The sequence below is a fragment of the Somniosus microcephalus genome, chromosome 17 (assembly GCF_052327205.1).
Source record: "Somniosus microcephalus isolate GS21.2 chromosome 17, FLI_Smic_1.0, whole genome shotgun sequence".
In the NCBI taxonomy this organism is placed as follows: domain Eukaryota; kingdom Metazoa; phylum Chordata; class Chondrichthyes; order Squaliformes; family Somniosidae; genus Somniosus; species Somniosus microcephalus.
In genome coordinates, this window is record NC_141003.1 from 80,924,320 (window position 1) to 81,212,677 (window position 288,358).

Here is a 288,358-nt window from a genome sequence, read left to right on the forward strand (position 1 = left end):
AAAGGATAAGCCAGGTTTACATACATTGCTTAATTTTATTGATTGTAGACACACTTCATAAGTTTAGACCTTGTGATCAAATACTATATAATCCACATAATGAGTTGAAAGAACATTTAATGTGGTGGGCTAACACCTATCAATGCCTGGCAGTGCAGGTGAAGATAACTGTTGCATTCACATTTTATGTCACTGGCATCTTTCAGGGTACCCAAGGAGCAAATATGACCATCAGTCATTTAGCAATGTCTAAGCTAATCACTTGAGTTGTGATTGTTTTTGCTGAAGATGACACGTCAGTGCCAAGTTGAAGCACCAACAGATAGCAAACAGGCATGGTTGTCCATGGTAGGCCATTGTAATGAGTTTCGGTCTATTGACGATGCATCTACCAAAAGTATGAAACTCTACGTGGACGGCTAGGGCTCCCATTAATGTGCCTGGGTCGTTTAATGTCACTTCACAGAGGCTTAACCAACAAATGGTCGGCAAGTCAAAGAAGGATATATTAGGGGAGGTTGGTCAAAGATGGACTTTAGGAGGGTCTTGGGGAAAAAAAAGACTTGCATTTATATAGCGCCTCGAGATATCCCAAAGCACTTTACAGCCAATGAAGTACTTTTTTGAAGTGTACTCACTGTTGTAATGTAGGAAACACGGCAGCCAATTTGTGCACAGCAAGCTCCCACAAACAGTAATGAGATAATGGCCAGATATTTTGCTTTAGTGATATTGGTTGAGGGAAAAATATTGGTCAGGACACCAGGGAGAACTCGCCTGCTCTTCTTTGAGATAGTGCAGTGGGATCTTACATCCACCTGAGAGAGCAGGCAGGTCCTCGGCTTTAACATCTCCTCCAAAAGATGGTGGGGGAGAAATTCCCCTAGAGGGCCATTTGGGGCGCTAAGTCAAAAATGTTTGAAAAGTCAGTGGCGGGCGGTAACCTTTTCAAACATTTGAGAAATTCCCATTTGTTGCTCCAAGAGGGAAGCGGAGCGCTAAATCAAGAGATGCACTAGCCTCTCGGAGCACAAGAGCTGGGAAATGTCCCGATCCGGGGGCGATGTGCTTAGCAGCGCCACATGTGGCCATGTGTGGTGCTGCCGCGTTGCAGGGGCTCTTCCCTCAATTAAAGGGACAGCCCCCACTCCTCCGCTGCGAGCTCTGCATTTGTTTTTGACATCAGCTGGAGCACCGGGGTGTGGAAGTGTCGCGCGATCAGCTGCGTCCGGTATTCAGAAATGTTTTTATTTTTAAATATCGTCAATTTTTTTCATGTCAGCCGGCCACCGTGCCTTTAAATGGCACCCCGCGAGCGGCCGGCCTCGCTGTCCATGACCCCTGCAGCAGTTGGCAACATCGCCCGGCGCTGCTACGGGGCGCGAGGGGGAATTTTTCTCCCAAGGCGCTGCACCCGCAGATGATCTCTGGGGCGCAGAAGATCGGGGCGATACCCGGTAGCGCCACCGCTAACCACCCACGGAATTTTGCGGGAGGCGCTGTTCGCCTCGGGGTGGGGGGGCGATAAAGCCATTAGCGCCCATTAGCACTTCCCACCAGAGGCACTAACGATGGGAATTTGAGAAATTACCTGATACCTGGGATGGCAGGAATGACATATGAGGAGAGGTTGGGTCGATTGGGCTTATACTCGCTGGAGTTTAGAAGAATGAGAGGGGATCTCATTGAAACTTATAAAATTCTGACAGGACTAGACAGACTAGATGCAGGAAGGATGTTCCTGATGGTCGGGGAGTCCAGAACCAGAGGTCACAGTCTAAGGATAAGGGGTAAGCCATTTAGGACAGAGATGAGGAGGAATTTCTTCACCCAGAGAGTGGTGAACCTGTGGAATTCTCTACCACAGAAGGCAGTAGAGGCCAATTCATTAAATATATTCACGAAGGAGTTAGATATATTTCTTAAGGCTAAAGGGATCAAGGGATATGGGAAGAAGGCAGGGACAGGGTACTGAATTTGGATGATCAGCCATGATCGCATTGAATGGAGAACAGCCTCGAGGGGCCGAATGGCCTACTCCTGCTCCTATCTTCTATGTTTCTATGTTTCTATGAATTTCGCCCCCCCCGGTGCCTGCCTCAGTACTTCACTGAAAGTGTCAGCCTAGATTTTGTGCTCAAGTTACTGGAGTGAGACTTGAACCCACAACTTGCTGGCTCACAGGCAAGAGTGCTACCCACTGAGCCACAGCTGTATTTTAAGAACAGGAACATAATACAAACAAGAAAATAGTAGCCAAAATGTTAATAATGTACTCTGGTAGTTCATTGATACAATAGCGTTTAATTTGACTGTAATCTGTGTCTATCAGCAAATTAGTATCAAGACACAAATTGCAGGATTCATATAGTAGCAAAAATAACTCATCTGTAAACATTAGCACAGCTGCAGCTTTAACACCAGTTATTGTCAAAGAACAGTTCACCGCTGATTATCTGTGACTTTCTTGAGTTAGATGATCCCGCCAGAGCCAATGGGGTTGCTACTCTGCCCAGTGTCATTGTGACACCGCCCTCAAGCTGTGCAGCTAATATTTGACTTGGCATAAAAAAGCGCTTTTGAATGCTAGGGCGACATTTTGTATTTCCCACTACGGTTTAACAGAATGGTAAGATTTAATCCCAGTAGGGTGAAAAATGCCAATTAAATAGGGTGCCCGTATGTCCCCGTTTTCCAGGGACAGTCCCCAGATGAGGGACCCGTCCCCGGGCAAAACAATGTCCCCGAAAGAGTTCCCGGTTCACGAAACTCATCCCCGAATAGACTGGAGCCGTATTCATTGGAATATATGCAAATCATACGGTTAGACATAATCACAGTTTCAGGTCAATGGACTGAACAGTGTTACTGTATTATTTATTAACGGTGTCTGAATGCACTTCAATAGTGTGACATCACATCCCCGGTAATTATATGCACATTTGATTGGCATTTGTAGTGTAGATGCGCTGCTAAAAAAAATTGCCTCGCTACGCTGCACAACCTACATTTTCCGTCCTGGCTACTTTGCTGTGCTCCCACCCTGTGTCCCCCTGGATTTGGTTTAGAAAATATGGTCACCCTACAATTAAACCATTTTTTAAGAATTCTAGTGCGATGGGTATAACTCTTAGACCAAGGGCTCGATTTTCCAAGCCCCGAGGAGGCGGGCATGGAGGCGGGACAGCACGTAAAATCGGAGAAATTGGGGGCGGATGGCAAACCCGCCCCCATCCCGCCTCCGTGCCCTTTTGCCAGGAGGCGGGAGGATGTGTAGCTTCGGGTCCTGTCTCCTGGAGGCAGGAAAGGCTTTTAATCCTTTTAACTGCCTGTTAACAAGTAGTTAACAGGCAGAAAAAGGGATTAGAATTGTAGTGTATGTGCCTTTAAGTCAGAACTACTTTTTACAGCTCCTGTATACTGTAGTACGGGCAGTGACCACACCGGTATATAAGCTGTACGCATGCCTCTGTACCCCAGTCTAGAGTTTACCCTCCTCCAATAAATACTTGTTATTTGTTTATGTACAGCATCCGTGTGATTATTTATCCACTGAACCACGGATCTAACAGTGGCGACGAGTGTCGATGCAAATCTACCTGCAACATAAAACAAAAAAAAACAAAAACAAAAAAAAAATAGTCGAGTCCAGGAACACGGGCGTCGACCGCGAGCAACCGCCCAGCAGTCAGGCAGAGATCCAATTTCGCTGGGGAGGCTGTGGAGAGCCGGACTTGGTTCCTCAGCCACAACGAGCAGTAAGAGACCGACAACAGGTCCAGAACAGACCCTTCCCAAGCAGCGGCGGCTGGAGCCGACCGACGGCAGAGAGAGAGAGCCGAGCAGCATCGACGGGGTAAGAAAGAGGGTGAAGATAGCAGGGCGCAGCCGGGGGGTTGATCACCGAGCGGCATCGAGGAAAAATACTGCAAACCGGAGAGAGAGAGGGTAAGAAACAGCCGGGTTCTAGACTGAGCGGCGTCGACAAATATCAAGAGAAGAACGTGCAGAGCACAGCCAGGGATCACGGGCTGAGCAGGGTCCGCTGGGCGAAGCAAGGGGAGACGCCATTGAGCCGCGGAGAAGCAGGGAGAGCGCGGGAGACGCCATTGAGCCGCGGAGAAACAGGGAGAGTGCGGGAGGCGCCATTGAGCCACGGAGAAGAAAGAAGAGCGCGGGAGACGCCATTTTGCGAAGCCGCAGCGGAGAAGACGGGCAAGCGCGGGAAGGAAGGAAAGCGCGGGAGACGCCATTTTGTGCCAGCGGAGAAGAAGGGGAAGCGCGGGAGGCGCCATTGGTGATAGTTAACGCACAACCAAGGATGCCGAAGAGTGGCAGTATCTCTACGTTCGACACTGAAGTCGAAGATTGGGCAACATATGTGGAACGTATTGAGGTGTACTGCAGGGCGAATGAAGTGCCAGATGCTAATAAAGCACTGGTTCTGTTAAATTCCATGGGTGCAAAAACTTATGGGTTACTGCAAAATCTAATAACCCCAGAGAAGCCGGTAAACAAGAATTTTGAAAGCATAGTAGAAATCCTACAGGACCACTTAAACCCCACACCGCTGCTGATAGCAGAACGATTTAAGTTCCATAAAAGGAACCAACACAAAGATGAAAGCAATGCTGAGTACCTAACGGAACTGCGCAAGCTATCGAAATACTGCCAGTTTGGAGCGGGACTAGCAGACACGTTAAGGGACAAGTTTGTGTGTGGGCTACAAAGTGAAGGAACCCAGAAATGGCTTCTATCAGAAAAGGACCTTACGCTGGACAAAGCTTTCAGTATGGCAGTATCACACGAAGCAGCCGCAAGGGGCGCTGCAGAGATACAACGGAGACCGCAAGAATATGGCACCAACGAAATGACCTATGGAACAGGGAAGTGCTATCGCTGCGGCAGAACAACACATGACCAGAAAGATTGTTGGTTCAAGGACCAAGTGTGCAGACAGTGTGGGAAAGCAGGACGCATAGCAAGATTCTGCAGGTCTGGGAAGAAAACCAACAGTAAGAAATCTCCACAGGAGAAGTACAAAAAGGTACACCAGGTGATGGACAGTGGTTCAGACGAACAGAAAAGTGACACAGACTCCGGAAGCAAGGAGCTGGGTTGTCTGAAACTACATAATGTAACCGAAATGGAGGATCACCAGACTATCTGGGTTAGACTCAAGATAGACGGAGTCCAAGTGGAAATGGAATTGGACACAGGGTCAGCTCTAACAGTCATAAATCAAAGAGACTACAAGCGGCTATTTTCACACATACCCTTGAAAGCTACAGAGATTGTCTTGAAGACGTATACGGGGCAAAAAGTTTACCCCAAAGGAAAAATAAGGGTGAAAGTGACATATAAATCACAGAATCACAGAAACCCCACAGTGCAGATAGAGGCCATTTCGGCCCACCGAGCCTGCACCGACACATATCCCACCCGATCCCCGTAACCCGTACACCAACACATATCCCACCCTATCCCCGTATTTAATCCCCCTAACACTAAGGGTCAATTTATCATGGCCAATCAACCTAACCCGCACATCTTTGGACTGTGGGAGGAAACCGGAGCAGACGGGGAGAATGTGCAAACTCCACACAGACAGTCACCCGAGGCCGGATTCGAACCCGGGTCCCTGGCGCTGTGAGGCAACAGTGCTGACCACTATGCCACCGTGCTGCCCCTAAAGGTCAGGAAATACCTAAAATGGATATATATGTATTGCCAAATGGAGGACCACCACTGCTAGGACGTGAATGGATCCGGAAGATACATTTAGATTGGCATTCCATACAGGCACTGAAGGTGGAGGCCAAAAAGGATGACGACGTCACACCTGGCCGACTGTCAAAAATGCTAACTGACGCAAAAGAAGTGTTCCAGGAGGGACTAGGAACACTAAAAGGAATAACAGCAACAATTAAAATAGAGGATAATGCAAGTCCAAAGTTTCTGAAGGCCAGACCAGTGCCTTATGCGATCAGACCAGCGGTTGAAGCAGAGCTGGAAGGGTTGGAACATTCAGGAGTACTGTCCAAAGTGGACTGGAGCGAGTGGGCTACACCCATCGTTCCTGTAATGAAGAGGTCGTTGAGTAATACGCCTGGGGAACCAAAGAAGGTCCGCATCTGTGGGGATTTTAAGGTGACAGTGAACCCAGTCCTTCACACGGTGCAATATCCGCTTCCACGAATTGAGGATATTTTCGCCTCGCTATCTGGTGGTAAACGCTTCACCAAAATTGATCTAGCCCAGGCGTACTTGCAAATGGAGGTAGAAGAAGCTTCAAAACATTACCTTACAATCAACACCCATAAGGTCTCTATCAATACAACCGGCTGGTTTTTGGAGTAGCCTCGGCTCTGGCTATCTGGCAAAGGGCGATGAATCAGGTCCTGCAAGGGATTCCAGGGACCCAGCGTTATTTGGACGACATCTTGGTCACGGGCGAAAATGACGGTGATCACCTCGCTAACTTGGAGAAGGTGCTCGCCAGATTAAAGGAATATGGGCTATGAGCTAATCGCCACAAGTGCGAGTTTTTCCAGAAACAGATCTCGTATTGCGGCCACGTCATCGATGAAGAGGGGTTACATAAGTCCCCTGACAAGATTGAGGCAGTAGTCAAGGCTCCAGCACCGGAAAATGTGTCACAACTGAGGTTGTTCCTCGGGCTGGTAAACTATTACCACAAGCTCTTACCAAATTTGTCTACGGTATTACACCCGCTGAACACCCTACTGCAAACAGTGGTACCATGGAAGTGGGATGACGAACGTAGATGAGCTTTCCAGAAGTGTAAAGAATTGATCACATCAAAAGAGTTGTTGGCCCATTTCAACCCAGCACTACCAATTCGTTTGGCATGTCATGCATCACCCTACGGCATTGGAGCGGTGCTGTCGCACAAATTCCCAGATGGGTTGGAGAGGCCAGTAGCCTTTGCATCTCGGTCACTAACCTCAGCCAAGCGCAACTACGCCCAGATTGACAGAGAGGCCCTCAGCCTAGTATGGGGAGTAAAAAAATTCAACCACTATCTGCATGGACAGAAGTTCACCTTGCTGACTGACCACCAACCACTTGTCTCCATCTTTAATCCTAAGAAGGGCGTGCCAGTAATGACTGCACAGCAGTTACAAAGATGGTCCCTGTTTCTAGGGGCGAATCAATATGAAATAGAATATAAAGGCACGAGACAGCATGGGAACGCTGATGGGCTATCGCGCCTGCCACTGCCTACTGTGGAGGAAGCACCAGCAGTGGACCCTATCGAGATATTTTATTTGTTGATAATTGAACGATTGCCAGTAACAAACGCGGATATAGAGAAGGAGACCCGCAATGATCCGACGCTGTCACGGGTATATGAATTGACGCTCAGGGGATGGCCAACACATGGCGACTCACTGTTGCCAGCATTCTCATCCAGAAGAGAACAGCTGTCAGTATGCCAGGGGACAGTGATGTGTGGATCCAGAGTGGTGATTCCACCCAAGTTAAGGGAGAGAGTGCTAAATGAGCTACATGAAGGTCATCTGGGGGGAGTGAAAATGAAAAGCCTTGCTAGGGCTTATGTGTGGTGGCTGGGAATCGATCAACAAATCGAAGACCTAACTAAGAGCTGCTTAGGATGCCAGAAGGTCCAAAATGCACCACCACATGGCCATCTACACCCATGGGAGTGGCCCTCCTCTCCATGGCAACGGGTGCACATTGATTTCGCTGGTCCATTCATGGACTCAATGTTCCTAATAGCAGTGGATGCTCATTCAAAGTGGCCTGAGGTGATAAAGATGTCTTCAACCACTACAGAGAAAACTATTGCAGTCCTATGTACCATATTTGCCAGAAACGGTTTGCCAGAGCAGATCTGCTCTGATAATGGGCCACAGTTTGTGTCCGACGAGTTCCAAAAATTCATGAAAAGGAATGGGGTAAGGCATTACACATCCGCCCCACATCATCCAGCCACCAATGGATTGGCTGAGAGGTTTGTTCAAACCTTTAAGAAGGCGATAAAAGCCATGTGCGACGAGGAAATTCCACTTCAGCATAAGATGGACAATTTCTTATTAGCCTACTGAAACGCGACACATGCAGTTACCAACCAGACCCCGGCCATGATGTTCTTTAACCGAAGGTTGAGATCTCGTCTGGACTTGCTCAGACCAAATGTGCGAAGAAATGTTGAGGACAAACAATTCCAGCACATCAACGAGAAGCCGACAAGGAGCTTCAATGTAGGGCAACCAGTCTTGGCCCGGGACTATCGAACAGAGAAGTGGCAACCCGGAACAATAGGTACAAGGCAGGGGCCATTAATGTACACAGTGGATGTCGGGGAGAACATTGTGAGACGCCACGTCGATCAGATCTTAGCATCACAGGAATGCGTCAACCCCATGTCTCGAGTACCTGGGGATGAACCTGACATAACGGTAGCACCTACTTCAGACCCAGTAGCAGTGGAACCCGATGAACTACCCGATGAAAGGGGGTCAGAATCGCCTCTGCACCAAGAACAAGAACCTCTGGAAAGGCGCTATCCCGAAAGGGTCAGGAAGCCGCCCCAAAGACTGAATCTATAAATGGACTTTTGTTATTGAATGTACATGTAAAAATGTAATTGTTATTTGAATATTAAGGGGGTATTATTAATCTAAAAAGGGAGGAATTGTAGTGTATGTGCCTTTAAGTCAGAACTACTTTTTACAGCTCCTGTATACTGTAGTACCGGCAGTGACCACACCGGTATATAAGCTGTGCGCATGCCTCTGTACCCCAGTCTAGAGTTTACCCTCCTCCAGTAAAGACTTGTTATTTGTTTATGTACAGCATCCGTGTGATTATTTATCCACTGAACCACGGATCTAGCAAGTGCCATTTTACCTTCACAGGTGAAGGCTTCCCGACCTCGGAGAACCCCGCCGGGTTGGAGGAGATGTGGAGGAGGTCTGCAACGGTCGGAGGCACCTGGAAGTAAGGTGTAGAGGTGAGTGATGGGTGCAAGTGTGGAGTGGTAAGTATGCAAGGTGAGTGATAAGTTTAAAAAAGTGTTCACTTACCTTTTTTTACTTCTGTAGCCTTTAGCCGTGCTGGATCGGGAGAGCGGACATCCACCTTGTCAATTTTAGGTAATGGCTGATGGACCCTCCGATCCATCAGACATCTGCAATTTACTTTTTTGCAATGCTTTTTCAGTCCTCATCACAAAAATGAATCAAACTCAAGAGAATGTCAGTGTTTGACAGCGTCACAGAGATTCACAGAGCTGTCAAACGCTGTAATTTCTTCTTTCAAGAAGTCTTGACAGGTAGCACGTCTGACGTTGACGTGATCTGTCAGTGACTTCTTCCCTAATTGGCCTGCTGAGCCCGCAGGGCGGGCTTAACAAGCTCACTCAGGGGAAAATCCCTCTGAATGGTCAGGCGAGGATGGAGGCGGGACATTGACACGACAAGCAGCAGTCCCGCCTCCAAGTCGCCTCCATTGACAAAATCCAGCCCCAAGTGTTAAATGAATGCTACTTCAGTGACTGGCTGGGAATCATTCAATTGGGCGGCTTGGTGGTATGAATGTGGTGTAGCCCTACGGGACATCTCCATCAGCCATGCCAGCTGTTGCCATGTCCCCTGTTAATGGGTATTCCCTCCGCATGTCCAAAGGTCTATGTGGAAGTAGGTCAACACTAAGGTCCTTGAAGCTCTTTGTGAGGGCTGTCACAATCTGATTCCACAACATGGTGGTAGAAATGATGGGCTGCTAAAGATTGGATCTTCTCGTGTCAGAACACTTGATATGGAAATTACACTGAAGCTTAGGATCTTGGCCAATGTAAGTTCCGCTGCAGAGGATCCTGGAGTAGCCCCACTCTCCATGGTGACCTACAGTTCAGTCAAGGCAGCTCGAAGGGTGAACAACAGCCCTTTGAGAGCTGCTGGCATCCGAAATCTTACCCCCGGCCCAATTATTCAATGTGTGCTGGGTGAACTATGAGATCATCTTTCATGAGCTTCACACATGAAAGGATCAAGCACATAACGGGTCAATTATTGAAAGCTCGGGACAGGCTTCAGTTTGGGCACACGGCAGTCATCAGCGACCCACCTGTACTTTGGGAAATGCTGCAGTACAGCGACATCGAGCAGCCATGTTAAACAATGGAAGTGAGGAGAGGTGAGGGGATGAGAAGGGAGGGGATGTGAGGTTCAAAATTATGCACCCAGCAGAAACTGGAGGAAGAGTTGGGGAAAGCTAAAACAAAAAGGTAGATTTTGAAGGTGGTGAAAATTATAGCAGGAAGTACATGTTAGGAAGAGAGTTTCAGAGTGCAGGGCCGTGATGACTGAGGGCTCTGCAGCTGATGGTGGACAGCGGGGGGGAGCGGGGGGGGGGGCTGCAATACATAATAGTGCAGATATAGAAGAGCAAAGGGTATGAGCTGAAATGTAGTGCTGCAAAAGGTTGCAGGGCTAAAGTGGGGTGAGGGATTTGCAAATGAGGATTTTGAAACCAATGTGCTGGGGTTAAGTGGAGCCACCAATGAGGACAGTGGCAAGAGGTGATGCCGATTTAGTGCCCGATAAGATGCAGGCAGTGGAGTTCTAGATGAGTTGCCGTTTGTGTAGAATGGAACTCAGGAAGCCAGCAAGGAGAACGTTGTAGAGATGGAGCCTGAAGGTGAAAGGGTTTCGTCAATGGTGGGGATGGGGAGATGGAGGCAGGCAACAGTTCTGACGAAAGGTCATCGACCTGAAACATTAACTCTGTTTCTCTCTCCACGGATGCTGCCTGGCCTGCTGAGTTTTTCCAGCGTTTTCTGTTGTTATATCAGAGGTGTAAATGGAGAGTCTTGATGATGAACTGGGTATGGGTTTGACAGCAGCCTAAGACTATACCCCCCTAGAATGTACTATGGCTGAGGTATAGGGAAATCATGAGCTGCAGCATTGATGTGACAGGAGTCTCTCTGCTTCACTCTGACGTCAAGATGACCCCCAACTCCAGATTTACACCACACCTTCCTAGCATCGGTGTGAAGCAACACTGCTTTGCACCAATACTACAGTTGCACTGCAAATACTGCTTAAGGTTCTCTAAACAGGAACAGATGAGTTTCCAAAACTTTTACAATTGTTTTGTGGTTTAATAAAGGCGATTACCCTGAATAGCACATGCTGAGCTGGTAAAAGGATGTTTCAAACAGGTTGGAATTAGAAGCTGTCAGTCAAACAAGCTTTGCCCACATTCCTATCATAATGGTGAAGGTGCACGTGGAAAGCAGCTTGAACTAAAATCTGAAGTTAAGGACAATTAAAGCTCACTCTTTGCACTGGACCCAGTGATCTTAAAGAGGTGCTGACTTAAGGCAAATATACAAAAAAAGGGAAAGACCTTCAAAGCCCATCAAAACCACTCAATTGGTCAACAGTTCAACCTCACACACTGTTTGCCCATCTCTTAAGTATATGTAATGGTTATGGTACTGGATTAACAGCCCAGGGACTTTGAGTTCAAATCTTGCCCAAAGTGAACTAAATAAATTTGGTAATTTGAGGAATGACACCTGAAAGCTTCTGGATTTTTTTTTTGCCGTCATAGTGTCATTATACAGCACAGAAAGAGGCCCTTCAGCCCATCGTGTTCGCGCCGGCCATCAAGCCCTGTCTATTCTAATCCCATTTTCCAGCACTTGGTCCGTAGCCTTGTATGCTATGGCATTTCAAGTGCTCATCTAAATGCTTCTTGAATGTTGTGAGGGTTCCTGCCTCTACCATCCCTTCAGGCAGTGAGCTCCAGATTCCAACCACCCTCTGGGTGAAAAAGTTTTTCCTCAAATCCCCTCTAAACCTCCTGCCCCTTACCTTGAAACTATGCCCCCTGGTTATTGACCCCTCTACGAAGGGGAAAAGTTCCTTTCTATCTACCCTATCTATCCCCCTCATAATTTTGTACACCTCAATCAGGTCCCCCCTCAGCCTTCCAGTTGTTGTTAAAAACCCAACTGGTTCTTTAGCATTCTTCCTTCAGTCCTGATGATGGACTGAAAGTGGGTTTGACAGCAGCTTGACGCTGATATCCACGAGATACTAGAAATTCACCAGCAGGTCTGAGTGGCTGCATTTGCAAAACACCGAGAGCACTGATGTGACTGGAGTCTCAGTCTACCTAGCTCTGCCCGGACAGCCCCTGACACCACGAATTTACAGTGCAACTTCTTAGGGAAGGGAAATTGCTGCCCGGTGTCCAACACATGACCCCAGTCCCACGTTGCGTGGTTAACCCTTAATGCCTACTATTTAAAAAAATCACTATGAATTCAAGAAAATGGCCCAGGCAACTAAGGATATACAATAACTGAGCCCTTGCCAGCTCTGTCCACGTCCATGAACAAATAAAAAAAATGTAGCAGGCAAAAGAAACAGAAAAACAAAAAAACTGCCGCTACTTAAGGAAACTCCTCCCGAATTCCCCAAGGCTCCAGGAGACCATGATTCATCACAACCATAGCTAACTAATAACTTATCTTCTATAAATGGAAATGGTCTCTCTCAGGAACTTATCAAATTCGTTTTTAAAGGACAATACGACTCCATGCTCAGCTCATGTCTTGGCAAGTTGTGTCAGAGACCAATGATTCTCGATAAAAGGAAATACTTCCTGGCATCTAACCTAACCTTTGTCTACAGATTTTCATCTAGTTCTACCATTCCGTCCATTTTAAATTACCTAACTGGACTGCATCCAATCTCTTCATCATTTTAAGAACTTCAATCATATAAGACTGTATTTCTCCAAATTTAATAATCCTAACATTTAGAGCGTATCCTCATAACAAAGAGCTGTAAGATTTGTTATCATCCTGTTTCCCCTCCTCAACATCTTCTCCAAAGGCTCAATATCATAGGATTACATCGGATATACAGCACAGAAACAGGCCATTCGGCCCAACCAGTCCATGCCGGCGTTTATGCTCCACTCGAGCCTCCTCCCGTCTTTCCTCATCTAATTCTATCAGCATAACCCTCTATTCCCTTCTCCCTCATGTGCTTATCCAGCCTCCCCTTCAATGCATCTATACTATTCACCTCAACCACTGCCTGTGGTAGCGAGTTCCACATTCTCACCACTCTCTAGGTAAAGAAATTTCTTCTGAATTCCCTATTGGATTTCTCAGTGACTATCTTATATTGATGGCCTCTGGTTATGCTCGTCCCCAAAAGTGGAAACACTCTCTCTGTATCCACTCTATCAAAACCTTTCATAATTTTAAAGACCTCTATTAGGTTACTCCTCAGCCTTCCCTTTTCAAGAGAAAAGAGACCCAGCCTGTTCATCCTTTCCTGATAGGTATACTCTCGCATTTCTGGTATCATCCTTGTAGATCTTTTTTGCCCCTCTCCAGTGTCTCTATACCCTTTTTATAATATGGTGACCAGAATTGTACGCAGTACTCCAAGTGTGGTCTAACCAAGGTTCGATACAAGTTTAGCATAACTTCCCTACTTTTCAATTCTATCCCTCTAGAAATAAACCCTAGTGCTTGGTTTCCTTTTTTTATGGCCTTATCAACCTGCATCGCTATTTTTAGTGATTTCTTTCACCACGTGCACGGAATAAAACTGGATGCACAATATTCTGTGCGGATGTACCAGCGCCTTATATGGACAAAGTATAGTACGCTTCATTCTGCACGCAGTTTTACTAGCAGTACAACCTAAAACCCTATAGCCATCTCACATAGAAACATAGAAGGTAGGAGCAGGAGTAGGCCATTCGGCCCCTCGAGCCTGTTTCGCCATTTAATGAGATCATGGCTGATCATCCAAATTCAGTACCCTGTCCCTGCTTTCTCCCCATATCCCTTGATCCCTTTAGCCTTAAGAAATGTATCTATCTCTTTCTTGAATATATTTAATGAATTGGCCTCAACTGCCTTGTGTGGTAGAGAATTCCACAGGTTCACCACTCTCTGGGTGAAGAAATTCCTCCTCATCTCAGTCCTAAATGGCTTACCCCTTATCCTTAGACTGTGACCCCTGGTTCTGGACTCCCCCGCCATCGGGAACATCCTTCCTGCATCTAGTCTGTCTAGTCCTGTTAGAATTTTATAAGTTTCAATGAGATCCCCTCTCATTCTTCTAAACTCTAGCGAATACAAGACTAATCAACTCAATCTCTCTTCATACGTCATTCCTGCCATCCCAGGTATCAGTCTGGTGAATCTTCGCTGAACTCCCTCCATGGCAAGAACATCCTTCCTCAGATAAGGCGACCAAAACTGCACACAATACTCAAGGTGTGGTCTCACCAAGGCCCTGTACAACTGCAGCAAGACACACTGTTAACACACCACTGAGTGATTAACAATTATCCACATATCTCCTTCTTGATCCATTTCCCTTAGCAAGATGACTGGAGTTTCCTAACCTAAAGTGCATGATACTGCGTTGGTGCACATTAAATAATACCTGTCAGGTCCAGGCTAACTTATTTAAATCAGCCTGCAACTTATTGATTTGGTCTGAATTACGCCCCAAATTCTAGTATCCCTTTCCATAGAATTAAAAGAAATCCGACCCTCATCTTTATACGTCAGCCATGGCTCAGTGGGCAGCACCCTCGCTTCTGAGTCAGAAGGTTGTGGGTTTAAGTCCCACTCCAGAGACTGGAGCACAAAAATCTAGGCTGACACTCCCGGTGCAGTGCTGAGGGAGTGCTGCATTGTTGGAGGTGCCATCTTTTGGATGAGACGTTAAACCTTAGGTGGATGTAAAAGATCCCATGGCACTATTTCGAAGAAGAGCAGGGGAGTTCTCCCCAGTGTCCTGGGGCCAATATTTATCCCTCAATCAACATCACTAAAACAGATTATCTGGTCATTATCACGTTGCTGTTTGTGGGAGCTTGCTGTGCGCAAATTGGCTGCCGTGTTTCCTACATTACAACAGTGATTACACTTCAAAAGTACTTCATTGGCTGTAAAGTGCTTTAGGACGTCCGCTGATCATGAAAGGAGCTATATAAATGCAAGTCTTTCTTTTTTTTTGCCTTCCAGTTCTAATCCTAAGATTTTGTCTCCTTGTTACGGATTTGGTACATCTCCAAGTTTTGCACCGACCGTCTTGTCTGACCAAAATCATTGAACTTCAACTGACCACATTTCTCCCTAAGGACTCCAGCTTCTGTTCTGTGCACTTGGCTATGCCACAGTTTCCTGTTTGAGAATTCGGCCTATGCCTCTAGCAAAGCCTGGCTGGCCTATTCCTTCTCGCCGCTCTCTCTCTCTCTCGCTCTCTCTGTTTCTCACCAACTAGCTTCTCACCTCAGTCAGTTTAAAGTGTAAAAAAAAACACGCAAGGAGCGTCTGCTTTCATCCGCCTCAAAAAAATGTCGTTGGGAACAGTATTTAGACGAGCAATCTAACAAGGTCATGCTAAAAATAGTTGTCTGAGTGTGGCTTTCTGGCTAAGTTTGTGCATTACACCCACACAGATATTCACACTCAAGAAACCTACGCAGAAAAATATTTTCCATGTAGCAGATACTAGTTTTACTATTTTAAAACTACAACTCAGATGGATGCATTGTATTTATTTTTTTTTCTTTGTCCACATTTTCTAGGAATTTGATAATTGTTACATCAAAATGAATAATTTTCACTCTCTGTGTAGGCAACATTTACCAAGGAGTTCTCTGTGCCAGTCTAAGTCTTTTTCAAGTTCCCAGTCTATCAAGGGATATGGGGATCGGGTGGGAAAGTGGAGTTGAGGTCGAAGATCAGCCATGATCTTACTGAATGGCGGAGCAGGCTCGAGGGGCCAAATGGACTACTCCTGCTCCTAATTCTTATGTTCTTATGTAAGCTTTATACTGGTGCAAAACTCAGTTCTCTGAACTTTTAATGCTTTGATACCAGCTTATGATATTCTCAATGCAAACCGTCATAGAACCATAGAATCATAGAATGGTTACAGCACAGAAGGAGGCCATTCAGCCCGTCGAGCCCATGCCGGCTCTCTGCAAGAGCACTTCAGCTAGTCCCACTCCCCCGCCCTTTCCCTGTAGCCCTGCAAATGTTTTTCCTTCAGGTATTTATCCAATTCCCTTTTGAGAGCCACGATTGAATCTGCCTCCACCACCCTTTCAGGCAGTGCATTCCAGATCCTAACCACTCGCTGCGTAATCATAGAATCATAATTTTTTTATTTAAAGTACATTCAAATCAGTTATAAAGCCCCCACCCTCTCGACAAGCCATGGCTTTAGGTAGGGATGGCGTTTTCATTGGGAAGTTTGAAAGCGCAATGTATGTAAAGGTGCATTCTATTCACTGAAAGTTTGCCCATTTTTTTTTCTCCTGAGAAGTTGGCTGATACTTTTTTTTAATTAAGTGTCGTGTCAGTGTTTTTTTTTGGCACGATTTGTGTCATTATTATTATATTAACCAGCCTTTAAATATTGCAAAAAGCAAAATACAGCGGTGGCTGGAAATCTGAAATAAAAACCAGAAAATGCTGGAAATACTCAGCAGGTTGGGCAGCCTCTGTGGAGAGAGAGAAACAGAGTTAACGTTTCAGATCGATGACCCTTCGTCAGAACTGGAAAAAGTTAGAGGTCAATGAAGAGCTCTTAAGCAAGTACAATGCCAGGGAATAAAGGGCGTGGAAAGAATATAGTAGAGAAGGTCAGGAAATGACAGAAATGATGATGGTGCAAGGCAGAAGGAGGTGATAATGAAAGAAATTGATGAAACAGGAGGTGTGCCCAGAGGATGTGTGAATGGTTACAGTAGAATGACAGAGGCGGGGGGCGCGGTGGGCAGCATGGAAAACCTGGCAAAGCGGAGGAAGCTCCCGTGGCCCATGAATGTGGTGGATGAAAGGCAGGCAGACTCCAGTGGTGCGGACCACCCCATTGGCCGTGTACCAATAGGGGATCCCCACCCTAAATACCGGCCCAGATCTCCCCCATTCCCCGTATCTTTGGTGGAGCCACCTACCTTTACCAGCACCTGCTGCGGGAGAGAAAAATTAGGGGTGGTGGTTAAGGTCTGAAGTTGTCAATGTTAAGGCCAGAAGGCTGTACGTTGCTGCCAAGTAGGAAGATCAGGTGCTGTTCCTGGAGCTTGAGTTGAGCTTTATTGGAACGGTGCAGGAGACCAAGGGCAGAAGGTCAGATTTGGAGCAGTAAGGAGAATTAAAGCGGCAAGCAACAGGAAGCTCAGGGTCACACCTGCAGACAGAACGGAGGTGTTCAGCAAAGCGGTCACCCAATCTGCGTTTGGTCTCCCCAATGTAGAGCAGGCTGCATCGTGAGCAGTGAATACAGTTGGAAGAAAAAGTAAGAAAGAAAGTCTGGCATTTATATAGCGCCTTTCACGACCACCGGACATCCCAAAGCGCTTTACAGCCAATGAAGTACTTTTGAAGTGTAGTCACTGTTGTAATATAGGAAACACGCAGCCAATTTGCGCACAGCAAGCTCCCACAAACAGCAATGTGATAATGACCAGATTATCTATTTTTGTGATGTTAATTGAGGGATAAATATTGGTCAGGACACCGGGGATAACTCCCCTGCTCTTCTTCAAAATAGGGATCTTTTACGTCCACCTGTGAGAGCAGACGGGGCCTCGGTTTACTGTCTCATCCAAAAGACAGCACCTCCGACAGTGCAGCGCTCCCTCAGCACTGCACTGGAGTGTCAGCCTAGATTTTTGTGCTCAAGTCCTTGGAGTGGGACTTGAACCCACAACCTTGGCTCAGAGGCGAGAGTGCTACCCACTGAGCCACAGCTGACACTGAGAAGCACAAGTAAACTGCTGGCTCACCCGGAAGGCGTGTTTGGGGGCCCTGGACAGTGGCAAGGGTGGAAGTAAGCGGGCAGGTGTTGCATCTCCTGCGCTTGCATGAGAAGTCGCCGGGAAGGAGAGCTGGTGTTGGGGGATAATGGAGGAGTAGACCAGGGTGTCATGGAGGGTATGGTTCCTTTGGAATGCTGAAAGGAGAGGAGGGAGGAAGATGTGCTTGATGCTGGTGTCTTTAATATTGCTAGGGTTCACTCTGCTAGTCGCCCTAACGTGCTCCCCTATAAATATCATTATGCTTGCTGGCACCACAACACAGTATATTGGAAGTAACACTATTAACATTGAAATAACACCTTTTGTCTTTAGATTTCAAACCAACTTATTCAGCACAGCACACAAATTTACACTTAATTTGACCTCACAGAGGCGTAATCAGACAATAGTGGATGTCGAGATATTAGGATGGGTGACCAAAAGCTTGGTGGAAGTGCTGGGTTTTCAGGAGGATCTTAAAGGAGAAGAGGGAGGTGGAGCGGTGGAGTTTAGAGAGGGAATGCCAGAGCTTAGGACCTAGACGGTCAAAGGCCCATCTGAAATATGCCTTAAAGAGCCTTCAGATACAATAACGTATTTTGAACAGCAGTAACTGCTGTTAAGTAGGCACATGGGCCACCATTTTGCACATAGTAGATCCCACAAGGTATTGCTGGCCAGGACATCAGGGTAATTCACTGCTGTTCGTTGACTAATGCCATGAAATCTTTAACATCCTCCCAGACAGGCAGAAAAGGGCTTTGGGGTAAATTCTCAGTTTTATCACCAGGATTAAAAAACAGGCGACGGCAGATCAGGCTGCCTGATTTTCGTTTCCATTGTACAGACGAAAATCGGGCGGGTTGTAAAGTTTGGGCGGATGATCCACTACCGCCCTTTGTATGCTCAGCGGTAGAAGTAAAGATTCACCCCCTTGTGTTTTAACTTCTTGTCTGGAGGATGGAACCTTTGACTCTCCCTCCACACTGTATGAGACTGACAACAACAACAACATCTTGTATTTATATAGCGCCTTTAACATAGTAAAATGTCCCAAGGCACTTCACAGGAGTATCATAAGACAAAACATTGACACCGAGTCACATAAGAAATTAGGGCAGGTGACCAAAAGCTTGGTCAAAGAGGTAGGTTTTAAGGAGCGTCTTAAAGGAGGAAAGAGAGGTAGCGAGGCGGAGAGGCTTAGGGAGAGAGTTCCAGAGCTTAGGGCCCAAGCAGCTGAAGGCACGGCCACCGATGGTTGAACGATTATAATCAGGGATGCTCAAGAGGACAGGATTAGAGGAGCGCAGATATCTCGGGGGGTTGTGGGGCTGGAGGAGATTACAGAGATAGGGAGGGGTGAGGCAGTGGAGGGATTTGAAAACAAGGATGAGAATTTTGAAATCAAGGTGTTGCTTAACCAGGAGCCAATGTAGGTCAGTGAGCACAGAGGAGATGGGTGAACGGCACTTGGTGCGAGTTAGGACACAGGCAGCCGAGTTTTGGATTACCTCAATTTTACGTCGGGCGGAATGTGGGAGGCCAGCCAGGAGTGCGTTGGACTAGTCAAGTCTAGAGGAAACAAAGGCATGGATGAGGGTTTCAGCAGCGGATGAGGTGAGGCAAGGGCGGAGACGGGCGATGTTACGGAGGTGGAAATAGGCGGTCTTAGATGTGCTGCGGATATGTGGTCGGAAGCTCATTTCAGGGTCAAATATGACACCAAGGTTGCGAACAGTGTGGTTCAGCCTCAGACAGATGTTCGGGAGAGGGATGGAGATGGTGGCTAGGGAACGGAGTTTGTGGCGGGGACAGAAGACAATGGCCTAGAAATTGGGTTCTGGTCTTGCCAGGGCTGTAGCGCCAGAAAGTTTGCGCCAGCGGTAATGCGGCAGCGCCCGACGAAAATTCGGGTGCGCTGGGCCCAGACGGCGGCGGGCGCTAAAACCCTCCTTTAGCGCCTCAAAACGGGCGTGAACTTGGGTTTCCCGGCGCTAATCCCCCGCTGCGGCACCCGATGCGGTGCGGCAGGCGGGGGAACTGCAGGCCTCCTCCTCCTGTTAAGGAGGAGCTGCCTGCAGCCGGCAACTGTCCGGCGGATTGCCCCGACATCTGAGCCCGGCACCTCGGGGAAGTGCCGGGCTCGCATCAGACACTGATCAGGGCCGCGGGGGGGGAATGCAGGAGTCCGGGAAGGGAGGTGCGGGCAGGCGGCCGCCGGGAACGCGGCCGGCCGCCGCTCCACCTTTATGCGCCGGCGCACACTGGTGGAAGACTCTGTTGCCAGAGTCTTAGTTGCGCCTGCCACGGGCGAGGCGGGCGCAACTGAATTTCGGCTTGGGGCCGGGTTACCACGGCAACCGGGACGCTGCGCACACCGATGACGTCATCGGTGCCGGCGCAGCGCTACCGGTCTACCGCCGCGGAAGGGCCCCAGGCAATTTAGGAACCGGCGCCAATTGCAGCGCTAGGCCCTCTAGCGCCGCAAAATCGGCGCTAAGGGCACTGAATTTCTAGGCCAATGGCTTCGGTCTTCCCAATATTTAATTGGTGAAAATTTCTGCTCATCCAGAACTGGATGTTGGACAAGCAGTTTGTCAATTTAGAGACCGTGGCGGGGTCGAGAGAAGTGGGGGTGAGGTAGAGCTGGGTGTCATCAGTGTACATGTGGAAACTGACACCGTATTTTTGGATGATGTTGCCAAGGGGCAGCATATAGATGAGAAATAGGAGGGGGCCAAGGATAGATCCTTGGGGAACCCCAGAGGGACGATGCGGGAGCGGGAAGAGAAGCCATTGCAGGTGATTTTCTGGCTACGATTAGATAGATAAGAATGGAACCAGGCGAGTGCAGTCCCACCCAGCTGGACGACGGTGGAGAGGCGTTGGAGGAGGATGGAGTGGTCAACTGTGTCAAAGGCTGCAGACAAGTTGAGAAGGACGAGGAGGGATAGTCAAAGGATGTCATTTGTGACTTTGATGAGAGCCATTTCGGTACTATGGCAGGGGTGGAAACCTGATTGGAGGGATTCAAACATGGCATTCCGGGAAAGATGGGCACAGATTTGGGAGGCGACAACACGTTCAAGGACTTTGGAGAGGAAAGGGAGGTTGGAGATGGGGCGGTAGTTTGCAAGGACGGAGGGGTCAAGGGTTGTTTTTTTAAGAAGGGGGTGATGATGGCAGATTTGAGGGAGAGGGGGACAGTACCTGAGAAGAGAGAACCGTTAACAATGTCAGCTAACATGGGGGCCAGAAAAGAAAGTTGGGTGGTCAGCAGTTTAGTGGGAATAGGATCGAGGGAGAAGGAAGTGGGTCTCATGGACAGGATGAGCGTGGAGATGTCAAGAGGGGAGATCGGAGAGATACTGGAGAAAGATGCGAGTTCAGGGCTAGGGCAGGGGTGAACCTTAGAGGAGGTTTGGCCTGGTGGGAAGGAAGGGAAGTGGCAGAGGCAGCTGATCGATGGTCTCACTCTTAGAGACAAAGACGTCCATGAGCTCCTCACACTTGTTGTTGGAGGTGAGGGTGGAGGAGACAGGGGAGAGGGGTTTAAGAAGACGGTTAGCAGTAGAGAATAGTAGCCCAGGTTTATCTTTGCATTCCAGAATGATCCTGGAATAGTGAGCAGTTTTGGCAGACTAGAGTAGGACCCGATAATGCTTTATGTGGTCCAGCCAGATCTGGCAGTGAATGGCTAAACCAGTTGTCCACCATATCTGTTCAAGTCTGCGTCCCTTGGACTTGAGGGAGTGAAGATGTGGGTCGTACCAGGGGGAACGGCTGGGGTGAGAGAGAGTAATGGTTTTAATAGGGACTAGGGCATCAAAGGTGGTGGTGAGGGTGTGGTTGAGCAGATCGATAGCTGCAGAAATGTCATGGTGAATGGAGGGCCAAAGGCTGGACAGTTGGGATTTCATAAGTGCAGCTGTAAGGGCGTTGGGAGAGAGTTTTTTCCAGGGGCGGACAGAGAAGGAAGTAGGGTTGGGTGGGGGAAGAGGGATGTGGGTGGAAAGCGATACAAGGAAGTGGTCAGAGATGGTCTTACCTTCGATTGACACATTCGGAGTAGCGAGGCCATGAGGGATGGCAAGGTCAAGGGGGCAGCCTTGAATATGGGTTGGGGAGTTCACATGGAGGGAGAGATGAAGGGAGGATAGGAGGGTAGTGAACTCAGAGGAGGGAGAGCATGATGAATTGAGATGGAGGTTGAAATCACCGAGGACGAGAAGTCGCTCGGTGCAGAGGTTGAGGGAGGAATGCAGAGAGGATATCGCTGTGATAACGGCCCAGAGATTCGGCTCCCCATGCATGAGTACGCATTGGGTACTCACGCGTCAGCCCAACGAAAGTGCCGGTTTCGTGCATGCACTGCGCATACGCAGGAAACCGGAACTTCCGTTCCCTTGAAAGAAGGGGTTGACAGGTGGAACGCGTGCGCTGGAGAGGCTGCGCGTGCGCATCGAACTTACATTTTTTTTGCAGGTTTTTCCAGGAGGGTAAGGCCTAGAAATTCAGTTGCTTGCGCCAGCCGGTAGCGCCTTAGGAGGAGGAGATGTTGGGCGCTAGGCGGCTAGCGGCTGGGCGCAGCGCGATCTGCGCCTCTCCCCAACTTCACTCAAGATTTAGCGGCGGCGCAAAGTCTTTGCACGCGCTCAGCTGCGCACGCAGATCTGACGTCATTTCCTCGTGCAACGCCCTTTGTGCGCCCCAAACCGGAAATTCAGTGGCGACGCCCTATTGTGCGCCTGGCGCCCCTAGCGACTGGTAGAGGGGAACGGTTCTCAGTCGATGCGGGGCGCGGGGGGCACAAATTAAAGGGCACACCTCCTGCAGTAGAAAAGGCTGCCATTTCGCAGCACTCCTTTTTGAGAGACGGATCTTTGCAGAGAGACAAAGGTAGAGAGCTTTCTGCTTCGGCTCAACACTCGGACAGGTACTTGTGGCTTCAGGCCACAGCTTTCCACTTGTCTTTGCCTTCAGTGTCATATCATTGTTTGCAAACATATAATGGGGGCTGCAACGGGTGCAAACGCTGGCCTTCTCCATTGCATTCAAAGGGCTCACAGACGCCGTGAGAGAGTGGCAGTCCTGGCCAGACGGAGAGGGGGCAACAGGTGTCGGGAAAGGAGGCCTTACCCACCCAGGGTATACCGCCAGCAGTTCTCCTACCTGAACATGTCTGACGAGCAGTGTGTTCGGAGGCTGCGATTCCGAAGGGCGGTGGTCACTGAGATCTGCCACCTGCTTGGCGGTGATCTGCAGCCACATCTGAGGAGCAGGACGTCTCTGTCGGTGGCAGTGAAGGTGACGGTGGCTCTCAACTTCTATGCCACCGGCTCCTTCCAATCCGCTACTGGGGACATTTCCAACATCTCCCAGTTCGCCATGCATTGCTGCATCCGCCAGGTGACCAATGCCCTTTTCAGAAGGAGACGTCAGTTCATCTCCTTCTCCATGGCCCTTGTCAAGCAGCAACAGCGTGCAATGGGCTTTGCAGCATTCGCGAGCTTCCCCATGGTGCAGGGCGCCATTGACTGCACGCATGTGGCTTTGCAGGCACATCTGGAGAATGCCGAGGATTACCGCAACCGGAAGGGCTACCATTCGCTCAACGTTCAGCTGGTGTGTGACCACAGGCAGCTCATCCTAGCTGTCAATGCCCGCTTTCCAGGCAGCAGCCACGATGCCTTCATCCTGCGCCAGACTTCTGTGGCAGACATGTTCCAGGCCCAGCCTCACCCACGAGGATGGCTTCTCGGGGACAAAGGCTATCGTTTGTGTACCTGGCTGATGACCCCGCTCCGTGCGCCCAGCACCCCTGCTGAAGAGGGATACAATGACAGCCATCAAGCAACCAGGAACATCATTGAGCAAACAATCGGCGTCCTGAAGCAACGGTTCCGCTGTCTGGATCGTTCCGGTGGAGCCCTACAATATTCGCCGGAGCGAGTCTCCCATTTCGTGGTCGTGTGCTGCATGCTGCACAACCTGGCTATCTGCAGGACTCAGCCACTGCCACCAGAGATTGGAGGACCACCTGAGGAGGAGGAGGAGGAGGAGGAGGACCAGCACAGGAGGGAGGCAGAAAGTGCAAGGGCCGCCCGACAGCGGCTTATTGAACGTCGGTTCTAGGCCCCCTCTCAGGGAATGGCTTGTGCCAATGTCACCAGATGAATGTAGTCACTCCACAAGCCCTCAGCCGAGCAGGGCAACCAGGACTTGTAAAATAAAGCATGGGCAGTGCGATTTAAGAACATTTATTACTTGGAAACCTCTGCCCTTCCCACATTACAAACTAATGGAGAGAAGCCCCCTCCAAAAACACAAAACGAACAGTCTCGGCCTTACAAAACAAAGAAATACACCAGTCTTGGCCTTACCAAAAAAAGAAAGACACCAGTCTCGGCCTTACAAAAACACAACTACACCAGTCTCGGCCTTTCAACAAACACAAAGCATTTGGCCAGACCTTCTACTTTTTGCCCTGCGAGGGTGATGCCTTTCGCATCCGTGACTGGCCCCTGCCCGCCCTGCAGCTCCTCCTCAATGGGACCCCAGTGGCTGCAGCAAGGCTGGGGGAAGGCTGCTGAGGGTCAGATGGTGAGACGGCAGATGCCCTTGGGGGTCGGCCTGCACCAGCTCTGGCCCTGGAGGGGCCGGCTGCTGACTGCTCCAACTCTGCTTGGGCGGCAGCAGTCTGTCCAGCGGCTCGTGGCAGCTGCAATGGCGGAGTGGCAGTGTCGGCTGCAGGAATGGTGCCAACCTGACAGATCGCAGGTACTCCCTGGTCGCCTGAGACATTGGCACTCGCACGGGCCAGCACTGCAGCATGCGCAGCAAACAGCTGAAGAACAGACTGCCGGGCTGCTGCTGCGCGGCGAGTGCCCTGGCGATGCCTGGCCGATCCAGCGAGGGTGGCAGCAGTTAGTGCCCGTGTGGCCCTGGTCTGTGTCCGCATGACACCAGCCAGTGAATGAACGGCACGACTGAGCACTTGGCTAGAAGCCGCCTGTGCTGCCGCGAAGTCCTGCAGACTCCTGGCCTGTGCTGCACTGAATTGTTGCAGACTCCTGGCCTGTGCTGCTCCGAATTCCTGCACACTCCTTGACAGAGACTCAATGGAGTCAGGCATCCTTGCCACTGCAGCCATGAGCTCATTGTGCCTGCGCTCAGCCTGGACGGCCATTTCCTCCAGGAGCCGCACCTCCTCTGCGCTCACCGTCGCAGGACTGGAGGCCGCACTCACCCTCTGGGGAGAAGTCCGCCGAGCTTCACCACCCCTCCCGCGTTGCTGCAGGCCGCTGGGCCCCGGAGCTTCACTCTCCTCCGACCCTTCCCCCCGGCTCCCCTCCAGGGAAGACGTGTCCCCTTCATCGCCATGGGCTGGCGCGGCTGAGGGTGGCACTGATGGGCCGGCTTCCTCTTTCTCCTCCTCAAATTCGGAATCGCTGACAGTGGCAGCTTGAGGGCCCGCCTCCTCACCTGGCGATTCACCATCTGAAAGCAGGGAGGCACAAGAGTTGCTTTAGAGTGAGGACAGGGCAGCAGCGAGGGAGGCATGAGTGCTGCCATGCACTGCATTGGTCGGACAGTGGCAAAGGAGGCTGATCTGAGGCGCAAGTGGAAAGAGAGAGGTCAAAAAGGTGATGCCCTTACCATTGGTGCCCAGAACAGGGTCGGCATCTCCACTGGCGACGGGGCCAATCAGCCGTCCTGCCATAATGCGCTCCACACGCTGGTCGAGGTCGGAGAGCTCTTTGACGTCAGGACGGCCTCCCCCGATCTCACGTTGCTTCCTCCGGTTGTGCGCCACCTTGGCCTGCAAGAGAAAGGACGGCCTCTAAGTACAGTGTGAAGCCCTGATCTTGTCTGCACTGCCTCCCATGGTGGACTGGCCCTGACAGTGTGAAGCCCTGATCTTGGCTGTACTGCCTCCCATGGTAGAATAGCTTGTACAGTGTGTAAAGTGCTGAATGCGCAAGTGATTTTCATGACAGTCCCATAGCTGCTGGATGAGGGCTGGCCATTAGGGCTTTCAGGTCCCTTTGCCCATAAACTGAGGTGCACATGCAGGGATGAGGAAGACACTGGAAAGGGTACTCACCCTGACAACCCGAGTGAGGTCGTTGAACTTTTTCCGGCATTGCACAGGAGTCCTGGCAACCACGCTGTTGGAAGTCACCCTGTTTGAGACCTCCCTCCAGGCTTTCCGGTAGGCGCTGGGCAGCTGCCTTCTGCCACCTTCAGGGAACAGAACATGGCGCCTGCGCTCCACTCCGCCAACCAGCACCCTCAGGTCGCCCTCGCTGAAGTGCTGCGCTCTCTCCCTGGCCTTCTCCATAGCCCTGGGCGTTGCACAGATGAAGCAGAAGTGGTCAGGCCTAGCTTGAGGGCTGCAGTGTGCAGGGCGTGGCAGGCAAACAAATCCACCCTCCCCCTTTAAGAGCTGACCGGCGCCAGAGTGTCTGCCGTCAATCAGCAACTCGCCGCACCTGCGCTGCGCCCGCCCTCGGGGGTATCGCCCCGGACCGCCGGCTTAGCGCCTAATGATAGTCGTGCATCGCCTGTTATAGCGCAGCAGCAACCTCTTGGGGCGATGCGACTGAATATCGGCGAAGGTGGCGCGAACTTGCGCCGGGCGCAAACTTTAGCGGCCGCCCGACTTTAGCGCCCCGAACGTGGCTATACTGAATTTCTAGGCCTAAGTCTCCAGCAGTTACACTTTTAAAAAGCAGGCGCAAGGCCTGCTTTTAACAAGGTAAGTGGTGAATTAATTAAAATTAAAACATTTTTCCACAGGTTTATTATTTTTAAATACTTTAAAGAAAGGTAAGTTTATTTTTAGCCCCGTTAGAAAATGTAATTAATTTTTTCAAAAATTTAAATTATTGTTTAAAATAGTTATTTCATGTAATTTATAGTTATTTTAAAAATGTGATTTTTAAAAAAATTATTTGAAGTTTTGGTGATGTTTTGGGGCTTATAGTATTTATAGGTTTGACAGCCCTTCCTGTCAAATTTATGAATGAAGCATTCCCTGCTACCATTGGCTCTCCATGGCCCACGTGATCCCAGGGGACGCATCGAACTAACTGCGCCCCTGGGATACGCAAGCACTGCGCACCAGCAGTTGGAGGAGGCCCAGGATTGGAATCCCACGCGGGCCCACAGCACAACGGCCGGCGTGCTAGGTAAGTGCAGGTCGGAGGCTTGCACCCGCGGGAAGCCCCCGACCCGAATTTCTGGGCCATCATTTTTATCGTGCTTGGGTGGACGGTACAGAACGACAATTTTAAATGAGAGATGGAAATGGTGGAACAAGGTGAGATGCTCATCGGACGAAAAAGTACCAGAGGAATAGGGGGGCAGACCCAGGTGTGATTTGATGATGGGGGCCACACCACCACCATGGTGGTCTGGGCAGGGCAAGTGGTGGAAGTTATAGCCAGGCGGGGAGATTTCATTTAAGGGTAAGGTGTCATCACCCCTCAGCCAAGTTTCTGTTAGAGCCATGATGTCGATGCAGTCATCTGTGATGAGCTCATGGTTGGCAAGGGCCTTGTTCACAGGTGAATGGACATTCTAGAGGGAGATGCGGAGGGGGTCGGTGATGGCTGATCCGGGGCGAGAGTCCACTTCGAGGGGTGAGTTGGACGGGGAGGAGATTGGCAAGATTAGCCCCCCGCAGGTACGCTGGACGGGAAGGTCGGTGAGAGAGTAGGATGGGACAGTTGGGGTTGCTACTCATGAGGAGACAGCGACGAGTGCCTCGATGGGCCCTTCGGAGGATGCCAAGAGAGGCACAGAGGGAAGCTGTGGGCTTATCCAAGAAGGAGTCAAGCCTGTGACAGCGGCAGGAGAGTAGGAAGGTCGAAGAGTAATGAAGGATTGGGGTAGGGATTTGGGAGTGCAGAGTATCCGAGAGAGGAGAGATGAAGGGCAGCATGACGACAGGCGAAACCAGTCAGGGAGGGATAGAGAGAGAAAAAAAGGGGGGGAAAAAAGGTGGAAATAGAAGTGAACGGCTCGGGTCTGGAGCAGCAGCCAAAATGCGCACGCGAAAAGACACGGAAAAACTCAAGTTGCATAGGCCTGGTTATGTAGCAATTATACAGCTGCATATTTCCTGGTTTCACCCCTCTCACCTCTCATTTAAAATTGTCGTTCTCTACCGTCCACCCAAGTATGATAAAAATGTTATCACCGAGATATCCTCACTGCTTTCCTCGCTCAGCCTCTGCACCAAACGACTTCTCATCCTCGGTGATTTCAACCTCCATCTCAATTCATCATGCTCCCTCTCCTCTGAGTTCACTACCCTCCTGTCCTCCCTCCATCTCTCCCTCCGTGTGAACTCCCCAGCAGAGAATAGGTTGGTGACCACAGGAGCGAGTCCAGAGTTAAGGTTGGAGGTCCCGTGGAGGGAAAAAGTTGACATAGGTAGGATGGAGTCGGCATGGAGCATCGCCGAACTGTGGTCCAAGCTCGGAGAAAGGATTGGCACGTTCAAATCCTGCAGTGAGGACTGAATCCATCAATGTCTGACGGTGGTCGAGACTGCTGCCTCCTGAGCTGAGCTGTAACTGCCGCAGCAGTGGTTTTGGTCAATTATTCTTTCGGAGGTGAGAGGAGCAACAGCAATCCATGGAAGGAATGGGCTCAAATGGGCCAAGTGCACCACTTTACTGTGTTGCCATAGATAGCGATGCCAACTAAATGCTGTAAAGGAAATGCGAGCAGAGCTACCGCCTACAGAGGTGTCAAAGCACTTCTGAAGAGATTATTTTTGCTGACATGTTCTAAAGCATCAATGCCCTAGAGGCAAGAGGAAATGCTAAGAAAAAGAAAGACTTGCATTTATATAGCACCTTTCATGACCTCAGGAAGTCCCAAAACACTTTACAGCCAATGAAGAACTTTTTGAAGTGTAGTCACTGTTGGAATGTAGGAAACGCGGCAGCCAATTTGCACACAGCAAGCTCCTTCAAACAGCAATTTGATAATGACCAGATAATCTGTTTTAGTGATGTTGATTGAGGGATACATTTTTGGCCAGGACCCCAGGGAGAACTCTCCTGATCTTCTTTGAGATAGTGCCGTAGGATCTTTTACGAGGGATAAATATTGACCGGGACACCGGGGATAACTCCCCCGCTCTTCTTCAAAATAGTGCCATGGAATCTTTTACGTCCACTTGAGAGAGCAGACAGGACCTCGGCTTAACATCTCATCTCATCCAAAAGACGGCACCTCTGACAGTGCAGCACTCCCTCAGTGCTGCACTGACGTGTCAGCCTAGCTGTCTGTGGTCAAGTCTCTGGAGTGGGACTGTGAACCCACAACCTTTTGACTCAGAGGCGAGGGTGCAACCCGCTGAACCACAGCCGATGCTACAAACTGACCGACGCACTAAGTGGAAATAAAGGTACTTATCCTACCCATACAGCCCAATGGGATTGTCATTCTTCAGCCGATGCGTAACTGCCCCAGACTTTGGGGAATTACAGTGGTCAGGAAGCAAAGCCATGAACCGTGAATTTAATGCATCTAAATACTCACAATATAAAAGGGATGGATCGCAGAGTGCAGCGAATCTCAGGCTGTACTGCAGAGCTAATTCCTGAGGTCCATCCGCAATATAAATGGGTCACAAGAGTAACGGGGCCCTTAATTGAATTGCAGATGGCTTTTCAAAGATCGGTGCAGCTCTGCGAGGCTTGCTCAGTGCCATTATATCTTGCTGTGAAATTTTGTGAATTTCCAGTATCAACTCATTTGAGCCAGTGAGTCACTGAGCCGTCAGGGCTATAACCTTGGTGAAGTGCGTTTCTGAAACTTTAATTGAATTGAAGCATGCTGCAACACTGCGGCCCCCAATGGCCGGTGTGACACGGGAGTACTGTGTTTAAAATGTGCTTCAGCATCAACTATGTAATTTATATTAAAACAATGCAGCTGGTCGTTGTTGAGAATTTTTGGGGGACTTTTATTACAATCCCAACTGCTGCATTTCAACATATAGAAAGACTGTATTCTAATACTACCTCATGTTGCCTCCACTACCCTGGTGATTCTGTGACCTTTAACTCCGCCCACTGGCGTGACTGGGCCGACTGGGGTTTTGCTTGCTACTCAATGGCTTTAATTGAACGCGTGCAAAGATACACTATTCCTGCTAGATTACTGTCAAGCAAAATCCAAAGAGACTGGTCCAAGCAATAAGAGTGACGTGGGTTCAGCTACAGAATTGGAAAAACAAATCCACCCGCAGACACAGTGGAGGTCCTGACACATCTAGAGGTACAGTAATTGGAGCAATTATCTCATTGAAACTTATAAAATTCTAACAGGACTAGACAGACTAGATGCAGGAAGGATGTTCCCGATGGCGGGGGAGTCCAGAACCAGGGGTCACAGCCTAAGGATAAGGGGTAAGCCATTTAGGACTGAGATGAGGAGGAATTTCTTCACCCAGAGTGGTGAACCTGTGGAATTCTCTACCACCGAAGACAGTTGAGGCCAATTCATTAAATGTATTCAAGAAGGAGTTAGATATATTTCTTAAGGCTGAGGGGATCAAGGGATATGGGGAGAAAGCAGGGACAGGGTACTGAATTTGGATGACCAGCCATGATCGCATTGAATGGCGGAGCAGGCTCGAGGGGCCGAATGGCCTACTCCTGCTCCTATCTTCTATGTTTCTATGTAATTCTGAGATTATATCTGGTTGACATTACGCAGGACACGTTCAGATAAAATTATCTAGGTTGGTATTGGTTGCTGGTGCTGGGGAATCCATTTGCATTGCAATGACTGATGCAACTGCACCATCAGCAACAGATAATCAAGGGCTCGTCTGTGATCCTGCTCGCACGGAATTGTTTGGAAGTCACTTTTGTTTTCTGGCTGTGGACCTTCCCCAGCGCCTGGGGAAGATCTGCAGAAAGGAAAGAAAAGACTTGCATTTCTATAGCGCCTTTCGCGACCAGCGGATGTCTCAGAGCGCTTCACAGCCAACGAAGTGCTTTTTGAAAGTGAGGTCGCTGTGGTACTGTGGGGAAAGCCAGACAAGCCTGCAGTGTTGTTAACTGGCATGGGGCCGAGCGCTCGCCCAACTCATAGCCTGGCAAAATGGCAGCCGGCAGCAGTTCGCATCGCTGACATCAGACATTTATGCTGTTGCTGCTGTGTGAGGGAAGATCAGTTTTTGAAGAGGCTCTTTCTTCATGGCAACAACGCTGCCTCATTAAAAAAAAGGCACATGGCTTAATTGGGTTTATAAACATAGGAATAGAATATAAAAGCAAAGAGATCACGCTAGATCTTTATAAATCAGGCCTCGGCTGGAGTATTGTTGTTAATTCTGGGCACCACACTTCAGGAAAGATGTAAAGGGCTTAGAAAGGGCAGAGAGGAGATTTACCAGGATGTTACCAGGGATGAGGGACCTCAGTTATGAGGAGAGGTTGGAAAAGTTAGGACTGTGCTCCAAGGAACAGAGAAGGTTAAGAGGCGACCTAATAGAGGTTTTCAAGATGATCAGAGGTTTGGATCGAGTAAATAGGGAAAAAATATTCCCTCTGGCGAGTGGGTCAATCACCAGAGGTCAAAGATTCAAAATCATTGGAAAACGATCTAGAGGGGAGAGGAGGAGAATTTTATTCACTCAGAGAGTTGTCGGGATCTGGAACGCTCGACCTGGAAAGGTGGTGGAAGCTGATTCCACAAATAATTTTAAACGGGCGTTGAACAGGTACTGGAGGATAAGGGTTACAGACAGAAAGCGGGGGTGTGGGACTGAGCATGATTGCTCTTTCAAACAGCCAGCACCGTCACGCCGGGTCGGATGGCCTCCTTCTGTGCTGTAAGTTTCTATGATTCTATGACTTACCATCACCAAATTCGGGACTAGCACCAACAACCAATCTGTAACGTAATGTGGCATTAGCAGTGCTGTGGGGCTGCCTCAGACTGTCACCAATAATGATGAAAAGCACAGCGTAACTGTAATGATATCAGCAAATAGAGATGGTATTTGCCTGTTCGATTATGATGCCTTAGCAGTATGATTGCAGGTATTGATTGCTTGTGCCTGACCCGCAGAGGTCATGTGACCAAGACAAGCAAGGCAGTTTAGTTTAGTTTCGGTTTTGTTCTAGATGCATCACTAGCATAATGGTGTCTCCTGAATGCTGTATAAAGAGTTGAACAGACTTTAGATTAAAACTCATTCTCTTTCATAAATGTCTCATCATTGAACCCACAAAGAAATCAATACATGGCGTCAGAAGTGGCTGAAAGAGATGAAGAGAAAAACTCTGAAGTTAAGTCAGCTCTCCACAGATTAGCAAGCCAAAAGAGAACATCGTTGCTTACCATTAGAGAATAGCTAACGAAGTGAAAGAATGGAAGGTTTACACCCACCGGCGACGCTTCAATTGACAGGTAATGTGGCTGAAAATTGGAGGAGATTCAAACAACGTGTGGGGTTGTATTTATCAGCAATCGGAGCTGATGAGAAAAGTAATAAACAGAAATCGTCACTGTACTTACATGTCGTGGGTGATGAAGTGCTGGAGGTGTATAATAATTTCACATTCGCTGCTAATAGAGACAAAATGAAGCTAGATAAAATAATGGAACAGTTTGAGGCCTACTGCATACCTAAACATAACGTGACATTTGAGAGGCACAGATTTTTCACATGTATACAGAAAACAGGTGAGACTATTGATCAGTATGTGACTGAACTGAGAAACAGAAGCAAATTGTGTGAATTTGGGGGACTGACAGACTCGCTGATAAAAGACAGACTGGTGTGTGGTATTCCAGATAATGGTCTAAGGGAAAGACTGCTAAGAGAGCAAGATCTAGACCTGGGAAAAGCCATAGCACTGTGTAGGGCTGCACAGACTGTGAAGTTGCAGGCAAAGGAGCTGTTCAGTGGCAATAGCTGCAACGTGGATGCAGTGAGAAAGAACAGATACAAACCGTTTAACAAAACGAGCGCCAATGTGAAAAAAGAGGCGTGGCCAGCGAACGAAAATGAAAGGGACAATCGAAAGTCATGTAGTCGATGCGGTACACAGCATCCACCAAGAAAGTGTCCAGCATATGGTAAAACATGCAATAGTTGCAACAAGAACAACCATTATGCCCGTTGCTGTAAGAACCAAGCGCAACAAAGCAAGGTACATACAGTAGATGAAAGCAAGATAGAGGAGTTCAATGTAGATGTTGTGTCTGAAAACAAAAAAGAAGAAAGAGACTGGATGTTGACACTAAAAGTGAATGGCATACACATTCCATTAAAATTGGATACTGGAGCACAAGTTAATGTGATATCAGAGACTGATTTTAAGAAAATTAGACCCAGACCAAAGATACATGGAATAAAAGTGAAAGTGACAGGATACTCAGGTACTGATATACCAGTGAAAGGAAGATGCATTGTCAAAGTGACACACAAGGACAGAGAGCACACGCTAGCATTAATCGTGGTGCCAAAGGATGTGCAAGCCATACTAGGTTTAAAAGCCTGTGAGAGGCTGAACCTGGTAAAGAGAGTCCTCGTTGTGGAAAGCGAAGGAGAGACAGTCTATGATGAACTCATGAAAGAGTACAACGACCTATTTAAGGGTCTAGGCTGCATTCCAGGAGAACACACGATCAGAGTAGATAAAAGTATGACACCGGTCATACATCCATGCAGAAAAGTTCCGTTTGCTCTTCAAAAGCAACTGAAGGCAGAGTTGGACAGGATGGAAAGCCTGAACATGATTCAGAAGATAGATGAGCCAACTGAGTGGGTGAGTTCCCTCGTCGTAGTGGACAAAAAGAATGGAAAGCTCAGAATTTGCCTGGATCCAAGAGATCTAAACAGAGCAATAAAGAGAGAGCACTTCAAGCTTCCTACACGTGAGGAAATCATGGCACAGTTTGCAAATGCAAAATATTTCAGCAAGTTAGATGCATCATCAGGATTTTGGCAGATGAAGCTGGACGAAGCAAGTTCAAGACTGTGCACGTTCAACAGTCCATTTGGCAGATACAGATTCCTAAGGTTACCATTTGGCATTGCCTCAGCTCCTGAAGTGTATCACAAGACTATCCATATGATCTATGAGCACCTGGAGGGAGTTGATACATCAATGGATGACATCATAGTATGGGGAACCACGAGAACTGAGCATGACGAGAGACTGAAAAAAGTGCTGGAAGCAACAAGGAAAACAAACCTGAAGCTGAATAGAGAGAAATGCCAGCTCGGGGTGACAGAACTGACATTCGTGGGAGATATCCTTAGCAGTGAGGGCATCAGACCAGATCCCAGAAAGGTGTCCGCCATTGAGAATATGCCAAAGCCACAATGCAAAAAGGACGTGCAGAGGTTTAATGGAATGATCAACTACATGGGGAAATTCATATCCAACCTCTCAGAAAAGATGGCGCCACTGAGAAGACTAACTGAAAAGAACATAGAATGGGAATGAAATCATGAGCATGAGAAGTCATGGAGCAATCTAAAGAAACTGCTCACAGAGGAACCAGTTCTGAGGTTTTATGACCCAGCGAGACCCATCAAGATATCATCAGATGCATCACAGAGTGGGCTCGGTGCCGTTCTTCTGCAACAATATGACTACTGGCAACCTATTGCATATGCATCGCGCTCAATGACAGATGTGGAGACGCGATATGCTCAAATAGAAAAGGAGCTGCTCAGCGTCACATACGCCTGTGAAAGATTTCACCAGTTTGTGGCAGGACACGCAATCAGTGTCGAGACTGACCATAAGCCCTTGATTGCATTGTTCCAAAAGCCACTAAATAGCTGTCCGCTTAGAATACAAAGAATGATGATCAGGCTGCAACGCTATACACTGAATGTTGCGTACACACCGGGTAAGCTGATGTATACAGCAGACACGTTGTCCAGAGCTGTAGACCCAAGTGAGCCCGCAAACACCACAATGGATGACAAAGTGAACGCCTACGTGGACATGATCACAAGTGCACTGCCCATAGCAGATGCAAAAATTGAGCTCATAAAGACTGAGACAAACAAAGATGAAACAATGAGACGACTGAGAAAAAGCATCTTGGATGGATGGCCCAACATGAAGCAAGACTGCTCACCTGTTATAGCAGAGTACTGGAACTGCAGGGCGGAACTATCAGTGGTTGAAGACATCATCTACAAAGGAAGTAAAATAGTTATCCCAAAGAGTCTGAGAAGAGAGATGCTAAAAAAGATCCATGGAGGACATCTGGGAATCGAAAAGTGTAAGAAAAGAGCACGAGAGGTGATGTACTGGCCACGAATCAACCAAGATGTGACAAATGAGGTGTCAGACTGCACAATATGCCTGAAATATCGAGCAAGCAATCCGGTAGAACCACTAAAGCCACACCCAGCACCAGACAGACCTTACCAGAAGGTAGGCGCTGACCTATTCGTATGTCAAGGGAAGGACTATCTTGTCGTCACAGACAATTACTCCCTGTATCCAGAGGTTTCTAGACTGCACACCACCACTGCAGATGCTGTGATAACATGTATGAAAGCCATATTCTCCAGACATGGCGTGGCAAGCGAGGTCTTCACAGACAACGGACCTCAGTTTTACAATGCAAGTTTCCGACACTTTGCCAAAGAGTGGGACTTTGTCCACACAACGTCAAGTCCTCACTTTCCACAGTCCAATGGATTAGTGGAAAAATCGGTCCAGACAGTGAAAAGACTGATGTACAAGGCAAAAGACAGTGGAACTGACTTCTACCAGAGCATGCTTGTATACCGCACAATGCCACTTGAGTGTGGTATGTCACCAGCCCAACTCCTGATGGGGTGTCGGCTAAGGTCAAACCTACCCATCCCGGAGAACCTCCTGAAAACAAAAGAGGGGGAGAAAGTGAGGAAGTTCAAAGAACAACAGAAAGAAAAGCAAAAGTACTACTATGACAGAGGAACACAAAACCTACCTGAACTCCACACTGGTGACCAAGTAAGGTTCAAAGACAAAACAAACACATGGACTCAGAAGGGAACTGTCCTGAGTGAAGTTCAACCAAGATCATACACCATTCAGACAGATGAGGGTGCTGTTCTGAGAAGAAATCGTCGAGATCTTCTCATGGGACCAGCCACAGCAGGTCAAGAGACTGATACTGTTGAACAACCTGATCACACAGCTGAGAACCAATCATCTGAGGCAACAACTCAGATTCAAGGACAAGCAATCAGAAAATCCTCAAGACACGTGAAGCCTCCTGAGAGACTCATTGAGCAAATTTAAGGACTATTGTTATAGAAGGAAGTAATGTTATCTTATTCTTTCTTCAAGTTCTAGTGTATTGACATATTTCATGTGAACACACAAAGCAAGGTTAAAAAACCTTGATCATGATAATGATAATGTAAGTTCATTAAGTGTTACAGTTAAAATGCAGATTAATACAAAGAAAACATGTTGTTAGTTAAAAGTAAAATACTTTTGTTTTAAGGAAAGGAGATGTAATGATATCAGCAAATAGAGATGGTATTTGCCTGTTCGATTATGATGCCTTAGCAGTATGATTGCAGGTATTGATTGCTTGTGCCTGACCAGCAGAGGTCATGTGACCAAGACAAGCAAGGCAGTTTAGTTTAGTTTCGGTTTCGTTCTAGATGCATCACTAGCATAATGGTGTCTCCTGAATGCTGTATAAAGAGTTGAACAGACTTTAGATTAAAACTCATTCTCTTTCATAAATGTCTCATCATTGAACCCACAAAGAAATCAATACAGTAACCAAGATCTCCTGTGGCATTCAACACAGTAGGTCAGAAAATATGGCTTCTCTCTTACCAGCCTCTGCTGTCTTCATGTTGCGGCTTTTCTACCTCTCCTTTCTGCATTTCTCTCTCTCTTTCTCTTCCCTTCTGATTCCTTCTCTCTCTGTCTTTTTCTTTCTTCCTTCTTTGCTTTTGGATGGTAGATGGTGGGTGGTATGATGCAGTGTAGAGGCTAAAAGAGCCACCAACTGCAGTGAAAATGTGACCCTCAGCGACTTCCTTCAATCACCTCCCCCAATCACTCACCATGCCACTGCCGCTTGCTCCCACCATGTCCCCTACCCCTTTAACGTTCCACTACTCCCACCCTTCCTTCTGCCCCCTTACTCCCATCACTATCCATACCGTATCCATTTGAACTACCCACTCAACCACTATAGTCTCCCCTCCCTCTTTCTCTGCTCTCACTCACCTCATCCTTAACCCTGCATCCACAGTCCCCACTCCCACTCATTCCCCCGTGAGCAGGTGACAAGGGGTCAAAGGCCACTCACCCACAATCTGCTCCCTCCCTTCTTACTGTTTTCCCTTTAAGGGGGCTTTGTTTGCTTTTAAAATTCAGCTTACTTGTTTTGTTTAAAAATATCAAATTACAATGAGGAAAGACACCCTGCCATTCTCTCCATCTGTGCCTGTATCTCTTGGTCTCTTTCTTTCCTATGTGTTAGCAATTAGAATATCTGTCTCATAGGTGTAAGGAATTTACATTCATCTTTTCTGTCAACAAAGCTCCCCCTTGCTCATTCTCTCTCTCTGAGTCCCATCTCGCTCTGTCTCTCTCCTTCAGCTTAATATAGACCCAACTTATATTTATACACCACTTTTAATGTATAAAAACGTCACAAGGTGCTTCATAGATTCAAAAGAAACACCAAGTCAAAGAAGCTGATATTAGAAGGGATGATCAGAAACTTGATCAAACAGCTGGGCTTTAAGGAAGAGAGGGAGGTGGAGAGACAGAGAGGTTGGAGAAGGGAATTCCACACAATGGTGACTGGGTATGGCCTCCAATGGTGGTGTGAAGGGAGGGGAAGTGCTCAAAAATCCAGAGTCAAAGAAACAAAGAGCTCAGGGATGAGGGGGCGGCAGGTGCGGCTGAGGGGGTTGTAGTGATATGGAGTAGCAAGACCATAGCAGATTTTAAACAAAAGGATTTTTTTTTTAATTTGAGGTGTTGGGAGACTGGACGCCAAAGTCAGTCAGCAAGGATGGGGAGACTGGGCGAGTGGGACTTGGTATGGGATAGGATATCAGCGGCAGAGTTTTGGATGAGCTTAAGTTTATGGAGGGTGGTGGAAGCACAGGGAAATATAAAGGAGGGGAAGCCCCTTGCATTTTTCTGATCTCTGTCCTTAGGAGAAAAGGTTACAAAAGTTGGTCCCCTTATTTCTTAACTCTATCAGAGAGACATCCCTGCACCACCAACAGTTAAAACTTTCCTTCCCCTGGTTGTAATTGTGTCTTTAATTAATAAGGCCACTTTTTTCCTTTTATAGTTATAGATAGCCTTTGTATAGCTAGGAGTATTTAGTTACCAGGCCCCACTGAAGCCCAGCTTCTGTCAAAGCTACAATATTAAGTCCCTCCATTCTAATTAGTGCCTCTAATTCCCTGAATTTATTTGTTATGCTTGGCACGTATAAATACTTCATAACTTGACACATTCCTAACCTTCAGTATCCTTTTTACCCCCGTCATGTAATGATAGGCCTGAAGCTGATGTTAAAAGGAAGTTGTGTGGTAGAATGCCTCCAAAGAAAGTGAGTAAAGCTGGCACAACATTTTTTAAAAATTTGTTTATGGGATGTGGGCGTCGCTGGCAAGGCCAGCATTTATTGCCCATCCCTAATTGCCCTTGAGAAGGTGGTGGTGAGCCGCCTTCTTGAACCGCTGCAGTCCGTGTGGTGAAGGTGCTCCCACAGTGTTGTTAGGGAGGGAGTTCCAGGATTTTGACCCAGCAACGATGAAGGAACGGCAATACATTTCCAAGTCAGGATGGTGTGTGGGTTGGAGGGGAAGTTGGAGGTGCTGGTCTTCCCATGCGCCTGCTGCCCTTGTCCTTCTAGGTGGAAGAGGTCGCGGACTTGGGAGGTGCTGCCGAAGAAGCCTTGGCGAGTTGCTGCAGTGCATCTTGTAGATGGTACACACTGTAGCCATGGTACGCCAGTGGTGGAGGGAGTGAATGTTTAAGGTGGTGGATGGGGTGCCAATCAAGCGGGCTGCTTTGTCTTGGATGGTGTCGAGCTTCTTGAGTGTTGTTGGAGCTGCACTCACCCAGGCAAGTGGAGAGTATTCCATCACACTCCTGACTTGTGCCTTGTAGATGGTGAAAAGGCTTTGGGGAGACTATGGGTTCAACTCCATGCCTCCACATCCTGATGAAACTAGCATTGGCACCCATTGGGCAGGATTTTCATTGGGCCGTGGAGGCGGGATTGGAGGCGTGTGGGGGGTTAAAATCCCGAAATCGGGGGGCACGAACCCATCCCGCCCCCAACCCGCCTCCATGCCCGTTTCCCAGGAGGCAGGTACCCGAGGTGGGAAGGGGATTAGTGCCAATTAACTGCCTGTTAACAGGTAGTTAACAGGCAGTTTTTAGCCTAATCCCTATTTTTATCCCTGAAGTGTGGGATTCCCGACGGCTCCAAACCACGGCAAGTTAGCGAGGCGGGCCGTCGGGCTGAAGGGCTTGGAGGGGTCGAGATGTCCGGTGTTCAGGTGAGTGATGGGTGCATGAGTGCTGAGGTAATTCTGTTTGGTGTGTTCAAAGTGATTAAAGAAGTTTTACTTACCTTTACAGCCTTCCTTCCTTCAGGTCTCAGGAGTCCCTCATCTCACCGGCACAGAAAGCAGAATGGCCGCGATCTGTCAAAAGTTGCAGCATTCAGCTTTCTGTTCCGGAGCGATCTCTAAATCATCCTGAGAGGAAGGAATTAACTTGGAGTACAGATTGTCAGTGTTTGACAGCTTCAAACAGCTGTCAAACGCTGATATTTCATCTGTCAAAAGTATCTTGACAGATGAAATATCAATCTGTGATGTCACCTGTTGCCGGGTGGCCCTTAATTGGCCTGCTGAGCCCGCTGGGCGGGCTCTACAAGGTCAATCAAGTCAAAATCACGTGGGTTGACTAGAACTCGATGGAGGCGGGACTACAACCCCGAAAGTTGTAGTCCCGCCTCCTACCCGACTCCTCAGTGAAAATCCAGCCCATTATCTCCACTGCATGCTCATCAAACACCCTTTGTCCCTAATTGGTGAAAACCCTCCAGCGGGAGACGAGATCACATGCCTATTCATCCAACTGGATATAAACAAATAAGGATAAAATGATCTCGATGGAAAAAGTGAAATAAGAAAGAGACTTGCATTTCTATAGCATCTTTCATGACCTCGGGACATCCCAAAGTGCTTTACAGCCAATGAAGTATTTTTGAAGTGTAGTCACTGTTGTAATGTAGGAAACATGGCAGACAATATGCGCACAGCAAGCTCCCACAAACAGCAATGTGGCAAATGACCAGATAATCTGATTTAGTGATGCTGATTGAGGGATAAATATTGGCCAGGAAATAAAGAAATATGAATGACTGGGTCACGAAGTAATGAAAGAATGTTTGAGGCATGAAAGGTACGAAGAGGTGAAAATCGCACATGAGCGACAATCTTAAAAGCAACACTTAGAGGTGTATTAAGTTAGATCGGGTAGAAGGCTGAGAAGAGCAAGAGGAGCTTCCAAAACATTGTAGGCACCAGGCCAAGCTCCCTAAGAACGGTGAAACCCATGAAGGTAAAAGCTGGTGACGGTATTGTAAAACACAATTGGGTAAACTATTGGTATGTTTTGTGGGTTTTTCCACAATTGCTGGATTGATTAGATGTTTATTAAGTTATAAATTTTATAAATGTTTTGGAGATTATATAGTTAGAGGTGTAAAAAATAAAAGTCAGCCATGTATTCAGAGATAGTGAAATAAGTGTTCATTTATTAGTTCTGAGAAGTTTGGGTCAACTGGAATATTTAGTATCCTCCAGCCGCATCAAAAATTATTTGCCCTATGGACCCTGTGTGCTAGAAACCAAAATGATACATACTTACATATAGCAAAAACACCGTCTTGGACCTGTGGGGCCGAATGGCCTGTTTCTGTGCTGTAAATTCTATGTAATATATACATCGATGACACTGTACAGGATTTTTGTCAACACCCGCAGTGGTTAACATTAATGAGCTATAAACTGTGCAGGAACTTCCCTTCCATCAATCTTGCGGTGTCAGGTATTTAAATCACTCAACATTTTTGTTTGTCAGAGATCTGTTTTCCTGAGAAGTGCAAAAGTATTTGCCATCAATATAATAACTGGTGTCTTTACGAAAGCCCATGTAATTATAATAGGTCGTTGTTGCAGGGGTTGATGTGTTGTTCAAAGAAGTGCAGGTTGAATACCACAGCTCTGAGAAAACATGCAAGGCCACTTTTTGAACTTCCTTCAACATTTCATAAGCAAATACTCATGCAAAAAGCAGGGCATGTGATATCAGAGATGACTTTGTGGTGCCTGAAAATAATTCAAGCTGACGTTTAATGGGACAATAATTACAGAAAGAGTTATTCAAACTTTCATGTTGACTCCTCTTCCCTGTGTCTTTGTCCATGTCAGCTGTGCCTCAGTTGGTAGCAAGCACTCTCTCGCCTCTGTGGACATGAGGGTTGTGGGTTCAAGTCCCACTCCAGAGACTTGAGCACAAAAATCCAGACTGACACTCCAGTGCAGTGCTGAGAGGGTGCTGCACTGTCGGAGGTGCTGTCTTTCTGATGAGATGTTAAACTGAGGTGCTCTCTCAGGTGGACGTAAAAGATCCCACGGCACTATTTTGAAGAAGAGCAGGGGAGTTCTCCCCGGTGTCCTGGCCAATATTTATCCCTCAATCAACATAACAAAAACAGATTATCTGGTCATTATCACATTGCTGTTTGTGGGAGCTTGCTGTGCGCAAATTGGCTGCCGCGTTTCCCACATTACAACAGTGACTACACTTCAAAAGTACTTAATTGGCTGTAAAGCACTTTGAGACGTCCGGTGGTCATGAAAGGCGCTCTATAAATGCAAGTCTTTCTCTGAATACAGTTTGGTATTTGGAAACAGCAGGCTTGGAAAACTTGTAGGTAATTTGCGTATGAGCCAGACCATGATTGGAGTTATTGAACCCTTTTGTGTCTTAGCACTCTACCTGGTGTGGTGCTGGGCCGCAAGGAGCAGGTTCTAAGGTCATCTCAATCAGAGTAGCAGAAGGGTTCCACATTAATCACAACACGGTGGCACAGTGGTTAGCACTGTTGCCTCACAGCGCCAGGGACCCGGGTTCGAATCCGGCCTCGGGTGACTGTCTGTGTGGAGTTTGCACATTCTCCCCGTGTTTGCGTGGGTTTTCTCCGGGTGCTCCGGTTTCCTCCCACAGTCCAAAGATGTGCAGGTTAGGTTGATTGGCTATGATAAAGTTGACCCTTAGTGTTAGGGGGATTAAATACGGGGATAGGGTGGGATATGTGTTGGTGCAGGGGTTATGGGGATCGGGTGGGATATGTGTCGGTGCAGGCTCGATGGGCCGAAATGGCCTCTATCTGCACTGTGGGGTTTCTGTGATTCTGTGAACACCACAGGGATTGAAGGACGGGCAATCAACCAGGGTTTCCACATCTGATTGAATGCAGAGGAAGATCGAGGATGCTGATGAAGAGCAAGAGTGTTTTGGAATGCTCAAGCAAAGGGCCAGCACAGGCATGATGGGCTAAAAGGCCTCCTTCTGTGTTGTAAACTCAGAGGTCCTCTAGGCTGTAAACTTGCATCTGGCGACCCCTCGCTGGAAAGCTTAGCTACGCGAACAATGATTATTTTGTGATGCCCACAACAGTTCGACAGCATGCCAGAACACAGTGCCGAGACTGACAGATGCAGAATGGGCATATGGGAGATGGCAAAATTTGCTTGCGGTCGGATCCTGTCAGAAGCAATGAGACCACGAGTTACTGCTAAAAGGTATTTCCCAGCTGCAGAAATGGCGAGTCAAACTCTCCAGACTTTACAGGCTCCGAAACTCCTCATGCCCGTCAGTACTAGCTGATCCTGGCAACAGCTGCACCTCTTACAGTTCCTGGTCTAATTTACCCTGAGTGTATTTCCAGTGTAAAGCAGGAAACCCGGAGCTACAATGCCACTGGATCTCATTATAATATATTTGAATGGGGGCACTCGGGATTCAGTGGACAAATCGCAGGAAGAACCAAAAAGCACGGAGGAACTCAGGGGAAGCAATTTAATGGCGCAAAACGGGCTTCTGCCCAATTTTCCTGCCACGAATATTTTCCTGCTTTGTTTCCTCCACACCATTAACACACTGAAAACGGCAAGGAATTTCACCCTCTTTACTTTGTAGTTTTCTTAGCACAGTCTCCTCAATCTTCTCACGTTATTTTCCCCCATTGCTCCTGAAAGTAATCACTTATACTGGGGTACAGGTTGAATAACTTCAGCTGCCCTTCAGTACCTTTCCCAAATGGCCGTGCTTCAGGCATGGTTGTCGGCTGCCCGTTTGACTCGGGATGGGGATATGCCATGAGGGACAAGCCCAGCACTGCCCTCAACACACATGCACAATCCAGCAAGGGTCACTGCACCGTGATGAGCAGTGGAAACCCTGGCTGATTTAGCCTTTCCCCGGCTCAGGGACATTAAGGACAATTGATGGAGTCAGCCGCGGCTCAGTGGATAGCAGCACTCTTCACTCTGAGTCAGAAGGTTGTGGGTTCAAGTCCCACTCCAGAGACTTGAGCACAAAATATAGGCTGACACTCCAGTGCAGTGCTGAGGGAGCGCTGCACTGTCGGAGGTGCCATCTTTCAGATGAAACATTAAACCAAGGCCCTCTCAGGTGGACATAAAAGATCCCATGACACCAGCAGGGGAGTTCTCCCCAGTGTCCTTGCCAACATTTATCTCTTCAATCAACATCACTAATACTGATTATTCTCTCATTACTCTTTGTGGAATCTTGCTGTGCGTGAATTGGTTGTTATGTTTTCTACATTACAACAGTGACTACGCTTCAAAAGAATTTCAGTGGTTATAAAGTGCTTTGGGACATCTTGAGGTTGTGAAAGGCGCTATATAAAACTTATATTTACATTTTAAGACTTGCATTTATATAGCACCTTTCACGACCACTGGATGTCTCAAAGCACTTTACAGTCAATGAAGTACTTTTGGAGTGTAGTCACTGTTGTAATGTGGGAAACACAGCAGCCAATTTGCACACAGCAAGGCCCCATAAATGTGATAATGACCAGATCAGCTGTTTTTGTTATGTGGGTTGAGGGATTAATATTGGCCAGGACACCGGGGAGAATTCCCCTGCTCTTCTTCGAAATAGTGCCATGGATTCTTTTACATCTACCTGAGAGAACAGATAGGACCTCGGTTTAATGTCTCATCTGAAAGTCAGCACCTCTGACAGTGCCGCACTCCCTATGCACTGCGTTGGAGGGTCAGCCTGGCTTTATATGCTCAAGTCCCATGGAGTGGGACTTGAACCCACAACCTTCTGACGCAGAGGCAAAGTCTGCTACCCACTGAGCCATGGCTGACACTTTGAAATGCAAGTATAAATGCAAGTCTTTCTTTTATTCTTATTGTAGCATCTCACCATTGCGCTGACTGGCGCAGCACAGACCAGGGATTATACCTGGACCTTCCTAATCTGTCGAGCTCAGTACCACACAAGCAGCACACTGAACCATCAATAATAGATGGCTTCATGGGCAGCATTACAGCTGAAAAGTTACGATAATGAGGGCGAATCTCAAGCTGCTGTAGGAACTTTGAGATTTGATACCGTGTTGTATCTTTGCCAGCCCTTTTTATTATTTGCAATATAGACATCACGCAGTGTTTACATTTGTGACGAAAGCTGGTTTGAGTTGGTTACTGGAGCTGACCGTCCTTTCTCCCGTGGTGTTGTCCTTCAACCTTCGGAAGTGAATCACATCGATGATAGGGTAAAACAAACACGGAAAATGCCAAATTAGAAGGTGCTCAGAATCACATGGCCGGTATTACAGTGGTAATCATTTATTTAGCTGTGGTAACACACAGCAGTAAAATTAGACACGATATATTATATGGAAGAAGTTGAACTAGGTGAATTTCGTGAGCCTTAATTCTGAGGTCCTTCTCAGGACTGACGTAAGCCAGGGTTCCTGGAGCATGCATTAGTCTGAGGAAAATCTGTGAAGGGATACCAATGTGTAGTTCTGGTTTATCTCAGTCGTGAACAGGACTTCACAATTCACGCTGGTGAAATTTTTATACAATTTCTCTCTTTGTGATTCCAGCCCAATGTTGTCCAATTCCACCAGTTGGTTTTTTTCTGTTACATTTTCTTCACTTTTTTTCCCCCTAAAGGCAATGAATCATGTTGAGGTTCAGTTCTCTCTCCCAAGTGATACTCAATAGATATGTCATTTGTGGTACGTGACATTAAGAGCATGTGTTTAGTTCCGCAGTCTATTAAAAGGCAAAGCAGGCTAAAGGCTAACCAACAACCGAGGAACTTCAGTGTTTAGTTCCCACGTAGATGTCAAGTCTCAGAGTAACCCATCAATGGAACTTGTTCATCTCAGCTGTATGAACTCTAGCCATCTTCAACTTAGTTTCTCGACGGACTGTTGCATATTAGTGAAATGCTTGGCATAAGCAGAGAAAGAGCACTTAATCAAGAACGAGGGCTTGATGTAAGAGGCATAATTGCTCTAGAAGGAGTGATTGATCTAGAAAGAAGAAAGACTTGCGTTTCTATGACCTCAGGATGTCCCAAAGAGCTTTACAACCAATGAAGTACTTTTTGAAGTGTAGTCACTGTTGTAATGTAGGAAACGCGGCAGCCTACTTGCGCACAGCAAGCTCCCACAAACAGCACTGAGACAATGACCAGATCATCTGACTTTTCTTAGTGATGTGGATGGAGGGATAACTATTGGCCAGGACACCGGGGAGAACTCCCCTGCTCTACTTTGAAAATAGCGCCATGGGATCTTTTACGTCCACCTGAGAGGGCAGATGGGGCCTCAGTTTAACGTCTCATCTGAAAGTCGGCGCCTCCGACAGTGCAGCGCTCCCTCAGTCCCACACTGGAGTATCAGCCTAGATTTTTCTGAATGTATTGTTTGAAGGAGTGTTTGAGCTCGAAGGAACAACTGAGCTAGGGGTGCTTGGTCTAGGTTCAGTACCACGAAGGGAGAGTAAGGAATAGGTCGACAGTAATGACTATGGGGTTAATTTTAACCCTACCCACCTGGCAGCCCGTCTGGTGGGTGGGTAGTTTAAAAACCAGTGGGTTACTTACTCGCTTGAAACTCTGCCCTTTCGCACCTTATTTTAACCTGCAGGGCTCTGGATCTCATTGGCCTATTACATCAAAGGGACCACAATGGCAGGGCACGGTGGCTTTCCACCAGTCTGCAGCAGGTTGGCAGGCGGTGGAGAGGATGAAGGTGCCCATCAGGGATGTCAAAATGTTCCGCTGTGGGTCCAGCAGGAGCAGGAGTACTCCTCTGAGCCCCCGCCAAGGAGAGCTGCCATCTAACCCTGCACCCCGCCCCCCCACTCCCACCGACTCCCCTCCCGCGCGAGCCCCTGAAACCCTCTCCCCACCACTTACCTGGAATCCAGGCAGGTGGCCGAGGGCCGCCCCATCTTCGCCTGCCGGCTGCCACTCTGTGCCCTCTTCACACCCGTTCTGGACAGGTGGTGGAATAGGGTCGCCAAACATAGAAACATAGAAGATAGGAGCAGGAGTAGGCCATTCGGCCCCTCGAGCCTGCTCCGCCATTTAATGAGATCATGGCTGGTCATCCAAATTCAGTACCCTGTGATGTAAGAAAACTACTAGGCACTTGGTCTAAGCATTAAACAATGCTTTAATCAACTGTTTTACAACATGGAGGTCTAGTTGTGTCCTTCAGTAGTTCCTGTTAAGAATGTCCTGCGCAAGCTGGGCCCGTGCCCGAGTATTTATACTCTCCCTGGACAGCGCCACCCGCAGGCCGCTCAGTATTATTTCATAAGTCTTTCTTTCATGGATGACTGATTCATGTCACCCTGTCCCTACTTTCTCCCCATATCCCTTGATCCCTTGATCCCTTTAGCCTTAAGAAATATATCTAACTCCTTCTTGGATATATTTAATGAATTGGCCTCAACTGCCTTGTGTGGTAGAGAATTCCACAGGTTCACCACTCTCTGGGTGAAGAAATTCCTCCTCATCTCAGTCCTAAATGGCTTACCCCTTATCCTTAGACTGTGACCCCTGGTTCTGGACTCCCCCGCCATCGGGAACATCCTTCCTGCATCTAGTCTGTCTAGTCCTGTTAGAATTTTATAAGTTCCAATGAGATCCCCTCTCATTCTTCTAAACTCTAGCGAATACAGGCCTAGTCGACCCAATCTCTCTTCATAAGTCATTCCTGCCAACTCTGATTGAACATATTCCTGGAGGCGTCATCACACGACCTCTCACCTCCAACGCTCCCGCCCGGTCAAACAGCCTTCTTTTTCCATCGCCAATATTTTTTAATCACTCATCAATAAAAGTGTTCAAAGAAAATGATAAAAACCACAACTTTGTTTTATGCCCCTATGATATTTCTCCTGGGTCGCTCACAGCAGTGTCGCGGAGGTTCATCTTTAAGTCCTGAAGACTCCAGGGCAGTCCTAGAGGATTGGCCACACTAGTTAGGAATCCAGTGGCGTTTAAAGGAAGAGTTAAAATGCCCCAGGCCCGAAACTTAGGCCAGCGAGTGTGTTTCACACTCTCCCCATTGCCCCACCCACCTGAGACCCATGCTGGGTTAAAATCCACACCTATGTGTTGGTCTGCCTTAAAATCCAATTTTATTTATGGCCACGCTAATAAAATAGCAAAATACTACGGATGCTGGAAATCTGAAATAACAACAGAAAATGCTGGAAACACTCAGCAGGTCAGGCACCATCTGTGGAGAGAGAGAAACAGAGTCAACGTTACAGGTCGATGACCCTTCATCAGAACTGGAAGAAGTTGGAGAAGTAACAGACTTTTAAGCATAGAAACATAGAAAAATAGGAGCAGGAGTAGGCCATTCGAGCCTGCTCCGCCATTCAATATGATCATGGCTGATCCTCCGGGCTGGATTTTCAATTGAGGAGGCGGGTAGGAGGCAGGACTACAACTTTTGGGGTTGTAGTCCCGCCTCCATTGAGTTCTAGCCAACCCACGCGATTTAGACTTGATTGACCTTGTTGAGCCCACCCAGCGGGCTCAGCAGGCCAATTAAGGGCCACCCAGCAACAGGTGACGTCACAGATTGATATTTCATCTGTCAAGACCTTTTGACAGATGAAATATCAGCGTTTCACAGCTGTTTGAAGCAGTCAAACACTGACAATCTGTACTCCAGGCCAATTCCTTCCTCTCAGGATGATTTAGAGATCTCCCTGGAACAGAAAGCCGAATGCTGCAATTTTTGACAGATCACGGCCATTCTGCTTTCTGTGCCGGTGAGATGAGGGACTCCCGAGACCTGAAGGAAGGAAGGCTGTAAAGGTAAGTACGTGTAAGTAAAACTTCTTTAAACACTTTACACACACCAAACACACTTACCTCTGCACTCATGCACCCATCACTCACCTGAACACCGGACATCTCGAACCCTCCAAGCCCTTCGCTAACTTGGCGTGGTTTGGAGCCGTCAGGAATCCCACATTTTACCAATGAAAATAGGGATTAGGCTAAAAACTGCCTGTTAACTACCTGTTAACAGGCAGTTAATTGGCACTAATCCCCTTCCCGCCTCGGGGAGGCGGGTCCCAGCGTGGGTCGGGTACCCGCCTCCTTTGAAACTGGCACGGAGGCGGGTTGAGGTCAGGATGGGTTCGTGCCCCCTGATTTCGGGATTTTAACCCCCCACACACCTCCAATCCCGCCTCCATGGCCCAATGAAAATCCTGCCCTCTATCTCAATACCATATTCCCGCTCTTTCCCCATACCCCTTGATGCCTTTTGTGTCTAGAAATCTATCGATCTCCTTCTTAAATATATTCAGTGACTTGGCCTCCACAGCCTTCTGCGGTAGAGAATTCCACAGGTTCACCACCCACTGAGTGAAGAAATTTCTCCTCATCTCAGTCCTAACTGTCCTACCCCGTATCCTGAGACTGTGACCCCTCGTTCTAATATAGGGGCCGAGGTTATAGTCTGAAATTGTTAAACTCGATGTTGAGTCCAGAAGGCTGTGCCGAGGCAGGAAAATGGGGGAGGGGAGGAAAGAACTGTGATAGGCTGGGAGGCAGGAGAGATTAAAAGGCAAAAGGGATGATGGTGCGAGGCAAAAGGAGATGGTAATGGGACAAGTTAAGAAACAAAAGATGGCTCTAGATGAGGTGTAAATGGCAATGGCAGAATCATCAACAGCGGCGGTGTGAAAGAAAAAAAAGAGAAAAAAGAAAAAAAAATATAGGGGCCGAGGTTATGGTCTGAAATTGTTGAACTCAATGTTGAGCCCAGAGGCTGTAAAGTGCCTAATCGAAAGGTGAGGTGCTGTTCCTCGAGCCTACGTTGAGCTTCGATTAGGTAATGAAAGCCTAGGACAGAAATTAGTCGGAGTTATAACGCGCGAGCTATGCTGGCCTAATAAAAATAGCGTCAGCTTCAGAGAACCACCTGCGTTTACCCACGTCTCTGTCTCACACCGACCACCTCAAACACGGCCTCCACGTGGGCTTGCAGCTTCTACAGCTGTTGCGCAGCGCAGGCAGCAAAGCCGTGTGATGTTTTCGAAAGGCACCTTATTATGCTGCTGCTCTAATATGAAAGGTGTCAGTGCTCTTCATTGCTGCCGTGCCATTTATAGCAACCCTAAGCTTGTCATTGTGGCAGTTGACACCTCTGGCTGTTTGTTATCTCGAAGGCAGCTTCAGTGGAACTGCTGGGCAGGTACATTCAGCTGCTGCAGCTGTTTGCCGCAAACTGACAGAAACTACTGTCCCATTCATAGCCACTTGGCCCCTGCCTTAAAGCAGTACATCCCCTGCTCAGTAAAATAAAGAGCTCTTGAGTTTAAATTGTACAATAAAATGTTTTGAGGCTTATAATTTTTTTACTTTCTGAATTAATGTCCTCGCTGAGGAAACTTTGATGGAAGCCAATATAATCGTCGCTGCAATAAAGCAAAATCCAAAAAAGAAAAAAGTAATGAAACAACTCCCACCTTGGCTGCACGGAAGAAAGCTCGATTTTTTTTCCTCAGGCACTGATTGAGAAAACAAAGAGCCTGACTGTTCCTTTCCCGGGCTGCAGGTGTAAACCTGGGCACAAAGTCAACATCTGAATGTTACGTTTGAGTTCGGTTACTCGGCGCAGAGCGTTGCCGTCTCCGCGGCCATGTTCGTTGCTGGAGCAGAGAGAAATGGCCTGAGGGAGCCTGCTGAGGTCTGAAGTTGCCCGTTCCCTGTTTCCTCCTTCCGCCTCCGTCCCCTTAAATTAAAGGAGAATTGTTTTCTTTTGAAATCCTTTGTTCAGAAAAATGAATTGAAGTGTCTGGGAGATAAAGTAATGGCAGATATTTATGAACATTGGGACAAGCCGGAGAGAGCGCAATGTTCTTTTTTTTGTTCCTGTGCATTTCCTATGTTCCTCAGGAAGAGGTCAAGTGATTCTTGACCCAGTGAGGACTGGAGTCTGTGGGGGGCGTTTTGACTTTGGGCAACAGTGTAAAACAGTCAATATTGGATCTGCCGCCTCTTATACATCTCCCCCGATTGAAGTCAATGGAGCTGAAAATCCGAAGAGATGTATAATGGGCGGCTATCTGATAGCGCCCGTGTTGCACTAGCGCCCAAAGTCAAAATGGCCTCCTGTTATTTATAATAATAATCAACTTTATTGTCATTGTTAGTGCACAAGTGCAGTACAACGAAATGTAGGCTTGCGGCTCCCGAGATTAAGACATTTAAACATTCAACATTCATTTGACTTGTAATACATTAACATAAACATAATAAAGTGCATTGGCAGATGTGCAGGCTTTAGAGTTTATTTGTGGAGTTCAGTAGGATGACAGCCCTGGGAAAGAAGCTGTTCCTAAATCTGGTCGCTCGGGTGCGAATGCATCTGTAGCGTCTCCCAGATGGCAGGGGGGCGAACAGATATAAGAGGGATATCATTCACTTCCCAAAACAATTTCCACTGTGCCCTCGACTCAACTAAAAGAGACCTCCATGGGACACACAAAGCAGTCAGGGCAATTTTAAACCTCCCCACCTGGCGAAAAGTAAGAAGGTGGCCGCTTAAAGTGGTCCAAGTTGCTTACCCGCCCCGGAGGTGCTGAGCAGGCAGCAAGGACACCAGTCCAAAGCCGCCGGGGTCCTTTATAACAATAGGCCTGTCAGGTCCTGATGATGTCATTGGAACCCGGCGGCAATTTTTACTCCTGAGCGGGAAGTGGCAGTGAGATTCCGGCCAGGCCAGCTCGGCGGCGAAGAGGCTCAAGAATAAAATGAAGATTTTAAAATCTGACTTTTATTTTTCCTTGCGGGGCTAGAAGGAGCAGGAGCGCATGATTTTTCCGCTGCTTCCCTCGATTTCCCGCCCCCAAGAACTGGCGTTAAAATACTGCAGGTTGTGCAGCTGCGGGGTGAGTTCGATGAGGCCAGCCTGTAGTTAAAGTCAGGGGCTTCCTCGACTGGTCTGTCCCGCATTTGACCAGCAGTTTACATCACTGCGAAATGTGAAGGGCCGCACTACATGATCGAGCCTTTTCATTCGTGATTACCTTGCAGAAAATTCCCTTTCATGCCTGTTCACCAAGGGGCATTTGGGTCCTGAAGTAGTTATTGGTGTTTCATCCAAGAGCCACAGAAGGATTTTTTTTCCTTTTTTAGAAAGCACGTGGAAAATTACAACCATGTTTGCAGAGACACCCGTGTCGTCCATGTATCGCGTGTATAATGAAATTCGTTTGCATCTGGTCGGAACAACAACAACAACAACTTGTATTCATATAGCGCCTTTAACTTAGCTGCACAGGAGTATTTTAAGACAAAAAATTGACACCGAGCCACATAAGGAGAAATTAGGGCAGACAACCAAAAGCTTGGTCAAAGAGATAGGTTTTAAGGAGCGTCTTTAAAGTAGGAAAGAGAGGTAGCGAGGCGGAGAGGTTTAGGCAGGGAATTCAAGAGCTTAGGGTCTAGGCAGCTGAAGGCACGGCCGTCAATGGTTGAGCAATTATAATCGGGGATGTTCAAGAGGGCAGAATTAGAGGAGCGCAGATATCTCGGGGGGTTGTGGGACTGAAGGAGATTACAGCGATAGGAAGGGGCGAGACCATGGAGGGATTTGAAAAGAAGGATGGGAGTTTTGAAATCGAGGTATTGCTTAACCGGGAGCCAATGTAGGTTCAGCGAGCAGAGGGGTGATGAGTAAACAGGAAATGATGCGAGTTAGGACTCGGGCAGCCAAGTTTTGGATCACCTCAAGTTTACGTAGGGTAGCATGTGGGAGGCCAGCCAGGAGTGCGTTGGAATAGTGAAGTCTAGAGGTAACAAAGGCCTGGCTGAGGGTTTCAGCAGCGGATGAACAGACAACAACGGCAACAACAACAATAACTTGTATTTATACAGCGCCTTTAACATAGTAAAACATCCCAAGGCGCTTCACAGCAGTGTTATCAAATAAAATTTGACACCAAACCACATAAGGAGATATTAGGACAGGTGACCGAAAGCTTGGTCAAAGAGGTAGGTTTAAAGGAGCGTCTTAAAGGAGGAACAAGAGGTAGAGAGGTTTAGGGAGGGAATTCCAGAGCTTAGGGCCGAGGCAGCTGAAGGCGCGGCCGCCAATGGTGGAGCGATGAAAATTGGGGATGCACAAGAGGCCAGAATTGGAGGAGTGCAGATATCGTGAAGGCTTGTAGGGCTGGAGGATTCTATTAAGTTGGTTTGCCTATGTGTAATGGAGAATGAAGCCAAATTTGACAAACGTGCGTAAGACTAGAAACCCTAAAAATGAGCTTGTCCGCTACCTTGAGCCTGCACGGATGTCGGAAATTTGGAGGAATGAAAGATTGCACAAATAAATTACTATAGTCGCTGCATTGTACGTGGAGCCTGAGCAGCCTAACTGTGTGTTCAGACAATGTATGCTTAGTCTGAATGCTTAATCTTTGCCTGCAGTGCTAAAGGGAATAGAAAGTGCCAGACAGGCCTCACTATGGTCTGGCACTAGTCCAGCTTGAATTTTTTTTTTTTGTTTTCGACTTTAAGGCATGAGGATCTTGCTTCTTTCATAAACTGGAAGAACAGGGCAGACGGGACCACACCACATCCATGAGAATAATGGAGATAAATACCTTCTACTCAGAAATCAACAGCAACTGGAACCTCCTAGCATGAGTTCCGTAAAAACTAGATTGGTTGTTGGCAATGTGATAGAGATTGGAGGAGGAATAAAGGGACGAGCGCTGACCCCATCTGTGCTTACAAGATTCCCCCATAAAGATAGAATGACACGTTTGTGAGACGGGCATCATATGTCACAGCGCTAACTCGCGCCAAGTTCCGTTCACCCATCGCTGACGTACATTAGCTCCCAGTCCAGAAATGCCTTGTGACGTAATAAAACTCACTACGCACTTGGCTTGAGCATAAAGCAAGGCTTTAATCAACTTGTTTCAGAACATGGAGGTCTAGTTGTACTTCACTAGTTCCTTGTCTTACAAAATGTCCCAGGGAAGCTGGGGCCGATGAACGAGTATTTATACTCCTTGGACGGCGCCACCAGCTGGCCGTCCAGCGTTATTTCACGAGTAGTTTCTTGATGAATGATGAGATTTATAACACCTTGTCTTTAAAATTTTCATTCCCGTGTTCAAATCCCTCCATGGCCTCGCCCCTCCCCATCTCTGTAACCTCCTCCAGCTCTACAACCCACCCCAAGAACTCTGCGTTCCTCCAACTGTGGCCTCCTGTGCATCCCCCACTCCCTTCGTCCCGCCATTGGTGGCTGTACCTTCAAGGCCCTAAGCTCTGGACCTCCCTCCCTAAACCTCTCCACCTCTCTCTCCTCCTTTAAGATGTTTCTTAAAAGTGATCTCCCGTCCTAATGTCTCATTCTTTGGTTCGATATTTTTTTTTGCCTGTGAAGAATCTTGGGACGTTTTACTACATTAAAGGCGCTATATATGTATGTTGTTGTTGTATTCTGAAGCCCTGTCAACCCCTGGGTTTAATAAAGAGCCCATCAATCCTTTGCAATTAAAAAAAATGTCATAGCAGTTTGCACCTCCAATGCAGCCCCCCCGGGAAAAACTTGGGTTGCTACTCATAGTTCATGAGGAGGAAGGCCAAGTATTTCCCCACTCAGACCTCTTATTTGCCTCAATGCAGCCACCTCAAGGTCATCATTGCCAGAAGGTGTCCATCCTCTCCGGTTAGGGTAAATGGTGCACTTTATGAAAGAAAGACTTGCATTTATATAGCACCTTTCACGAACTCCAGACATCTCAAAGTACTTTACAGCAATGAAGTATTTTTGAAGTGCAGTCACTGTTGTTATGTTGGAAACACAGCAGCCAATTTGCGCACAGCAAGCTCCCATAAACAGCAATGTGATAATTACCAGATAATCTGTTTTTGTTATGTTGGTTGAGGGATAAATATTGGCCAGGACATCAGAGATAACTCCCCTGCTCTTACTTTGAAATAGTGCCGTGGGATCTTTTACGTCCACCTGACGAAAGACGGCACCTCCAACAATGCAGCACTCCCTCAGCACTGCACTGGAGTGTCAGCCTAGCTTTATATGCTCACGTCCACTTGGGGTAGGACTTGAACACACAACCTTCTGACTCAGAGGCGAGTGTGTCTACCCACTGAACCACAGCTCACACTATACGAAGGTACCGAAAGAAGACTATTAGACACTGTTTTCTCCAATAATATCTGCGCCTTAATTTAAATTTGAGGTGGCAGATTGGGCCGAACATGATTTTTGCACTAAATGTTTGTCAGGGATCACAAAAGAATCAGCATAAAATGATGCTTACTTGTACTAATGTTACTTTACTGGGCTTGCTAAGGCGAAATGCAGCATATGAAATTGTTGCAGATTTGATTACGTAAGCCTTATTAAATATGCTTCTCTGTAAGTGGCCAGGATCTCAGATCTTCTATTGTTTGCGAGAATTTAAAATATTTTCTTAGAATTCATAATGAGACTCCTATTTGTTAAGTGAATTCTGGGAAATGTTAACCTGGCAGTCGAACAATAGCCTATGAAGAAAAGCTCGTGTGAAATCCAGTTTAAATATTTGCTTTTCAAGTCCAGGACTGCCCTGGGTATCGACAGGTTGCCTGCTTAAAACCGGACTAAACCTGAGAAAACTCTATGCCGAACTGAGTGAACTGTATTTTTCTCGTGACAAAATGTATTTATCACTAAACAGTAGAAAGTGTAAGAATGCGCAAAGCTGCTTGTATTACGGGACTGGCAATATTCCAATGGTGCTCTGTTACAATACTGGCAGAGTATCTGCAAGTGCTCTATGAAAATCTTGGAAAGGTGTCAAAAAGTATTTCAATCAGAGGAGGATCAATCATCCTACCAAATACTGATACTGATAATGGAACTGCATTTTTCAAGGAGTGTGATAGAATGCTCTCCACTTGCTTGGATAGGTGCAGCTGCAACAACACTCAAGAAGATCAACACGATCCAGGACAAAGCAGTTGGCTTGATTGGCACCCCGTCCATTGGCCTAAACATCTACCCCTTCCACCGCCGGTACTATCTACAGGATGCACTGCAGAAATTCGCCATGGCTTCTTCAGCAGCACCTTCCAATCCCACGGCCTCCACCACCTCGAAGGACAAAGGCAGCAGGGTGCATGGGAACACCATCATTTCCAGGTTCCCCTCCAAAACACGCGCCATCGCAGCTTGGGCATATATCGCCGTTCCTTCATCGTCCTTGGGTCAAGATCCTGGAATGCTCTACCTAACAGCACTGTGAGAACACCTTTACCACGGGGACTGCAGAAGAAGGAGGACTACCACCATCTTCTCAGGACAACTAAGGGTGGGCAATAAATGCCAGCCATGCCAGCAACGGCCACATCCTGAGAATTAATAAAGAAAAGGTTGGCATTCATTTGTTTCATTTTTGCTTATCATCTCTAATCTAAGGTGACTCTATCGAAGTATGTGGTTCCCTATGCTAGAAGTTCACTCGTGAAAGTAGTTAGAAGTGTTATTTCAAAACACAGAAGGCAAGAGTGCAGTGCTTTTTTTAACACTAAAGTCTTGGCTGATGTGGTGCGCAAATCAATTTAAAAGGTGATACTATCTCACATGCTACTTACTCACAGATTCAACACTGTGGTCAGCTGCAAGATATGAAGGAAATGCACCACTGGTTTTGTTTCACATTAGCAATGACGTGAGGGGCAGGTAAAAATCCAGCCTGATGTGGTTGGTGCTGGCCGGTTCAAATTTTAGTCGGTACTTCAGTTAATATCCCCCCAGTGTAGCAGTTGTGAAGCGATGGCTGCCCTCAGCGCTCCTGCTCTGGGGAGAGGAGAAATCAGGGCTGGTTCCTGCTCCTGTTTGTTATGCATAAAAGACAGCTAGAGAGTGCACTTGTGTTAGCGTTGGGTGAGATTCGAGTCAGCTATGATGCCGCTGAGTGTCAAATAGTCCACTGGCACTCATTTTGTTTCAGGTCCAACGTGAATAAGGACTACCTGGCAAAACACAGGACAGTATCCCATAGCCGGCACAGACACAATGGGCCGAATGGCCTCCTTTTGTGCAATAAACTTCTATGATTCTATGATTTAGGGGTCATAAATATAAGATAGTCACTAATAAGGCCTTGCCTCGGCTCATCCGCTGCTGAAACCCTCATCCATGCCTTTGTTACCTCTAGACTTGATCATTCCAACGCACTCCTGGCTGGCGTACCACGCTCTACCCTATGTAAACTTGAGGTGATCCAAAACTCGGCTGCCCGTGTCCTAACTCGCACCAAGTCCCGTTCGCCCATCTCCCCTGTGCTCGCTGACCTACATTGGCTCCCGGTTAAGCAGCGCCTCGATTTCACAATCCTCATCCTTGTTTTCAAATCACACTATGGCCTCGCCCCTCCCTATCTCTGTAATCTCCTTCAGCCCCACAACTTGCCGAGATATCTGCCCTCCTCTAGTTCTGCCCTCTTGAGCATCCCTGATTATTATGGGCTGTAAGCTCTGGAATTCCCTGCCTAAAGCCCTCCGCCTCACTACCTCCTCTTTCCTCCTTTAAGACGCTCCTCTTTGACCAAGCTTTTGGTTGCCTGCCCTAATTTCTCCTTATGTGGCTCGGTGTCCATTTTTTTTGTCTTATAACGCTCCTGTGAAGTGCCTTGGGACGTTTTACTACGTTAAAGGCGCTATATAAATACACGCTGTTGTTGTTGTAATAAATACAATATGGAATTCAGGAGAAACTTTCTTTGCCTCAGGAATGGTTAAAATGTGGAGCTCGCTACCACCTGGAATAGTTGAGGCGATTAGCATTTGAGGGGGAGCTAGCTAAGTACATGAGGGAGAAAGGAATAAAAGGTTATGCTAATAGAAGACAACAAAGTAGGGTGGGAGGAGGCTCGTGTGGAGAATAAACACCGGCACAGACCAGTTGGGATTAATGGCCTGTTTCTATGCTGTAAATTCTATCTAATTCTATGTAATGAATCAGTGCCTAAAGGAGGGGAGGGGAGAGAACTAAAGAGGAAGTGGGGGGGGGGGGAAACTTAGAAATATGGAACATGAATCCCAGCCATTTTTTGTGATCTTTGTTATACGAAAGAAAAATCAGTTTGTACCAAATGAGGTGGATGTTGCCTCTTTAAGTAAAACCTGTGTAGCAGAAACCTCTAGGCAGTTTTTGATAATAATCTTGAGACATCAGATTGTAAATAGGTGTAATTGCTGTGGGTCTACTTATTTCAGCGTAGGTGTGCTGCTTGTCAGGTCCTGGCTATCACTGCAGCAGAAGTATTTGGGACGTGTGCTATAAGGCAAAGCTAAGATTTTGGGCAGCGGAGTTTACGGAAGAGGCTTAATTCGAAGGGATTTGCTAATAAATCAGCATATTTAATACATTACTATTTTCAGAAAGCAAGCTCAGAGTGGAAGGTACAGGGCGCTGGTGAGACCACACCTGGAGTACTGCGTACAGTTTTGGTCTCCTTATTTAAGGAGGGATATACTTGCATTGGAGGCAGTTCAGAGAAGGTTCACAAGGTTGATTCCTGAGATGAAGGGGTTGTCGTATGAAGAAAGGTTGGACCTATACTCATTGGAGTTTAGAAGAATGAGAGGTGATCTTATTGAAACATATAGGGGGAGAAATTCGGTATCGCCCTGTTTGGGGCGCAATTATCGGCCGGGTGCAAAGTTTAGCGCCTGGCGCTAATTGTCACCTCCGACTGCAAACTTGACTTTTATCGCCCCTGGAGGTGTAGCACCCTGCTAAACACCTGTCTTAAGGCGCAAAGACCAAGGAGCGAGGTACTAACTCAGAGCGCGGGCGAAGCTCAGGTGATGTCAGTTAGCGATGAAACACAGACACACTGGCACCGGCCAGTTTTTAATGGGGAGGGTCGATCTTGCTCTCCAGCCACACCCTGCTCATTGCAGCCTTGAATCTCGGCCTGGAGAGACCTGTGCCTAAATTTTCCAGCCAAGGACTATGGAGAGAGTGAGGGAACGAGCTCAGCACTTCAGGGACCAGGCCTTGGAGGCTCTGGTTGGCGGTGGAGCGCAGAAGATCTATACTCTACCCTGAGTGTGGCAGGAGGACTTTGCCGCGCGACTATAGAAGAGTGTGGAGTGAGATGGCTCAGAGCGTTTCCTGCAGGAGCATGGTGCCCAGGACCCATACGCAATGTTGCAAAAAGTTCAACGACCTCACTCGGGTCGTCAGGGTGAGTGGCTTTTTTTCAATACCTCTCCATCCCTCCATCTCAAACTCACCCTATGGCCAGAGGGTCTTAAAACCCCAATGCCCAACACTCATCCAACACCTATGGCCCTCTCATGAAATACACACGCACATTCCACACCTTGCATACAGTAAGGGCTATTCAACTGTGGGAAGCACATCAAGCAAGACCATGGCTGCATATTAACTCAGACGTCGTCCTTTTTCTTGCAGGCCAAGCTATCTCATAATAGGAGACAGCAGCAACGGACGGGTGGAGGGTGGCCTCAGCTGCAATCCCTCAGCGATCTTGACGTGCACGTCCACAGGATTGTGGCAAGCCAGGTGATTGGTCCCGTCGCCACTGGAGACGCCGACCCCGTTCTGGACAGCAATGATAAGGTCATCAGCTTTCACTCCTCTCTCATTCCACTTGTCCCTCACAACACCAGCCTTTGACACTTTCAATCCAACTTATTAAATCGCTGCACTCCTTCCTCCCTTACTGCCACCCTGTCCTCACACTAAAGCCACTCTTGTACCTCCCTGCTTTCAGATGGTGATTCACCACCGGAGGAGACGGGCCCTCAAGCTGCCAGTGGGAGCGAAGCCACAGGCGAGGAAGAAGAGGAAGCCGGAACCTCAGCGCCACCCTCTCCCGAGGGGCCCATGCCCACACTGGGACCACGCCTTCCCTGGAGGGGAGCAGGGGGGAAGGGTCTGATGAGGGTGAAGCTCCAGGACCCAGCAGACTGCAGCAATGCGATGGGGGTAGGGAAGCTCGGGGGCCTTCTCCCCGGAGGGAGAGTAGGCCAGCGAGTCCTGCTGCACTGGATGCAGAGGAGGAGCGGCTCATCGCTGAAATGAACACCCAGGCGGTGGACATGCACACTCAGCTCATGGATGCAGTGGGAAGGGTGCCTAAATGCATTGATGCACTGGCAAGGAGTGTGGAGCACTATAGAAACATAGAAGATAGGAGCAGGAGTAGGCCATTCAGCCCTTCGAGCCTGCTCCACCACTCAACGAGATCATGGCTGATCATCCAAACCCTAGCACCCGGTCCCTACACCGACAGCCATCCCACCCAAGCTCTATCCCCGTAACCCCGTAACCCCACGTATTTAATCCCCCCTAACACTAAGGGTCAATTTTTATCATGGCCAATCAACCTAACCCGCACATCTTTGGACTGTGGGAGGAAACCGGAGCACCCAGAGGAAACCCACGCAAACACGGGGAGAATGTGCAAACTCCACACAGACTGTTGTCGCACAGGCAGATGCCACGCAAATGCTTAGTGCTGCAATTCAGTCACTGGCTGCCGCGATCCCATCTCAGACTGGTCTCATGCAGATTCAGATTGAGGCCACGCAAGCACTGACTGCTGCCATCATCGCTGGTTAAGACACATTGCCCCGGGGCTCTCACCGCGCTGCAGCAGGCCAGCAATCTGTGCTTCAGCAGATTTGCCGGATGCTGAGGTGCTGCCCCATGGGTGTGCCAGTGTGTCGGTCGAGCAGGGAGTTGCTGTCCTCTCTCAAGATGACAGCATTCCTGCTGCCACCACTGTCACTTCCCCATTTCATTTGCCACCGCCTGCAACACAGCCAGCCCAGACTGCTGCCACCCATGCAGAGTTGGTGCAGTCTGCAGCCGGGTGCTCCAGGCCCAGAGCTGGTCGAGGCCATCCTTCAAAGGCATCTGTAGTCTCAGGTTCTGACAATCAGCAGCCTTCCACCAGCCTTGCTGCAGCCACTGGGGTCCCATTACAGAGGAGCAGTAGGGTGGGAAGGGGGGAAGTGCGCAAGGGAAGGAGATCACACTCGAAGGGCAAAAAGTAGGAGGTCTGACGAAATGTTGGGAATGTTTTTATTAAAGGCCGAGGTTTGTGTTCAAATTTGGTTTAGTGTTTTGGACATTATTTCCAGGTTGTGAGAACCAGTTATGTTAATTAATGATTTTTTGTGTTTGTTTCTATTAGTTTGTCATGAATAAATGACACACAGAGTTTGTAAAATAAAAAAGTTTTTGTATTCAAAATGTACATGTTTGGCCTTTGGAATCATTGCTGCCTTGGCTGGCTTTGGGGTTGCGGGTTGCTTTCATTCATATTGTTCTCCATGCCAGAAACCATTTCCTCAGTAGGGGTCTAGAAGTGGCTTGTTATCAGTCGTTGACGGACGGCCCTTGCAGTCTCAACATTGTGGGCCTCCCTCCCACCTTGGTGCTGCTGCTGATCATCCTCCTCCTCTTCCTCCTCCTCCGGTGGTGCTCCAAGGCCTGGTGGCATTGGCTGGGTCCTGAGGATTGCCAGGTTATGAAGAATGCAGCACACAACTAAGAAGAGGGAGACTCACTCAGGCGAGTACTGCAGGGCTCCTCCTGAGTGGTCCAGACAGCAGAACTGTTGCTTGAGCACGCCGATCGTCTGCTCAATGATGTTCCTGGTAGCGAGATGGCTCTCACTGTACTGCAGCTCAGCAGGGGTGTTGGGGTTGCGGAGCGGTATCATCAGCCAGGTGTAGAGCGGATAACCCTTGTCCCCAAGGAGCCAACCACTTGGCTGATGCGCTGCCTGGAAAAGCTCTGGCACACCAGTCTGGCGCAGGATGAAAGCATCGTGGCTGCTGCCAGGATAGCGGGTATTGACAGCGAGTATCAGCTGTCCGTGGTCACAGACCAACTGGACATTTAAGGAGTGGAACTCCTTGCGGTTTCAGAAAACCTCTGCATTCTCATGTGGTGCCCGCAATGCCACATGCATGCAGACAATGGCACCCTGCACCATGGGGAAGCCCGCTATCCTCGCAAAGCACAATGCGCATTCATGCTGTTTGGCCCGGGTCATTGGGAAAGAGATGTACTGGCGTCTCCTTTTATAGAGGGCATTTGTCACCTCCCGGATACAGCAATGGGCCGCGAACTGGGAGATATTGGCGATGTCCCCAGTAGCTGCTTGAAAGGAGCCTGTGGCATAAAAATTCAGAGCCACTGTGACCTTCACTGCCACCGACAGAAACGTCCTGGTCCTCAGTAGAGGCTGCAGATCTGGCTGCAGCAGGTGGCAGAGCTCAGTGACCACCTCCTTGCTGAAGCGCAGCCTGCGCAAACACTGCTCCTCAGACATATTAATGTAGGAGAATTGTTCCCGGAATACCCTGGGAGGGTAAGGTCTCCTGTGCACAGGCCTGTTGGCCCTCCTCCCTCTGGCCATGATTGCCACTCTCTCTCTGCGTCTCTGATGCCTCTGATTCTGCAGGCGCAGGATGACGCCCCAAATCAGTGCAGCCCCCATAGTCTCTTGACAATCGAAGTAATGAAGGTCAAATCCAAAAGAACCTGAAAAGTGCTGCTCAGTAGCCAAAACTACTTCACACAGCGTTGACTCTATACAGAAGTTTATCTATCTCTCTCAGAATCTCTCTCTCTGTCAGAATGAGTGGTGCAAAGATGTCAACTATGAAAAAAGGCAGGAAGAGGGCGCCTTTAAATAGCGCCCCCCAGCCCTTTACCAACTGGACTCCCTGTCGTTGCTTGCGGCAGGTGGAAAGGAGGGGGGCGCCACTCAATGTCCGGTCCGGGGCGCCACCGGGGCGTTGCACGCTCAACTGACGTCACGATCTGCGGGCGCAGGAGATCGTGGCGGTAGAGTTTAGTGCCGCCGCAAAAACTCTGGTCAATTTCGCGAGCGGCGCAAACATCGCCACACCCAGTTGCTAGTTGCGTTGCGCCTCATTAGCACCTCATTAGGGCGCTAACAGGAAGTGCTAAGCAACTGAATTCTTCCCCCATAAGATCTGGGGGGGCTTGAGAGGGTAGATGCAGGGAGGAGATTTCCCCTTATGGGGGAATCTAGAACTAGGGGACATAGCTTCAGAATAAGGGGTCGCCCATTTAAAACGGAGATGAGGAGGAATTTCTTCTCTCAGAGGGTCGTGAATCTGAGAGCTGTGGAGGCGGAGTCATTGAATATGTTCAAGGCGGAGACAGACAGATACTTGAGCTACATGGGAGTCAAAGGTTATAGGGAGCGGGCGGGAAAGTGGAGTTGAGGCCAAGATCAGATCAACCGTGATCTTATTGAATGGCGGAACAGGCTCGAGGGGCCAAATGGCCGACTCCTGCTCCTATTTTGTATGTTCTTTTGTTCTTATGTATGGCGACCAATCAGATGGTTATTTTACAAGAAAGAAATGCTAGCATGGTGACTCCTAGATGAACATGTTAATGACACTCAATTTGTGTCCCAGTCGGGAAACTCAAATCCACCAACCAAATTTCTTGACGTGTCAAAGCCTTTACCGCGTTTCACAAATATCCACCTCCTATTGACTGCCACAAAGCAATGGCCACATTAATATTCTCAGGATGACAGCATTCCTGCTCCCACCACTGCCATTCCGCCATTGCCCTTGTCACTGCCTGTCATCCAGCCAGCCCAGACGGCTGCCGCCCATGTTGAGGTGGTGCAGTCTACAGCCAGACCTTCCAGGCCCAGAGCTGGTCGAGGGCGTCCTGCAAGGCCATCTGAAGTGTCCCGCATGGACACTCAGCAGCCTTCCACCAGCCCTGCTGCAGCCACTGGGCCAACACTTCATAGGAGCACTAAAGTAGGCAAAGGCACAGTAACGAGAGGCACTAAGGGATTGCACAAGGGTTAATATTTTTTCGTAAATATGTGTTCACTGATTTTTGATAAATTTATTAATTCACTTACCATTCTTTTGTGGTGTCTGTCATTTCAGCTTTGTGCTGTGATACGGCCTGCAAGAGGGATGAAATGATGAGTGTAGTGTATGTACTTTGCAGAAGGAACTATTTTCTGCAGTCCCTGTATACTGCAGTACCAGTAGTGACCACCCCTGTATATAAGCCTGTGTAGTAACATTTGCATAGTAGTTCCAGGTTGCCTCCATTCAGTAAAGACCTGTTATAACCAACTCCTGCAGTCCGTGTCTCAATTATACACGGACATAATACTGGCGACGAGCAGATACGAACTTACCTACAGTCTGCACCACCTCATGGGGATCCATCCCTGAAGCGAAGTTATCAGAGGTCGAGGCCAGAAGGAAGAAAGAAACAGAAGAAACGGGCGTCGACCGTGGGCATCCGCCTCTGAGTCAGCGGAGTTGAAGATTTGCAGGAGAGGCTGTTGAGAGCGGGGCTTGGTCATCCTGTCGATGGTGCTTCAGCTAATCGGGCTGGTGGCAGGTAGTACACTGATCCTTCCTGGGCTGCGGCGGTCTAGAACTCGAGCGGGTGGCTTTGCAACGGGTCCGAGCAGCGTTGTCGGGAAGAGGAGAGAGAGAGAGGGTGGAGCACACAGGGCGCGGCCGGTGCTACGAAGCCGGGCAGCGTACAGACCCGAGAAGAGGGAGGCAAGAGTCCCACAGGGTTGTTCCGACGACGGGGAAATAATAAAAATTAAACGCGCAGAAAGCCGCGAGGAGCTGCAGTTTGCCACGGGAACCATGGAGAGCGGCGTTAGCAGCAGCGCGGGGGGAAGTGCGCGAAGACCACAGGGCGTCGCCATCAAGGCATAAAACGCCAGCAACAGCGCTAGCAACAGCGGAGAAGACAGAATGCGCGGGAGGCGCCATCTTAATCCAGTGGGGAAGGCAAAGCGCGGGAGGCGCCATTTTGTTAAATCAGGGAAGTAGGCAAAGCGCGGGAAGCGCCATCTTAGATTTCCAAGATGCCGAAGACTGGCAATATCACTGCCTTCGATAATGCAATAGAAGACTGGACCACGTATGTGGAAAGAGTCGAGGTATATTGCGAGGCAAACGAAGTAGCAGATGAGAAAAAGGCATCGGTGCTGCTAAACTTAATGGGCGCAAGAATGTACGGCCTATTGCGGGACCTGATTACTCCAGCCAAACCGAAGGCGAAGAGTTTTAACGAAATTGTTGCTATCCTACAGGAACACCTAAATCCTACACCGCTGCTGATAGCAGAAAGATTTAAATTCCACAGGAGAAATCAGCATAAAGATGAGAGCAATGCTGATTACCTTACGGAACTACGCAAGCTATCAAAGCACTGCCAGTTCGGAGCAGGACTGGCAGATACCTTACGGGACAAATTTGTCTGTGGACTCCTGAGTGAAGGAACCCAGAAGAGGTTACTCTCAGAGAAAGAGCTGACGCTAGATAAGGCTTTCAGCGTGGCAGTATCATACGAAGCAGCAGCAAGGGGAGCTGCAGAAATACAGCAAAAGCCACAGGAATACAGCACCCACGAAATGACATGGAGATTTGCAAAATGTTATCGCTGCGGCAGAACAACCCATGACCAGAAGGACTGCTGGTCCAAGGACAAAATATGCAGGCAATGCGGAAAGATGGGACACATTACACGAGTTTGCAGGTCTGGGAAGAAGACCAACGACAACAAAAAGGCTACTAAGGAACCATACAGGACAGTACAAAAGATGACGGACAGTAGTTCCGAAGACCAGATGAGCGACAGTGAATCCGGGAACAAGAGACTAAGCTGTCTCAAACTTCACAACGTAATCGCAAAAGAGGATCACCGAACCATTTGGGTCACCCTCACGATAGCAGGGTCCCAAGTCAAAATGGAATTGGATACAGGATCAGCTCTAACCGTCAAGAATCGACGAGACTACGAGTGGCTATTCTCACACATACTCTTGGAAGAGACATCCATTGTCTTGAAGACGTATATGGGGCAAAAAGTATACCCCAGAGGAAAAATAAGGGTGCCTGTCGAATACAACGGCAAGGAAAGACAGAAATTGTATCTGTACATACTGCAAGATGGTGGACCACCGTTATTGGGACGTGAATGGATCAGACAGATAAGCTTAGACTGGCACTCCATTCAGGCACTGATGGTGGCTGGTAAAAAGGATGACGACGTCACTCCTGGACGATTGTCAACAATCTTAGCTAACACCAAAGAGGTATTTCAACAAGAACTGGGAACTCTTAAAGGCGTAACCGCCTCGATAAAAATAGAAGAGAATGCAATTCCCAAGTTTTTCAAAGCAAGACCGGTACCATATGCAATTCGCCCAGCCGTCGAGGCAGAGCTGGAGAATCTGGAGAATGCAGGCGTGTTATCTAAGGTAGACTGGAGCGAGTGGGCGACACCCATCATTCCTGTCATGAAGAAAACGTTAAACAATAAGTCTGAGGAGCCAAGGAAGGTTCGCATCTGTGGGGAATTCAAGGTGACGGTGAACCCAGTCCTTCACACAGTACAATATCCTCTTCCAAGGATAGAAGATATCTTCGCCTCACTATCTGGAGGGAAGCGTTTTACAAAAATTGAACTAGCACAAGCATATTTGCAGATGGAGGTTGAAGAATCCTCCAGGAAGTATCTCACGATAAACACTCACAAAGGTCTTTACCAGTATAATCGACTGGTATTCGGAGTAGCATCAGCTCCGGCGATATGGCAAAGAGCGATGGAACAAGTCCTGCAAGGAATTCCGGGGACTCAGTGTTACTTGGACGACATCCTAGTGACAGGTGAAGATGACAGTGAACACCTTGCCAACCTAGAGCAGGTGCTCACTAGACTACGTGAACATGGGCTATGGGCCAATCGCCCCAAGTGCAAGTTTTTTAAGAAACAGATATCGTATTGTGGCCACGTGATTGATGAAGAGGGATTACATAAGTCCCCTGACAAAATTGAAGCGGTAGTTAAGGCTCCAGCGCCTGAAAATGTGTCGCAACTGAGGTCATACCTCGGATTGGTGAATTACTACCATAAGTTTTTGCCGAATTTGTCCACAATTCTGCACCCACTGAACGCCCTACTACAAACGGGAGTAGCATGGAAATGGAGTGATGAATGTAAGCGGGCCTTTCAGAAGAGTAAGGACCTAATCACTTCAAGAGAATCACAGAATCACAGAAACCCCACAGTGCAGATAGAGGCCATTTCGGCCCATCGAGCCTGCACCGACACATATCCCACCCGATCCCCGTAACCCCTACACCAACACATGTCCCACCCTATCCTTGTAACCCCACGTATTTAATCCCCCTAACACTAAGGGTCAATTTATCATAGCCAATCAACCTAACCCGCAGAAGTATTGGCTCACTACAACCCATCACTATCGATAAGACTGGCGTGTGATGCGTCTCCCTACGGCATTGGGGCAGTACTGTCACATAAATTCCTTGATGGTTCAGAGAGGCTGATAGCTTTTGCGTCACGCTCGTTAACTTCAGCCGAGCATAACTACGCCCAGATTGACAGAGAAGCCCTCAGCCTGGTGTGGGGGGTGAAGAAGTTCAATCACTACCTGCACAGTCAGAAATTTACTCTACTTACTGATCATCAACCTCTTGTCTCCATTTTCAACCCTCAGAAGGGCGTACCGATAATGACAGCACAACGGCTACAGAGGTGGTCCCTTTTCCTATGGGCACACCAATATGACATCGAGTACAAAGGAACTAAACAGCATGGGAATGCTGATGGATTGTTGCGCCTACCATTGCCGACGGTGGAAGAAGAACTTGCAGTGGATCCAGTGGAGATATTCCACTCGACCATAGTCGAATGTCTCCCTGTGACGAATGCAAACATAGAAAAGGAAACACGAAATGACCCGACACTCTCCTGGGTCTATGATTTAACGGTGAAGGGATGGCCAGCACATGGTGAACCACTGCTGCCAGCATTCTCGCCAAGAAGAGAACAGCTGTCAGTGTGCAGAGGAACCTTGATGTGTGGATCCAGAGTAGTAATTCCACCCAAATTGAAGGATAGAGTGCTCAATGAGCTTCATGAGGGTCATCTGGGAGGGGTAAAAATGAAGAACTTAGCCAGAGCATTTGTGTGGTGGCCGGGAATCGATAGAGAAATCGAAGAGATGACCAAGAGCTGTACAGGATGCCAGAAGGTCCAAAACGCCCCACCACAAGCCCCTCTACATCCATGGGAGTGGCCCTCATCTCCATGGCAAAGGGTGCACATTGATTTTGCTGGTCCATTTATGGACTCGATGTTTTTAATTGCAATGGATGCACATTCAAAGTGGCCAGAGGTAATAAAAATGTCCTCAACCACCACAGAAAAAACTATCACAGTCTTACGAACCATATTCGCCAGGAATGGGCTGCCTGAACAGATTTGCTCCGACAATGGACCACAGTTTGTGTCTGAAGAGTTCCGGAGGTTCTTAAAGAACAATGGTGTTAAGCATTACACATCCGCCCCATATCATCCGGCCACTAATGGATTGGCCGAGAGGTTCGTTCAAACATTCAAGAAGGCTATCAAGGCAATGTGTAATGAAGATATACCCCTACAGCACAAGGTGGATAACTTCTTGTTTGCCTACCGGAATGCGACACATGCGGTTACCAACCAAACTCCAGCCATGATGTTCTTCAATCGAAGACTACGATGCCACTTGGATTTGGTTAAGCCAAACATCAGAAGAGATGTGGAGAACAGGCAGTTTCAGAATATGAATGAAAGGCCGACCAGGAGTTTTAAGATAGGTCAACCAGTTTTGGCCCGGGACTACCGCACAGAGAAATGGCAGCCAGGAACGATCTGTACACGGCAAGGACCTCTAATGTATACCGTGGACATTGGAGAGAGCATTGTAAGACACCATGCTGACCAGATTCTAGAGTCACTGGGAAACGTCAACTCCACACCACGATCTGATACACCTGGCGATGAAACCGAAGTAGCAATTGCATCTACCTCAGAATCGGTGATATTGGAAGCAGACGAACCAAACAACGACGTTGATCCCGAACCAACTTTGCCAGAAGAACCTGATACCCAAAGAGGCGTTATCCAAACAGAATCAGGAAGCCTCCTCAAAGGCTGAACTTATAATTGCTTAACTTCAACTAATGTATCTAGCAACTGTAATTGTAAATATGTTATTTCATTGTTAATCGAATGTTATGTACTGTTTAGCTAAAAGGGGAGGAATTGTAGTGTATGTACTTTGCAGAAGGAACTATATTCTGCAGCCCCTGTATACTGCAGTACCAGTAGTGACCACCCCTGTATATAAGCCTGTGTAGTAACATTTGCATAGTAGTTCCAGGTTGCCTCCATTCAGTAAAGACCTGTTATAACCAACTCCTGCAGTCCGTGTCTCAATTATACACGGACATAATAATGAGGATGTGGTGAGAAAAGGGGATGTGGGGTCTAAGTCACCCTGGTGTGAGGCTGGAGGTCTGTTTGGAGGAGGTGGCAGATTTCTGTGACCACCTCCTTGGTGAGGCGGAGCTGTCTAATACACTGTTCCTCGCTTCATTGAAGGTAGGAAAAGTGCTTTCAGAATACCCTCAGAGGGTAAGGCCTCCTGGTGAGAGTCCTGATGCCCCTCCTCATCTCTCTGTGTACATATTCCCGTCATTCTCGCTGCCTGCGCTCCCTCTGCCATAGATCCTGGAGGGTGAGGTCAACTGCCAGTACAACCCCCATTAATGTTACCAATTGTAGCAGTTTGATTTTTTTAAGAGTAAATGTAGCTACTTTTTAGTTGCCACAACACTCCTGATACAAAAGAACCTTGAAATTACTGAATGAAACTGTTGGAGTATGTGAAACTGAGAAGAAACCACTGAAACTGCAGTAACCTGACAGCTGCGAGTCATTACTGATGGTCCCTTTAAATAACGTCCCTGGAGCCGGCTTCCTGGTGCTTCACGCCAGCTTCCCTGTCGGTGTTTACTCCAGGCGCTAAGGCAGGTGGCGACAATCAATTTTGCAGATCAGGTGGTCAGTGAATGTTACACACTCACTGACGTCACAATCCACCTGGCGTTGACGTTCCCGGCGATAGCTCTTACTGGCGGCGCTACAGGAGGGACAGGATTTGGCGTGTGGCGCTGGATTTGCTTCGCCCCGGCGATAAAGCTCTAGCACCCCGTTAGTGCTAGCTGCTGGCGCTACCGGGAGGCAGTAAGGGGATGAACTTTTCCCCCTGTGATTCTGCTGCTGTGGATTTGTTCAACTAGTCCCTCACTTCATTGTCTCAAGGAAAACCTTCTCTGTCTCCTATCCCTATTCCCTTTTCACTCTCTGAAATCTAAGGGTCGCAAACTTGAGCATACCTTGCGGTTCAAGAAGGCGGCTCACCACCACTTTCTCAAGGGCAATTAGGGATGGGCAATAAATGCTGGGCCTTGCCAGTAACACCCACATCCCATAAACAAATTTCTTTTTTAAATGCAGCTGGCTTTGCCATCCATATGGTTTGACCACATCAAGCTCAATTGGAACTTGCTGTACCCTGCCAAAACCATCTACCATCCTAGCATCAGCCTGGAGGGCAAAGATAACCCAAGACTCTTTTACTGTACCACTGACTGCCTCCTTAAACCCCACTCATCTGCTCCTATCACTGTTACCTCAAACAACAGGTGCAAGGAGCTCAAGGAGTTCGACGTCACCAATGTGAAGACCATCCGTGACTTTGTTGCCTTGTCCACTTGCTGCTGTTTCTAAATTTTCCGCTAATTAAGCAGGCAATGTAAAATTGTTACCCCGGTGCAGACAAGCTCCATTGTATTATTAACGGGTGCCAAATTCTTCAGAACTGTGCAATATCTCAGGAAAAACAAATTATGGGGCTGATATATGTGCACCATGTTAAGATTTGGAATCAGACCATGTACAGTAACTGCACATTAACTTCAGTGCAATGAGACTTCTTATCAGAGAATATAAGAAGCTGTGGAACCAGAAAGGCTATTAGACACAACAACAACAACAACTTGTATTTATATAGCACCTTTAACATAGTAAAACGTCCCAAGGCTCTTCACAGGAGTGTCATAAGACAAAAAAATTGACACCGAGCCACATAAGGAGAAATTAGGGCAGGTGACCAAAAGCTTGGTCAAAGAGGAAGGTTTTAAGGAGCGTCTTAAAGGAGGAAAGAGAGGTAGCGAGGCGGAGAGGTTTAGGGAGGGAATTCCAGAGCTTAGGGAATAATCAGGGATGCTCAAGAGGGCAGAATTAGAGGAGCGCAGATATCTCGGGGGGGTTGTGGGGCTGAAGGAGATTACAGAGATAGGGAGGGGGTGAGGTCACGGAGGGATTTGAAAACAAGGATTTTGAAATCGAGGCGTTGCTTAACCGGGAGCCAATGTAGGTCAGCGAGCACGGGGGTGATGGGCGAACAGGACTTGGTGCGAGTTAGGACACGGGCAGCAGAGTTTTGGATCACCTCAAGTTTACGTAGGGTAGAATGTGGGAGGCCAGCCAGGAGTGCGTTGGAATAGTCAAGTCTAGAGGTAACAAAGGCATGGATGAGGGTTTCTGCAGCAGATGAGCTGTGAGAAGGGCGGAGACGGGCGATGATACAGAGGTGGAAATAGGCGGTCTTAGTTATGCTGCGAATCTGTGGTCGGAAGATAATTTCAGGGTCAAATATGACACCAAGGTGCAAACAGCAACAGCAACGCACAGTCCATTTATAATGGCCTGTAATTTCCGATCGGCGGCTTCCTGCGTGCGGAGGCCTCCTATCGGGAAAAAATCTATACCCTTACCAGAGGGCTCCCAAGGTCCGGCCATTTCCGATCCTGGGCCTCTCCACAGTTGAAATGCGCAGGGCCCATGTATCCCAGGGGCGCAGGCGGTTCACAAGCGTCCCTGGGATCACGTGGGCCAGGCCAGCCAATAGGAGAAGGGAATCTCCCTTCATACTTTTGACAGATAGACCCGTCAAATATATGAATGGGGATCACTGAAAAAAGACATCAAAACATTAAATGCATCTTTAAAAAACATCACATTTTTAAAATGAGTTAAAATTACATTAAATTAAATATTTTAAACAAAAATTTAATTTTTTGAAAAAATAATTAAAATTTTTTACAGGGCTAAAAATAAGCTTACCTTTTTTAAAAGTATTTTAAAATTTTAAATGAGTGAAAAAAAATATTTTTTTACTTTTTTAAACTCTTATGCTTGTAAATGCTGCTTTTACCAGGTGTAAGATTTTTAAGTGATTTCAGCGGGCGGAGGTTCTGCAGAAAGCGGAACTCTCCCCCCGCAGAGGCCCTTCTCCAGGGCAGGCGGAAATGCCGGTTTTCAGCGCATGCGCTTGGCATGCCTGAAACCGGCATTTCCGGTGTCCCTACGGGTGTGTACACAGCTCGTACCCACCCGTAGGGCATCAGAAAATACGGGCCAATGTATTCAGCTGTGTCTGGCTACAGTAGCCCCATGCAGCCATATGGATAAGGCATTGGCTTTGAAAACACTGACTGTAGGTTTAAGTTCTGTGGGGATGAAGTTGATTTTTATGGAAATGGGAGTAGATAGCTCCAATGTAGAGCGAGCACAGGCAGAGGCACAATGGACCTCTTATGCTGAGGTTGCTTAGGTTCAATGACAAAAATGTGTAGTAATTTATTAAACTTAGGGATTTTTTTTTAATCTTCGTTTCACATCAAGCTTAAAGTTGGAGTGTAAATCTGGAGTCAGTGTATGAAACAAAACCCACTTCCCACTGGTACAACCGGGTGGTGCAAACACAGCCTCAGCTGAAGTCTGATATTGCTATTTAGGATGTAAAATTGTGCCTGTTGTTTCGGCCTGCCTGCTCATTGAAAGGCCTCAGCTATGACCTTAGGCTGCAGATTGACTGCAGCCTGACTGCAGCAACTGCAATTTGCTGCAATGTTTGCTCTTTAATATTTGGCACAAAAAAATAAAAAATGTTGTGGCAAGTGTAAAATTCCTCATGTTAAACGCATCAATTTCTCAACCATTCCAAGGTGGAGATGGACTGTAACTCTCGCTAATGGCCCCGAACATATTTTTGAAGTATTTTAATATCATTGTCTTCATGTAGAAGCTTCAATATGAAGTTCATATTACTAATAGAATTATTAAGAAGATCTCTGATAATTCGCATTCCCCTGCCATTTTTGGATGTTGGCAAATGACGCCCCTTGCTCTGATTAAACTGATGGGTGGAAAATCGAGTGGGCTCCTTTAGGGGGTTGCGTTCCTCTCGGCCTGATTTTCCTGTATTTGGCTCAGTGAATAGCACCCTCACCTCTGCCACTGGAAGGTTGTGGGTCCAAGTCCCTCTCCCGAGACTTGAGTACATAACCCTGGCTGATACCTCAGCGCAGTACTGAGGGAGTGCTGCACTGTTGAAAGTGCTGTCTTTCAGATGAGATGTTAAACCTGGGAATAGAGGGTTACGCTGTTGGATTTAGATGAGGAAAGGCAGGAGGAGGCTTGTGTGGAGCATAAACGCCGGCATGGACTGGTTGGGCCGAATGGCCTGTTTCTGCGCCGTATATCTGATGTAATCCTATGTAATGTAATCCTCTCATGTGGACATAAAAGATCCCGTGGCATAATTTTGAAGAAGAGCAGGGGAGTTCTCCCCTGTGTCCTGGCCAATATTTATCCCTCAACCAGCATGACTAAAACAGATTATCTAGAAACATAGAAACATAGAAGATAGGAGCAGGAGTAGGCCATTCGGCCCCTCGAGCCCGCTCCGCCATTTAATTAGATCATGGCTGATCATCCAAATTCAGTACCCTGTCCCTGCTTTCTCCCCATATCTCTTGATAGAAGCCTTTCCACCATCTACAAGGCACAAGTCAGGAGTGTGATGGAATACTCTCCACTTGCCTGGATGAGTGCAGCTCCAACAACACTCAAGAAGCTCGACACCATTCAGGATAAAGCAGCCCACTTGATTGGCACCCCATCCACCACCTTAAACATTCACTCCCTCCATCACCGGCGCACCGTGGCTGCAGTGTGTACCATCTACAAGATGCACTGCAGCAACTCACCAAAGCTCCTTCAACAGCACCTTCCAAACCCGCGACCTCTACCACTTAGAAGGACAAGGGCAGCAGACGCATGGGAACATCACCACCTACAAGTTCCCCTCCAAGCCACACACCATCCTGACTTGGGCCTGTATCGCCGTTCCTTCACTGTTGCTGGGCCAAAATCCTGGAACTCCCTTCCTAACAGCACTGTGGGTGTACCTACACCATATGGACTGCAGCGGTTCAAGAAGGCGGCTCACCACCATCTTCTCAAGGGCAATTAGGGATGGGCACTAAATGCAGGCCTAGCCAGCCAGCGACGCCCACATCCCATCAATGAATAAAAAAAAAGAAACATCTGGTCAGTATCTAATTGCTGTTCGTGGGAGCTTGCTGTGCGCAAGTTGACTGCCACGTTTCCTACATTACAACAGCAACTTCAATTCAAGAAAGTACTTCATCAGCTGTAAAACACTTGGGGACATCCTGAGGTCATGAAAGGTGCTACAGTCCCCACTGTTCATGGTGGGTGCGTTGGTGTTAGCGTGATTTGTCTGCTATAGGCGCTGGGCGGTAAAACCAAAAAGGTAAGTAACCAACATGATATAAAAAAACCAGCAAATCTCACTTAGCAACTGTTTCTGCTAATTGTTAGCAGTTGCACCCAGAATCTTATCACTAAAATAAGATAAACCTTATCAGGCTAACGAGGTGCAAACAGCTGATTGAAATCCGTTTGAAGACCTGACAGTTGAAATCAGCAGAGCTTTTCAAATGGGTAAGTACAGGGTGAGTACTCCCTGAACTGCCCGAAGTAATCGGCGTGCTTAATACATTATAAGTGGTGCATTTGTAACTGATACTTATGGTAATTGCCAAGACTGGAGAATTTTAGCTACGCGGAAAGATTGGATAGGCTGGGGTTGTTTTCCTTGGAACAGAGGAGGCTGAGGGGAGATTTAATTGAGGTGTATAAAATTATGAGGAGCCTAGATAGAGTGGACAGGAAGGACCTTAGCAGAGAGGACAATAACCAGGGAGCATAGATTTAAAGTAATTGGTAGAAGGATTAGAGGGGAGTTGAGGAGAACTTTTTTCACCCAGAGGGTGGTGGGGGTCTGGAACTCACTGCCTGAAAGGGTGGTAGAGGAAGAAACCCTCCTCGCATTTGAAAAGTACGTGGATATGCACTTGAAGTGCCGTAACCTACAAGGCTACGGACCAAGAGCTGGAAAGTGGGATTAGGCTGGATGGTCCTTTATCGGCCGGCACAGACATGATGGGTCGAATGGCCTCCTTCTGTGCCGTAAGCTGCTATGATTCTCTGATAATGGCAAACGGTTAGCGCTATTTGCCCGATATGGGCGGGTGCTAAACGTGGACGGTGTAAGTGGTGGGGGCTGCGGGTTAATACAAGTTCTTTCCTTTCATCTTTTACTCAGGTAACCCAATAACCTCAGGAGCAGAAACAGGAAAGTCTGCCCCTCTGTTTTTATATAGAGGGAGAAGGGAGAATGAGCAGACGGTACAGAAAGTCTTACTGCAACAACATTCCACTATCTGAGCTTGGGCACTGCACTCAATATAGCTGCTTTTTGAGTTGAGTTTTCAAACAGTCTGTATGTTTCTGACTGTTTCAAGAACATAGCCTGTCTGAATATTCCCCAGTGCAGCGACAATGCCCCTTTAAACACGAGCATTTTCTTCCTAATTAAATGCTTTAAGGAAATAAAGCAGCATCCAGTGTAATCCAACATGACAGCCTAGCCTGTATTTTGACAGGCCTGGAAAAGTTTTTCATTGGAAATGTGTCTGGAGCTTTTGATTCATTTTTAATGTGGATTTGATCGTTTTCCCCAAGCCCGAATCTGTTAAAAGCCATTTTGTATAGATCTGAGATTTGATAGTTGTGATGTGAAGATCAGATAAACCGCCCGTAAGAGATTTTTATCTATATTTTGTTTAAAAGCACTCTTGTCATTCAAACCACTAAAAGCGCAAGTGGATAATTGCATTCCCTTATTAACTTACAATAAAATGATGGCAAACTTTCGGAGAAGCTTCAACGATTCAGTTCTGTGCTTTCTCTCCCCCTCTGTTTTTGTTTCACTCTTCAGGGACCGTTACTGCAGGGCTGGTGCTTTTGTGTTAGTGGCCTGGTAGCAGATGTCTCCCAGTAAAGTTACTAGTGGGAAGAAAGTGTTGCAGCACAGTGTCGCACCATTAAACAAACATCTCCCTGAATGGCCCAGGCTAGGACTGGCAGATGGAATGGAGTCACCCAAGCTCTGTGGGAGGGTAAAGTCTGTGACAGCTTGCCAGCAAAGGAACGCCAACAAGAGTCGTTACTAATTTAACCGTTGACATCCAGAATTGGTTTGTCTGGCAATCCCTGGATAATGTTTTGAGGGCCCTGTTAACTATTTTGACTTTTGAATAAAATTGCAGGATATATATATCATGTTTGATTGCTTCAGTGGGGTGAGAATAGCTACACACTGTTTTTCCTGTAATTAATCTCTGTGACGCCAAGTTCCCGTTGAATAGCAACAGAATGATCTAAATAATTGTAGTCGGCCAGAGTGAAAGGGCCTTAATTGAAAAGAGATTAAGAAAAGAAAAACTATTACGTTTCTGTCTGACTGTTTGTATTTTTGCCATTACACAACGCATCGGTTTGCAAAGTACTCTGCAAATAACAACACTCCCAGGACCCGCTGCAAATGCTGGCACACTCCTGGGGACTCTCTGGAAATATTGATACTCTCCCAGAGATCCCCTGCAAATATTGATACCCTCGTGGGCATCCCCTGCCTGAACTTCCAAAAAACAATGGCAGCTAACGAAAGGGAAATGGTACAGTCATTAAAAAGAGAAAGACTTGCATTTCTACGGCGCCTTTCATGACCACTGGACGTCTCAAAGCACTTTACAGCCAATGAAGTACTTTTTGAAGTGGAGTCACTGTTGTAATGTAGGAACGTGGCAGCCAATTTTGTGCACAGCAAGCTCCCACAAACAGCAATGTGATAATGACCAGATCATCTGTTTTTGTTATGTTGATTGAGGGATAACTACTGGCCCAGGACACTGAGGATAACTCCCCTGCTCTTCTTTGAAATCGTGCCATGGGATCTTTTACGTCCACTTGAGAGAGCAGACGGGGCCTCGGTTTACTGTCTCATCTGAAAGACGTTTGCATAAAACATTTTTATTAGCGCACTGCAGCAGAAATAACGTTCAGGAAAGTCAACACATACAGCAAACCGATGATAGACACACACAATCTGATGGCTTCCAGACTCTCTGGGAAACACATGTGGATCGCCAAGAGGCTGCGAACTCCAACTTGAAAACCTTAGCTGTAACGGTAGTTCTCCATCCACATGCATCCTCTCTCTAGGTGCCCTTGCACCAAGCACCATTCTCAAGACGGTAGCTGGTAATACGTTTGCAGATTTCTCTGGAGGAGGGGCACAAGGCCACTGCTGCTGGCTCATCGTCTCATTTTTCTCTCCCTTCCATTTGAGAAAACGCCCATCTTCCATTTGGGAGCCTTCCTCCAATTAGGCCAGAAGCAATCTAGGGTATCTATTCAAGAAAGGAGGGGAGAGCGAAAGCAGGGAACGACAGGCCAGTTAGTCTCACATCAATTGCCGGGAAAATACGGGAATCCATTATTAAGGAATTGGTAACAGGCCACTTAGAAAATCATAATATGATTAGGCAGAGTCAACATGGTTTTATGAAAGGGGAATCGTGTTTAACACATTTATTAGAGCTTTTGGAGGATGTTACTAGCAGGGTAGATAAAGGGGAAGCAGTGAATGTAGTATTTTTGGATTTCCAAAAGGCATTCGATAAGGTGCCACATAAAATGTTATTATGCAAGATAAGGGCTCATGAGGTTGGGGGTAATATATAAGCATGGATAGAGGATTGGTAAGTGGACAGAAAACAGAGAGTAGGGATAAACGGGTCATTTTCATGTTGGCAGACTGTAACTAGTGGGTGCCACAAGGATCAGTGCTTGGGCCTCAGCTATTTACAATTTATATTAATGACTTAGATGAAGGGACCTAGTGTAATATAGCCAAGTTTGCCATGGAGGTTCACTACATTGATTCCTGGGATGAGAAGGTTGTCCTATGAGGAGAGATTGAGTAGAATGGGCCTATACTTTATGGAGTTTAGAAGAATGAGAGGTGATCTCATTGAACATACAAGATTCTGAGGGGGATTGACAGGGGAGATGCTGAGAGGCTGTTTCCTCCTGGCTGGAGAGTCTAGAACTAGGGGGCATAGTCTCAGGATAAGGGGTCGGCCATTTAGGACTGAGATGAGGAGGAATTTCTTCACTCAGAGAGTTGTGAATCTTTGGAATTCTCTACCCCAAAGGGCTGTGGATGCTCAGTCGTTGAGTATATTCAAGGCTGGGATCGATAGGTTTTTGGACTCAAGGGGAATCAAAAGATATGGAGATCGGGCAGGAAAGTGGAGTTGAGGTTGAAGATCAGCCATGATCTTATTGAATGGTGGAGCAGGCTCGAGGGGCCAAATGGTCTACTCCTGCTCCTTATTCCTATGTTGTTATCCAAACTGAAGTGTCAGATTTAGTCAGAGGTGCTAGTGCAAACAAGGGATGTGTCAGTCTGATTGGAATTCAGAAATGGTCTCGCATGGTAACTGTACTTACCATTCAGCAGCCCGGCCTCCTAGCTTTCCTTTTTGTTGCACCCAAACATTTTAATAAAGAAAATGAAAGCCACTTCGGTAGCACAGAATGTGTGATAATCTCAACTTCCCTAATGCTTCGTTATCTCTCCAAACCTTACTAACGTGTTGTAAATCTCACTCTATAATCCAGATGTCTTCCTTACTGAACGTAAGGGGATTAATTTTGCTTCCGGGCTTCCCGTCCGCAAATCCTCCACCCCGCACTCTTCCCAGCTCCGAGTTATTATCGGGCTCTAAGATTCAAAAGAACATGAAAGGCAACTTTTGTAACTCATTCCTGTAATTTCTCTCTAAAGTTCCTTTGGGCCGGATTCATCGATGGCTCATATCACCCTCCCCACTGTGGAACTGAGCTTTACGGACCATGGAGGCCCCAGATTCGGTCGCCATGTTGTGCTGTATTAGTTAATCTTGGCTTAGGACCCATCACAGTTGATCGCAGCACCCTTGGGCTGTGAAGATTCCTGAATACTGTCCAGCAAATGGGCATTGGTTTGGGGACAAAAATCAAGCTCCGGTGTTATACCCTTGCCCTCTTCCCTGTGATTGAATAGTCTGAGAAGACAGTGGGGTCAATTTTAACTGTTCCCTTCATCTCCTGAAAGTGCTGCCTCGTGCTGAGGTCCGGGTCCACAGCGACCAGCCGGCCTCTGATACCTTGCCCATTCTTCACAGAGGAGCCTAGACACTGGGGTTGATTTTTAACTGTTCCCGCCAGAGACGGGCGGCATCGGATTGGCTGCCTCTTTTACACCCCGCCCGATTTTCCTTACCATCGGCTTCATTGAAAATTAAAAAATCGGGCGGGGTGTAATACGGACGAGCCCAGTGCCTAGGCTCGAGTGTGAAGAATGGGCAAAGTATCAGAGGGTGGCTGGCCTCTGTGGAACTGCACATGAGGTTACAACTTCAGCAGATGAAGAGAGGAAATTGGAGGGGGGAGAAAAGTGATAGGCGGCATTTCTAAAAGAGCTTTGTAACTATTTTTTAAGAAAAAGGTTTATTTGGATCAATAAATCATCTTTTTCGAAGATGTTCCACTGACTTGTCACCTTATAAAATTATATGTATGAAAAGCACTGTCCCCTGAATCTGAGTAAATGTAGGGGGTGGCGTGTGCCCAGTCAGCTCCGCCCCTGACTGTCTCTGAGCGGTTCGAATCGCTCCCACACCCCTGGGTTCTAGACACCGGTCTTAGGTACAGGCGGCGATACAGAAAATAGAGTAGACAAGTGTTTGGTGCAAGAAAACCGCAATTTTTATTAAAGGCACAATAAAACACAATACTGAGAATTACTGGAATAATTACAGGCATATAAAATTACACTTATTTGGGAATGGGGAACACACGGTACATTGAGGGAAACAAATATATTAAAAATCCCCTTATCCTTATCCCACCCCCAATACCTAACTAGATTAAGCTACGAGGGGCCAGAAATTCATGCTCACCAATGGGGTTCCTTTTTGATGGTTTGAAACCTGTCGATTAAGCCGGTTGTCGTTTTGGGGTTCGCTCTTGTTGTCTTTTGGGGCCTGCCGTCGTCACGTGGTCACAGGGCGCGGCGATGGAGTTGTCTGTGCGAAGTACCCTTCTTTTCCTTCGTCAGAGTAAAGTCTTTTGTTGGGTACTTCACCTTGCAGGAATGGTTGTTCTTCTGGTGGTGGTTTGGTCGCCGATGGTTTTGTTGCGGTTGGGGCTCGATTGGCGGTTTATACCGTTAATATGATTTTACTACCCAAGCTTGAAACGCCAGTTTATTCTTGATTGACTTTACTGTCCATGCATCAAATGCCAGCTTATAACTAAGCCGTTTGTCCCCCAACGCTTCTTCTTGCTGCCCTTCTCTGCCTATCGGTTTTACCGTTCGTCTCATCTCGTCTCGTCTCGTCTGCGGCCTGTGTGTCCTGTGCATGCTCGAATTCGGTTCTGTTCTTCTCCCCGTTTGGGCCCCGGTGTTGTAATGGGCGTCCTTGGTGTCGGGAGCGAGCAAGAGAGCGAGAGGCAAGAGGCAAGAGAGAGAGAGCTACCGGTGGGCCTACAATTATACCCAGTTCTTCACCCCTTATCTGCGCGCCAAATCCGGTCAGTTCTTTGTCTAACTTTTGGCAGGCTGTAAAATGATTACAGTCATTTACTTTAACAACTTCTGGGGCAGTTGTCTCCTTGTTTAATGGCTTCGATATCCTGGCAGTTTGTTATTTATGAAATTTAATCGTCTTTTCCTGGTTTGGCAGCTACCTGTGAGCTGTTGCCGATTATTTATGCGAGAAGTTAATGGCCTTAAGATTAGGGCCATCCTGACTTGATCTGTTCCAAGGTGAAGAATGCATATTCTGTGTTTACTTATCTGTCTGGCTTTAGAAAATGGTAAAGTCTTTCACAGATCCATGCATGTTAGGTTTCGTTTCAGGATTTGAATGGGCTTGCCTTCTGCAGGGCCTTGCTTTTAAAATCCTGCAAGCCTTGGTCACGAGGTTTCAGAAGCCATTTTCTTTTGGGTATCCTTTTTAATAACTTGTCCATACAGGGTCCCTTTATCCATAACTTTTGGGGAATGTGGAAATTTTGAGAACCCTACATAAATAAGATTTACAAATACTTTAAATAATTAAATAGAGGTTAAACTGTCTTTAATAAATGTTGATTAATCAGACTTTGTGTCGGTGTTTGATGAGAGGAAGATGTAAAAACCTTTGCTTGGCATGCAGCCTGAGGAAGCAGTCTGGTGTGTGCATTGTTGCACCAACTCATTGCTCACAGCCCTGTCACAAGGTCAGAGGACATTTACGGATCAGGAAGGCCTTTCAGCCTGTCTTGATCCATCCATACAGAACAACCCATCACTCCCCCCATTGCTGCATCTAATTGCTTCTTAAACAATTCCAGGGTGTTTTGCCTCCAATGCTCTGCCCCGAAGTCCATTCCAAGTTCTCTGCATAGAGAAGAACCTCCTGATATCAGTCCTAAAGTTACCTTTCACCAATACGAACCTGTGTCCCCTTGTTCTACTCCCACTATTTATTTTAAAGTGGTATCCACATGAATTATTTCCATACCCTGTACCCCTATGAGATCATCTCGCAGATGCCTCCTTTCCTCGTCTCTTCCCTCTTCCCTGATAGCTCAGACCCCTGACACTCGGGGCTCAGCCTGGTGGGTCTTCTCTGCACTGCCTCCACAGGTTGAATGTCTCCCCTGTTTCTCAGTGACCAGAACTGGATGTGGTACTCAAGGTGCAATTTGATCAAATCACTGTCCAGTTTGATCGCAGCTTCCTCTGACTTGTATTCTGGCTATGTACTGCAACATTCGATTTCTCAGCCACTGAGGTGGCCATTTTAACCTAACTCCGGATCGGGTGGAAGGCCGGTTTTGCAGCCGGCCCAATATTGCTCTCCATTGACATCAACGGAGTAAAATCAGGCGGCTGTAAAACCGGCGTTGCACTCGATCCTGTCAGTATCCCGATGGGGGTGGGGGGGTTAGGTTAAAATTGCCCCCTGTGAGTCCCTAATCTTGAACCATTCTGCCAAGTGAAAGCACAGGATGGAGTTGTAATGTCCAATGTATTGCAAATATTGTCTTAATGATGCGTCGATGATGTGTTGATGTTGGGATCATTACATACTGTATTATCAGTCACATTGGCAATCTACAGGCTTACCTTAAGTCGTCTGGTCAAGTAGTAAGGAAAGAAAGACTTGCATTTATATAGCGCCATTCACAACGCCCTAAAGCGCTTTACAGCTAATGAAGTACTTTTTGAAGTGTAGTCACTGTTGTAATGTAGGAAACGCGGCAGCCAATATGTGCACAGCAAGCTCCCACAAACAGCAAAGTGATGATGACCAGATAATCTGCTTTTGTTATGTTTATTGAGGGATAAATATTGGCCAGGACATTGGGGATAACTCCCCGCTCTTCTATCAAAGTAGTGCCATGGGATCTTTTACATTTACCCGACAGAGCAGACGGGGCCTCGGTTTAACGTCTCATCCGAAAGACAGCACCTGTAACCAGTACAGCACTCCCTCAGCACTGCACAGAACGTCAGCCTAGATTTTTGTGTTCAAGTCTCTGGAGTGGGACTTTGAGCCCAAAACCTTCTGACTGAAAGGCGAGAGTGCTACCAAGTGAGCCACGGCTGACATGGGGAGAAGTGGATCAAAGCAGTTGTAGAATGAGCGCGGAAAAGTAGAAAAATACATGCTCTTCATGTTTCAGCGTCTGGGCTGTTACTTTATTAGCATGTCTCCCTAAAAGTTGCAAACGCAGACATTACAGGAGTATTCATTTTAATAGAACAGATTATATGCGTGTTACTATAATGGTTATTTGCCAGTTATGATAAACTTTTGAAAGAGCATTTTCTGAAAGATTCCACTGCGATATTTCAGCCTTCTGATAGTGTGACACAATATCCCCAAAACAAAAGCCGCAGATTATGATTATATTCACTAAATGCAGTGAAACACACGAGGTAATTAAATATAGTCGCGCATTTGGTGCATTCCTCCATTTGAATTTGAAATCTCTCCCGGCCGCATTTCCACTGTCCTATCTATATCCATGCTTCCCACTGGCACCAGCATTTGTTTCAAGTTACAGGAAACTACATTAGTGGAGTGATGTAATATACTGTTGACTATAATCAGTACGAAAGCCACATTGTTTGTTGTGGACGGCTAATCCGTGTTCAGGCCTGCAGCAGATTTGTAATGACACACGATGTACCATGGAATATAAGCCTGGTTTGACTATGAGTTACGTGTCTCTTCGGGGCTTACAGTCAGATCCACACAAGTTTGGGTTTCCTCTCGCATGTTGACGTGCAATAAGCGAAAAGAGCTATTATTGTTATTTGCTTGATGTCCATCTATACTTTAAGCCCAGATGTGATGGATTTCCAAACTTCTTACCGATACATTAACATCGAGAGACAGGCTCAAATGACACAAGCTAATGCACGGTAGTGACACAAATCCTATTTTTTTTGAAGTGCTCATGACAGATTTCTGTGCAAATCATAAGACAGGAGTGAAAGTATGGAACTAGCCTTCAAAAAAAAAAAGCACCGCATACAAGTGACTTCAGGGGAGCTGGCCAGTAACTGAGTAGATAATAATAACTACTACCAAAGGCTAATGAAATAGGTGAGCTAATGCACTTCAATCAGCTGTACGGGTGTCATCTTTTCGAGTTCTTTAAAATGCTGAACGGCAAAAGTGATGTAGACGTTAGCAAAGCAATAGCTATGAGCGCCGGACTAGAGGATACAGGTTTAAAAATCGCAAGCCTCAAGCAAAGGCAGACAGAAAAAAACTTTTTTCTCCTGGCGAAGCAAAGGATAACATAGAAACATAGAAGATAGGAGCAGGAGTAGGCCATTCGGCCCCTCGAGTCTGCTCCTCCATTCGATGAGATCATGGCTGATCATCCAAATTCAGTACCCTGTCCCTGCTTTCTCCCCATATCCCTTGAGCCCTTTAGCCTTAAGAAATATATCTAACTCCTTCTTGAATATATTTAATGAATTGGCCTCCACTGCCTTCTGTGGTAGAGAATTCCACAGGTTCACCACTCTCTGGGTGGAACAGACTCCAAGCAAAAGTGGTTGAGACTGAGACAAACCACCTATCATTATCTGGTTGTGAATGGGGTCGGTGGTTTTTTGGGACAGGTATCGATTGAAGTGACTCAGGCATACAATGGGGGTAAAATTCCACTCCGGCTGGGACGCTGGAGAGGTGGTAGCGGGTTGGCCCCCCATTATACATCCCGCCTGATTTTCCTTTCCATTGACTTCAGTGGAGAGGAACATTGGGCTTGGTGTATAATGGGCGGACAATTCGATAGCACCCATTTTACACTATCGGCAAAAGTTAAATTTACCATGGGATTCATGCCAATCAATGATCCTCAGCTGAGAGAATAATCTTTTCGTCTAGCTCTCTTTAATCAGATATGCTTTTGCATTTAACTTTGGATAACCACCCAAGTAATCCACCCAAGCGCCCTCGCCTCTGAGTCAGAAGGTTGTGGGTTCAAGTCCCACTCCAGAGACTTGAGCACAAAGGTCTAGGCTGACACTCCAGTGCAGTGCTGAGGGAGTGCCGCACTGTCGGAGGTGCTGTTTTTCAGATGAGAGATTAAATCGAGGCCCTCTCTCCTCTCCCAGGTGGATGTGAATGATCCCATGGCACTATTTCAAAGAAGAGCAGGGGAGTTATCCCCGGTGTCCTGGCCAATATTTATCCCTCAATCAGCATCACTAAAAACAGATGTACGATAGCAAAATACTGCAGATGTTGGAAATCCGAAATAACAACAGAAAATACTGGAAAAACTCAGCAGGTCAGGCAACATCCGTGGAGAGAAATTTGAGTTGACGTTTCGGGTCGAACCCTTCTTCAAAACTGGAAAGAAAAGAAAATAGATCGAAGGCAGGGCTGCGATCGGACAAAAGAGGTAAAAGAAACAAAAGAAGTAAAAGAGACAATAAAAGGTATTCGAAGCTAGACGAGATGGTAATAGGCTGAGATTAGGTGTAATGTAATAGGGGCCGAGGTTATGATCTGAAATTGTTGAACTCGATATTGAGTCCAGAAGACTGCAGAGTGCCTGGTCATTATCACACTGTTGTTTGTGAGAGTTGGCTGCCGCATTACTTACATTACAACAGTGACTACGTTTCAAAAAGTACTCCATTGGCTGTGAAGCGCTTTGGGACGTCCGGTGGTCGTGAAAGGTGCTATAGAAATGCAAGTCTTTCTTTCTCTGTTGTACTGCGTGGCATCTGTACTTTACCTAGCTGGAGATTGCCGCATCTTTTTAGCCGTTAGCGGTATGGGATCAATACATTGGTCATTGGCTGCACCATTCCTGAATCACCACTATCTTTGTTGTGGCATATTCTGATGCGCTCTCCAGCAAAGTTTGGTGCAAGTTTGCCACTGGAGGATCGGGGCGCACAACGGTCTACCGCCGGACGGTCCTCACCAAATTCACTGTTTCAGGAAATTCTGGGCCATTTTTTCCTAATGCCGTTTGGCAGGTATTGTAACACTGCGTACTTCCAATTGTTTACCTAAGCACCTGCCCGAGGACACAGGCTCGGTCAGAACGACAGTGTAAATTATATCTATCGGATGGCAAGAAGGGCTTTCACCACAGATGTGGAGCGTTGTAACCCGCCAACATTGCAAATCTGTGTAGTTCTTTTCTTCAATGACACTTGCGACAATTTCAGGACATTGAGAATCTGCTACAACTAACCATGTACTGGTTCTGTGATTTGTGGGGAAGCATCGCGTTCAGCATAACAGGTGGGGGTGGAGATGCACCAGATTTGCAAAAAAAAACGCCTCCGTAGACTGAAAATTACTGCTTCCCTTTGCACATGGTTTGGTTGCATGACTTTGACATGAATATATATACATATATATATAAATACATGAAAGTGCACCATACTCTTGTCTTTAGCTGAATTGCAAATGAATATATGACACTGTATGTGTTTGAAAAAAAAAGAAAAAAAAGACAGACTTACATTTATATAGCGCCTTTCATGACCACCAGACATCCCAAAGCGCTTTACAGCCAATGAAGTAGAGTCACTGTTGTAATGTAGGAAACGCTGCAGCCAATTTGCGCACAGCAAGCTCCCACAAACAGCAATGTGATAATGACCAGCTGATCTGTTTTAGTGATGTTGATTGAGGGATAAATATTAACCGGGACACCGGGGCTAACTGCCCCGCTCTTCTTCAAAATAGTGCCATGGAATCTTTTACATCGACTTGAGAGGGCAAACGGGGCCTCGGTTTGACGTCTCATCCAAAAGACGGCACCTCCGACAGTGCAGCACTCCCTCAGAACTGCACTGGAGCGTCAGCCTGAATTTTTGAGCTTGCGTCCCTGGAGTGGGACTTGAACCCACAACCTTCCATGATTCAGAGGCGAGGGGGCTACCCACTGAGCCACAGCTGACACAAAGCTAGGATTTCAGTTGGGGAACATGACCGATCTAACATGATTTTGTTTTTTATTCGTTCCTGAGATGTGGGCATCGCTGGCAAGGCCGGCATTTATTGCCCATCCATAGTTGTCCTTGAGAAGGTGGTGGTGAGCCGCCTTCTTGAACCGCTGCAGTCCGTGTGGTGAAGGTACTCCACAGTGCTGTTAGGGAGGGAGTTCCAGGATTTTGACCCAGCGACGATGAAGGATCGGCCGATATACTTCCAAGTCAGGATAGCGTGTTACTTGGAGGGGAACTTGGAGGTGGTGATGCTCCCATGCGCCTGCTGCCCTTGTCCTTCTAGGTGGAAGAGGTCGTGGGATTGGCAGGTGCTGCTGAAGAAGCCTTGGCGAGTTGCTGCAGTGCATCTTCTAGATGGTAAAATTCATACATGAAGAATGAGCACTTGTAAAAATAAAGGAAGGAAAGAAAGTACAAGAGAAAGAGAGCAAGAGGAAGAAATACAGACCGACTGACTGACTGAACTCAGGACATCCCAAAGCACTTTACAACCAATTAAGTACTTTTGAAGAGTTGTAATGTAAAGCACAGTCTGTTAGCAACATGAGTCAGCATGTTCAGGAACAGAGCAGAGAAATATTTGAAAAACATTTGCTCTTCCAGGGGGTAGGATTTGGTCCGTTGCCCAGAATTCTTTGTCGCAGAGTATTGGGTCACACTGCACAAGCATGGTCAAGTGTGAACAGTACCAGGCAGTGACGGGTCACCTCTACATTTTCATAGAACTGCATTTTGCGACCCATGTGGTTTATTACATCTGCATTGTTAATGCAGTCAAACCACCAGTTAGAAGCATCTGACATTCTTATTATCAAATGTCAGCAGGTATATATAGACACCTATAATGTGCATCTAGTTTACTAGTGTGTGATCTAATCTAAATTTTACCTTTCTTTTATGTATCTTTCTTGTGTTGCAAAATACAACCTAATCTCAAATGATTGCCTAATCTAAAACATTTCACAGCAGCCAGTGATCCAAATCCGACAGTCATTGCATTAAGTGTCAGCTGTGGCTCAGTGGGTACATACGAACATACGAACTAGGAGCAGGAGTAGGCCACTCAGCCCTTCGAGCCTGCTTCGTCATTCAATAAGATCATGGCTGATCCGATTATCAAAAAAAATCAATATCAACTTTTATCGTCATTGTTAGTGCACAAGTGCAGTACAACTAAATGTAGGCTTGCGGCTCCCGAGAGTGTACATTTGGATTAAGACATTTAAACATTCAACATACATTTGGCTTGTAATACATTAACATAAATATGACCATAATAAAGTGTATTGGCAGATGTGCAGGCTTTAGTGTTTATTTGTGGAGTTCAGTAGGATGACAGCCCTGGGAAAGAAGCTGTTCCTAAATCTGGTCGTACGGGTGCGAATGCATCTGTAGCGTCTCCCAGATGGTAGGAGGGCGAACAGACTGTGGCTGGGGTGGGTAGGGTCTTTGATGATGGACCGTGACCTCCGTAGACAGCGTTTCTGGTATATGTGCTCTATGGTCGGTAGCCGGGTGCCGGTAATGCGTTGGGCAGTTTTGACTACCTGCTGCAGGGCTTTCCGGTCATAGGAGCTACAGCTGCCATACCATACTGTGATACAGTTTGTCAGGATGCTCTCTATAGTGCAGCGGTAAAAAGTTAGAGAGGATCAGGGGTGACAGATTACATCCCTTCAGCCTCCTTAAGAAATATAGGCGCTGCTGGGCCTTCTTCACCAGAGAAGAGGTGTTGAGGGACCAGGAGAGGTCTTCCGTGATGTGGACTCCAAGGAACTTAAAGCTGTCCACCCTTTCCACCACAGCCCCATTGATGTGGATGGGGGTGTGACTTCCGCCTTTGGACTTCCTGAAGTCCACAATGATTTCTTTTGTTTTCTTGGTGTTAAGGGCCAGGTTGTTGTCGGCGCACCACTTCACGAGATGCTGGACCTCCTCCCTGTAGGCTGACTCATCGTTGTTGGTGATCTGGCCTACTACTGTGGTGTCATCTGCAAACTTGATGATGGTGTTGGAACCATTAACAGCCACACAGTCGTGGATTACTCCACATTCCTGCATACCCCCGATAACCTTTCACCCCCTTGCTTATCAAGAATCTATCTACCTCTGCCTTAAAAATATTCCAAGACTCTGCTTCCACTGCCCTCTGAGGAAGAGAGTTCCAAAGATTCACGACCCTTTACTGGAAAAAAATTCTCCTCATCTCTGTCTTAAATAGGCGACCCCTTATTTTTAAACAGTGACCCCTAGTTCTAGATTCTCCCACAAGAGGAAACATCCTCTCCACATCCACCCTGTCCAGACCCCTCAGGATCTTATATGTTTCAATCAAGTCACCTCTTACTCTTCTAAACTCCAGCGGATACAAGCCTAGCCTGTCCAACCTTTCCTCATAAGACAACCTGCCCATTCAAGGTATTAGTCCAGTAAACCTTCCCTGAACTGTTTCAACGCATTTACATCCTTCCTTAAATAAGGAGACCAATATTGTACACAGTACTCCAGATGTGGTCTCACCAATGCCCTGTATACCTGAAGCATCACCTCCCTACTTTTGTATTCAATTCCCCTCGCAATAAACAATAACATTCTATTAGCTTTCCTAATTACTTGCTGTACCTGCATACTAACATTTTGCGATTCATGCACTAGTACACCCAGATCCATCTGCATCTCAGAGATCTGCAATCTTTCACCATTTAGATAATATGCTTCTTTTTTATTCTTCCTGCCAAAATGGACAAATTCACATTTTCCCACATTATATTCCTTGTGCCAGATCTTTGCCCACTCACTTAACCTATCTATATCCCTTTGTAGCCTCCTTATGTCCTCTTCATAATTTATTTTCCTACCTATCTTTCTGTCAGCAAATTTAGCAACCATACCTTAGGTCCCTTCATCCAAGTCATCCAATACAAAGTTGAGGCCCCAGCACTGATCCCTGTGGCACACCACTCGTTACATCTTTCCAACCAGAAAATGACCCATTTATGCCTACTCTCTGTTTCCTGTTAGCTAGCCAATCTTCTATCCATGCCAATATGTTGCCCCCTACACCATGAACTTTTATTTTCTGCTATAACCTTTGATGTGGCACCTTATCAAATGCCTTCTGGAAATCTAAATACAGTACATCCACTGGTTCCCCTTTATCCACAGCACATGTTACTTCCTCAAAGAACTCCAATAAATTGGTTAAACATGATTTCCTTTTCACAAAACCATGTTGACTCTGCCTGATTACCTTGAACTTTTCTAAGTGCCCTGCTATAACATCTTTAATAATAGCTTCTAACATCTTCCCTATGACCGATGTTAAGCTAACTGGCCTGTAGTTTCCTGCTTTCTGTCTCCCTCCCTTTTTGAATAAAGGAGTTACATTGGCTATTTTCCAATCTAATGGAACATCCCCGAATCTAGGGAATTTTGGAAAATTAAAACCAACGCATCAACTATCTCACTAGCCACTTCTTTCAAGACCCTAGGATGAAGTCCATCAGGACCCGGGGATTGTCAGCCTGCAGCTCCAACAATTTGCTCAGTACATTCCTTTCTGGTGCAAAAACACAAAAGGAAAAGCGCCCCAACCATGGCTAACAAAAGAAATTAAGGATAGTATTAGATCCAAAGAGGAGTCATATAATGTTGCCAGAAAAAGTAGCAAGCCTAAGGATTAGGAACAGTTTAGAGTTCAGCAAAAAAGGACCAAGAGATTGATTAAGAGGGGGAAAATAGAGCATGAGAGTAAACTTGCAAGGAACATAAGAGCGGACTGTAAAAGCTTCTACAAGTATGTAAAAAGAAAAAGATTAGTGAAGACAAATGTAGGTCCCTTACAGTCAGAAACAGGAGAATGTATAATGGGGAACAAGGAAATGGCTGAGCAATTAAACAAATACTTTGGTTCTGTCTTCACGGAAGAGGACACAAATAACTTCCCAGAAATGCTAGGGAGCCAAGGGTCTAGTGAGAAAGAAGAATTAAAGGAAATTAGTATTAGTAAAAAAATAGTGCTGGAGAAATTAATGGGACTGAAAGCCGATAAATCCCCAGGGCCTGATAATCTGCATCCCAGAGTACTAAGAGAGGTAGCCATGGAAATAGTGGATGCATTGGTTGTCATCTTCCAAAATTCTATAGATTATGGAACAGATCCTGCAGATTGGAGGGTGGCAAATATAACCCTTCTATTTAAAAAAGGAGGGAGAGACAAAACAGGGAACTACAGACCGGTTAGCCTAACATCAGTAGTAGGGAAAATGCTAGAGTCTATTATAAAGGATGTGATAACAGGACACTTAGAAAATATCAACGGGATTAGACAAAGTCAGTATGGATTTATGAAAGGGAAATCATGTTTGACAAACCTACTGGAGTTTTTTGAAGATGTAACTGGCAGAATAGATAAGGGAGAACCAGTGGATGTGATGTATTTGGATTCCAAGAAGGCCTTTGATAAAGTCCCACATAAGAGGTTAGTGTGCAAAATTAAAGCACATGAGATTGGGGGTAATATACTGGCATGGATTGAAAATTGGTTAACAGACAGGAAACAGAGAGTAGGAATAAATGGGTCTTTTTCAGGGCTGTAGGCGGTGACTAGTGGGGTACCACAGGGATCAGTGCTTGGGCCCCAGCTATTCATAATATATATCAATGATTTGGATGAGGGAACCAAATGTAATATTTCCAAGTTTGCTGACAACACAAAACTAGGTGGGATTGTGAGTTGTGAGGAGAATGCAAAGGGGCTTCAAGGCAATTTAGACAAGTTGAGTGAATGGGCAAATACATGGCAGATGCAGTATAACGTGGATAAATGTGAAGTTATCCACTTCGGTAGGAAAAACAGAAAAACAGAATATTATTTAAATGGTTATAGATTGGGAAATGTTGATGTACAAAGGGACCTGGGTGTCCTTGTACACCAGTCACTGAAAGCAAACATGTAGGTGCAACAAGCAGTTAGGAAGGCAAATGGTATGTTGGCCTTCATTGCAAGAGGATTTGAGTACAGAAGCAAGGATGTCTTACTACTGTTATACAGGGCCTTGGTGAGACCACACCTGGAGTACTGTGTGCAGTTTTGGTCTCCTTACCTAAGAAAGGATATACTTGCCATAGAGGGAGTGAAGCGAAGGTTCACCAGACTGATTCCTGGGATGACAGAACTGTCATATGAGGAGAGATTGGGTCGACTAGGCCTGTATTCACTAGAGTTTAGAAGAATGAGAGGGAATCTCATTGAAATGTATAAAATTCTGATAGGGCTAGACAGACTGGATGCTGGGAGGATGTTTCCCCTGGCTGGGGGGTCTAGAACGAGGGGTCACAGTCTCAGGATACGGGGTAGGACAGTTAGGACTGAGATGAGGAGAAATGTCTTCACTCAGAGGGTGATGAACCTGTGGAATTCTCTACCACAGAAGGCTGTGGAGGCCAAGTCACTGAATATATTTAAGAAGGAGATAGATAGATTTCTAGATGCAAAAGGCGTCAAGGGGTATGGGGAGAGAGCGGGAATATGGTATTGAGATAGAGGATCAGCCATGATCATATTGAATGGCGGAGCAGGCTCGAAGGGCCGAATGGCCTTTTCTGCTCCTATTTTTCTATGTTTCTATGTTTCTACCACTTCCCTGGTGATTGTAATTTTCTTGAGTTCCTCCCTCCCTTCCATTTCCTGATTTACAGCTATTTTGGGATGTTACTTGTATCCTCTATAGCGAAGACTGATGCAAAATATCTGTTCAATTCAACTACCACCTCCTTATTTTCCATTATTAATTCCCCGGACTCACTTTTTTAGAACCAACGCTCACTTTGTTAACTCTTTTCTTTTTTAAATATCTATAGAAACTCTTACTATCTGTTTTTATATTTCTAGCTAGCTTTCTTTCGTACTCTAATTTTTCTCTCCTTATTAATCTTTTAGTCATTCTATGCCGTTTTTTATATTCTGTCCAATCTTCTGACCTGCCACCCAACTTTGCGCAATGATATGCTTTTTCTTTAAGTTTGATACTATCTTTAACATTTTTAGTTAACCACGGATGGTGGGTCCTCCCCGTGGAATTTTTCTTTCTCGTTGGAATGTATATATTCTGTGTATTCTGAAATATCCCCTTAAATGTCTGCCACTGCAACTCTATTGACCTATCCCGTAACCTAATTTGCCTGTTCACTTTAGCTCGCTCTGCTTTCATGCCCTCATAATTGCCCTTATTTAAGTTTAAAATACTAGTCTTGGACCCACTCTTCTCTCCCTCAAACTGAATGTAAAATTCAATCATATTATGATTGCTGCTACCTAGGGGCGCCTTCACTATGAGGTCATTAATTAATCTTATCTCGTTGCACAATACCAGGTCTAGTATAGCCTGCTCTCTGGTTAGCTCCAGAACATGCTGTTCTAAGAAACTATCCCGAAAACATTCTATGAATTCATCTAGGCTACCTTTGCCCATCTGATTTTTCCAGTCTATATGTAGATTAAAATCCCCCAGGATTATTGCCATACCTTTCTGACAAGCTCCCATTATTTCTTCCTTTATACTCTATCCTACCGTGTGATTACTGTTAGGGGGCCTGTACACCACTCCCACAAGTGACTTCTTGCCTTTATCATTTCTCATCTCTACCCAAACTGCTTCTACCTCCTGGTTTCCTGAACTTAGGTCATCCCTCTCTATTGTGCTAATACCACCGTTAATTAACAGAGCCACCCCTCCACATTTTCCTAGCATCCTGTCCTTCCTAAATATCATGTGCCCTTCAATATTCAGGTCCCAATCTATGTCATCCTGCAGCCATGCTTCTGTAGGACATTGCTTCTGAGTCAGAAGGTTGTGGGTTCAAGTTCCACTCCAGGGTCTTGGAGCACATAAATCTATCTAGGCTGACACTCCAGTGCAGTGCTGAGGGAGTGCTGCACTGTCATAAGTGCTGTCTTTCAGATAAGGTGTTAAACCGAGGCCCTGAGTGCTCTCTCGGGTGTTTTATAAAAGATCCCATGGCACTATTTTGAAGAAGAGCAGGGGAGTGTCCTGCCCAATATTTATCCCTCAATTAACATAACTAAAAACAGATTATCTGCTCATTAATATATTGCTGCTTGCTATGTGCAAATTGGCTGCTGCATTTCCCAAAGGTGGCTACACTTCATTGGCTGTAAAGCGCTTTGAGATGTCTGGTGGTCATGAAAGGCGCTATATAAATGCAAGTCCTTCTTTTTTCTTTATTAGTGATGCACAAGGCCACAAATGACATTACCAGATGACCACATGATGCACCGCTCTTCTGCAAGTCTTATGAAATCCTGCGATACACACGCAGAACCAAATGATTTCTGTGGGATTCCTTACTAGTGTTAAGATATTCAAAGAATATGATATCTACCAAAGATAAGTGTTGTCATGGCAGATTGCAATAGGCCTTTGAATCAACAAAATGAGAGTCTGATAACATCAGTTCTACTTACCACATGAAAATAATCTTCACGCGCATCTCTTTTTATCAGAGGTTAAAGGAGATTCTTTTTATAGTTAATAATTGGGGCAATCTAAATACAGTAGTTGATTGTAACTGAGATGAGATTGTGTCAAACTTGATTTTAAGCAGGTTGTACTGTCGCCCCACACTGGGAGCTGTTCGGAGCAGATTACCCTGCAGAGGTTGAAATACCATTCCAAAATAATCCTACTGCTCAATTCTGACCGTATACACAATGGCTGGCATTTTTAAAAATACTTGTTCCTGGGATGTGAGCATCACTGGCAAGGACAGCATTTATTGCCCATCGCTAATTGCCCTTGAGAAGGTGGTGGTGAGCCTCCTTCTTGAACCGCTGCAGTCCGTGTGGTGAAGGTACTCCCACAGTGCTGTTAGGGAGGGAGTCCCAGGATTTTGACCCAGCAACGATGAAGGAACGGCAATATAGTTCCAAGTCAGGATGGTGTGTGAGTTGGAGGGGAACTTGGAGGTGGTGGTGTTCCCATGCGCCTGCTGCCCTTGTCCTTCTAGGTGGTAGAGATCGCGGGTTTGGGAGGTGCTGTCGAAGAAGCCTTGGCGAGTTGCGGCAGTGCATCTTGTAGATGGTACACACTGCAGCCATGGTGCGCCGGTGGTGGAGGGAGTGAATGTTTAAGGTGGTGGACGGGCTGCTGAGGCACATTGTGCAGCAGGGTACAGCCAGTTTTACTTTGCTTCTACTGTGCTGTACCAGGATCAACAATGGGTGCTTACAATGTACCATTCATTCCCCAGCTTCCTTCATTTTATCAAGCATAAAATTTATCCCCCGCCTCCTACCCTACCCCTCTCCTAAAAAAAAAATGCTTCCTCTCCTATCTAGGGAAGTGATATTTGCTTCTCTAGCCACTAATAGGGGTATGGTAGCATAGTGGTTGACATGAATCAGTCATTCATGAAAGAAAGGCTTATGAAATAATACTGAGCGGTCTACGGGTGGCGCTGTCCAGGGAGAGTATAAATATTCGGGCCCGGGCCCAGCTTCCGCATGACATTCTTAACAGGAACTAGTGAAGGACACAACTAGACCTCCATGTTGTAAAACAGTTGATTAAAGCTTTCTTTAACGCTTAGACCAAGTGCCTAGTAGTTTTCTTATGTCAGTGGTTATATTACTAGACTAGTTAGTCCAGAGGCCTGTGCTAATAATCTGGTGTAAATGAGTTCAAATCCCACCATGGGGAATTTAAATTCAGTTAATTAAATAAATCTGGAATGACAGTGATGTGATGTGCCTTCAATAACCACAAAACTAGAAGTTATAGACTTTAACAAGTTGGCTTTTAATCACTAAGATCAGAGTTAACATCTCAACACACTGACTGGCTCACAGGAATGAGTCATACAGATCCTGGGATCTTTAAGTAAGAGAAGTCAGGGGCGGAGCCAAGAGCCAAGATCTGGAACCTTCCAGGTTAGTCAGGGAAGAGGAAGTGAAACTATACACCGTGTGGGGGAGGGTAATATACATGAGTGCAAAACGAATACAGGCAAGACAAACGGATTTCATTACATTCACCCCTTCTTTAGATTTAGTCCATCGGGGTGATGTTTCTTAAAAGTTGGTATAAGTGAGTCTGTCAGGAGGTTTTGCGGTTCTCAGTGATCGGCGCAAAGCCGGTTGGGGTGCCTCTAGGGGAGTGGATTCTGGTTCCTCCGCTGTCCGGGACTCCGCAGTGTCTTCCAGGTTATCTGCAGTGTCCTCCAGGTTAAAGTTGGGTATTGATACCTCTGGGCGTCCTGTCTCTTTTTGGTGTAGGTCTTCCTCGGGTAGTCTCTCATCGTTCTCTCCGCTCTCCGAGGGAGCGAGGTCTTTTATGGAAACAGTGTCCTCTCACCCGTCAGAGTATTCGATATAGGCGTACTGAGGGTTTGCATGGAGGAGCTGTACCTTTTCCACAAGGGGGTCCGTTTTATGGCCTCTCACGTGCTTCCGCAATGGTACTGTCCCCGGAGACCTCAGCCACGCGGGTAGAGATATGCCCGAGGTGGATTTCCGGGGGAAAACGAACATCTTTTCGTGAGGGGTAGCGTTAGTGGCTGTACATAACAGAGACCTTATGGAGTGGAGCACGTCTGGGAGGACTTCCTGCCAGCGGGAGGTCGGAAGGCCTTTTGACTTTAAGGCTAACGTGACAGCCTTCCAAACAGTAGCATTCTCCCTTTCCACTTGCCCATTACCCCGGGGGTTGTAGCTAGTGGTTCTGCTAGTGGCTATCCCCTTTGAGAGCAAGAACTGGCGCAGTTCGTCACTCATAAATGACGTCCCCCTATCGCTGTGTATGTAGTTCGGCATGCCAAACATGCAGAATAGATTACAGAGACACTTGATGACCGTGGCACTGGTCATGTCTGGGCAGGGAATGGCGAAGGGGAAGCGGGAATATTCATCGATGATATTGAGGAAGTATACGTTACGGTCGGCAGAGGGAAGGGGTCCCTTGAAGTCCAGACTTAGGCACTCGAATGGCCGTGTGGCTTTGATAAGGTGTGCACGGTCAGGCCTGTAGAAACGAGGCTTGCATTCCGCACAGGTGCGGCAGGCTCTGGTCATTGCCCTGACCTCCTCGATGGAGTGGGGCAGATTGCGGGACTTTATAAAATGGTATAGTCGGGTGACCCCTGGGTGACAGAGGTCGTTGTGGAGACCCTGTAATTTGTCCGTATGAATGCTGGCACACATTCCCCGCGATAGGGCGTCTGGGGGTTCATTAAGGGCTCCCGGCCTGTACATAATATCATAGTCGAACGTAGATAGTTCGATCCTCCACCTGAGTATTTTGTCATTCTTGATTTTCCCCCTTTGTTTGTTATTAAACATGAAAGCCACCGACCGCTGGTCGGTGAGCAGGGTGAAACGTTTGCCGGCTAGGTAGTGTCTCCAGTGCCGCACTGCCTCCACTATAGCCTGTGCCTCCTTCTCGACAGAAGAGTGCCTGATTTCAGGTCCCTGAAGGGTTCGGGAGAAGAAGGCCACAGGTCTCCCAGCCTGATTGAGGGTCGCAGCTAAGGCAAAGTCTGATGCATCGCTTTCGACTTGAAAGGGAATGCTTTCGTCCACTGCACACAGTGCAGCCCTTTCAATGTCCTGTTTGATACTGGTGAAAGCCTCCCGAGCTTCAGCTGATAGTGGGAAGGACGTCGATTTAATGAGGGGTCGGGCCTTATCAGAGTAATTGGGCACCCATTGGGCATAATACGAAAAAAATCCCAGGCACCTTTTTAAAGCTTTGGGATTGTGTGGCAGGGGCAGTTCCTTTAGGGGGCGTAATCGGTCAGGGTCCGGTCCAATTACCCCATCTTCCACCACACAGCCGAGGATACAGAGACGGGTTGTGTTGAAGACACATTTGTCTTCGTTGTAGGCTAGATTCAGCTTTAGGGCAGTTTTTAAAAATCTCGCATGATTTAGATCGTGGTCTTGCTGGTTGTGCCCGCAGATAGTGACATTGTCCAGATAGGGGTAGGTAGCTTGTAGTTTATTCTCGTCAACCATGCGGTCCATCTCACGTTGGAAGACCGAGACCCCATTTGTTACCCCGAAGGGCACTCTGAGAAAATGGTAGAGGCGTCCGTTCGCCTCAAAGGCGGTGTATGGGTGGTCCTCCGTTCTAATGGGGAGCTGGTGATACGCGGATTTGAGGTCGATAGCCGAGAAGACTCGGTATTGCGCAATCTGGTAGACCATTTCTGATATGCGGGGTAAAGGGTAGGCGTCCAGCTGGGTATAAATATTAACAGTCTGGCTGTAGTCAATTACCATCCATTTCTTTTTGCTATTTTTAACTATGACTACTTGGGCACGCCACGGACTGGTACTGCATTCAATAATGCCTTCCCGCAGGAGTCTGTCCACTTCCGCCTTGATAAAGTGTCTGTCTTCCAGACCGTACCGTCTACTTTTGGTCACTATGGGCCTACAGTTCGGAGCGAGATTAGCGAATAAAGAGGGCGGGCTGATTTTTAAGGTTGATAGGCCACAGACTGTGAGTGGCGGCTGGGACCCGCCATATGCTAGCGTGACACTTTCGTGGTGGCACTGGAAGTCCAGGCCCAAGATTACATTAACACAGAGTTCTGGCATCACGAGGAGTTTAAAATCTTTGTAGTCCGTGCCTTTTACAGTCAGTGTTACCACACAGTAGCCCAAAATGTCCAAAGTGTGGGGCTTAGCAGCCATAGCGATTCTGCTCCGTGTAGGGGTTACCGTTAATGAGTGTCGCCGTACCAGGCTAGGGTGGATAAAACTCTCGGTACTCCCACAGTCAATTAAACATTTCGTTAAATTCCCGTTTACCTGTATGTCCATCATAGATTTTGTCAACGGGTGTGGCCTGGATTGATCCGCCGTGATCGAAGCCACTGTTGGGCCCTGGGCGGCCGTTGAGTCGGGAAAAGATGGCGGATCCCAAGATGGCGGGCCGCACGGCACGCACGAGGCGGTGACGGAGTTGGAAACCGGATTCCCCATGCAGACTTTGCTAAAATGCCCCTTTTTCTTACATTTGAAGCATGTAGCATCCTTCGCTGGGCATCGTTGTCTGGGGTGCTTGGCCTGGCCGCAGAAGTAGCATTTCGGGCCTCGAGACATTGCCGCTGTAGTAGGACTCCTGGGTGAACTTCTGTGTGGGGACTCCGGCGGTGTAGAGCTGGTCTGAGACCTGGATGGGGAAGATGGCTGATTCCAAGATGGCGGCCCGCTCGGCGCGCACGAGGCGGTGAGGGCCGCATGGCCGGAAGAATAAGAGTCAGAGTTTTTCTGGGCCACGTCCAGCGATCGCGCAGTGGCCACTGCCTTTTTCAAGTCCAGGACCTCCTTCTCCAGCAGTCTCTGCCGATATAATTCGATTTGAGGCCCGTGATGAAGGAATCGCGGACCAATTCGTCAGAGTACACGTTGGCCGTCACGGCCTTGCAGTTACAGTCCCGGACCAAGTCCTTTAGGCCCTGTAAGAAATCGTCCATTGATTCCTCAGGTCGCTGCCTGCGTGTAGCCAGCAGATGTCTGGCGTACACTTCGTTTACTGGCCTCTGGTATTGGGCCTTCAGGATAGTGATGACCTCCGTGTAAGAGGTGGCGTCCTGGATGAACGAATAAATCCGATGATTAACGTGAGTAGTCAGTAGACTCAGTTTGTCTACCTCGCTAGCGGATGAGGCCCTCGCGAAGAGTTTGAAGCATTTGAGCCAGTGTCCAAATTGATTTGATGCTTCAGCAGAATGTGGATCCAAGTCCAGACGCTCTGGTTTTAGGAGTCGATCCATCCTAGTATTCTTTAGTGATTAAAATTGATGTGCCTTCAATAACCACAAAACTAGAAGTTATAGACTTTAACAAGTTGGCTTTTAATCACTAAGATCAGAGCTAACATCTCAACACACTGACTGGCTCACAGGAATGAGTCATACAGATCCTGGGATCTTTAAGTAAGAGAAGTCAGGGGCGGAGCCAAGAGCCAAGACCTGGAACCTTCCAGGTTAGTCAGGGAAGAGGAAGTGAAACTATACACCGTGTGGGGGAGGGTAATATACATGAGTGCAAAACGAATACAGGCAAGACAAACGGATTTCATTACATGATGTAACCATGAAACTATCAGATTGTCATAAGAAAATCGTCTGGTTCACCAGTGTCCTTTAGGGAAGGAAATCTGCCGTCCTTACCCGGTCTCGTCTATATGTGACTCCAGTCCCACAGCAATGTGGTTTACTCTTAGCTGCCCTCTGAAATGGCCGAGCAAACCATTCAGTTGTAACAAGAAGGCGGCTCACCACCACCTTCTCAAGGGCAATTAGGGATGGGCAATTAAATGCCGGCCTTGCCAGTGACACCCACATCCTGTGATCAAATTAAACCAGCCATCACTGCTCCTCAAAAATATTACAGGTAGACTATCCTTTATCCGTACTTCCGAAAACCGAAAACCTCTGAAAACCGAAAGTTTTTTCGTGGAGCGTAAGTCGTGCGCACGACATGACCCGAGTGATGCAAAACATGACCCGACGCGGCCGATGCTTGACCCACGCAGGTGTGGGGCGTCAGTTGTGTCTCAGCACTGTCACACGTGCGCCTGCTGCTCTCTTTGATATTTGTTGGTTTTTTACGATTTGTGAAAATGCTAATAAGAGCTGCAGATACCCCTATGGGCAACAGTGAGAAGCAGAGAAGGAAGCATCTCTCATTATCGATATCGCAGAAAGTGGAGTTATTGCAGAAGCTTGATCGTGGTGTGTCTGTGCGACGTCTTACTGAAGAATATGGTGTGGGAACTACCACCATATATGACTTAAAGAAACAGAAAGACAAGTTGTTGAAGTTTTACACTGACAGTGATGACCATAAACTAATGAAAAGTAGGAAAACATTGCATAGAGCAAAAAATGAAGATCTTGACCGTGTGCTGATTGAGTGGATTCGGCTACGCAGAGGTGAACGTGTGCCACTGACTGGTTTGATGGTCATGAAACAAGCTAGAATACACCATGAAGAACTGAACATTGAAGTTGAGTGTGAATATTCAGAAGGTTGGCTGCATAAATTTAAGAAGCGTCATGGTATAAAATATCTGAAAATCTGTGGTGAAAAAGCTTCTGCTGATCAGGAAGCAGCTGAAAATTACATAGACGAATTTGCCAAAATAATATCTGATGAAAACCTCGGTCCTGAACAAATTTACAATGCTGATGAAACAGCTCTGTTCTGGCGCTACGTTCCTAGAAAAACATTAGCAACGGCTGATGAGAGTGCACCAGCAGGTTTTAAGGACGCTGAGGACAGGTTGGCTGTTCTTGGGTGTGCCAACGCTGCAGGCACACACAAGTTAAAGTTGGTACTGATTGGAAAAAGCCAACATCCGAGATGTTTGAAAGGTGTATGCAATTTACCTGTGCATTATTATGCGAGCAAGGAAGCATGGGTAACCAGAGGAATGTTTTCTCACTGGTTCAATAACCACTTCGTACCAGCGACACGAGCTCATTGCAGACAAGTTGGACCGGAAGAAAACTGCAAAATTTTATTGTTCCTGGACAACTGCTCCGCACATCCCCCTCCTGAACTTCTTGTGAAAAGTTATGTTTTCGCCATTAACTTTCCCCCTAATGTGACATCTTTAATACAGCCTTGTGACCAAGGAATTTTACGCTCCATGAAGAGCAAGTATAAAGGCGTTTTTTTGAACTCTATGCTTGATGCAATCAACAGAGGCATAGGAATCCAAAGCTTCCTGAAAGAGTTCAATGTTAAGAATGCCATTTACGCAGTTGCTAATGCTTGGAACGATGTTGACAAACCAACATTAATAAATGCTTGGCACAGACTTTGGCCTTCAACGATGTTTCATGAAGATGGACCTGCAGATGAAGATTTTGAAGGATTTCCTGTCAGTCAGGAGAAGATGATGATATCAAACCTCCTTACTTACGTCAAAGGTTTATCATCCGAAAGTGTAAATAAGTTAGAGGAAGCTGACATCAAAGAAGTGCTGAACATTGACAATGATGCACCTGTTGTGCATTCGTTGAGTGATGGGGAAATTGCTGAAATGGTGTTAAATAAAGACAAGCATGAGGATAGTACTGATGATGATGATGATGACATTGTGAACGCAGGTGAAAAAATCCCCATAGACGATATGGTGGCAATGTGTGATCAGTTAATTGCTGGCCTTGAACAACGTGCATTTATCAGTGAGCAAGAGATTATGCAAGTTTACTCAATTAAAGAGAGACTGCTTAGACAGAAACCAATGTTAATGAGACAGATGTCACTGGAAGAAATCTTTAAAAAGGCCGTCTGTTGTAGTGCTGCTTCATCACTTGAGAATCCTGTTCCTGGCCCATCTTCAGATGTCCGACTCCAACCTGATGACGACGATGACAACACGGATGTACCCTCTTCTCCAAGATCCTCAAGCCAGATGTAATGTGTAATGTATATACCTTTAAGGGGGGAGCTATCTTTTACAGCTCATGTATACTGCAGTACCGGCAGTGACCACACCTGTATATAACACTGAGTAGTAGTCTGTACAGATCAGTTCCAGAGTGAGCCACGTTGAGTAAACACCTGTTGTACCGTTCTCCTGCAGTCTGTGTCTTAGTATACACGGACACAACATTGGCGACGAGGCAAGTTCGAACCTACCTGCAACTCTGCATCACCTCCCAGGGATTCGTTCCTGGAGATCAGTGGATTGGAGGTCAAGGCCAGAGACTCGGGCGTCGACCACGGGCAACTGCCCAGTCATCCAGCAGAGACTCGAGAATTGTGGGGGAGGCTGTCGAGAGCCAGGCTTGGCTTTCCAGTCAAGGTGGTCCAGCGAAACAGGCTGGCAACAGGTAGTGCGCAGACCCTTCCCGGACAGCGGCGGGCTAGAGCCCGACCGAGCGGCACAGCAAAGGGCCGAGCAGCGTCGACGGGGGAGAGAGAGAGAGGGCAGAGCGCACAGGGCGCAGCTGGTGTTCAGGGGCCGAGCAGCGTCGAAGAGAGGGAGAGAGAGACGCACAGAAACCCGCGAGGCGCCGCCATTGCCACGAGGACCGCCGAGAGCGGCGTTGGCAGCAGCGCAGGAGAAGCGCACGAAACCTACAGGGCGCCGCCATTGCCACGAGAACCGCTGGGAGCAGCGTTGGCAGCAGCGGGGGAGGAAGGAAAGCACGGGAGACGCCATTTTAAGCCATTGGGAGACGCCATTTTAAACGACACCCAAAATGCCGAAGAGTGGCAGTATCACCGTGTTTGACAATGAAGTCGAAGATTGGACTACATATGTCGAATGAATAGAGGTGTACTGCAAGGCAAATGAGGTGTCAGAGGACAAGAAAGCGTCGGTATTGTTAAATTTAATGGGTGCAAAGACATATGGTTTATTACGAAATCTAGTAACCCCAACGAAGCCAATGGAAAAGAGTTTTGAAGACATAGTAACGATACTACAGGAACATTTAAACCCCACACCGCTGCTGATAGCAGAAAGATTCAAGTTTCACAAACGGAACCAGCATAAGGATGAAAGCAATGCTGATTATTTAACAGAACTGATCAAACTATCGAAACACTGCCAGTTTGGAGTGGGACTGGCAGATACCTTAAGGGACAAGTTTGTGTGTGGGCTTCAAAGTGAAGGAACCCAGAAACGGCTTTCATCTGAAAAGGACCTTGCGCTGGAAAAGGCTTTCAGCATTGCGGTATCATATGAAGCAGCAGCATGGGACGCTGCAGAGATACAACAGAGACCGCAAGAATATGGCACAAACGAAATGTCATATAGAACAGAGAAGTGCTATCGCTGCGGCAGAATAACACACGACTAGAATGATTGCTGGTTCAAAGACAAACTGTGCAGACAGTGTGGAAAAGTAGGACACATAGCACGAGTCTGCAGGTCGGGAAAGAAAACCAGCAATAAGAAACCTACCAAAGAAAAGTACAAGAAAGTACATAAGATGACGGAGAATAGTTCAGACAAACAAAAGAGTGATAACGACTCCGAAAGCAGGGAACTGAGTTGTCTGAAACTACATAATGTGATCACAACGGAGGATCACCGAACCATTTGGGTCACTCTCAAGATAGCAGGAGTCCAGGTAAAGATGGAATTGGACACAGGATCAGCCCTAACAGTCATAAACCGACGGGACTACGAGCGGCTATTCTCACACATACCCTTGAGAGACACAAAAATTATTTTGAAGACGTACACGGGGCAAAAAGTCTACCCCAAAGGAAAAATAAGGGTGACCGTTATATATAACGGTAAGGAAACACCAAAACTAGACCTGTATGTATTGCAAGATGGAGGACCACCATTACTGGGATGTGAATGGATCCGGAAAATACAACTGGATTGGCATTCCATACAGGCACTGACTGTGGCTGACAAAAAGGATGACGACGTCACACCTGGGCGACTGTCAAAGATCCTAACTGACGCGAAAGAAGTGTTCCAGCAAGGACTCGGAACACTAAAAGGCATGACAGCGACGATTAAAATTGAAGAAAACGCAAGCCCCAAATTTTTTAAGGCCAGACCAGTACCTTATGCGATCCGCCCAGCCGTCGAAGCAGATCTGGAGAGTCTGGAACGTTCAGGTGTACTGTCCAAGGTGGACTGGAGCGAGTGGGCTACACCCATCGTCCCTGTGATGAATAAGTCGTTGAGCAGCACGCCTGGGGAACCAAGGAAGGTTCGCATCAGTGGGGACTTTAAGGTAACAGTGAACCCGGTCCTTCACACCGTACAATATCCACTTCCGCGGATTGAAGATATTTTCGCCTCGCTATCTGGAGGGAAACGCTTCACTAAGATTGATCTGGCCCAGGCGTATCTGCAAATGGAGGTAGAAGAAGCATCAAAAAAATACCTCACAATCAAGGTCTCTACCGATACAACCGGCTGGTATTCGGGGTAGCATCAGCTCCGGCTATTTGGCAGAGGGCAATGGAACAAGTCCTGCAAGGGATCCCAGGGACCCAGTGTTATTTGGACGACATCCTGGTCACGGGCGAAAATGACAGTGATCACCTCGCCAACCTGGAGCAGGTGCTCACTAGATTGCAGGAATATGGGCTCCGAGCTAACCGCCCCAAATGTGAGTTTTTTAGAAAACAGATCTCGTATTGTGACCACGTTATCGATAAAGAGGGGTTACATAAGTCCCCAGAGAAGATTGAGGCAGTAGTCAAGGCTCCAGAACCGGAAAATGTGTCACAACTGAGGTCGTTCCTCGGGCTGGTAAACTACTACCATAAGTTCTTGCCAAATTTGTCTACAATACTACACCCACTGAACACCCTACTGCAAACTGGGGTGCCATGGAAGTGGAGTGACGAATGTAGACGAGCTTTCCAGAAGAGCAAAATACTAATCACATCGAAAGAGATATTGGCTCATTACAACCCGGCATTACCAATTCGGTTGGCATGTGATGCGTCACCCTACGGCATTGGAGCAGTGCTGTCGCACAAATTCTCGGACGGCTCAGAGAGGCCAATAGCCTTTGCGTTACGATCACTAACCTCAGCCAAGCGTAACTATGCCCAGATTGACAGGGAGGCCCTCAGCCTAGTGTGGGGAGTGAAAAAGTTCAATCACTATCTGCACGGGCAGAAATTCACCTTGCTGACTGATCACCAGCCTCTTGTCTCCATTTTTAATCCGAAGAAGGGCATTCCGGTGATGACTGCGCAACGACTACAAAGATGGTCACTTTTTCTAGGGGCGCACCACTATGAGATTGAATATAAGGGCACGAAACAGCATGGAAATGCTGATGGGCTATCACGCCTGCCACTGCCTACTGCGGAGGAAGCACCAGCAGTGGATCCTGTCGAAAGATTCCATTCGACTATAGTTGAATACCTACCGGTAACTAACGCTTGTATCGAAAAGGAAACCCGAAATGACCCGACACTGTCTCGGGTATATGATTTGACGGTGAAGGGATGGCCAGCACATGGCGACTCACTGTTGCCAGCATTCTCGACAAGGAGGAAACAGCTGTCAGTGTGCCGGGGGACCTTGATGTGTGGATCCCGAGTGGTAATTCCACCCAAGTTAAGGGATAGAGTGCTCAATGAGCTTCATGAGGGTCATCTGGGAGGGGTAAAAATGAAAAGCCTAGCCAGGGCTTATGTGTGGTGGCCGGGAATCGATAAACAAATCGAGGACCTGACCAAGAGCTGCTCAGGATGCCAGAAAGTCCAAAATGCACCACCCATGGAAGTGGCCCTCATCTCCATGGCAACGGGTGCATATTGATTTTGCTGGTCCATTCATGGACTCAGTGTTTTTAATAGCCGTGGATGCGCACTCGAAATGGCCTGAGGTCATCAAAATGTCCTCCACCACCACGGAGAAAACTATTGCAGTCCTACGGACCATTTTTGCCAGGAATGGCTTGCCAGAACAGATTTGCTCCGACAACGGACTACAGTTTGTGTCCGAAGAGTTCCGGAGGTTCTTGAAAAAGAATGGGGTAAGGCATTACACATCCGCCCTGTATCATCCAGCCACAAATGGATTGGCTGAGAGGTTCGTACAAACCTTTAAGAAGGCAATAAAGGCTATGTACAATGACAACATTCTGCTGCAGCACAAGGTGGACAATTTCCTGTTCGCCTACCGGAATGCGACACATGCAGTCACCAACCAGGCCCCAGCCATGATGTTCTTTAACCGAAGGTTAAGATCTCACCTGGATTTGCTCAGACCAAACGTACGAAGAGATGTTGAGAGTAAGCAATTCCAGCACATCCATGAGAAGCCAACAAGGAGCTTCAATGTAGGGCAACCAGTCTTGACCCGCGACTACCGAACAGAAAAATGGCAGCCAGGAACGATATGCACACGGCAGGGCCCACTAATGTACACAGTGGACGTTGGGGAGTGCATCGTGAGGCACCATGCTGACCAGATCCTAGAGTCATAGGAACAAGTCAACCCCATGCCTCGCCTATACGTACCTGGTGATGAACCCGACGTACAGGTCGCATCTACCCCAGAAACAGTAGCATTGGAAGCTGATGAACCAACCGACGACAGGGGGCCAGAATTGCCTCCGCACCAAGAGCAAGACACTCGGGAAAGGTGCTATCCAGAACGGATCAGGAAGCCTCCCCAAAGACTGAATATATAAATAGACTATTTTCAGCTAATGTTGCATGTTAAAAGTGTTAATTGTAATTAGTTTGATATTTAATTGTTAAATGAGTGTTATGGTACTGTTAATCTAAAAGGGGAGGAATTGTAATGTATATACCTTTAAGGGGGGAACTATGTTTTTCAGCTCATGTATACTGCAGTACCGGCAGTGACCACACCTGTATATAGCACTGAGTAGTAATCCGTACAGACCAGTTCCAGTGTGAGCCACGTTGAGTAAACACCTGTTATACCATTCTCCTGCAGTCTGTGTCTTATTATACATGGACACAACATAATGTACCTTTACTGCATGTATATGTACAGGTATTTAGCTTAATTTGTACCTGTATATGTTTGAAGTTTTACTGAATGTTATCCTTACAAATAAACTGTACTAGTGTATTTATCCCTGTAATACTACAGTATTTATAGTCTTTATTTATCCCACTCAGTGTGAATACAGGTATTCATAAGGTTCGCTGCAGAAATATTAATGTGGTGGCTTACGGGGTGCTGCCCTGTAATACCTTCTGAAATCCGAAATTTTCCGAAATCCGAAACACGGCTGGTCCCAAGGTTTTCGGATAAAGGATAGTCTACCTGTATAAGTAATTAGTTACATGTTGGGACAATTCTGAGAGCTGTGGTGAGGTGCCATATGAACACAAATCTTTGTTTCTCTCACATATTAAAGTTTTGAATGCAGTATACAAAAAAATTGTAATTGCCTCACATTTCCCAGGAAACATTTACCTAAATAGTAACAGTAATTTGCAATTTTTATTTTTAGCTCTTGCTGCTCACGATAGTGGCTTCACTAAGAAAGTGCTGCATTGTAGGGAATGCTATCTTTTGAGTGACAACTGAGGGCCCATTTGCCTGTTCCAGTGGTTTGAACACTCCCAGTATTCAAAGTTGTTGTCTGTGGTTCACCCCTGTTTGGCATAAAAATAAAACAAAAAAGGTGACTCAACCGTGGCTTAAAGGGTTGACAGCGGATGGGCAATGGCAAACATTTAAAGATCGCATGGATGAACTACAGAATTTGTTCATCCCTGTTTGGCATAAAAATAAAACAAAGAAGGTGACTCAACCTTGGCTAACAAGGGAAATTAGGGATAGCATAAGATCCAAGGAGAGGACATATAAATTGGCCAGAAAAAGCAGCAAACCTGAGGATTGGGAGCAGTTTAGGATTCAGCAAAGGAGGACAAAGGGATTAATTAAGAGGGGGGAAATAGAGTATGAGAGTAAGCTTGCAGGGAACATAAAAACTGACTGTAAAAGCTTCTATAGATATGTGAAGAGAAAAAGAGTGGTGAAGTCAATCGTAGGTCCCTTGCAGTCAGAATCAGGGGAATTTAAAATGGGGAACAAAGAAATGGCAGACCAATTAAATACATACTTGGTTCTGTCTTCACAAAGGAGGACACAAATAACCTCCCAGAGATGTCGGGGAACATTGGGTCTAATGAGAGGGAGGAACTGAATGAAATCAGTATTTGTAGGGAAATGGTGTTAGGGAAATTGATGGGATTGAAGGCCGATAAATCCCCAAGGCCTGATAATCTACATCCTAGGGTACTAAGGAAGTGGCCCTAGAAATAGTAGATGCATTGCTGGTCATCTTCCAAAATTCTATAGACTCTGGAACAGTTCCCATGGATTGGAGGGTAGCTAATGTAACCCCACTATTCAAAAAAGGTGGTAGAGAGAAAACGGGGAATTACAGACCGGTAAGCCTGACATCGGTAGTGGGGAAAATGCTAGAGTCCATTATAAAAGATGTATTAGCAGAGCACTTGGAAAGCAGTGACAGGATCGGACAAAGTCAACATGGATTTACAAAAGGTAAATCGTGCTTGACTAATCTACTGGAATTTTTTGAGGATGTAACTGGTAGATTAGATAAGGGAGAACCAGTGGAAGTGGTGTATTTGGACTTTCAGAAGGCTTTCGATAAGGTCCCGCATAAGAGATTAGCATGTAAAGTTAAAGCACATGGGTTTGGGGGTAAGGTACTGACTTGAATAGAGAACTGGTTGGCAGACAGGAAGCAAAGAGTTGGAGTAAATGTGTCTTTTTCTGAGTGGCAGGCAGTGACTAGTGGGGTACCGCAGGGATTGGTGCTAGGACCCCAGCTATTCACAATATATATTAATGATCTAGACGAGGGAACTAGATGTAATATCTCCAAGTTTGCAGATGACACAAAGCTGGGGGGGCCTGTGTGCTGTGAGGAGGATGCCGAGAAACTCCAGTATGATTTGGACAGGTTGGGTGATTGGGCAGATGCATGGCAGATACAGTATAATGTTGATAAATGCGAGGTTATCCACTTTGGTGGCAAAAACAGAAAGGCAGATTATTATCTGAACGGCAATATATTGGGAGAAGGGGAAGTGCAACGAGACCTGGGTGTCCTTGTGCACCAGTCGCTGAAGGTAAGCATGCAGGTGCAGCAGGCGGTTAAGAAGGCAAATGGTATGTTGGCCTTCATAGCGAGAGGATTCGAATACAGGAGCAAGGATGTCTTGCTGCAGTTGTACAGGGCCTTGGTGAGACCACACCTTGAGTATTGTGTGCAGTTTTGGTCTCCTTATCTGAAGAAGGATGTTCTTGCCATGGAGGGATTGCAGCGAAGATTCACCAGACTGATACCTGGGATGGCAGGAATGACGTATGAAGAGAGTTTGGGTCGATTGGGCTTGTATTCGCTGGAGTTTAGAAGAATGAGAGGGGATCTCATTAAAACTTATGAAATTCTAACAGGACTAGACAGACTAGATGCAGGAAAGATGTTCCCGATGGCGGGGGAGTCCAGAAACAGGAGTCACAGTCTGAGGATAAGGGGTAAGCCATTTAGGACTGAGATGAGGAGGAATTTCTTCACCCAGAGAGTAGTGAACCTGTGGAATTCACTACCACAGAAGGCTGTTGAGGCCAATTCATTAAATATATTCAAGAAGGAGTTAGATATATTTCTTAAGGCTAAAGGGATCAAGGGATATGGGGGGAAAGCAGGGACAGGGTACTGAATTTGGATAATCAGCCATGATCTCATTAAATGGCGGAACAGGCTCGAGGGGTCGAATGGCCTACTCCTGCTCCTATCTTCTATGTTTCTATGGTTTTGTATGACGGGAAAAGCTCAAAATGGGATGTCCAGTTTGGCTGAGATGCCGAGTGGAGAAATGAAAAGAAAGACTTGCATTTATACAATGTCTTTCACGACCACCAGACGTCTCAAAGTGCTTTACAGCCAATGAAATACTTTTTGAAGTGTAGTCACTGTTGTAATGTGGGAAACGCAGCAGCCAATTTGCACACAGCAAGCTCCCACAAACAGCAATGTGATAATGACCAGATAATCTGTTTTTGTTATGTTGGTTGAGGAATTAATATTGACCAGGACACCGGAGAGAACTCCCCTGCTCTTCTTCGAAATATTGCCATGGGATCTTTTACGTCCACCTGAGAGAGCAGATGAGGCCTCAGTTTAACATCTCATCTGAAAGACGGCACCTCTGGCAGTGCAGCACTCCCTCAGCACTGTACTGGAGCGTCAGCCTAGATTTATGTGCTTCAAGTCAATGGAGTGGGACTTGAACCCACAACCTTCTGACTCAGAGGTGAGTGTCCTGTCCGCTGAGCCTCCCGCAACAGATCTCAATGGGCAGGTTGATGTGATGTGTTCCATGGTCTGGGACTCGCGGCCACATTCGCACTTCGGGCCATCCCTTATCTTTCACTTGTGGAGCAGGTGGCCACTATTCAAAATGATCTTGCTGTACGCAAAATGGCAGTTACCTTTGCCTACATAATAACAGTCACTATACTTCAAAGTAATTCCTTGTAGCTGAAACATTTTGAGATGCCCCTGAAAAGGCGTGATATGGTACTAAATCAATGCAACTCTTCTTTCTCTTTAAGCAACATCCTCTTGGTCACACTGGCCTGTTTCTATGAGCTACACCTATAAGGTAATTCTCTGAAATGGGAGGTGCCACTGTACATGTGCAGGCACCTATGTGCTGTACACTGCATGGTGTATGTTTTATTGACAGAGGGATTGGGCACTGATTTTAACTCGGGCCGGTGGCCCAGGCTCGCCCAGGCTCAGCAACAGGAGGCCCTGGGCCAGTTTAACTCCTGGGCCCTTCTTTACCTACACCAGGCCCAACTCCCGCCCAAAGGCCAGCATCCATGGCGTCAGACCGGCGGATGGGAGTCGTACGAACACGGCAGGAGGTTTGCGGGATGGGTCCGCAGAAAGAGTCCCCGGGTGTCAGGTTAGTGTTGCGGGGTGTGTGCGGGGGGTGGGGGGGGGATAAGCGATCCCATTTGGGGGCGGACAGCCCGGCACCCTAACTTTACTTGTGGGGCCCAGAGGAGCAGTGCGGCTTTTAAGGCTCCACGAGGAAACTATTTTTAAAAATTAAAAATTATGAGGGGCATAGATAGGGTAGATAGAAAGGAACTTTTCCCCTTAGTAGAGGGGCCAATAACAAGGGGGCATAGTTTAAAGGTAAGGGGCAGGAGGTTTAGAGGGGATTTGAGGAAAAACTTTTTCACCCTGAGGGTGGTTGGAATCTGGAACTCACTGCCTGTAAGGGTGGTAGAGGCAGGAACCCTCACAACATTCAAGAAGCATTTAGATGAGCACTTGAAACACCATAGCATACAAGGCTACGGACCAAGTGCTGGAAAATGGGATTAGAATAGACAGGGCTTGATGGCCGGCGCGGACATGATGGGCCTCTTTCTGTGCTGTATAACTCTATGACTCTATGACTATTTACCTTTTTGGCCTCCTTCTGCATTTCCTACATTACAACAGTGACTACACTGCAAGAAAGTACTTTGTTGGCTGTAAAAAGCTTTGAGAACATCCTGAAGTCAGGAAAGGTGCTATATGAATGCAAATTCTTTCTTCGTTCTTCTAGATCTGCTGCTCCTTCACGCCTTGTGCTCCTGACGAGGCTGGCACCTGGCACCGAATGCAGCTACCAAGGGTCAAAATACAGTTGGGCTCCGAATGGCATCATCAGACCCCTGCGTTTTGTATTTCAGTGAAGCCCTCACCTGCCTGGTGCGGGGGCCTTGCTTGCTGGCCAGAAAGTGCCTGTTAACATGGTTCACGAGGCTAGCCAGGGTGGGGAGGTCGCTGCAAGCATTTTAACCTCCCGTGCTCCTCAAGTTTAAAATCAGGGCATTTTGGGGCTTTTTTCCTATATATTTGCCAACTTCACTGGAATTCAGTCATGGCTCCTTTGTGGGATGGCTGGATGCGGTTGCCTAGATTACAATGGTCCTCCCCTAAAGGACAAAGGTGTCCTGTCTCTAAAGGTTCTCTTTAGAGTAACAATGTCAACGCTTGCTGGGACTTTGCAGTCCCTACGCTCCCTGGGATCTTCTTAACCCTTCATCTGCTCAGATTCCTAGTGAGGCAAAGAGCTTTCTCCTCTCTCATTTGTTTCCCAAGGCAGGGTCGGACAATAATTCTTGGTCCCTTTCAGTTGACCTGGTATAAGCTGATGGACATTTGCACCTGTGATCATATAATAATGCTGGTTTGGCACTACCAGCTGTGCAACGAATATTTTAGTGCTAGCGAGTTGTAGCAAAAGTGTCAGCTGTGGCTCGCCTCTGAGTCAGAAGGTTGTGGGTTCAATTCCCACTCCAGGGACTTGAGCACAAAAATCCAGGCTGACACTCCAGTGCAGTGCTGCGGGAGTGCCGCACTGTCGGAGGTGCCGTCTTTCAGATGAGGCGTTAAACTGAGGCCCTGTCATTTCTCTCTCAGGTAGACGTGAAATATTCTGTGGCACTATTTTGAAGAAGAGCAGGGGAGTTATCCCCGGTGTCCTGGCCAATATTTATCCCTCTGTATTAGCGGTGGGTTTACCTTTCTAATAAGACAGCGACCAGTTCCGGGTTGAGGGTCAGTGGTTGTAGTGTCCGTGTGTAGATGAAGACAGGAGTTGGTTCATAGGTATTTACTAAGCAAGTCTGGGGGGTTTCTAAAGGATATACACAATACACAGGCTTATATAGCCCAAGTGGCAATTACCGGCATTACGCACACCTGGGGCTCTTAAAGGCACATACACCACAATTCCTCCCCTTCTAGCTAACTAGTACATCATATTTTAAGTAATTATTAATTACATGTTATATGCAAAATAATATACATTGCTGTATTAATTAATTATAAGTTAGTCTCTCAGGAGGCTTCCTGACTCGGTCCGGATAACGCCTCGGGGGTGTAGTAGTTTCTGGTGGTGTAGTAGGTTCTTCTGGCAAGGCTGATTCGGCTTGAAGGCCAGTGTCGGGTTCATCGGGTTCCAGTATCACCGGATCGGAGGTAGGTATGGGTATCTCTACTTCATCGTTAGATGTATAGCGTGGTAGTGTAGGTTGTCCCGTTTCGGATGACTTGATGATTTGGTCAGCATGGCGCCTTATTATGCTTTCTCCGATGTCCACGGTATACATCAGTGGTCCTAGTCGTGTGCAGATAGTTCCAGGCTGCCATTTCTCGGTACGGTAGTCCCGGGCCAAAACTGGTTGGCCTATCTGGAAGGCCCTAGTTGGCCTTTCATTCATGCCCTGAAACTGCCGGTTCTCCACGTCCCTTCGGATGTTGGGCTTGACCAAATCCAGCCGGCATCTTAGGTTTCTATTGTAGAACATCATGGCGGGAGTTTGGTTTGTAACCATATGTGTTGCATTCCTATATGCAAATAAGAAGTTATCCACCTTGTGCTGAAGTTTTATGTCTTCATTACCCATGGCCTTTATGGCCTTCTTAAAGGTCTGGACAAACCTTTCAGCCAATCCATTGGTGGCGGGATGGTATGGGGCGGACGTGTAGTGCTTTACCCCATTGTTCTTTAAGAACTTTCTGAATTCTTCGGACACAAATTGCGGTCCATTATCAGAACATATCTGTTCCGGCAGCCCATTCCTGGCAAATATGGTCCTTAATACTGTGATGGTTTTTTCCGTGGTGGTGGAGGACATCTTTATTACCTCCGGCCACTTGGAGTGTGCATCAACTGCGATTAAGAACATTGAGTCCATAAATGGACCAGCAAAGTCGATGTGCACCCTTTGCCAGGGAGATGAGGGCCACTCCCATGGATGTAGAGGGGCCTGTGGCGGAGCATTTTGGACCTTCTGGCATCCTAGGCAGCTCTTGGTCATGTCTTCGATGTCTCCATCGATACCTGGCCACCATACAAACGCCCTAGCTTGGTTCTTCATTTTCACTCCACCCAGATGCCCCTCGTGAAGCTCCTTTAGCACTTTATCCTGGAGTTTGGGTGGAATCACCACTCTGGATCCACACATCAAGGTTCCTCGGCACACTGACAGCTGTTCTCTTCTTTGCGAGAAGGCTGGCAACAGTGGTTCGCCATGTGCTGGCCATCCCTTCATTGTTAAATCGTAGACCCGTGAGAGAGTAGGGTCATTTCTGGTCTCCCTTTCAATGGCAGAATTTGTCACCGGTAGACATTCCACTATGGTAGAGTGGAATATCTCTACTGGGTCTACTGTAGGTGCCTCTTCTATTGTTGGCAACGGCAGGCGCGATAAACCGTCAGCATTCCCATGCTGTTTTGACCCTTTGTATTCAATGTTGTATTGGTGTGCCCCTAGAAAAAGGGACCACCTCTGTAGTCTTTGTGCCGTCATAATGGGGACACCTTTCTTAGGGTTGAATATGGAGATGAGGGGTTGATGGTCAGTCAGCAAGGTAAATTTTTGTCCGTGTAGGTAATGGTTGAATTTCTTCACTCCCCATACCAGGCTGAGTGCTTCCCTGTCTATCTGGGCATAGTTACGCTCAGCTGAGTTCAATGAGCGTGACGCAAAAGCTATCGGCCGTTCCAAGCCATCAGGGAATCTATGGGACAATACCGCTCCTATGCTGTAAGGGGATGCATCGCACGCCAGTCTGATTGGTAGTGATGGGTTGTAATGAGCCAAAACTTTCTCGGATGTGATTAAGTCTTTACATTTATGGAAGGCACGTTTACAGTCTTCGTTCCATTTCCAAATCACTCCTGTGTGTAGAAGATCATTAAGAGGGTGTAGAATAGTTGATAAGTTCGGTAAAAATTTATGATAGTAATTTATTAATCCCAGGAATGACCTCATTGTGAAACATTTTCAGGTGCTGGGGCTTTTATAACTGCTTCAATTTTCTCAGGTGACTTATGCAACCCTTCCTTATTAATTATGTGGCCACAATATGATATCTGATTTTGGAAAAATTCGCACTTGGGGCGATTTGCTCGTAGGCCCCGTTCTTTCAGCCTAGTGAGCACCTGCTCCAAATTGGCAAGGTGCTCGTTGTCGTTTTCTCCTGTTATAAGGATGTCGTCTAGGTAACACTGAGTCCCCGGAATCCCTTGCAGGACTTGCTCCATAGCTCTTTGCCAGATAGCTGGAGCTGATGCTACTCCAAAAACCAGTCGATTGTACTGGTACAGGCCTTTGTGTGTGTTTATTGTGAGATACTTTTTAGAGGTCTCCTCAACCTCCATCTGTAGATATGCCTGTGCCAAGTCAATTTTGGTGAAACGTTTTCCTCCGGATAGTGAGGCGAAAATATCTTCTATCCTCGGAAGAGGATACTGTACCGTGTGAAGGACCGGGTTTACAGTCACCTTAAAGTCCCCACAGATGCGAATTTTTCTCTGTTCCTCAGAGTTATTTTTCAATGCTTTTTTCATGACTGGAACGATGGGTGTTGCCCATTCGCTCCAATCTATTTTGGATAATACGCCTGCCTTTTCCAAATTCTCCAGCTCTGCCTCGACTGCCGGACGTATTGCGTATGGCACCAGTCTTGCCTTAAAAAATTTTGGAATTGCTGCATCTTCCACTTTTATTGAGGCGGTGATGCCTTTCAAGGTTCCTAGTTTCTCTTGAAACACTTCTTTGGCGTTGGCCAAGATGTCTTTTAATCGTTCAGGTATGATGTCATCCTTGTTTTTTTCCTTACTGGTCACCGCCAGTGCCTGAATGGAGTGCCAGTCTAAACGTATCTTCCTTATCCATTCACGTCCCAACAACGGTGGACCACCATCTTGTAGAATGTATAAATACAACTTTTGTATTTCTTTGCCGTTGTATACCACAGGCACCTTTATTTTTCCTTTGGGGTATACTTTCTGCCCCGTATATGTTTTTAAGATAATGGATGTGTCTTTTAGAGGTATATGCGAAAATAGCCTCTCGTAATCTCGTCGATTTATTACGGTTAGAGCTGATCCTGTATCTAGCTCCATTTTAACTGGGGACCCTGCTATTATGAGGGTAACCCAAATGGTTTGGTAATCTTCATTGGCAATTACATTATGTAATTTGAGAGAGCTTAGTCTCTTGTTCCCGGAGTCGCTATCGCTCTTCTGGCCTTTGGAGCTACTGTCCGTCATCATTTGTACCTTTCTGTGCTTTTCCTTATTGATTCTTTTCCCGTTAGTGGATTTTTTATTTTCAGATTGGCATACACGTGGAATGTGTCCCATCTTTCCGCATCGCCTGCATGCTTTTTCTTTGAACCAGCAATCCCTCTGGTCATGGTTTGATCTGCCGCAGCGATAACATCTCTTGAAACCCCGTGTCATTTACATAGATACATAGATACATAGAAGATAGGAGCAGGAGTAGGCCATTCGGCCCTTCGTGCCTGCTCCGCCATTCGATGAGATCATGGCTGATCCTTTAATTCAGTATCCCGTCCCCGCCTTCTCTCCGTAACCCTTAACCCCTTTTGCCCGTAGAAATATATCTAATTCCCTCTTAAATATATTTAATGAGCTGGCGTACACTGCCCTCTGTGGCAATGAGTTCCACAGGTTCACCACTCTCTGAGTGAAGAAATTCCCCCTCATCTCTGTCCTAAATGGTTTAGCCCTTATCCTTAAATTATGTCCTCTAGTTCTGTTCTCACCCGCCAAGGGAAACATTCCTTCTGCATCCAGTCTGTCTAGACCTGTCAGAATTTTATACACTTCTATGAGGTCCCCTCTCAATCTTCTAAACTCCAGTGTGTACATCCCTAAACTACATAGTCTCTCCTCATAGGTCATTCCCGCCATTCCTGGTATCAGCCTGGTGAATCGCCGCTGCACCCCCTCCATGGCAAGAACATCCTTCCTCAGATGAGGCGACCAAAACTGTACACAGTACTCGAGGTGTGGTCTCACCAGTGCCCTGTACAGCTGCAGCAAGGTATCCCTGTTCCTGTATTCTAACCCTTTTGCTATGAAGGCCAGCATACCGTTTGCCTTCTTGACCGCCTGTTGCACCTGCATGCTCGCCTTCAGTGACTGGTGTACAAGAACACCCAGGTCTCTCTGTACTTCCCCCTCTCCCAATCTATTGCCATTTAAATAATAATTTGCCCTCCCGTTCCTGCACCCAAGGTGGATAACTTCGCACTTGTCCACATTATAGTGCATCTGCCATTTATCCGCCCAATCGCCCAGTCTGTCCAAATCGCTCTGGAGCTTCCTGGTCTCTTCCTCTGAGCCCACCCCCCCTCCTAGTTTAGTGTCGTCTGCAAATTTGGAAATGCTGCATCCGACTCCCTGATCCAGGTCATTAATGTAAATTGTGAACAGCTGGGGGCCCAGGACAGATCCCTGTGGTACCCCACTTGTTACTGCCTGCCATTCAGAAAATGAGCCGTTTATTCCAACTCTCTGTTTTCTATCTGACAGCCAGTTCCCTATCCACGCCAAAACTTTCCCCTTTATCCCATGAGCCTCAATTTTCCATGCTAATCTTTTATGTGGGACCTTATCGAAGGCCTTTTGGAAGTCCAGGTACACCACATCTACTGGCTCTCCCCCATCTATTCTACCAGTTACTCCCTCAAAAAATTCCAATAGATTAGTCAAGCACGATTTACCCTTTGTAAATCCATGTTGACTCTGTCCTATCCTGTCCCCATTTGCTAAGTGCTCCGCTATTTCATCCTTAATGATGGACTCCAGCATTTTGCCCACAACTGATGTAAGGCTTACAGGTCTGTAATTACCTGCTTTTTCCCTACCCCCCTTTTTGAATAGTGGGGTAACGTTAGCTACCCTCCAATCCATCGGCACTGTTCCCGAGTCTAATGAATTCTGAAAAATCATCCTTAGTGCATCCGCTATCTCTAGGGCCACCTCCTTCAGTACCCTAGGATGCATGTTATCAGGCCCTGGGGATTTGTCCACCTTCAATCCCTTTAGCTTCCTTAACACCATATCCTTAGAGATATTGATTTGCGTCAGTTCCTCCTTTGCCAATGTCCCTATTTTTCCCGATATCCCAGGGAGGTTTTTTGTGTCTTCCTTCGTAAAGACTGACCCAAAGTATGTATTTAGTTGATCTGCCATTTCCTTATTTCCCATTATATATTCCCCCGTATCTGACTGCAATGGACCAACTTTGGTTTTCACCAGTCTTTTCCTTTTGATATATTTATAAAAGCTTTTGGAGTTAGTTTTTATATTTTCCGCCAGCTTGTTTTCGTAAGCTATTTTGCCCCTCTTGATCATGCCCTTTGCCCTCCTTTGCTCTATCTTAAACTGTTCCCAATCTTCCGCTCTGGCGCTTTTTTTGGCTATTTTATACGCCCTATCTTTGGATTTTATGCTGTCTCTAATTTCCCCTGTTATCCACGGTTGAGTCACCTTTTTAGATTTCCTTTTATGCCAGATTGGTATAAACAATTTTTGCAATTTTGTCATTCTATCTTTAAATGTTTGCCATTGTTTATCTACCTCCAGTCCTCCCAGGAACGTTGTCCAATCAGACCTACTCAGTTCCCGTCTCATGGCATCCCATTTCATGGGTGCTGAAGTCCTGTGGCCTTTGCTGTATCTTTGCCGCTTCTATTGCACTGAAAGCCTTGTCCAGTGTTAAATCTTTTCCAGAAGATACCTTTTTTTGTGTTTCTACACTTAGGGGATCGCAGATGAATTTGTCTTGCAGAGAATCTGCCAGTCCTGCCTCGAATTGGCAGTGTAGGGTATCAACAATCTCCTCAAAATTCTTGTCCATCGGTTCGGCTGGAGTAATTAAGTTGCGTAACAGCTTGTATGTTTCTGCACCCATTAGATCCAGAAGCACTGAAGCTTTTTTTTCATCTTCTATTCCATTTGCGGTGCAAAACACCTCCACTCTTTCTACATATGTGGTCCAATTCTCTATCTTGTTATCAAAAACATCAATATTGCCAAAGTTAGGCTCTGTTTCGTTATCAAAAGCATCAATATTGCCAGACTTAGGCATTTCAAAAAAAAAATATGGCGCTTCCCGCGCTTTTTTTTTTCTCCCTGTAGCAACGATATGGCGCTTCCTGCGCTTTCCCGCCGCTGCTACCGATAACGACGCTGTTTTACTGTGGTTTCCGTTTATTCACTGTTGGAGACTCGTTCCCAACGGAGGTCTAAACGCTGACCTGCTTGCCGCGCCGGCCGTCTCCCGAGTGCACCCTCCCAGTCCGTTATTGCTTGCCTCCGATTTCGCTGCCTGTCTCAGCTGTAGAGCCCGACGCTGGAGCCCCAGCCTGACGCCCAGGAAGGATTAGCGCAGTACCTGCCACCAGCTTGGCCACCTGGTGAAACCACAGTTTCTATAACTTCCTTGAGTCTTCTGGACGCTGGAGGAATCGATGTCCTTGAGGTGCTGCCGAATTGCAGGTAAGTCCGTTTCCACTTCGTCGCCACTGTAGTGTCCGTGTGTAGATAAAGACACTGAAGACAGGAGTTGGTTCATAGGTATTTACTAAGCAAGTCTGGGGGGGGGTTCTAAAGGATATACACAATACACAGGTTTATATAGCCCAAGTGGCAATTACCGGCATTACGCACACCTGGGGCTCTTAAAGGCACATACACCACAATTGCTCTTAAAGGCACATACACCACAGTGGTGACTCCATTTTATTTAAGTCTTTGCTCCATCTCTGTACTGTCTGATGGCCTCAGGTCCATTGAAGTCAGTGGAGATAAAAATCATGAGAGATGTAAAACGGGCCACCAATTGGCTATCAGCAGTTTTACGCTATCGCACAAAGTCAAAATTACCCTCAGTGCTTCTTTAAAGGCATTCAGCCGACAAGGTTAAATTTCTAGTAAGAAGAGTTGCTCTTCTCACAACTTGTGTTAATCCTTCACCTAACGCCTCAGTTTACTAAAACCCCAGCAACTAACCCCTTAACTCTCATTGCAGCTCCTAACAATTGGCAGATTTGTTTTTCCTTCTTCTATTCAAATGGCATTAAAATACAGTGGAGCTCATATTTTGTGTGTCGGCAATTACTCCAAAGGGCTTGCAGGTCACAACGCAGACAGAAAGCATTCTTCTGTGAATTACACTGAGAAATAGATCTCTACAGCTTCAGGGTATACAGGTGAGGCTGACATTCTGCTGCTGTTAGGCAAAGAGCAATTTCCCGGCACCCATAAGAACATCTTACATTCAGCCCGGGTTCGATTCCTGCCCTCCTTCATTCTGCACATGCCACACAGGTGACCCGGGTTCGATTCCTGCCCGCCTTCATTCTGCACATGCCACACAGGTGACCCGGGTTTGATTCCTGCCCGCCTTCATTCTGCACATGCCACACAGGGGACCCGGGTTTGATTCCTGCCCGCCTTCATTCTGCACATGCCACACAGGTGACCCGGGTTCGATTCCTGCCCTCCTTCATTCTGCACATGTCACACAGGGGACCCGGATTCCTGCCCGCCTTCATTGCCTGCACCCCATTACCATCTCCTCGAACCATCATCCCTTTAGTCTTGTCATCTCCCCTGCCTTCCATTCTACCATCGCCCTTCCCTTTTGGTCTTTCCTCCACTCCCCCCTTTCCCTGCCCCGCACTTGCTTAAAACCTGTTCCATCTCTAACTTTTTCCAGTTCTGACAAAAGGTCATCGACCTGAAACGTTAACTCTGTTTCTCTCTGCAAAGTACTTCAAAAGTACTTCATTGGCTGTAAAGCGCTTTGAGTCATCTGGTGGTCTTGAAAGGCGCTATAGAAATGCAAGTCTTTCTTTCTTTATCTTAATCTTTCTTATCTTACTCCATTTAATTGCTGCCACTGTGGTCATTGCCCCTCTGAACTTTCCGCTCCTGTTCTTTCTTAATTCATTGTGTGCTTTCCCGCATGCTCCTCATTGGCCCAGCCTGCTTGTTGTGTTGAAATCAAGACTCATCGCACTGTCTCCTACTCTAGTTCATTCTTTCCTGGAAATCATTATCTTCCTCAATCTTCTCTTCTTCCTAAATCCTTCAGAATTTTTAAAATTCAAGCTTCACATATCCTAAACGCTAGTACTTGATATATCGCATCTCCGCTCCAGTAGCTTCCAACCATGGGTACTATGGGTTTGGCCGCACCCTAGGTTTCTCTACCAAAACCAAACAGCGTTATGGCAGTGCGGTCCAAGAGGTGGCCTGGAGCCAAAATATAACTCACAAGCTTCTTTGGTCCAGCCTGTGAAGATCCTGACTGGTACTTTCAACAACAACAACAACTTATATTTATACAGCACCTTTAACGTAGCAAAACGTCCCAAGGTGCTTCGCAGGAGTAATATAAGCCAAAGAAATTGACACCGAGCCACATAAGAAGTTAGGGCAGAAGCTTGGTCAAAAGGTAGGTTTTTAAGGAGCGTCTTAAAGGAGCAGAGAGAGAGGTAGCGAGGCGGAGAGGTTTAGGGAGGGAGTTCCAGAGCTTAGGGCCTCGGCAGCTGAAGGCGCGGCCACCAATGGTTGAGTGATTATAATCAGGGATGCTCAAGAGGGCAGAATTTGATGAGCATAGATATCTCGGAGGGTTGTGGGGCTGAAGGAAGTTACAGAGATAGGGAGGGGCGAGGCCGTGGAGGGATTTGAAAACAAGGATGAGAATTTTGAAATCAAGGCATTGCTCAACCGGGAGCCAATGTAGGTCAGCGAGCACAGGGGTGATGGGACTTGGTGCGAGTTAGGACACGGGCAGCCGAGTTTTGGATGACCTCAAGTTTAGGTAGGGTAGAATGTGGGAGGCCAGCCAGGAGTGCGTTGGAATAGTCAAGTCTAGAGGTAACAAAGTCATGGATGAGGGTTTCAGCAGCGGATGAGCTGAGGCAAGGGCGGAGACGGGCAATGTTACGGAGGTGGAAGTAGGCGGTCTTAGTTATGCCACGGCTATGTGGTCGGAAGCTCATTTCAGGGTCAAGTATGACACCACGGTTGCGAACAGTCTGGTTCAGCCTCAGACTGATGGATGGAGTCGGCGGCTAGGGAACGGAGTTTGTGGCGAGCCCGATGACAATGGCGTCGGTCTTCCCAATATTTAATTGGAGAAAATTTCTGCTCATCCAGTACTGGATGTCGGACAAGCAGTGTGTCAATTTAGAGACAGTGGAGAGGTCAAGAGAAGAGGTAGTGAGGTAGAACTGGGTGTCGTCAGCATACATGTGGAAACTGACACCGTGTTTTCGGATGATGTCACCAAGGGGCAGCATATAGATGAGAAATAGGAGGGGGCCAAGGATACATCCTTGGGGGACCCCAGTTGTAATGATGCGGGTGTGGGGAGAGAAGCCATTGCAGGTGATTCTCTGGCTACGATTAGATAGATAAGAATAGAACCAGGCGAGTGCAGTCCCACCCAGCTGGACAATTGTAGAGAGGTGTTGGAGGAAGATGGAGTGGTCAACCGTGTCAAAGGCTGCAGACAGGTCGAGAAGGACGAGGAGGGATAGTTTACCTTCGTCACAGTCACAAAGGATGTCATTTGTGACTTTGATGAGAGCCGTTTCAGTTCTGTGGCAAGGGCAGAAACGTGATTGGAGGGATTCAAACATAAAGTTCCAGAAAAAATGGACATGGATTTGGGAGGCAACAACACGTTCAAGGACTTTGGAGAGGAAAGGGAGGTCGGAGATGGGGTGGTAGTTTGCAAGGACGGAGGGGTCAAGGTTTGGTTTTTTGAGGAGAGGGGCAATGTCGGCAGATTTGAGGGAGAGGGGGACAGTACCTGAGGAGAGTGTTAACAATGTCAGCTAACATGGGAGCCAGAAAAGGAAGTTGAGTGGTCAGCAGTTTGGTGGGAATAGGGTCCAGGGAGCAGAAAGTGGGTCCAATGGACAAGATGAGCATGGAGCGGTCAAGAGGGGAAATCGGAGAGAAACTGGAGAACTTGCACTTGTACGCAAAGTCAACTTCAGCACCTTCAAGCTGGTTAACACTCTCAGTCCTGGAAGACTGGAAAAGACTGCTCCCAGTTTGGTAAAGAAAAGAAAGAACTTGCATTTCTATAGCGCCTTTCTTGACCGCAGCACATCCCAAAGCACTTTACAAGCAATGAAGCACTTTTTGAAGTTCAGTCACTGTTGTAATGTAACAAACGCAGCAGCCAATTTGCGCACAGCAAGGTCCCACAAACAGCAATGAGATAAATGACCAGATAATACATTTTAGTGATGTTGGTTGAGGGATAAATATTGGCTGGGACACTGGGGAGAGCTCCCCCCTGCTCTTCTTTGAATAGGGCCTAGCGATCTTTAATCTACACTTGAGAGGGCAGTCGAGGCCTCACATCCGAAAGACGTTCTCAAACTTCTGACTCAGAGGCGAGAGTGCTACCGATGAGCCAAGGCTGACACCAAAGTAGACTATGGCCAATCAGGAAGCACCTTTCACCAGTCCCCCAGGCCTGGCAATTCAGAAGAGTTGAAGGAATCTCTCTCGTTTCCTGAGCTGCTTTAGTGCCCCCAACCGGATCTCTCCTGCTGTTCGTGTTCATTGAGGAAATGTCTTTTGAAACAGGAACAGGGTGGGGGGTGAGGGGGCAAAGGTGAAAGAGAGAGGGAGAGGATCAGAGGAAAAGAGGAGAGAAAATACCTGGAAAGGTGATAGGAAGATAGAAAAAAATTAGAAGTGGAGATTAGAGGGCAATTAGGGATGGACAATAAATGCCGGTCTTGCCAGCGACACCCACATCCCAGGAATGAATTTTTAAAAAGAACCAGCTTGTGGGGTGTGTGGGGCGGGGGCAGCGGTGGGGTGGGGAAGGGGTGAGATAGAGGATGTGGCAAAGGAGAGGACAATGAGTTGGGGAAGCATGGGAAGGGTGAGGGGGTAGGCAGGTTGGAGGCTATGCATGGTTTATTTGTGTGTGTGATAAGTTTTGTTGTTTTGTGTGGGGGAATCTTGTTTTATTATCTACAGGGATGCAGTCATGGGTTTTGACGTGTGTGTCTGACCCCCTAGCTCCAAAAGCTTACATGACTACCCAGCACGTTACACTTTCCTTTTAAATCTTGGCAAAACTATTTGGGTAGAAAAATAAATCCCAATCTAACAGAACAGAACGAAAAAAGTAACATGCCAGGGAAAATGTCCAAATTCCTACTGTCAACAGAAAAGATCAGAACAAAAAACAGCAACTCTAAAAACAGACGCAAAATTTTATTCTGCCCTACAGAAAAAACAAAGTGGAACAAAAATGTTTGACTAAACGATAAAGTCAAAGCATCATCCTTTCCCTCGTCATAGACATAAATTGATTCTCTAGCCTTCATTTCATTACAATCTCCCCGCGATCTCTACGCTCCTCCAAATCTGCCCTCTTGCGCATCCCCGAATTTCATCGCTGCCCCATCGCCAGCCGTGCCTTTGGCTACCTGAGCCCGAAGCTCTGGAATTCCTTCCCTAAACCTCTCCAGCTCTCTACCACCTTCTCCACCTTCGAGACAATTCTGAAAACCTATCTCTTCGACCAAGCTTTTCGTCACCTGTCTCCATATCTCCTTATGTGGCTCGGTGCCAACTTTTGTTGGATAACGATCCTGTGCAGCGCCTTGGGAACGTTTTACTGTGTTAAAGGCACTATATAAATGCAAGTTGTTGTTATTGTAGGGGGGGGGCGCGGTCTCCTGCTAATTGAAGCACTAGACTCTCATGCATTGAAGGGTCAGACATGCCACCAGAGCTCGTTATAAAGAAGCACTGAAGTAGATTTCTTTCTCCACCATTTAAGTGTCGCCTGGGAAGAACACTGAGAGGAAAATACGGCCGGGAGGTTCCCACACCGAAAACAAAACCCACCTGGTTTTCCTTCCACTGAAAGTAATGGAAGGAAGATCCTGCAGGTCTTGTAAAGCTTCCTGCCAAATGTTCCTGATGCGTTCCTCCCAGGTGATGCTTAATACAGGAAACTCTTTTTTATCCGGCACCGACGGGATCGGCGTGGTGCCGGTTGATCAAAAAGTCCGGATTACAGAGAGGTATACTTACCAAGGTACGAGAGCCCCGTACACGGCCACTTGTGCAGGAGTCCCGGTTACACGGCACTTGTGCAGGAGTCCCAGTTACACGGCCACAGATCCAGGAGCCCCGGTTACACGGCCACAGGTGCAGGAATCCCGGTTACACGGCCACAGATCCAGGAACCCCGGTTACACGGCCACATATCCAGGAGACCCGGTTACACGGCCACAGATCCAGGAACCCCGGTTACACGGCCACAGATCCAGGAACCCCGGTTACACGACCACAGATCCAGGAACCCCGGTTACACGGCCACAGATCCAGGAACCCCGGTTACACTGCCACAGATCCAGGAACCCCGGTTACACGGCCACAGATCCAGGAACCCCGGTTACGCGGCCACAGATCCAGGAACCCCGGTTACACGGCCACAGATCCAGGAACCCTGGTTACACGGCCACAGATCCAGGAACCCCGGTTACACGGCCACAGATCCAGGAACCCCGGTTACACGGCCACAGATCCAGGAACCCCGGTTACACGGCCACAGATCCAGGAGTCCCTGTTGCACGGCCACAGATCCAGGAACCCTGGTTACACGGCCACAGATCCAGGAACCCTGGTTACATGGCCACAGATCCAGGAACCCCGGTTACACTGTCACAGATCCAGGAACCCCAGTTACACGGCCACTAATATATAGTAAAACTTACCTGAACCTACTCCTGAACTTTGCCGGTTAAGAGAGTTTCTTGTACCCAGAAGGTAACATTGGAAATCTACCTCATTGCCTGCATCAAGATGCATTTGGCAGAGTACTTTTCCTCTCTTTGGGAGAGAGAGAGATTAAAAAACTGATGCATTAGTTTTATCACAATAAATAACAACAACTTGTATAACACCTTTAACATAACGAAACATCCCAAGGTACTTCACAAATAGGCATAAGGAAACGGATACTGAGCCAGAAAGGAGATTAGAAGGGATGACCCAAACCTTAGTGGAAGAGACGGATTTTGAGGAGGTTTCTAAAGAAAGGGAGACTTGCATTCATATAGTGCCTTTCATGACCACTGGACTTCAAAGCACTTTACAGCCAATGAAGTACTATTTGAAGTGTAGTCACTGTTGTAATGTGGGAAATGCAGCAGCCAATTTGCACAGCAAGCTCCCACAAACAGCAATGTGATAATGACCAGATAATCTGTTTTTGTTACGTTGGTTGAGGGATAAATATTGGCCAGGACACCGGGGAGAACTCCCCTGCTCTTCTTCAAAATATTGCCATGGGATTTTTTACACCCACCTGAGAGCAGACGGGGCCGCGGTTTGACGTCTCACCCGAAAGACGGCACCTTCAACAGGGCAGCACTCCCTCAGCACTACAGTGGAGTATCAGCCTGGATTTATGTGCTCAAGTCTCTGGCATGGGACTTGACCCCACAACCTTCTGACTTAGAGGCGAGGGCGCTACCCACTGAGCCACAGCTACCGGAGAGAGGTGATGAGGTGAAGAGGTTTAGGGACGAGCTTCCAGATCGTCACATTGAGGTGGCAGAATGTTCTGGCACCAATGGTGGGGGAGGGAGTATGCACAGCAGGCCGGAGTCAGAGGAACAATGTATTCAGGAGGGGAATGTAGGGCTCCAGGAGATGGGTGGGTCAAGGCTGTGCGGGGATTTACAGATGAGAATGAGAATTTTAAGTTTAAAACGTTGGCGGGGGGGGTGCGGTGGGCAGGCATCCAATGTAGGTTAATGAAGAAGGGTGTGATGAGTTAGTGGGACTGGATAGAGTTTTTGGACAAGTTGGAGGCTATGCAGGTATGGTGAATGGAGGCCAGCCAGAAGGGCATTGGAATAGTCGAGTCTGGAGGTGAGAAAGGCTTGCATAAGGATTAGAAGGAGCAAGAGAGCAAAGTTCAGTGGAGTGGTTACCCTGAATAAAAAAAAGGAAAGAAAGGTAAAAATGGAAAGAAACTGGGGTTGGGGCTCATCGCTCAATAACAGGTGAGAAAAGCAGAGAACAACAAGAGGAAATAATGGAGAGGAAAAGCTCAGGTTTTGACAACATGAAATCCCTTTTGATCCCCCCCGCCCCCCGCCGCACTCCCCAGCCATCCTGGTCTCCTCAGCCCGTACATCTGCTGCAGCTGGGAATGGGGACGAGCTACCTGCTTCCAGCTCTCTGCTGTTCTGAGCCATTGGTAGGAGGCAAGTGAAAAGGGCCTGTTGGTCTCCGCTCCCCGGTGTGGCAAGGCGCCAGGCTCTGCTCGCTATCTCCTTCCGGCAGCCTGGCAGAGGTCGGGAAACCACCCCACCCACAAACACCCTCGCGTCAATTTACATTCCACAAGAGCGCCAAAGACCCACAGTGCTTTGCATGTCACAGAAATGCACATTTCCACAGCTACAAGTTACACCGATGTTGTGTGTGTGGAATATTTCGTTTTCCACCCTTTCGCTTTCCTTTTCTCCTGAAGGCATTGATACGGAGCCACGAGTGTTGGCAGCCTTTTTGGTATTGCACTCATGCCCATTCTTTATGCATGAGTCACCACAGTGAATACACCACAGCTAACCTGATCCTATCCTCACCCAAGCCCTGATGGAAGCACACATGCATTTTCCACCAGGTATCACTGGGTACCGATCCTGAGTGGGGACGCTGGCTAACTTTTTTTTCCCAATTTCTAAACCAGTGAGCCTGAGGTCGATTGTAACATCCCTTCCATAACGCCACCTGAGGTGTACAGCAATGCTGGTCAGAAGGTGCGATAGCCTTCAAGCTGAAAAATCCTGACAGCAGGTGAAGGGTTAGTGTCAGCTGTGGCTCAGTGGGCAGCACACTCACCTTCTGAAGTGTTAGAAGGTTGTGGGCTCAGGTCCCACTCCACGGGACTTGAGCACAAAAATCTAGGCTGACATTCCAGTGGAGTGCTGCACTGTCGGAGGTGCCGTCTCTCGGATGAGATGTTAAACTGAAGCCCCGTCTGCTCTCACAGGTGGACGTAAAAGATCCCATGGCACTATTTTGAAGAGGAGCAGGGGCAGTTCTCCCCATTGTTCTGGCCAATATTTATCCCTCAACCAACATCACTAAAACTGATTATCTGCTCATTATCACATTGCTGTTTGTGGGAGCTTGCTGTGCGCAAATTGGCTGCTGCGTTTCCTACATTACAACAGTGGCTACACTTCAAAAAAAGTACTTCATTGGCTGTGAAGCACTTTGAGACGTCCAGTGGTCATTAAAGGCGCTATAGAAATGCAAGTCTTTCATTTCTTTTAGAAAGTCATCTCGGGCGGTGGCGCAGAGCAGACGGTATCGGATCAGCTGCCTGTTACGCGCAGCGCCCTTTGACTGCAATAGAACTGAATATCAAGCTCTGGGTATAACGGGCGGATGACCGTTTTGCAGCCCCGCCCGAGGCGAATTTCCAGGGCGAAGGGTTTTAACCTCAATGTTGCTCCAAGGAGTTCATTCCCGTTTGTTTGTGCCCGTTAAAGCGTTCACTTTTGTTCAAAATTAAAGTCTTTCTTTGAACCACACCTAATTCAGCATAACGAATGTTGGGGGGGGGGGGAGGGGGGGAGGCAGTGAGGATGGCTGAGCAGGTCACACTCAGTGTATATCTATCCCACATCCAGGGCAACTAAAAAGAAAGATACGTTTTTGACTATTAAAATTCTCAGGTAAAGGACGTGCATTCAATCACCTTGCGATTGACTTCACTCTCTGGTGGGGGAAGTTTTAAATTCCCTTCATCTATCATAGCAATGCTGGATGTCATAAACTCAAAACAACAACAACTTGCATTTATAGAGCACATTTAACGCAGCAAAACATCCCAAACTGCTTAACAAGAGCGATATCAAGGCACAGAAGGAGAAATTAGTGCAGATGACCAAAAGCTTGGTCAAAGAGATCGGTTTTAAGGAGCATCTTAAAGGAGGAGAGAGAGGCGGAGAGTTTCAGGGAGGGAATTCCAGAGTTTAGGGCCCGGGCAGCTGAAGGCACGGCCGCCAATGGTGGAGCGATTAAAATCGAGGATGCGCACAAGGCCAGAGATGGAGGAGCGCAGAGATCTCGGGGGGTTGCGGAGCTGCAGGAGGTTACAGAGATAGGGAGGGGGGCGAGGCCATGGAGGGATTTGAAATCAAGGATGAGGATTTTAAAATTGAAGCGTTGTCGGACCGGGAGGCAGTGCAGGTCAGCGAGCACAGACTCATGGGCATTCCTAGCATCCAGCATTGCTATGGCATTAATGACAAATTGTACCAGATCAGCCACGATCGAACTGAAACGGTGCAACAGGCTCGAGGGGCTGAATGGCCGGCACCTGTTCCTATGTTCCTATTTGCCATATGATGTTGTCCTGTCATTAACTTGTTATTTGATTACACCCGCCCATATTAGGGCAGACTCGTTCAAGGTCCGCTGTCCCTGCCAATGGAAAATCCCAGGATGACTCCCCACCTGATCTTCCACCCCTGGAGTTAGTGGGAAATCTGGGCCAGTCGTTTATAGCTCTTGTCAGTGTGATTGTTTATTTTCACTTTCCCTCCTGCTTCTCCGATAGCTGCTGTGAATGCTCCAAGCCCAGCCTGTACATGGAGCCCAGGCCTGGTGAACTTTCAAGCAGAGCATAACCAGCAGGCACAGCAATAGGGGGTGGTCGCCCGAGCACTGACAGTTCCCACCGGAATGCCTCAGTCTGCCCAAGGACAGTGGGAATTGCTGGAAAATAACAAACCCGAGCAGTGAGGCAGATGCGGAGACCAAGCTGGTCTTTTCCTGTCCGACACTGCGTACGACTGGAATTTTAAAGTATTTATTTTGATCAATAATATTATTTAGCTCTGGGGCAGCATCAACATTAGGGAAGTCTAGGAAGAGGCCGCAGTGGAGCCTTGTCCTGGAGTGCCCTGTAGCAAGTGAAATCAGCACCACTTATCTCCAAAGTTCTCAATTCCGTTACAAGCCCCATCCCAAGTTTTTCCCCAAGATATCCTCTCTTCTGTCCTCCTTCAGCCTCTGCACTGAACAATTCCTTATCCTTGGAGATTTCAATCCCCATCTCAACTCACCTTGCACCCTCTCCTTTGATTTGATTGCCCTTCTGTTCTCCTTAAACCCATCCCTCCATATAAAACTCTCCCACCCACAATCACAGCCACCCCCCTCGACCCCGCCATCTCACGTGCCCTCTCTATTCCCATCATCTCAATCACAGGCAATGCCATCTCTGACCACTTCCTTGTATCCCCCAACCACCCATAACCCCTCTACCCCCTTTCAACCCCACTTGCTTCTGCATCTGCACCTGGAAAAAACTCTCCCCCAAATCACTTACAACTGCACTTTCAAACTGCCTGGCCTTTGGCCCTCCATTCGCCACGATAACTCTGCAGCTGTCGATCTGCTCAACACTCCCATCACCTCCACACTTGAAGCCCTTATCCCCAGTAAGACCATTTACTCTCTCTATCCGAATCGTTCCCTCGGTATGGCCCCATCTTGCCTGGTGTCAGACTATGTTGGTAGGAAATTCTTTTGCCCACCATTTCAACTAAATTGCTTTAAAAGAGTTTTAAAATCTTTATTAAAGAAGGGGGGATGGAGAAACCTCTTACATGTTAACACAGTCATTATTAATATGGCCCAGATATCTGAAATCATTAACAAAACAGTTCAATAACAACATAGAAGAAACGAGATAACAACAGAAAACGCTGGAAAAACTCAGCAGGCCAGGCAACATCCGTGGAGAGAGAAACAGAGTCAACGGGGTCAATTTTCATGCGGCCGGAGGCCGAAAATCGACGAAAAAGCGGGTCGGGACCACCCACCCCCCGCCTGATTCCCCGCCCCGTCCGACTTTCGGACCGTCGTTGCTCCGCGACCCGCTTCAGTCCCGGCCGCTGCTGGCGGGACTGGTCGTCGGCACACTAATGACCAATAATTGCCTTGTTGAAGTAGATTTTCCGGGGCCGTTGGGACTTTGGGGCTTTCCCCACATCAAACACGCCTGCGGGGAACCCCGCTGATGAGACCTGGCGTGAAGCTTGCCGGCTTGCTTGCTGTCAGCTGCAGGTCAATCGGAGAAGCTGCGATTTAAAGGGACAGCACTTGTATGTTGAAGGACCTTGTTGTTGCAGGTTTGGGGCTACTTCTTCAAGGCTTAGGCACAGCTGTGGAAGGTTGGAGCCTCACACACTTCTCCAATGCGATCTCCTGGGTAGCCCCTCTCGCCACCCTCACTCAGCGCTTCCTCAGCGGAGGCATCTACGAGAAGCATGGGACGCCTTTTTTTCCTTCCCTTCTTGCCATTAGAGGATCTCCAGCAGCAGAGGCGGCAGCAGCAGAACCATCAACAGCAGGATGAGCACCAGGAGCACCAGGCTGCTGCTCACTCACCTGAAGCTGCACAGGCCAGAAGGGGCCAGCGCTTGGAAGTGGCTTGAGAGCACCTTGCTGCACTTTAGGGGGCCATGGGGACCTGTTTCTGCACTGGCAGTCCTACTCAGAAGGACTTCCATGAAGATCTGGTTTCTCTGTTCAACAGATGGCCAACGCTCCTCAAGAGATGTCATTCTCTTATGAGCACTCACCATGTTTTCCGTACCCTGGTGAGTTATCTCCTCCATGGAGGTTGCCAACCTTTCCATGGTGATGCGTTCATGCACCAATGACTCCACAAAGGCTCTGCTCATGGTCGCTATGGACTCTTCCATTCGCTCCACACTCGCAGCGACCCTGGAGACAAAACCTGCCAGAGACTCCTGCATCTGTGCATGGAGATCCATCACCTCTTCTCTTGCGGATGGACCCAGAGGCAGAGGGTCGACATGCAGCGCAGCTGAGCTGAGCTGACAGAGTCCTGCGCCCTCCGACGAGGACTCTCCACTGCTGTCCCTGTCTCCACAATCTGCTGAGGCTCACTTGTGAGCTGTGAAACACCAGGTGACAACACTACTCTATGTCCCGAAGGTCCCCCCGAGGTGTGAGTGTCTGCGCTGGTGCTGGGTGCGCTTGCTTCTGCTGACGCTGTGCCCTCAGAGGCTGGAGCTTCCTCTGAGGAGTCTGGCTGCACAGCCTCTTCCTCCTCCACAGTGAGGACGGGGGCTCTGGATGGTTCTATGGGGGAGTAAAGGAAGGAGTTAGAGATGCAATGCCAAGGTTCTTCTGGTGACTCCCAGCGAGTTGGCATCTGCTGACACCTGCATCCATGCAGCATTGGTCTCAATGGGAGGCCTCTTCCTCCCTGACCTAGGGAAGAGGACCTCCCTGTGGGCCCTAACCCCATCCAATAATGCCTGCAGTGAAGCCTCGTCGAATTTGAAGGCAGCTCGGGGTCTGGCACTGGCCACAGCTGCTGCAGGCTCCTCTGCCATCCTGTATGGTTCGTTTGGAAGCCTTCAGATGATGCAGTGCTTGCTATGGACCTTGAAAGCACCACGAATGATGATATCATACTGTGGGGATTTATGACTGGAATTGGACAATTAGCAAGGCTTCCCACATGCTGGGAATTAATTGGCCACTTGAGGGAAAATTACGTGGAGCTGGCTGACACTTTTTTATGTGTGTCAGAAACCCCACATTCGGGGAAACCCGACCATTTCCCACACAAGCCGAAAATCGGGGCCAACGTTTCAGGTCGAAGACCCTTCGTCTGACAAAAGGTCTTCGACCTGAAACGTTGACTCTGTTTCTCTCTCCATGGATGTTGCCGGGCCTGCTGAGTTTTTCCAGCGTTTTCTGTTGTTATTTCGGATTTCCAGCCTCCGCAGTATTTTGCGATCATAGAAGAAACGAGTTTCAGCCTAGTAAACCAGCACCTTTTTATTGCAAAATAAACTGCAGGCTGGATGCAGTCCTGTGTTAAATAACTATGCATTTGAAGATCCGAATAAGAATATTTATGACAATCTATTGAAAGGTTAAAGAAAAGCACAGTCTGATTATGTAAAAATATCGCTCAACATATTTGTTGTCTGGCTATCAAAAATGCACTGATTAGGGATCGGCTGTAATGTAAAAAAAGGGAAACATTTTCATTAACGTTTTCCTCTAACAATCATCCTTTAATAAGTGTTTTACGGCCTTGATAGTGTGTCAGGGTTAAACACAGTGTTAATCTCAGTTCTCCCAGCATCAAGCTTCGCAGTGTGGGTAAGCTCTAACCTTTGGCACTCGGTACAATGAGCAAGGCCTCCCCTTTTCACTTTATAACTCAAATTAATTGATGCCCCACAAGCTGCTGAGCCTTTTGAAGAGACATGGCCGCCGATTAAACAGCGCTCCCATCACTTTCCTAGGGCTCTCCAGAGAGAAGTGAAAGGCTGGGAAAGCTGGGACCCGCTAGTTTCTCTAGAGAAAGGACGGCAATGTGCAGAGAGACTCTGAAAACTCATCAGCGGCGGCCCCGAAGAGACAATCTGTCCATATAACAGAGGCTGCTGCAGACAGGGTGCCAAAACCAGAAAGAGCAGGGAGCTGGCAGTTGCAAATGAGCATTCCAGAAAAAGACTGCGCGCAACTCTTTTAGCTCTCTCGCCCTTTGTAGGCGTAGGTACGCGAGGGAGCTGCCGGGGTTGCTGAGGGAATAGATTTAGAGTCAGATCACTGGTGATCAAAGTTCTTCGTCAGTTTTGTTTTGGGGCTGCGCGGCCCCTTTAACGGGCCACCTGACCCATTCAAAATTCCGCCCATGCGCATTTTAAAAAAATTTAAAACCGGCTGCGCGGGACCTCCAGAACGCTGTGTAGCCGCGCAACTTAAAGTGGAGCATTGCCGGTGATAGATTTTGCCTGTCTGGGGAAGAAATTTGGATTTTAAAAATCATCCAAACAAGGCACTCTATAAGTGTCAGCTGTGGCTCAGCGGATAGCACTCGCACCTCTGAATCAAAAGGTTGTGGGTTTCAAACCCCACGCCAGAGACTTGAGCACAAAAATCCAGGCTGACACTCCCGGTGCACTGTCGGAGGTGTCGTCTTTTGGATGAGACGTTAAACCGAGGCCCTGCCTGCTCTCTCAGGTGGGCATAAAGTATCCCATGGCACTATTTTGAAGAAGAGCAGGGAAGATATCCCCGATGTCCTGGCCAATATTTAGCAACAACAACAACTTGTATTTATATAGTGCCTTTAACGTAGTAAAACATCCCAAGGCGCTTCACAGGAGTATTCTAAGACAAAAAATTTGACACCGAGCCACATAAGGATAAATTAGGGCAGGTGACCAAAAGCTTGGTCAAAGAGGTAGGTTTTAAGAAGCGTCTTAAAGGAGGAAAGAGAGGTAGAGAGGCGGAAAGGTTTAGGCAGGGAATTCCAGAGCTTAGGGCCTCGGCAACAGAAGGCACGGCCGCCAATGGTGGAGCGATTATAATCAGGGATGCTCAAGAGGGCAGAATTAGAGGAGCGCAGATATCTCGGGGGGTTGTGGGGCTGAAGGAGATTACAGAGATAGGGAGGGGCTTGAAAACAAGGATGAGAATTTTGAAATCGAGGCGTTGCTTAACTGGGAGCCAATGTAGGTCAGCGAGCACAGGAGTGATGGGTGAACGGGACTTGGTGCGAGTTAGGAAACGGGCAGTCGAGTTTTGGATGACCTCAAGTTTACGTAGGGTGAAATGTGGGAGGCCCGCCAGGAGTGCGTTGGAATAATCAAGTCTAGAGGTAACAAAGTCTTGATGAGGGTTTCAGCAGTGGATGAGGTGTGGCAAGGGTGGAGACGGGCAATGTTACGAAGGTGGAAATAGGCAGTCTTTGTTATGCTGCGGATATGTGGTCAGAAGCTCATTTCAGAGTCAAATATGACACCAAGGTTGGGAACAGTGTGGTTCAGCCTCAGACAGATGTTAGGGAGAAGGATGGAGTCAGTGGCTAGGGAACGGAGTTTGTGGCGGGGACCGAAAACAATGGCTTCAGTCTTCCCAATATTTTTTCTCATCCAGGACTGTATGTCGGACAGGCATTCTGATAATTTAGACACAATCAACAAAACAAAAAGAGATTGACTGGTCATTATCACATTGCTGTTTGTGGGAGCTTGCTGTGCGCAACTTGGCTGCCGCATTTCCTACATTACAACAGTGACTACACTTCAAAAAGTACTTCATTGGTTGTAAAGCGCTTTGGGACGTCACAAAAGGTGCTATATAAATGCCAGTTGCTGTTGTAAAGGAAATGTCGGCTTAATTTTGGAGGTGTTAACATTGACAAGTCTGATTATAATTTATAGTCACAAGTGATATAGCTGAGGCACTATCACACCCCAAATAATAAGCATGATTGAAAGTGGCAAGCTGCCCCTGTCACATGGGCCATAGCAGCTGACCGCATATACTGGGCCAGAAATTAGGATCGGGTGCTTGCCGCACGTGCAAGCCCCCGATGTGCACTCACCCGGCGCGCCGACATCTGAAGCCCGGGCCTGCTTGGAATTCCTGTCACAGGCCCGGTTCAGATGTTGGCGCGATGTGCTTGCCTGATCCAGCGGCGTAGTTAGTGCGATGTGCCGGCTGGGATCAGGTGAGCACTGTGCAGCCAATCAGGGGAGGGGAAACTTCATTCATGAGTTTGATAGTAAGAACTGTCAAACTCATGAAAAGTACGGGCGCCCAAAAGACTAGTTTAACTTTAAATAAAATTTTTAAAAAATTCCAATAATTAAATAAACTGTAAATAACTTTAAAAAACTATTTTAAACAATTAATAAAATTTTTGAAAAAAATAATTTTTTAATAAATCAGGTCTAAAAATAAACTTACCTTACTGTAAATCCTTAAAAACAATGAAGCTGTGGAAAAAATGTAATAATTTTAAATAATAGACCACTTACCTTCAAGAATCCACTCCTTACGCCTCCTTTTTATATGTGTAAAAAGTTCAGGCCCTTGCACACGGGCAAACCTGTCAAAAAGAAGGAAGTTCAACGCGTGCGCGCAGAGTCCTGCGCACACGCGTTGGACCTCTGAAACCCTTGGAGGAAATGCCGGTTTCCCACGCATGCGCTGTGCATGCTGAAATCCGGCACTTCCAACGGGCCCGCGCGTGAGTACCCCGTCCGTACTCACGCGTTGGGACCGGAATTATTGGCCCACTATATATATAATACTTCTCTCCTCATCGCTGTTACCCTTACATCCTTGATCTTTTTCTTTCTTGTTTTTTTTCCCTCTGTCTCCCTTTCTCTGCCTCTCCTTTTCTTTACCCTCTGCAGCCAGCCAGGCTGGGGGATTTGTGAGTGTCTTACCTTGGTTTTCCTTCACTACAGTACAGGGAAAAGCAAGAGACTGCTGTGGAGTGAGATGACGTGTTTTTTCTTCATAGGTTTAAAACAGTGCATTCTCCGGAAACACATAGCCATGTTTCAAATTAAAGAAAAACAAGAAATAAGGCACAATAATTATGAATTACTGATAAGACCATTCCAGCCTGGCCAATATTTATCCCTCAATCAACATCACTAAAACAGATTATCTGGTCATTATCTCATTGCTGTTTGTGGGAGCTTGCTGTGTGCAATTTGGCTGCCGTGCTTCCTACATTACAACAGTGGCTACTCTTCAAAAAGTACTTCATTGGCTGTAAAAGTGCTTTGGGACATCCTGAGGCTGTGAAAGGCACTGTATAAATTCAAGTCTCTCTTTCTTTCATTTGAAGGTCGGTCTCACCCCCTTACCCATGATGCCGAGTTGTTCTTATCCAGCTGCGGTTTAGTAAAATCTATCCGGCTTTCCTGATGGTTTAGCAAGTTTATCCAGTGAGTAACCTGACCCATACAGAGCAGGGAAGTCCTAAGTTCTGCCCTTGCTCTAGGCTGAGTTAGCAGATCCCAGTGCCCCTGGGTTAAGGAGGGGCAATCTGCTCCCTCCTGACTGCTAACAGAAGCTCTTGCTGGAAGTGCACACGTGTAGAATTTGGGTGATGACACGGGCAGACTCAGCTGTGACACCCTCCCCTGCCCCGCCACCACCCCCCCCCTCTTCCCCACCCCCCACCCACTCACTGGGTGGCGAAATAACCTGCTGACACTTAATGTCAAGCCGCCCACATGACTAAGAGCCACTTGGCTGCGATACTGGAGGGCAACAGGAGCCCATGGAATCATAGAAGGCATGAGGGCAACGTCCTCAAGGGAAGAGGGGAGGAGAGGAGACAAGTTGCCAAAAAAAATTACATGGAGCACTTAGAATTATTTACAGCACAGAACCCGGCCATTTGGCCCAGCTGGTCTATGCTGGTGTTAATGCTCGAAATAAGACTCCTCCCACCCTACGATAGCAAAATACTGCGGATGCTGGAAATCCGAAATAACAACAGAAAACGCTGGAAAAACTCAGCAGGCCAGGCAACATCCGTGGAGAGAGAAACAGTTAACGTTTCAAGTCGATGACCTTTCGTCAGAACTGGAAAAAAGCTTTTTTCCAGTTCTGACGAAAGGTTCTTGACCTGAAACATTAACTCTGTTTCTCTCTCCACGGATGCTGCCTGGCCTGCTGAGCTTTTCCAGCGTCTTCTGTTGTTATTTCCCCTCCCACCCTACTTCATCTCCCCCTGTCAACATATCCTTCTATTCCTTTCTCCCTCATGCACTTATCTAACTTCCCCTTAAGAGCATCAAAGAGCATAAAGAGTATTCCACAATCCTGTGGTGGTGTGACAGTCCACTCAAAACAATGTAGCCCCAATTGTTCGATTGTGGGATCATCACTGCAATGCGTCTTTGTCCCGACATTCTGACAAGGGTTTGAAGGCTGTTTCCCCCGCCCCTTGTCTTGTCCATCCGACTGTCTGCCCCAAAATCCACATGCAAGAATCACTGGATTCCATGTGTGAGGAAAACTTGGAAGAACTAACATGCACCTGCGGCACTGAAGCCATTGGGGAATTTTGTTACCATTCGAGGACTTCTTTTATTTATTTCTTTTCACAGGGTTGCTATTTTTAGCCTTTTATTTTAGTTCGCACTTAAATTCAAATATCTGCTGAGTGAAGTTCTGGCCTGTATTCAGCAGGGGTTACAAGGTGCCAGTCACGTTCGTTTCTACACATTCACCACCATTGCTTAGGCTGTGTATAATTATGATGGAGAAACAGCTCAGTAGAGAGAGTTTCACAGTATTGCTTACTTTAAAAAAACTAAACGAAGTTGAAAACACTTGAACATAAATTCACAACGCACTCAACAGTGCACTAAAAATAGAAAGTTTTCAGGCAATGGCTACAGGAAGGTTCAAATTATGCTTACATGCTTAATTTCATAGCATGCACCTTTCACATCCTCAGCTTTAAGGAGGCTTAAGGCCCCTAAACTCTGGAATTCCCTCCCTAAACCTCTCTACCTCTCTTTCCTCCTTTAAGACACTCCTTAAAGCCTACCTCTTCGATCAAGCTTTTGGTCACCTATCCTAATATCTCCTTATGTGGCTCGGTGTCAATTTTTTTCTGATAACGCTCCTGTGAAGGGGATATTTTACTATGTTAAAGATGCTATATAAATGCAAAGTTGTTGTTGTTTAGGACATCCCAAAGCACTTCACAGTCAATGAAGTATTTTTTGAAGCATAGTTATTGTTGATATGTAGTCAAATGCAGTCGCCAATTTGCGCAGAGCACTGTCTCCCAAACAACACTGAGATAAATGACCGTACAATCTGTTTTTAGTATTGATTGCACAGTAGGCCAGAGTTGGAACAGGGGAGGGTGATGTAAGGCTGGAAGAGGTTTGAAAGACCTCCCATCGCTTGGGCTTGATCCCAGCTCTGTCACAACGAAAACTAGTGGGTAGCAAACTTTTTAAAATTATAACCTGTGTAAAGGTTCCCACACAGTCCTTAGAGTTTGTAATATTAGTGTCTGCTCTTTGCTCCAACATTAAGAATTTGGCAAAGATTCGGGCACTAATTTAGCAGAGCCAAGGACTCGTGCACCATGGGCTACTTTCCTTCTGATGTGAGATTGGCACGGAGCCAGCGGCACAGGTTGGTGCTGTCGGCAGAGGCTACCCTAAAGTACCAGGTGCCAACCACGCCTGCAGTGAAAAAGTGACATTAGCTGCTTTTACAGTGGTTTGTGTGGGATGTTTACACCACTGGTTCCCACTGACAACCACAATGTAAAGAAAGAACTTGCATTTCTATAGCGCCTTTCACGACCTCAGGGCATCCCAAAGTGCTTTACAGCCAATGAAGAACTTTTTGAAGTGTAGTCACTGTTCTAATGTAGGAAACGTGGCAGCCAATTTGCGCACAGCAAGCTCCCACAAACAGCAACGTGATAATGACCAGATAATCTGTTTTAGCAATGTTGGGGGGCGGGGGGCAACATTCCCTCTAAGCTTTGAGGCCGTGCAGCCACGCAGCTCTATGCCGGCTTTTCGAATGCTAAATTTCACGCATACGCGAAACTGTGACTGGGCCGCACAGCCCCTTAAAGGAGAGTCGCATCCAAAAAAAATTGGGGAGAACATTGTTGAGGGGATAACTATTGGCCCAGGACACCGGGGATAACACCCGTGCTCTGCTTCGAAATAGTGCCATGGGATCTTTTACATCCACCTGAGAGAGCAGCCGAGGCCTCGGTTTAACATCTCTTACAAAAGACGGCACCTCCGACAGTGCAGCACTCCCTCAGTACTGCGCTAAGAATTCAGCCTGGATTATATGTGCGCAAGTGTCAGTCTGCTGGACCCTGTAAATTGAGACATCCTGGATGCTGGCCATAGTAAATCTGACAGGTTGACACTGCGGGGGCTTTGTGCTAAGGGAACCATAAAGGGCAAACACCACACTGGCACCAATATGAAAGCGGCAATTAGGCATTTTGTATCGATATAGCCTGATGTGCCTTACTCATGCCTAGTTAGAGATGAGATTTATTTCATGTCCATCTGACATTTAGCACATAACAGGATTCCATTGCACCTGCTTTTTATGCAGCTTTTAAAAATCACGCAATAATGTTCTCTCACTATGTCAAGTTGGTTTGGATATTGGTTGTTGGTCCTTCGCTTTATATATACTGTCAATAATGCATTGATTTGCTCGCAATATCTGCACAGCACAGCTTCAAAACCGAGGAGCGTTTCCTGCGTATGTCCTATTCAAAGGCCCAGTCTGTCTGATAATCTGCAATAACTGCCCCACCCCCGATGTATGACCTTATTATACTAATGTAGGCAGCAAGGTGTCAGACACTGCTGAGAGTCTAGAATGCGTAAAATTGTGGCTTATATTCTCACTAATTAGGTCTCCTTTCTTTGCCTGATTGCCACCCTCCAAAGGCTTTCTGTCTCACAATCAGACGCGGTGGGTCAGAGGTCTTCTAAAACTGCTCTTTCGTCTTGTAGCCGAAGACAGAGCAGGGTAGACTTTCACCTCTGGATGGGGTTCTCACACGCTGCCCGCCCGAAATACCTTTCCACGAGGCCTGATCCGTCTTGAGGGCCGGGCATCACAGCTACTGCCACTGGGCTGTGAGCTTTCAACCAGTTGGAGAGGTGGCAATTCTCCCTCACACAATTCTCCCTCACACAATTCTCCCTCAGTACTGCAGTCAAGGTCTCCCATCTTCCGCCCTCCATAAGCTTCAGGTGATCCAAAACTCTGCTGCCCGTGTCCTAACTTGCACCATCACCCCTGTGCTCGCTGACCTACATTGGCTCCCGCTTAAGCAGCGCCTCGATTTCAAAATTCTCATCCTTGTTTTCAAATCCCTCCATGGCCTCGCCCCTCCCTATCTCTGTAATCTCCGCCAGCCCCACAACCCTCCAAGATCTCCGCGCTCCTCTAATTCTGGCCTCTTGCGCATCCCCGATTTTAATCGCTCCACCGTTGCTGGCTGTGCCTTCAGCTGCCGAGGCCCTAAGCTCTGGAATTCCCTGCCTAAACCTCTCCGCCTCGCTACCTCTCTTTCCTCCTTTAAGACGCTCCTTGAAACCTCCCTCTTTGACCAAGCTTTTGGTCACCTGCCCTAATATCTCTTTATGTGGCTCGGTGTCAAGTTTTGTTTGATAATCGCTCCTGTGAAGCACCTGGGACGTTTCACTATCTTAAAGGCGCTATATAAATACAAGTTGTTGTTGTTGTTGAAGTGTCAGCTGACATTGCGTGCTCAAGTCCCCAGACTGAATCTAAAATCAGGAGAGCAGCCCACGGAAACATTCTTTCCCGAAACTGGATCCAGTAACAAGCACGAGTGCCTGAACAGAGAAGAAGAAATGATAAGCAGTGCATCTTAATTCAGGTCCTGCTGATCAAAAATAACTTGACTTCCTTTGGGTAAACACACCTGGAGGGCTCTCCCAGTGCTTTCTATGGGATTTAGTCATGGTTTCCATTCAATACCTGCTGCTACAGATTAAAGCTACTGTTAGATTGCTTTAGCGGGTGCTAGTTCTGCCAGCTATATTGCAACATGAGCAAGTGCATTCAACATCAGTCACTGCTTCCAGTAGAGAATCTCAGTAGATGTGGTGCAGGCCGAGGAGCCAGTGGAATGGCTCCCTGACACACTTCCCGTCCCACCTCAACCACCACCTCCCAGTACTTCTCTAAACAGACAGTAAATCTAGGCCAAAAAGAAAATACTGCAGATGCTGGAAATCTGAAATAAAAACAGAAAATGCTGGAGATACTCAGCAGGTCAGGCAGCATCTGTGAAGAGAGAAACAGAGTTCACGTTTCAGGGTTAACCGCCCTCGGCCTCTTGCATTGTTCCACTGAAGTTCAGCGGAATCTCGAGGAACAGCACCTCATCTTTCGATTCGGCACTTTACAGCCCTCTGGACTCAACATAGAGTTCGACAATTTCAGATCATAACCCCAGCCACTATCATATATATATTTTTCATCCACACTTTTTGTCTGTGTCTTTTCTTCTCTCCCACAGGGCAGCTGTCTTCCATTCTGTCAGCGCAATTCACACTTCATCTAGAGCCATCCTTTGTTTCTTAACCTGTCCCATTACCACCTCCTTTTGCCTTGAATATCTCTTAATGTCTCTTAACCTCTCCTGCCTTCTATCCTATCACAGACCTTCCCTTTTGTTCTTTCATCCCCTCCCCCCTTTCCCAGCCCCTACACTCACTTAAAAATCTGTTCCATTTCCTGCTTTTTTCCAGTTCTGACGAAAGGTCATCGGCCTGAAACGTTAACTCTGTTTCTCTCTTCACAGCTGCTGCCTGACCTGCTGAGTATCTCCAGCATTTTCTGTTTTTATTTCAGTAAATCTAGGCCCGCGTGTCAGCAGGTTATTCAACTGTAGGCGGGAAGCATCAGAGTCAAGTCCAATCTTGTTCTCAACCTAATATGGTGTCAGCCATGGCTCAGTGGGTAACACCCCCGCCTCTCATTCAATGAAGGTTGTGGGTCCGAGGTCCACTCCAGAGACTTGAGCACAAAAATCTAGGCTGACACTCCCTGAGGGAGTGCTGCACTGTCGGAGATGCCGTCGTTCAGATGAGACGTTAAACCGAGGCCCCGTCTGCTCTCTTGGGTGAACATAAAAGATCCCACGGCACTATTTTGAAGAAGAGCAGGGGAGTTCTCCCCGGTGTCCTGGGGCCAATATTTATCCCTGAATCAACATCACTAAAACAGATTATTTGGTCATTACCATGTTGCTGTTTGCGGGAGCTTGCTGTGCGCAAATTGGCTGCCGCGTTTCCTACATTACAACAGTGACTACACTTCAAAAAGTACTTCATTGGCTGTAAAACGCTTTGGGATGTCCTGAGGTTGTGAAAGGTGCGATATAAATGCAAGGTCTTTCTTTTTGCTTAATATCCACACACACACACAGTGAAGCTGAGTTCATATATTCCGTTGAAATGACAACCATTGAAAGTAACCTGGGTTAAGACTGTAGTTCTAGTGCTGCCATTCACCTCCCTCGCACTGTCGGTTTCAATAACACCGTCTAGCCAGTTCCGCAATGATGCGATAAACATTCAGGCCAAGTATTTCCGCTTTGGGGGCATTCGGCGATCCGGGTGCAAAATTGCGCTCAAAATTGCGAAGCGAATCTTTTGAGTTTCCGCTCAGTCTCATTTGCATATCGCCGACCGCAAGATGGTCGATGAACCAGCGCGCAATCGGGCAGCGTTTCAGAACGTCTTCTTTTAAAAATTTTGCAATAAAAAAAATATCCCTTGATAAATTTAAGAGTGGTGACCTGGTGCAGTTTTATTAATACAGCTGAAAATGGGTTATCACCAAAAACAATAAGCATTTTAATCAGAGCGTCTCGTCCACCACCCGTGAGTAACCCGATTTTAAACAACAGAAAACGACTTTTAAAAACCAAACAGAACCATTTACTAGTTACATTGATGTAGTCGGCTTCTCAGTAAGGTAAAAAATATTTAAAAGCTTTTAAAGCCTGCCTCTTAGTGCCCTTGCATTTTTAAAAAATGCTTCATTTTTCGAGCCTCCTCGAAGGCCCGTAAAACCGCCATGGTGATTAATTCGATTGGGGGGACATGGCAGGTTTTTTTGGGCGAGGCCGTCTTCCAGCGGGAACTCGCGCGAAAGATCACGGAAACTCGATTTGCGCCAGACGTAACGTGCGCTTGATATCCCTCGGTCTTTTGCGCTGGCTTGGCTGCTTATGGGCGAAAATACCAGCGCAACCTACTGGCGGAAACTCCAGGCCTCAGTTTTTAAGTGTTTTTCAGGGTTTCCTCAATGGTTTATGTTGATGTTTTCCAATCCCTCCGTAGCCTCGCCCCCCTCCCTATCTCCTCCAGCCCCACAACCCTCTGAGATCTCTGCGCTCCTCCAATTCTAGCCTCTTGAGCATCCGCTGATTATAATCGCTCCACCATTGGCAGCCGTGCCTTCAGCTGCCTGTGCCCTAAGCTCTGGAATTCCCTCCCTAAACCTCTCGACCTCTCTCTCCTCCTTTAAGACGCTCCTTAAAACCTGCCTCTTTGACCAAGATCTGCCCTAATACCCCTTCATGTGGCTCAGCGTCATATGTTTGATTGCGCTCCTGTGAAGCACCTTGGGACATTTGACCACATTAAAGGCGCTGTATAAATACACGTTGTTGTTGTTTTTGTTGTTGATGGATGACTAGGTCAGTACTTGGTGTGGTACGGGCAGACCAAGAAAATTCCAAGCTTGATCCTGATCTATGCTGACCAAAGGGGTATTATACTTTTACTATTCCGAATGAAGTAGGTCCTTTCGTACTGAAAATAGCCACATTAAAGTTAGAACTAAACTGTGGAAGATTGAACAGGTTTCAGCACAACTAATTTAGCAACAACTGGCCTGTGCCTCCATATACTATACCCAGAGCCATCGAGTCGTATCTGTTCCTGCTGCCTCCTGACATTGGGGTTCGGGTGCTGCAGCCCCAGCGTAAACTCGGGGGATTCGCTGAGGCCCGTGGCCCCAAAAGCCCATTATATCAATGGCTCCTCGGCTTTAACGAAGGACAGAAAGTTTACTTTCGGGATTGTGGCCAGCAGTGTGAGACAGAGACTTCAGCAGCCAGTGCCATCAACGCAAGCCTTCGCACGATATCAAAGTATCTCTCTCTCGCCTTCTCTCTCTGTCTTCCTCTTTCTCTCTGACTCTCTCTGTCTCTGTCTTCCTCTTTCTCTCTGACTCTCTCTGTTTCTGTCTCTCTCTCTCTCTTTCTCTGGCTCTCTCTGTCTCTGTCTCTCTCTGTCTCTCTCTCTCGCTCTCTCTCTATCTCTCACTCTCTTTCTCACTCTCTCTCTGTCTCTGTCTCTGTCTCTGTCTTTCTCTCTCTCTATCTCGCTCTGTCTCTGTCTTTCTCTCTCTCTATCTCGCTCTGTCTGTCTTTCTCTCTATCTCTCTGTCTCTCTCTTGCTCTCTCTGTCTCTCTCTCTATCTCTCTCTTTCTCACTCTCTGCCTCTCTCTCTGCCTCTTTCTCTGTCTCTCTCTATCTTTCTCTCTATCTTTCTCTCTGTCTCTGTCTCTGTCTCTCTCTGTCTCTGTCTTTCTCTCTCTGTGTCTCTCTCTGTCTCTGTCTTTCTCTCTCTCTCTCTGTCTGTCTCTGTCTTTCTATCTCTCTCGCTCTCTAGCTCTCACTCTTTCTCTCTCTGTGTCTCTCGCTGTGTCTCTCTCTCTGTGTCTCTCTGTCTGTTTCTATCACTGTCTCTCCATCTATCTCTCTGTCTCTCTCTGTCTCTCTCACTCTCAATCTCTCACTTTCTCTCTCTCTTTTTCTCTCTCTGTCTCTCTCGCTCTCTATCACTCTCTCTCTCTGTTTCTCTCTCTCTTTGTCTCTCTCTCTCTCTCTCTATCTTTCTCCCACTCTGTGTCTCTCTCCGTCTCTCTCTCTGTCTCTGTCTCTATCACTGTCTCTCCATCTATCTCTCTCTGTCTCTCTCACTCTCTATCTCTTACTCTCTCTCTGCCTCTCTCTGTCTCTCTCGCTCTCTATCTCTCACTCTATCTCTGTCTCTTTCTGTCTCTCTCTCTCTCTGTCTCTCTCTATCTTTCTCTCGCTCTGTGTCTCTCTCTGTCTCTCTCTCTCTGTTTCTGTCTCTATCACCGTCTCTCCGTCTATCAGTTTCAGTTTCAGTTCAGTTCAAATGCTTTATTGGCATGAAAGTTCACAGAGAACCATATTGCCAAAGCTTACATAGCAAAAAGGTACAGTTTTCCAACATTCTGTAGGTGTCAATCGATTTGACATTTGTTGGGTACATACAATATTACTTTTAAACAATATTAATTTTAAACAGTCTTTCTACTTCATTTGGTACGTTCAATATTAATTTTAAACTGTCTCTCTCTATCAATTCAATTCAATTCAATTTCAATTCAAATGCTTTATTGCCATGAAAGTTTACAGGGAACCATATTGCCAAAGCTTACATAACAAAAAGTACAGTTTTCCAACATTCTGTAGGTGTCAAACAATTTTGACCTTCGTTGGGTACATACAATATTAGTTTAAACAATATTAATTTAAACAGTCGTTGAACATCTTTCTCTCGCTCTGTGTCTCTCTCTGTCTCTCTCTCTCTGTCTCTGTCTCTATCACCGTCTCTCCGTCTATCTCTCTCTCTGCCTCTCCCTCTGTCTCTCTTTCTTTCAGTCTTGGAGCCTGTCTCCTCCTCCTCTCTTTTGTTGTGCAGTGAAGTACAGTGTAATTTCATGAGCCTTTCTTAGCTGCCTAGCTCGAGACGGTAATCCACTCTGTCTCCTCTTAATTAAAGCAAATAGCCCATGCTTACAGTAGTGGCTGAGAAAGGCCTGGCCCAGCCATCCCTCAGCACAAGGAGCTAATTGATTTTAAATGACAATGGTGTTTACATTGGAAAACCAAACCCTTGTTTTCAAGCTCCTTTTCCCTTTAACCCTGCAAGCCTCATGAATATCAAATGGCTCAAATGTACACATTGTAGCTTGACTAGCCCTTAATGTGTGTGGTGTCACACTAGAGCATTTGAAAAGCTAATGGAGTGAATTCAGATTTAACATCCCAGCGTTTTGCAGTCAGTGGCTGTCCTGGAAAGACAAGACAGTACACACTGTGACGGGGGCTAAAGTTGGACCAAATGGATAGGATTTCAGGAATTTAGTGAGGGAGGGAGCCGCAGGAATGCAAAAGCCAGATAAAAGTTTTACAATTAGAGGAGGTCTTACACTTAAATCCCTGTTTTAGGAGCAGGACGCCGTGCTGACCACTGTGCATTGCTGCCGATATGTTATAGTGCTTTAGTCTCCAGTCCGCTGTAGGCTCCTCACAGGCCTGTTGTGAAAACAGACTCCATCTGAAAAGTGGTTCTCCACTTTCTGAATCGCCCACCAATGGGCTTATAGGGGAGTGGAGGAACTTGATAACATAGACGATTCCTCTTCAATTCTAACAGGACTGGACAGACTAGATGAAGGCAGGATGTTCCCGATGGTCGGGGAGTCCAGAACCAGGGGTCACAGTCTAAGGATAAGGGTTAAGCCATTTAGGACAGAGATGAGGAGGAATTTCTTCACCCAGAGAGTGGTGAACCTGTGGAATTCTCTACCACAGAAGGCAGTAGAGACCAATTCATTAAATATATTCAAGAAGGAGTTGGATATATTTCTTAAGGCTAAAGGGATCAAGGGATATGGGGAGAAGGCAGGGACAGGATACTGAATTTGGATGATCAGCCATGATCTCATTGAATGGCGGAGCAGGCTCGAGGGGCCGAATGGCCTACTCCTGCTCCTATTTTCTATGTTTCTATGTTTTTTAATAAAAAAAAGCCAAGCATATTTTTTTGTGGAAGAAGGTTGTGGGTTCAAGCCCCACTCCAGAGACTTGAGCCCACAATCCAGACCGACACTCCGACTGCAGTACTGAGGGAGGTTAAACTGAGGCCCCCGTCTGCTCTCTCAGGTGGATGTAAAAGATCCCATGGCACTTGTTGTGTATGTAACCTGTTCCACCTTAAGAGAGCTTAAGCCTGTTCCACCTTAAGAGATGTACTACTTTCTCAGGCTGCTGTAGACGTAATACCAGGGGTGAACACACCGGTATATAAGCACTGTGCAGTAATCTTGTATTCAGTGTAGTCCCTACCTCCAACCAGTAAAGACCTGTTTTATTGTTACTGATTAAGTCTGAGTATTAATTACTTGAACAACTCACAGACTTAACACTGGCGACGAGTCAGGTTCTTACCCTGCGGCAGTTATTCCACGGCGGCTTCGTCCACAGACAGGACGTTGAAGAGAGGTTTCAAATCTCACCACCCCACTGGACGCGACAGGCATTAGGACCCTGAAGCCTCCATCAGCGACTGAAAACTGGAGGACAGAAGACATCCTGCAGCTTCTTTTTCAACCTCGGTGGTGGGTAAGCCAAGCAGCGTTGGCTGCAAAGACAGGGCTGGGGGAAGTCGGAGGTAGAAGGGCCATCGATCGCAATCCCTGATAAGGGCCGCACTCGGGCTGAAAGGCGCAGCGTCGGCAGACACTGAAGGCGCGAGAGCCGCGGTGAAAAGCGCGGGCCATCGATCGCGGCAGAGATAAGGGCCGCACTCGGGGCTGAAGGGAGACGGCGTCGGGGGACGGGTGAAGACCGCCAAGCGTGGGAAAACCGCCATTTTGTGGGCGGAGGACGACGGCAAGAGCGGGAAGCCGCCATCTTGGATAGCAGTAAAAAAAAAAAATCTGAGAAATTGCAAATCTGATAAAGTACTACAATGCCTAAACACGGGAATATTAGCAACTTTGATAGTGACATCGAAGATTGGGCCATATATGTTGAACGAGTTAAAAATTATTGTAAGGCCAATAAAATTCGTGAGGCTGATAAAGCACTAACATTATTAAATTTAATGGGTGCGAAGACATACGGGCAATTGAAACACCTGTTATCACCAGATGAACCGGCGGATAAGACGTTCGATGAGATTGTTACTGTCCAGAAAGATCATCTAAACCCCGCGCCGCTGATGCTAGCGGAACGATTTAAATTTTACGACAGAAGGCAGCTACAGCATGAAAGCAATGCTGAATATTTGCTGGAATTGCGTAAATTAGCGAAATATTGCCAGTTTGGAACGGGACTGACAGATGCACTACGAGACAAATTTGTGTGTGGTTTATTTAAACAGGATACACAAAAGCGACTGCTCGAGGAGAATGAGCTGACGCTTGAGAAGGCGGTCACTATGGCAGCAGCACACGAAGCCGCAGCAAGAGGCACGGCAGTAATGCAGCTACGGTCACCGGAGCTCAGTGCACACAAATTGGGTGTGAGTTCTGGCAAATGTTATCGTTGTGGAAAGACAACGCATGATCAGAACCAGTGTTGGTTTAAAAACCAAGAATGTAGAACTTGTGGTAGGCTTGGACATATAGCTAGAGTATGCAGGTCAGGGAAGAAGACCAGCAACAAGAAGTCACCGCAAGGAAAATACGCAAAAGTACACAAGGTGGCCGAACAGGAGTCCGATTCAGACGCTAGCAGTAATGAACTGGCTGGCTTAAGCAGTATTGAACTGGCTAGCTTAAGGGTACTCAACGTTGGTAAGGGTGCAGACCTCCAGACAATTTGGGTTACTCTTCAGATAGAAGGAGTCCAAGTAAAAATGGAATTGGACACTGGATCGGCATTGTCGGTCATGAATAAGAAAGATTACAGAAGGTTATTCCAACATATTCCCCTACAGGATACGGAGATTATATTGACAACCTACACGGGGCAGAGAGTGTACCCCATCGGGACAATAAAGGTTGCAGTGGCCAACAAGGGCGAAGGAAGTCAAATAATGGACTTATATGTGCTACCGGAGGGAGGTCCACCACTACTAGGCCGGGAGTGGTTTAGAAACATAAATATGGACTGGCATTCGCTAAAAGCCATAAAGAGTGAGAACTCGGTGCAGATAATCAGCCCAGACTCTAGAACTGATGATGGTAAGACCAACCCATGGGCAAAAGACAAAGTTTCAGCACAGAATTCCACTGAGCAACAACAACATAGTTTAACAGAGAATTCTGAGTCTGTCAAGTCTACTGATATGCACATTCTTGAGGGACACTGGGCTCGAACTCAACTCCATTTCAAACTACAACAGCAATTAGAACAAATGATTCGCCGTTTTGAGCAAGAGATGAATGAAATAAAAAAGTTCTTTGTTACAGAGTGGGAGAATCTGGAAAGGCAACAGAAGCAACTGATGGAGAAAATGGAGCAGGAGCACACCAACCATCTGCGCGAGGAGGCCGAACGAATCAAAGCTGATTCAGGTTCTGAAGGTGCGTGCCATAATCTGGTGTCAGAAGAGTTAACGGTCAGCCAACTCCTTCATATGCTGAGGGACAAGACTCTGAAATGGGAAAAACTTGAACACGAGCTGCGATCTTCAAAGGAAAAGGGTTCGGAGCTCTCAAAAGTCATTGAGATGGCTGATGTGACGACACAGACTGAAACGACTGCAACAGAGCAGCCATTGGATGCCAAAAGTACGCTGACTCACGTCAATGTAGAACAACAGACCGCTGAAACAGCTGCTCCGGTAGAGGGATTGCATAGTCCGATCAATCAATCTCCAAAGGAAGTTGAAGTATTAAAATCACAAATGAGGTCACTAGTAAACGACTTGCTGAAAGCCCAGAAAAAGCTGGATGCAGAGGTACACATGAAGAAGTCTCTTCAGGAAAGATGTCTGGATTTGGAACAAGAGCTGGCTAACGTCCAGCTGGGTATGGAGGAAATAGACGACCCTCTCGCTGACCTGTCGGACGACTCCGAATATTACTATGTCCTGTCCTGCCCAACTTGTAACTTCGACTCCCACCATACAGAAATCATGGAGGAGCACCGAAAGTCTACGGAACATCGGGAGAAGGTGGCTCTACTACGAAAAAAGGAGGAAGAGAAGGAGGAACTGCGCATGCAGCTGGCAGCTGTGGCAGCTGACAATGGAGCCCAGAGAGTCTCCAAGAAGCAGAAAAGGAAAAGTAAAAACAGAAGATGACCCATCTGAACCATTATCACCTCTACCAGATCACACACGTGGTCCCTCCGAACGGAGCCAAATCAGTTCGGAAGTTCAAGCTGTTAAATCCATGAAAGGACTATTGAATGAGTAACGTGAACCGACTACACCACAGAGATTGAATCTGTGAACTGTTTTCCGCAGAGACTGAATCTGTGATATGTTACGTTAAACATGAAGTTATATATGTATATATGTTATTACGTTATGTTAAATGGGGGGATGACTATAAAGCTAAGAAGGGAGGAGTGTTGTGTATGTAACCTGTTCCACCTTAAGAGAGCTTAAGCCTGTTCCACCTTAAGAGATGTACTACTTTCTCAGGCTGCTGTAGACGTAATACCGGGGGTGAACACACCGGTATATAAGCACTGTGCAGTAATCTTGTATTCAGTGTAGTCCCTACCTCCAACCAGTAAAGACCTGTTTTATTGTTACTGATTAAGTCTGAGTATTAATTACTTGAACAACTCACAGACTTAACAGCACTGTTTCCCCCCGGTGTCCTGGGCCTATATTTATTCCTCAATCAACATCACTAAAAACAGATTGCCTGGTCATTATCACATTGCTGTTTGTGGGAGCTTGCTGTGTGCAAATTGGCTGCCACGTTTCCTACATTACAATAGTGACTACACTTCGCAAAGTACTTCATTGACTGCAAAGCGCTTTGGGACGTCCTGAGGTTGTGAACGGCGCTATAGAAATGTAAGTCTTTCTTCCTTCTTCCTTTCTTTATTTCACCTTCTCTCTCTATCCCAACAAGACAATGGCTTTTATTTTAAAGCTGTGGGTTTCAGGACAGATGCTGAGATGGTCCAGGGCATCAGGCAGACTCACTCCGGGGCACAACCTGAAAGAGCGAGCTTGCATTTATATAGCATTCCAAAGCACTTCACAACCAACAAAGTGCGCCACGGCACCAGCGCACGAATTCACCAAACTAGCACAGCACGTTTCGAAAGCCAATGAAGGAGGAGGCCAGAGCTGATAGAATCATGGAATCATACAGCACAGAAAGAGGCCCACCCTGCTCGTGGCGGTTCTGCTGGTAGACCAGGAGACCCACAAAAAAATGGCAGTAGGTGGTTTCTGCCGTTTGGTCGTGTGCAGGCCAGTGAATCTATACTTGCCAGTCCCATCGGGTGTCTAATCCACCCCTTGGTGAGGTGCCTTGGGAGGCTAAGAGTGAGGAGGGAGACTCAGTCTGTTAAAGGTGCAATTTAAACATAAGTTCTCGATTCTGCGTGTAGTTGATGGAACTGCAATAATAAAAAAGCCAGTAAACAAGCATCAACAACAACAACAACAGCTTGTATTTATATTGCACCTTTAATGTAGTAAAACGTCCCAAGGTGCTTCAAGGAGTATTATAAGACAAATAATTGACACCGAGTCACATAAGGAGAAATTAGGGCAGGTGACCAAAAGCTTGGTCAAAGAGGTAGGTCTTAAGGAGCGTCTTAAAGGAGGAAAGAGAGGTAGCGAGACGGAGAGGTTTAGGCAGGGAATTCCAGAGCTTAGGGCCCAGGCAGCTGAAGGCACGGCCACCAAAGGTTGAGCGATTATAATCAGGGATGGTCAAGAGGGCAGAATTAGAGGAGCGCAGATATCTCGGGGGGTTGTGGGGCTGGAGGAATTACAGAGATAGGGAGGGGCGAGGAGATGGAGGGATTTGAAAACAAGGATGAGAATTTAAAAATTGAGGCGTTGCTTTACCGGGAACATTTTGAATCTTTTTTTAAGAAAAGAAAACTTTAAAAGGGAAATGACCCACTGGCGAGAAACATTTTCCCAGCTTGTTTGTTATTTTACCAACCTCACAGACAGCAAAATATTTATGCTATGCTTCTGCCACCAGCAGTTCTGCTGAAGCCAACAGAACGCTTACAGTATAAATCTGGCAGTGAAGTGGAAAGAAAGAAAGAATGTTGTACATTTCTATAGCGCCTTTCACAACCTCAGGACATTCCAAAGCGCTTTACAGCCAATGAAGTACTTTTTGTTGAAGTGTAGTCACTGTTGTAATGTGGGAAACGCGGCAGCCAATTTGCACACAGCAAGATCCCACAAACAGCAATGAGATGATGACCAGATATTTAGTGATGTTGGTTGCAGGATAACTCCCCTGCTCGTCTTTGAATTAGTGCTTTGGGATCTTTTACGTCCGCCTGAGAGCACAGACGGGGCCTCGGTTTAACGTCTCATCCGAAAGATGGCACCTCCGACAGTGCAGCACTCCCTCAGCACTGCACTGGGAGTGTCGGAGGCTTTTCCCTGGGAATTCAAGCTGCACCTGTCTCACTCTCTAAACGGTACCGTGAACCCACACTCAACTAATGATTAGCTACAGAAGGTGTTTATGCCTCTGGCCTCACCCCAGAGAAACAATCGCACTCCTTTGTGCTTTCAGCTGCAAAAATGGTAGGGCAACTCAATTAGTGGCAGGGAGAGCGGTGCCTATGTGTCAGGGAGAACAAGTTGCATGAACTTAGCATTGTTCCACGGAAGCTCAACGTAAACTCGAGGAACAGCACCTCATCTTCCGATTAGGCACTTTGCAGCCTTCCGGACTCAATATCGAGTTCAACAATTTCAGATCATAACCTCGGCCTCTATTACATTTTTACTTATATTTTTTTTTCCACCCCTTTGTTTTGGGTTTTCCCTCCCCCCCTTTCCTTTTTTTCCTCTCTCCCACATGGCAGCTGTCTCCCATTCTGCCAGAACATTTCACACCTAATCTGAGCCGTCTTTTGTCTCCACTGTCCTATCACCATCTCGTCTGGTTTTGAATACCTCTTAATGTCTCTTTACTTCTTTTGTTCTATCGCAGCCCTGCTTTCGATCTGTTTCATTTCCTTTCCAGTTTTGAAAAAGGGTTAGACCCGAAACATCGACTCTAATTTCTCTCCACGAATGTTGCCTGGCCTGCTGAGTTTTTCCAGCATTTTCTGTTGTTATTTTGGCTTGTACTCCCTTGAGTTCAGAGGTCGAGGGGTAATTTAATCGAGGTGTTTGAAATGATAAAGGGACTCGACAGGGTAGATGGAGCGGGGAATCCAAGACAAGAGGGCATGATCTTCAAATTAGAGCTGGGCCATTTTAGGAGTAAAATCAGGAAGCACTTTTTCATGCAAAGGGTAGTGGAAGTTTGGAATGTTGTGGATGCTGGGCTGGGGGTCAATTGAAATTTTCAAGACTGAGATCAATAGATTTGTGTTGGGTAAGGGTATCGAGGGTCAGGAACAAAGGCAGATAAATGGAGATTGAGGTACAGATCAAGATTTTAAAAACGCTGAGCTAGAACAACACCCCAGAGCAATTTATCTCTCCCAGTGTGGTGAGCACTGTAACATCATGTCAAACGGCCAGGCACCCACCTTAGATATTTATATTATTGTAATTCAGGGGCAGGGGCGCGGCTAAGCGGTGCACAGAAATTCCACCCAAAGAGGGAAATTCAGACCCAAAACCTGCGTGGCAGAATTCTTCTCCTTAGGCAGTCCCTCAGAACCGAGGATGACTTGCTTCCACATTAAAAAAAAATGAGTTCTCAGGTGACTGATGAGTCCAATGCAGGACCTACAGTTTCTGTCACAGGTGGGGCAGACGGTGGTTGAAGGGGCGGGTGGGTGGGGTGCTTGGGTTGACGTGCGCTCCTTACGCTGTTTGTGCTTGGCTTCCGCTTGCTCCCGGCGAAGAGACTCAAGGTGTTCGGCGCCTTCCCGGATGCTTCTCCTCCACTTTGTGCGGCCTTGGGCCAGGGATTCCCAGGTGTCGGTGGGGATGTTACACTTTTTCAAGGAGGCTTTAAGCGTGTCCTTGAAGCGACTCCTCTGCCCACTTGGGGCTCTCTTGCCGTGTCAGAGCTCCGAGTAGAGCGCTTGTTTGGGAAGTCTCGTATCGGGCATGTGGACAATGTGACCCGTCCATCGGAGCTGATTGAGCGTGGTCAAAGCTTCGATGCTGGGGATGTTGGCCTGAGCAAGAACACTGACATTGGTGGGCCTATCCTGCCAATGGATTTGCAGGATCTTGCGGAGGCAACGTTGGTGGTACTGTTGTGTATGTAACCTGTTCCACCTTAAGAGAGCTTAAGCCTGTTCCACCTTAAGAGATGTACTACTTTCTCAGGCTGCTGTAGACGTAATACCAGGGGTGAACACACCGGCATATAAGCACTGTGCAGTAATCTTGTATTCAGTATAGTCCCTACCTCCAACCAGTAAAGACCTGTTTTTATTGTTACTCATTAGTCTGTTTTAATTAACTAAATAATTCACAGACTTAACACTGGCGACGAGTCAGGTTCTTACGCTGCGGCAGTTATTCCACGACGGTTGAAGAGAGGTTTCAAACCTCACCACTCACCACCCCACTGGAAGTGACAGGCATTAGGACCCTGAAGCCTCCATCAGCTTGTGAACCGGAGTAGAAGACAGGACTGGGGAAGAGAGAGGTATAGGGCGATAGCGATCGGCAGATAAGGGCCGGGCCGCTTTCAAGTGCGAGGCGCAGCCGGGCCATCGATCGCATCCGCTGATAAGGGCCGCACTCGGGGGCTGAAGGGAGATGGCGTCGGGGGACGGGTGAAGACCGCCAAGCGCGGGAAAACCGCCATTTTGTGGGCGGAGGACGACGGCAAGAGCGGGAAGCCGCCATCTTTGATAACAAGTAAAGAAAATAAAATCTGAGAAATTGCAAATCTACAATGCCTAAACACGGGAATATTAGCACCTTTGATAGTGACCTCAAAGATTGGGCCATATATGTTGAAAGAGCAAAAAATTATTGTAAGGCCAATAAAATTCGTGACCAAGATAAAGCTCTAACATTATTAAATTTAATGGGTGCGAAGACATACGGGCAATTGAAACACCTGTTATCACCAGATGAACCGGCGGATAAGACGTTCGATGAGATTGTTACTGTCCTGAAAGATCATCTAAACTCCACGCCGCTGATGCTAGCGGAACGATTTAAATTTTACGACAGAAGGCAGCTACAGCATGAAAGCAATGCTGAATATTTGCTGGAATTGCGTAAATTAGCGAAATATTGCCAGTTTGGAACGGGACTGACAGAGGCACTTCGAGACAAATTTGTGTGTGGTTTATTTAAACAGGATACACAAAAGCGACTGCTCGAGGAGAATGAGCTGACGCTTGAGAAGGCGGTCACTATGGCAGCAGCACACGAAGCCGCAGCGAGAGGCACGGCAGTAATGCAGCTACGGTCACCGGAGCTCAGTGCACACAAATTGGGTGTGAGTTCTGGCAAATGTTATCATTGTGGAAAGACAACGCATGATCAGAACCAGTGTTGGTTTAAAAACTAAGAATGTAGAACTTGTGGTAGGCTTGGACATATAGCTAGAGTATGCAGGTCAGGGAAGAAGACCAGCAACAAGAAGTCACCGCAAGGGAAATACGCAAAGGTACACAAGGTGGCCGAACAGGAGTCCGATTCAGACGCAAGCAGTATTGAACTGGCTAGCTTAAGGGTACTCAATGTTGGTAAGGGTGCAGACCTCCAGACAATTTGGGTTACTCTTCAGATAGAAGGAGTCCAAGTAAAAATGGAATTGGACACTGGATCGGCATTGTCGGTCATGAATAAGAAAGATTACAGAAGGTTATTCCAACATATTCCCCTACAGGATACGGAGATTATATTGACAACCTACACGGGGCAGAGAGTGTACCCCATCGGGACAATAAAGGTTGCAGTGGCCAACAAGGGCGAAGGAAGTCAAATAATGGACTTATATGTGCTACCGGAGGGAGGTCCACCACTACTAGGCCGGGAGTGGTTTAGAAACATAAATATGGACTGGCATTCGCTAAAAGCCATAAAGAGTGAGAACTCGGTGCAGATAATCAGCCCAGACTCTAGAACTGATGATGGTAAGACTAACCCATGTGCAAAAGACAAAGTTTCAGCACAGAATTCCACTGAGCAACAACATAGTTTAACAGCGAATTCTGAGTCTGTCAAGTCTACTGATATGCACATTCTTGAGGGACACTGGGCTCGAACTCAACTCCATTTCAAACTACAACAGCAATTAGAACAAATGATTCGCCGTTTTGAGCAAGAGATGAATGAAATAAAAAAGTTCTTTGTTACAGAGTGGGAGAATCTGGAAAGTCAACAGAAGCAACTGATGGAGAAAATGGAGCAGGAGCACACCAACCATCTGCGCGAGGAGGCCGAACGAATCAAAGCTGATTCAGGTTCTGAAGGTGCGTGCCATAATCTGGTGTCAGAAGAGTTAACGGTCAGCCAACTCCTTCATATGCTGAGGGACAAGACTCTGAAATGGGAAAAACTTGAACACGAGCTGCGATCTTCAAAGGAAAAGGGTTCGGAGCTCTCAAAAGTCATTGAGATGGCTGATGTGACGACACAGACTGAAACGACTGCAACAGAGCAGCCATTGGATGCCAAAAGTACGCTGACTCACGTCAATGTAGAACAACAGACCGCTGAAACAGCTGCTCCGGTAGAGGGATTGCATAGTCCGATCAATCAATCTCCAAAGGAAGTTGAAGTATTAAAATCACAAATGAGGTCACTAGTAAACGACTTGCTGAAAGCCCAGAAAAAGCTGGATGCAGAGGTACACATGAAGAAGTCTCTTCAGGAAAGATGTCTGGATTTGGAACAAGAGCTGGCTAACGTCCAGCTGGGTATGGAGGAAATAGACGACCCTCTCACTGGTCTAGCTCAGGACGACACCGAATATTACCATGACCTGGTGGACGACACCGAATATTACGATATCCTGTCCTGCCCAGCTTGTAACTTCGACTCCCAAAGTGCAGAAATCATGGAGGAGCACCAAAAGTCTATGGAACATCGGGAGAAGCTGGCTCTACGACGGAAACAGGAGGAAGAGAAGGAGGAACTGCGCATGCAGCTGGCAGCTGTGGCAGCTGACAATGGAGCCCAGAGAGTCTCCAAGAAGCAGAAAAGGAAAAGTAAAAACAGAAGATGACCCATCTGAACCATTATCACCTCTACCAGATCACACACGTGGTCCCTCCGAACGGAGCCAAATCAGTTCGGAAGTTCAAGCTGTTAAATCCATGAAAGGACTATTGAATGAGTAACGTGAACCGACTACACCACAGAGATTGAATCTGTGAACTGTTTTCCGCAGAGACTGAATCTGTGATATGTTACGTTAAACATGAAGTTATATATGTATATATGTTATTACGTTATGTTAAATGGGGGGGATGACTATAAAGCTAAGAAGGGAGGAGTGTTGTGTATGTAACCTGTTCCACCTTAAGAGAGCTTAAGCCTGTTCCACCTTAAGAGATGTACTACTTTCTCAGGCTGCTGTAGACGTAATACCGGGGGTGAACACACCGGTATATAAGCACTGTGCAGTAATCTTGTATTTAGTATAGTTCCTACCTCCAACCAGTAAAGACCTGTTTTTATTGTTACTCATTAGTCTGTTTTAATTAACTAAATAATTCACAGACTTAACAGGTACCTCTCCAGTGCTTTGAGGTGCCTGCTGTACATGGTCCATGTCTCTGAGGCATACAGCAGGGCAGGTATCACTACTGCTCTGTAGACCATGAGGTTAGTGCCGGGTTTGAGGTCCTGGTCTTTAAACACTCTCTTCCTCAGGCGACCGAAGGCTGCACTGGCACACTGAAGGCGGTGTTGGACTTCGTCGTTGATGTCTGCCTTTGTTGACAGTAGGTTCCCGAGGTATGGAAAGTAGTCCACATTGTCCAAGGCCTTGTCGTGGATTTTGATAATGGGGGGGCAGTACTGTGTGGCGGGGGCAGATAGGTAGAGGACCTTTGTCTTACGGATGTTTAGTGTAAGGCCCATGCTCTTGTAGTGAAATATAGTGAAAGGTAAAAGCACAGGAGCCTGATTGATGCACGATCATTTGAGCACTGTATTGGCGGTGCCGGAACCTTACCAAGCGTCAGCCAATGCTTTCAGGAGCGCAGGAGACAAACAAAAGAAAAAAACACATTTTAAAACACTTACAACATTTACCACTCATGTTGACCCTTCCCGTAGGACAGTGGAAGAAGAAAGGAACATTTTGCAGCCATAGCGTGTGAAGGCTGCCTGTTTACATTCTGCACTCAATGAAGTAAGAACCAGGAACATGGCCAGCAGCAGATTCTTTTTCCAGGATTAACTCTATTACCGTCCACCCTGGGGAAATGCCGGTGCCAGGGTGTGTGAGACCTTGCCGCTTTACTGGCAAACTATCCTGGTGTATGGATTCATGGTGTCGGTGTGTGGATTCACGGTGTCGGTGTGTGGATTCATGGTGTCGGTGTGTGGATTCACGGTGTCGGTGTTTAGATTCGCGGTGTCGGTGTGTGGATTCGTGGTGTCGGTGTGTGGATTCACGGTGTCGGTGTGTGGATTCACGATGTCGGTGTGTGGATTCACGGTGTCGGTGGGAGGATTCACGGTGTCGGTGTAAGGATTCACGGTGTCGGTGTGTGGATTCACAGTGTCGGTGTGTGGATTCATGGTGTCGGTGTAAGGATTCACGGTGTCGGTGTGTGAATTCATGGTGTCGGTGTGTGGATTCACGGTGTCGGTGTGTGGATTCACGGTGTCGGTGTGTGGATTCATGGTGTCGGTGTGTGGATTCACGGTGTCGGTGTGTGGATTCATGGTGTCATTGTGTGGATTCACGGTGTTTGTGTGTGGATTCACGGTGTCGGTGTATGGATTCACGGTGTCGGTGTGTGGATTCATAGTGTCGGTGTGTGGATTCACGGTGTTTGTGTGTGGATTCACGGTGTCGGTGTGTGGATTCATGGTGTCGGTGTGTGGATTCATGGTGCCGATGTGTGGATTCACGGTGTCGGTGTGTGGATTTATGGTGTCGGTGTGTGGATTCACGGTGTTTGTGTGTGCATTCACGGTGTCGGTGTGTGGATTCACGGTGTCGGTGTGTGGATTCATGGTGTCGGTGTGTGGATTCACAGTGTCGGTGTGTGGATTCACGGTGTCGGTGTGTGGTTTCACGGTGTCGGTGTGTGGATTCATGGTGTCGGTGTGTGGATTCATGGTGTCGGTGTGTGGATTCACGGTGTCGGTGTGTGGATTCACGGTGTCAGTGTGTGGATTCACAGTGTCGGTGTGTGGATTCACGGTGTTTGTGTGTGGATTCACGGTGTCGGTGTGTGGATTCACAGTGTCGGTGTGTGGATTCATGGTGTCGGTGTGTGGATTCACAGTGTCGGTGCGTGGATTCACGGTGTTGGTGTGTGGATTCACGGTGTTTGTGTGTGGATTCACGGTGTCGGTGTGTGGATTCACGGTGTCGGTGTGTGGATTCAAGGTGTTTGTGTGTGGATTCACGGTGTCGGTGTGTGGATTCACGGTGTTGGTGTGTGGATTCACGGTGTCAGTGTGTGGATTCACGGTGTCGGTGTGTGGATTCATAGTGTCGGTGTGTGGATTCATGGTGTCGGTGTGTGGATTCACAGTGTCGGTGTGTGGATTCACGGTGTCGGTGTGTGGATTCATAGTGTCGGTGTGTGGATTCACGGTGTCAGTGTGTGGATTCACGGTGTCGGTGTGTGGATTCACGGTGTCGGTGTGTGGATTCACGGTGTCGGTGTGTGGATTCACGGTGTCGGTGTGTGGATTCACGGTGTTGGTGTGTGGATTCACGGTGTCAGTGTGTGGATTCACGGTGTCGGTGTGTGGATTCACGGTGTCGGTGTGTGGATTCACGCTGTCGGTGTGTGGATTCACAGTGTCGGTGTGTGGATTCACGGTGTTGGTGTGTGGATTCACGGTGTCGGTGTGTGGATTCATGGTGTCTGTGTGTGGATTCATGGTGTCGGTGTGTGGATTCACGGTGTCGGTGTGTGGATTCATGGTGTCGGTGTGTGGATTCATAGTGTCGGTGTGTGGATTCACGGTGTCGGTGTGTGGATTCACGGTGTCGGTGTGTGGATTCACGGTTTCGGTGTGTGGATTCACGGTATCGGTGTGTGGATTCACAGTGTCGGTGTGTGGATTCACGGTGTCGGTGTGTGGATTCACGGTGTCGGTGTGTGGATTCACAGTGTCGGTGTGTGGATTCACGGTTTCGGTGTGTGGATTCACGGTGTCGTTGTGTGGATTCACGGTGTCGGTGTGTGGATTCACGGTGTCGGTGTGTGGATTCACGGTGTTGTTGTGTGGATTCACGGTGTCGGTGTGTGGATTCACGGTGTCGGTGTGTGGATTCACGGTGTCGGTGTGTGGATTCACGGTGTCGGTGTGTGGATTCATGGTGTCGGTGTGTGGATTCACGGTGTCGGTGTGTGGATTCACGGTGTCGTTGTGTGGATTCACGGTGTCGGTGTGTGGATTCACGGTGTCGGTGTGTGGATTCACGGTGTCGGTGTGTGGATTCACAGTGTCGGTGTGTGGATTCACGGTTTCGGTGTGTGGATTCACGGTGTCAGTGTGTCGATTCATGGAAGCAAAGTGATCTGATTGGCACAGCTCACACTCATTAACGCATGGGAAAAGCCCACATTAGGAACATAGGAACAGGAGGCGGCCATTCAGCCCCTCGGGCCTGCTCCGCCATTCAATAAGATCATGGTTGATCTGCGACCTAACTCCATCTACCCGCCATTGGCCCATATCCCTTAATACCTTTGGTTAACAAAAAGCTATCGACCTCAGATTTAAAATTAACAATTGATCTAGCATCAATTGGCGTTTGCGGAAGAGAGTTCCAAACTTCTACCACCCTTTGTGTGTAGAAGTGTTTCTTAATTTCACTCCTGAAAGGTCTGGCTCTAATTTTTAGACTATGCCCCCTAGTCTTAGACTGCCCAACCAGTGGCACTAGTTTCTCGCTATCTACCCTATTATGTCCCCCTTAATATCTTAAAAACTTCGATCAGGTCACCCCTTAACCTTCTAAATTCCAGGGAATGCAGCCCTTGTTTGTGTAATAAGTGAAGTGGATCAAAGGTGCGAGTAATATGTGAGGTTGCAATGGGCCTCTGAGTCTTTTCGTTCTATAGAAACTTTCACCTTGATAGCGTCCCTTCAGCAGGAGCCTAATTGCATGCCTGTCATTACTACAGGCAAATGGTGAACCTTCAGGTTTTCAAAGGTGAAGGTTGAAGGCATATGAAATGTGGGCCTCTTCCTTTTGGCCCTCTAATGGAGACTGCTGACACCCAAGCACAGTGAAGAGAGGAGGTTGAAGGTCACAAGTCTGGGCTACGATGCTGCTGTGCAGGAACCCTGGCTCCAGCAGAAGTACTCAAGTCGAAAGTACATGTTGGTGGATCAGCAGAGGTGGATTCGGTCATATGAGAACTGACGTAAGAAAACTACTAGGCACTTGGCCTAAGCGTTAAACAAAGCTTTAATCAACTGTTTTACAACATGGAGGTCTAGTTGTGTCCTTCACTAGTTCCTGTTAAGAATGTCCTGTGCAAGCTGGGCCCGTGCCCGAGTATTTATACTCTCCCTGGACAGCGCCACCCGCAGGCCACTCAGTATTATTTCATAAGTCTTTCTTTCATGAATGACTGATTCATGTCAAGAACGTTCCATTGACTCCTTCAATGTATCTTGAAATTTAACAATGCACGTACCATGTGCTGCAGAATCCGCTGTCCACATGACAATAAAAGAAAGCCGTGCATTGATACATCACCTTTCACGACATCCCAAGCGCTTTACAGACAATAAAGTGCTTTTTGAAGTGTAGTCACTGTTGTAATTTGGGAAATGCAGCAGCCAACTAGCACACAGCAAGCTCCCACAAACAGCAATGTGATAATGACCCAGATAATCTGTTTTAGTGATGTTGATTGAGGGATAAATATGACTCCCCTGCTCTTCTTCACAATAGTGCCACGGGATCTTTTATGTCCACCGAAGAGGGTAAACGGGGCCTCGGTTTAACATTTCATCTGAAAGTCCGCACCTCCGACAGTGTAGCGCTCCCTCAGAACTGCACTGGAGTGTCAGCCTAGAAATTTGTGCTCTATTCAATTCAATTCAATTCAATTTTATTTGTCATATATGCAGCAAACATGTGTACTGCACAATGAAATGTTGATTTTTACGAGTCCTCCCAACATTGAAATAAATATGGCATAACAATGATAAAAATACTAATAGAAATACAGTAATAATAAATAAAACAACAGTAATAAATAATAATAAATTATTCGTTCATGAGTCTTATGGCCTGGGGGTAGAAACTGTTTCGAAACCTGCTGGTACGAGACCGTATGCTTCGATATCTCTTACCGGACGGGAGCAGGGCGAAGAGGTTGTGGCTGGGGTGGCTCGCGTCTTTGATGATTCTCAGGACCTTCCCCCGGCACCTCTCGGGGTAGATATCCTGCACAGCAGGTAGTTTAATTCCTATAGTATGTTGTGCAGCTTTCACCACCATCTGTAGAGTCTTGCGGTCTGTGGCGGTGCAGTTGCCATACCAGGTAGTGATGCAGCCGGACAGGATACTCTCGATGGTGCACCGGTAGAAGTTGGTGAGAATCTGGGGGGACATTCCAAATTTCTTCAGTCTCCTGAGGAAGAACAGGCGTTGGCATGCCTTCTTGGTTACAACGTCGATATGATTGGACCACGTTAAGTCCTCTGTAATGAATACACCCAGGAATTTGAAGCTGCTGACCCTCTCCACCTCAGCCCCTTCGATGTAGATTGGGGTGTGTCCCTCCCCCTGCCGCTTCCTGTAGTCCACGATCATCTCCTTTGTTTTGCTGATGTTGAGGGAGAGGTTGTTGTACTTGCACCATTCTGCTAGGGCTCTTACCTCCTCCCTGTAGCCTGCCTCAAGTCTCTGGAGTGGGACTTGAACCCACCACCTTCTGACTCAGAGGCGAGAGAGTGCTACCCACTGAGCAACAGCTGACACATCCGTGTCATGGATACCATGAAGGGCAGATTTTCCTGGGCCCAGATGCATGGGATCAACTGGGAGCAGTGAATATCGGAAAAGCAGATGGGTCGGTGTGCACACCTGTGAAGGAACCCACCCAATTTCCATTCGTTTAAATGGAAGGAAAATTGGATGTATTTCTTTACAGGCATGCACTCCAACCCACCCGAGCGTCCAATATTCTCTACGCCCAGGTGAACCGGGCCTGGGAGCAGGCTCAGGAAAATTGCCCTTGTAAGACATTGTGCAATACATGCTGGGGCATGCAATTTAAAACTACATCCTATGGCACTATTTCGAAGAAGAGCAGGTGTGTCCTGGGCCAATACTTAACCCCCAACCAACATCATTAAAAACAGATTACCTGGTCATTATCATATTGCGGTTTGTGGGAGCGTGCTGTGCGCAAATTGACTGCCGCATTTCCTACATTACAACAGGGACCACACTTCAAATAAAAAGTACTTCATTGGCTGTAAAGTGCTTTGGATCATGAAAGGCGCAATAAAAATGTAAGATCTTTCTTTTTTTTCTTCAGTCGACTCTCAATCATCAGCAAAGTGATGGAAGGTGTCATCGACAGTGCTATCAAGCGGCATTTACTCACCAATAGCCTGCTCACTGATGCCCAGTTTGGGTTCCACCAAGGCCACTTGGCTCCAGAACTCATTACAGCCTTGGTCCAAACATGGACAAGGGAGCTGAATTCCAGAGGTGAGGTGAGAGTGACTGCCCTTGACATCAAGGCAGCATTTGATCGAGTGTGGCATCAAGGAGCCCTAGCAAAACTGAAGTCAATGGGAATCGGGGGGAAAACTCTCCACTGGCTGGAGTCATACCTAGCACAAAGGAAGACGGTTGTGGTGGTTGGAGGTCAATCATCACAGCCCCCGGACATCGCTGCAGGAGTTCCTCAGGGCAGTGTCCTAGGCCCAGCCATCTTCAGCTGCTTCATCAATGACCTTTCCTCCAACATAAGGTCAGAAATGGGGATGTTCGCCAATGACTGCACAGTGTTCAGTGCCATTCACAATTCCTCAGATAATGAAGCAGTCTCTGCCCGCATGCAGCAAGACCTGGACAACGTTCAGGCTTGGGCTGCTAAGTAGCAAGTAACATTCACGCCACAGAAGTGCCAGGCAATGACTATCTCCAACAAGCGAGAATCTAACCACCGCCCCTTGACATTCAGTGGCATTACCATTGCCCAATCCCCTACCATCAACATCCTGGGGGTCACCATTGACCAGAAACTTAACTGGACCAGCACATAAATACTGTGGCCACAAGAGCAGGTCAGAGGCTCGGTATTCTGTGGCGAGTGTCTCACCTCCTGACTCCCCAAAGCCTTTCCACCATCTACAAGGCACAAATAAGGAGTGTGATGGAATACTCTCCACTTGCCTGGATGAGTGCAGCTCCAACAACACTCAAGAAGCTCGACACCATCCAGGACAAAGCAACCCGCTTGATTGGCACCCCATCCACCACCATAAACATTCACTCCCTCCACCACCGGCGTACTGTGGCTACAGTGTGTACCATCTACAAGATGCACTGCAGCAACTCACCAAGGCTTCTTCGGCAGCACCTCCCAAACCCGCAATTTCTACCACCTAGAAGGCGCATGGGAACACCACCACCTCCAAGTTCCCCTCCAAGTCACACATCATCGTGACTTGGAAGTACATCGCCATTCCTTCATCGTCGCTGGGTCAAAATCCTGGAACTCCCTCCCTAACAGCACTGTGGAAGTACCTTCACCACACGGGCTGCAGCGGTTCAAGAAGGCGGCTCACCACCACTTTCTCAAGGGCAATTAGGGATGGGCAATCAATGCTGGCTGTGTCAACAACGCCCACATCCCATGAACGAATAAAAAAAAAATCATGTTGACGATAAACTGCAGCCAGATCGTTGTGTAACTAAAACCAAACACCCACACAACCTATTACAGTTTACTGATATTGTTTGTTCTGGCACTGCACTGTCTGCATGTGAATTGAGGCCATTATTATTTATTTTACTTACACTGTACCCAATCACATAGAAGAACATCTCAGAGCATTTAACAACAACAACTTACATTTATGTAGTGCCTTTTAGTGCAGTAAAATGTGCCCCGGTGCTTCACAAGAGTGCTACATAAATGCAAGACTTTCTTTTATAAATTTGAAAAGCAAGGTAGGAAGAGAGACAGTGATTGGCTGTTTGATGGGGTGGGTGGGGAGGGGACGGGGGCTGTGGGGGCATCACAGCCGTGTCCGATCCTATCCTCACTCAATGTCCAAACATGTGCATTTTTCAGTCGGGGTCACCTTCACCCACGAAGCAGTTGGGTTTCACTGCCTCTTGTGGATCAGATTCTAGCTTATTTCAGACTCATTCCAGTTCAGGCAGTTTATTATAGCCAGGGTATAAGTCACACCAATGTTCCCGTTAAGCTGCACGGCAGCACAGCTGTCTGGAGATCCCGGGCAGGCCGATCATTGGCTTTTCAACGGGACATATCACGCATGCGCGAAATTTTTAATGGGCTGCGCAGTCCGTTTATGGACCGCGCACCCAAAAAATAAAATTAGGGGGAACATTGAGTCACATATTATAATCTTCTCTTCTCTTCTTAGGCAGTCCCTCGGAACCGAGGATGACTTACGTATTATAATGTTTCAAGATGTAGTATCTCTTTTTGGACAATCTACTTGACACGGTCAATACCAATTGAATAACACAGTACCCTGACAAATATCAGCTGTGGCTCAGTGGGCAGCACTCTCACCTGAGTCAGAAGGTTGTGGGTTCATAGTCCCACTCCAGAGACTTGAGCACAAAAATCCAGGCTGACACTCCTAGTGCAGTGCTGAGGGAGTGCCGCACTGTCGGAGGTGCCGTCTTTCAGATGAGACATTAAACCGAGGCCCCGTCTGCTCTCTCAGGTGGATGTAAAAGATTCCATGGCACTATTTTGAAGAAGAGCAGGGGAGTTATCCCCGGTGTCCTGGTCAATATTTATCCCTCAATCAACATCACTAAAAAAACAGGTTATCTGGGTCATTATCACATTGCTGTTTGTGGGAGCTTGCTGTGTGCAAATTGGCTGCCACATTTCCTACATTACAACAGTGACTACACTCCAAAAAGTACCTCTGTAAAGTGCTTTGGGACGTTCGGTGGTCAGGAAAGGCGCTATAGAAATGCAAGTTGTTCTTTCTTTACTAATAAAATCGTAAACAAAAATATAATTGAAGCAAGGATTTACGAGAACTCAAATTTAGAGATTTACCTCAACACATTAGTCCCACAAGGAGGTGAAATGTATTTCCACACCAGATGAAATTTGCAGTTAACTCCAAAAGTGTCTGAGCTGAATCATTCAAATGTATTTATTTACATATTCCAACATTTGCACACAGTGTGAGTCTGTCTTTCCAGTGCATTTAATTCTTATTTTGGGATGTGGGTTTCAAACAAGATATGGATGAGGAAGGCTATTTAGATCAGCTTGACTTATCCATTGAGAAACAACTAACAATCCCATGACTGGTGTCAAATTTGAAGTGTTAGCTCGGCTCAGTGGCAGCGTTCTTCATTCTGAGTCAACAATCTGGGCCAGAGGTCGCCAAACGAGGTTATCGGGGAACACAAGGACACATGGGTTTGGTCCCTCAAATCCCCAGATTACTGGTGCATGGTATCGTTAACTAATGTGCTCGTGCCACGTCAGCACCCCCACGCCCGCACGCTTCTTCACTTCTTAGGCAGTCCCTCGGAACCGAGGATGACTTGCTTCCACACAATGAGTTCTCAGGTGACTGATGAGGCCAATGTGGGACCTACAGTCTCTGTCACAGGTGGGGCAGACGGTGGTTGAAGGGGCGGGTGGGTGGGGTGCTTGGGTTGACGTGCGCTCCTTGCGTTGCCTGCGCTTGGCTTCCGCTTGCTCCCGGCGAAGAGACTCGAGGTGTTCGGCGCCTTCCCAGATGCTTCTCCTTCACTTTGTGCGGTCTTGGGCCAGGGATTCCCAGGTGTCGGTAGGGATGTTACACTTTTTCAAGGAGGCTTTGAGGGTGTCCTTGAAGCGTTTCCTCTGCCCACCTGGGGCTCTCTTGCCGTGTCGGAGCTCTGAGTAGAGCGCTTGTTTTGGGAGTCTCGTATCGGGCATGCGGACAATGTGACCCGTCCATCGGAGCTGATTGAGCGTGGTCAAAGTTTCGATGCTGGGGATGTTGCCCTGAGCAAGAACACTGACGTTGGTGCGCCTATCCTGCCAATGGATTTGCAGGATCATGCGGAGGCAGCGTTGGTGGTACCTCTCCAGTGTTTTGAGGTGCCTGCTGTACATGGTCCATGTCTCTGAGGCATACAGCAGGGCGGGTATCACTGCTGCTCTGTAGACCATGAGCTTAGTGCTGGGTTTGAGGGCCTGGTCTTCAAACACTCTCTTCCTCAGGCGACCGAAGGCTGCACTGGCACACTGAAGGCAGTGTTGCACTTCGACATTAACGTCTGCCCTTGTTGACAGTAGGCTCCCGAGGTATGGAAAGTGGTCCACGTTGTCCAAGGCCTTGTCGTGGATTTTGATAATCGGGGGGCAGTACTGTGTGGTGGGGGCAGGTTGGTAGAGGACCTTTGTCTTACGGATGTTTAGTGTAAGGCCCATGCTCTCATACGCTTCGGTGAAGGTGTTGACGATGTTTTGGAGTTCGACCTCCGAGTGAGCACAGACGCAAGCATTGTCTGCATACTGTAATTCGACTGTTAAATCTCAAGAGTTTAATAACCTTGCTTGTATAACAATTAAAAAAGTACGCAGGAGACAGAGTTCAGTTAACAGCCATCTTTTAAGAGAATCTTCTCAACCCAATGCACTCTATTTCCCATAGTGCATTGCACATCACAACTACGGTAAGCTATGTGGGATAATTCAAATACAACATTCAAAATACACAACACCTCCTCCCCTCTTACATTAGATGTCCCAATAGAACCACAAAATTTTTTAAACACAATAACCTGGGAGTGAGGGTAGACTTCCTCCAACCATGGCTATACCCATGGGGATTATTCTATCCCAGATAAAGGGTAAGCCTCTGAACTATAAGTTCAAACGTATAGGGGCCCGCCGCTCTCTGGTAGGATACCGGTGGTCAACCTGGCTCTCCAGTTCATTGTCTCTCACAGGTGACGTCAACACAGGTGTAGGCGGCTGAGGTGCCTGTATACAGGTCTCCCTTGCTGATGAGATAGGGGCTGAAGCGGCTGCTTCCTCAGAAGGTGAGCCTCTCGGTGTAGAAGGCGGATGACCCATAGCGTCACCCAATGGCAGATAAACTGCTGTTGGTGGTTCAGTGGGTGTTGCTGCACTTCGTAGAAGCTGATCGGTGTGTCTCTTCCAGACAATGTCCTCGGGTGTCTGTACAGTGTAGGATACTGGACCAGTCTGTGCAATGACAGTAGCAGGAACCCACTTAGGTCCACCACTGTAGTCCCGTGCCAACACAAGTTCACCTGGACTGAAGACTCTGTCTTTGGAGCGTTGTTCACATCACTTGATCTGCTTGTCCTGCTGATACTGTACCACGTCTTTCACCTTTGGTGGTTCGTAGCTCTCTTTTGAGCAGTAGAGTGGCAGGTAATGCTTTTGTGGTCGCATGTGGTGTGTTCCTGTAACTCAACAGGAAACTATTTAGGCACTGATGAAGCGTTCCCTGGCCTTGCAATGCCTTTAGAGAGTGTTTCATGGTCTGAACAAACCTCTCAGCTAGACCATTGGTCGCAGGGTGGTATGGTGCAGCCCTGATATGTTGTACGCCATTCACCTGCAGGAAGGTAGCCATTTCTTGTGACACCCACTGTCGACCGTTGTCTGAGACAAGTTGCATCGGAGATCCAAATCGGCTGAACACCTCACCTAACTTCTCGATGGTCTTCTCAGCGGCGGTGGACCTCATTATAACAACCTCTGGCCACTTACTGTGCGTGTCCACAGCCACCAGAAACATTCTCTCCTCGAATGGACCTGCAAAGTCTACATGAATGCGGTGCCATGCTTCCTCCGGAAAGTCCCAGGGGTGAAGAGGTGCAAGCTGTGGCACATTATGAACTTTCTGACATGAGGAACAGGTTTTAGCTTTGTCCTCAATCTGTCCATCCATACCCGGCCACCAGAAGTAGCTCCTCACTATTTCTTTCATACGAACCATTCCGCAATGTCCGGAGTGTAGTTGCTGAAACACTGGTTTCCGTAACGATGGTGGAATAACCACTCTCCTCCCCCACAGCAAACATCCAGACTGCACCGACAGTTCATTTCTCCTTAAGAGATATGGGCCTAGAAATTCGGTATAGCCGCGTTTGGGGCGCTAGTCCTGGCGATGCGCAAAGTTTAGCGCCAGGCGCAATTTAGCGCCACCTAGCGCGATATTGGATTGCAGCGCCACTAAAGGTGATTGCGGCGCTAAATCAGGCACTGCGTGCTACTCTTAAGGTGCTAACCCGGCGGCGCAACCCAATTTCGCGGCAGCGGGGCGCAGCGAGGGTGCTGTCAATAATCACTTTCCCTGAGACACACTGGCGCCAGCCAGCTCTTAAAGGGGCAGGTCAATTGGCATCACCAGACACACTCACTGCCTTGTAGGCCTTCAAAGTGGTGGGAGCCTACCTGTGGTGCTCCAGCCTAGCAAGACATGGAAAGGGTGAGGCAGAGGGCGGAACGCCTCACTGATGGGGCATTGGATGCTTTAGTTGGCGCAGTGGAATCAAGGCCAAGGAAGATGGTCGGAATGTGATTTATGTTTTGGACAGTCTCCCGGGTGTGAGAGGCAGTTATGTGTCAGTGTATTAGTTTGGCTTTCTGTTGCCATAGCTTTCTCATGTTTGAAGGAACCACATTTTGTGTAATGAAACACTTTCTTCATTTACAATGGCCATGCCTTCTATTTACATGCATCTTGCCCTTCACAGGCTTGGGGGTATCAGACCGGTTCCATTCCTGTTCTTGGAATGGCAGCAAGCATTCCGTGAGAGGGGCCTAGAAGCTACTTCTGATCAGCCTCTGACGCGCAGCCTGAGAAGAGCCGCTCGCGTAGAAGTTGAGGCCAGCAGGCATCTTCTCAGCCACCGACAGAGATGTCCTGCATCTTATCTGAGGCTGCAGATCTGGCTGAAGCAGCTGGCACAGCTCAGTCACCACCTCCTTTCTAAATCACAGCCTCCGGCATGTTCATGTCGGAAAACTGCTGTCGGAAAACCCTGCCAGCGTAAGGTCTGCTGTGGCGACGTCTGTTGGCCCTCCTCCGTCTGGCCATGCCCGCCCCCCTCTCCCAGCGTCTCAGTGCCCTTTCCAGATGATTCAGCAGCAGGACGTTCCCCTCCAATGCAGCCCCCATAATACGTGCCCACAGGAAGGTTCCCCGTTGTCAAGGCTCACCAACAGCAAGGTGATGGTCAGAAGGCTGAAGATCGTCTGCCTGCGCTGGCTCAGTGGTCAAATGGCTCTCAGTGTGCAGCTCAGCAACTCTTTGTAGCTCTCGAGGAAGTTGTGCTCCAAAAATGGCTGCCGCTTTTAAACCACACCAGTCCCCTTTAAATAACGCTTCTCCAGCCCGAGAGCGACTTGGTAAGGTCCAGGTAAGCTGTCACTATTAGCGCCAGGCGCTACGGGGGGGGGCACCACTGAATTTCCGGTCCGGGGCGCCCAAAAGGCGTTGCACACTCAAATGATGTCATAATCAGCCTGCGCCCATGAGCGGGCGCTAGGATTTAGCGCCAGCGTTAACTGCATGCTCAATATGGGGCGAGGCGCTAGGCGCATTGCGCCCGCCCGGAAATTGGCTAGCGCCCCACTTCTCGGCCTCTTTAGGCGTTAATCGGTGGCGCTAACAACCGAATTTCTCCCCCATGGTTTCAGGTTTGGGTCATCGCTGTCAAGCTTGCCCCTGACGATAATGTCCAGCACTGCAGACAACACTGGGTCGTTTCTGGTGTTTCGTTGGACCTGTGTCGAAGTAACAGGCGTGTTCTCCACCTGCCTAAAATAGCAGATGTCCATGCTATGCGTCATAGGCTTGGTGACAGGCAGCGGCAACCTGGAAAGACCGTCGGCATTGCCGTGCAGGTCAGACTTGCGATATCTAATGTCAAATGTGTGTGCAGACAACAGCAACGCCCACCTTTGCATTCTGCTCGGAATCCCTGTATGTGGCCCGAAGATGGTCGTGAGAGGACGGTGATCTGTTAGTAGGGTGAACTGTCTCCCGTACAAATATTGGTGAAACTTGCGAACGCCAAAAACGATACTCAGTGCTTCTCGTTCTATTTGGGCGTAGTTAGTTTCAGCTCTGTTCAAAGTCCTAGATGCGAATGCTATCAGCTTCTCTTCCCCGTTTGGCATGATATGAGAAACGACCGCTCCCACATCATAGGACGATGCATCGCAAGCTAACTGTATTGGTAATGAAGGGTTAAAATGCGTCAAAGCCTCTGACTTCAGGAGCGTGTCCTTTGCTGTCATGAACGCCTCCTGGCACTTGTTAGTCCATTCCCACTTCTTGTCTTTACATAGCAACCAATGCAGCAGCCTCAGCATCGAGGCTAGGTTCGGTAAGAACCGTCCACAGTAGTTCAGTAACCCTAGAAAAGAACGCAGCTGGCTGATATTTTCAGGTGCTGGGGCATCCACGATTGCCTTGGTCTTGGACGGTGCCTTGTGAAGGCCTGTGGCATCGATCACATGACTGAGGTACTCAACTGGTGCCTGAAAAAAATCGCATTTATCCCTGCGAACTCTGAGTCCGTAATCCCTCAGTCTCTGTAGCGTTGCGTCCAAGTTACGCAGATGGTCTTGGTCATCACACCCAGTAACTAAGACATCATCTAAGTAGCACTGAACTCCAGGCAATCCACTAAGGGTCTGGTCCATAGCACGTTGGAAAAGTGCTGGAGCTGATGTAATTCCGAAAGGAAGTCGATGATATCTAAATAGGCTCTTATGCGTCACAATAGTCAGCATTTCTCGTGACTGTTCATCCACATGCATTTGCAGGTAGGCTTGACAGAGGTCGATTGTGCTAAACTTCTGGCCCCCAGCAAGTCCCGCAAACAAATCACCAATATGGGGAAGCGGATATTGCTCCACTGACAATACAGGGTTAACAGTTACTTTAAAATCTCCACATATCCTAACTTCACCCCCTTTCTTGAGCACTGGTAAGATGGGCGTTGCCCATTCACTCACGCTGACTGGTTCTAGTACTCCACTTTCAACTAGGGCTTCTAAGTCAGCCTCGACTTTTGGTCTGATGGCATAAGGTACGGATCGTGCCTTCATGAACTTGGGTTTGCTATCCTGCTTAATACGAAGCTTCACAGTAATATCTTTCATGCTACCCAGTTCTCCATTAAAGACTTCTGCATGTTTCTTTAAGATGGCGGGTAAGCCTGGATCATTGTGTGACATCATGTAGACTGATGACCAGTCTAATTTTATTCTCTCCATCCACGAACGTCCCAGCAGGGAGGGGTAGTCTCCTTTAACTACGTAGAGTGGTAACTTCCTAGTTTGTCCATTCAACTGAACTGTGACCTCAGTGATACCTCTCACGGTTACTCTTTCACCGGTATATGTCTTTAACGCTATGTTAGCTGGCTGAAGTGGAAGGTGCTTTAATGTCTTTTTGTAGACTGTCTCTGACATAAGAGATACTGCTGCCCCGGTATTGATCTGCATTCGCACAGGCTGCCCCTCTAGCAAGGGTGAGACCCAGTAGCCATGTGAATCCCCAGCTACAGTCAGCACGTTCAGTAATAGTTCCTCCTCTGAAGTGTCACTTGCCTCTGTTTTGTCCTGTTCTACAGAGCGGACATGCTTCTTTGTCTTTTGTCTGAATGGTTTTTTTCTTCCTTCCGTCTTTGACGTTTTCTCTGTATCCTTTTTATTTCTGCAGCGCGCTGAATATGTCCCTTTTTACCACAGCTGTGGCAATCCATGTCCACACACCAGCATGCAGACGCAAGATGCCCCGTTTTGCCACAACGGAAGCATGGCCCTTGGCTCTCTGTTCTTACTTTGTGCACTTTTTCTGTTGCACCAAACTGTTGAGCTTCCTTAGCTGCCAATTCCATGGAAATACTGATTTCAATGGCCTTTTGTAGAGTCAGATTACTCTCCGTTAATAGTCTCTTCTGTATGGCTTCAGTTCCCTTACCACACACTAGCCTGTCTCTTATAGTATCATTTAGCACATCATTAAACTCACAGTGCTCTGATAGTCTTTTTAGTGCAGCTACAAACATGGTCACTGTTTCTCCTTCTTCCTGGTTACGCCTGTGGAACCTAAACCTCTCAGCTATGACTAGGGGTTTGGGTGAAAAATGCCCTTTTAGTATCTCCACAATTTCGCTATATTGTTTAGTCCCTGGTTTATCTGGATGCACTAAAGTACGCAAAAGATTGAAAGTCTTTGGTCCCATCACACTTAACAATGTAGGTACTACTTTGTTCCCTCCAATGTCATTTGCTTGTGTGAAGTATTCAAATCGTTCTGTGTATGAGCTCCATTGTTCGACGTTCTCATCAAACGGTCCAATGTTACCGATAATTCCAGCAATTTTCCTTCTCTTAGGCTCCTAATTATCATTCACTAAGGATCCTTCCAATGTTGATCTCAACTAAAATCACTATCAGTTATTTAGTGCTTCAATTCACAGATCGTTTCACAGTTGAATAAATGTCCTTCCCGATTTACTCACTGCTTTTCCTCCCCTTCCTCAAGTCGTTAGTACCTTATACGCCGTCTCGTCTTCCCGCCATTGTAAGCTCCTTTATCCTCGAGCCAGCCTCACTTTAATTAACTGTCCACGACAAAAATAACAGTTTTAAACACGTAAAACCCGACTATCTTCCGCACAGCAGAGCCACGTACGTTCAGACGTCCCCGTCGCCACTTTTGTTAAATCTCAAGAGTTTAATAACCTTGCTTGTATAACAATTAAAAAAGTACGCAGGAGACAGAGTTCAGTTAACAGCCATCTTTTAAGAGAAACTTCTCAACCCAATGCACTCTATTTCCCATAGTGCATTGCACATCACAACTACGGTAAGCTATGTGGGATAATTCAAATACAACATTCAAAATACACAACATCTACGACTCGCTATATAACTGATGGGAGCGTGATGTTTGGTGTTCGATAATTGTGAATGAGTGGAGCATTTTTTGAAGTGTAAAGTTGAGGATGTTGGTGCCAGTGAAAGAATAAGTAGAGCTGGGAAAAGATAAATAGAAAGTATGATCCTTCCTACTTGGACTTTGGATTCACGTTTACTGATTCTCGACTGCAATGTGTTGTCCCTTAGAAAAAGGGAGGCATGCATTGGCCCTGAACCTCCGAAGAACAGGCTGTAGCAAAAAATGTTTGGGAACCTCTAGGTTAACACTTCAGCTCTACAAGCCTTCAAGATCTCTGTGCTCCTCCAATTCTGGCCTCTTGCGCATCCCCAATTTTTATTGATCCACCATTGGTGGCTGTGCCTTCAGCTGCCTCGGCCCCATGCTCTGGAATCCCCTCCATAAAGCTCTCCGTCTCTCTACCTCTCTCTCCTCCTTTAAGATACTCCTTGAAACTTACCTCTTTGACCAAGCTTTTGGTCATCCATCCTGATATCTCCTTAGAAACATAGAAAAATAGGAGCAGGAGTAGGCCATTCGGCCCTTCGAGCCTGCTCCGCCATTCAATGCAATCATGGCTGATCATCCAAATTCAGTGCCCTGCTCTATCTATCTCCTTCTTAAATATATTCAGTGACTTGGCCTTCACAGCCTTCTGTGGTAGAGAATTTCACAGGTTCACCATCCTCTGAGTGAAGAAATTTCTCCTCATCTCAGTCCTACATGTCCTACCCTGTATCCTGAGACTGTGACCCCTCATTCAGTGAGATCCCCTCTCATTCTTCTAAGCTCTAGTGAATACAGGCCTAGTCGACCCAATCTCTCCTCATACAACAGTCCTGCCATCCCGGGAATCAGTCTGGTGAACCTTCGCTGAACTCCCTCTATGGCAAGTATATCCTTTCTTAGGTAAGGAGACCAAAACTGCACACAGTGCTCCAGGTGTGGTCTCATCAAGGCCCTGTACAACTGTAGTAAGGCATCCTTGCTCCTGCACTCAAATCTTCTTGCAATGAAGGCCAACATATCATTTGCCTTCCTAACTGCTTGCTGCACCTGCATGTTTGCTTTCAGTGACTGGTGCACAAGAGCACCCAGGTCCCTTTGTACATCAGCTTTTCCTAATCTAGCACCATTTAAATAATACTCTCCCTTTCTGTTTTTCCTACCGAAGTGGATAACTTCACATTTATCCACGTTATACTGCATCTGCCATGTATTTGCCCACTCACTCAAATTGTCTAAATCGCCTTGAAGCCTCTTTGCATCCTCCTCACAACTCACAATCCCACCTAGTTTTGTGTCATCAGCAAACTTGGAAATACTACATTTGGTTCCCTCATCCAAATCATTGATATATATTGTGAATAGCTGGGGCCCAAGCAACTGATCCCTGCGGTACCCCACTAGTCACCGCCTGCCACCCCAAAAAAGACTCATTTATTCCTACTCTCTGTTTCCTATCTGTTAACCAATTTTCAATCCATGCCAGTATATTACCCCCAATCACATGTGCTTTAATTTTGCACACTAACCTCTTATGTGGGAATTTATCAAAGGCCTTCTGAAAATCCAAATACACCACATCCACTGGTTCTCCCTTATCTATTCTACCAGTTACATCCTCAAAAAACTCCAGTGGGTTTGTCAAACACAATTTCCATTTCATAAATCCATGTTGACTTTGTCTAATCCCATTGATATTTTCTAAGTGTCCTGTTATCACATCCTTTATAATAGACTCTAGCATTTTCCCTACTACTGATGTTAGGCTAACCGGTCTGTAGTTCCCTGTTTTCTCTCTCCCTCCTTTTTTAAATAGTGGGGTTACATTTGCCACCCTCCAATCTGCAGGAACTGTTCCATAATCTATAGAATTTTGGAAGATGACAACCAATGCATCCACTATTTCCATGGCTACCTCTTTTAGTATCCCTAGGGATTTATCAGCTTTCAGCCCCATTAATTTCTCCAGCACTATTTTTTTACTAATACTAATTTCCTTTAATTCCTCCTTCTCACTAGACCCTTGGTTCCCTAGCATTTCTGGGAAGTTATTTGTGTCCTCTTCCGTGAAGACAGAACCAAAGTATTTCTTTAATTGCTCTGCCATTTCCTTGTTCCCCATTATAAATTCACCCGTTTCTGACTGTAAGGGACCTACATTTGTCTTCACTAATCTTTTTCCTTTTACATACTTGTAGAAGCTTTTACAGTCCGCTTTTATGTTCCTTGCAAGTTTACTCTCATACTTTATTTTTCCCCTCTTAAATCAATCTCTTGTTCCGTTTTTGCTGGATTCTAAACTGCTCCCAATCCTCAGGCTTGCAACTTTTTCTGGCAACTTTATATGACTCCTCTTTGGATCGAATACTATCCTTAGTTTCTTTGTGTAGCTCGGTGTCAAAAATGGTTTTATTGATATTTTATTGATATCGCTCTTGTTAAGCACCTTGGGACATTTTGCTACATTAAATGCGCTCTATAAATGTAAGTTGTTGTTCAGTGTCTACAAAACAACTGTGTCAACAGCTCTAATTTTAACCTAACCCAGCCACAGGTTCAGGTCAGAGGCTCCTTTTACACCCCGCCCAATTTCTTGAAGTCAATGGCGTGTAAAAGAAAAGAAAGACTTGCATTTCTATAGCGCCTTTCACGACCACCGGACGTCCCAAAGCGCTTTACAGCCAATGAAGTACTTTTGAAGCGTAGTCACTGTTGTAATGTTGGAAACGAGGCAGTCAATTTACGCACAGCAAGCTCCCACAAACAGCAATGTGATAATGACCAGATAATCTGTTTTTAGTGATGTTGATTGAGGGATAAATATTGGCCCCAGGACACCGGGGAGAACTCCCCTGCTCTTCTTCAAAATAGTGCCATGGGATCTTTTACGTTCACTTAAGGAAGCTGACGGGGCCTTGGTTTAATATCTCATCCGAAAGACAGCACCTACTGAAAGTGCAGCACTCCCTCAGTACTGCACTGGAGTGTTTGGGCTGGAATTTTGTGCTCAATTTCCTGGAGTGGGACTATGAACCCACAACCTTCTGACTCAGAGGTAAGGGTGCTACCAGCTGAGCCACGGCTGACACACAGGCCTCCACTCTGAACTTGGCCCGTTGACGAGAGCCAAATTGCACCGAACAGAGGCCCAACAGGCCCCAGGCCCTAACTGAGTCCGTTCCACCAGGAGGGCTAGGCTAAAATCGAGGCTTGACCTTCAAAAGTAATTAATTAGTTGTGAAGCACTTTCAGATATACTGAGGGAATGGAAGGTGCTATATAAATGCAAGTTCTTTCTTTATAGAGATTGGTGAGTAAATCCCATGCAATAGACTTTCAAACAGACATCGTTAGAGCAACTGGACCACAGAAAGAAAGAAAGACTTGCATTTATATAGCGCCTTTCACAACCACCGGACATTTCAAAGCACTTTACAGCCAATGAAGTAGAGTCACTGTTGTAATGTGGGAAACGCAGCAGCCAATTTGCACACAGCAAGCTCCCACAAACAGCAATGTGCTAATGACCGGATAATCTGTTTTTGTTATGTTGGTTTGAGGGATAAATATTGTCCAGGACACCGGGGATAACTCCCCTGCTCTCCTTTGCAATAGTGCCATGGGATCTTTTACGTCCACCTGAGGGGGCAGACCGGGCCTCGGTTTAACGTCTCATCCAAAAGACAGCACCACCGACAGTGCAGCACTCCCGTAGCACTGCACTGGGAGTGTCAGCCTGGATTTATGTGCTCAAGTCCCTGGAGTGGGACTTAAACCCACAACCTTCTTGACTCGGAGGCGAGTGTGCTACGAACTGAGCCACAGTTAATGCTAGGGAGCCACTTGTCTGCTTGCACACAACAACTTGTATTTATATAGCGCCTTTAACATAGTAAAACGTCCCAAGGTGCTGCACAGGTGTATTTTAAGACAAAAAATTTGACACCGAGCCACATAAGGATAAATTAGGGCAGGTTTGGTCAAAGAGGTAGTGTTGAATCCGTGATTCTTAAAGTATGATGTTTTCCAATAACTACACGGAGGCTGTAACTTAACAATCAACAGGTGTTTACTGGAGGAGGGTAGTCTAAAGACTGACAGCACAGAGGCATGCTCAAGGCTTATATACAGGTGTGGTCACTGCTGGTACTACAGTATACAGGAGCTGTAAAAGTAGTTCTCCCCTTAAAGGTACATACACTACAGGTAGGTTTTTAAGGAGCGTCTTAAAGGAGGAAAGAGAGGTGGCGAGGCGGGGAAGTTTAGGCAGGGAATTCCAGAGCTTAGGGCCTCAGCAACAGAAGGCACATCAGAAGGGTTGTTAGTCAGGATGCTATAATTGGGTTAAGAAGGGGAGAAAATTGTAGTGTATGTAACTTTAAGGGGAGAACTACTTTTTACAGCTCCTGTATACTGTAGTACCGGCAGTGACCACACCTGTATATAAACCCTGAGTAGGGATCTGTACTTTCGTTTTAGAGTAACCCTTATCCAGTAAACACCTGTTGATTGTTCCTCTGCAGTCTCTGTCGATTTATTGAAGGACACCATACATCAAAATTCACGGATTTAACAAAAATCAGGAAAGAAAGGGTTCCTGTTCCTAATTACTGTCAGTGACCTGCGCTGAAACGTACGTTATAGTGAACATTGAGTAAGATTATGATTCACCGTAACCTTGGTGCTATCCTAGCACATAGTCCAATAGTCTGCCAACACCCGGCTCATAGATGAAGAAAGGGAACTGTGGGTGAGGTACCAGCACTGGAGGAACTCCAGTCCACCAAGAGATCAGTGCTTTCAGGACAGCAGAGGAAAAGACTGGGATTTTAAAAAAATTAATTACTTGAAAGCTCATCTTGTGATATAATGCCTTGCGCAGAAACACATTCATACCCAGGGGCCATGGAGACAAAGGCTTCTACATACATTTCTATTCAGTTGTAAATGGCCTGAAATGTTTGGGGAGTCCTAAAGGTCTGAGTCTTTTTGCAAGAAGTTTTACCGGCGCACACACACACACACACAAAATCACAATTTTTCATGGATAAGCCCTGGGTTTATTAGTGTAAACATCGAGTTAACAAAAGAATGTAACAATCTTTCCTTTGGGAAAATTCCAGGAGCCAAAGTAGGCGTCATTGTAAAAATGTTTGGATTAACAGGGGTTAATGAAGTAAACAAAGCACCAGCCCTTGAAGGGAAGGGGTGGGGAATAAACAGTTCCAAAAACAGCAAATACAACAGCAGCCACAAATCAGCGCAGTACAGTACACACACACAAATGCAGCCTTCAGGGTCCCTCTGTGCTTCACAATTATCAGTACCTAATGCTCACAGTCAGGTTGATCGGGGTGGGGGGGTGGGGGCCAGTTGAACCTGTTGTCTGTTTAACATATTTAGTGAGGCTTGAAAGGAGTCACCACTTAGCCTGGGCCTGTGCGTCTATGTGCAATCACTACGTCTGCCATGGTGTTGAATAATTCATGTCCTACATAAAGAACTGGCTTGAAAACTTGCTTCAGGGCTAGACCTGTTAGACCAGTCAAATTTTCACCAACAACCACTAAATTTGCATTGCCGAATTTGTTTACCAGCCTTAGAATTATTTATTTATCCAAGCGTAAGAAAGGTGAAAAAGCACGGAAGAGTTGGACGATGTGATGGATGGGTAAAGACACCATTAGTGCTTGCAATTGGTGACTTTGCTGAGATCAGATCGAAAGTAGCTCACCCCATGGTGAATAGAATTTTCTACACCGAGACCAGGCCCATCATAATGTCCCTATTTCCTCATTGCATTCTAAAGCTTTTTTTTCATCAACTTTCTGGTGAAGTGCCAGCTGTGGCTCAGTGGGTAGCGCACTTGCCTCTTAGTCAGTGAAGGTTGTGGGTTCAAGTCCCCATAAAGCTAGCCTGACTCTCCAGTGCAGTGCTGAGGGAGTGCTGCACTGTCAGAGGTGCCGTCTTTCGGATGAGACGTTAAATTGAGGCCCTGTCTGCTCTCTCAGGTGGATGTAAAAGATCCCATGGCACTATTTCAAAGAAGAGCAGGAGAGTTATCCCTGGTGTCCTGGCCAATATTTATCCCTCAACCAACATTACTAAAACAGATGATCTGGTCATTATCACATTGCTGTTTGTGGGAGCTTGCTGTGCGCAAATTGACTGCCGCGTTTCCCACATTACGACAGTGACTCTACTTCATTGGCTGTAAAGTGCTTTGAGACGTCCGGTGGTCGTGGAAGGCGCTATAGAAATGCAAGTCTTTCTTCGTTCTCTTGATGCAATATTCGGTTAGTCATCCAATCCCTAAGCATTCTGTGCCTAGGGAAGTGAGGGTGGAGAGCTATTCTACTCTGGGTGCATCACCGTTAAGCCTGATTCTGTTTCCGCCATCAAAGCATTCAACTGTTTCTTAAATTGTTCCAAGTTTTTTTTGTTGCCTCCACTTCCTTACTCAGAAATCCATTCCGAGTGTGGGTCGCTCGTTGTGGAGAAAAGCTTCCTGGTGTTATTTCTCCTCCAGGTTCTCCCCGCCCAGGGCTGCAGAGGCTGATCGTCGAGCCCCCACTGCTGCCCTTGGCTGCGATCAATAATTCAGCACAGGTAGGGGAATCTGTCATAAATATAAACTTTTTTGACCCCCAAGGCTATCCCAAGGTCAAAAAATCTTCCTATAAAATAGAACATGCAAGACTGCAGGCAGTTTTCTAGTTACGCATTCTAAACATAGCTCCAATAAAATTGTATCGTGCTTCCTGGATCTTTGGCACGTTGTGTGAGTATTGGAGTACATTATGTTTTCATAATCTTCCACAGTAAAAAGAAGTCTACGCCCAAATTCCTTCACCCAAAGTATTTTAATCTCCTTTAACATTATGGCCAAGGCCGCTGTCTGATGACTTTCATTAAAAAAATAGACAAGAGTCGAGAGAACACTGTCGCCAAAAACACTCATAAAAAGCCGAGAGAGTTGCTGCAGCCCTTGTAATAAAAAAAAGAATTTGACTGATTCAGTCACCATAAACCAGTGACCCTGGTTATTGTAAACCGGAGGCTGCCAGTGTTGGTCTTAAATCTGGCCCCATAGACCAATACCCGTCAACTGTTGGGTGTAATTTTGGCTTCATGTGATCGCGTAAAATGGGGACGGGCAGCCTGCTTTACGTCACTCCCGATTTTCTATCACTATTGGAGTCGACGGAAATAAAACTGGGGAGAGGTGTTTAAGCAGGAGGCTGAGCCGATATCGCCCATTTCACACTATCGTCTAAAGTCAAAGTTACGAGCATGTCTAGAAGAAAAGTGCAACAGAAAATAAAAATATAACGAATAAAAAAAACACACAGCTAGCTTTAACTGTTAGCTCAGTTAGGGTGAGGTTTGTTGGATGGTGCAAGACTATTTTGGCGGGGCCAAGCCTGAAATACTTTGAGAAACCACTGGTCCATTAGGTAAAAGCGCCAGCAGTGAAGTACTAACCCGCGCAGACCAGAAAGCCTCAGGTTCAGGTCTTGGCCAGTGCTGAGTGAACTGAGCTCACCTGGGACAGCATTTGGTGCACTCCCATTGGCCCAACGCCCTGGACTAGGGAATGAAAAGTCAGCCAGAGTTCTCCCTCCTGATTGCTATCCAGTAACCACCCCCCACCCCCCCAACCCCCCCACACCCCCGCCACTGGAAAGTGTCTGTGTGCGGCGGTCAGGTGACAATAGGATCAGGCTCGGCTGCGATGCCCCTCCCACAGTCCGATACTCTGCTAACACATTTAGGTTTACTCATGAAGAATGGCTATTTGGGATGAGCGAGATGTCCTATGAGGAGAGGGTGAGTAGAATGGGCCTGTGCTCTCTGGAATTCAGAAGAATGAGAGGTGATCTCATTGAAACATGTAAGATTCTGAGGGGGATTGACAGGGTAGATGCTGAGAGGTTGTTTCCCCTGGCTGGAGTGTCTAGAACTAGGGGTCACAGTCTCAGGATAAGGGGTCGGCCATTTAAGACTGAGATGAGGAGGAATTTCTTCACTCAGAGGGTTGTGAATCTTTGGAATTCTCTGCCCCAGAGGGCTGTGGATGCTGAGTCATTGAGTATATTCAAGGCTGAGACAGATAGATTTTTGGACTCTAGGGGAATTTGAAATTAGGCAAGGCTGCTGAAAAGTGTGACAGTCTAAAGCAGTGCTTAAAGGGGAATTAAATCGTCATTTAGTTTGCCAAGTGATCTTGGTGACTGATTAAACCAAGCGGTAGCATTGTGGTTATGTGACTGAACTAGTAATCTAGTTAGGCCTAATGATCCAGAAACATGAGATTCAATGGCTCAATGAGTCCAAATCATGATTCAACTGATGATTTTTGCACCCACCTGTCTCATGCAAATTAAGTGACTTGCAAATTGGCTGCTGCGTTTCCCACATTACAACAGCGACTCCACTTCAAAAAGTACTTCATTGGCTGTGAAGTGCTTTGGAACGTCCGGTGGTCGTGAAAGGTGCTATAGAAATGCAAGTCTTTCTTTCTTTATACAATAAAGAGAACTTCATATTATGAATTTATTTCCTCTCCATTTGCTTGCTTGGTATTCTAAAACAAACATTGTCTTATGATTTCCTTTAGGCTTTGGGATTGGTGCAATGAATCGTCTTTCATCACCATGTTTACAAATTGCATCACTGAGGTTAGTTGCTTGGAACCTGCTCAAGAGTCTTTTCTCTTCAGATTTATTCCTCCCTCCCCCCCAACTTGTTTTTCTGCCCGTCTAATAGATGCTTGTTTCTGTCATCAACTCATTCTCACTATTTTCATTCTTTCGGTCAGGGTAGTTAGTGGTTGTCTGCTTCTAACTGATAGTAGGCGACAGGAAGTTTAGAGCACCATAATTATTTCCTTAGTTAGTGGCTTTTCCTTGCACCCAGTATGTTAAAAGCTGGAAATCTAACATTCCTGACTATGGGTCATTTGTTAAAAATGTTTTCAGGCTAATTTTATTCTTGGCATTTTCCTACAATTTTCAACACATCATTCCAGTGTGTGACATTGTGTGCCTTTCCAATGCGTACAAATGCTGTTTAGCTTAAGTATACAGAGACATGAATTGGGTCTGTGGTGGAACCGTTGGTCAGGATCACGGCTTCCATGTCGTCGTGAAGCAGGCGGACAACGGTGACAAACTTTTGAGGGCAGCCGAATTTGAGGAGGATATTCCATAATCCCTCACGGTTGACAGTGTCAAAGGCCTTTGTGAGGTCAAAGAAGGCCATGTACAGTGGTTGGCGCTGTTCCCTGCATTTCTCTTGTAATTGCCGCGTGGTGAAGATGATGTCCATTGTGCCCCTTAGTGGGCGGAATCCGCATTGCGACTCTGGGAGGAGCTCTTCAGCCACTGGGAGAAGGCGATTGAGGAGGATTCTTGCAATGACTTTTCCTGTGGCAGACAGCAGGGAAACTCCTCTGTAATTACTGCAATCGGACTTGTCACCTTTCTTGAAGATGGTCACAATTACGGCATCTCTGAGATCCCCTGGCATGCTCTCCTCCTTCCAGATAAGAGAAATTAGCTCATGAATTCGTGCTAGTAGTGTTTCTCCGCCATGCTTTAGCGCCTTGGCAGGGATTCCATCTGCTCCTGAGGCCTTGTTGTTCTTCAGTTGCCGGATGGCCTTTTCAACTTCATGCCGGGCTGGGGTTGTGCTGAGATGGTGGCGGGTAGCATGCTGCGGGATGGAGTTGAGGACACTTGCGTCGAAGACAGAGTCTCGGTTAAGGAGATCTTCAAAGTGCTCCTTCCAGCGGGCACTGGCAACCTCCCTGTTCTTGATGAGTACCTCTCCATTCTTGGCCCGCAGTGGGGTAGGACCTTGCGTGCTTGGGCTGTAGGCGGTCTTGACTGCGCTAAAGAATCCACGCACGTCGTGGTTGTCGGCTAGCTGCTGGATCTCCTGCGCTTTCTCCACCCGCCACCTGTTCTTTAGGTCACGAGTTTTTTGTTGGACCTCGGCCTTCAGGCTTCTGTAGAGCTGCTTTCTTGCTCTCGAGTTGTGTTGCTGTTTCCAGATCAGGAATGCCTTGCGCTTGCAGCTTATTAACTCCTGGATCTCCTGGTCGTTCTCATCGAACCAGTCTTGGTGTTTCCTGGTCGAGTGACTGAGTGTCTCTTCACAGGTGCTGATTATGGAGGCCTTGAGTGCAGGCCAGGCGCTGTGGACACTCTGTGTCTCTGCGTCACTGGGAGTCGTCAGGTTGTTTGTGAGGCGCAGGCTGAATTGGGCTTTCTCAGCGGGGACTTTGAGTGCTCCAGCGTTGATTTTCCTGCGGCATTGTTTCTGTGGCCACCGCTGTTTTGGGGCTACATTGATGGAGATGACAGAGCGGATTAGGTGGTGGTCTGTCCTGTAGTCGTCAGCTCCTGTCATGGCGCGGGTGATGCGTATGTCCTTGCAGTCCCTCGCTCGGACGATGATGTAGTCCAGCAGATGCCAGTGCTTGGAGCGAGGGTGCTGCCATGAAGCTTTGTCTCTCTGCTGGAACATGTATGGACCGGAGTCAAGCAAGGCTGTGTCATCGCACCAACGCTCCTCTCAATCTTCCTTGCGGCAATGCTCCATCTCACCCTCAGTAAGCTCCCCGCTGGAGTGGAACTACTTTACAGAACAAACGGGAAACTGTTCAACCTCCGTCGCCTCCAGTCCAGATCCAAGGTCGCCCCTTCCTCTGTCGTCAAATTACAGTATGCAGACGATGCTTGCGTCTGCGCACACTCGGAGGTCAAACTCCAAACCATCATTAACACCTTCACCGAAGCGTGCGAGAGCATGGGCCTTACATTAAACATCCGTAAGACAAAGGTCCTCTACCAACCTGCCCCCGCCACACAGTACTGCCCCCCGATTATCAAAATCCATGACAAGACCTTGGACAACGTGGAAACACCAAGACTGGTTCGATGAGAATGACCAGGAGATCCAGGAGCTAATAAGCCACAATCGCAAGGAATTCCTGATCTGGAAACAGCAACACAACTCGAGAGCAAGAAAGCAGCTCTACAGACGCCTGAAGGCCAAGCTCCAACAAAAAACTCGTGACCTAAAGAACAGGTGGCGGGTGGAGAAAGTGCAGGAGATCCAGCAGCTAGTCAACAACCACGACGTGCGTGGATTCTTTAGCGCAGTCAAGACCGCCTACGGCCCAAGCATGCAAGGTCCTACCCCACTGCGGGCCAAGAACGGAGAGGTACTCATCAAGGACAGGGAGGCAGCCAGTGCCCGCTGGAAGGAGCACTTCAAAGATCTCCTTAACCGAGACTCTGTCTTCGACGCGAGTGTCCTCAACTCCATCCCGCAGCATGCTACCTGCCACCATCTCAGCAGAACCCCAGCCCTGCATGAGGTTAAAAAAGCCATCCGACAACTGTAGAACAACAAGTCCGTACCTCGGGAGCCTACTATCAACAAGGGCAGATGTCGATGACGAAGTCCAACACCACCTTCAGTGTGCCAGTGCAGCCTTCGGTCGCCTGAGGAAGAGAGTGTTTGAAGACCAGGACTTCAAACCCAGCACCAAGCTCATGGTCTACAGAGCAGTAGTAATACCCGCCCTCCTGTATGCCTCAGAGACATGGACCATGTACAGCAGGCACCTCAAAACACTGGAGAGGTACCACCAACGCTGCCTCTGCAAGATCCTGCAAATCCATTGGCAGGATAGACACACCAACGTCAGTGTTCTCACTCAGGCCAACATCCCCAGCATCAAAGCTTTGACCACGCTCAATCAGCTCCAATGGACGGGTCACATTGTCCGCATGCCCAATACAAGGCTCCCAAAACAAGCGCTCTACTAGGAGCTCCGACATGGCAAGAGAGCCCCAGGTGGGCAGAGGAAACGCTTCAAGGACACCCTCAAAGCCTTCTTAAGAAAGTGCAACATCCCCACCGACACCTGGGTATCCCTGGCCCAAGACCATACAAAGTGGAGGAGAAGCATCCGGGAAGGCGCCGAATACCTCGAGTCTCTTCGCTGGGAGCAAGCGGAAGCCAAGTGCAAACAGTGGAAGGAGCGCACGTCAACCCAAGCACCCCACATCCACCCGCCCCTTCAACCACCGTCTGCCCCACCTGTGACAGAGACTGTAGGTCCCACATTGGACTCATCAGTCACCTGAGAACTCATTTTTAACGTGGAAGCAAATCATCTTCGGTTCCGAGGGACTGCCTAAGAAGAGAAGAAGAGAAGACAGAGACAGCACCAGAAAGAAAGAACTTGCATTTCTACAGCGCCTTTCACAACCCCAGGTTGCCCAAAGCGCTTTACAGCCAACGTGCTACTTTTGAAGTGTTGTCACTGTTGTAATGAAGGAAACGCGGCAGCCAATTTGCGCACAGCAAGCTCCCACAAACAGCAATGTGATAGTGACCAGATAATCTAGTTCTTCTTTGAAATAGTGCCATGGGATCTTTTATATCCACCTGAGAGGGCAGACGGGGCCTCGGTTTAACATCTACATCCAAAAGACGGCGCCTCCGACAGTACTGCTCTGGAGCGTTAGTGTGAATTATGTGCTCAAGTCTCCCTGGAGTGGGATTTCGAACCACACAACCTTCTGGACTCACAGGCAAGAGTGCTACCACTGAGCCAAGACTGAGACATTAATATTCAGGCGATGGATGTAAATACAGGTTAGGAACCATATGTGCCATATGTGCGTGTTGTAAAATGGCACGTGGCTCTTTGGGGTCCTTTGCCTCCCTGAAACACCGACGAAGCTTCCTGTGCCCTCTTTGAAACTACATTCGTATCGTGTCGAGACTTGTGCTGGTGACGCTGGCACTCGACACGTGGATCTCACGCAATGGCTGCAGCCCAAAAGTGAACTCACCGTGATTGACTGAGGTCGGTAAGTTTGATTCCAGTTTGCAGACCCACATGTCGGGAACTCTGCACCATTAGCACGGATCTTCCATAAAGCAGCTTGAGTAAAATTGCCACTTTAGTGCTAATTAGTACTGAATTGGGGGAAGTTTAGTGCTGTCAGGCCACACCCATTAGAAGCTGGGTTGATACTGCCCAAACCCACTTAAATCTGCAGAGCGAGGAGACGTTCATCCTGTCCATCTGAGTTGGATTTGAACATGGATTGCGGAGAGTCTGAACACCATTTAAAATTACTGGCCCACACAAATTGCTTTGCTACTTGCAGGTTGTAAATAAAATGTAGAAATCGTGGCCTAGACGTTCGTCCCGGGCAGCGGCGCAACATAGGCGGTATCGGTTCATCCGCCCGTTATACGCAGCACCCGATATTTAGTTCCATTACACTCAAGAATGTAAAAAGAAAAAGACTAGTGAAGACAAATGTAGGCCCCTTACAGTCAGAAACGGGAGAATTTATAATGGGGAACTAGGAAATGGTTGAGCAATTAAATAAATATTTTGGGGGAAGTTTAGTGCTGTCAGGCCACACCCATTAGAAGCTGGGTTGATACTGCCCAAACCTGTCTTCACGGAAGAGGACACAAATAACTTCCCAGAAATGCTAGGGAACCAAAGGTCCAGTGAGAAGGAGGAATTAAAGGAAATTAGTATTAGTAAAAAAATAGTGCTGGCGAAATTAATGGGGCTGAAAGCCGATAAACCCCCAGGGCCTGATAATCTGTATCCCAGAGTATTACAAGAGGTAGCCATGGAAATAGTGGATGCATTGGTTGTCATCTTAACATAGAAACATAGAAGATAGGAGCAGTAGTAGGCCATTCGGCCCCTTGAGCCTGCTCCGCCATTCAATGAGATCATGGCTGATCATCCAAACTCAGTACCCTGTCCCTGCCTTCTCCCCATATCCCTTGATCCCTTTTGCCTTAAGAAATATATCCAACTCCTTCTTGAATATATTTAATGAATTGGCCTCAACTGCCTTCTGTGGTAGAGAATTCCACAAGTTCACCACTCTCTGGGTGAAGAAATTCCTCCTCATCTCTGTCCTAAATGGCTTACCCCTTATCCTTAGACTGTGACCCCTGGTTCTGGACTCCCCCACCATCAGGAACATCCTGCCTGCATCTAGTCTGTCTAGTCCTGTTAGAATTTCATAAGTTTCAATGAGATCCACTCTCATTCTTCTAAACTCCAGCGAGTATAAGCCCAGTCGACCCAATCTCTCCTCATACGTCATTCCAAAATTCTATAGATTATGGAACAGTTCCTGCAGATTGAAGGGTGGCAAATGTAACCCCACTATTTAAAAAAGGAGGGAGAGAGAAAACAGGGAACTACAGACCGGTTAGCCTAACATCAGTAGTAGGGAAAATGCTAGAGTCTATTATAAAGGATGTGATAACAGGACACTTAGAAAATATCAACAGGATTAGACAAAGTCAACATGAATTATTGAAAGGGAAATCGTGTTTGACAAACCTACTGGAGTTTTTTGAGGATGTAACTGGTAGAATAGATAAGGGAGAACCAGTGGATGTGGTGTATTTGGATTTTCAGAAGGCCTTTGATAAAGTCCCACATAAGAGGTTAGTGTGCAAAACTAAAGCACATGGGATTGGGGGTAATATACTGGCATGGATTGAAAATTTGTTAACAGACAGGAAACAGAGAGTAGAAATAAATAACAACAGAAAATGCTGGAAAAACTCAGCAGGCCAGGCAACATCCGTGGAGAGAAAATAGAGTCAACGTTTTGGGTGAAAACCCCTTTGTCAAGACTAAAGAAGCACAGGTGTCCATACTTAAGAAAGGACATACTTGCTCTCGAGTCAGTACAAAGAAGGTTCACTCGGTTAATCCCGGGGATGAGGGGATGGACATATGAGGAGAGGTTGAGTAGATTGGGACTCTACTCATTGGAGTTCAGAAGAATGAGAGGCGATCTTATTGAAACATATAAGATTGTGAAGGGGTTGGATCGGGTGGATGCGGGGAGGATGTTCCCGATGATGGGTGAAACTAGAACTAGGGGGCATAGTCTTAGAATAAGGGGCTGCTCTTTCAAAACTGAGATGAGGAGGAACTACTTCACTCAGAGAGTGGTAGGTCCATGGAATATGCTGCCCCAAAAAGCTGTAGAAGCTACATCATTACATAAATTTAAAACAGAAATAGACAGTTTCCTAGAAGTAAAGGGGATTAAGGGTTACGGGGAGCGGGCAGGAATTTGGACATGAGTCTAGGTTCGGATCGGTCATGGCCCTGTGGGTAGCGGAGCGGGCCCAGGGGCCATGTAGCCTGATCCTGCTCCTATTTTGTGTGTCTAATTCTGTTAGATTCAGGAGATGGTTCTGTGATAGTGGATTGGCGGTTAGGATCAGATCAGCCATGATCTTATTGAATGGCGGAGCAGGCTCGAGGGGCCGATTGGCCTACTCCTGCTCCTATTTCTTATGTTCTTATGTTCTTATGAAATGAAATAAATAGGTCTTTTTCAGGGTGGTAGGCAGTGACTAGTGGGGTACCACAGGGATCAGTGCTTGGGCCCCAGTTATTCACAATATACATCAATGATTTGGATGAGGGAACCAAATGTAATATTTCCAAGTTTGCTGACGACACAAAACTAGGTGGGATTGTGAATTGTGAGGAGGATGCAAAGAGGCTTCAAGGCGATTTAGACAAGTTGAGTGAGTGGGCAAATACATGGCAGATGCAGTATAACGTGGATATATGTGAAGTTATCAACTTTGGTAGGAAAAACAGAAAGGCAGAGTATTATTTAAATGGTGATAGATTGGGAAATGTTGATGTACAAAGGGACCTGGGTGTCCTTGTACACCATGGTGTGGAGATGCCGGAGTTGGACTGGGGTGGACAAATGTAAAAAGTCACACAACACCAGGTTATAGTCCAACAGCTTTATTTGAAATCACAAGCTTTCGGAGCGCTGCTCCTTCTTCAGGTGAAGTGGAGAAATGCATAAGGACACAGCTTATATAGTCAGAGAATCATGTCAGATGTTTACAGGTAACCTTTCCAACTGCCATTTATCACACCTCGGCAGAGAGATAATCACAGCAGTCAAAGGTGTGAATGGTGTCCAAACAGGTCAGTCAGGGAAACATTACATCAAAGAACAATGAGGTGGGGTCACAAGGGGTCAAATATTGCAGATGCTGGGGTCTGTATGAAAAACAAAAAAACAGACAAAAAACATTTTTTTTGGCTGGAAATCACAGCAGGTCCGGCCGCATCGCTGTAGAGAGAACAAGCCAATGTCGACTCGAGTCTGGATGACCCTGCATCAGGTGGGGTTACATGTAGCGTGACATGAACCCAAGATCTCGGTTGAGGCCGTCCTCATGGGTGCGGAACTTGGCTATCAGTTTCTGCTCGACGATTTTGCATTGTCGTGTACACCAGTCAGTGAAAGCAAACACGCAGGTGCAGCAAGCAGTTAGGAAGGCAAATGGTATGTTGGCCTTCATTGCAAGAGGATTTGAGTACAGGAGCAAGGATGTCTTACTACAGTTGTACAGGGCCTTGGTGAGACCACACCTGGAGTACTGTGTGCAGTTCTGGTCTCCTTACCTAAGAAAGGATATACTTGCCATAGAGGGAATGAAGCGAAGGTTCACCAGACTGATTCCTGGGATGGCAGGATTGCCGTATGAGGAGAGATTGGGTCGACTAGGCCTGTATTCACTAGAGTTTAGAAGAATGTGAGGGGATCTCATTGAAACTTATAAAATTCTGACAGGGCTAGACAGACTGGAAGCAGGGAGGATATTTCCCCTGGCTAGGGGCTCTAGAACGAGGGGTCACAGTCTCCGGATACGAGGTAGGACATTTAGGACTGAGATGAGGAGAAATTTCTTCACTCAGAGGGTGGTGAACCTGTGGAATTCTCTACCACAGAAAGCTGTGGAGGCCAAGTCACTGAATATATTTAAGAAGGAGATACAGGAAACTCTCATTTAAACGGCACCTAAATATCCGGAATTCTCTATTAACCAGCAAAATTCATACTCCGAAAACAAAACCTCAATAACTGGAAATGTTGTCGAGTCTGAGTTTCCCGCGATGGCTGAGTTCGTCAGTGGGGGTAGTTCTCCAAACTGCCACTACCCGACTTCTTGGCGCTGTCAGAAGTCTCTGTAGGCGAGTACCCAATTATACTGCACATTTCTTGATTTTTTAATTTTTGTTTGTTAAAAATAGCCTCGTTAGATAACCCTCTCCGTTATCCGGAATTTTTAATCAACCGGCACCATCCCAGTCCCGTCGGTGCCGGATACGAAAGAGTTTCCTGTAGATAGATTTCTAGACACAAAAGGCATCAAGGGGTACGGGGAGAGAGCGGGAATATGGTATTGAGATAGAGGATCAGCCATGATCATATTGAATGGCAGAGCAGGCTCGAAGGGCCGAATGGCCGACTCCTGCTCCTGAACATCGGGTGCTGCGTACAACGGGTGGCCGACCCGATGCCGGCCTTTTTGCCCCACTGCCCAAGATGAATTTCTAGGCCCATAACTTTTGTGCCTGAAATAATTGCTTGTTAAGGGAATGACGTTCTATACGCTCTGCTTTGAGACCAGCCCCTGCTTCAAACAGAACGCAGCCAATCGACCTAAGTTATACTGTCAGCTCTGCATTGTTCTCGGGAGCTCAGTAGCTGTGTTTATATAGACGCACCAAGCTCTGTTCATCAATCTGTAATTGCATTTTTAATTTCGAAAAAAGAAAGACTTGCATTTCTATAGCGCCTTTCACGACCACCAGATGTCTCAAAGTGCTTTACAGCCAATGAAGTGCTTATGGAGTGTAGTCACTGTTGTAATGTAGGGTAAAAAAACACAAAAGAGCAATCAGCTCTTTGCTAACAGCAAACAAAGAAAGAAAATAGAATCATGGAATCAGAATGGTTACAGCACGGAAGAAGGCCCATTGAGCCCATGCCGGCTCGCTGCAAGAGCACTTCAGCTAGTCCCACTCCTCCGCCCTTCCCCTGTAGCCCTGCAAATTTCTTTCCTTCAGATACTTATCCAACTACATTTTGAAAACTGTGATTGAGTCTGCCTCCACCACTCTTTCAGGCAGTGCATTCCAGATCTTAACCACTCGCTGCGTAAAGGAGTTTTTTCTTACGTCGCCTTTGGTTCTTCTGCCAATCACCTTAAATCTGTGTCCTCTGGTTCTCAGCCCTTCTGCCAATGGGAACAGTTTCCCTCTATCTACTCTGTCTAGACCCCTCATGATTTTGAACACCTCTATCAAATCTTCTCTCAGCCTTCTCTGCTCTAAGGAGAACAACCCCAGCTTCTCCAGTCTATCCACGTAACTGAAGTCCCTCATCCCTGGAATCATTCTCGTAAATCTTTTCTGCACCCTCTCTAAGGCCTTCACATCCTTCCTAAAGTGTGGTGCCCAGAATTGGACACAGTACTCCAGTTGGGGCCGAACCAGTATTTTATACATGTTCATCATAATTTCCACACTTTTGTACTCTATGGGCTGGATTTTTTGAATGGAGACGAGTTGGAGGCGGGACTGCTGCTTGTCGTGTCAATGTCCCGCCTCCATCCTCGCCTGACCAACCAGAGGGATTTTCCCCTGATTGAGCTTGTTAAGCCCACCCTGCGGGCTCAGCAGGCCAATTAGGGAGGAAGTCACTGACAGAGCACGTCAACGTCAGACGTGCTATCTGTCAAGACTTCTTGAAAGAAGAAATGTCAGCGTTTGACAGCCCTGTGAAGCTGTCAAACACTGACATTCTCTTTAGTTTGATGCGTCCTTGTGTTCAGGACTCATCAAACCTTTCAGCTTTGTAAATTTCACAAGGCTGTTGGTTCGGAGGTTCCAACAGCCAGTCTGTGAAATTGACGAGGAGGATGTCGGTTCTCCCGATCCAGCGCAGCTGAAGGCTGTAGGAAGAAAACAAGGTAAGTGAACACTTTTTGAAACTTATCACTCACCTTGCATACTTACCACTCCACACTTGCACCCATCACTCACCTCTACAGCTTACTTCCAGGAGACCCCTGGTCTCTCTGTTCATGCACCCTCTTCAGGATTGTACCATTTAGTTTATATGTCCTCTCCTCATTCTTTCTACCAAAATGTATCAGTTTACAGGTTTCTGCGTTAAATTTCATCTGCCACGTGTCCACCCATGTCACCAGCCTGTCTATGTCTTCCTGAAGTCTATCACTCTCCTCCTCACTGTTCACTATATGTCCAAGATTTGTGTCATCTGCAAATTTTGAAATTGTGCCCTGTACACCCACGTCCAAGTCATTAACATATATCAAGAAAAGCAATGGTCCTAGAACTGACCCCTGGGGAACCCCACTGTATACCTTCCTCCAGTCTGAAAAACAACCGTTCACCACTACCCTCTGTTTCCTGACACTTGGCCAATTCTGTATCCATGCTGCCACTGTCCCTTTTACTCCATGTGCTTCAATTTTGCTGGCAAGCCCATTATGTGGCACTTTGTCGAACGTCTTTTGGAAATCCATGTACACTACATCAACTGCATTGCCCTCATCAACCCTCTGTTACTTCATCAAAGAACTCGATCAAGTTAGTTAAACACGATTTGCCTTAACAAATCTGTGCCGGCTTTCCTTAATTAATCCACACTTGTCCAAGTGACTGTTAATTTTGTCCATGATTATTGTTTCTAAAAACTTCCCCACTACCGAGGTCAAACTGACTGTCCTGTAGTTGCTGGGTTTATCTTTACACCCTTTTTTGAACAATGGTGTAACATTTGCAATTCTCCAGTGCTCTGGCACCACCCCCATATCGAAGGAGGATTGGAATATTATGGCCAGTACCTCTGCGATTACCTCCCTCAATTCCCTCAGCATCCTAGGATGCATCCCATCTGCTCCTGGTGATTTATTTACTTTAAGTACAGTCAGCCTTTCTAATACCTCCTCTTTATCAATTTTTATCCTATCAAGTACCTCCACTACCTCCTCCTTTACTATGTCTCTGGCAGCATCCTCTTCCTTGGTGAAGACAGATGCAAAGTATTCGTTTAGTACCTCAGCCATACCCCCTGCCTCGATGTGTAGGCCTCTGTTTTGGTCCCTAATTGGCCCCACCCCTCCTCTTACTACCCTTTTATATTTATATGCCTAAAGAAGACTTTGGATTCCCTTTTATGTTGGCTGCCACTCTATTCTCATACCCTCTCTTTGCCCCTCTTATTTTCTTTTTTACTTCTCCTCTGACCTTTCTGTATACAACCTGATTCTCAGATGTATTTGCAACTTGACATCTGTCATACGCTCTCTTTTTCTGCTTCATCATATTCTCTATCTTTTTCGTCATCCAGGAACCCCGACTTTAGTTGCCCTGCCTTTCCTCCGAGTGGGAATGTACCTCAACTGTACCTGACTATTTCTTCTTTAACGGCAGCCCATTGTTCCATTAGAGTTTTGTCTGCCAATCTTTGATTCCAGTTTACCCGGGCCAGATCTGTTCCCATCCCATTGAAATTGACCTTCCCCTGGTTAAACATTTTTACTCTAGATTGCTCCCTGTCCTTTTCCATAGCTAATCTAAACCTTATGATACTATGATCACTGTTCCCTAAATGTTCACCTACTGACACTTGCTCCACTTGACCCACCTCATTCCCCAGAACCAGATCCAGCAATGCCTCCTCCCTCGTTGGGCCGGAAACATACTGATCAAGAAAGTTTTCCTGAACACACTTTAGAAATTCTTCCCCTTCTCTGCCCTTAACACTATTATGATCCCAGTCTATACTAGGATAGTTGAAGTCCCCCATTATTACTACTCTATAGTTCTTGCACCCCTTTATAATTTCTCTGCAAAGTTGCTCCTCCATATCTTTCCCACTAGTTGGTGGTCTATAGAATACACCTAGTAGTGTAATGGCACCTCTATTATTTCTTAACTCTAGCCATATAGATTCTGTCCTTGACCCCTCCAGGACATCCTCCCTCTCCAGCACTGTAATATTCACCTTGACCAATACTGGTGTGGAGATGCCGGAGTTGGACTGGGGTGGACAAATGTAAGAAGTCACACAACACCAGGTTATAGTCCAACAGCTTTATTTGAAATCACAAGCTTTCGGAGCGCTGCTCCTTCTTCAGGTGAAGTGGAGAAATGCATAAAGACACAGCTTATATAGTCAGAGAATCATGTCAGATGTTTACAGGTAACCTTTCCAACTGCCATTTATCACACCTCGGCAGAGAGATAATCACAGCAGTCAAAGATGTGAATGGTGTCCAAACAGGTCAGTCAGGGAAACATTACATCAAAGAACAATGAGGTGGGGTCACAAGGGGTCAAATATTGCAGATGCTGGGGTCTGTATGAAAAACAAAAAAACAGACAAAAAACATTTTTTTTGGCTGGAAATCACAGCAGGTCCGGCCGCATCTGTGTAGAGAGAACAAGCCAATGTCGACTCGAGTCTGGATGACCCTGCGTCAGGTGGGGTTACATGTAGCGTGACATGAACCCAAGATCTCGGTTGAGGCCGTCCTCATGGGTGCGGAACTTGGCTATCAGTTTCTGCTCGACAATTTTGCGTTGTCGTGAGTCTCGAAGGCCGCCTTGGAGAATGCTTACCCGAAGATCGGAGGCTGAATGTCCTTGACTGCTGAAGTGTTCCCCGACTGGGAGGGAACACTCCTGCCTGGTGATTGTTGCACGGTGTCCGTTCATCCGTTGTCGCAGTGTCTGCATGGTCTCGCCGATGTACCATGCTCCGGGGCATCCTTTCCTGCAACGTATGAGGTAGACAACGTTGGCCGAGTCACATGAGTATGTACCATGTACCTGGTGGGTGGTGTCCTCACGTGTGATGATGGTATCTGTGTTGATGATCTGGCATGTCTTGCAGAGGTTGCTGTGGCAGGGTTGTGTGGTGTCGTGGTCGCTGTTCTCCTGAAAGCTGGGTAATTTGCTGTGAACGATGGTCTGTTTGAGGTTAGGCGGCTGTTTGAAAGCGAGTAGTGGAGGCGTGGGGATGGACTTAGCGAGGTGTTCGTCGTCATCGATGACATGTTGAAGGCTGCGAAGAACATGGCGTAGTTTCTCCGCTCCGGGGAAGTACTGGGCGACGAAGGGTGCTCTGTTGGTTGTGTCCCGTGTTTGTCTTCTGAGGAGGTCTATGCGATTTTTCGCTGTGGCCCGTCGGAACTGTCGATCGACGAGTCGAGCGTCATATCCCGTTCTTACAAGGGCGTCTTTCAGTGTCTGTAGGTGTCCATCGCGTTCCTCCTCGTCTGAGCAGACCCTGTGTATTCGCAGGGCTTGTCCATAGGGGATGGCTTCTTTAACGTGGTTAGGGTGGAAGCTGGAGAAGTGAAGCATCATGAGGTTGTCCGTGGGCTTGCGGTAGAGTGAAGTGCTGAGGTGTCCGTCTTTGATGGAGATTCGTGTGTCCAGGAATGAGACCGATTCTGAGGAGTAGTCCATGGTGAGTTTGATGGTGGGATGGAACTTGTTGATGTTATCGTGTAGTCTTTTCAGTGATTCTTCGCCGTGGGTCCATAGGAAGAAAATGTCGTCGATGTATCTGGTGTATAGCGTTGGTTGGAGATCCTGTGCAGCGAAGAAGTCTTGCTCGAACTTGTGCATGAAGATGTTTGCGTATTGGGGTGCGAATTTGGTCCCCATGGCTGTTCCGTGTGTTTGGGTAAAGAACTGGTTGTCGAAGGTGAAGACATTGTGGTCAAGGATGAAGCGGATGAGTTGTAGGATGGCGTCTGGAGATTGGCTGTTGTTGGTGTTGAGTACTGAGGCTGTCGCAGCGATGCCGTCATCGTGGGGGATACTGGTGTAGAGTGCCGAGACGTCCATCGTGGCGAGGAGTGTTCCTGGTTCAACTGATCCGTGGGTGCTGAGTTTCTGTAAGAAGTCTGTAGTGTCGCGACAGAAGCTGGGGGTTCCCTGTACGATGGGTTTCAGGATGCCCTCGACATATCCAGAGAGGTTCTCACACAGGGTTCCGTTGCCTGATGCGATAGGACGTCCAGGTGTGTTGGCTTTGTGTATCTTTGGGAGGCAGTAGAAGTCTCCCACGCGGGGAGTACGTGGGATGAGAGCATGTAGGATGCTTTGAAGGTCTGGATCGAAGGTTTTGATCAGTCTGTTGAGTTGGCGGGTGTGTTCTTTGGTCGGATCTGCGGGTAACTGTCTGTAGTGTTCCTGGTTGTCCAGTTGTCGGTATACTTCTTTGCAATAGTCCGTTCTGTTCTGTATGACGATGGCACCTCCTTTGTCTGCTGGTTTGATGACGATGTTGCGGTTGGTCTTGAGAGCGTGGATGGCGTTGCGTTGTGCTCGGGTGACATTCTGGACTGTCTTGTGAGTGCGGCTGATGAATCTGGCGTTGATGCATCTCCTGACAGCTTGAGCATACATGTCAAGCTTAGGGCAGCGACCCTCCGGAGAAGGAGCAGCGCTCCGAAAGCTTGTGATTTCAAATAAAGCTGTTGGACTATAACCTGGTGTTGTGTGACTTCTTACATTTGACCAATACTGCCACACCACCTCCTATCTTTCCTTCCCAATCTTTCCTGAACACTTTATAACCAGGAATATTTAATACCCAATCCTGCCCTTTTTTGAGCCAGGTCTCAGTTATTGCCTCAACATCATATTCCCATCTGGCTATTTGTGCCTGCAGTTCACTTACTTTGTTTACTACACTTCGTGCGTTCACATACATACACTGTAAACCCATCTTAGACCATCCTGTATTCTCTCTTCATTTGACCCCACCTAATACTTTACTATTTCTTACTTTAGTGCTCTCTGCCTCTCCCAATTCTTTGAGCACTTTGTTTCACCTTTCTAATGTTACATCCTGGTGCCCATCTCCCTGCCATATTAGTTTAAACCCTCCACAACAGCACAGCAAACCTCCCCGCGAGGATATTGGTTCTGGCCCTGTTGAGGTGCAACCCGTTCGGCATGTATAGGTCCCACCTCCCCCAGAACCAGTCCCAATGCCCCAGGAATCTAAAGCCCTCCCTCCTGCACCATCTCTCCAGCCACGCACTCATCTGCACTATCCTCCTACTTCTATACTCACTAGCACGTGGCACTGGGAGTAATCTGGAGATTACTACCTTTTGAGGTCCTGCTTTTTAATCTCTTTCCTAGCTCCCTGAAATCTGCCTGCAGGGCCTCATCCCTCTTTCTATTTATGTCGTTGGTACCGATATGGACAATGACCTCTGGCTGTTCACCCTCCCGCCTCAGAATGTTCTGCAGCCACTCGGTGACGTCCTTGACCTTGGCACCAGGGAGGCAACAAACCATCCTGGAGTCATGTCTGCGGCCGCAGAAAAGCCTGTCTGATCCCCGAACTATCAAATACCTTACCACTATTGCTTTCCCACTCTTCTTCCTCCCCCCCTGTACAGCTGAGCCACCCGTGGTGCCGCAGACTTGGCTCTGGCTGTACTCCCCAGAGGAACCATCGCCCTCGCCAGCACTCAGAACCAAATACTGGTTGGAGAGCGAGATGCACTCAGGAGACTCCTGCACGACCTGCCTGGTCCTCCTCTTCTGTCTGGTGGTCACCCATTCCCTTTCTGCCTGCACACTCTTTATCTACGGGGTGACCACCTCCTGAAACGTGCTATCCACGAAACCCTCAGCCTCACTTGCATTTATGTAGCACCTTTCATGACCTCAGGATGTTCCCGAAGCGCTTTACAGCCAATGAAGTACTTTTTGAAGTGTAGTCACTGTTGTAATGTAGGAAACACGGCAGCCAATTTGCGCACAGCAAGCTTCCACAAACAACAATGAGAAAGTGACCGGATTATCTGTTTTAGTGGCATTGGTTGAGGGATTATTATTGGCCAGGACTCCCCTGCTCATCTTCGAAATAGTGCCATGGGGATCTTTTTGCATCCACCTGAGAGGGCAGACGTGACCCTGGGTTTAACGTCTCTTCCGAAAGACAGATTAAAAGGCCGTTTGAAAAGACTGACCAACTGTCCAACTGACTGACGTAAGAAAACTACTAGGCACTTGGTCTGAGTATTAAACAAGGCTTTAATCAACTGTTTTCCAACATGGAGATCTAGTTGTGTCCTTCACTAGTTCCTGTTAAAGAATGTCCTGAGTAAGCTGGGCCCATGCCCGAGTATTTTTACTCTCCCTGGACAGCGCCACCAGCAGGCCACCCAGTATTATTTCAGAAGTCATTTCCACATGAAAAACAAAATTCATGTCACTGACCATCTGGGGAACTTTTCAATGTTCGCTTTGCCTTGGTTGCAGCCAGACTGCGGCTGGTACGATAACGAAGCGGTGTGAGTGCGGCGCTCCAACGTGACTCCTGACTGGCCTCAGCGCCAAGACCATTGAGCACGGGCGCTAACTGTGCAATCTAACTGACCTGTAAACGTAAGTGCAGTTACTCAAGCTGGAGGATGTTGCCATCCTGCGTGAAACAATAAACGATCGCTGTGGCTTCTAGGTCAATCATCAAAGAAAAAAAAAGTCTGGTTCTTCAGAACACCTGAAACATGAAGAAAACAGGAAATGACATCTCACACCCACTGAAGAAAAATCCCAAGGACACAGACACAGACCCCAACAAGGTTTTCATTTCCTGCGTGCAAGCAACTGCTATTTTTGCATTGTAGAAAAATAAGATAGCTACAGAATGAAAATAAAGCGACAGCGCACGCCAGGACATAATATCAAAAGATTTCTACCAAACTGGCTGCTGCCAATGCTTTTGTTATTAATCCAGAATTGATGAGTTTTGAATAATATGAGTGCGTGGCTTGAACGTGCAACACGCATCATGTGTTTTTTTTTCCTAGTTCGATTTCTTAAGGAATTAAATTATTGGCACAATGTTTATGCTCGTTTATATATCCAGAGCAGGCAGCGAGCACGGAGATACAGGAGACAATTCATTGAGTGACGTTGAGAGGATGTGACTTTTAAGCCCAGACAGTGAATGGGTTACTTCCTGCCCAGTGTTGCGACTTGAATTATTTTCATGTATTTTTTAAAAATATTCATTCATGGGATGTGGGCGTTGCTGGCGAGGTCAGCATTTATTGCCCATCCCTAATTGCCCTCGAGAAGGTGGTGGTGAGCTGCCTTCTTGAACCACTGCAGTCCGTGTGGTGAAGGTACTCCCACAGTGCTGGTAGGGAGGGAGTTCCAGGATTTTGACCCAGCAACGATGAAGGATCGGTCGATATATTTCCAAGTCAGGATGGTGTGTGACTTGGAGGGAAACTTGGAGGTGGTGGTGTTCCCGTGTACAGTAAACTCTTGTTTAAATGACACTTAATCATCCGGAATTCTTTAATAACTGGCAAAATAGATAACCGGTAATCTTGCCGAATCCATCCATTTTTCGTTTTTCCGAGTCCGAGTTTCCCGCGGTGGCTGAGTTAGTCGGTGGTTTTTATTTTTTTTGTGTTAAAAATTGCCTACCTCTCTGTTATCCAGAATTTTTCATCAACTGGCACCATCCTGGTCCCGTAGGTGCCGGATGTGAAAGAGTTTACTGCATATCAAGTTGCACATTCTATTCGTGCCACGTATTTGTGTGACCCGAGAATAAAATGAATATATAATTCGACAATTAAAGTGTCTGCTGACCAATGTCCCTCGTCAGCTGCACTGCCACCTGCGTGGCCTGCCTTCCCTCGCCCCCCCCCCCAATGCACAGCCCATTCAAATGTTTGCGCATGCACGGTATCTACACTGTAAAAGCCGGTGAGCGGCCTGCGCGGGACCTTGCAGATGACTGCGCGCAGCTTAGCGAGGGCATTGCTGCTGACTGTATTTGCTGGTATTTACTGGTGCCAGTGCTGGTACTAGCACTGGTGCAGAAATGTTGCTAGAATGGTAAAGAAATACAATACCTTAGTGCTAAATGCACTGTCTGCTGTAGTACAGAACCATACATTCTCGGCGATTCCAACGTGCTATAATGTGATTGGCTATATTATAATCAGTCAAAGTTTTCATTTTTTTACCAGTTATTGTAATGTTACTCAATATTCTCTACCCCAGAGGGCTGTGGAGGCTGAGTCATTGAATATATACAAGGCGGAGATAGGCAGATTTTTGAACTACAGGGGGAGTCAAGGGTTATGGGAAGCGGGCAAGAAAGTGGAGCTAAGGCCAAGATCAGATCAGCCATGATCTTATTGAATGGCGGAGCAGGCTCGAGGGGCCGAATGGCCGACTATTTCTTATGTTCTTATGTTCTAATATTGCAGCTCTATCAGTGGAATCACCAATACAAGTTTTGTAAATGAATAAACTCAACGATCTAATGAACTAGAACATGACTGCCTTGACATCGCATGTGCAATATTATTAACAAACATGTTAATGCAACTGAATTTTTATTTAAAAAATTTATCCATTATTTTAATGAAGATAGGCAGGTTAACACCTTTGTTAAAATAGTGAGTGGAATTGCACACTGACATGTTCACATACTAATAGTGCACAGCACAACCTCAGCCAATACATCTTTGGATGGGCAGACACACTGATGGAAGTTTGGCCTTTCACAGGATCTCACACCTGTTGAAATCCTCACCTCCCTGCTACAATCCGCCCAAGCTTGACATCACCTTCATCACTACTTAGATAAACCTACAAATGCCCATTGGTAATAGGAGCAGATGATATATAACATATTCACGTGTCATTTCCCTGCCTGTTTTATAAAATAGCGGACAGAGCATTGCAATAGGAACTATTTCTTCTTCTTAGGCAGTCCCTCGGAGCCGAGGATGACTTGCTTCCACATTAAAAATGAGTTCTCAGGCGACTGATGAGTCCAATGCAGGACCTACAGTCTCTGTCACAGGTGGGGCAGATGGTGGTTGAAGGGGGCGGGTGGGTGGGGTGCTTGGGTTGACGTGAGCTCCTTGCGCTGCCTGCGCTTGACTTCCGCTTGCACCCGACGAAGAGGCTCGAGGTGTTCGGTGCCTTCCCGGATGCTTCTCCTCCACTTTGTGCAGTCTTGGGCCAGGGATTCCCAGGTGTCGGTGGGGATGTTGCACTTTTTCAAGGAGGCTTTGAGGGTGTCCTTGAAGCGTTTCCTCTGCCCACCTCGGGCTCTCTTGCCATGTCGGAGCTCCGAGTAGAGTACTTGTTTTGGGAGTCTCGTATCGGGCATGCGGACAATGTGGCCCGTCCGTCGGAGCCGATCGAGCTTTGAATGTTAAACACTCGCCCACTAATATTACCAATGGTACGTTCTACGTTGCAATCTCTCTGACTCTTTTCAACCTTCATGGTTTCCTACGCTATCTTTGGTCCTTATTCAGGTTTCATCATTTTAAAGAGAAACAGACCAGAAAGTGCCTTTGACGTTTTACCACCTTAAAGCGCCTTACACGGTTTAAAAGGCACTATAAAAGGTGGCGTTAAAGGCACTATATAAATGCAAGCTGTGGTTGTTGAAAGTGTTTGCTGATAGGCCTCTTTTGCTTTGCTAGATTTAGTTAGCAAATTGGATTAGACCATCCCAAATCAAAGCTTTTCCTGATGGCGGCCAGGATTTTATATTTCCCAAACTTGAAGCATTTAAAAAAATAAAATAACTCCTCCATTTCCTTTTCAAAAGAAGCACCTATCTAATATAGAGTCGTAGAATCGTAGAATAGCACCGCACAGAAGGAGGCCACTCGGCCCATCGAGTCTGCGCCGGCTCTTTCGAAGAGCGATCCAATTAGTCCCACTCCCCCGCTCTCTCCCCATATCCCTGCAAATTTTTCTCCTTCGAGTATTTATCCAATTCCCTTTTGAAGGCTACTATTGAATCTGTATCCACCGCCCTATCAGGCAGCGTGTTCCAAATCCTAACCACTCGTTGCGTAAAAATCCAGATCTAAATAAGCGATGGGCAGGCCTGCACCCTTAAATCGTTGTCCATGAGTGAATTATAAAGTTGTGGCCTATCCCTCAACTGGAACTCTTGATGTTTAGTTCATGATTTCAGTTTGCTGCCACTCATTTTCTGAAGTCTGCTTTTCCTAAGTGCCTAGAATTGTATTCCAAAGAGCTTGGGATATTTCTGCATTTGTACTCTGGTTTTTGTGTTGCACACCTTGTTTATACTGAATCCCGCAAGGTGATCCCTGCACACACTGCCAGAGTACCACCACCAGCGAATGTAAGTAATCAGCTCTGCCAACGCACTCGTGCCAAGCTGCTATTTATACTACTTGGGAAGTGTTCAATCTGCCCACTCCTGCCAGCAAAGTGATTTCTTTAATGCTGTTCACCTATAATACCCGAAATCAGGGAAGGTCTGAGGGGAGAAAATTTAAATCATAATTGTGTCTTTCAAATGTCACAGTTGGTTTTATGTTGCTGCTCGTTCTCTGAAATCCGGCCACAAATGTTAGATCCCAGAGCATCAGGGGTTGAGATTGATCGACATATTTCCAGTTGAAGGATTATTTTTAAGTTGTTCATTACTTGCCAAATCGTTCCCTTCCCCTGTGCTCGCTGACCGACAATGGCTCCCAGTCCGGCAACGCCTCGATTTAAAAATTCCTTGTTTCCAAATCCCTCCGTGGCCTCGACCCTCCCTATCTCTGCAACCTCCTCCAGCTGTACAACCCATTGAGATCTCTGCGCTCCTCCAATTCTGGCCTCTTCCGCATACCATGATTTCCATCGCTCCGCCATTGGCAGCCGTGCCTTCAGCTGCCTCGGCACAAAGCTCTGGAATTCCATCCCTAAACCTCGCTCTCCTCCTTTAAGATGCTCGTTAAAACCCACCTCTTTGACCAAGCTTTTGGTCACCTGCCCTAATATCTCCTTACGTGGCCCGGTGTCAAATATTGTTTGATAATCGTTGCTGTGAAGCGCCTTCGGATATTTTACTACTTATCCAGGACAAAGCAGCCCACTTGATTGGCGACCCATCCACCACCTTAAACATTCACTCCCTCCACCACCGGCGCACCGTGGCTGCAGTGTGTACCATCTACAAGATGCACTGCAGCAACTCGCCAAGGCTTCTTCGGCAACACCTCCCAAACCCGCGACCTCTACCACCTAGAAGGACAAGGGCAGCAGGCGCATGGGAACACCACCACCTCCAAGTCCCCCTCCAAGTCACACACCATCCTGACTTAGAAATATATCGGCCGTTCCTTCATCGTCGCTGGGTCAAAATCTTGGAACTCCCTCCCTTACAGCACTGTGGGAGCACCTTCACCACACGGACTGCAGCAGTTCAAGAAGGCGGCTCACCACCACCTTCTGAAGGGGCAACCAGGGATGGGCAATAAATGCTGGCCTTGCCAGCGACGCCCACATCCCATAAACGAAAATGTTTTAAAAATCTACGTTAAAGACTGTAAATACAAGTTGTTGTTTTTTGTTGTTGTTTTGCAGAAGGCATTGTCCTCTTACTAAGTTACAGTTCTGCTGGTGTTGGTCACTCCCTCAATTAAATGGCCATCATTACCTTCCCCTAGGGGCATTGAGGCCACTACCACTATTCCAGCTCAGAACAGCTAATTCAGCAAAGATCGGAGCTCAGACCTGAGACATGCCTTGTCAGCTATTCATTGGTAAACTCACTGGGCCAACTGGGAACCATTTGAAATGGTTCTGTACAATATAAGCGCACCATAAATGTCTAACTACTTGGTGGTACATTTTGTTGTGTGTATGTGTGAGCCATTTCCTTCTCTTACAGTTTGCAGGAGACCCTGTCATTTAAATCCATTTTTGACATTCACAGGTTTCAACCAGCAAACCACATTATTGTTACGAATGTCTCCTGAATCATGTTTAGTTCCTCTTTTGAATCAACTTTGGCAAAACTACTGACAGATGAATAATGAACACTTTGACACTGTAGTGTATGTACCCGTCTACCTTTAAGAGAACTATTGTATGTAACCGTTCACCTTTAAGAGAACTACTTTAGGTGTGGCACTACTTGTTTGGCTTCTGTATACTGTAATACCGACGGTGACCACACCGGTATATAAGTGTTGTGGCATGGTTCCTTGGGCAGATTCGCCCTGACCTTCGAATAGTAAAGACCTGTTTGTTTGTTATTCCTGAAGTCTGTGTCGTTATTAACTGTACAACCCACAGACTTTACAGTGGCGACGAGTCCGGCCGTACCCTGCGGCAAGACTACCAAAGCAACTAAAGAGCGTCGAAGAGAGGCAACCGCCCTCGCCGTTCTGCTGGAAGAAAACACGAGGCTGCAGCAATAGAAAGGAGGAAGACTTTAGCAACAAAAGCTTCCAGCAGCAACAGGCACTGACTACCCTTCTACCACGGTGCGGAGTGAGCCGACCAGCAGGGAGCAAGGCGGCCGAAGAGACTGTGAGTAGGGGAAGGTGTAACGAAATCCGGAGGATAAGGGCTGTGCACTCGACCACGGTCGAGGGGGAGCAGAGCTGGTCAGGAAGTCGGGTCCAACGGCGTCGTGAGATAGCCGGACCGCGATCGGCGGGAAAAGCCGGGCAGCGACCGAAGTCACGAAGCGCTGAGACCGGGAGCAAGCGCGGGAAGAGAGAAACTCAGCCGCAGCCGGGGAGGGAAGCACCGGACTGCGTGAGGGCTGGGAGGCGAACGGGAGCCGGGCGTGTGGGAGAGGCAGAGCCGACCAAAGGAGGCTGCGCGAGAGCCAGTCCAGCGGCTGAACTGTTCTCCACCAACGGGGTACCCAGCGCCGGTAGAGCCGAACGTGGGGGAGAGAGAGACAGAGCCAAGCAAGGGGAGAGAGACTGCGCGAGAGCCAGTCCAGCGGCTGAACTGTTCTCCGTGAACGGGGTACCCAGCGCCGGTAGAGCCGTGCGAGCGGGAGAGAAAGACAGAGCCGAGTAAGGGGAGCTGTGCGGAAGCCAGCCCAGCGGCTGAACCTGTCCGCTGTGGGGAAAGCATACCCCTCCCACCAGGGAAGAAACACGGGAAGCCGCCATTAGGCGGAGAAGACGACAGACGTGGGAGACCGCCATTGAAGGGGCGGGGAGAGAAGGAAAGAGCGGGAAACCACAATTTTCGCGGGAAAAACCGCCATCTTAGAAATAAATAAATAATAAATAAGAATTTAAAGAAATACTTGTGCTGCTCCCAAGGAAAGGAAGATGCCTAAGCGAGGGAATATTAACGATTTTAATTCTGAGATAGAAGACTGGGCCACGTACGTGGAATGCATCGAGATCTATTGTGAAGCCAACAAAATAGAGGAAGACGACAAAGCGATAACATTGCTAAACTCGATGGGCGCAAAGACATACGGGCTCTTGAAGCATCTACTAGCACCAGCTAAACCGGCGGATCAGACTTTCGAAGGGATTGTGGCTGTTCTGAAGGACCACTTGAACCCCACACCGTTGATGTTGGCTGAACGATTCAAATTCTATGCAAGAACGCAACGGAAAGACGAAAGCAACGCGGAATATTTGGTCGAACTGCATAGGCTAGCGAAATGCTGCCAGTTCGGAGGGAATCTGACAGAGGCACTGCGAGACAAGTTCGTATGCGGATTGTCCAAGGAAGGGACACAAAAGCGACTACTCGAAGAGAACGACCTCATACTTGACAGGGCTGTCCTTATAGCCGCATCGCACGAAGCCGCAGCGAAAGGAACGGCGGAAATGCAGCTACAGGCGGCGGCACTCGGGGTGGACCAAATTACCTCAAGTACAACAAAATGCTATCGTTGTGGGAAGACAACACACGACCAGACTCAATGCTGGTTTAAGAACCAAGAATGTAGGAAATGTGGCAAACTGGGTCACATCGCTAAGGTATGCCGGTCAGGGAAGAAGACCAACAACCAAAGGAAGCCACCACAAGAAAAGTACAACAAGGTACACAAGGTGGCTGAGAAGAGTTCAGACGAACAGAATTCAGACTCAGACCCAAACAGCCAGGAGCTGGGTAGTCTGAGAATTCACAATGTGAGTAAGGAAGCTGACCTACAAACTATCTGGGTCATACTAAAAATAGCTATAGTCCAAGTAAGAATGGAGTTGGACACTGGATCAGCTCTATCAGTCATAAATCGAAGGGACTACCACCGGCTATTCTCTCACATCCCCTTAAGAAATACCAAGTTCGTATTGCAGACATACACGGGGCATAAGGTATACCCCATGGGGAAGATAAGAGTCAAGGTGAGAGATAGGGGTAAAGAACACCCAAGAATGAACTTGTACGTATTATCTGAGGGAGGACCACCACTTCTAGGACGAGAGTGGATCAAGAAAATAGACATGGAATGGCACTATCTAAAAGCCATAATGAGTGAGGACTCGGTGCAAGCTATCAGCTCAGATTCTGAAACGGATGACGATAAGACCAACTCAAATATGGAAGACAAGGCTAAAATGAACTTGCCGACTATGGTGGAGAAAATGAAGACATGCATAAAGGCTTATGCTACCGAGAAGAATAAAGCTTCAGAGCAGAACTCCAGTTTGACAGAGAATTCTGAGCCTGTTCAAGTTAAGGACTTATCCACGACGGAAGAACACTGAACTCGGACTCAAACTTATTTCAAAGTACGACAACAATTAGAACAGTTGAGTTACCGTCTCGTACAAGAGATGAAAACAATGGAAAAGTTCTGGGACACCGAATGGGAGAACCTGGAAAGACAGCAGAGGCAGCTAGCTCAAGCAAAGAGCGACCATAGAGCCATCGTGACCAATTACCGATCACATCTCCCTTATGATGTTCAGGAGTTAGAATATTTGCATGATCTAGAGATACAGCATAAAGGCAAACCACGCTACACTGAGGATTTTGTTCTGCAATTGGAGACGGAGCTAGTGCAAGCAAGGTTAAGAGAAGCTGAATCGCAGTGTGCACTTAAAGATATGCAGAAAAAAATCTTGGACATGGAAAAGAGAAACGCTTCTTTTCCTGATGTGAATAATGTGGCCATGTTGCAAGAGGAGCTTATAGGGGCGAAACTGAAAGAAGCTAAGCAAAGGATGTTGGAACTTGAAACACAGAACCAAATCAGCAGTAACCAGCTATGTCGAGCAGAGAAGGAGTGCTATGGTCTACATGAGAAGGTGCAATATCTCTCAGCCCAGAATAAGGGACTACTCACTCAGTTAAATGAAAGTAATCGGAAAATGGCTGAGATAGACTGCAGGAATAAAGAAGATTTGATGGCAGTGAGACTTCGAGAGGCAGATAGCATAGCAGCCTTGGCTGAACTCCAACAGGAAATTGCGAAAGAAGCAAATGAAGAGGAATCTTCAGGAAGCCAGGATGTTATTCCAGTTCTTCTCTACGACTCCTTACAAGCAGAGTGTGAGAAGTTGAAAGAACAGTATGAACAGGCCCAGGCTACGATTCTGGAGGGGGTTAACTCGGCAACCTCCGAAAAGCTAGTTTCAGTAGAAGCATATGAACAACTAAAGGTTGAACATGAGCAAGAAGTCCAAAGGCTGCAGGAAATTCTTGATGAGCTCAAGGCCAAGACAGATTCATCGGTAGAAGTTCCATCCATAGATGAGAAATTAGAGGTGAAAGACATGGCAGAACATGAAAGACAAGATGTCCAAGAACTCATAAAAATATTGAAGGAAACCCAAGACAAATATGAGGCGGCAATGTCCGAGGTTCAACAACTTGAAGAACAGATTCAACTGGGAATCCTTTCAGTGGAAGAAAAGGAAACTGTAAGAAACACAGAGACTGTAAGAATGGTCCCTGAACATGAGCTAGAGAGCATCAGGGCGCAACTTTTCCGAGCGCTGAAAGCCAAAGTACAAGAGGAACAGAAGGTGGAAGCATTGGAGGAAAAGGTGGATGAAATGGAGAAGACTCTGATCCACAGTGTTCCCGTGGAAGAGTTAACGGTCAGCCAACTCCTTCATATGCTGAGGGAAAAGACTCTGCAATGGGAACAATCTGAACACGAGCTTCAATCTTCAACGGGAAGGAGTTCGGAGCTCTCAAAAGTTTGGGAAATAGCTGAGGTTGCAAAACAGACTTTACTGGGATGCCAAAAGTATGCTGAATCGCGTCTATGTGAACAACAGAATGTTGAAACAGCTGCTCCAGTAGAAGGATTGAATAGCCCGATCAATCAATCCCCGAGGGAAGGGGAAGTGTTGAAATCACAAATGAGGTCATTAGTGAAGGATTTGCAGGAAACCCAGGAAGAGCGGGATGAAGATGAATGCATGAAGAAGTCTTTTCAAGAACGATGTCTAGGGAAGGATCCACAGTCAGCTAACGTCCAGATGGGTAAGGAGGAAGTAGAAGGCCCTCTCGCTGGCCTAACTCAGGACGAACCCAAATATTACCATGACCTGTTGAGTGACACTGAATATTACGAGGATGTGGTCTGCCCAGTTTGTGATGAAAACTCCCAAAGTGCCGAAATCAGGATGAAGCACTTAAAGTCGAAGGAACATAGAGAGTTGGTGGCGCTACAGCTGGCAGCTGATAAGGGAGCCCCGAGAGTCTCCAAAAAGCAGAAAAGAAAAAGAAGAAGCAGAAGATGATAACTATCGCAAATATTATCACTTCTACCAGATCATGCGTGGACCCTACGAAAGGAGTTAAATCAGTTGGGAAGTAGGAAAATATCAAGGCAACCCAGTTGTTGTAAAAGTCAGCACTGCTGGTTCAGCAGGACGAAAGTTCAAGCTGTTACGTCAAGAAAAGGATATGGAGGAGTCACGCTAGCAATGTGAACCATCTACACCAAAGAGATGTTGTTCGGACCGAGTCAAGATCAGAGACTGAATCTGTGAACTGTTCCCGCAGAGACTGAACCTGTGAACTGTTTCCCACCGAGACTATGTCTGTAAATTGTGTTATATGAAGTTGAAGATATGTTGGCCTAGAAATTGAGTTTGCGCTGCGCCGGGGCTTAACGCTGGAAATTTAGCGCCGGTGCTAAGTCACGCTGTGCGCGCCAAAAATTCAGTAGCGCCGCGCCCAAACGGCTGCCGGCGCTACTGAAGGCTGTTTGCGCCTGAAAACTGGCGCTACGCGCCGCATTGCGGCGCTATTCCGGCGCTGCGGCACCCGATGCGGTGCGGCAGGCTCGGGAAGTGCAGGCCTCCTCCTTCAGTTAAGGAGGAGCTGCCTGCACCCGCCCGCTGGCCGGTTAAATCGCCACAAAAATGAGCCCGGCACCTCGGGGAAGTGCCGGGCTCGCAGCCGAGAAGCATCTGTTCCGCGGGGGGGGGGTGGGGGAGTCCGGGGAGGGAGGTGCGGGCAGGCGGCCGGCGGGAAAGCGGCCGGCCGCCGCTCCACCTTTATGCGCCGGCGCAAAGTCGTGTAAGACTCTGTTGCCAGAGTCTTAGTTGCGGCTGCCACGGGCGAGGCGGCCGCAACTGAATTTCGGCGCTGGGGCCCGTCACCACGGCAACCGGGACGCTGCGCACACCGATGACGTCATCGGTGCCGGCGCAGCGCTACCGGTGTAACGCCGATGTTGGGCCCTAGTCAATTTCAAAACCGGCTGTAAGTCCAGCGCAATGCCCTCTAGCGCCGCAAAATGGGCGCTAAGCCCACTCAATTTCTAGGCCGTTATGTTTAATGGGGACTCTGTATGTAATAAGCTAAAAAGGGAGGATTGTAGTGTATGTACCCGTCTACCTTTAAGAGAACTATTGTATGTAACCGTTCACCTTTAAGAGAACTACTTTAGGTGTGGCACTACTTGTTTGGCTTCTGTATACTGTAATACCGATGGTGACCACACCGGTATATAAGTGTTGTGGCATGATTCCTTGGGCAGATTCGCCCTGACCTTCGAATAGTAAAGACCTGTTTGTTTGTTACTCCTGAAGTCTGTGTCGTTATTAACAGTACAACCCACAGACTTTACAGACACCATTTGGGAGCACCTCAAACTTTTAGATTTCTTTCAGCGGGTTATTTTTATTAATAGGCTATATTTTGTCGGGTAGCTCTGCAGTATCTGAAGTTTTGGGTTTTCCGACTGTCGGAGTATTTGTAAGTATTCTTTTTGTTATTCGCACATCAGATTTCATAAAAGCGTATTTGCATGGCCGAACATACTTTCTTCAAATCGTTACATGTTCTCGGCTGTATTAATGTCTATACATTTTCAATTTTCTCTCCACCTCTGCTAGTGCTAGAAGCTGTCCAGTATCTGCCCAAAGTCACCACTCTCCATGTGTGAATCTTGGCAGGAAATGTCAGCAGGTTATTCAGCCACAGAAACTATCTCAGTCGAGCCCTATCCTGTCCCCCGTCTAATATACCACTTTGACTCCACCTTTGATCATAACAACAACAACAACTTGTATTTATATAGCCCCTTCAATGTAGTAAAGCGTCCCAAGGCGCTTCACAGGAGATCAAGAAAAAAAATCATCTCTTCTCCCGATATCCTCCTTGACATCCTGCCCTTTTGAAGCATCTTGTGATGTTTCACTATGTTAAAATGCTATAGGTATATATATATGTATAATAATGTGGCTGAGACTTTCCCCCCTCCCTAGTTCAGCAACACTGGGGCTAATGGTTGCACCCAGACTCCCACCCAGGCCAACTGTGCAGTCCAGGGATCAACCTGGAGCCTTCTTCATGTGTATGCTTCAGTGACACAAGGCACACTGCCTTTACCCACTGCGCCATCTGAGGGACGAGCATTCATTTAATTTTTAGTGACCAGCCATTGAGTATCTCAGGTAGGCCAGCATTTCCAATTTCACTGGCAGATCCCAGTTTTGAGCAGACACCTGATACCCTTCCCACATATCCTGCCACTCTTTTCAGCATAAATTACAATTCACATACAGGAAACTCTTTCGTATCCGGCACCGACGGGACCGGGATGGTGCCGGTTGATTAAAAATTCTGGATAACCGAATTAGCGCCAGACAGTTAGCGCCCGACGCGGGAGTACCGCCCCAGCGCAGAAGCGGAGCGCTATCTCGGGCAGTCCACTTCCTCTCGGGGCGGTGTCTGGAGCGCAAAGCGCGGTGAGCACGACGCGGCCGCTCCACATAGCGCTGACGCGTTTCATCGCCCCCCCCCTTCCGTTAAAGGGGAGGGGTGCTGCGCAGTCTGCAGGCCGTTTGACGGCCTCCACTAGCCTCCACTGACTAACTCGGCCACTGCGGGAGACTCGGACTCGGACTCGGCAACATTTCCGGTTATTGAGGTGTTGTTTTCGGAGTATGAATTTTGCCGGTTATTAGAGAATTCTGGATATTTAGGTGCCATTTAAACGAGATTTTCCTGTACTAATTTTCTTTCGGATGAGACCTTAAACCAAAACCCCATCTGCTCTCTCAGGTGGACATAAAAGATCCCGTGGCACCATTTCGAAGAAGAGCAGGGGAGTTCTCCCCAGTGGCCCTGGCCAATATTTATCCCTCAATCAACATTGCTAAAAAAAACACAGATTATCTGGGTCATTATCACATTGCTGTCTGTGGGAGCTTGCTGTGAGCAAATTGGCTACCGTGTTTCCTACATTACAACAGTGACTGCACTTCAAAAAGTACTTCATTGGCTGTTAAGTGGCGTTGGGACATCCGGTGGTCGTGAAAGGCGCTATAGAAATGCAAGTCTTTCTTTGTCTTTCTTTTTCTCGGCACCCTGATTCACCTGAGTAGCGTGACTCACAAAATCTTGCATTCTTATGATAATTGCAGTGTATGTTGCGTGTAACCTAGAAACAAACTACCGTGACCATGATATTACTCAGCTGCAATAGGGATTATTTTAATAACACCTTTTATAATCACAATGCATTCTGTTTTTAATGATGTCGATAACGAGACAAACATTGGCCAGGACACTGGGCAGAACTCCAGTACTCTTTTTCCAAGAATGCCATGGCATCTTTTACACCCACCTGAGGGGGCGGATGGGGCCTCGGTTTTATTTCCTGCATTACAACCGTGACCACACTTCAAAAAGTACTTCATTGGCTGTCAAGCGCTTTTGGACGTCCGGTGGTCATCAACAACATGCGAAGATACGAATCAGGAGCAGGAGTCGGCCACTCGGCCCCTCGAGCCTGCTCCGCTATTCAATAAGATCATGGCTGATCCGATTACTCCACATTCCCGCCTACCCCCGATAACCTTTCACCCCCTTGCTTACCAAGAATCTATCTACCTCTGCCTTAAAAATATTCAAAGACTCTGCTTCCACCGCCCTCTGAGGAAGAGAGTTCCAATATAAAGACACTATATAAAGGCAAGTCTTTCTTTCTCATCCGATAGACGGTACCTGCGACAATGCAGCGCTCCTTCAGAGTGACAGCCTAGATTATGTGCTTAAATTAAATCGTACTGTAGGAATGTCTAGTTCCTATCCAAAAGACTGAGGTCCACTCAGGCGATCAAATAAACGAGGTTTAATGAAAAGTAACAGAGTTTAACAGATAACTACAGGAGAACATCGAATATAGGTCTAGTCAGTTCGGAGGATCCACGAGGACTGCTAGGGCGGTCCCGTGGCTGACGTCATGACGTCATCACGTTTTTCCCGCCGGTGGGGGATCACGTGATGAACGGCATGACGTCATCGCGTTTGCCCGCGCTATTAAAGTGATCGCGCTCTGTACATGTAAACAGTGAAAACAAAGATACAGACTCAGGCTGTAGCCAACATATTATTAAAGGGAATTATATACAATTGATTGGAGTCCCTTAGTGGCTCCGCCACAGTACAATGATTTAATTCATACGTAGATTAAATGGTTAACTTCCATTGAATACAGAGTATCTACAGGGCATATTCCCTGGGGTATTTTAAAGTTTCAGAGAATCAGAGTTCATTACTTTAAGTGTTGCCTTGTCTAATCTCACCTACATGTAATGTGCCCTGTGGCAGTCTCACATGCCGTAGCAGTGAGGGTTGTCGGTTCGCCAGAAAGAGGCACACCTGCGTGAAGATGCTGAGAATTATCCAACTGTTGCTGCAACTTCTCAGATCGGGATTCACAAAAAAAAAATGAAACACAAGATGAGCCGATGCGGAGACGTGGTTTGTTTTCTCATGACAATGCCTCGCCTTACCTCGCCTCATTTGATTAGAGGCTAGCTTGGCTATTGCAAACAGTTGCAAAAGAAAGTGAAATCTGAACCCAGCAGTGAAGCATTCAATGCACGTCTCAATGTTTGAAAGAGAAAAAAAATACGTGTAATGGAAGGCTACAGTGAGAAGAAGGTGGTCTCCAGGATAGAAGGTAAGCGTATTCTCTTTTGTTCCCACCCTATTCATTAATGGCAGCTGACAGGTTGAAGTAACTAGCAGATCTCACCTGGGCTTGTCTTCCCCTGCAGGCCCCAGTGGAGCCTATTGTAATTGAAGCACTCCAGTAGTAAAGCCTCTAGGATTACCACTGAATAACAGAAAAGCACGCAGTTTCTTAAGTGTAACACTGATCTCTTACATAGAGGCAATCACCTAACAATTATACCTGTAATTTGCATTTTTCAGCTCGCACCAGGATCATTTTTTTCATTGTAGCGGGAAGAATAAGCTAATTCAGGCGAGAGTCCGGGAGCGTGCAGGGCAGGCTGTGCGTTTGCTTTTGTTTTTTTTCCCCAGAAGTCGGAGGAGGGCAGGTCTGTGTCTCGAAGGCTGCTATTTTTAAGGAGAGATTGTGCTCCGAGTAAAATGCATCTCTCAAATATTTCACCGCTCCAGCTTTCGTGGGGTACATCCAGCTGAAATCATTCCCGTGGTTGCGTGTCGTTTGTCAGTTCTCTCTGACGTCACCCAGCCACCGCAGCCTGGACATGGTAATATTCTAATAGTCCTGTGGCTAGAATGACATCCGCAGCACTCACCAAAGCTTTGTTGCACAGGCCCTCATGGTGAATAAAAACAACAACAATTTGCATTTATATAGCGCCTTTAACGTAGTAAAACGTCCCAAGGTGCTTCGCAGGAGCGTTATCAAATAATATTTGGCACCGAGCCGCATAAAGAGATATTAGGACAGGTGACCAAACGCTTGGCCAAACAGGTAGGTTTTAAGGAGCGTCTTAAAGCAGGAAAGCGAGGCAGGGAGGTTTAGGGAAGGAATTCCAGAGCTTCGGACTTAGGTAGCTGAAGGCACGGCCGCCAATGGTGGAGCGATTAAAATCGGGGATGAGCAAGAGGCCAGAATTGGAGGAGCGCAGATATCTGGGAGGGTTGTAGGGCTTGGAGAAGATTACAGAGATAGGGAGGGGCAACTCCGTGGAGGGATTTGAAAAAAAGGGTGAGAATTTTAAAATCGAGGCGTTGCTTAACTGCCGTGTCGTAAGATATGTGACAATGTGCACCGTGTTATTGCTTGATTTGATGTGGTTTCCACTGAGTGACATCCAGGGTACTTTCCTATTGAACTTGTTGGAACATATCCAATTGTGTGCAATGCTAATTAAACAAAAACAGACACATGGGTGTACAAGGGCACAGAACTTAGGGTTTACTGCTTGTTGCAGGGCCTAGAATGGTGTTGCTTCTCCCTTATTCCACAACACAATACGTTCATGAATGGATTGTAGATAGTCACCTGCAACATGGAAATAAATGGAAATTATTGCATTGTGGCGTTAACTGACAAAGCGTGTTCTGAGGATGTTTACTGATCAAATTGTATTGTTTTAAAATTCATTCAAGGGCGTCATTGGCAATGCCAACATTTATTGCCCATCCCTAATTGCCCCTGAGAAGGTGGTGGTGAGCCACCTTCTTGAACCGCTGCAGTCCGTGTGGTGAAGGTGCTCCCACAGTGCTGTTAGGGAGGGAGTTCCAGATTTTGACCCAGCGACGATGAAGGAACAGCGATATATTTCCAAGTCAGGATGGTGTGTGACTTGGAGGGGAACTTGAAGGTGATGGTGTTCCCATGCGCCTGCTGCCCTTGTCCTTCTGGGTGGTAGAGATCGAGGATTTGGGAGGTGCTGCCGAAGAAGCCTTGGCGAGTTGCTGCAGTGCCTCTTGTGGATGGTACACACTGCAGCCACAGTACGCCGGTGGTGGAGGGAGTGACTGTTTAAGGTGGTGGATGGGGTGCCAATCAAGCGGGCTGTTTTGTCCTGGATGGTGTCGAGCTTCTTGAGTGTTGTTGGAGCTGCACTCATCCAGGCAAGTGGAGAGTATTCCATCACACTCCTGACTTGTGCCTTGTAGATGGTGGAAGGTCTTTGGGGAGTCAGGAGGTGAGACACTCGCCGCAGAATACCTAACCTTGTTGCCACAGTATTTATGTGGCTGGTCCAGTTAAGTTTCTGGTCAATGGTGACCCCCAGGATGTTGATTGTGGGGGATTCAGTGATGGTCATGCCATTGAATGTCAAGGGGCGGTGGTTAGATGCTCGCTTGTTGTAGATAGTCATTGCCTGGCACGTGTGTGGCGCGAATGTTACCTGCCACTTATCAGCCCAAGCCTGAACGTCGTCCAGGTCTTGCTGCATTCGGGCATGGACTGCTTCATTATCTGGGGAGTTGCGAATGGAACTGAACACTGTGCAATCATCAGCGAACATCCCCACTTCTGACCTTATGATGGAGGGAAGGTCATTGATGAAGCAGCTGAAGATGGTTGGGCCTAGGACACTGTCCTGAGGAACTCCTGCAGCGATGTCCTTGGGCTAAGATGATTGACCTCCAACCACTACAACCATCTTCCTTTGTGCTAGGTATGACTCCAGCCAGTGGAGAGTTTCCCACCCCCCACCCCCCGACTCCCATTGACTTCACTGACTTCATTGAATTGGTCTCACTTGTCCTGGTCTACGAAAGGGAACAATCAACCATGGTTTCCAGTCCAGATGACCATCCAGTGACTCTTCCTGGAAAGTGGGCCGGTGAGGTGAGAATTGGGTTCAGCTTGGATGTCTCCGACAGCTCAATAGCCTGCCAGAACTCACCGACTTGGCTGACGCATGAGGAATAAGCCAGTTGGCCGAACAACAACAACAAGAACTTCTAGTTATATACCGCCTTTAATGTAGTAAAGCGACCAAAAGCTTTGTCAAAGAGGTAGGTTTTAAGAAAGACTTGCATTTATATAGTGCCGTTCACGAACACCAGACATCTCATAGCACTTTACAGCCAAATAAGTACTTTTTAAGTGACTCCAGGCCCACAGCAATGTGGTTGACTCTTAACTGCCCTCTGAAATGGCCAAGCAAACCACTCAGCTGTAACAAGAAGGCGGCTCACCACCACCTTCTCAAGGGCAATTAAATGCTGGCCTTGCCAGCAATGCCCACATCCTGTGATGAAATTTAACCAGCCATCACTGCACCTCAAAAATATTATAAGTAATTAGTTACATGTTGGGACAATTCTGAGAGCTGTGGTGAGGTGCCATATGATCACAAATCTTTGTTTCTCTCACATATTAAAGTTTTGAATGCAGTACACAAAAAAATTGTGATTGCCTCACATTTCCCAGGAAACATTTACCTAAATAGTAACAGTAATTTGCAATTTTTATTTTTAGCCCTTCCTGCTCACGATAGTGGCCGCACTAAGAAAGTGTTGTATTGTAGGGAATGTTATCCTTTGGATGACAACTGAGGCCCCATTTGCCTGTTCCAGTGGTTTGAACACTCCCAGTATTCAAAGTTGTTGTCTGTGGTTTCGTATGACGGGAAAAGCTCAAAATGGGATGTCCAGTTTGGCTGAGATGCCGAGTGGAGAAATAAAAAGAAAGAAAGGCTTGCATTTCTATAGCACCTTTCACGACCATCAGACGTCTCAAAGTGCTTTACAGCCAATGAAGTACTTTTTGAATGGAGTCGCTGTTGTAATGTGGGAAATGCGGCAGCCAAATTGCGCACAGCAAGCTCCCACAAACAGCAATATGATAATGACCAGATAATCTGTTTTTTGTTATGTTGGTTGAGGGATAAATATTGGCCCCAGGACACCGGGGAGAACTCCCCTGCTCTTCTTCGAAATAGTGCCGTGGGATCTTTTACGTTCACATGAGCGAGCAGACAGGGCCTCGGTTTAATGTCTCATCTGAAAGACGGCACCTCCAACAGTGCAGCACTCCCTCAGCACTGCACTGGAGTGTCAGCCTAGCTCAAGTCTCTGGAGTGGGACTGTGAACCCACAACCTTCTGACTCAAAGGCGAGGGTGCTACCCACTGAGCCACAGCTGACAAGGAGCGTCTTAAAGGAGGAAAGAGAGGTAGCGAGGCGGAGAGGTTTAGGGGGGGAATTCCAGAGCTTAGGGCCTCGGCAACAGAAGGCACGGCCACCAATGGTTGAGCGATTATAATCAGGGATGCTCAAGAGGGCAGAATTAGAGGAGCGCAGATATCTCGGGGGGTTGTGGGGCTGGAGGAGATTACAGAGATAGGGAGGGGCGAGGCCATGGAGGGATTCGAAAATACGGATGAGAATTTTGAAATCGAGGTGTTGCTTAAATGGGTGCCAGTGTAGGCCAGCGGGCACAGGGGGTGATGGGTGAATGGGGCTTGAAAACAAGGATGAGAATTTTAAAAGCCTGTGGAAGTGTGAGCCGGCGCCTTCAGGAGAAGAAGGGGAAAAGTTGGGCGGGTGGTGCGCTGATGGGAGTTGCGGTGGGGCTGGAACGGAAAGCTGGATCCAAATGTTAAAGTAGCATTGCAAGTGACATTCCAGAAAGGGGAGGAGCTGCACAAAGGGAGGCGAAGAGGCCGGATTGCAGGCACTTAATGAGGACAAGATGGGAATGGAGAACTGACTGGAAGAAGGAAAGAAAATACTGGACAAAGAAACAGTTAAAACAAGCCATGCAGCCCAGCGATTGTGTAAGATCTTTTTCAGAAGGTAAATGAAAATCTTGTGGATTTCAAAAGGTATAAACATAGAGGTGCAGCTAACCCCACTGTTACACTGCTGAGCAAAATAGAATAAACATAAAGCAATAAAAAATAAATAAGGTATGTCTTTACAATGTTTGAAATTAAGGAGTAATTCTTTTTACTACTTTCAAAATAAGTGCAAAATGAATGGAGCAATAAATAAAGGAATGCTGTTTAAGGAATGTTATAAATTGCAACATTATTTGCCTGCTGAGAGCGTGTACATTGCTCTATTTGCAAAATCTTCAAAGGCCTGTCTCCCGAGCTTTGGGAGGACAAGCCAGTTAGAGAATCACAGCACAGAAGCAGGCCAATCGCAGCACTGCTTCTGCGCCAGCTGTCTGAAAGTGCTAGCCACTTAGTCCCATTCCCCTTCTCTATACCCAAACCTTTTTAAACGTTCCTCGTTGATCCAGAACCCTTCTTATTATGGATTCTGCTTCCACCGACACTCGTAGGCTCCTCCCGGTACTTGATGGCGCATCGGCCTCGATGTAACTGGATGCTGATCCCACAGCCCGCACAGACCTCAGACGACTCCCGGGAACCCTTGGGTTACTGCTTCGCTTGGTTGAGATGAGGAGGGTAGTTGATTTTCTCACCAGTGTGGTAAGCAGATTAACTAAAGAAGCCAACCAGCTTTGCCAAAGTGCTCCCAGTCAAATTGCTTACATATCACACATCACATAATCATGTGCCTCTGGATATTACCAGTCTGAACAAGTCCCTTTATATGTTTGGAATAATCTAATGCAGCAAGATTGTAAACTACGGTGAACTCTGATAAAGAATGTAATGAGGGATGGTCATGGAACCATGCCCCAGCGTCAACTATGGCAGATATGTGAAATAACAGCAGAAAACGCTGGAAAAACTCAGCAGGCCAGGCAGCATACATGGAGAGAGAAACAGGGTCAACGTTTTAGGTCGATGAACCTTTCGTCAGAACTGGAAAAAAAGCAGGAAATGGAAAGCAGGTTTAGGGGCTGGGAAAAGGGGGAGGGGGTGAAAGAACAAAAGGGAAGCTCAGTGATAGGATAGAAAGCAGGAGAGGTTAAGAGACATTGAGAGACATTAAGAGATATTCAAGGTGAGAGGAGGTGGTAATTGTTGGATCCGTGGTTCAGTGGGTATGCTATTATTAAATAATCACACGGATGCTGTACATTAACAAATAACAGGTCTTTACTGGAGGAGGGTAGTCTCTAGACTGGGGGTACAGAGGCATGCGCAAAGCTTATATACCGGTGTGGTCACTGCCGGTACTACAGTATACAGGAGCTGTAAAAGTAGTTCTGACTTAAAGGCACATACACTACAGTAATGGGACAGGTTAAGGAACAAATTATGGCTCTAGATGGAGTGTGAATTGCGCTGGCAGAGTGAAGGACAGCTGCCCTGTGGGAGGGCAGAAAAAAAAAGAAGAAAATATATATATGTGATAGGGGCCGAGGTTATGATCTGAAATTGTTGAACTCTATGTTGAGTCCAGAGGGCTGTAGAGTGCCTCAGATATGTGCCCTGGTCTATTTGGATAGACTCTCCACACCCATTTTTTTGGGTGCAAATCAGGGGCAGGAAGGTTTAACTTTGCAGCCCAAAGGGCACCTGAAATAGATCCACGGCATTTTTAGATCAAATGATATCCAGGCACTCTTGCAGCTGCCTAATGCGTGTTTAAGGACACTAACCCCCCCCCTGGAAATTGGTCAGTGCTGAGTGGAGCCTGCCCCGGGGGCATTCCGCGCAGATTTCCCCTGTTCCTGCTGCAGCCTAGTCAGTGGTCCTTAAAGGGACCGCGGAAGGCCACCAACAAAGAGGTACGGTCCTTCCTTTTAACACCTTCGTGTGGGGCCAGGAGGAGCACTCTTGAAAGCCACTGCTGACTCGCACTCACCCGCACCCCCCATCCCATTCTCTCCCCCCACCCTCACCCCCCATCCAATTCTCCCCCCACCACCCTCCCTCCCCATCCCATTCTCCCCCCCGCCACCACCCTCACCCCCCCACCCGCACCCCCCATCCCATTCTTTCCCCCCCACCCTCACCCCCATCCCATTCTCTCCCCCATCCCATTCTCTCCCCCCCACCCGCACCCCCATCCCATTCTCCCCCCCACCCGCACCCCCCCATCCCATTCTCCCCCCCACCACCCTCACCCGCACCCCCCATCCCATTCTCCCCCCCACCACCCTCCCTCCCCATCCCATTCTCCCCCCCGCCACCACCCTCACCCCCCATCCCATTCTCTCCCCCCCCACCCTCACCCCATCCCATTCTCTCCCCCACCCCATTCTCTCCCCCCCACCCTCACCCCCCATCCCATTCTCTCCCTCCCACCCTCACCCCCATCCCATTCTCTCCCCATCCCATTCTCTCCCCCCCACCCTCACCCTCACCCCCATCCCATTCTCTCTCCCCCACCCGCACCCTCATCCCATTCTCTCCCTCCCACCCTCACCCCCATCCCATTCTCTCCCCCATCCCATTCTCTCCCCCCCACCCGCACCCACCATCCCATTCTCTCCCCCCCACCCTCACCCTCACCCCCATCCCATTCTCTCTCCCCCACCCGCACCCTCATCCCATTCTCTCCCCTCTTCTCTCCCCTCCCCCACCCTCACCCCCCATCCCATTCTCCCCCCCCCACCCTCACCCCTCCTCCGACCCCGCCTCCCAGAACCTACCTGTGGGCTGCTGTTGGCATTGCAAGTTGGTGGGGAGCCAACCGGCGAGCTGCCTCTGGAGGCACGGTCGGCATCAGAAGCTTGCTGGAATTATGCTAACGAAGTAGCATAGTGGGTGTCATAGCATAGTGGGTATGTTACTGGACACTTACTCCAGTGGCCTGGACTAATGATCTCTATAAATGCAAGTTTAAATCTCACGTAGGCAGCTGGGGAATTTAAATTCAGTTAATTAAATAAATCTGGAATTTAAAAGTTAGTATGAGTAATTGAATGTCATATCAAAACCCATCTGGTTCACTAATGTCCTTTAGGGAAGGAAATCTGTCATCCTTACCTGGTTTGGCCTCTATGTACTCCAGACCCACAGCAATGTTGGTTGATTCTTAACTGCCCCTCTGCAATAGCCCAACGAGACACCAAACTGCTACAAAAAGGGACTTCACCACACGGACTGCAGCGGTTTAAGAAGGTTGCCCACCACCATTCTTCTTAAGGGCAATTTGGGATGGGCAATAAATGCTGGGCTTGCCAGCGAGGCTCACATTCTGTCAATTAATTTTAAAAAAATAAGCACAAGGCCCAATTTTAGCCAAAGCCTCAGGCCTCTGGCTTCTGGTGTGGGATCCGAGCCCATCGCCTGTTTTGGGCCCTAGAAATGGGCCTGACCCAATTTCTAGCCCTTGTCTTGTATTGGTAAATTCAAAGATGGAATTGTGGAGGATCCTGCCACAGGTCTGTAGTTCTCCCAAGGCTCAGCACCATGGCGTAAAACCTGCTTTGTGGACTTTGGGCTCTGAATCTTATAGAACTTTAGGACCTGTAGCTCACACGGCACGTCAACATCAGCCTCATCATTTTCAATGACCTCCTCCAAGTAATGCTGGGTTGTGGGTACGACACTGAGGAACTGGAAACAGATGAATCATCTGTGGTGATGAACTAATTGGCTTTGACTTCAGATGATTTCACAATAAAGTTTCTGAAGACAGGAAATCAAAAGTTCATCAATATACGCGAAGCACAGTCAGCGGTACAGAATACTCTACATGATTTGCGAGACTTTACTTCATGACGCTGGAAAGTCCATTGTGAGGAACCTTGCGAATACTGCAATGATACTAGTTCTTATTTTGGAGTCAGTTAGAACTTCTGTTAACTTCAGGTATGGTGGGTCAGCCCTTACAATAGATTTCTGTTGAGGGCAATAGTATTTCAGTGGCAATTCGGCACCTTAGCGCCGGCCGTTAAGGCCAGTTCGGATGAAACAATGGCGGCCGTCTCGCTTCTGCCCACTTCCGGCGGGTCCGGCAGCGGCCGCCATTTCTGTGTTAGCTTCGCGCTGCCTGCGCCCATTTTCATAGGCCTTAGAATCTGCTGTGCTGGCTTACCAATACATGCAGTTTGGCTTCCCCAACAAAATTCCCAAAGGACTTCTCCTTTTGGGTGTCATATTCATTCCGACATTAATGGTTCAACGTGAAATGCACGAAGCGTGACACTGGTAAATCGTCTGAAGTGTCTTTATGCCTAACAGTCTGAAAACAGGTCGCACCGAAGTGCTTATATACATCTAGATGCTTAAAGGAAAAATTAAATGTAAGGGGAGGAGAACTATGTTCAATACAAAGTCCTAACCCCAACCCCATTTAGGAACCATTAAAAAAAAAGGTTCCTCTGGAAATCGACCAAACAAACCCATCTGGATCAGGAGAGGAGAGCTGACAGGAAAATTCGGTGCTTACTAAATGTTGCTACTTGCAAAAACTGGCAAAAAGAAAATTGGCCCAAGATTTCCAAAAAGCTGAGACTAAAAAGCAACCTTGAAGGTGGGCCTGTGATATGCAGTCACTCTGCAGGCACAGGTTGGACAGGTATCTATATCCAACATTCCTTCACTTGTATAATTTGGATTGTGGCAAGAATTTCTTGTGGAGAACTCTTAAGCTATTGTGGGTATGCATTGGCACTTTCCATTGGTTAATCTAATTGCTGGATTGTTTTAAAGTTGTTCTCATGGTTGTCACAGGTGGCACAGAAGGACTGGCCTCCCTGCCCTGCCCCCCACCGCCACTCCCAGTTAACAAAGACCATCTTCTTCTCACCCCTCGCCCTCCTGTCGGCACTGGTACACTTCCCCATCTTCACCTCAGTTCACACTGGCATTCCTTACCCTCTCCCAACTAGCTCACTCTGGAACTCTTGTCCACCCATTGCCCATCAGTTCGTGCCAGTACTCTTTTCCCTCTTCCCTCTTACTTTAAACTGGCAGAACCCCTCCCTCTCCTCCTCAGTTCATGCTGAAAGTCTTCTCTCACCGCCCCGCCCCTTCACAACCCCTCCACTAATGATTCAAAGTGGCACACTTCTCCTAATCTCCCCCATAAATTCAGATACTCTACTTACCCCTCTGCCCAATTGAGGCTAACTTTTCTCCCCCCCGTCCCAGTTTCATGCTAGAACCCTGCTCCCTCCATTTTATGCTGGCAGTCTTCTGTTCCCCCAGTTCCCCAATTCATGGTGGCAACAACCCCCACTCCCTCCAGATTCATGCTGGTACTTTCCCCCAAACCCCCCCACCACCACCACCATCTCATGCTGGGATTATTCTCCCCCCAATTCATGCTGGCATTCTCTTCCCATTCCCCAATTCATGTCGATCGCAAAATACTGCGGATGCTGGAAATCCGAAATAACAACAGAAAATGCTGGAAAAACTCAGCAGGCCAGGCAACATCCGTGGAGAGAGTTCCTGACGAAAGGTCTTCGACCTGAAACGTTGACTCTATTTCTCTCTCCACGGATGTTGCCTGGCCTGCTGAGTTTTTCCAGCATTTTCTGTTGTTATTTCCCCAATTCATGCTGGCATTCTCTTCCCACTCCCCAATTCCTGCCATTCTCTTGCCAACCTTTTCAGGTCCACTCCCAGCACCTCCCTGCTGCTTCGCAAGAGGTCAGCATCCAACTGCACACTGCGAATATAAATACCCGTCATAGAACGCAGTTCTATGAGAGGGTTAGAAAATCTAGGACAGTGATGGATGAACCTTTGACAGAAGGACTATCATGCGGAATGTGAGATAGGCTCATGGGATATGAAGTCAGTGATATTTAGGACCAGATAGAAATGATCTTTTGCTGGTCCAGTCCAGTGCTAATAAAGACACTGGGACATATTGGGGAGGGGGTATGTGTAGTAATGCATTGTATGTAGCCATGGTTTTTGGAGCTTGCTTGATTATGAGGGTTGAGGAGTTTTCATTGAAATTGGACACAAGGGCCTAGAAATTCAGTTGGTTGCGCCAGCCGGTAATGCCATAAGAGGGGTATATTTCCAGCGCTAGGCACTTAGCGCCCGGGCGCAGACCGATCTACGCCAACGCCCAAATTCAGTTGACATTTAGCGCCGGCGCAAAGTGTTTGCGCCCGCTCAGCTGCGCGCGCAGCTTATGACGTCATTTCGTCGTGCAACGCTGTTTGTGCGCCCAAACCGGAAATTCAGTGGCGCCCGCCCAATGTGGGCGTGGCGCTGCTAAGAACTGTGAAGTGGAACGCAACAGAGGCCCTGCGGGCCTCGGGGAGCGCTAATTAAAGGGCACTTACACTGACCTATAAAGCCCAGCCATTTTGCTGCAATGACTTTACTGCTTTGGATTTCTGGACAGAGACCAAGGGACAGAGCTTACTGATTTGGGACAACATAGGAGAGGTATTTTTGGCTTCTGGCCAGTGCTTTGACATTTGATTCATTTGATTTCACTGTTTTCAACTTTATTATGGGGGCTGTATGGGGGTCCAACCCTCAGTTGCAGCATTATGTGCGAAGGGCTCGCAGACGCTGTGAGAGAGGGCCAGCCATGCCTAGACGCAGAGGGGCCATCAGGCGTCGGCAACGTAGGCCTTACCCACTCAGGCAATACCGGCAGCAGGTGTCCTATCTCACCATGACTGCGGCGCATTGTGTTAAGAGGCTGCGCTTCAGAAGGGAGGTGGTTGCAGAGATCTGCCAGCTGCTTCACAGAGATCTGCGTCCACAGCTGATGTGCAGGACGACTCTCTCGGTGGAAGTGAAGGTCACGGTGGCTCTGAACTTTTATGCAAGCGGCTCCTTCCAAGCCGCTGCTGGGGACATAGCGAACATCTCCCAGTTCGCCGCGCATCGCTGCATCCGGCAGGTCACCGATGCACTTTTCGCGAGGAGACACCAATTCATCTCCTTCCCCATGACCCGACAGAGGCAGGAGCAGCGTGCAGTCGGATTTGCCAGGATCGCGCGCTTCCCCATGGTGCAGGGCGCCATTGACTGCACGCATGTGGCTGTGCGGGCACCTATCCACAATGCCGAAGATTACCGCAACCGGAAGGGCTACCATTCCCTAAATGTACAGCTGGTGTGTGACCACAGGCAGCGCATCCTAGCTGTCAATGCCCGCTTCCCAGGAAGCAGCCACGATGCATTTATCCTGCGCCAGACTACTGTGGCTGACATGTTCGAGGCACAGCCTCCACCAAGGGGATGGCTTATCGGGGACAAGGGCTACCCTTTGTGTACATGGCTCATGACCCCGCTCCGTGCGCCCAGGACCCCAGCGGAGGAGGCATACAACGAAAGCCATCAAGCCACAAGGAACATCATAGAGCAAACGATAGGCGTCCTCAAGCAACAGTTCCGCTGCCTGGATCGTTCTGGCGGATCTCTACAGTATTCGCCGGATAGAATCTCCCAGTTCGTCGTCGTGTGCTGCATGCTGCACAACCTGGCTATCCGCAGGACTCAGGCACTGCCACCTGACATTGCACCACCACCTCAGGAGGACGAGCAGGAGGACCATGAGGAGGAGGAGGAGGAGGAGGAGTACCAGCCCAGGAGGGAGCCACAAGGTCCAAGGGCCGTCCGCCGGGGGCTTATTGATTGACACTTCTAGGCCCCCTGTCAGGGAATGGGCTGTGGCAATGAACGCACCTGAAGGCAGCCGCACCGCAAGCCCTCAGCCGGTTAACGCAACAACCACTTGAAACCTGAGACGTGGACATGCTGAATAAATAAAAAGCTTTATTTCACAAACTCAGGGCCCTTCCCACATGAAACAGAAAAACAGACAAGACCCCCAAAAAACAGTCAAAAACATCTGTCACTCCCAAAACCTGGGGAGGACTAACAAAACTTGCCCATCCAAATGGCCTTCATCATCGGCCTTACAAAAATAAGCCCCCCCCTCCACAACACAAACACCCCCATAAAAACAAAAAATGCCTTGATCCTCGGCCTTACCAAAATAATGCCCCCCCAGAACACAAGCCCCCCAATATAAAAAAAACCGCTATCACCACACTCTAATGGGTGTGCCGAGAGGGCGAGTCCTTAGACAGGCTTCTCTGGCCCCTGCCCGACCTGCTGCTCCGCCTCAACCTGGGCCCTGCACGTGTGGCAAGGCTGGGGGAAGGCTCATGAGGGCCACAATGCGTGTCGGCAGATGCCCTTGGGGGTCGGCCTAGACGAGGCCCAGCCCGGGAGGGGCCGGCTGCTGACTGCTGCAGCTGTGGCTGGCCAGCATCAGTCTCAGCAGCAGCTCGTCGCACCTTGGCTGGGGGAGTGGCAGTGTCGGCTGCACCAATGGGGGCAAGCTGGCTGATGGCAGGCGCGCGCTGCTCGCCAGAGACACTGGCACTCGGCCGGGCTGGCAGTGCAGCAAGCGCAGCAATCTGGTGGAGGCCAGACCGCTGTGCTGCAGCAGGGCGGCGGGTGCCCTGGCGATGCTTCCGCGCCACAGCAAGTGTGGCAGAAGTGAGTGCCCAAACTGCCCTGGTATGTGCCCGCATCAGCTCTGCCAGTGTCTGGACGGCACCACTCATCTCGTGAGTCGCGTCCTGGGCTGCCGCGAGTTGCTGGACACCCCTGTCGTGCGCTGCCGCGAGTTGTTCGACCCCCCTGGCCTGTGATTCCCCGAAAGCGACCACACTATGAGCCAGGGACTCAATGGCCTGAGGCATCTGTTGCACAACCCCCATGAATTCCTGGTGGCGCCGCTCAGACACCGCCGACATCTCATCGAGGAGGCGCACCTCCTGGGCGAGGACCGTCTCCGGACTGGAGGGCGGACTCTCCCTCTGGGGAGAAGGCCGCCGAGCTGCCCGACCCTTCCCGCGTGCCTCGAGCCCACTGGACCCAGGATCTGCCCTCCCCTGCAACACCTCCCCCCTCTGGGGAGAAGGCCGGCGTGCTGCCGGACCCTTCCCGCGTGCCTCGAGCCCACTGGGCCCAGGATCTGCCCTCCCCTGCAACATTTCCCCCTGGCTCTCCTGCAGGCCAGACGTCTCCCCTCCATTGCCATCCCCTGGCGCGGATGAGGGTTCCCCCGATGTGCCGCCTTCCTCCTGGTCCTCGTCGTCCTCCTCCTCCAAGGGCCTGGCACTCTGAGCTTCAGGGACCACCTCCTCCTCACCAGCTGAAAGCAGGAAGGCACAAGAGTAGCTTTAGAGTGAGGACAGGGCGTCAGCGAGGGAGGCCTGAGTGGTGGCATTATGCGCATTTGTCGGTCAGTGCGAAAGGATGTAGATCTGAAGCGCAAGGGCAACGACAGAGGTCCAACCGGTCATGTCCTTACCAGTGGGTCCCAGTACAGGGTCCGCATCTCCGATCGCAACAGGGCCAGTCACCCGGGCACGCATGAGTCGAGCCACGCTCTCCTCCAGCTCACTGAGCGGCTGGTACTGGGGACGGCCTCCCCCGGTGGCAGACTGGCTCCTCAAATTCTGCGCCAGCTTGGCCTGCAAGAGAAAGGACGGCCTCTAAGTACAGTGTGGTGCCCTGTTGCTGTGTGCACTGCCTCCCATGGTCGAATAGCTTGGCCAGTGTGGTGCCCTGTTGCTGTGTGCACTCCCTCCCATGGTCGAATAGCTTGGCCAGTGTGGTGCCCTGTTGCTGTGTGCACTGCCTCCCATGGTCGAATAGCTTGGCCAGTGTGGTAAGTGCAGAAAGTGCTATTGATGATCATGCCAGTGCCATTGCTGCGGGAGGAGGGCTGCCCATCAGTCCTTTGAGGTCCCTTTGCCCATAATGTGAGGTGCACATGCAAGGATGAGGAGGACACTGGAAAGGGTACTCACCTTCACCATCCGAGTGAGGTCGTTGTACTTCTTGCGGCATTGGTCCGCAATCCTGGGGACATCGCAGGTGGATGACACCCTGCGGGCGATTTTCCTCCAGGCTTTCCTGTACCGGCTCCTGGGAGCCTTCTTGCCACTGTCCGGGCACAAGATCTCTCTTTTGTTTTCGACACCATTAATCAGCACCCTCAGAGCATGCTCTGAGAAGCACTGCGCTCGTTCACAGGCCCTCTCCATGGCTCCAGGCGCTATTTTGGCCCACCAGCAGTGTTGAGGCCTAGCTGCAGGGCTCCAGTATGCAGGGCGTGGCAGCAGTCAAAGTCGACCCTTCCCCCTTTAAGAGCTGGCCGGCGTCAGGGTGTCTGCTGTCAATCAAAACATGACCGCACCTGCGCTGCGCCCGGCCTCGGCGTTATCGGGCTGCATCGCCGGCTTAGCGCCTGAAGAGAGCATTGCAACGCCAGTTTCAGCGCTCAGCCAAACTCTTGGCCAACTCTACTGAATTTCAGCGATGTGGCCTACACTTTCCGGCGGGCGCTAACTTTAGCGAACGCCCGACTTTAGCGCCCCAAAAGTGTCCAGACTGAATTTCTAGGCCAAGTTTTTTTCCTTTTTTTTTGGCACCCTACGGGTTAACATTAAGAAGGTGCTGCATAAGATGGCATCATCTGGTAGATAGAGTAAGTATTGATGGGTCTGATGGTCCTTCTCCCCTCTCACATGTTTGCAACCACATGGACTTCCTGTTTATTCAGCGGAGTATGACCTAACTGATTCATCCGACAACCTAGTTAACCAGTCAAAAGTTTTAAGCACAAAGTAAAAACAGTTGTAGATTTGTAGGATCAATTCAGTTTTCTTACTGAAGTCATATTGAAAAGGTGTGTTGTACAGTTGGCTCCCTGGATTCCTTCAGTGGTGTATAATGGATGAGAGACACACTTTTTGCATCAGTTGAGCATAACTCTTATTGTATTTGATAGAATTAACTACTCAAGTAAGTGTGAAACTTACGACCTTGTATAGAAAGGTCTAAATCTGGAATAAAAAGCTAGTATCAGTAATGGTGACCCTGAAACTATCGGCTCATCGTAAAAACCCATCTGGTTCACTAATGTCCTTTAGTGAAGGAAATCTGCCGTCCTTACCCGGTCTGGCCTATATGTGACTCCAGACCCACAGCAATGTGGTTGACTCTTAACTGCCCTCTGAAATGGCCTAGCAAGTCACTCAGTTGTAAAAAACTGCTACGTAAAACAATAAGAATAAAACTGGATGGACCACCCGGCATTGACCTCGGCACCGGCTATGGACATGACAGCGGCACAACCAGCCCAGTCAACCCTGCACAAGTCCTCCTCATCTGGGGACTTGTGCCAAAATTGGGAAAGCTGTCCCACAGGCTAGACATAGTCATACTCACAGAATCATACCTTTCAGCCAATGTCCCAAACTCCTCCATCACCATCCCTGGGTATGTCCTGTCCCACCGGCAGGACAGACCCACCAGGGTGGCAGCACCGTGGTATACAGTCGGGAAGGAGTGGTCCTGGGAGTCCTCAACATTGACTCCGGACCCCATGAAGTCTCATGGCTTCGGGTCAAACATGGGCAAGGAAACCTACTTACCGCCCTCCCTCAGCTAATGAATCAGTACTCCTCCATGTTGAACATCACTTGGAAGAAGCACTGAGGGTAGCAAGGGCACAGAATGTACTCTGGATGGGGGACTTCAATGTCCATCACCAAGAGAGGCTCAGTAGCACCACTACTGACCGAGCTGGCCGAGTCCTGAAGGACATAGCTGCCAGTCTATTGCCCGCTTGAATTGCAGTATAGCTAGGGTGACATTTGCAAAATGGGAATCCCCTCAAGTATGTATGTATAAAATGATAGTGAATTAAAGCATTGATTTTTTAAATTACAAATACATTGGTTATTCAGTGTATTCAAGTGCTGCCCAGATTTTTATGTCAGGTTTGCTCTTTGGCCAGCCCTTGACCATGGACAGACAGATCTAATGTAATGTATGTCCGACTTACGGGGGCCTGTTCTTTTTGGGAATATCCCGGTGCTGCTGCAGCCGGATGGTAGTCGGGACAGGATCTTTGTTTGCAGTCGGTCGGTTCCTCTCCGAACATCTGGCCCTGCTCCCGATCCTTATCTTTCTATATTAAAAATAAAGCTGCATCTTGTAAATGTGATCTTGGCCGGCAGGGCTGTGTGCCTGTGATCTGAAAGCAATGGTCATTCAAAACTCCAAGGCCTTCTTTACATTTTAAATCCTTGTCTTACTTTCTCTGCAAGTCACTGTTTATGGCTCGTAAGTGAAGATTATAACGTGAGAGAGCAGTTGCAACATGATCAAGAAAGGTTTCAAAAGTGAGATAAACCAGTTATATCAGTCAGTATATCCAGTCTTGCCGTGACACAAGGCCCTGCGCTTTTCCGCCTCCAACTCCTGCTGTGGGCGGGCGCATTGCGGCCGCTACTGGCCCCTTCAGTCTTCTCCCCTCCCGCCTTCTCCTCTTCTTCCTGCAGGGAAGGGAATTGTAAGAAATAGCTGTTAGATTCAAAGATGGGTTTTAATTCTTAGACCAGGGATTGACAACAGGCAAGTGGAAAAAGATAGCATAAATGCCAGCAAGGTCGAATATCAAGCATCAAAAGACAAATAGAAATGATAAGGGAATGGTAAAATGCAAGGAAACAGGGAGGATAGCACCTGCTAGATAACAAGGAGCCACGAAGCCATAAAATGCCCTTGAAGAATCTTGACAAAACACTCCTCAGAAAGATAAGAGGGAGGCCTTGTACAATAGGATGGGGATCAAATTGTGTGTTTCTGTTGATTAAATGTGCTTGCCACCAGGCTGCTGCTGCCCCGTGGGCAAGACGCCTTGCTGGTCGCCGCAGACCATTTTTACATCTTAAAGGGGCATGTTATATTTAGTTGCTAGATTGTTTTGTACCTTTTTACTTTTTAATTTTTACCTGAATGTATTTTTCAAAGCCATAAGCTGAGGGGAGCTCCTCCCACTTTTTAAGATGCACTAATTAATTTAAGGCCATGAAATCAATTAACTTATTAAAACCAGGCTTTTACTGTGGCCACGTAAAATCCTGGTTGATGTAAATTTCTGCAGAGCCACTGATCCGGACAGTGGCAAAACACAGCAATGATTGATTATATTTTTAATCTGACTCTTTATTTTTATGATTCAATTTTTGAAAGAATCAAAGGGGGGAGTGTTAGGGAATATAGGCCTAGAAATTCAGTTGCGTTCGCCAGCCGTTAGCGCCTTAGGAGGAGTAGATCTCGAGCGCTAGGCACTTAGCGGCCGACGCAGAACGATTTGCGCCTACGCCCAACTTCAGTAGACATTTAGCACCGGCGCAAAGTGTTTGCGCGCGCTCAGCTGCGCGCGCAACTTATGACGTCATTTCGTCGTGCAACGCCCTTTGTGCGCCCCAAACCGGAACTTCAGTCGCGCCCGCCCAATGTGGGCGTGGCGGTGTTAAGAACTGTGAAGTGGAACGCAGCAGAGGCCCTGCGGGCCTCGGGAAGCGCTAATTAAAGGGCACTTAGACTGAACTATAAAGGCCAGCCATTTTGCTGCAATGACTTTAGTGCAACGGATTTCTGGACAGAGACCAAGGAAGACACCTTACTGATTTGGCCCAACATAGGAGAGGTATTTTTGGCTTCTGGCCAGAGCTTGGAAATTTGACTCATTGTGATTTCACTGTTTGCAAGTATATTATGGGGGCTGCATGGGGTTCCAACCCTCAGTTCCAGCATTATGTGCGAAGGGCTCGCAGACGCTGTGTGAGAGGGGCAGCCATGCCTAGACGCAGAGGGGGCATCAGGCGTCGGCAACGTAGGCCTTACCCACTCAGGGAATACCGCCAGCAGGTGTCCTATCTCACCATGACTGCCGCGCAGTGTGTTAAGAGGCTGCGCTTCAGAAGGGAGGTGGTTGCAGAGATCTGCCAGCTGCTTCACAGAGATCTGCGTCCACAGCTGATGTGCAGGACGTCTCTGTCGGTGGAAGTGAAGGTCACGGTGGCTCTGAACTTTTATGCAAGCGGCTCCTTCCAAGCCGCTGCTGGGGACATAGCTAACATCTCCCAGTTCGCCGTGCATCGCTGCATCCGGCAGGTCACCGATGCCCTTTTCACAAGGAGACACCAATTCATCTCCTTCCCCATGACCCTAGAGAGGCAGGAGCAGCGTGCAGTCGGATTTGCGAGGATCGCCGACTTCCCCATGGTGCAGGGCGCCATTGACTGCACGCATGTGGCTTTGCGGGCACCTATCGACAATGCCGAGGATTACCGCAACCGGAAGGGCTACCATTCCCTCAATGTACAGCTGGTGTGTGACCACAGGCAGCGCATCCTAGCTGTCAATGCCCGCTTTCCAGGCAGCAGCCACGATGCATTTATCCTGCGACAGACTACTGTGGCTGACATGTTCCAGGCACAGCCTCCCCCAAGAGGATGGCTTATCGGGGACAAAGGCTATCCTTTGTGTACATGGCTCATGACCCCGCTCCGCGCGCCCAGGACCCCTGCTGAGGAGGCATACAACGAAAGCCATCAAGCCACAAGGAACATCATAGAGCAAACGATTGGCGTCCTCAAGCAACGGTTCCGCTGCCTGGATCGCTCCGGCGGATCTCTGCAGTATTTGCCGGATAGAGTCTCCCAGTTCGTCGTCGTTTGCTGCATGCTGCACAACCTGGCTATCCGCAGGACTCAGGCACTGCCACCTCACGTTGGACCACCACCTCAGGAGGACGAGCAGGAGGACCATGAGGAGGAGGAGGAGGAGGAGGAGGAGTACCAGCCCAGGAGGGAGCCACAAGGTCCAAGGGCCGTCCGTCGGCGGCTTATTGAACGACACTTCTAGGCCCCCTGTCAGGGAATGGCTTGCGGCAATGAACGCACATGAATGCAGCCGCTCCGCAAGCCCTCAGCCGGTTAACGCAACAACCACTTGAAACATCACACATGGACAAGCTGAATAAAGAAAAAGCTTTATTGAACAAACTCAGGGCCCTTCCCACATGAAACCGAAAAACAGACAACACCCCCAAAAAACACTCAAATACATATCTCACTCCCACAACCTGGGGAGGAATAACAAAACTTGTCCATCCAAATGGCCTTCATCCTCGGCCTTACCAAAAGAACCCCCCCCATAGACAAGACAACCACCCCCATATAAAAAAACATTTGCCAACACACTCTACTTTGTGTGCCGAGAGGGCGAGTCCTTGTCCAGGCTTTTCCGGCCCCTGGCCGACCTGCTGCTCCACCTCAACCTGGGCCCTGTGGGTGCTGCAAGGCTGGGGGAAGGCTCCTGAGGGGCACATTGCGTGACGGCAGATGCCCTTGGGGGTCGGCCTAGACGAGCTCTGGCCCTCGAGGGGCCGGCTGCTGACTGCTGCAGCTGTGGCTGGGCAGCATCAGTCCCTCCAGCAGCTCGTCGCAGCTTCGCTGGGGGAGTGGCAGTGGCGGCTGCAGCAATGGGGGCAAGCTTGCTGATGCCAGGCGCTCGCTGCTCGCCTGAGACACTGGCACTCGGACGGGCTGGCACTGCAGCAAGCGCAGCAATCTGGTGAAGGCCAGACCGCTGTGCTGCTGCAGCGCGGCGGGTGCCCTGGCGATGCCTGCCTGACATAGCGAGTGTGGCAGCAGTGAGTGCCCGTACTGCCCTGGTCTGTGCCCGCATCAGACCAGCCAGTGACTGCACGGCACCACTGATCAACTGTCCACTCGCTGCCTGTGCTGCCCTGAATTCGTCCCGACTCGCGTCCTGTGCTGCCCTGAATTCGTCCCGACTCGCGACCTGTGCTGCCCTCAATTCGGCCCGACTCGCGTCCTGTGATGCCCCGAATTCGGCCCGACTCGCGTCCTGTGATGCCCCAAATTGTTCGAGACCCCTGGCCTGTGCTGCCGCGAGTTGTTCGAAACCCCTGGCCTGTGAGGCCCCGAAATCGGACACACTATGAGCCAGGGACTCGATGGCCTCAGGCAACCGTGCCACAACCCCCATGAACTCGGTGTGCCGACGATCCGAGTCCGCGGACATTTGATCAAGGAGGCGCACCTCCTGGGCAAGGACCGTCTCCAGACTGGAGGCCGGACTCTCCCTCTGGGGAGAAGGCAGCCGTGCTGCCCGACCCTTCCCGCGTGGCTGGACGCCACTGGGCCCAGGAGCTACACTCCCCTGCAACACTTCCCCCCTCTGGGGAGAAGGCAGCCGTGCTGCCCGACCCTTCCCGCGTGGCTGGACGCCACTGGGCCCAGGAGCTACACTCCCCTGCAACACTTCCCCCCTCTGGGGAGAAGGCAGCCGTGCTGCCCGACCCTTCCCGCGTGGCTGGACGCCACTGGGCACAGGAGCTACACCCCCCTGCAACACTTCCCCCCTCTGGGGAGAAGGCAGCCGTGCTGCCCGACCCTTCCCGCGTGGCTGGACGCCACTGGGCCCAGGAGCTACACTCCCCTGCAACACTTCCCCCCTCTGGGGAGAAGGCAGCCGTGCTGCCCGACCCTTCCCGCGTGGCTGGACGCCACTGGGCACAGGAGCTACACCCCCCTGCAACACTTCCCCCTGGCTCTCCTCCAGGGAAGACGTGTCCCCTCCATTGCCATCCCCTGGCGCGGATGAGGGTTCCACCGATGTGCCGCCTTCCTCTTGCTCCTCCTCGTCCTCCTCTTCCGAGGGACTGACACTCGCAGCTTCAGGGACCTCCTCCTCACCAGCTGAAAGCAGGAAGGCACAAGAGTAGCTTTAGAGTGAGGACAGGGCGTCAGCGAGGGAGGCATGAGTGGTGGCATTCTGCGCATTGGTCGGACAGTGGCAAAGGATGTAGATCTGAAGCGCAAGGGGAATGAGAGAGGTCCAAACGGTCATGTCCTTACCATTGGAGCCCAGCACAGTGTCGGCATCTCCAATTGCAACAGGGCCAATCACCCGGGCACCCATGAGTCGACCCACGCGCTCCTCCAGGTCACTGAGCTGCTGGAACTGCGCACGGCCTCCCCCGGTGACAGTCCGGCTCTTCAGATTCTGGGCCAGCTTGGCCTGCAAGAGAAAGGACGGCCTCTAAGTACAGTGTGGTGCCCTGTTGTTGTGTGCACTGCCTCCCATGGTCGAATAGCTTGGCCAGTGTGGTGCCCTGTTGTTGTGTGCACTGCCTCCCATGGTCGAATAGCTTGGCCAGTGTGTAAAGTGCAGAAAGTGCAATTGATGTTCATGCCAGTGCCATAGCTGCTGGATGAGGGCTGGCCATTAGGCCTTTGAGGTCCCTTTGCCCATAATGTGAGGTGCACATGCAAGGATGAGGAGGACACTGGAAAGGGTACTCACCCTGACAATCCGAGTGAGGTCGTTAAACTTTTTCCGGCATTGGACACCAGTCCTGGGGACATCGCAGGTGGCTGTGACCCTCTGGGCGATATCCCTCCAGGCTCTCCTGTACGCCCTCTTGGGAGGCTTCTTGCCACTGTCCGGGAACAAGATATGGCTTCTCTTCTCCAAAGCCCTAACCAGCACCTTTAAATCATGGGCAGAGAAGCGCTGCGCTCGCTCACGGGCCCTCTGCATCCTTCCTGGCGCTATTTCTCTCCAGCAGCAGTGTTTAGGCCTAGCTGGAGGGCTGCAGTATCCAGGGCGTGGCAGCAGACCAAGTCGACCCTTCCCCCTTTAAGAGCTGGCCGGCGCCAGGGTGCCTGCTGTCAATCAAAACATGACCGCACCTGCGCTGCACCCGGCCTCGGCGGTATCAGTCTGCACCGCCGGCTTAGCGCCTAAAGATAGCCGTGCAACGCCAGTTTTAGCGCTCGAGCAAACTCCTTGGCCAAAGCTACTGAATATCGGCGAAGTGGCCTCCACTTTCCGACGGGCGCAAACTTTAGCGGCCGCCCGACTTTACCGCCCCAAAAGTGGCTATACTGAATTTCTAGGCCATAATATTTTAATAACATAGATTTTAATATGATTTTGCTTAAAAACTGAGAACAATGAAAGTGCTGATCTAAGCTTAACACTGAAAGTGCTGATTTAGCTTAAACAGAGAACAAAGGAATGATTGATGTACCAGAGATCCAATCAGCGTGATGTAATTGAACCAACCATAGCTCTGCATGCATGCTGCTGAGCCAATGGTAATAAAGGGGGCGGGTACATCTGCTGCTGTATAAAAACCAGCCATTTTGAATATGATGTTAGTCGGATGAAGGAAGTCAAACAGTGTAAATCAAGTGATGCAATAAATCGACTATTTAAAACTTACCACCGGACTCGCAATCTTTGATTTTAGTGTGTTGACCTCAGATTAGTGTGGTCCACTGAAATTAACTGATCTAACAGCCTTCTTTACCTTTTAAATCCTTGTCATACTTTCTCCGCAAGTCACTGTTTATGGCTCGTAAGTGAAGATTATAACGTGAGAGAGCAGTTGCAACATGATCAAGAAAGGTTTCAAAAGTGAGATAAACCAGTTATATCAGTCAGTATATCCAGTCTTGCCGTGACACAAGGCCCCGCGCTTTTCCGCCTCCGACTCCTGCTGTGGGTGGTCGCATTGCGGCCACTACTGGCCCCTTCAGTCTTCTCCCCTCCCGCCTTCTCCTCTTCTTCCTGCAGCGCACAGCCATTCCACTCTGGCTCGCTCTCCATCACTGATTGGAGGTTTTTCTCGTGGATCCCCTGGAAAGTCCCTGTGGCCCCCCCGGCGGTCCGCGGACCCCAGATTGAAAAACACCGCTTAATGTCATGGAGGGGGAGATTAAAGGGGGATAGGAGGCTAGTGAACTCAGAGGAGAGAATCTAAGGCAGTGGGGCTCAAACCTTTTTGGTTGCAGGATCCCTTTCCAAATGGATTAGTAATCACGGCCCCCCCCCCCATCAATGTTCCCTCTAATTTTCTTTTGGGTGCGCGGTTTCATTAATGGGCTGCACAGCCCCGCAAAACCTCTGATTGGAAAAGCTGTTCCCAGGCAGCGCGGGACCTCCAGGCAGCTGCGCCGCACTTAACGAATTTCCGCCGCCCAAGTTGAACTTCAAACCGAAGGCTTCACAGGAAGAATAGGTTAAAATCGACTGAGTTTTTGCAATGACTCGGCCCACCTTTCTTCCGTCTGTTTTCACATTCTCGACAATTAAGCAAGAATGCCAGCAGAAGTGACGGAGACTTGCCCTGTCCGTCCTTCCTCCACCCGGTGCTACTATTACAGTTAGTAGAGCTTCGTCACTTGCACCAGGGAGGCTGGCACAGGCCCATGTAATAGTATTCCATTCCTCCCTTTCAGAAGAACATAAGAAATAAGAGCAAGAGTAAGCCATACGGTCCCTCGAGCCTGCTCCGCTATTCAATAAGATCATGGCTGATCATCAACCTCAACTCCACTTTCCTGCCCGATCCCCATATCCCTAGATTCCCCTACAGTCCAAAAATCTATCTATCTCAGCCTTGAATATACTCAACGACTCAGCTTCCACAGTCCTCTGGGGCAGAGAGTTCCAAAGATTCACAACCCTCTGAGTGAAGAAATTCCTCCTCATCTCAGTCTTAAATGGCCGAACGCTTATCCTGAGACGATGTCCCCTAGTTCTAGACACTCCAGCCAGGGGAAACAACTTCTCAGCATCTACCCTGTCAATCCCCTTCAGAATCTTATATGTTTCAATGAGATCACCTCTCATTCTTCTAAACTCCAGAGAGTATCGGCCCATTCTACACAATCTCTCATCAAAGGACAGCTCTCTCATCCCAGGAATCAATCTAGTGAACCTTCGTTGCACCGCCTCCAAGGCAAGTATATCCTTCCTTAGATAAGGAGACCAAAACTGTGCACAGTACTCCAGGTGTGGTCTCACCAAGGCCCTGTACAATTGTAGCAAGACTTCCTCACTCTTATACTCCAACCCCCTGGATATCAATTTTCACAGGCGAGGAAACAACGCTGAATCTGGCACCCAATAACTGACAACAACAGTAGAGATGTAGAGGCCAGACTGCGGAATAAGGCACAGACTCAAAGGGGATTTCAGTTTAAGGAGCTGATAGTTGAAGCGGTAGCTTCCTCGGTTGCCTTGGCGATAGCTGTGAATGGGTGGGCACTGTACTTGTGAGCCACACAGCTGGAAATGCAGCTATATTTATAAATAACAGTGAAACTGAGAGCAAGGCTAAGATCTAGGGACTTTCTAACTGTTATTTTTAATTCTCATTATTTTCCATAGGACCCACTGAGAGTCAGGGTGCCTCCTTTACTTGCTTGGGTTGGGCATTCTGGTCTACGTATGTTAGTCGAGGTGGGATGTCATGTCAGGATTTTGCTTTCCCACTTTTTGGGGGTTATTGTTAATTTTTGCCGCTAGTTTATAACGGACATCAGAGTGGCCGCCCGTTACACACCTCTCGCGATTTTCCTTCCCACTGACTTCGATCCAATAGTGTCCATTTTACACTATCGCTAAAAGTTAAATTACCTGCTGGCTGATGAGTCTGACTTCTCCAATTAACGGTTGCTAAGGGAAGTGCCAAAATCCGCTTTCTGACAATGAATGCCAAATGGGAAACGGCTCTGAGGCTCCAACCAGCAACCGCCTGATTGAGGAGCACATGTTCAAACGCTGCCTGTCCAGCCAAGAACAAAGGGGTAGATTTTAACTTTTCACGTTGGTGGAAAACAGGCGGCAGAGGACCGGCTGCCCGTTATGCACCCCGTCGACGTCAGTGCAAAATAAAATCAGATGGGGGGCGTCTAAGCCATGTGTCAGCTGTGGGTCAGTTGGGAGCGACATCACCGCTGGGTCAGAAGGTCAAGGGTTCAAGTCCCACTCCAGAGACTTGAGTGCAAAAGTCTAGGCTGACACCCCAGTGCAGTGCTGAGGGAGTGCTGCACTGTCGGAGGTGCCGTCTTTCGGATGAGACGTCGAACCAAGGCCCTGTCTGCTCTCTCAGGTGGACGTAAAAGATCCCATGGCACTATTTCGAAGAAGAGCAGGGGAGTTCTCCCCGGTGTCCTGGGGCCAATATTTATCACTCAATCAACATCACTAAAACAGATGGGCCTAGAAATTCAGTGGGTTGCGCCAGCCGCTAACGCCATAAAAGGGCTATATTTCCGGCGCTGGACACTTAGCGCCTGAACGCAGTCCGATCTGCGCCGACGCCCAAATTCAGTTGACATTTAGCGCCGGCGCAAAGTGTTTGCGCCCGCTCAGGTGCGCGCGCAGCTTATGACGTCATATCGTCGCGCAACGCTGTTTGTGCGCCCCAAACCGGAAATTCAGTGGCGCCCGCCCAATGTGGGCGTGGCGCTGCTAAGAACTGTGAGGTGGAACGCAAAAGAGGCCCTGTGGGCCTCGGGGAGCGCAAATTAAAGGGCACTTACACTGACCTATAAAGCCCAGCCATTTTGCTGCAATGACGTTACTGCTTTGGATTTCTGAACAGAGACCAAGGGACAGAGGTTACTGATTTGGGACAACATAGGAGAGGTATTTTTGGCTTCTGGCCAGTGCTTTGACATTTGATTCATTGTGATTTATCTGTTCTCAACTTTATTATGGGGGCTGTATGGGGGGCCAACCCTCAGTTGCAGCATTATGTGCGAAGGGCTCGCAGACGCTGTGAGAGAGGGCCAGCCATGCCTAGACGCAGAGGGGCCATCAGGCGTCGGCAACGTAGGCCTTACCCACTCAGGCAATACCGGCAGCAGGTGTCCTATCTCACCATGACTGCCGCGCATTGTGTGAAGAGGCTGCGCTTCAGAAGGGAGGTGGTTGCAGAGATCTGCCAGCTGCTTCACACAGATCTGCGTCCACAGCTGATGTGCAGGACGTCTCTCTCGGTGGAAGTGAAGGTCACGGTGGCTCTGAACTTTTATGCAAGTGGCTCCTTCCAAGCCGCTGCTGCGGACATAGCGAACATCTCCCAGTTCGCCACGCATCGCTGCATCCGGCAGGTCACCGATGCACTTTACGCGAGGAGACACCAATTCATCTCCTTCCCCATGACCCTAGAGAGGCAGGAGCAGCGTGCAGTCGGATTTGGCAGGATCGCGGGCTTCCCCATGGTGCAGGGCGCCATTGACTGCACGCATGTGGCTATGCGGGCACCTATCCACAATGCCGAGGATTACCGCAACCGGAAGGGCTACCATTCCCTAAATGTACAGCTGGTGTGTGACCACAGGCAGCGCATCCTAGCTGTCAATGCCCGCTTCCCAGGAAGCAGCCACGATGCATTTATCCTGCGCCAGACTACTGTGGCTGACATGTTCGAGGCATAGCCTCCACCAAGGGGATGGCTTATCGGGGACAAGGGCTACCCTTTGTGTACATGGCTCATGACCCCGCTCCGCGCGCCCAGGACCCCAGCGGAGGAGGCATACAACGAAAGCCATCAAGCCACAAGGAACATCATCGAGCAAACGATAGGCGTCCTCAAGCAATGGTTCCGCTGCCTGGATCATTCCGGAGGATCTCTTCAGTATTCGCCGGATAGAGTCTCCCAGTTCGTCGTCGTGTGCTGCATGCTGCACAACCTGGCTATCCGCAGGACTCAGGCACTGCCACCTGGCATTGCACCACCACCTCAGGAGGACGAGCAGGAGGAGGAGGAGGAGGAGGAGGAGGAGGAGGAGGAGGAGGAGGAGGACCAGCCCAGGAGGGAGCGACAAGGGCCAAGGGCCGTCCGTCAGGGGCTTATTGATCGACACTTCTAGGCCCCCTGTCAGGGAATGGCCTGTGGCAATGAACGCACCTGAGGCAGCCGCTCCGCAAGCCCTCAGCCGGTTAACACAACAACCACTTCAAACATGACACCTGGACATGCTGAATAAATCAAAAGCTTTATTTCACAAACTCAGGGCCCTTCCCACATGAAACAGAAAAACAGACAAGACCCCCAAAAAGCAGTCAAAAACATCTGTCACTCCCAAAACCTGAGGAGGACTAACAAAACTTGCCCATCCAAAAGGCCTTCAACAGCGGCCTTACAAAAATAAGCCCCCCCCCCCACAACAGAGACACCCCCATGAAAACAAAAAATGCCTTGATCCTCGGCCTTAACAAAATAATGCCCCCCACAACACAAGCCCCCCAATATAAAAGAAACCGCTCTCACCACACTCTAATGGGTGTGCCGAGAGGCCGAGTCCTTAGACAGGCTTCTCCGGCCCCTGGCCGACCTGCTGCTCTGCCTCAACCTGGGCCCTGCGGATGTGGCGAGGCTGGGGGAAGGCTCATGAGGGCCACAAAGCGTGTCGGCAGATGCCCTTGGGGGTCGGCCTAGACGAGGCCTGGCCCGGGAGGGGCAGCCTGCTGACTGCTGCAGCTGTGGCTGGGCAGCATCAGTCTTAGCAGCAGCTCGTCGCACCTTGGCTGGGGGAGTGGCAGTGTCGGCAGCACCATTGGGGGCAAGCTGGCTGATGGCAGGTGCGCGCTGCTCGCCAGAGACACTGGCACTCGGCCGGGCTGGCAGTGTAGCAAGCGCAGCAATCTGGGGGAGGCCAGACCGCTGTGCTGCAGCAGGGCGGCGGGTGCCATGGCGATGCCTCCGTGCCACAGCGAGTGTGGCAGAAGTGAGTGCCCGAACTGCCCTGGTATGTGCCCGCATCAGCTCTGCCAGTGTCTGGACGGCACCACTCATCTCGCGAGTCGCGTCCTGCGCTGCCGCCAGTTGCTGCACACCTGCGTCCTGCACTGCCGCGAGTTGCTGCACACCCCTGTCCTGCGCTGCCGCGAGTTGCTGCACACCCCTGTCGTGCGCTGCGGCCAGTTGCTGGACACCCCTGTCGTGCGCTGCCGTGAGTTGTTCGAACCCCCTGGCCTGTGATTCCCCGAAAGCCACCACACTCTGAGCCAGGGACTCAATGGCGTGAGGCATCTGTTCGACCACCCCCATGAACTCTTGGTGGCGCCGCTCAGACGCCGCCGACATCTCATCGAGGACGCGCACCTCCTGGGCGAGGACCGTGTCCGGACTGGAGGGCGGACTCTCCCTCCGGGGAGAAGGTCGCCGTGCTGGCCGACCCTTCCCGCGTGCGTCGACCCCACTTGGGCCAGATTCTGCCCTCCCCTCCAACACCTCCCCCCTCTAGGCAGAAGGCCGGCGTGCTGCCGGACCCTTCCCGCGTGCGTCCACCCTACTGGGACCAGCTTCGGCCCTCCCCTCCAACACCTCCCCCTGGCTCTCCTGCAGGCCAGACGTCTCCCCTCCATTGCCATCCCCTGGCGCGGAGGAGGGTTCCCCCGATGTGCTGCCTTCCTCCTGGTCCTCGACGTCCTCCTCCTCCAAGGGCGTGGCTCTCTGCGCTTCAGGGACCACCTCCTCCTCACCAGCTGAAAGCAGGAAGGCACAAGAGTAGCTTTAGAGTGAGGACAGGCCGTCAGCGAGGGAGGCCTGAGTGGTGCATTATGCGCATTTGTCGGTCAGTGGGAAAGGATGTAGATCTGAAGCGCGAGGGCAACGAGAGAGGTGCAACCGGTCATGTCCTTACCAGTGGGTACCAGTACAGGGTCCGCCTCACCGATCGCGACAGGGCCAGTCACCCGGCCACGCATGAGTCGTGCCACGCTCTCCTCCAGATCAGTGAGCGCCTGGTACTCGGGACGGCCTCCACCAGTGACAGCCTGGCTCCTTACATTGCTCGCCAGCTTGGCCTGCAAGAGAAAGGACGGCCTCTAAGTACAGTGTGGTGCCCTGTCGCTGTGTGCACTGCCTCCCATGGTGGAATAGCTTGGCCAGTGTGGTGCCCTGTTGCTGGGTGCACTGCCTCCCATGGTCGAATAGCTTGGCCAGTGTGGTGCCCTGTTGCTGGGTGCACTGCCTCCCATGGTCGAATAGCTTGGCCAGTGTGCTAAGTGCAGAAAGTGCTATTGATGAACATGCAAGTGCCATTGCTGCGGGAGGAGGGCTGCCCATTAGGCCTTTGAGGTCCCTTTGCCCATAATGTGAGGTGCACATGCAAGGATGAGGGGGACACTGGAAAGGGTACTCACCTTCACCATCCGAGTGAGGTCGTTGAACTTCTTGCGGCATTGGTCCGCACTCCTGGGGACATCACAGGTGGATGACACCCTGCGGGCGATTTTGCCCCAGGCTCTCCTGTACTGGCTCCTGGGAGCCTTCCTGCCACTGTCCGGGCACAGGATCTCTCTTCTCTTCTCCACACCATGAATGAGCACACTCAGAGCATGCTCTGAGAAGCGCTGCGCTCGCTCACGGGCCCTCTCCATTGCTCCAGGCGCTATTTTGGCACACCAGTAGTGCTGAGGCCTAGCTGCAGGGCTCCAGTATGCAGGGCGTGGCAGCAGTCAAAGTTGACCCTTCCCCCTTTAAGAGCTGGCCGGCGTCAGGGTGTCTGCTGTCAATCAAAACATGACCGCACCTGCGCTGCGCCCGGCTTCGGCGTTATTAGGCCGCATCGCCGGCTTAGCGCCGGAACACAGCATTTCAACGCCAGTTTCAGTGCTCGGCCAAACTTAGGGCCAACTCTACTGAATTTCGGCGATGTGGCCTACACTTTCCGGCGGGCGCTAACTTTAGCGAGCGCCCGACTTTAGCGCCCCAAAAGTGTCCAGACTGAATTTCTAGGCCATGATCTGGTCATTATCACATTACTGATTGTGGGAGCTTGCTGTGCACAAATTGACTGCCGCGTTTCCTACATTACAACAGTGACTACACTTAAAAATGACTTCATTGGCTGTAAAGCGCTTTGGGTTGTCCGGTGGTTGTGAAAGGCGCTGTAGAAATGCAAGTCTTTCTTTCTGTAACGGGAGGCCCATGTCCGCCACTGCCGAAAGTTGAAACCAGCTCTCCAGTTTTCAGCCTCCGGATCACATCCAGTCAATCTTCCTTTCTTGAAAACGGCTTCACCTCTGTGACTCCTGTTGCACAGCATAGATCGCTTAACTCCCAGAGTGAGCCTTCCTGATATCACTGATAAATTTACCTTTTACTAGCTTGAAGAATGATCTGTTAAAATGTCAAAGAGGAGTTTGGCTGCTTTTGTTTCTAAGAACAATTCCGAGCAACACATCTGAAAATGGAGCAGTTCTGCTCTTTCAGGAAGCCATTGCTCCTTTTCTGCCCGGCAACAAGTAATCTGCCCCGTTTCAAAAGCAGCTACAGCCTTTAAAAGCCGTAGCTACAGGTCATTTCCTGGCCCCTCATTGACAACAAACATTGCAGGACGGCCTCACCCACACGGGCAACACTCTGTGCATATATAATTAGATCATCCATGGAAAACCCCGTGAGGCCAGCCCAGCGAGATCCATTGTAGTGCCAGTTTGCCGAGAAAACATAGAAACATAGAAGATAGGAGCAGGAGTAGGCCATTCGGCCCCTCGAGCCTGCTCCGCCATTCAATGCGATCATGGCTGATCATCCAAATTCAGTACCCTGTCCCTGCTTTCTCCCCATACCCCTTGATCCCCTTAGCCTTAAGAAATATATCCAACTCCTTCTTGAATATATTTAATGAATTGACCTCTACTGCCTTCTGTGGTAGAGAATTCCACAGGTTCACCACTCTCTGGGTGAAGAAATTCCTCATTTCTGTCCTAAATGGCTTACCCCTTATCCTTAGACTGTGACCCTTGGTTCTGGAATCCCCGACCATCGGTAACATCCTTCCTGCATCTAGTCTGTCCAGTCCTGTCAGAATTTTATAAGTTTCAATGAGATCCCCTCTCATTCTTCTAAACTCCAGCGGGTATAAGCCCAAACGACCCAATCTCTCCTCATACGTCATTCCTGCCATCCCAGGTATCAGCCTGGTGAATCTTCGCTGAACTCCTTCCATGGCAAGAACAGCCTTCCTCAGATAAGGCGACCAAAACTGCACACAATACTCAAGATGTTGTCTCACCAAGGCCCTGTACAACTGCAGCAAGACATCCTTGTTCCTGTACTCGAATCCTCTCGCTATGAAGGCCCAACATACCATTTGCCTTCTTGTGGAGAAAAAGTGAAGAAATTCCTCTCGGGTGAGAGTGGGATTCCCTTTGGCTGTGAAAACTGGCAAGCTTGATCGGGCTGCCAACGCGCTGACCCCAGAAGCCCATGGACCGCCATTATGTTGGTATTTTTCCCACTGATGCGTTTCTCGAGTTTCTGGAATCAAAGGGAGGGCATGGAGCCAGTGGCCATGTGCATTTACAAGCTCATCACCAGTGCCCCAGCCAGAAAATCAAAGCCTATTCACCATCGGGGTGAGTTCCCCAGGCCTCACCCCAGACCCCATTATGCGCCCCCTTGGCCCCTCTGTGGAAGGGGGCCGATTCATATTTTAATAGATTTCCAGTCTTCAGGGGTTCAGGCCGCTTTCCTGGCCTGGACTCCCCCCTGCCCCACCCCACCACCGCCCAGTGGGGCCCACCTGTTCCCATCTGCAGACTGGTATGCCTGATCTTTCTCAGTGTACCATCCTCCAGTCCTACACCTGGCCCCAACTGAGAAAAAGAAAGAAAGAAAGACTTGCATTTATATAGCGCCTTTCACGACCACCGGGACGTCTCAAAGTGCTTTACAGCCATTGAAGTACTTTTTGAAGTGTAGTCACTGCTGTAACGTGGGAAATGCGGCAGCCAGTTTGCACACAGCAAGCTCCCACAAACAGCAATGTGATAATGACCAGATAATCTGTTTTTTTGTTATATTGATTGAGGGATAAATAGTAACCAGGACACTGGGGATAACTCCCCTGCTCTTCTTCAAAATAGTGCCATGGGATCTTTTATGTCCACCTGAGAGGGCAGACGGGGCCTCGGTTTAACATCTCATCTGAAAGACAGCACCTCCGACAGTGCAGCACTCCCTCAGCACTGCACTGGAGTGTCAGCCTAGCGAGGCGAGTGTGCTACCCACTGAGCCACAGCTGACACAGGTAACTGAGCCAGGTAAGTGGGATCTCCTGATGTAGGGAATTTCCCGCTTCCCCAGCTCTACTGCCTGGTGTCATTGGCTTAGTGAGGGCCAAGCAGAGGCTCCATATGAGGCCGACAGGAAAATCCCAGAATCAATGGGGACCTGGCAAAACTGGCTCCCTAACACCTACTGGTAGACTCTGCCGGACTCCCACTGGAGCTATGGCCGGATTCCAGCAGAACCCTCGAGGAAATTCAAGGCCTCGGTATCTAGGCTCAGACATGACGAATGATCAGTGGTGTAAGGTACTAGAGGGTGACCTTGCCCAGGGAACAAGACATCATTCAGCACTGTCAGGAAAGGGGAAAAAGGGGAATTTGAGGGCAGGGGGGAAAGACAAAAGCAAACCACAGGTTATTTAATTTCAGCCCAGCTACAATTGGATTCCTCTGTTGCTGCAGGTCTGAACTCATTCCAACTTGCCTACCAACAGTTCAGTTCAGTTTATTTTGTTTCGATATGGTGTGCTCGCTTCAACCCTGAGGGTTTAAAAACCAAGGCCCGAAAACGGGCGGTGGTGCCGCGCGGGGCAAGATTTACTCGCGCCTGTTTAGAAAGCGCAGGCAGCGCACGTTAATTTGGCGCTGCCTGCTGATTTGATTGATTTCAGCGCACAGCCCAGCGACGAACACGCTGCTTCAGGCTGTGCGCTCAGCCGGAGGCCCAATGTTGCATTCGCTGCAGCGACGCTGCGTTTTCTTAAAGCAAGGCTGTCATTGTTTAAAGCAGCCTCGAGCCCTTAAAGGCGAACTGCCTTCTGAAAAGAAAAATTAAAAGTCATTCAAAACTAGGCAACCCAATCAGCTCTTGAAGCTGAACTGCCTTCTGCACGTGAAAAATGGTAAAAGTGCTTCAGCATTAGCACAAATGGTTCAAAGGCCTGGGAAAGGGCACCCAGGGTCTCGGACGCAGCACTCCAGCTTTGTGCCGGGGGTAAACACTGGAAGAGAGCTCCTCTACCCACAGGGGGCCAGGAGGCCCTCCAGAAAGATGGATGTGAGACCAGATCACCGAGGCAGTCGCTGGCAGCAGTGTCGCCCCCAGGACCTGGCTCCAGTGCCCAAAGAAGTTTCAGAACCTCAGACGAGTGGTCAAGGTCAGTTATTGCACCTTCAAAAGCTGTCTCCACTAGCCTCACACACTGCTCAATGCACAACCCCCGCATCACTCACCTACCAACACCTCATATTCCTAGCTTCACCTCACCCCCTTGGAGGAGACAGTGCCGGCTATTCTTGGCAGGGGCATGGCTGCGTCCATGGCCAGTGGCGGGGCTGAAAGAATGCAAGATGCTGGAATCCTCATACATTAGCTTCCTTCTCACATCCCACTTCCCCCTGATCCCACAATATCTTCTGATGTACAAGCTGCACATGGTGTAAGCATGCACCTCTTGCTTTCCCACTCTCCCCTCACCACAACACTACCCTTGTGCCTTCCTCATTTCAGACACCGAAGAGCCTGCCCAGCCAGGGGTTGACCAAGAAGAGGAAGAGGAGAGTGAAGACGAAGAGAAGAAATGCCATCACTCGATGTCACATTCCCAGCCACCAGCTCCTCGAGATCGTCCTGTAAGGCCATCTGCAGTGTCCCCCACTGAAAGTCAGCAGCCTTCCACCAGCCATGCTGCAGCCACTGGGGTAGCATTGCGTGACATCACTAGAATAGGCAAAGGCACACGCAAGCCCAAGTCACTAAGGGAATGCACATGGGTGGTTAGTTGATTTTTTTTAATGGAATATTGGATGCATATATGGATAAAGATGGATTGGAAATTTTGCTTTGTGGTGGCTTTTATTTCAGCATTGTGGCCCAGGATGTTTTGATGGTCAGTAACAGAATTACGGTAAGGTGTGGGACAAATGCTGAAAGTGGAATTGGGGTGTGGTCACTATTACCGCAGGCAGATGATTCGATCCCAGGTATCCCGGCCAGAAAGCGGCTGTCTAGGTTGCCTCCTTCCTTCTGCTTCCTCCTCTTCTGCTTCCTCCTCTTCTGCTTCATCCTCTTCTGCTTCCTCCTCTTCTGCTTCCTCCTCTTCTGCTTTCTCCTCTTCTGCTTCATCCTCTTCTGCTTTCTCCTCTTCTGCTTCCTCCTCTTCTGCTTTCTCCTCTTCTGCTTCCTCCTCTTCTGCTTCCTCCTCTTCTGCTTCATCCTCTTTTGATTTCTCCTCTTCTGCTTCCTCCTCTTCTGCTTCCTCCTCTTCTGATTTCTCCACTTCTGCTTTCTCCTCTTCTGCTTCCTCCTCTTATGCTTCCTCCTCTTCTGCTTCCTCCTCTTTTGATTTCTCCTCTTCTGCTTCCTCCTCTTCTGCTTCATCCTCTTCTGCTTCATCCTCTTCTGCTTCCTCCTCTTCTGCTTTCTCCTCTTCTGCTTCCTCCTCTTCTGCTTCCTCCTCTTCTGCTTCATCCTCTTCTGCTTCATCGTCTTCTGCTTTCTCCTCTTCTGCTTCCTCCTCTTCTGCTTTCTCCTCTTCTGCTTTCTCCTCTTCTGCTTCCTCCTCTTCTGATTTCTCCTCTTCTGCTTCCTCCTCTTCTGCTTCCTCCTCTTTTGATTTCTCCTCTTCTGCTTCCTCCTCTTCTGCTTTCTCCTCTTCTGCTTCCTCCTCTTCTGCTTTCTCCTCTTCTGCTTCCTCCTCTTCTGCTTTCTCCTCCTCCTCCTCTTCTGCTTTCTCCTCTTCCTCCTCTTCTGCTTCCTCCTCTTCTGCTTCCTCCTCTTCTGCTTCCTCCTCTTCTGCTTTCTCCTCTTCTGCTTCCTCCTTTTCTGCTTCCTCCTCTTCTGCTTCCTCCTCTTCTGCTTCCTCCTCTTCTGCTTTCTCCTCTTCTGCTTCCTCCTCTTCTGCTTCCTCCTCTTCTGCTTTCTCCTCTTCTGCTTTCTCCTCTTCTGCTTTCTCCTCTTCTGCTTCCTCCTCTTCTGCTTCATCCTCTTCTGCTTCATCCTCTTCTGCTTTCTCCTCTTCTGCTTCCTCCTCTTCTGCTTTCTCCTCTTCTGCTTTCTCCTCTTCTGCTTCCTCCTCTTCTGATTTCTCCTCTTCTGCTTCCTCCTCTTCTGCTTCCTCCTCTTTTGATTTCTCCTCTTCTGCTTCCTCCTCTTCTGCTTTCTCCTCTTCTGCTTCCTCCTCTTCTGCTTTCTCCTCTTCTGCTTCCTCCTCTTCTGCTTTCTCCTCTTCCTCCTCTTCTGCTTTCTCCTCTTCCTCCTCTTCTGCTTTCTCCTCTTCTGCTTCCTCCTCTTCTGCTTCCTCCTCTTCTGCTTCCTCCTCTTCTGCTTTCTCCTCTTCTGCTTCCTCCTTTTCTGCTTCCTCCTCTCCTGCTTCCTCCTCTTCTGCTTTCTCCTCTTCTGCTTCCTCCTCTTCTGCTTTCTCCTCTTCTGCTTTCTCCTCTTTTGATTTCTCCTCTTCTGCTTTCTCCTCTTCTGCTTCCTCCTCTTCTGCTTTCTCCTCTTCTGCTTCCCCCTCTTCCCTCTGCGAGCAGCTTGTCCCCTTTGCTGCCTCTGCGTCATCTCCACGTGATGTTGCAGCCCAAGGGGGACTGCAACTAGAGCCTCCAGGATTGGGAACAAATGGTCTTCTCAGAGGCCTTCCTTTAAGATCCAAAGCCTTGCAAGTGTCCAGCAGCACCCCCTGCCTACTTTAACAACCTTTTTAATATATTGCACCAAACCACCACTCCAATAAAATCTTTTTTTTACAGTCCAAAAGCTGAAACCGAAACTTACCTGAAAGATGTGTGCATCCCTTTACTGAGGCCAACAGTTACATCCCCATCCTTACTCTGGCTAAGATCAGCTAACTGAGCACATACTGGGAACTGAACCTAGGATCTGCGTGGCTCAGTTCCAGAGTGGACAATGAAGTTGTGTACAAGGGTTCGATGGAACTAAAAATGAATGAAAATAATTATTGCAAAATAAAACAAAAGTTGACAAATGCTTAAAAAAATTATACACCACATGTATACTAAAAGCCGTTCTTTTCATTCAGATTCCAGGAACCTAGAAGCTGGTTTAAAGAAAAGAAAATGAAAGAAAGACTTGCATTTATATCACGCCTTTCATGACCTCAGGACTTCCCAAAGCGCTTTACAGTCAAGGAAGTACTTTTTGAAGTGTAGTCACTTATCTAATGTGGGAAACGCAGCAGCCAATTTGCGCACAGCAAGTTCCCACAAACAGCAATGTGATTTTAGTGATGTTGATTGAGAGATAAATATTGGCCAAAATGGTGCCATGAGATCTTTTACATCCATCTGAGAGAGCAGGTGGGGCCTCTCTCAGATGGATGTAAAAGATCCCATGGCACCAATTCGAAGAAGAGCAGGGGAGTTATCCCCGGTGTCCTGGCCAATATTTATCCCTCAATCAACATCACAAAAACGGATTATATGGTCATTATCACATTGCTGTTTGTGGGAGCTTGCTGTGCGCAAATTGGCTGCTGCATTTCCCACGTTACAACAGTGACTACACTACAAAAGTACTTCATTGGCTGTAAAGTGCTTTGAGACATCCGGTGGTCGTGTAAGGCGCAATATAAATGCAAGCCTTTCTTTTTTCTCAGTTTAACATCTCATCTGAAAGACAGCATCTCCGACAGTGCAGCACTCCCTCAGAGCTGCACTGGAGTGTCAGCCTGGATTGTGCGCTCAAGTCTCTGGAGTGGGACTTGAACCCGCAACCTTCTGACTCATAGGCGCGAGTGCTGCCCACTGAGCCATCTGAAATGTATCTCATTAATTCGTTTTCCGTAGCACAGTCGGACACTTGCAAAGCCAGTTGGGATTTAACAGCAACTCCTCTTCTGCTTCCTCCTCTTCTGCTTCATCCTCTTCTGCTTTCTCCTCTTCTGCTTCCTCCTCTTCTGCTTTCTCCTCTTCTGCTTCCTCCTCTTCTGCTTCATCCTCTTTTGATTTCTCCTCTTCTGCTTCCTCCTCTTCTGCTTCCTCCTCTTCTGATTTCTCCACTTCTGCTTTCTCCTCTTCTGCTTCCTCCTCTTCTGCTTCCTCCTCTTCTGCTTCCTCCTCTTTTGATTTCTCCTCTTCTGCTTCATCCTCTTCTGCTTCATCCTCTTCTGCTTCATCCTCTTCTGCTTCATCCTCTTCTGCTTTCTCCTCTTCTGCTTCCTCCTCTTCTGCTTTCTCCTCTTCTGCTTCCTCCTCTTCTGCTTCCTCCTCTTCTGCTTCATCCTCTTCTGCTTCATCCTCTTCTGCTTTCTCCTCTTCTGCTTCCTCCTCTTCTGCTTTCTCCTCTTCTGCTTCCTCCTCTTCTGATTTCTCCTCTTCTGCTTCCTCCTCTTCTGCTTCCTCCTCTTTTGATTTCTCCTCTTCTGCTTCCTCCTCTTCTGCTTTCTCCTCTTCTGCTTCCTCCTCTTCTGCTTTCTCCTCTTCTGCTTCCTCCTCTTCTGCTTTCTCCTCTTCCTCCTCTTCTGCTTTCTCCTCTTCCTCCTCTTCTGCTTTCTCCTCTTCTGTTTCCTCCTCTTCTGCTTCCTCCTCTTCTGCTTCCTCCTCTTCTGCTTTCTCCTCTTCTGCTTCCTCCTTTTCTGCTTCCTCCTCTTCTGCTTCCTCCTCTTCTGCTTTCTCCTCTTCTGCTTTCTCCTCTTCTGCTTTCTCCTCTTTTGATTTCTCCTCTTCTGCTTTCTCCTCTTCTGCTTTCTCCTCTTCTGCTTTCTCCTCTTTTGATTTCTCCTCTTCTGCTTTCTCCTCTTCTGCTTTCTCCTCTTCTGCTTCCCCCTCTTCCCTCTGCGAGCAGCTTGTCCCCTTTGCTGCCTCTGCGTCATCTCCACGTGATGTTGCAGCCCAAGGGGGACTGCAACTAGAGCCTCCAGGATTGGGAACAAATGGTCTTCTCAGAGGCCTTCCTTTAAGATCCAAAGCCTTGCAAGTGTCCAGCAGCACCCCCTGCCTACTTTAACAACCTTTTTAATATATTGCACCAAACCACCACTCCAATAAAATCTTTTTTTTACAGTCCAAAAGCTGAAACCGAAACTTACCTGAAAGATGTGTGCATCCCTTTACTGAGGCCAACAGTTACATCCCCATCCTTACTCTGGCTAAGATCAGCTAACTGAGCACATACTGGGAACTGAACCTAGGATCTGCATGGCTCAGTTCCAGAGTGGACAATGAAGTTGTGTACAAGGGTTCGATGGAACTAAAAATGAATGAAAATAATTATTGCAAAATAAAACAAAAGTTGACAAATGCTTAAAAAAATTATACACCACATGTATGCTAAAAGCCGTTCTTTTCATTCAGATTCCAGGAACCTAGAAGCTGGTTTAAAGAAAAGAAAATGAAAGAAAGACTTGCATTTATATCACGCCTTTCATGACCTCAGGACTTCCCAAAGCGCTTTACAGTCAAGGAAGTACTTTTTGAAGTGTAGTCACTTATCTAATGTGGGAAACGCAGCAGCCAATTTGCGCACAGCAAGTCCCCACAAACAGCAATGTGATTTTGGTGATGTTGATTGAGAGATAAATATTGGCCAAAATGGTGCCATGAGATCTTTTACATCCATCTGAGAGAGCAGGTGGGGCCTCTCTCAGATGGATGTAAAAGATCCCATGGCACCAATTCGAAGAAGAGCAGGGGAGTTATCCCCGGTGTCCTGGCCAATATTTATCCCTCAATCAACATCACAAAAACGGATTATCTGGTCATTATCACATTGCTGTTTGTGGGAGCTTGCTGTGCGCAAATTGGCTGCTGCATTTCCCACGTTACAACAGTGACTACACTACAAAAGTACTTCATTGGCTGTAAAGTGCTTTGAGACATCCGGTGGTCGTGTAAGGCGCAATATAAATGCAAGCCTTTCTTTTTTCTCAGTTTAACATCTCATCTGAAAGACAGCATCTCCGACAGTGCAGCACTCCCTCAGAGCTGCACTGGAGTGTCAACCTGGATTCTGCGCTCAAGTCTCTGGAGTGGGACTTGAACCCGCAACCTTCTGACTCATAGGCGCGAGTGCTGCCCACTGAGCCATCTGAAATGTATCTCATTAATTCGTTTTCCGTAGCACAGTCGGACACTTGCAAAGCCAGTTGGGATTTAACAGCATAAACCAGGGCTCCTGGAATTATAAAAACAGATAAAATTGTCTTGTTTTTCCCAATAGGTGAGCTGGCACAAAGTCAGTTCAATTTGCAGCTTTTAACCACAGCCATCTCAGACAAGGCCAGTGTCTGTTTGTTCACATTCTCCCCTCAGGCACCTACTGAAGATTCCTCCTGTAACAATGTCCTAAGCTGAGTTCTGTAGGTACTGAACTAGTTTTTTTTTCCAGCTCATGAATGAATAGCTAATACATGGGAGTATTGGAGCCGAGCCACGAAAGTGCCAATCAATCTCTCAGTGCAACTAAGTGATGCATCAGGTCCGCGAGGTAAGACTTCCAGTCAGGCTGGAGCATGGGGGGGGAAGAAAGAAAAAAATGGACTTTCAGTTAAACAATAAGTGTTAGCTTTGTTGAGAGAACAATAATTTTTGGAAACTGATAACACGGCTAACTCGCTGATAGCACTGCGTATAAAAACACTCGAAGTACTGTACTGAATGAAAAAAGTTTAAGTGGAGTGTAGCATCAATAATGGATCATTCAACATTTGTCTTCATTTCTTCGGGTGAGGTTTTTTGTTGTTGTTGCTGAATTCATCACTGTGAGGATTGTCACTGTTGGAGAATGTAAAATGTGTTCAGCATTTTGCAACCCGTGTCAGCAGCTCCAGGCACTCCCGAGTCAGGTATGTCCACGATTGTACAGGAATACACAGGGTCCTGTTTCCTTCAGTCCTAACCACAACACGTCGCAATCCCTTCTTGAAAAAATGCCGTCACTAATTTCACAACGCTGAACACTCATTTGAGTATAACTTTGTTTGCCCTATTCCTTGTTTGTGTAAAGGTATCAGAGGGACATGCAGATCAAAGCCACTAAACTGGACAGGGGGGCGTCAGTTGAGTCTGATGAGGGGGCTACAGAAAGACTGAGAGAAATTTTGCATTGTGGGCAGAACTAAGGCAGGTGAAATTCGATACAGGTAAGTGCAAGTCTTGTTTAGTAATCCCCAAGCTCCGGCCTCAGTGGAAGATCACCTAATAGAGCTGATGCATCTGCCGATTCACACTGAGACTCACTGTCCTTGTTACACATGGGGAGAGACCAACTGGAACAAACTCAATGGGCCAGATCTTGACTTTGTGCGATAGTGCAAACACGGCTGATAGCGAATCGGCAGCCCGTTTTCACATCTCTCCCGATTTTTATTTCCACCGAAGTCAATGGAAATCACTATATAGGATTACATAGGATGTACAGGACATCCATAGAAACATAGAAGATAGGAGCAAGAGTAGGCCATTCGGCCCCTCAAGCCTGCTCCGCCATTCAATGAGATCATGGCTGATCATCCAAATTCAGTAACCTGTCCCTGCTTTCTCCCCATATCCCTTGATCCCTTTAGTCCATGCCGGTGTTTTTGCTCCACTCCAGCCTCCTCCCGTCTTTCCACATCTAAATCTATCAGCGTAACCCTCTATTCCCTTCTCCCTCATATGCTTATCTAACCTCCCCTTAAATGCAGCTATACTATTCGCTTCAACCACTCCCTGTGGTAGCGAGTTCCACATTCTCACCACTCTCTGAGTAAAGAAGTTTCTTCGGAATTCCCTATTAAATTTCTTGGTGACTATCTTATATTGATGGCCTCTAGTTATGTTCTTCCCCACAAGTGGAAACACTCTCTCTGTATCCACTCTATCAAAACCTTTCATAATTTTAAAGACCTCTATTAGGTCACCCCTCAGCCTTCTTTTTTCAAGCGAAAAGAGACCCAGCCTGTTCATCCTTTCCTGATAGGTATACCCTCGCATTTCTGGTATCATCCTTGTAAATCTTCTCTGCACCCTCGCCAGTGCCTCTATATCTTTTTTATAATATGGCAACCAGAATTGTACAAAAAAATGAAGCATAACTTTACTACTTTTGAATTCTATCCCTCTAGAAATAAACCCTAGTGCCTGGTTTGCTTTTTTATGGCCTTGTTAACCTGTGTCGCTAATTTTAGTGATTTGTGTATTTGTACTCCGAGATCCCTTTGCTCCTCTACCCCACCTAGACTCGCACCCTCCAAGTGATAAGTGACCTCCCTATTCTTCCTACCAAAATGTAATACCTCACATTTATCTGTGTTGAATTTCATTTGCCAATTATTTGCCCATTCTGCAAGTTTATTAATATCTTCCTGTAATTTGTTGCAGTCCTCCTCAGTATTGACTATCCGCCCCAATTTGGTTTCATCCGCAAATTTAAAAATTGTGCTTTTTGGTTCCAAAGTCTAAATCGTTAATATAAATTGTGAACAACAGTGGTCCCAGCACTGATCCTTGTGGAACACCACTACCCAACTTCTGCCACTGTGACTAGTTACGCTTTACCCCTACTCTCTGCTTCCTGTCTTGAAGCCAGCTAGCTATCCATTCTGCTACTCGTCCCCTGACTCCGCATTCTCTGACCTTATTCATTAGTCTATTATGTGGTACCTTATCGAAGGCCTTTTGAAAATCTAGATAAATTACATCTACTGCATTAACCTTGTCTATTCTCTCTGTTACCTCTTCAAAAAATTCAATGAGGTTGGTCAAGCAACACTTTCCCTTTTGAAATCCATGCCGACTATTCATTATTATATTTTTGGCTTCTAGATGTTCTTCTATTTTCTCCTTTAGTAGGGATTCCATTATTTTTCTGACCACTGATGATAAGCTGACTGATCTATAGTTCCCTGGACATGTTCTATCTCCCTTCTTAAATATAGGTATTTGCCCTGAATCTACGAACCTACCTGCTGGTGCCAGAGATACAGAGGCTTCCATGCCTGGGCCTCTCCTCTTGGAAATGCACAGAGGCCCGCGTATCCCAGGGGTGCAGGCGGTTCGCAAGCGCCCCTGGGATCACGTGGGCCAGCCCAACCAATGGAAGAAGGAAATCTCCCTTCATACTTTTGACAGTTCCGTACGCACGGAACTGTCAAAAGTACGAATGGGGATGACTACAAAAATGCACCAACACACTCAAATAAATAAAGAAAAACCATTACATACATAAAATTTATTAAATTGACATTTAATATGTTAAACAAAAATGTAACTTTTTGAAAAAAAATTTAATATGTTTTAACGGGGCTTAATATAAACTTATTATTGGACAAGGTTTTTAATTTCTAAGTGAGTAATAAAATCTTATTTTTCTATTTTTTTAAAGTCTTATGCTGGTAAAAGCAGGCCTTATGCCCCTTCCCCGTGACTTACCTTTGTGGTCCACACCAGCGGCCTCCTGCCGCCCCACGTTCCGCTTCCGCCTGCCGACCAGTTGCCGCTTCCCACCAATTTCAGGCAGGAAGCAGACCTGAGCCATGGAGATGAGGTCCAGGTGTTAAAATCGTTAAAATGGGCTTCATGCTGCCAAAACCAAGGATGGGGGGGGGTTTGTCATTCGCTTCAGCCCCCTGCCCACTCAAATCCTGCCCCAAGCTAAAATCAGGCCTTAAAAACTCTGGAGTCATTCAAAGTTAGATACTTTGATGGGGGTGGGGGGGTGCTGTAGCTCCTGTGGAAGGTTAAAATAGATGGGCCAAATGGCCTCGCTCTTCTGTTCTTTTCTTTGTGTAACCCTGTACATTATGCTTTAGCATAGTTTCACGTCCTGATGATACTATGCCCATCTTTGTTATCCATCCACTAACATGCAGCAATTTACTTTTAATGACCTGGAGGGTGAAATTCCTCGTACAGCAGAGATAATGCACACATAAGTGCATTTTAATATGTAGTAATGAAGACTGCTCTCATTTTTGCCCTCTCCTAAAATTGCCCTGATGAGTCATTCATGTTAACATACAAACCCAGCATTAAGTGTTTTCTTTGAGGGATTGTTAAATTGTTAAGCACCAGTTAAAGGCAAGCATTTACAAGGCACAAGTCAGGAGTGTGATGGAATACTCTCCACCTGCCTGGATGAGTGCAGCTCCAACAACACTCATGAAGCTGGACACAATCAAGGTCAAAGCAACCCACTTGATTTGCACCCCATCCACCACCTTAAACATTCACTCCCTCCACCACCGGCGCACCGTGGCTGCAGTGTGTACCATCTACAAGATGCACTGCAGAAACTCACCAAGACTCCTTCGGCAGCACCTCCCAAACCCGCGACCTCTACCACCTAGAAGGACAAGGGCAGCAGGCGCATGGGAACATCACCACCTCCAGGTTCCCCTCCAAGTCATACACCATCCTGACTTGGAAATATAACAGGCGTTCCTTGAACATCGCTGGGTCAAAATCCTGGATCTCCCTCCCTAACAGCACTGTGGGAGTACCTTCACCACACGGACTGCAGCTGTTCAAGAAGGCGGCTCAGCAGTACCTTCTCAAGGGCAGTTAGGGATGGGCAATTAGGGATGGGCGATAAATGCTGGCCTTGCCAGCAACGCCCAGATCCCATGATTGAATAAATAAAAATTATGCAAAATTGGCCCATCCCTGCCCGATCAGTCCACACAATATTAATGTTCTCTGCTTAATGTAACACAGGCCCACATGAAGCAAACCTGCAACCACAGAGCAACATCAGCACTGCATTGACAGCAGTGGTACAAGTGACAATGGCCCCTGCCTCGCCTATTTTTCTACAAGCTCCTTCCAGGCATTGGCAGGAGACCTGGCGAGGATACGATAGTTTACTGTTAACCATTGCACTGTCCGGGGAGCAGATGCTTCGACGTGCTGGTGAATACAATAAAGTCAGCACCAGGATTCAGCAGCAAAAACAAAAATAGCTGATGGTGTTTAATGAAGGATGTGGCATTCCAAAAAGTATCTTCTTAGGCAGTCCCTCGGAACCGAGGATGACTTGCTTCCACACTAAAAATGAGTTCTCAGGTGGCTGATGAGTCCAATGCGGGACCTACAGTCTCTGTCACAGGTGGGGCAGACGGTGGTTGAAGGGGCGGATGGGTGGGGTGCTTGGGTTGACGTGTGCTCCTTCCACTGTTTGCGCTTGGCTTCCCGCTTGCTCCCGGCAAAGAGACTCGAGGTGGTCAGCGCCTTCCTGGATGCTTCTCCTCCACTTTGTGCGGTCTTGGGCCAGGGATTCCCAGGTGTCAGTGGAGATGTTGCACTTTTTCAAGGAGGCTTTGAGGGTGTCCTTGAAGCGTTTCCTCTGCCCACCTGGGGCTCTCTTGCCATGCCGGAGCTCCGAGTAGAGTGCTTGCTTTGGGTGTCTCGCATCAGGCATGCGGACGATGTATAAGGCACAGTTGACCACACCCATGTGGTTCGTCAACAAAAGGATATCAACCTATGAACATCCAGATGGTGTTTGACCACTGCTAAAGAATTGTGGAATCCTTACATTCACAGGCACTTCTTGGCAGTGCCTACCGAGCCTGTGTTATAAAGGAATCATAGGCTCCGCATTTATTTCAGGGTAACAACAAGTTTACCTTAGATGACCTTGTGTGTGTGGATGGTATCACCTTACATGTTGATGTAGAATGTGGAAAAACAAGGTGCAGAAAGCAATGTTTGTGAAGAAATGGCAATGTTTCAACTGCACAATCACCAAATAATGGCAATTGCCTGTTCACCTATCACCGTGTCGCATCATCCCAGACAAACTGTCCCAAACTAAGATTAGACACATTTATGTGTATATCGTTCCAAGATACTTCTGCCTGGCATAATTTCTTCAGAGTGTCTATTGATACCATTGTCTCAGCCAATGAGTTGGAGGTGGGGCCGGACTTACAGCAGCATATTTGTTTTTCATGCATAACTCTGAGAGAGCATGGTGAATGGCCAATTTTATCAACCTGGCCGGATAAACCTGTTCTGATGGTGGAGACAGCAGCTGGAGCTGTCTGAATGCATTGCGTTGATGAACATGCCCCAAAGTGAAAGTAAGAAAAAGTCACAACAAGTCCTTTGCTTTTTTGGCGATAACGAGAGCCCTTAAGAAAAAAAGGGTGAAGAAGGCTTTTGTGGTAGGGATCAGCAACTGACACTAATGCGTTTTCTGCCATTCTTTGAGCTTCTGCGAAATATTTTAGCCGTCTTACGTAAATTATGTGCACTTTATTTGCCTCTCTTGCGGGTGTCGCAGAGTCTTAAGCAGTCAGCTGCTGCAGAGCAGGCGGGGATAGTTTAATAACAACAGAAAACGCTGGAAAAACTCAGCAGGCCAGGGCAACATCCGTGGAGAGAGAAACAGAGTCAACGTTTCAGGTCGAAACCCTTCGTCAGAACTGAGAAAAAAGCAGGAAATGAAACAGATTAAAAAGCAAGTTTGGGGGCTGGGAAATGGGGGAGGGGGTGAAAGCACAAAAGGGAAGGTCTGTGGGGGGTGAAGAGACATTAAGAGATATTCAAGATATTCAGGAATAGTTTAATTGCTGCTTTGTACAATCCATGCTCCTGTGATTTCTCGTCTGATAATCACTGGCACAACCAAACGAGTGGTGGTGGTGGCACTGAAGCATCTCAAAGGGGCAGATCATGTCGATCATTTGCTGAACGCCCTCCTCTCCAGTTTGTAGAGATTGGTATTTTCCCTCCGAATTCTGTTTATAATGGACAGCAAAAGTTTTCAAGAACATCTTAAAATGTTTTTTTTTACTCCGCATTTAATTCAATGAAAACTGCATTTTTCAACAAGCAAGCAACGTGGTGACATCACGAGGTTGTTGCCTTTTGTAGTTGAAGCAGGTCTGCATTATGCCCATATTTAGATTTGCAGTTTATAGCAGCGATATTCATAATGAGCCTTAAGGCCTTTTTTTTCTACCGCCCATTCTCCCCTCACCTATGACCCTCATGACATGCTGCTCTAAGTGTCACTGAGCCATAATCCACAGCCTGCCTGCCACCTCCCCAGATGTTGCTGAAACTACTATACATGTAGGGAGATATGGGATTTGTACCCCTTGAGAAAAGAATGAGTAACTCTGCAGTAACTCTGCAGTACGAGAATGGAGGCAAGAAATGGCACAGCCTAGGCATTCTCAGACAAAATGATGTAGATTCTGTGCGATCAATGATCTAATGTGTGATAATTACCACACTCATGTCAGAGAAGTTTGACAAACTAAGCTTGATACTGACAAACATCACATCCAAGGATACATTAGATCATTTGAAACATATAATGAAACATGAAACATATAAGATACTGAGGGGGCTCAACAAGGAAGATGCAGAGTGGATGTTTCCTCTTGTGGGGAAATCTAGAACTCAGGGGTGTTGTGTCGGTACCTTTCTACCTAGACACAATTTAGGACTCAGAACTTAGAGATTCAAACATGAAGTGCTTTATTCAGGAAGGAAAAGAAGTTCTGGAAAGTTCCGAACAAAGAGAGCTAAACTTAACCAAGAGAACACCCAACCATGTATCTGCTGTGACAGCGCCACCACAGGTGGGAGGAGAACACACAATACATAACAGGGGGCATAGTTTCAGAATAAAGGGTCGCCCTTTAAGAACTGAGATGAGGAGGAATTTCTTCTCTCAGAGAGTCGTAAATCTGTGGAATTCTCTGCCCAGAGAGCCGTAGAGGCTGGGTCATTAAATACATTTAAGGTGGAGATAGACAGATTTTTGCAAGATAAGGGAGTGAAGGGTTATGGGGAGTGGGCGGGGAAGTGGCTTTGAGCCCAAGATCAGCCATGATCTTATTGAATGGCGGAGCAGGCTCGAGGGGCCAAGTGGCCTATTCCTGCTCCTATTTCTTAGGTTCTTATGTTCTTATTTGCTACGGGACGAATTTCTCTCCAAATTTGCAAGTTGGGCTTCCTTTTAAGGCTTTATTCTTCTTATTTTTTCTTTCAGTGAGTGTTGGTCGTATTTTCCATTCCTTTTCCTCATCTAGGTCTTTTCCGAAGCACACACTGTTTACTGAGAGGACAGGGTTTCAGGCCTGTGACAATGCTGCATTGTCAAAAGTCACTAAGTGGTGCAAAAACTGCTCAAGGGGAGTCTCCTTCCCTCTTTGTGGTGGAAGCACCTGACCGCCAATCACTGCCTGACCGCCAATCACTGCCTGACCGCCAATCACTGCCTGACCTCCAATCACTGCCTGACCGCCAATCACTGCCTGACCTCCATTCACTGCCTGACCGCCAATCACTGCCTGACCGCCAATCACTGCCTGACCGCCAATCACTGCCTGACTGCCAATCACTGCCTGACCGCCAATCACTGCCTGACTGCCAATCACTGCCTGACCGCCAATCACTGCCTGACTGCCAATCACTGCCTGACCACCAATCATTGCCTGACCGCCAATCACTGCCTGACCGCCAATCACTGCCTGACCGCCAATCACTGCCTGACTGCCAATCACTGCCTGACCTTAATGTAAAGCAAATTCCTCAGTTAACCAGTAAAAATGCCCCGTGAAAAGGTTAGTATTTTAATATATCAAATGATAAAATTGGATTTTTTGTTACACTCTTAATCCACCTCTTCCTAAAACATACCATTAGGCATAACATGTGCAGTGGACAAACTCTATGTATGAATTCATGAGATATTTGAAATGGAAAAAGCAGCAAAGCATTGAACCGTTGGCTTTATTCAGCCTTGGCTGAGTGGTAGTGGTAATGCTCTCACCTCTGAGTCCAAAGTTTATGGATACAAGTCCCTCTCCAGAGATGTGAGCACACAATCTAGGCTGGCACTTCAGTGCGATACTGAGGGAGTGCTGCACTGTCGGTGTAAAGTCTGTGGGTTGTTTAGTTAATTAATACACAGACTCCAAGAGTAACTTAAAACAGGACTTTACTATTCGAAGGTCAGGGCGAATCTGCCCAATAAATCCTGACACAACACTTATATACTGGTGTGGTCACCGTCGGTATTACAGTATACAGAAGCCAAACAAAGTAGTGCCACACCTAAAATAGTTCTCTTAAAGGTGAACGGTTACATACAATAGTTCTCTTAAAGGTAGACGGGTACATACACTACAATCCTCCCTTTTTAGCTTACAACGTACTTATTCCCCATTAAACATAACATATAATCAACTTCATGTAAAACAATTCACAGATATAGTCTCTGCGGGAAACAGTTCACAGATTCAGTCTCTGCGGGAACAGTTCACAGATTCAGTCTCTGGTCTTTACTCGGTCCGAACAACATCTCTGTGGTGTAGCCGGTTCACATTTCTAGCGTGACTCATCCAATAGTCTTTTCCTTGGCTTAACAGCTTGAACTTCCGTCCTGCTGAACCAGCAGTGCTGACTTTTACAAACAGCTGGACTGCCTTGGTAATTTTTCCTACTTTCCAACTGATTTGACCCCCTTCGTAGGGCCCACGTGCATGATCTGATAGATGGTTATCATCTTCTGCTTCGTCTTTTTCTTTTCTGCTTCTTGGAGACTCTCGGGGCTCCCTTATCCGCTGCCAGCTGTAGCGCCACCATCTCCCTATGTTCCTTAGACTTTAAGTGCTTCATCCTGATTTCTGCACTTTGGGAGTTTTCATCACAAGCTGGGCAGACCAAGTCATCGTAATATTCCGTGTCACTCAACAGGTCATGGTAATATTCGGTGTCGTCCTGAGCTAGTCTAGCGAGAGGGCCTGCTACTTCTTCCTTACCCAACTGGACGTTAGCCGACTGTTGTTCCCTCCCTAGACATCTTTCCTGAAGAGACTTCTTCATGCGTTCATATTCATCCCGCTCTTCCTGGGTTTCCTGCCAATCCTTCACTAATGACCTCATTTGTGATTCCAATACTTCCCCTTCCATCGGGGATTGATTGATCGGGCTATTCAATCCTTCCACTGGAGCAGCTGTTTCAACATTCTGTAGTTCACATTGACGTGATTCAGCGTACTTTCGGCAGCCCCGTAAAATCTGTGTTGCAACCTCAACTATTCCCCAAACTTTTGAGAGCTCCGAACCCCTTCCCTTTGAAGATTGAAGCTCGTGTTCAGGGGCCATTCTTACAGTCTCTGTGTTTCTTACAGTTGCCTTTTCTTTCACTGAAAGAATTCCCAGTTGAATCTGTTCTTCAAGTTGTTGAACCTCGGTCATTGTCGCCTCATATTTGTCTTGGGTTTCCTTCAATATTTTTATGAGTTCTTGGACATCTTGACTTTCATGTTCTGCCATGTCTTTCACCTCTAATTTCTCATCTATGGATGGAACTTCTACCGATGAGTCTGTCTTGGCCTTGAGCTCATCAAGAATTTCCTGCAGCCTTTGGACTTCTTGCTCATGTTCAACCTTTAGTTGCTCATAAGCTTCCACTGAAACTAGCTTTTCGGAGGTTGCCGAGTTAACCCCCTCCAGGATTGTAGCCTGGGCCTGTTCATACTGTTCCTTCAACTTCTCAAACTCTGCTTGTAAGGAGTCGTAGAGAAGAACTGGAATAAAATCCTGGCTTCCTGAAGATTCCTCTTCATTTGCTTCTTTCTGCAAATATTCTAACTCCTGAACATCATAAGGGAGATGTGATCGGTGATTGGTCACAATGGCTCTATGGTCGCTCTCTGCTTGAGCTAGCTGCTTCTGTTGTCTTTCCAGATTCTCCCATTCGGTGTCATAGAACTTTTTCATTGTTTTCATCTCTTGTACGAGACGGTAACTCAATTGTTCTAATTGTTGTCGTAATTTGAAATAAAGTTGAGTCCGAGCTCGGTGTTCTTCCGTCATGGATATGTCCTTAAACTGAACAGACTCAGAATTCTCTGTCAAACTATGTTGTCGTTGTTCGGTGGAGATCTGTTCTGAAACTTTGTTCTTCTCTGGAGCATAAGCCTTTCTGCATGCCTTCGTTTTTCCAACCTTAGTCGGCAAGTCCATTTTAGCCTTGTCTTTCACATTTGGGTTGGTCTTATCGTCATCCGATTCAGAATCTGAGCTGATTGTCTGCACCGAGTCCTCACTCGTTATGGCTTTTAGATAGTGCCATTCCATGTCTATTTTCTTGATCCACTCCCGTCCTAGAAGTGGTGGTCCTCCCTCAGGTAGTACGTATAAGTTCATTCTTGGGTGTTCTTTACCCCTATCTCTCACCTTGACTCTTATCTTCCCCATGGGGTATACTTTATGCCCCGTGTATGTCTGCAATACGAACTTGGTATCTCTTAAGGGTATATGTGAGAATAGCTGGTGGTAATCCCTTCGATTTATGACTGATAGAGCTGATCCAGTGTCCAACTCCATTTTCACTTGGACTCCAGCTATTTTTAGCATGACCCAGATAGTTTGTAGGTCAGCTTCTTTACTCACATTGTGAATTCTCAGACTACCCAGCTCCTGGCCGTTTGGGTCTGAGTCCGAATTCTGTTCTCTTCTCAGCCACCTTGTGTACCTTGTTGTACTTTTCCTGTGATGGCTTCCTTTGGTTGTTGGTCCTTTGGTTGTTGGTCTTCTTCCCTGACCGGCATACCTTAGCTATGTGACCCAGTTTGCTACATTTCCTACATTCCTGGTTCTTAAACCAGCGTTGGTTCTGGTCGTGTGTTGTCTTCCCACAACGATAACATTTTGTTGTTGTCGAGGTAATTTGATCCACACTGAGTGCCGCTGTCTTTAGCTGCATTTCCGCAGTTCCTTTCGCTGCGGCTTCGTGCGATGCTGCAATAAGGACAGCCCTGTCAAGTGTAAGGTCGTTCTCTTCGAGTAGTCGCTTTTGCGTTCCTTCCTTTGCCAATCCGCACACGAACTTGTCTCGCAATGCCTCTGTCAGATTCCCTCCAAACTGGCAGTATTTCGCTAGTCTACGCAGTTCGACCAAGTATTCTGCGTTGCTTTCGTCTTTCCGTTGCGTTCTCGCATAGAATTTGAATCGTTCCGCCAACATCAACGGTGTGGGGTTCAAGTGATCCTTCAGAACAGTCACAATCTCATCGAAAGTCTGATCCGCCGGTTTAGCTGGTGATAGTAGATGCTTCAAGAGCCCGTATGTCTTCGCGCCCATCGAGTTTAGCAAGGTTATAGCTTTGTCATCTTCTTCTATTTTATTGGCCTCACAATAGATCTCAATGCGTTCCACATACGTGGCCCAGTCTTCTACCTCGGAATTAAAATCGTTGATGTTACCACGCTTAGGCATCTTCCTCTCTTCCTGATAAACACCACAAATTATTTCTTTAAAATTTTTTTTTTTTTTTCAAGATGGCGGTTCCCGCGAAAATGGCGGTTTCCCGCGCTTATCTTCTCTCCCCGCCCACTTCAATGGCGGTTTCCCGCTTCTGTCTTCTTCCCCGCCTAATGGCGGCTTCCCGCGTTTCTTCCCTGGCGGGAGGGGTACACTTTCCCCACGGGCGACGGCCGCTGGCTTTCAGGTTCACAGCCTGTGCGTCGGCTTCAGTGCTTTCCCTTTTCTCGGCAGGGCAACCGGCGCTGGGTACACCCCGTTGACAGCGAACAGTTTCAGCCGCTGGGCTGTCTCTCGCTCAGTTCCCCTTGCTCGGGCTCTGTCTCTCCCGCTCGCTCGGCTCCCAATCGCGCCTCCCAGCCCTCTCGCAGTCCGGTGCTTCCCTCCCCGGCTGCGGCTGAGTTTATCTCTTCCTGCGCCTACGTTCCCGGTCGCAGCGCTTCGTGGCTTCGGTCGCTGCCCGGCCTTTTTCGCCGGTCGCGGTCTAGCTGTCTCACGACGCCGTTGCGTCCCCCAGCCTGTCTGTACCGCGGCTTCCTTGCTCCACGCTGCCCCAGTCTCAGCGCCTCTGGACCCGACTTCTGTCCGGCTCCTTTCCCCCTCGACCGTGGTCGAGTGCACCGCCCTTATCCTCCGGTTATTCTTTTTACTTTCCCTTACTCACAGTCACCGTGGCCGCCTTGCTTCTCGTGCTGATCGGCTCACTCCTCACCGTGGCAGAAGGGACAGTCAGTGCCTGTTGCTGATGGAAGTCTTTGTCTCTAAATTCTTCCTCCTTTCTAGTTCTGCAGCCTCGAGTTTTCTCCCAGCAGAACGACGAGGGCGGTTGCCTCTTCTCGACGCTCGTTAACTGCTCCGGAAGTATTGTTGCCGCAGGGTACGATCGGACTCGTCGCCACTGTAAAGTCTGTGGGTTGTTTAGTTAATTAATACACAGACTCCAAGAGTAACTTAAAACAGGACTTTACTATTCAAAGGTCAGGGCGAATCTGCCCAATAAATCCTGACACAACACTTATATACTGGTGTGGTCACCGTCGGTATTACAGTATACAGAAGCCAAACAAAGTAGTGCCACACCTAAAATAGTTCTCTTAAAGGTGAACGGTTACATACAATAGTTCTCTTAAAGGTAGACGGAGACATACACTACAGTCGGCAGTGCTGTCTTTCAACTGAGAGGTTAAAGCAAGGCCCTGCCTGCCCTCTCAGATAGATGTAAAGGATCCCGCGGCACTATTTAAAGAAGTTCTTCCCGCGATCCTGGCCAATATTTAGGCCTCAACCAACATCACTGAAAAACAGATTGCTGTTTGTGGGAGCTTGCTGTGCGCAAATTGGCTGCTGTGTTTCCCTACATTGCAACAGTCACTACACTTCAAAAAGTACTTAATTGGCTGTAAAGCGCTTTGAGATGTCCCAGGGTCATGACTGGCACTATATAAATGCAAGTTCTATGTTATGAACCCATGAAACTGGTCTAGCTAGCAAGAGTGGAATGTAGACTCACCCGGCCACATATAGTTTTTTTTATTCATTCACAGGATGTGGGCGTCGCTGGCAAGGCCGGCATTTATTGCCCATCCCTAATTGCCCTCGAGAAACTGGTGGTGAGCCACCTTTTCAGAAGGCAGTTAAGAGTCAACCACATTGCTGTGGGCCTGGAGTCACATATAGGCCAGACCGGGTAAGGGCAGCAGATTTCCTTCCCTAAAGGACATTAGTGAACCAGATGGGTTTTTAATGACAATCCAGTAGTTTCATGGTCACCATTACTGATACTAGATTTATTTAATTATTTTAATTTAAGTTCCCCAGCTGCCGTGGATTTTGCCAGCCCTGGGGAGGCGGGTTTGGAGGCGGGACTGCCGGGAAAATGGCAGAATCTGGGGGCGGGTACCCATCCTGCCCCCAACCCACCTCCATGCCATCTTCCCAGGAGGTGGGTAGCCCACCCACGCCGGGTCCCGTCTCCTGGAGGCGGGAAGGGGATTACAGCCAATTAATTGCCAGTTAAAAGGATTATCGCCATTTTTCCAGCTGAGGCGCGGGCTTCCCAACATCGGGAAACCCAGTCAGGGTTAGCGAGGCGAGCAGTGGGTCTGCGGGGGGTCGGAGGGGTGCAAAAGTGCACTGTGGGGGTGAGTGATGGGTGCAAGTGTGGAGAGGTAAGTACGTGAGGTGAGTGAAAAGTGATAGAAAATGTTTACTTACCTTTGTTTCTTCCTGCAGGCTTTAACAGTTGGGGATCCGGCGGCTCCGGCATCTCACCGGCAGAGATGACAGAATGGCTGCTACATTCTCCGATGCAACAACCATCTAATTTCTGCTCACAAACGAGGTTTGATGAGTTTTGAATACAAGGACTTCACAGAGCTGTGAAACAATGACAATTCATCTGTCAAAACTTTTTGACAGATGAAACATCATACGCTGACATTCTTTGTAACCGGCTTCCCCTTAATTGGCCTGCTGAGCCCGCTGGGCGGCTTCACAAGGTCAATCAAGGGAAAACAGCGTGGGTTGGCCACAAGTCGATGGAGGCGGGGCTAAAACCCGACAAGCAGCAGTCCCGCCTCCAACACGCCCCCATTGACAAAATCATCCCCCATGTCTCCGAACCATTAGTCCAGGCCTCTGGATTACTAGTCCAGTAACATAACCACTATACACTGTACCACATAATTGGATTAAAATTTTAATCAACATTAAGTTTGTCAATAAATGCCAACTAATCTTCATCAAGTAGTTAATATTGGAAATGTTTCTTTATGAGAGAAGTGTAGAGTTGCACTAACTAGTCCCACAGAAAACAACACAATATCACGTTATTGCCACTTGAAGCCTTGATTAACAAAATGCCTGCGACACATAAAGAGGGACAAACATTTTTGTAGAATATATTCTGCTGCCTCGTTGTGCTTCTGTGTCAGCTTGTCTTGTAGCCCAAGATTGCGTTTTCACCATTGAATGAACCTGCTGGCAGAGCTTCAGCAGTTAGACACTGGATGGAAACAGATAGGAATAGAGGGACACAAAAACAAAATACTGCGGATGCTGGAAACCCCAGCTCTGACAGAGGGTCATCGACCTGAAACGTTAACTCTGTTTCTCTCTCTACAGAGACTGCCTGACCTGCTGAGTATTTCCAGCATTTTCTGTTTTTGTTTAGGAATAGAAAGAAAGAAAGAAAGAAAGACTTGTATTTCTATAGCGCCTTTCACGACCAAAGCGCTTTACAGCCAATGAAGTACTTTTGAAGTGGAGTCACTGTTGTAATGTGGGAAACGCGGCAGCCAATTTGCGCACAGCAAGGTCTCACAAACAGCAATGTGATGATGACCGGATAATCTGTTTTTGTTATGTTGGTTGAGGGATAAATATTGGCCCAGGAATAGAGGGGATTGGTTGGGCCGAATGGTCTGTTTCTATGCTGTAACTTCAATGAATGTACATGGCCAGAAAAGATCATTATGGTTCATCTGGACAGTCCCGAAGTTAAAAAAACAAAATACCACACTATACTCAATCCCTTCTGTCAAATGTTTTGACAAAAAAACTAGCCTGGTCCTTCTTGAATTTGCCAACGCTATCCGCTTCCACGGCATGGTTTGTGTGAACTAGTTAAATCTACACTGTCTGTTCACCTTTTCCCTGAGCTTGAATCCATGCCCACTGGTTACAAAGCCCATGATTATGTCGAATCTGTACACCATAGAATCTTAGGTGCTTATTTTAAAATTAATTTTGAACAACAATATACAGTGTAATCCTGCAAAGTGAAGTAAAAACATTTCTGTGGATATCATAGAATCGTAGATTGCCAAAGCACAAAAACAGGCCATTCGCCCGATCATATCTCAAATCAAATCAAATCAAATCAACTTTTATTGTCATTGTTAGTGCACAAGTGCAGTACAACGAAATGTAGGCTTGCGGCTCCCGAGAGTGTACGTTTAGATTAAGACATTTAAACATTCAACATACATTTGGCTTGTAGTATATTAACATAAACATAACCATAATAAAGTGCATTGGCAGATGTGCAGGCTTTAGAGTTTATTTGTGGAGTTCAGTAGGATGACAGCCCTGGGAAAGAAGCTGTTCCTAAATCTGGTCGTACAGGTGCGAATGCATCTGTAGCGTCTCCCAGATGGCAGGAGGGCGAACAGACTGTGGCTGGGGTGGGTAGGGTCTTTGATGATGGGCCGTGACCTCCGTAAACAGCGTTTCTGGTATATGTGCTCTATGGTCGGTAGCCGAGTGCCGGTAATGCGTTGGGCAGTTTTGACTACCCGCTGCAGGGTTTTCCGGTCATAGTAGCTACAGCTGCCATACCATACTGTGATACAGTTTGTCAGGATGCTCTCTATTGTGCAGCAGTAAAAGTTAGAGAGGATCAGGGGTGAAAGGTTACATCCCTTCAGCCTCCTTAGGAAATATAGGCGCTGCTGGGCCTTCTTCACCAGAGAGGAGGTATTGAGGGACCAGGAGAGGTCTTCCGTGATGTGGACTCCGAGGAACTTAAAGCTGTCCACCCTTTCCACCACAGCCCCATTGATGTGGATGGGGGTGTGACTTCCGCCTTTAGACTTCCTGAAGTCCACAATGATTTCTTTGGTTTTCTTGGTGTTAAGGGCCAGGTTGTTATCGGCGCACCACTTCACGAGATGCTGGAGCTCCTCCCTGTAGGCTGACTCATCGTTGTTGGTGATCTGGCCTACTACCGTGGTATCATCCGCAAACTTGATGATGGTGTTGGAACCATGAACAGCCACACAGTCGTGGGTGAAGAGGGAGTAGAGGAGGGGGCTCAGCACACATCCTTGTGGGGCCCCCGTGTTCAGGGTCGGGGGGGGAGGTGCGGTTACCTAATTTGACAGACTGGGGTCTGTTTGTTAGGAAGTCCAGGGTCCAGTTGCAGAGGGAAGTGTTCAGGCCAAGAGTTTGGAGTTTGGTGGCCAGCTTGTTGGGGACGATAGTGTTGAATGCTGAGCTGTAGTCTATGAGCAGCATTCTGATGTAGGTCTCTTTACCATCTAAGTGATTCAGTGCCGAGTGTAGAGCAGTTGTGATTGCATCCTCCGTTGATCTGTTTGCACGATAGGCAAACTGGTGTTGGTCAAGAGAGGCGGGAACACTGGCTTTGATGTGAGCCAGGACCAGTCTCTCGAAACACTTCATTATGATGGGTGTGAGTGCGACAGGTCGATAGTCGTTCAGGCACGTCACAGCCGTTTGTTTTGGCACAGGAATAATGGTAGCGGTCTTGAAGCATGTAGGGACTACTGCCTGGGCCAATGACAGATTGAAGATGGCGGTGAAGACATCAGCCAGCTGATCAGCACATTCCTTGAGTACCCGTCCAGGGATGCTATCCGGTCCAGCAGCCTTTCGTGTGTTCACTCTGCGTAGAACACCCCTTACATTGGAGGTCGACAGAGTGAGCACCTGGTCTTCCGGGGGTGGCAAGGCTTTGGTAGCCGGCTCCCTGTTGTCCCTGTCAAAGCGAGCGTAGAAGTTGTTAAGCTCCTCCAGAAGGGAGGCATCGCTAACCGGGGGGCTGGTGTTTTTGCCCTTGTAGTCAGTGATGGACTGGATGCCTTGCCACATGCGCCGGGGGTCCGAGTTGTTGTGGAAATGATCCTCTATCCACAGTGTCTGTTTCCTTTTGGCAGTCCTGATACCCTTTTTTAGGTTGGTCCTAGCTGCACTGTAAGCCGCCGCGTCGCCAGATTTACATGCTGCGTCACGTGCTTTCAACAGCGAGCGGACTTCTCCGTTCATCCAGGGTTTCTGGTTGGGGTATGTCCTGATATTTTTATGGGTCGTGACAACCTCGACGCAACTGTTAATGTAGAATAGCACTGTGGATGCGTATTCCTCGATGTCATTATGGGCAAACATGCCCCAATCAGTGCGTTCGAAGCAATCCTGAAGCTCCGAGACAGCCTCCTCTGGCCATACTGTGCCCGCCTTTGCCTTCACAGCAGCCACCTTCACTAATCCCACTTCCTGCTCGGTCCTTGCGCCCACTTAATATTTCTCTTTTTAAAATAACTCACTAATTCCCTTTTGAAAGAATTTCTGTGCTCTGTTTCAAAAGTGGCTTGTGGCAAGGAATCATATATTCTAACCATCCTTTATGTAACAACACCTTTTTTCTAATCTCTCCTTGAAATCATTGTGTGATGGAAAAAGGAACAGCAAGCAACAGGATAAAAGGGGATTAGCAAAGTCAACAAAATAAAACATAGTTAAATATCATTTTTAATGCAGGAATTCCAGTTTAGTTCTCCCTTCGCCTGAAGGCATTGACACTTGCTGGGGCAGAGATCGACGAGCACGAGCGGTGTGAGCGCACTGAGTGCCAGAATTGCTTCAGTTGTAATGCCCTCCATGGTTCAGCTTAGCGTCCAGGCTCGCACGTTAAGAATGACCACTTCGGTGAATGCCAGAGGCGTCAAGTGCCTGTGTAACTGTGGCCCAGCATGAGCGAGCCCCTTCAGTGGGTGGGGGTGCAGGAGGGAGTGAAGGATGTGGGGGGGTGGGGCATGGCGGGGGAGGGGTGGCGGTGGGAGGGGGAGGGGTGGGGTGCAGGGGGGAGCGGAGGATATGGGGGGAGGGGTGGGGGTGGGAGGGGTGGGGGTGCAGGGGGGAGCGGAGGATATGGGGGGAGGGGTGGGGGTGGGAGGGGTGGGGGTGCAGGGGGGAGTGGAGGATGTGGGGGGGAGGGGTGCAGGGGGGAGTGGAGGATGTGGGGGGCGGGGCATGGTGGGGGGGAGTGGTGGGAGGGGAGGGGTGGGGGTGCAGTGGGGAGCGGTGGTGGGATTGTGAGCCTGAATATGAAACTAAAGAACCTTCTTGCAACCGATCGGATCACTTTCCGAAACATCCACTTTCCCCACAAGCCAGAAGTTAAGTGTGTTATTTCAACCTTAGATTAAGAAACCACCTGCTTTAACCAGCAGTTTGTTCAGTCCTGAGAGCGACTTCTTAATCCAGGCTTTATTATAATTATGAGTAGACCTACCAGTATAAAAGGTTCCTGTGAGCTATAATTGCATTGTGCCTCTCCTTGTGGTTTTACCCCTACATAGATTGGTTCTACGATGAACATTTGTTTTTGTATTACCGAGACTGCATTGACCATAATAGATATGTCATGTATTACAGCAACAGTTAATGTTCAAAGGGACAACTGTTGCGAAACAGGGCTGTGTGGATAATCTGTGGCTAAGAAATGGATGCATTATAACAAGCCAGCAGATATTAGTCAACAGGTAATGGAATATTAATTACAAATGAGAGTTAATGTGGTCTTGATGCGATGGTGAGATGCCAAGCAGGAGCCAAAGGCTTTCTCGCACAGAGTCACCCTGGCCTTTGTAACAAAGCTCTTCGAGCCTGGCTGGAGCAACATTAACAGAAGTCTCGAGCTATCCAGGCTGCCTTCTCAGCCACAGAGAATGCGTGGGAAGCAAGCTTACAGGTGCAGATAAATAAAATAATTGACAAAAAAAATGAATGTGGTCGTTGACCCCACTCCACCACAGGCTGCTTACAATCCACTGTATGGTGGATTCTATCCTACCCATTTAATCTTTTGAGAGGAAGTCCTGTATAAAACTTATTGATCCGCCACAAACTCCGTTCCCTAGCCACTGACTCTATCCCTCTCCCTAACATCTGTCTGAGGCTGAACCACACTGTTCGCAACCTTGGTGTCATATTTGACCCTGAAATGAGCTCCCGACTACATATCCGCAGCATAACTAAGACCGTCTACTTCCACCTCCGTAACACCGCCCGTCTCCGCCCTTGCCTCAGCTCATCCGCTGCTGAAACCCTCATCCATGCCTTTGTTACCTCTAGACTTGACTATTCCAACGCACTCCTGGCTGGCCTCCCACATTCCACCCTACGTAAACTCGAGTTCATCCAAAACTCGGCTGCCCGTGTCCTAACGCGCACCAAGTCCCGTTCGCCCATAACCCCTGTGCTCGCTGACCTACATTGGCTCCCAGTTAAGCAATGCCTCGATTTCAAAATTCCCATCCTTGTTTACAAATCCCTCCACTGCCTCGCCCCTCCCTATCTCTGTAATCTCCTTCAGCCCCACAACCCCCCGAGATATCTGCGCTCCTCTAATTCTGCCCTCATGCACATCCCTGATTATAATCGCTCAACCATTGGTGGCCGTGCCATCTGCTGCCAAGGCCCTAAGCTCTGGAATTCCCTGCCTAAACCTCTTCACCTCTCTACCTCTCTTTCCTCCTTTAAGATGCTCCTTAAAACCTACCTCTTTGACCAAGCTTTTGGTCACCTGCCCAAATTTCTCCTTATGTGGTTTGGTGTCAAATTTTTTGTCTTAAAATACTCCTGTGAAGCGCCTTGAGACATTTTATTACGTTAAAGGCGCTATATAAATACAAGTTGTTATTGTTGATCCTTAAAAGATAATTAAACAAAATTCCACAATGCTCAACTCTTTACAATTTCCTTTCCTACAGTCAATCTCCCAGCATCTCCCAAACCCCCAACCTCTACCACCTAGAAGGACAAGGGCAGCAGGCGCATGGGGACACCACCACCTCTAAGTTCCCCTCCAAGTCACTCATCATCCTGATTTAGAAATATATCGGCCGATCCTTCATCGTCGCTGGGTCAAAATCCTGGAACTCCCTCCCTAACAGCACTGTGGGAGTACCTTCACCACACGGACTGCAGCGGTTCAAGAAGGCGGCTCACCACCACCTTCTCAAAGGCAATCAGGGATGAGCAATAAATGCTGGCCTTGACAGCGACGCCCACATCCCAGGAACGAATAATAAAAAGAATCTATCTCAGTATGCAATATAAAAGATAGGGTTCATTATTGCACACTGATTAACACTTTAAAAATGAGACGTTGACAGGGATGTGAACACAGTGCTTCTTCACAAAGGGGTTTAATTTCTCCTACGAGGTATGTTTAGCGCGAGTGTTGTAAAATAGTCTACTGAGGGAACGAAAACCCATAGGAAGTTCCCATCTTAAAGAAAGTATCATAAATATGCTGCTCAGCTTTTAGACAGAAAAACTTGCATTTCTATAGCGCCTTTCATGACCTCCGGACGTCCCAAAGCGCTTTACGGCCAATGAAGTACTTTTTTGAAGTGGAGTCACTGTTGTAACGTGGGAAACGCGGCAGCCAATTTGCGCACAGCAAGATTCCACAAACAGCAATGTGATAGTGACCAGATAATCTGTTTTAGTGATGTTGATTGAGGGATAAATATTGGCCCCAGGGAGAACTCCTCTGCTCTTCTTCAAAATAGTGCCATGGGATCTTTTACGTCCACCTGAGAGAGCAGACGGGGCCCCGGTTTAATGTTTCATCTGAAAGAAGGCACCAACTAACAGTGCAGCGCTCCCTCAGCACTGCACTGGACTGGACAGTCAGCTTAGATTTATGTGCTCAAGTCTCTGGAGTGGGACTATGAACCCACAACCATTCTGACTCAGAGGCAAGAGTGCTGCCCACTGAGCCACAGTTGACACTTTTCTGCATGTCCCACTTGTATATTTGATTCTGGCAATTTGGAAGTAGTCATTGGTATCACTGCGATGTTACTGTTCTGAGGCAACACTCTTTTAGGGCAACTAATACTTTACAGAATAACAACAGAAAATGCTGGAAAAACTCAGCAGGTCAGGGCAGCATCCGTGGAGAGAGAAACAGAGTTAACGTTTCAGGTCGAAGACCTTTCGTCAGACAATACTTTACAGTTCCTTATGTAAACTTATTTGGTAAAATTAACTTCACCTATAACACTGTGACAATGTGCTGCTCCTTTGGGCATCTTGACTGAGCTGAGAAAATCCAGATCCCCACAGAGACGAAGGGACAATCAGAGAGTGAGACACCGGATGGTTTTGCATAGCTCCAAACAGCCAATCCAAGCTTTGGTGGAGGCCTGTGAGCAGGCCTCTCTCACTCCCACTCTCAGCAACATAATTAACTATGGCACAAGGAAGCCACAGGAGGTGAGAAAATTCAGAGTTTTAATTTTTAAATTAAGGGTGAAGGCGCCAAGGACGCTTTGTGCAAAGTACGGCCAAAATTGAAGAAAAGGTGAGGTAAAGCAGGACGTAATGATTAGGCAACATTAAGCTTTGATCTTATTAGCTTGTAGATTGTGGGAGGAGCCTCATAATGTTGGGGGTCCAAAGAATGAGTTAGTGTTGGAGACGGTGCGATGAGTGTTGAGGGGTAACTTCCTGACCGTGCACGCCATGGTTGGAAACCGTGCACTGCGAACACCCAAGTTTCTGATACGCACTCCAGCCGGGCTAATGTCTCCCGATAGGAGCAGGAAGTCAGACTTCAACAAGATGACGGCATAGAAAGAAAAAGAAAGACTTGCATTTATATAGCGCCTTTCACAACCACTGGACAACTCAAAGCGTTTTACAGCAAATGAAGTACTTTTTGAAGTGTAGTCACTGTTGTAATGTGGGAAACGCTGCAGCCAATTTGCGCACAGCAAGCTCCCACAAACAGCAATGTGATAATGACCAGATCATCTGTTTTTGTTATGTTGATTGAGGGATAAATCTTGGCCCCAGGACTCCAGGGATAACTCCCCTGCTCTTCTTCAAAATAGTGGCCATGGGATCTTTTACGTTAACATGAGAGAGCAGACGGGGCCTCGGTTTAATGTCTCATCCGAAAGACGGCACCTCCAACAGTGCAGCGCTCCCTCAGCACGGCACTGGGAGTGTCAGCCTAGCTTTATGTACTCAAGTCCTGGGAGTGGGACTTGAACCCACAACCTTCTGACTCACATGGAAAGAGGAAGGGTATTTAGCATAGGTTTAAAAAGAAAGAAAGGCTTGCATTTATATAGCGCCTTTCACGACATCCCAAAGCCCTTTACAGCCAACGAAGTACTTTTGAAGTGTATTACTGTTGTAATGTGGGAAATGCTGCGCACAGCAAGGTCCCACAAACAGCAATGATATAATGACCAGATCATCAGTTCTGTTTAGTGATGAATTTAAGGGATAAGTATTGTTTTAGTGATGTTAATGGAGGGATAAATATTGGCCAGGACACTGGGGAAAACTCCCCTGCTCTTCTTCGAAATAGTGCCCGTGGGACCTTTTACGTCCACCTGAGAGAGCAGACGGGGTCTCAGTTTAAGGTTCCATCTGAAAGACGGCACCTCCGACAGTGCAGAAGTACAGGAGCGTCAGCCTAGATTATGTGCTCAAGTCTCTGGAGTGGGACCCGAAGCGATAACCTTCTGACTCAGAGGCGAGAGAATGCTACCAACCCGAACCACGGCCGCACTTTACTGTTTAAAGTCGATCATAGTTGTAATATGTTAATGTGAAACACTGCTGTTTTGATGAAATCTTACACCATTTCTGGATCAGCTGCTGACTGGTAGAGCTTCCCTGGAGCACGAATCAGTTTGTCAATATTAGCTTTACACGGCCCATCAAACAACAAAGGGAAAAATGGCTACAATGCGCTCCACTACATTATCTAATCACTCCGTGAGAATTCATTTTTAGAGTTAACATTTATTAAAGTTATTCGTTCCTGGGATGTGGGCGTCGCTGGCATGGCCAGCATTTATTGCCCATCCCTACTTGCCCTTGAGAAGGTGGTGGTGAACCTCAGTGTGAAGACAGGACTTCGTCTCCACAAGGACTGTGCGGTGGTCACTGCTACCAATACTGTCATGGACAGATGCATCTGCGGCAGGTAGATTGGCGAGGATGCGGTCAAGTAGGTTTTTCCTTCGTGATGGTTCTCTCACCACCTGCTGCAGGCCCAGTCTGGCTGCTATGTCCTTCAGGACTCGGCCAGCTTGGTCAGAAGTGGTGCTACCGAGCCGCTCTTGGTGATGGACATTGAAGTCCCCCACCCAGAGTACATTTTCTGTGCCCTTGCTTCTTCCAAGTGATGTTCCAAATGGAGGAGTACTGATTCATCAGCTGAGGGAGGTTTCCTTGCCCATGTTTGACCTGATGTCATGAGACTTCATGGGGTCCGGAGTCAATGTTGAGGACTCCCAGGGCCATTCCCTCCCAACTGTGCTGCCACCTCTGGTGTGTCTGTCCTGCCGGTGGGACAGGACATACCCAGGGATGGTGATGGAGGAGTCTGGAACATTGGCTGAAAGGTATGATTCTGTTAATATGTCAGGCTGTTGCTTGACTAATCTGCGGGACAGCTCTCCCAATTTTGGCACAAGTCCCCAGATGTTGGTGAGGAGGACTTTGCAGGGTCGACTGGGCTGGGTGTGCCGTTGTCATGTCTGAAGCCGATGCTGGTCCGTCCGGTTTTATTCTTAATTATTGTTTCTTGTAGCGGTTTGTTACAACTGAGTGTCTTGCTCGGCCATTTCAGAGGGCAGTTAAGAGTCAACAACTTTGCTGTGGGTCTGGAGTCACATATAACGGGTGACAATGGCAGGTTTCCTTCCCTAAAGGGCATTAGTGAATCAGATGGGTTTTTACAACAATCCGGTAGTTACATGGTCACCATTACTGATACTAGCTTTTTATTCCAGATTTATTTAATTAACTGAATTTAAATTCCCCCGCTGCCGTGGTGGGATTTGAACTCATGTCTCGGGATTATTAGTCCCAGTCCTCTGGATTACTAGTCCAATAACATAAACCACTATGCTACTGTTCCCGGTTGAGCCTACCAGTTGCATATGCTTGTCTCAAAGATTAAGCCAAGTATGCCTAAGTACACACGACCGGTACAGTGAAACTGCGAATGGCTCATTAAATCAGTTATGGTTCCTTCGATCGCGCCAAACGTTACTTGGATAACTGTGGTAATTCTAGAGCTAATACATGCCAACGAGCGCTGACCCTCCGGGGGATGCGTGCATTTATCAGACCAAAACCAATCCGGGCTTGCCCGGCAGCTTTGGTGACTCCAGATAACCTCGGGCTGATCGCACGTCCTCGTGACGGCGACGACTCATTCGAATGTCTGCCCTATCAACTTTCGATGGTACTTTCTGTACCTACCATGGTGACCATGGGTAACGGAGAATCAGGGTTCGATTCCGGGGAGGGTGCCTGAGAAACAGCTACCGCATACAGTAAACTCTTTCGTACCTACGGGACCAGGATGGTGCCAGTTGATTAAAAATTCCGAATAACGGAGAGGTATACCTACCAAGGTTACACAGCCACAGGTGCTGGAGCCCCGGTTACACGGCCACAGGTACAGGAGTCCCGGTTACACGGCCACAGGTACAGGAGTCCCGGTTACACGGCCACAGGTACAGGAGTCCCGGTTACACGGCCACAGGTACAGGAGTCCCGGTTACACGGCCACAGATCCAGGAGTCCCTGTTACACGGCCACAGATCCAGGAGCCCTGGTTACACGGCCACAGATCCAGGAGTCCCTGTTACACGGCCACAGATCCAGGAGTCCCTGTTACAGGGCCACAGATCCAGGAGTCCCTGTTACACGGCCACAGATCCAGGAGTCCCTGTTACACGGCCACAGATCCAGGAGTCCCTGTTACACGGCCACAGATCCAGGAGTCCCTGTTACATGGCCACAGATCCAGGAGTCCCTGTTACACGGCCACAGATCCAGGAGTCCCTGTTACAGGGCCACAGATCCAGGAGTCCCTGTTACACGGCCACAGATCCAGGAGTCCCTGTTACACGGCCACAGATCCAGGAGTCCCTGTTACACGGCCACAGATCCAGGAGTCCCGGTTACACGGCCACAGATCTAGGAGTCCCGGTTACATGGCCACAGGTACAGGAGTCCCGGTTACACGGCCACAGATCCAGGAGTCCCGGTTACACGGCCACAGGTACAGGAGTCCCGGTTACACGGCCACAGATCCAGGAGTCCCGGTTATACGGCCACAGGTACAGGAGTCCCGGTTACACGGCCACAGATCCAGGAGTCCCGGTTACACGGCCACAGATCCAGGAGTCCCTGTTACACGGCCACAGATCCAGGAGTCCCTGTTACACGGCCACAGATCCAGGAGTCCCGGTTACACGGCCACAGATCTAGGAGTCCCGGTTACACGGCCACAGGTACAGGAGTCCCGGTTACACGGCCACAGATCCAGGAGTCCCGGTTACACGGCCACAGATCCAGGAGTCCCTGTTACACGGCCACAGATCCAGGAGTCCCGGTTACACGGCCACAGATCCAGGAGTCCCGGTTACACGGCCACAGGTACAGGAGTCCCGGTTACACGGCCACAGATCCAGGAGTCCCGGTTACACGGCCACAGGTACAGGAGTCCCGGTTACACGGCCACAGATCCAGGAGTCCCGGTTATACGGCCACAGGTACAGGAGTCCCGGTTACACGGCCACAGATCCAGGAGTCCCGGTTATACGGCCACAGGTGCAGGAGTCCCGGTTACACGGCCACAGATCCAGGAGCCCCGGTTATACAACCAGAGGTGCAGGAGCCATGATTACATGGCAAAAGGTACAAGAACCCCAGTTACACAGCCACAAATATACAGTAAAATTTACCTTTGGGTTCCTGAACCTACTGAATTTTGCCGGTTATTCGAGAATTCCGGATGATTAGGTGCCGTTTAAACGAGAGTTTACTGTACAAGGAAGGCAGCAGGCACGCAAATTACCCACTCCCAACTCAGGGAGGCAGTGACGAAAAATAACAATGCAGGACTCTTTCGAGGCCCTGTAATTGGAATGAGTACATTTGAAATCCTTTCACGAGGATCTATTGGAGGGCAAGTCTGGTAGCAGCAGCTCCAATAGTGTATATTAAAGGTGCTGCAGTTAAAACGCTGGTAGTTGGATCTAGGGACCGAGCTGGCGGTCTGCCGTGAGGCGAGCTTCCGCCTGTCCCAGCCCCTGCCTCTCGCCGCTCCCTTGATGCTCTTAGCTGAGTGTCCTGGGGGGTCCGAAGAGTTTACTTCGAAAAAATTAAGATATTGTCTGAAATTTTATGGGGTCCGTGCATGCGCGATCCTGGGCGGGTCAGGTAGGAAATTTGAAAAAAGTCGGAGCGGGTCGGGAAACCGCCATCATCCCGCCTCCACACGCCTTTCCCTCGGGCACGCTTGCCGGTGCGGCAGTGAACCGAATAGCAAAGGCGAGCGACCTAATTGAAATCATTATCAGCTTGTTGTCAGACACTTAAGCGCCTTTTTCCCCCTAGCTCTCAAATTTCCCTTCATGCCCAAGGGATTCACGCAGCTTGGGAACCACGTCTGTCAACCTGAGGCAGGAGTTGCGTGGCCATTGATCCAGCTGATTACTTGACTGCATCAATTGTACTGTAAAAGCTCCCCCCTCACAGCTGATCACTTACCTCAGGCAGAAGCTGTTGCTGACTACATTGCCAGCACAGATTTAGATTTCTGCAGGCTGCAAGTATTTCCAGCAAAGTTTCCATCCAGTGTCACCTCATTGGAAGAACCTCTCTCACCATTGACAGGTTGCTTCTGTCATCCCTACTTGACCTGCCATCTATTCCGTCAGCATGGGTGCCGTTTATACTGTCTCACCTTGGTCCTCAGAATCGGACCACGATGAGCCCCAACACCAGCAGCACCAGGCACACCAGCAGCACCAACAACAACACCAACCTTTACCACAATCACCTGATGCTGCACAGGACAGAGGGCATCAGAACCCGAGCACATTGCTGCCCAGGAAGCCAGGGATGGCCTCGTCATGGCCAGATTTACTTAGCTTTATGCAGTATACCCATATGGCTGCCACATGATGCGCCAGGTTGGCACCACCCCACACCAACACCATAAGGGATCTCTACAATGACCAAGCCATTCCTTTCACACTGATCACCATTGGTGGAGGTACCGTTATGTCTCACCATTCACTGGAACTCACTAAGCCACTTCCAAAGGTGCACACAAATTTTCCAAGACTGGAAAGTGGTGAAAATAAAGATGTTTATGGTTGAGATCACATTAACGGAAACTTGACATTAACATTGAATAAAACACCCAAGTGGCTACCCTTGTGAATCTACTTGTGTGTCATCTTTCTCTTATGCATGCTTCTATGACTGTGGCTTCAGCAGAGGTGGAGGCAGCCTGCTCACTTCCCTGCTGCGACTGCTTAGACATTTTTGGCAGACGTCCTTTGGGTTTTGGAGCTTGTGATGGCCCCGCCAAAGTCTGCTCCTCCTGTGACTGTGCAGGGGCAGACTCGGCCATCGCTGTCTGAGGAGGCATCTGGGGCTCTGACTGAGGGGGTGGCAATGGGATAGAAGTGTGAACGCTTCCATGTCTCCTCTCACCATCATCCTTCTCATGGGCCACTCGCACTTCCTTGGTAGCAAGAAGCTGGAGAGCACCTTGCTGCACAGCAGTGGGGCCATGAGGACCCATGTCTGTACTGACATCCCTTCTAGAGAGGACGTCTATGAGCCTCTGCCATCTATCGTCCATAGATAGCCATCTATCCTCCATAGATAGCCATCTATTCTGCATAGAGACCGTATGCTCCTGTGAGTTGTGCATTAACTGTTCCATGCAGGTGGCCATCCTATCCATGGAAGAGCCTACAGTCACCATCGCCTGCGACACGGTGGTGCTCATGTTGGAGATGGACTCCTCCATTCTCTGAACAATTGCAAACCTCGCGGTCGCAAAACCTGTCAGAGCCCCCTGCACTTCTTCCTGCACCCCCAGGACCATCCTCTTTCTGGATGGCCCCCGAGGTTCAGCATCTGCATGCAGCTGAGCAGAGCTAGGAGCATCCTGCGCTTACCGGCGAGGACTCTCCACAGCTGTCCCTGTCTCCACCATCTGCTCTTGCTTACTTGTGAGTTGTGAGGCACCAGGTGACAACACTACTCTATCTCGCGTGGGACCCACCGAGGTGAGCGTATCTACGCTGGTGCTGGGTGCGCTTAGGTCTGGTGACGGTGCACCCTCAGAGGCTGGAGGCTCCTCTGAGGAGTCATCTTCTTCTTCCGCCTGGACAATGGGGGGAGGGGGGGTGCTCTTGATGGACCTGTGGGAAAGTAAAGAGATGAGTTAGATAAGTCATATGAAGAATGGGTACAGATACCATTATGCACATGATGACCATTCAGTGGCTGATGACATCAGTCCCCATATGAGTGACTGATTTACGCCATGTAGCTGTATGATATGTAATTCTGTCACCAGGTTGCTGAGATGTCCCCTTCTCTCCGTCTCCCACCTCGGGCTGCTCAGTGAATCCCAATACTTCTAATGCAGCCTCCTCTGCTGTTGTGAGGGTGGAAAATGATGGCTTTCCACCTCCGGTTCGCCCCCTCTCCCTCTTATTTTGGGCTCTCTTTTCCTGCAAGAAGGGAAAGAAGAGAGATTTGAGTGAGAGTAATGGAATGAGTGTAATGAATGGATGGGTTAGATCTTTAGAGGGAGACTATGATGGAGTGGGGTGGCAATGCCAAGTGGCCTCCTTGTGCGTTGTTAGTTGGCATGATTGCATTAGGATGAGGCTGAGTGTGAGGGGTGGCCATTAAGATGGGGATGTGATAATGTAGATAGAGAGAGAGGGATGGGTGGAGGTGCAAGGTAAGTTGGTGTGAGTAATGATGTACAGGAGCAGGGTTAGGAAGGCAGAGTAATGGGGATGTGATGAGAGGCACAGCAGGATGAAGTTGAGTGTGGCTGTGTACTCACCTTTCCTGATCTAATGAGATCATTGAAACGTTTGCGGCACTGCACCCAGGTCCTCCTGACCACATCCCTGTTGGTGACCCCCTCTGCTATTTGGAGCTAGGCTCTTTTGGTCTCCTGGGGAGGTCTCTTCCACCCATCGGAAGGAAAGAGGACCTCCTTGCGTGTTCTGGCTCCCTCCACAAGCATATGGAGGGAGTCATCGGAGAACCTGGGTGCAGCCCGCTGCCTCTGTGCAGCCATCTCTCCAAGTGTTTGGAACAATCAAAAGCTCCAGTGCAGCGAGTGCACACTCCTAGATGAACCTTCAAATGCAACGTGGCCAAGGATCCTTTAAATCTACCAGCTGAAACTGCATCATGGATGACGTCATCAGACCCACACCATTTAATTGGGCCGGGTAACGCGCTGGGCGGGCTTAGTGTAAAGTCGATTTCTGGAGCGGGATGGAAGCAGCAAGGGGGTCGCGACCCACAACGCCGACCGCTCGCACCTGGCCCACCCAGGTAAAGAAAATCCCGGCCAATGAGTTTCGTAATTCAAAAGTCAGCACCCCTCTTGACGTTACGACTATATCTGCATTTTTATGAACATTTGGGAAATTTTACTGGTTCCAATTCTTTTCATCGTGAACGGATTTTTTTCCTGAAAACTTCTATTGAGGATTTAAGTTGTGTTTGTGTCTTCAGTATTCTAGCCAGGATTTTCTGTTTTGGTTGGAGTGCCTACCCAAATCCCGGCCGGTTTTCTGGAACAGGGTCATTTAAATAATTTGGTCGGGCTCCCAGTGGGATTTATGTCCTCACTGGGAAGTCTGTCTAGGGGCGATGGGTTAGAAATTAATTGGAGAGTGCCTCAGAGACCTGTCGCAGAACCGTGCGGCCAGTAATTCTATGTAATTTCAATGTTAAAGGTGCTATATAAATGCAAGTTGTTGTTTTGTCTGGTGAGAACAGTTCCCACTCCAGATCGCGTTCCAGGGACCGTTGTTGGAGACTGTTTTTGTGGTGGGGGGAATGACAGGATCGGGCATCACCATGATGCCCCCATGATTAAATAGTCTGCCAATACTCACTGTCTATGCTCACACCTAAAGCTTGCTGAGTTGAGTGAAGTACTGGAGGGCAGCGATGGAATCATACCTCAGTACGTCAAGAGAGGCAGGGGGAAAATGTGTGCTGGGGTGAACAGCAAAATGAGAAAGAAAGAAAGCGAGACCTGCATTTACATGGCGCCTTTCACAACCACCGGACATCCCAAAGCGCTTTACAGCCAATGAAGTACTTTTTGGAGTGTAGTCACTGTTGTAATGCAGGAAACGCGGCAACCAATTTGCGCACAGCAAGCTCCCGCAAACAGCAACGTGATAATGACCAGATAATCTGTTTTAGTGATGTTGATTGAGGGATAAATATTGGCCAGGACACCGGGGATAACTCCCCTGCTCTTCTTCGATATTTTCCTGTTATGTAATCCACTGCTGAAATAACTATTACTTCAAATGTCCTTGAGTTAGCACAGGTGCAGACATTCACTGAAGCTAAAAGTAGTGCATGACATATTGATGTGCAACAATTCCTAGAAAAGTTTAGAATCACACGTTAACTAGGGCATGTCTTAATTCTGCAGTGTCAATTAACAGCCCACTCTCATAGCATTCAGGAAATGTCACCTTTGCATCTTCGCATAGCTGAACTACTTTGCAGAAAAGTAAACAGTGTTACAACGCCGATACAACTGGCTGTGAAAAAAACATGCGAGAAAATGAATAGGTGCCAATAAAAACATTTTGTTTGAGAGGGTGTGTTGGTGCTTGGGAAAACAAAAGTTCTGGGGAAATGATCCCATGTGTAAGAAAAACATTCTGGTAATTTAAATAGGGTTAGAAGTGTTTGGTTTTGAGTTTCACACTAGCCTAGTAATCTCAGTGTACTTAAAAAGAAATGCTGATTTTAGCGAGGGTGGATAGCTATAGAGTTGAAAGCAGAAAAGAAAGAAGGTTGCATTTACGCTGCGACTGTGGAAAGCACTTTGGCTTCACACCAATGCTAAAGTCGTAGTGTAAATTCAGAGTCAGGGCCCAGCCTCAGTCAGGGTTGCCAACAATGTTCCCTGTCGGCTGCACTGTGTTCTGCGCGGCCTGTGTCTTTCAATGCATTGAAACATAGAAACATAGAAGATAGGATCAGGAGTAGGCCATTCGGCCCCTCGAGCCTGCTCCGCCATTTAATGAGATCATGGCTGATCATCCAAATTCAGTACCCTGTCCCTGCTTTCTCCCCATATCCCTTGATCCCTTTAGCCTTAATAAATATATCTAACTCCTTCTTGAATATATTTAATGAATTGGCCTCAACTGCCTTCTGTGGTAGAGAATTCCACAGGTTCTCCACTCTCTGGGTGAACAAATTCCTCCTCATCTCTGTCCTAAATGGCTTACCCCTTATTCTTAGACTGTGACCCCTGGTTCTGGACTCCCCGACCATCGGGAACATCCTTCCTGCATCTAGTCTGTCTAGTCCTGTTAGAATTTTATAAGTTTCAATGAGACCTCTCATTCTTCTAAACTCTAGCGAGTATAAGCCTAATCGACCCAATCTCTCCTCATACGTCATTCCTGCCATCCCAGGTATCAGTCTGGTGAATCTTCGCTGCACCACTCCATGGCAAGAACATCCTTCCTCAGATAAGGCGACCAAAACTGCACACAATACTCAAGATGTGGTCTCACCAATGCGCGCGATCCCTTTAAATTTCTGTGCAAGAGCGGTACTTCCATTGGGAAAGCTTGTGAGCAGCCCGCGCGGGACCTTGCGGGTTACTGCCCGGCCACGCACACATGCAGCTTAGGGGGAACATTGCTTGCCAACCCTCCAGGATTGGCCTGAAGTCTCCAGGTATTGAAGGTTAATCTCCAAGGACACAGCTGAGAGCAAACCCAGGAGAAAAATCATCGGGGCATTAAACAATGTTGAGTTTTTTTTTACATTTTCCTTGAACCCTTTCATTTATTAGTTATAAAAATATTGGAGATAGGGGAACACAGCGGTTTCACTAACAGCCAAGATGAATCCAATTGGGTAACAAATAAAAAAGCAAATTATTATTTAAATGGAGAGAGATTACAAAATGCTACAGTTCAGAGGGACCAGGGGGTCCTTGTGCATGAAACACAAAATGTTAGCATGCAGGTACAGCAAGTATTCAAAAAGGCAAATGGAATGTTGGCCTTTATTGCAAGGGGGTTGGAGTATAAAAGCAGGGAAGTCCTGTTACAACTGTACAAGGTATTGGTGAGACCACACCTTGAGTACTGCGTACAGTTTTGGTCTCCTGAGTTAAGGAAGGATATACTTGCATTGGAGGCAGTTCAGAGACGATTCACTCGGTTGATTCCTGAGATGAGGGGGTTGACTTATGAAGAAAGGTTGAGCAGGTTGGGCCTATACTCATTGGAATTTAGAAGAATGAGAGGTGGTCTTATTGAAACATATAAGATACTGAGGGGGCTCGACAAGGTAGATGCAGAGAGGATGTTTCCCCTCGTGGGGAAATCTTGAACTCGGGGGCATAGTCTCAGAATAAAGGGTCGCCCTTTTAGAACTGAGATGAAGAGGAATTTCTTCTCTCAGAGGGTCATAAATTTGTGGAACTCTCTGCCCCAGAGAGCTGTGGAGGCTGGGTCATTAAATACATTTAAGGTGGAGATAGACAGATTTTTGCAAGATAAGGGAGTGAAGGGTTATGGGGAGCGGGCTGGGAAGTGGCTTTGAGCCCAAGATCAGCCATGATCTTATTGAATGGTGGAGCAGTCTCGAGGGGCCAAGTGGCCTATTCCTGCTCCTATTTCTTAGGTTCTTATGTTCTTAAAGAGTTTGTTCCCTTTCCAATTGGCGCGGGAAAGCAGAGCGCCTGGAGGGTGGACCAACGGGGGGAGTGTCGGGTGGCAGGGGGTGGGGGGGGGAGAGGGCGAGGGGGTGGTTCGAGGTGGGAGGTCATGTGGTGAAACCCCCAGGAATTCGCCCAACCAGAGTTGGCAACCCAGGGGTCGGTCCCTCCTTCAGGGGGTCTCGCTCCACTTCACTCCAGAGTCAGATTGGGCCCTGACTCCAGGCTTACAATGTCATTTTAAAAACTGCTTTGTAATAATGTTACTATTGTAAGGTGAATTGTAGCCCCAAAAAACACTGTATGGTGCATTGTCCAGTAGCCCAAAACACCCGAGTCCCATTCTGAAGTGCTGGGGCTGCTAGTGCCACCAACTCAATATCGAGTTCAACAATTTCAGATCATAACCTCGGCCCCTATTACATTTTTTCTTGTAATTTTTCCACTCCTTTCCCCCCCCCCCCCCTTTCCTTTTGTTTCTCTCTCACACCTGGCAGCTATCTCTTGCCCTGCCAGTACACTTCACACCTAATCTCAGCCTATTACCACCTCGTCAACTTCGAATACCTTTTATTGTCTCTTTTACCACTTTTGTTTCTTTTACTTCTTTTGTCCGATCGCAGCCCTGCCTTCGATCTATTTTATTTTCTTTCCAGTTTTGAAGAAGGGTTCGACCCGAAACGTCAACTCAAATTTCTCTCCACGGATGTTGCCTGACCTGCTGAGTTTTTC